General features: G+C 46.1%; 8 protein-coding genes across 17 annotated transcripts; 4 read left to right on the top strand and 4 right to left on the bottom strand.

Annotated features, from left to right (window-relative positions):
* Positions 1-40,186: 40,186 nt before the first annotated feature.
* Positions 40,187-51,940, bottom strand: CBX4 (chromobox 4). 2 transcript variants are annotated; one of them, XM_082210947.1, is made up of 6 exons: positions 51,793-51,928; positions 48,288-48,571; positions 48,104-48,147; positions 46,994-47,059; positions 43,851-43,917; positions 40,187-42,639 (listed from the first exon to the last, which is right to left on the bottom strand). In XM_082210947.1, exons 2-6 carry the CDS (start codon positions 48,354-48,356, stop codon positions 41,260-41,262), a joined length of 1,626 nt encoding a protein of 541 aa, XP_082067073.1. In that variant the 5' UTR covers positions 48,357-48,571; positions 51,793-51,928; the 3' UTR covers positions 40,187-41,259. The 2 variants fall into 2 exon arrangements, with proteins under 2 accessions (XP_082067073.1, XP_082067074.1); XM_082210948.1 differs by lacking the exon at positions 48,288-48,571 and having other exon boundaries at positions 51,793-51,940.
* Positions 51,941-112,811: 60,871 nt separating this feature from the next.
* TBC1D16 (TBC1 domain family member 16) lies at positions 112,812-177,534 on the bottom strand. 6 transcript variants are annotated; one of them, XM_082210942.1, is made up of 14 exons: positions 177,364-177,511; positions 171,303-171,394; positions 156,982-157,228; positions 154,342-154,969; positions 153,011-153,118; positions 128,173-128,370; positions 122,904-123,051; positions 120,586-120,753; positions 119,782-119,930; positions 118,914-119,048; positions 117,977-118,163; positions 116,342-116,521; positions 114,418-114,564; positions 112,812-113,874 (listed from the first exon to the last, which is right to left on the bottom strand). In XM_082210942.1, the coding sequence occupies exons 3-14, from the start codon at positions 157,163-157,165 to the stop codon at positions 113,629-113,631; spliced, it is 2,478 nt and encodes an 825-aa protein (XP_082067068.1). In that variant the 5' UTR covers positions 157,166-157,228; positions 171,303-171,394; positions 177,364-177,511; the 3' UTR covers positions 112,812-113,628. The 6 variants fall into 6 exon arrangements, 5 of the variants coding, with proteins under 5 accessions (XP_082067068.1, XP_082067065.1, XP_082067064.1 ...); XM_082210939.1 differs by lacking the exon at positions 153,011-153,118 and having other exon boundaries at positions 177,430-177,534; XM_082210938.1 differs by lacking the exon at positions 153,011-153,118.
* Positions 177,535-180,095: 2,561 nt separating this feature from the next.
* Positions 180,096-181,312, bottom strand: RMI2 (RecQ mediated genome instability 2). Its single transcript, XM_082212205.1, has one exon. The coding sequence runs from the start codon at positions 181,300-181,302 to the stop codon at positions 180,871-180,873; it is 432 nt and encodes a 143-aa protein (XP_082068331.1). The 5' UTR covers positions 181,303-181,312; the 3' UTR covers positions 180,096-180,870.
* A 384-nt stretch (positions 181,313-181,696) lies between these two features.
* On the top strand, positions 181,697-207,719 carry CCDC40 (coiled-coil domain 40 molecular ruler complex subunit). Of its 2 annotated transcripts, XM_082212066.1 has the most exons (22): positions 181,697-181,894; positions 183,818-183,884; positions 185,746-185,802; positions 186,546-186,654; positions 186,727-186,974; positions 188,130-188,250; positions 188,969-189,147; positions 189,925-190,008; positions 190,101-190,320; positions 191,681-191,838; positions 192,192-192,314; positions 194,193-194,314; positions 195,453-195,696; positions 195,814-195,996; positions 198,125-198,370; positions 201,164-201,377; positions 202,558-202,727; positions 203,027-203,118; positions 203,743-203,863; positions 204,668-204,856; positions 206,786-206,944; positions 207,397-207,719. In XM_082212066.1, the coding sequence occupies exons 1-22, from the start codon at positions 181,875-181,877 to the stop codon at positions 207,640-207,642; spliced, it is 3,372 nt and encodes a 1,123-aa protein (XP_082068192.1). In that variant the 5' UTR covers positions 181,697-181,874; the 3' UTR covers positions 207,643-207,719. The 2 variants fall into 2 exon arrangements, with proteins under 2 accessions (XP_082068192.1, XP_082068191.1); XM_082212065.1 differs by having other exon boundaries at positions 186,546-186,974.
* A 2,915-nt stretch (positions 207,720-210,634) lies between these two features.
* Positions 210,635-234,955, top strand: GAA (alpha glucosidase). The gene is made up of 20 exons (XM_082210937.1): positions 210,635-210,748; positions 211,766-212,356; positions 214,989-215,134; positions 217,755-217,920; positions 219,304-219,400; positions 220,763-220,882; positions 223,301-223,419; positions 223,571-223,702; positions 224,778-224,888; positions 225,364-225,477; positions 225,609-225,693; positions 226,424-226,541; positions 227,356-227,489; positions 228,097-228,248; positions 230,095-230,243; positions 230,480-230,621; positions 231,904-232,002; positions 232,256-232,420; positions 232,541-232,693; positions 233,883-234,955. The coding sequence occupies exons 2-20, from the start codon at positions 211,829-211,831 to the stop codon at positions 233,940-233,942; spliced, it is 2,790 nt and encodes a 929-aa protein (XP_082067063.1). The 5' UTR covers positions 210,635-210,748; positions 211,766-211,828; the 3' UTR covers positions 233,943-234,955.
* A 3,169-nt stretch (positions 234,956-238,124) lies between these two features.
* Positions 238,125-256,297, top strand: CARD14 (caspase recruitment domain family member 14). 3 transcript variants are annotated; one of them, XM_082210935.1, is made up of 21 exons: positions 238,125-238,269; positions 241,437-241,671; positions 242,487-242,624; positions 242,952-243,277; positions 244,695-244,865; positions 245,377-245,496; positions 246,135-246,260; positions 248,102-248,245; positions 248,754-248,882; positions 249,101-249,228; positions 249,909-250,003; positions 250,656-250,701; positions 251,508-251,697; positions 251,987-252,113; positions 252,580-252,817; positions 252,965-253,028; positions 253,451-253,562; positions 253,766-253,939; positions 254,605-254,708; positions 254,869-254,984; positions 255,937-256,297. In XM_082210935.1, exons 1-21 carry the CDS (start codon positions 238,228-238,230, stop codon positions 256,142-256,144), a joined length of 3,033 nt encoding a protein of 1,010 aa, XP_082067061.1. In that variant the 5' UTR covers positions 238,125-238,227; the 3' UTR covers positions 256,145-256,297. The 3 variants fall into 3 exon arrangements, with proteins under 3 accessions (XP_082067061.1, XP_082067062.1, XP_082067060.1); XM_082210936.1 differs by having other exon boundaries at positions 248,751-248,882; positions 249,912-250,003; XM_082210934.1 differs by having other exon boundaries at positions 248,751-248,882.
* Positions 256,298-257,576: 1,279 nt separating this feature from the next.
* SGSH (N-sulfoglucosamine sulfohydrolase) lies at positions 257,577-267,543 on the bottom strand. The gene is made up of 8 exons (XM_082210949.1): positions 267,401-267,543; positions 265,277-265,437; positions 265,055-265,160; positions 263,226-263,379; positions 262,694-262,850; positions 262,144-262,225; positions 259,476-259,679; positions 257,577-258,765 (listed from the first exon to the last, which is right to left on the bottom strand). Exons 1-8 carry the CDS (start codon positions 267,516-267,518, stop codon positions 258,206-258,208), a joined length of 1,542 nt encoding a protein of 513 aa, XP_082067075.1. The 5' UTR covers positions 267,519-267,543; the 3' UTR covers positions 257,577-258,205.
* A 52-nt stretch (positions 267,544-267,595) lies between these two features.
* Positions 267,596-284,858, top strand: SLC26A11 (solute carrier family 26 member 11). Its single transcript, XM_082210945.1, has 17 exons — positions 267,596-267,702; positions 269,032-269,405; positions 269,906-270,098; positions 271,149-271,234; positions 272,840-272,919; positions 273,761-273,903; positions 275,005-275,180; positions 276,350-276,422; positions 277,808-277,858; positions 278,091-278,151; positions 279,380-279,435; positions 279,575-279,715; positions 281,469-281,596; positions 282,031-282,136; positions 282,888-283,021; positions 283,621-283,693; positions 284,316-284,858. The coding sequence occupies exons 2-17, from the start codon at positions 269,214-269,216 to the stop codon at positions 284,405-284,407; spliced, it is 1,785 nt and encodes a 594-aa protein (XP_082067071.1). The 5' UTR covers positions 267,596-267,702; positions 269,032-269,213; the 3' UTR covers positions 284,408-284,858.
* The last annotated feature ends 1,097 nt before the right edge of the window (positions 284,859-285,955 follow it).

Raw genomic sequence — 285,955 nt, 5'->3', positions numbered from 1 at the left:
CAACCGAGGACAGGATTAACTAAGCTCCCAAATCCAATTTGCTTAGGCTAGCTAGCCACAGAAGGCCTCGCTGCCTTATGGACAGATGCGTTTGAGACTGGGCTTGTCTCTGGATGACCTGTGAATTCCTAGGAGACAGAAAAATCCGGTCCATGGGGGCATTACGCGGCATGGACGCCCGTTTTGTGGGATGCTGCTGCTGCTGCTGCTGCTGCTGCAGAAGACCGTTTAACATTCTTCCCTTGAAATGAAAGGGAACACTGAGCAACATGGAAGACTTTATTTCTGCCTAGTGATCTGGCGGGCACCGCAGTGGTCTCTACCAGCAGTGAGACAAAGTGTCAAGAGTCTCGATTCAGCAGCACGTGGCAGCCAAGGACTGGAGCGCAGGGCTGAGATCCGCAGACCTTGGGCACCGTCTCCCGAAGGGCGCAACATCCTCAACATCTGCATTTTGGAAATGTAGGTGACCACTGGCCAGTCCTCTAGGTCAATAGGTGCGCTATTAAAGGCGTGTGAAGGAAAACGAAATAAACGGAGTGGGGGGGGGGAGAGAGCCCTAGCGCTTAAATCCTAGTTTGAGCTCCTACTTGATCCGCGGCATTTTGTGGACGCAGAAGGAGCGGATAGGTATACATAACATGGGCGGAGGTGCAGAGACTGGAGGGGAAACCAGTTTTACAAGGAGAGAGGGTAAAAGTAGAAAGAGGAGAGGATTCATTCTCGTTCAATAAATAAATACCGGGGAGCGTTTCGTTTTTAAGAGACAAGGAGACGCTTTTGTCTTTTCGGTGGCAGCAGAGGAGCAGGCAATCTGCCATCTTTGCCTGTATCTGAAATGGCTGCTGCGGTTACCATGGGGGCCCTTGCGCCGCAGTGGCTCGTCGGCTGCGGAAGAGGCAGCGTGGTAGATACGCCAGTTAACCTCTCCCGTGCCACCTCAGCAATCCTGGACTCTGGGGTGGGGGACAAGAAAGGCACCCGCAGCCCCGCTCCTCCCTCCTTCGACTGCGCTCAGGCTCCGAAAGACCCAGAGGTTTCCAGGGCGAGAAGACACCCTCCTCCCCACTGGCCGAGGGATCGCGTCCAGCGTTAGCTCGCCACTTGCTTATGGCCTGCTCGGGGGTAGGGGAGAACTAGGGAGTCCGCAATGCCCGCTGCTGCTGCTGCTGCTGCTGCTGCTGCTGCTGTTGAGCGATCAATCCGAGCCCGGCCTCCGAGCCCGGCGCCGCTTCCTCTCTGGCAGCTCATAACAATGTAGGTCACCCTGCTGCATGAGATTTGCAGGCTGGGATTGAAACGGCTCGCCTGGCAGCCCGGAGCTCCGAGCTGGCCTCGCTCAGCAGCCGGCTCTGCACCACCCACACAGCTCCTTGGTTCAGAGATCGCTGCTGTGGCGCGGAGGGAACCAGCCACGACGAAGCCCTGGTTTGTTTGTTTTTAAGAGGCGTCTCAGGAGGCTGCAAGCTGGAGCTTCCGGCCCCCCGAGCTGTGCCAGCTGCCCAGAGCTCGCTCGCAGGCCCACCTTGGTAGCCAGCCGCAGCTGAGGCCTTGCGCCTGGGAGCAGGTGCAGCAGGGGAGAGCAGAAGCATGCCTTCTTCCCGGAGCGCAGGGATCGGGTGGCCCCGCTGGGGCAGGAGCGCAAGAGGCGGCCCACCAACGCCCTTGTTGTGTGTGAAGCCCCTGGCCTGGCACCCACTCTCTGATGCCCCTCTTAGCCTGGCCACCGCAAGGCGCCTCCCCAATAGAAGACTCTCCCTCTGGGGAGAGAAAGAAACGGCTGGCTTCCTTCCCCTAAAGTGCGCGGACAGGCAGCATTTTGAAGGTGCCCGTGAAGATGTGATGGCAACTGGGGAGCTCGCCCGGCAAAAACTGTCGCCGGCAATGGCATCCGTGTCTAATGTCAGCCGTAGATTGTCGCTGACGTGGATTGTCGCCGACCAAGCGAGAGAAAAAGGTTGAGACCTCCCTCAAGCTATCCTAATCCTTTGTCGGAAGTGCAGGATCCCTAGGAAACACGCCTCATTTCAGAACATTTGCTGTTTCGTGTAAGGAGCGCCCGAAATTCCGCAATGGAATGAATTCTAAGGGAAGGCCCGTTGCTCAGTGCTACGTACCTACCTGGTTTCCACGCAAAAGTGTTGCTGTTCAGTCCCCGGGATGCCTATCTGAAACCTTAGAGAGACGCTGCCGTAGCACTACCAGCTTCCGATATTTCTTTATTTCTTTGGCTCACGTTATTGTCTCAAAAGCGAATCCCACCCACCGTAAAGGTCTACGCTTCTCCAAAAAGCACAGACAAAGCAGTTAAAACAAAAGCGCCCGTAGGTAGATCTTCCTTCTGCGCCTGACCTTGGTTTTGGCCTTCATATTGAAATCAGCAATAACTGGAGCTCAGTTCTTGCTGATGTCCATATGAAGTTCAGCGTGAAGGTCGGATTCAGTTTGAAAAATTCGCTTACAATATCGCCCCAAACTAAAACGCAAGCAGACAAAGACAAGGGTTACCAAAATAGACGCTGGTCCCGGCTGCAACCGTTTGGAGCTATTTTCTCTGTCCCACCCCATTCACATTTATCTATCTGCTTGCCTGCCTGCAGTGAAACGTCACCCAGGACAATTTTTTTTGGAAACTCCATTGATTTCAGGATTTAGAATCAGGGCTAAAGGCTGTGGAGACTTAGGGTTTTCAGCTAGGGACCAGAGATGAAGACGCTGCACTTCACTCGCCGCTTCCCCTGGAGTTGTAAGTTTCAGGGAGACGTCGGAAAAAACTATCCAGGCGCTTTGCAAATGGCCAGTCTGAACTGCACGCCGCAGCCCTTTCCCCACTTGCCAGGGAGCAAAACCCGGGAAGCTTCCCTTAGACTAACACGCATGCTGTAAGGATCGTGCCACCTGCGCACACGCGACACGAAAAGGAGCCTCATTCGCGAGCTCAGTGAGTTTGGAATTGCTGGCGGCGGCGCGTGTGTGTGTGAACGTGAGAAAGAGACACTTGACGTGGACGAAGCAGATCCCACACCTTGCCAAAGTATCCAAACTGCGGGCATTCGATGTTTGCCTTATGCTTCGGTGTCTGCACTCCCTTGGCATGCATTGGCACGTTGCTTCCGCCCTCCACCCTCCACGTGCTCCTGCCCGGCCGCGAGAGGCGTGTTCCGAGCTCTGCCAACCTCGCCAGGGCCGATCCCGCCGCGGCTGCATCCGCACGCCCTCTCTCTCTCCCGCGCCCGCCCGCCATGGCGGCTCCCTTCGCCAGCTTCAACGCGCTTCCTTATACGGCTGGCGATCCGGCGCTCGCCTCTTTTTAGACCCTTGACATCAGCGCCTGTAGCCGAAGCCCGACGCGCCTCGCGAGAAACCCCCCGGTGTCGGTCTCCTCCTCTTGACCTGTTTAATCCCGGGTGAAATACCACCGCCTAAAAAGGCTTTCGAGGGTTTATTTGGTTTCTGTCTGGAGATACGATTATAATATATACACCCACTCCTCGAAGGGAAGCGGGTGGGTGGGGGAAGTCTGGGTATATGGCTGCATATACCATGCCACTTTTACAGCCCTAACCGCGTTTGCTCGGAAGCCTCTCCTTTCTTTCCATAGTTTCACTTCCAAGGAAGTGTGCGCAGGATAGCAGCCCCCGTGCTTTCGATGTTTCACACGCCCTAGTTCACTCGTGGGATTTACTCCCATCCACCCCTTTAAAAAAAGAAAAATAATCGGATCGGGGTGATACCCCTTCTTCCCCGCCGCACCCCGGTGAGGTAGGACACCACTTCTACTCGTGATTCACAGACGAGAGCCAACTGAGTGAGGCTAAGAGGCGGCGACTTCCCCAAAGCTAGAAGGATTTCTTCGAAGCCAGCTCCCAGTCCTGAAGACTTGCTCCGAAATGGCACTACTCCCAGCTTGGTTTTGCTGTTTCGACAGCGGATTCGGATTCCGGATATTATACCTGCGTTTAGACAGGTTGAGAACGCAGGAACCGAAGTTTCGTTGCTTTTTCGCTGGTGGTAATCCAAGGTCCAAGCAGATATTTTGCAGAAGTAGACATTTGTTCTCTCATCCGATCACCAGCAACTCGGGCAGCTTCGCACCTCTGCACACCATACCCCAAATTCACAAAATTACACTCCCCACCCCGTGTTAATTAATCTACAATGTGCCGCCTCTTGGTGTACTTTTCCTATTGCTTACAGACTAGACTCCTTAATCGGAGGGTATTCATTATGGGGGAGGGGAAGGGAAGGACCAGTCACCCCAGTTGTGGGTGAGGGGTGGGCAACAGGATGGTCAGTATGTAGCTAAGGTGCAGTGCTGAACACACCCGCGAGGAAATAAGCCCCATGGACCGCAGTGGGACCCAGCGCAGAGGCTTAGGATGGCTCTGCCGCGCTCCCTTCTTGCGCATCAAATGAGTGAACCAGCTGAGAAGGACCACCCGCCCGCCCTGACTCCTTCTCGGTCTCTCCCAGCCCTGAGGCAGGTTCAAGACCTGCGCCAAGGCATGTGCCGTCTGTCGGCCCCCCGGGGAGGTCAGCCCAGGGCCCTTGGGCGTTTGCTGCGGCTCTGGCCCAAGCTCTGCTCCGGGTCTAGGGCAATCCCGGAGAGGTGACCTGGTGGATCCCTCGGAGCACTAACTGCAAGGCGGCAGAAGGCACGCTTGCTTCTGCCACGCAGCAGAGCTGCCTCCTTCAAAGTCTTACTGTCCAGAAGCTGAGCCGGGGGTCGGGTGGGGAGGCGGAAGGGTTCTCCTCTTCCAGGTTCCAGAAACAGCTGGGGAGGAGGAGAGCCTGGTGGGGATCGGGGGAACGAAGGAGCAAGAGCCCAGCTCGGATCGCTCCTCTGGAAAAAGAAAACCGAGTCTAGGCAGCCATTTTCTGATGTTTTTCTGCCTTTAGGATTGGATCACGTTGGAGAAAGAGGAGACGGAGCGGGGGGAGGGCGCAGGAGCTTCGAGGGGGGGGCGATCCTGCGGCAGAAGAGGCAGGGGCTGCTGCTGCCAGGCGTGGTGGGTTTCGGCGAGCCGGAGCGACGCAGGGAAAAGGGCTTTATATGCCTCTGCCCACCCCTTGCCCCGCCATTTTGTACTTCGCCAGCTTTTCCCTAAAGTAGAGAGAGATAGAGATGGGTGGCCACATGGATCCTTCGCGGCTGCTGGGGAAGAGAGAGGCACCCCCCAGCTCGACTGCTTTCTCTGCTGTCACCCCTCTGGTCCTCATGCTGCGGCGGGGAGGGGTGGAAAGAATGAATGGAGAAGCAACAGGCTCGGACCTCCGCACACTCAGCCCCGCTGATGGGGGTCCCCTAGTCTTCTCCAGTGCGAATCTAGAGTGTCCCCCTCCACTTTGGGGTCAGGCCAGGATCTTCAGTCTCCACCATGGCGTAACTATAACACTCGACCCTCCCGACAACCCCCCACAAATATAAACCCATCCCACGCCTTTGCTTCGGATTCTTTAATCCCGCATCACTGCCGACTCTGTTTCTGCACCCACAGCCACCAAGGCCGACGGGACTATGGGGTGGAGAGGATGGAAGGGGCGAACCCCTACAGCCTTCTTGGGAATTCTCAGCATCCACTGAGATACAGTGGTACCTCGGCTTACATACACTTCAGGTTACAGACGCTTCAGGTTACAGACGCCGCTAACCCAGAAATAGTACCTCGGGTTAAGAACAGAAATTGTGCTCCGGCGGCACAGCGGCAATGGGAGGCCCCATTAGCTAAAGTGGTGCTTCAGGTTAAGAACAGTTTCAGGTTAAGAACGGACCTCTGGAACGAATTAAGTACTTAACCCGAGGTACCACTGTATATTTAAAGTACCCTTATAGCACTTGAGCAGTCATAGCTTTCCCCCAAAGAATTATGGGTGCTGACCTCGCGCAGCTTTTATTCCCAGCACCCTTAACAAACTGCAGTTCCCAGGATTCTCCATGGCTGTTCCAGCGGTATAAGACCGCTTTGGGTGTGTGCCGCGTGGATGTGATAACCCAAAACCGCGGAGAATTTCCCAGCTGCAACTTCTCCCCGGCTTCTAGCCGGTTCCTCCTGGCCTCTCCAATAAGTCACCTGCTACTCAGCTCCTCGGGCATGAGGGCCAGGATGGCACCCGTTGCCAGCGCAGAAACGGGAGAGTTTGAACGCCGCCAAGGGCAGCCGCACTAGCTCAGGCTCGGCTTGCGAACAGGGTGACAGTTCCAGCCCGCTTCTCCCGTTTGAAAGCCTCCAATATTGCACCACGGAAATGAAAGAGAGTGGTGGTCTTGGTTTCGGTTATCCGACCCCTCCGGAGAGTCCAAAGCAACGCTTAGCCTTGGCTTAGCCTCTTCTCAAATATGCTCACCAAAGCCTTCTGTTGTCTATATGCGTATCTAGACTTCTGTTGTGTATATGCGTATGTGTGTATGTTGTATATATGTGTGCGTGTATATATATATTTTTCTGTTGTATGTATATATGTGTATATATACACAGAGAGACACGTCTCCATCGCAGCCATTATGTCACATGAGGCTGTGGGCGTATGGGAAGGAACTGGGCGAGAGGGACCCTTCGGAGACCTTTGTCACCGTGAGACACAAACCCATTGGACTTCGATGCCGATCTCTGGCGGGGCTGCTGAGGCCCAGCTCTCAGCGTGGGGGCTCGGCCGGGAATGAGAGGAGGCCGGCGGCTCTCACACAGGAACCCTTCAAAGCAGGATGTCTCGCAACTGAATTCCCTACTGCACCGTGTTTGTTTTGCCTCTCCAAACCAGTCCAACAGCTTCTCACGTGCGGCCGCACAAGTGCCCAGGGTTATTTATTTAATTTTTGCTACATATTGGTTGCATGCCTTGGCACGACCGTGCTGTATTACCGATGCCAACACCAACCCTGCCAGATCCCCATTTTTAAACTCCGTGATCCTTGGATGCCCTTCCCACGCGGGGCAGGGTGATTTGGAAATCCACGCGTGGGTGCGCTAAGAACACGCGGGGAAGGCTCTTTCTCTAGCTCCCCTCCTCCTTCCCACTCTCCCACCCCACCCCCCACCCCACCCCGCCGCCGCCCGGGGGCTGGTTTAAATATGGCCAGGCATCCCTTAGCTAGTCCAAAAGGGGCGCGTCGCCCCTAGGGAGAGGGCGCGCGCAACAGATCCGATAATTCCGCTACAGCAGGCAGAAAACTGGTGTGGGGGAAGGGGGGAAGTGTGTGTGTGTGTGTGTGTGTTGGAGGGGTGGGGTGGAGTGGGGAGACTGGCGACACGAAACTGCAAGCCTGGTTTTCGGATTGATTGGGGAGCAGGGTGGCGCCTTCCATTATTTCAGCAGAAAGAGGAACAGAAAGAGAGAAAGGGGCGTTTTGCAACGCTGCATTGCAGGGTGTTGCCAGCACAGAGGCAAACAGGGAAGGAGGTCCGTAGTGTTGCAATGCAGGTGCGGGATCCCCTTGCGTGACGACGGCGAGGCTGGGCTGGGCTGGGCTGCGGGCGAAACGGTACCAAGGCAGGCTCCCCAAGGGCTCCATTTCCCCCAAGCCCCTTCCTCCGGCCATTTGCTTCTCTGTCCATTCCTGATGCTTGGATCTGCGGCCATCCCTTTCCAGGTGGACGTGACAAGGTGCTGCCGGAAGATCCAGCGCCGTTACTGTTTCCGATCCACACGGATCGGCAGCGTCTAAAAAGCGGAGTCCTCCCCCCCCCCATCCTAAATATCTGGCTTGGAGATACACTGCGCTGAATTCAGCCAGTTTTTTCTCCATCCCTCTTCCCACCCAGAACTTCGGGGAAACGGAGGAGGGCTAGAAACGCGGTCCTCGAGCCTCAGGCAAGACACAGAAACACGGCTTGACAAGACCACTTCTGAGTGCAGCGCCATCCTATACACGTCTCGTGAGAAGTCACCCCCAGTGAATTCCAGGGGGATTTAGCTCGCAGCTAAATGTGAAAAAGAGGCGATTCTGAATTCCTTTACTGAGTCGGTTTTTCTATCTCGAGAGACGTCTCGGCGGTGGGGATTTCAGACTTCTGGGGGAAAGGAAACGCGCTCGACCTCCCAAGGGGATTGATGAGCAACCACCATCCACTCGGACCGGTTAAAGTTAAGCCGAAATTGCATGCGCAAACGATTCCAGTTGCCGCAGTCTCAGTTCCTTTGTTTCAGAGGCTCGGATTCTTCAGCCTTCTACTGTATGTTTTCCAAGACCTTATGCTCAAATCCACTGGGTGATATTTGACCATTCACTTGCTTCCTTTTGGGGAACAGAGAGAAAGAGAGACTCATTCATTCAGGGTGGGGAGGAAGAGATGACCTCCCCCATCCTCCGAGCCATGTTTCCTAGGAAGCAAATGCCATGGGTTTCTGTATGGCCATCCAAGGAACCGGGCTGAGGGACGCGTTTCTTCACCAAAGGGTTTCTCGGCTCTTGCTTATTTACTTATATGCCGCTGCTCCTCCAAGGGCCTCCGGGAGCCACACACGACCGTACCTTCTTCGTTTTCCCCTCTTAACAATCCTGTGGCGGTAGGTTAGGCTGAGAGCGAAGGACTGGCACGAAGCGACCCTCAGAAATACATGCCCGAGTGGGTTTTTTGAAGCAGTTGCAGCCCAGCTCTCTAAACAGAACATCTTAGTGGCGCGCTCTTAATCAAGGAAGTATGACTTTAAACGCAGTTGACTTGCAAATTACCAGATCACCAGTTACCGATACAGCAGATACTTGTACCTGCTTACTCGGAAGTCAGGTCCACCACGTTCAGGGGCACTTATTCCCCAGTAGGAGAGTATAGGATCGCAGCCCGCAATGAGACCTATTATCGATGGGACTCTCTATGGCTGCTCGACTAGAGGAAGGCTACGGTGATCCTAAGGCTGCGATGATCCATCCTATAGGCAGTGTTACATAGAAGCCAGTCTCACTGGGCACACTGGAAACACGCATAGGTTCTTAAGGATACTCTTAAAGTAAACCACAGGGGTACATCAGTAGGACCTTCCTTTTGACTCAATAAGGTTAGGACCGGGCCAACACAATCTTCTAGACACGTGGCTCTGCGACCTGAGAGTGTAAAACGGGCTCTTGCTTGGCCGCCAGTTCGACGTCATTTTCCTCGGGCTAAGGACGTCGAGGGATCCCTTTCCCCACCGGTTATATGAGTATTTATTAAATTATTATTTATTAAATGACACTGAAGAAGGAAAACGAGAGATCTCTGAAAGGTCTTCCTTGCTGCTGCAACTATCTCTTGTCCCCGCAGCGGCTGGGCCATTGGGAACGACTGAATCCGGTTTAGCGGGCCCGGGGTCTTCCAGCAGCCCGGCCCTTCCCCCTTCTTCAGCAGGAACTCGAGCAGCCTCTGATCATCCGCAGAGCTAGCGAGGCCTTGCCGGGCACGAGGAGTAGCACGCGCAGGAGCATCGCCAAGGCTGCAGCGGCCGACCGGCTGCGCCAGATTCGCCCGGAGCTCGCCGTGACTCAGGTCTTTGTTCGCAGATCTTGCAACAAGGGCAGCTACAGAAAGTCAGCGATTCGAGGTAGCCTGGATTCCTTTGCGCAGGCGCAAGGTGCCACGTGGCCCGATCTGGATGAGCTTAACACGCGCTGCGGCGGATCCTCTTCCCGCTCCGCGCGGGCTGATTCTTGGAGCTGATTTTCTCTTCCTTCGCTGCCGCCGCCCCGCCTCCTCCTTAGAGTTCATCCGAGTGACAGCTTCGTCCCTAAGATGCTGCGCCCACGATGAAGCTCAGGGCGAAGTCCTGGGAACACGTGAGGTCGAAAGAATGTATCACTGAACATGCACAGAGTACAGTCAGCCCGACAGGGAGATTAGGGGATAATAAATCTGTGTCTAGTTGGAATTCCGGGCTGCTTTGCTTGCTATATTAAGAGTTGTGTTCTTGGGGGCTGATACCAATGCCCCCGCAGGGTTTTCCAACACCACCGTGATCTCAGCCATAAGGGATCCCCCCTCACTTTCAACAGGGCTCTCAAAGAAGTGGGTTACTTTAGCATCGTATTGGCCAACTTTGGACTCTGCAAGGAAGGGACAGTCGCCTTCATAAAGTCTGCATGAAATATTTTCGCCTTGTTGAACTAGTTTTTCGACCTATGTACAAAGCCGGGGGGTGGTGGGAATGCCTAGCTACCCGCCTCCACAGTCCCCTGGCTTCATTCCTCGAAAGAAGGAGTCCGTTGCCTGCCAAAACTGTCAAGTTATCCGGTCGATTTCCAAAGATCGCCCCACGTGCCCCCTTTCCGCTCCCGCGCTGCCCAGAGTGAAACTCCGGCTGAGAGTCTGAGGGCTTCGCATCGCGTCTTGAGCCGGTGGCTCTCCGCGCAATTACGCGTCGTCCGCTCCTCAAGCCGGCTATGGATAGAAATCGATTTCTCTCCCAGTCACGGGTTTAAGCGGAGTTATACGGATTAGATTCAGATTTATTATGATCGCGAGGGCATTTTCTTTTAGCAGGTAGCTGTTCTCCTTCGCTGAATCGTATGCGAAACGCGCTGCTTCTGATTGCATATGAGATCATTTCCCCCATCATAAAGAGCTTGTTGTCTTTTATCGAAGTTCTTTGGAGCAGCTGAGAAACGCGGGTGTTTTGTTTTCAGCAGGGAGCTACAGTGCTTCGAGTTGAAGGAGAATCAGATTTGGACTGGGACTCAGAGAACGTCTAGAAGTGGAAATCGCCTTGGGCTTGTGAAGCTGAGGGTTTATTTATTTTTTTAACCATTGGGAAGCTAAACGCTGTAAGTAGAAAAGGGGGGAGGGCCGAGGTGTTGGTTCTATACGATTCTACGGAAATAAAAGAATATCTTTTCAGGGGGCTATGGATTTGGGATCGCCAAAGCACCTGAGGGTTTAAATTAATAACCGCATAAAGGAATCCTATGGACTTGGACATTGGAAAACTTCATAGCATTTGGAGATATCAGGGTTTGCTGGGAAGATCTGCGTTTTCTGTAGGAAGTGGGTGGAGATACCTGATTGTTCAGGGAAAGACCTCAGCTTTCAATTTCTGTTTAGGATCTGCCTTTTGTGATTTATAGGACCAATAAGCTAACCTGCCGGAGGGAATGAATGGCTAGACAGGGACCACTGCACTGCTAGTTTGGTCCTTCTGTGGGCCACTAGCCACGCCTGCAGGCAAAACTAGCAGAGTTGTGAGGTGCCCCTTGAGGGATGTAAAGACCACACAACCTTTGGACCAATGGTCTTTGGGACCATCCATTCAAGGTGAAGAAAATTGTGTAAGTGGTTTAGGTCAGAGGCAGGGGACATGCTACCTCCTGGTACAACATGTGGTTGTACTCCAACTCTCATCAGCCCCAGCCATCATTATGGGAGTTGTAGTTCATCAAACATTTGGAGGGCCTCAGGATCCCAATCTCTGCTTTACAAATTAAGGTGATACTTAATAGCCAGGAACAAAGCTGGTAAACAGAACAATGTAAGTCATCATCTTTCTTTTCTCTAAACACTTCTTCCAGATTATCTTCATTTTAGGTGAGGCAAGTGAAAAACACCTGTCATTCAGATTTTAGGCATCTGGAAGAGGAAGTGCCATGCACTCTGTTGCAATAATCAAAGAACGTTGTTAGTTCCCTTAAATTAAAACAGAAATATATGTACAGATAAAGAAATACCAGATTAATGTGGAACACATTATTTGAAATAGCAAGTGTGTAATATACTGGAAACAAGTGTTTGAGTCAAACAGAACTGATTCTCAGACCAGGTGCCTCCTTGTTGTTTTAAATGGATGGCCATCTAATAGGTGCAGGGACACTGTAGTCATGTATTTCCTACACCTAAAGGGGTTGGACTGGGCAACTGCTGAGGTCCCTTCCAACCCTATGACTCTACAAACGTACATGATATTTTGCTACACTGCTGTTGAGCTAGACTTCCCACATATTGATAATGAAAAACTGTACAAACAGCTGATAAAATGCGTACAGCCATGTGTGCAGTTTCGGCAAATCACCAACTCAAGGTCAAGTTTTGAATCCTAAAATGTGCATTTTGCATTTGAAACACATTGGACCTTACAATACAAATTGACCTTTGGGTGCTGATTCACACATAAGGTTAAGAATATACACCATGGTGTTTGAAATGGTTCCATTATTTATATATATGAATACCCCACTTTTCTTAGACAAAGTGGTTCTGGATCCTTTCCCGTTACACAACATTTAAAAATGATATTTAAAAATGAACAGGATAAATAAATAAAAGCTATAAACTCCAATTGCCTTCGTAAAGCTCATGAGAATGCTCCCCGTAGTTTGAAAGCATCTCTTCCATACTCTTGTTCCATGATGTTTTTGTGGGAAAATCTGCAGTCAATATGACAATTATGTTTGCTAAATAAGTATGTGAAGGGGTTAAGACTCTCAGAGTTCCTGTATTACAATAGTCATATCCCCTACTTCCTATAGTGGGAAATGGAATGAAGGATCTTAACCTTTTCTCCTTCCTCTTTGCTTCTTTTTTTTATAGAATTTTTTTGTTAATTTTACAATTTTTTATAAACAATACAAACAGATAAAAAGACAAACAAACATGTATAATTTCATATCCTTTTTTTCATAAACCTCACTTCTCGGACTCCCCCAAACCTCCCCTTTCTGCATCCAAAATTTCAAAATTATTTCAGCAAATCCTAAATTTTATCTTATCAAATATATTCCTTCATTTTTCTTTTCTTTAACTTGATCTTTTATTGCTGTAATCTCCTTATCTTTCTAAAGAACCTCAACATTTTAACATTCATCTCATCAATTTTATAATATTTCTTAAGATAGATTTTAAATTTCTTCCAATCTTCCGCCGTCTCTTTCCCCTGGTCACGGATTCTGCCAGTCATTTCAGCCAATGTCATATAGTCCATCACCTTCATCTGCCATTCTTCCAGAGTTGGTAGGTCTTGTATCTTCCAATACTTTGCGATGAGTATTCTTGCTGCTGTTGTAGCATACATAAAGAATGTTCTATCTTTCTTTGGCACCAATTGGCCGGCAATGCCCAAGAGAAAGGCCTCTGGTTTCTTAGGGAAGGTACATTTAAGTACCTTTTTCATTTCATTATATATCATTTCCCAGAAAGCCTTAATCTTCGAGCACGTCCACCAAAGGTGATAAAAGGTACCTTCAGTTTCTTTACATTTCCAACACTTATTATCAGGCAAATGGTAAATCTTTGCTAGCTTGACTGGGGTCATGTACCACCTATAGATCATTTTCATAATATTTTCCTTTAAGGCATTACATGCCGTAAATTTTATACTCCTTCTTCTTTGCTTCAGTCATTATCTTATTTTTAAGACAGTGATGTGAGCTGATGTAAAAGCCTGGCTCTGCTCAGAACCCAGACTCCACTTTAGATACTAATTTTGCATTTTAAAACTAAGAAGTATTTTTACCGGCATACTACTTTGATGTATTTGCTGCCTGCATCAAAATGTAAGTAAACATTTTTTAAAAATAAACTAAAATGTGTGGTTCATTCTTAGCAATGGGAAAAAAGAGGGGAAGGTCAGCAGACCTCAAATAAATAGGTATAAAAATGTATGATTGCCGAATTCCAAGCTTCCAGTAAGATGTAAAAATCCATAAGTGTTTTGACTCTGCTAAAAGGGTTTCACAATCTGTTTACTCTCATATTTCTCCCATACATGTGGGACAGGAGGCTCAAATTTTAATTTACAGATTTAAGGGCACAATCTTCCTTGAGATTCTGCCAAGTCTAGTTTTATATTTATAGAGCATATGTAAAATATTTAAAATAATTTAGTATTCAATCTAAGGTGAGTTCTTGCTAACAAAAGTTTATTGTAGAGTAGTTGAATTTTTTCCATATAGCATTCGCAAAGACATTTTGGAAATTTTTGACATTTGGTGTGGCTAGTCATTTTATTGATACTTTTCAAAACCTGCCTTGCAAACTGAGCAAGCCTGTACTGTAATGGTAGAGCAATGTAAATATTCTAAATCAAGATTCTTGATGTGAAGGTTATAATGAGAATCAGATTACATTTTATTGGTGTGATAGCCAGTGCATCAAATTGCCTTATGACTGGATCTGACTGAGGCTTGATCAGCTAAGAATTCACTCAACAGCTATCCTGGGTAAGTTTCTAAGTTTTGGTCTCTGTCCCCATAAGCAAAATGGAAAATATAACTTCCATCTGCAAGGTTGTATTTTATTATAGTTTGTAATAAATATATGTGATCTGGTAATAATGATAGCAATTGACTAATTAATCATCGCTGAAGAGATTGCTATTTAACTTTCTCATCTCAGCTGAATCCCATCTCTTCTCAAAAAAGGCATTTATGATACCCACCATGTTATCATTAGAGTTACCCTATGAGAGATATCACTTGACCCAATGTCACCTAGAGAGCTTCATGGCTGGATGCAGAACTTGAACTCAGGCCTAACTCCAGCACTCTTTTTGTTATAACATGCTAGTCTATTAGGGACATTCTCTGGTCTCTGTTTTTGTGAGATATGTTTTTATGAGTAGGAGAGGATATATTAATTGCAACTGAGCCCTCCAGATGCCCATGTCTGTGGGTTGAACAGAGTTTTGAAGAGAGAAGAACAGGAAGTACTCTATGCTCCTTCCAGGAGAGGAAGGGAAGTGACATCACACAGAGCCCTCTCTACCAACTGTATTTCTATGGTCTGGCCCCTTGTCATGCTAACTAGCATTTGTTAGGTTTGGCTGCTAATCTCCCACAGTTTTAGGCTCTGTGCTGATCTCACTGCCGGTAGCTGCATAATATGGTATAGTAATTTTTCTTTAAAATGCAGAATCCACCCCCACCAAAACCAACTAACCAGCCAACCAGCCAACCAACCACCAACATGAATGAAGAGGCAGGGCCAAGTGGAAGGAAGCCAAACCTCTGTTTTCCTTTGAACAGTGAGTCACTCTACTACACATACCCAACCCAGCTGTAATTTTGTTTTATATTATAAAGTAGGGCAAGATATACGCTTGGCCTATTAAAACAAATCCCTTTTGCATCATACAGTCTTCTCTGAATGCTGTGTCCCAAACTTTAAAAGCAGTTGTAGATTTCATCACATTCATAAAGCTGCATGCCATTCTTGCTGTGTGTGTGTGTGTGTGTGTGTTTGAGTGAATGAAGCATTTTGACTGAGTTTTCTCATATACAAAGTTTTAACTGTAGATTTCTGATGAGGGGTTTCGTACTGTGAAGTACGACACTTTACAAGTAAGTGTCTGTGTTTGATTGTGAAATTCTGGTTCTCTGAGAAGCCAGAGATTAGGTGTGATCCCCAACAAGGTGTCCATGTTAACTTCCCAATTCCTCACAGACCCTCCAAGTGTCCCTATTTTCCAGGGATAGTCCCAGATTCACAGAAGCCATCCTGGTTTCTGATTCGATCCTAGAATTTCCACTTTTCCTTCGGACACCTTTACTATCATCGGAGAAATGTTGGAGGGTATGGAGTTATCCGACCCATGAGTCATCTGAAGGTAGCCCTGTATAGGGATTTTTTTTAAATGTTTAATGTTTTATTATGTTTTTGGATATGTTGGCAGCTGCCCAGAGTGGCAACCCAGCATAGCTGTCAACTTACAGATTTGAAAATAAGGGACCAGCAGCCTCAAAAATAAGGGATCAGCAGCCAAAATAAGGGTTTTTCAGAGCACAGCTATGTTCAACTTCTGAGCCCCTCCCAGCCAAAGGCAGAAACCCCAGCCAGCACCCAAACAGAGCCTCAAGCGGTGGTTCCCACAGCACAGCAACCTGGCAAAGGAGCTACAGCAAGGGAAACCACCGTCACCTCTCCGCTGTGAAGCGCTGAGCAAAGGCGAGTCCCCAGGCAACGTGGCCGATTTGATCGGCACAAGGCATGCAAGCACCACCCCCCAGTTGTTCTTAGGCTCCTTATTGGGTGAGCAACGCAGCCAAGCAACACAGTTGGAGCCTCCCTCCTCCCTGGCCGGCAGGGAGGGAGGGAGGGAGAGGAGCTGCTTCCTTTGAAACCCGGGAAATTTAAGGGAGATCATCAATAAGGGACAGCAGCGGGACATGGTGCTGGGATAAGGGAGTCTCCTGCCAAATAAGGGACGGTTGACAGCTATGCAACCCAGTCAGATGGGTGGGGTATAAATAGTAAAATAATTCTTCTTCTTCTTCTTCTTCTTCTTCTTCTTCTTCTTCTTCTTCTTCTTCTTCCATAGGACGTCCCTGTTTTCATCAGATAAATGTTGGAGGGCATGTACTCAGTCAATTAAACTTATGAATCGAAGAACACAGACAGCCTGAGCCTATGCAAATAGCCTCCAAAGAGATTTCCCACCCAAGTCAGTGTCCACGAGACTGGAACTTTAAACTGTTTAAATTAATGAGTTTAAATAAGCTTAGGTTTGCTTAGTCTAATGATTTGTGGGTCACATTGTCGGCTTCTGTCCTTATGTATCGCAATACCACTCCAGCTGAATTCTTATGAATAATTTGCTGGCTAAGAAACTAGAATCTTAAGCAGAAATTATGTGCCTAGCTACATGGTTGCAATTCCAGTAGCACGTAATATTATTTTTTTAAATTATATTATTATAATTACATGTTTATACTATCCTTCCTGCAAGGAGCTCAGGGCATGCATAGCAACATACATAGCATACGCCCTTTTTTATCTTCACAATAACTCTGACATGTGATGGTGTTTGGAGTTTAAATGCACCACATTTAAACATGGGGCATAAAAACAGAACTTAACACACTGAATCACTGTTGGAAGAACACACATTACCCTGGCTACAATGACATTGAGACTCTGAGGTTAGGAAAATAAGAATGCAACGTTTATTGCAGGAAATACACATGCTTAATAGGAAAACTTCCAGTCCTAACTCAATAAGGTGCAGAATGCAATGAGCCATGCCTGCTGCTACATCTCAGCAGGACAGAAATCCAAAAGATACAGTTTCTCTTCCTCCAAGCTAAGGATGAAGAAGGAAGTAGGAAATGAGGTCCTAAGACAGGCTTCCTCAACCTCGGCCCTCCAGATGTTTTTGGCCTACAACTCCCATGATCCCTAGCTAGCAGGACCAGTGGTCCGGGATGATGGGAATTGTAGTCTCAAAACATCTGGAGGGCCGAGGTTGAGGAAGCCTGCCTTAAGATATTAGTCCAGGCCAAAGGAGGGTCAATACTGGTTGAAGAACAGTCTAGAAAGCTTAGGGGTTCCATTCTCTTTATCTACTCTTTTCTATGCAGACACACCGACCTCCAGTGCCCGGTGTGTGTGTGTGTGATAAAATGGGATAAGTAGCTAACCCCTGTTCTTTGCCTCTGATGTATGGTAAATAAGAGATGTCACCCTCTCTAATAGTGAACTTGGGTGGCCCAGTATCTAACAGTTTGGGAGCAAAACAGGGCCACTGAAAAATAAAGTATAGGGGTACCTTGGTTTATGAACTTAATCCGTTCCGGAAGTCTGTTCTTTAACCAAAGCATTCTTAAACCAAGGCATGCTTTCCCATAGCAGCGGGGGACTCAATTTACAAATGGGACACACTCAACAGGAAACGGAACATGTTCTGCTTCCAAAGCAAAGTTCACATACCAAAACACCTACTTCCGGGTTTGCAGCGTTGTTAATCCAAGTTGTTCATAAACTAAGCTGTTCTGAAACCACTGTACCACTGTAATGGTTTCTATATAGCTGGGAGATCTCTAGGTCTGCAGAAGTATACAGTGGTACCTCGGGTTACATACACTTCAGGTTACATACGCTTCAGGTTACAGACTCCGCTAACCCAGAAATAGTACCTCAGGTTAAGAACTTTGCTTCAGGATGAGAAGAGAAATCGTGCTCCGGCGGCGCAGCAGCAGCAGGAGGCCCCATTAGCTAAAGTGGTGCTTCAGGTTAAGAACAGTTTCAGGTTAAGAACGGACCTCTGGAACGAATTAAGTACTTAACCCGAGGTACCACTGTCTACAGTATGATTGAAAAAAATGCACTAAACACGAAACACACTTGGTTGTCCAGGACCTGTGAACTTCTAGGGTATGTGGAGAGTTGAGGTATTAGCTTGGGGGGGGGGGATGAAAGGGGAGGAAGTGGAAAGGAGAAGAGGGAACCAAGTGTCTTGGAATTACTGTATTTTTTTCTCTATAAGACACACTTTTCTCCCCCTAAAAAGTAAGGGGAAATGTGTGTGCATCTTATGGAGCGAATGCAGGCTCCATGGCTTCAGCGAAAGCAACGCGAAGCCTCCAGAGCGCAGCGGGACCCCTCCTGTTGTGCTTCGGAGGCTTCACTTTGCTGGAGAGGCGCTGCGCAGCTTTCCCTCTCTGCGCAGTGCCCCTTCAGCGAAGCGGGCGGAGAAATGGAAGGGGCTCCGTTTCTCCTGCTGCTTCGCTGAAGGGGCACTGCACAGAGATGGAGAGAATTTTTTGTTTGTTCTCCCACTCTGAAACTAGGTGCGTCTTATGGTCGGGTGCGTCCTATGGCGCAGAAAATACGGTAGTGCTGGAAAACGTGCTCTGTGAGGAATTTCCAAGAGAAGAGAAGGTACAAACACCCCCTCTCTGTCATACAGCCATAAAATGCTCAGGTTCATCAGTGGCTGCAGCCACTCTTTAGTGCAGCAGGAGAAAAACCTTTTCAGCCAGGGGTTCCAACTTGAATAAAACCTCGAGGGGGCCCAGGTAAGCCCCGCCCTGCATAATCGATCACATGACACAGTGCACACAAACACACCATCTGAATGGGAATGGTCATCAACTTTGTGGGGGCTGAAGCCCCACAGCTCCTAGGAGTTGGCTCCTATGTTTTCAGCCCAAGAGTAGCATTGCCTTATGGGTAACCTCCCAGGCGTCAGGGCAGGACCAGATGCAAAAGTGGCCAGAGCAACAGATGCGACTCTTAACCCTTGAATGGTAAGCCACATCTTAGAAGCAGAAGCCAGAAGCTTCTCCAGGCACCTCGTGTGTTCAAGGAGACATTCCACTCATGGAGGGAGCAGAGCAGGGTCGGTAAGGGGTGTGACTTAATATGGAGGGATGTTTCCTGAGAGAGAGTTTAGGCCCTGGACCTGATGCTCCTCACCCCTGCTATAGTGCTACATAGAATAGTAGAAGAAGACCTGGGTGGGTGGGTGGGTAGCAAAATCAGTTGTTTTCTCTATCTTACCTCATCACAGATACTTCCACTCCCACCCACAATCCACCCCTTCACCACCTGAGCAGCACTGCAAGGCTCCTGTTCCAGGTTACCTGAGGCCAGTGGGTTTTTCCTGGGGGGGATGCAGGGGGATGCATACCCCTAAACAATATGAGTAGGAAAATGAGAGTACCCCTAACCATTTTTTAAAGAAAACAGCACTGCCTTGGGCCATTGACGTAGCCAGGATTTACGCTATGGATGGGGTGGGGGCAGGGGGGCAGGACAACCACCTGCCATCACCCTCTGTCTGGCTCCGTCTAGCAGATTCGGAATGAAACATCTCAACAGTTGTTTTAAATCGCTTTCTTTTGACTCCAGGTGCTTGAAAAAATCTGTCAACATCTTTCTACAATTTCTACTTTTGGTTAAGTATTTTTATTTGTGTACTTGATTTAGGGGAGCAGCTACCCCCCCTGCCCCCCACGGCTACAATCATGCCTGAGGCCTTGAACAGGAAGGGGTGAGAACACACTACAGCATTGTGCTGCAGGCTCTACTTACTCGTCTGTGAACTAGGGTGGGCTGATGTGAAAGAGGGCATGGCTGATACACCTTTCATAGCTGCATAGAAGAGGGGTTTGGGGCAGCCACAGCTTCCACGAGAGGCTCCACCTGCTGAAATCCTCTTGTCTATGCAACTATGATTGGTGCAGAAGCCCTGTTCTCTTTTGCGACTGGCTACCCCACTCTGAAGCTCAACATTAAAAAAAAATGAAGATCATGGCCACTGGTCCCATCACCTCCTGGCAAATAGAAGGGGAAGAAATGGAGGCAGTGAGAGGTTTTACTTTCTTGGGTTCCATGATCACTGCAGATGGTGACAGCAGTCATGAAATTAAAAGACGCCTGCTTCTTGGGAGAAAAGCGATAACGAACCTAGACAGCATCTTAAAAAGCAGAGACATCACCTTGCCGACAAAGGTCCATATATGTAAAGCTATGGTTTCCCCAGTAGTGATGTATGGAAGTGAGCGCCGGACCATAAAGAAGGCTGATCGCCGAAGAATTGATGCTTTTGAATTATGGTGCTGGGGGAGACTCTTGAGAGTCCCATGGACTGCAAGAAGATCAAACCTATTCATTCTGAAGGAAATCAGCACTGAATGCTTACTGGAAAGACAGATCCTAAAGCTGAGGCTCCAATACTTTGGCCACCTCATGAGAAGAGAAGATTCCCTGGAAAAGACCCTAATGCTGGGAAAGATTGAGGGAACTAGGAGAAGGGGACGACAGAGGACAAGATGGTTGGACAGTGTTCTCAAAGCTGAGTTTGACCAAACTGCAAGAGGCAGTGGAAGACAGGAGTGCCTGCCGTGCTAAGGTCCATGGAGTCACAAAGAGTCGGACACGACTAAACGACCAAACAACCCCACTCTGAATATACAGTACAGATGCTAGTAGAGAATATATTTATTAGTTATTATCCTTCCTTCCTCACATTTGTGAGTTCAGCAGAGTGCCATCCCTTCACAGCTTAAAGGAATGCTCAGATAGGCTAGTTTTAGCCTTTTAGTTTAAGTAATCCAGGATGCTTTAAGGCAGACTGGATTTTCCTGGTATTTCCCCCTTTTCTCCCCCTTAAACAATAATCACACAGTCTTGTAAAAGGTAAAAAATTAACACTCACTCAGAGTTTCCATTGCAGAATGGCAGATAACAACAGCTTTGTTCAGACAGGTTTAAAATGGCCATTGAGTTACAAAGACACACTTAAGTCTACCTTAAGATCATGTCAACAATGGAGCTCGGACATGCAGATTCTTCTCACATTTCTGGCTTGGTGATCAGGTGAAGAGTAAGAGTGAAGAGAGGCAAAAGGCAATGTGTGCATGCAGGTAAGGAGAATATACACACATGACTATGCCCTCCCCTATTAGGGCACAGATGGATTGTCTCTCAGAGTTCTCTCTAGCAAACTTACAGGAAAACTCTGTGAGCTTCAGCTCCTATCATGTGCCTATCTAGCAAACAGGCACTGTAGGTATGACTGCATTGTAAATATCACACACTCAAGACATATACTGTATATTGTGGCTAAAAGCCCTTGATAGCCTCCCTTAGTTTATCTAATTCTGCTAAGAAGTGACTTACAATCAGTGTTCATCAAAACATCCCATAAGATACATTCTGTTGGATAATTATGCATTGCATGACCATGGGTAATTACTTAGAATGGGCAAAAGTTGATAACTGTTTGCTACAGATGTTGGTGGCTAAGTATCAATTCACCCTATACCTTTGTTTGTTTGTTTGTTTGTTTGTTTGTTTGCCTGCCTGCCTGCCTGCCTGCCTGCCTGCCTGCCTGCCTGCCTGCCTGCCTGCCTGCCTGCCTGCCCAGGCACTCAGACCCAGCCTTCCATTTGGTATATACTTGCTTTGGAAAGCAGAGTGTGGTAACTGTGTCATTGTACACACGGTCATCAGCAATTGTCATGATCCCAGCAGCTAGGAGGGAATGTGCCAATGTGTTTGCAGAAATGCTTCCTGGCCATATCCATTCACACATTATGGTTGCCTGCATGAGTGGTCACCACAAGAATGTGTGCCTGTCAGAAAAATGTATTATGTGTCTAAAGGTTGCTGAATCCACGTTGGACATTTTCGTACCTAAAGTAAAATGTCAAAATGATACTCTCCTTGCTCATTATTTAAAATTATACCCAAAGATGGGGGAAGAAAATGGTATTCCTTCCAGGATTTGCTGCTCAAAGGAACTGCTTCCCTTCCCTTCATGGTAAAGCTGACCTGGATCACTCATCTGTTCTGCCTCCTAGGGTTGGGGGGATAAAGAAACACTGGTTTGCGTCTTTGGAAATACAGTGGTACCTCGGGTTAAGAACTTAATTTGTTCTGGAGGTCTGTTCTTAACCTGAAACTGTTCTTAACCTGAGATACCACTTTAGCTAATGGGGCCTCCCGCTGCCGCCACGTGATTTCTGTTCTCAACCTGAAGCAAAGTTCTTAACCTGAGGTACTATTTCTGGGTTAGCAGAGTCTGTAACCTGAAGCATCTGTAACCTGAGGTACCACTGTAAGCAACATCCTGAGATAATACCAGCCCTGCATCTTTTTTGCTGTTGCAACCTGCTCAAGGACAGCTCATTTAAGTCTACAAGACTAACATCAGCCTTAGCATATCAGATAATCAGATCAGACTTTCTAGATAAGCACATGAATGGAGGAGCCAGAGGTGCCGGTTCAAGGCCACTGCTGACATTGTAGGAAAACATGCTGTCCACAAACCGGTCTCTAAGCAAATTGGCAGGCAGGCAAGCCAAGCAGGAGCATAAAGATTTAAGTATTTAAAGCAGTGGAAGGGTAAATGCTGGATTTTTAGAAGGTGTTAAGAAGTCTTTCTTGATAACTATGCACCCGCAGAATTTGTTGTGTGTGCCCCAACATCCAATGGCTATCCGCTGATGTCCTCCTCCACTTTTTCTTTGTGTTTTCAACAGCTGCAAACCACATTAAACAAACACTTTTCAATGGTTGAAATTGGTTTAACTTCAAAAGTGCCTCCTTTTTGGGGAGGGAAAGAAGGTTCTTTCACAAGTTACCTTTAGAGGTAACTCTCAGTGGAGCTGGGAAGGCTGTCATTGTTTGCTGTTGGAGTATCTGGGGCTTCAACATGAGAGGCAGAAAATCATCAGGTGTAACTTTTCCTGGGAAGATGTGTATATACTTCACCTTCTGAACTGCTGCCACTTTTGCAGCTATTAAAGCCATAGAACATAATGTAATGGGTGGGGAGGTTAGCAGACACAGAGCCAGGAAGTTTCTCTTTACTTTCTAGCATCTTGATCTCTCTGGCCCAGAGGTGCACTAAGATGTCTGGCCCTCCACAAAGTCAAACCAAGTTAAGCATTTAAACTAGTCTTGGAGCTGTTCATTTTAAAGCACTTTGGAGCACCATGGGAAGTGGCTAAGTACTTTAAGTCTCTTTAAAGGACCCTGGAAACCCCTTAGTATGGCCTCATCAGTTACTGGCATTAAAACTATTTAAGCAAACTGTGCTTGAGCCTGCCCTGGTCAACTTCTCATATGTAAGGAAGAGCTGGAGAAGATTCCTGGTCTCATGCATACTGGGGTGTGGGGAAGGGCTGGGTTGGAGCAAGGAGACAACTCCTGGGATGCAGTCCAACTATTCTGACACCATGTGAGCTTTACAGTGGTACCTCGCAAGACGAATGCCTCGCAAGACAAAAAACTCACTAGACGAAAGGGTTTTTTGTTTTTTGAGCTGCTTCGCAAGACGATTTCCCCTATGGGCTTGCTTTGCAAGACTGAAACGTCTTGCAAGTTTGTTTCCTTTTTCTTAACACCGTTAATACAGTTGCGACTTGACTTCGAGGAGCAACTCATAGAACGCGGTGTGGTAGCCTTTTTTGAGGTTTTTAAAGAATTTGGTGATTTTTGAAGCTTTTCCAAAACTTTCCCGACACCGTGCTTCGCAAGACGAAAAAAATTGCAAGACGACAAAACTCGCGGAACGAATTAATTTCGTCTTGCGAGGCACCACTGTATTTTGGAAAGAGCAACTTCACAAAAACCAGAACCCATTATATGGGTGGAGGATTTCTTCAAAGGAATAGGAATTGTAGAGATGGCTGTGTGCGATCCAAGATGATCCAGAACTGTTAACTTCACAAAGGCACCACAGCCTTCATGCTGTTACTTTCTAGGCACCTTCAGCATTGTGCCAGCATGTCACCAGTCAGTCCCAGGAGCCCAAGTCAGCATAATGGCTCTACCTACAGCGAAAACAAGCTTTGGATGGGAAAGCCCAGCAGACCAGATGGCATCCTTAACATCAGGCATGGAATTCTATTCCGCAGCAACCCAAAGCCCACCCTGCAAAATGCACTGTTTGTTTTGCCATGGGGCAGATGTGAATCCACATCCTTGGGACAGAGATTTGCGCTTTCTGGAGCCTTGGGGAAACATCTTGACCCGTGTGATAAATTGCCCTCATTTTGCACCTTTGGCTGCTTTCTCATCTGTCTCCAGCATCCCAACTCCTAAGCAGCTTTCTAATGGCTGCCATTAGGTTTTAATTAAAAGAACCTGCCCCTTGGGGATTGCAGCTTTTCTTTTCATGTCCATGCAGCACACACATGCATTCCACTCCATGACAAGCACACTCTTCCTTTTCCATGTTTCTAAGGGGCATTTTTTTTTTAGATGCAAAAACCCCACATTTAAAGTAGCCAATCTTTTCCTAGTGAAATTGAATGTAGACACTGAAACCTCACACACTTCCACTTTGTTTATGCCCATGAGATACCACTGTGATATTCCAAAGCACATTTAAAAGTTAGCTGGGGAGCAGGGGCCCAGCTTCTATATCCCCCTTTCTTTGGGCCAAACCTGGCAACAAATCTTTGCAATAGCTTTAGAAATATGGATGGCGAAGTTGTGGAAGCACTTGGATGGCTGACCACTTTCTGGCTTGTGACCGTGGAGAACTATGTTTGGCTGTGGGATATACGACAAAAGCCTGGGAATGGTTGAGTGTTGTTGTTGTTTACAAACACCCTGAAAGTACACAGATAAGCAGTGTCCCATAAAGAAGAAGCACAGAACATCAGAGACGAATTGTCCATCCATAAGCATGCTTACCCACTGAGCTTGGTGAGTCCTACTTCCAAGCTAGTAAGTCTTAGAATCAGAATTAAGGATGGCAGAGGGCTGGGGGAGATGCCATCTATATTTTGCACCCACTACTTTGCCTACTAGAAGGTAGGGATAAATGACTGAAACTGGATCTCTTGGGGGACTCAATTGTATTATATTGCATATAAATAATTGCTGGTTCCTATTATGTGTTATTTAATTTATTCATAAAGCCTACTCCTTATTTTGCACTCCATGGGGCTGCAAGTATAGCATCTTACAGTCCTATAAAATAAAACAACCAACCTAAAAGTAACCATACCAACTGGGAGACGGACTCCCAAGTTTCATGGACTACTGATCTCTCCCAATAACGAGACATTTTGGGTGCACCTCTCTCTAAAGTTGCTGCCCAGGAGCCAGTGCAAAGGCACCCAACATCTCTGCAGTGGTCAAAAGCAGACAAATCTTCTGTAGACTGCAACTGCACATGCCTACTCCTGTGGTACAGAACATGTAGTCCTCCAGTTGTCACCGAATTGCACTTGTCATAATCCCTGACCCTTGGTAATGCTGGGCAGGGGGCTGGTGAGAGCTGGGGTCCAGCAGCACCCAGAGGGTCCACATCTCTGCATCTAGCTAGCCCAAAGATACAAAAACAATTTATGCAGAGTGGGACCTCTGAACTGCATTTCATTTCTTTTTTCTTGGGCACCATGTTGTGATATTGACTTGACTCTTCTTCCAATGACATTCTGGCAAATTAAATAGGTGTTCCTCTTGTCCAAAGGGGACTCAGAACTTGGGATGGAAGCAGCATCTTCCAGGGCACCAGTTCATGTTGATAAACATTTGATTTTATATCTTCATGTCAAAGAAAAATGAAACTACTAGCTTTCTGTTGTCCCACGCAGGTCCAGCCCTGCCATTTGGCAGAGTGAACAGCGGCCTGAAGCAGCAGGTTTAGCTGTCATGAAAGGGGAGGCAGTTTTTTGCTACTTGGCTTTTTTATTCCTGGGAGAAGGGAAGGGAAGAGGTGCTTGCAGGATTTTCTGTCTCAGCTGCCATAATAGCTGTCCTATCTAAGACTTGAGGCGGGGGGGGGCACGATTTGATGCTCTGTCTCGGGCATCAAAATGTTTTAGGCCTGTGGGAAATTAGAGTGGACACTTAGAACATACCCAACGTGTGTTTGAGGGGAAAACCATCCGCTGCTGGGAATATCAGTGACTGGCTCTCCCAACCTTTTGACTTTAAAGAAACATGGGTAGTGGGCTCCACTGTTGATCCGCGTAGCCGTGCTTGCCATTTCACCCAATCTAAATTATTCCCCCCAACTCCACCCCACCCTGGTTGCTATTAGACCCATAAAGGTAAAGGTAAAGGGACCCCTGACCATTAGATCCAGTCGTGGCTGACTCTGGGGTTGCGGCGCTCAGCTCGCCGAGGGAGCCGGCATACAGCTTCTGGGTCATGTGGCCAGCATGACTAAGCCGCTTCTGGTGAGCCAGAGCAGTACACGGAAACGCCGTTTACCTTTCTGCTGGAGCGGTACCTATTTAACTACTTGCACTTTGACGTGCTTTCGTACTGCTAGGTTGGCAGGAGCAAGGACCGAGCAACGGGAGCTCACCCCGTCGTGGGGACTCAAACCGCCGACCTTCTGATTGGCAATTCCTAGGCTCTGTGGTTTAACCCACAGCGCCACCCGCATCCCTTATATCAGACCCATAGGGAGGGGCAATTTAGATCAGGTAAATGCCACGGGTAAAGACTGAATATGCCCTCCCACCCAAACACCTGCTCTGGTCAGGTTCAGAGGTCCCTGCTGCAGCTTCATTAAAGGAAAAACAAATTCAATCATGGGTTATCCTACATAATGTGTAGCTTGGCCCTGACATGGAACATCCGAGATCAGCCCTGGCAGACAAGCTGTCTTTCACTGCAGCCCTCTAAGCCCATCTGAGGAATGACATTTGTAGCCCCTGGAAAAATAATAATACAGTAATGAAACCAACAGGCTTCATCATAGACAGATAACAATGGCAATGTCAGGAATAAGAAGAGGAAACCTTGAAGAGGAGTCCCTCTGCTTCTTGTAAACTACTCATGCTGAATATAGCAAAGAGCCTTTCACAGGGAGAAGAATGGAGGACAGCACGATGCGAAAGTTGTCATTGGATGACTTCTTTTTCTTTTTCTAACCTACTAAGGATTCAAGACGGTTTAATAAGGAATGCAGAAAATAACAGGTCCTCTTCAGGTTCTTGAGAGAGTATTCATTTTCCCAAGGGAAGAAAACCCACTCTGCTTTTTAGAAGCTGATAGCAAAGCAACCTTGAACAGCAGCATTGCTGTGTCTCTACAATAGTGCTCCCAAATGGGGTCAAGCCAATGTTCCAACTATATCAATGCACTTCAGAAGTCATTTGAAGCAGAACAATTGGGATGTAGGTGCCTCTTTACATTCCTTCCTAGCTTCCAGGAGCCAAGGACACCTTAACACATGGATCTTGTTTGACATTCTACATTTAATCACAGTGGCAACCACATTCCAAGAATGGGCCTCTTTTAGAACTGATCATATTGGTTTGCGTTTTCAGATTATAACATTTATTTGTTCAGAATTTATCTTCCTCACCAGTGCTTGATATCATATGGTGGAAATATGGCAAGTTCCGTTGCAGGCTCACAAAGTACATTATCCCCTCTCGCACTGGCCTGGTCATTATAGATGGGGCATAGTACCTTAGTCAAGGATATTATCCATACAATAAATCTGTGGCTTCTAGGAACAAGGACTCATCTCTCCAAGGTACACACCTATTACTATTTGCCTTGACTGTGCTAAACCACAGATCTGAAAACTGTTTTAAAAATCCTCAGTGTTGTTTCTGAAGACATACTGTATCCTGGATTCCAAATTTCCTTGTTTAGCTTTTTAGCCGTTGCCATTTGTTTTTCTTTCTCCTCCCCGCCCTCCTAATTTTTATTAAATTTTCTCTTTTACATTTTAGAATATTCATTTAAACAACCTTAAAATATCAATGCCTTCCCTTCTTCTCTTTCCATGGTTCATTTTGTGTAACATAAATCTCTGCATATTTTATATAAACCAAACCATTCAGCATCCCATTATTACATCCATCAAAACTTATTTACACTGTTGTATATATCTTAATGCTGCCCACATTTTCAAATATATACAATTTCCCCCATATATTCAATAAACATTTTCCAATCTTCTCTAAAGCTATGTTCTTCTTGTTCTCTTATTCTATATGTTAGGTCTGCAAGCTGTGCATATTCCATCAGTTTAAGTTGCCATTCTTCTTTAGTTGGGACTTCGCTCATTTTCCATTTCGGGGCTAACAAAACACAGGCCACAGTCATGGCATACATAAAAAACCTTTTTTGACACCTGGGTATTTCTCTGGGTAATTATCCCCAACTAAAAGGACACTGGTTGTTGTTTTTTTAATTACTTTTAAACGTTTTTTCCCCAATTCGTTATGAATCATTTCCCAATACTCTTTTACTCTTTTACAAGTCCACCGCATATGATAGAAAGTACATTCTGCCATATGCATTTCAAAACAGTGATGCAGAATTGTGTCCAGCATATTCTTATGCCTTCCTCCCCTCCTTTGTAACCTGCAGAATATGTAGACAATCAAATCAGGAGCAGAATGATTTTGAGAAACATGCATTAGGACATGATTCATCTGGGATGGAAAGCAAAGGATCTAGTACAGCTCACTGGGATAGCTAAGTGTACCACTAAATATTGTAAACAAGCTCCAAAGCTTAAAAAGAAAGATAGAAAAGAGGTTCCACTATCCATCATATGTGTGCTGCAATATGTTTATGTATCCTAGATGTAGTATAGGGTTAGCTAAATTTCTTCCTTCTACAGGCCAGGGCTGCCACTCAAATTATAGAGTGTGGTAGAGTTGTTAAAGAGTTCCGTCAAGATCAGGGAGTCCAGTGCTCAAATCCACACTCAACAGTGAAGCTCACTCGGCGCTCTAACCTAACTCGGCCCTAACCTAACTTACCTTGCAGGGTGGTTGTGAGAAGAAAGAGGATCGGGAAAAACAATACAGTGGTACCTCGGGTTAAGAACTTAATTCGTTCTGGAGGTCCATTCTTAACTTGAAGCTGTTCTTAACCTGAAGCACCACTTTAGCTAATGGGGCCTCCTGCCGCCGTTGTGCCGCCGCTGCATGATTTCTGTTCTCATCCTGAAGCAAAGTTATTAACCCGAGGTACTATTTCTGGGTTAGCGGAGTCTGTAACCTGAAGCATCTGTAACCTGACGTACCACTGTACACATTAGTTTGAACTCCTTAGAGGAAGGGCAGGAAAATAATGTAATGCAGGTGTGGAGAACATCTGGAAGGTCAAAGGTTCCCCGCACCTCATGTCAGTACAAGGGTTAACAACACAGTGCCTTCTAGGTGTTGCAGGACTACGATTCCCATCATCCCCATGCACCTCACTTCATTACTCCAAAGGTCAGATTAGGTACGGTAATTGGTGGGCGAAGATGGCCAGCATCTCTGTGGACCTTATACTACCTGTTTATACAGACTTTCATAATCTCTAGACTGTAGAATAAAAAGTCATAAAACGTAGACTAAAATGTCATAATAAAATGTTACGCTTTGTTGACCAATTTTATTTTATTGATCAAGGAAATTCTTGAGCCATCAAAACTTGTTATAACACAGAGCTTCCCAAACTTGGGTCCCCTCTGTTTTTGGACTACAATTCCCATCATCCCTGACCACTGGTCCTGCTAGCTAGGGATGATGTGGTCCAAAAACAGCTGGAGACCCAAGTTTGGGAAACCCTGTCATCCTCTGACAACCTATATTAGTACCGAAAAGTTCATCTTTTCCTCTTACTTTTGGGCCAGTTTATCAGTATTTTGGTTCTGGAGGGGTCATGCATTGTCTCTACCACTTACTTCTTGAGGGAAGGTTGTTGAAGTCCTCTGTGTTTCACTGGGATAAGACGGACAGCTTTGATAGTTGAAGATAGATTAGTGTAGGGTTTCATCTTAAACACGGTTTTGAAGTCTTTCCTAAAGCCATGTTAGGACCTGGCCTCAGACTGGCAGCAGGAAGCTTTGAATGTCTTCTGGTACAGAGCACTTTGTGCTTTGAAGACTTCAGACAACAGCCCAGTTACCAAAACGTAGATGCATGCCTTTGGCCCCATCCCCTTAGCATTTGGTTCTGCCCACTTGTTCCTTGGAGGGCTGGTCAAATATGAATCCAACTCTCAGGCTGAGAAGGGTTCCCCACCCCTGACACAGAGGTTGATTTTACCAGTATGTTCAAGATCTTGAAATATTCAGAAGACAAACAAGGAGGCTGCAAACCTAAGCACAGATGCTATGAAATGAGCTTCACTGGCCTCCATGGCACTTGCTTTTTTTAAGTGCTTCAGAATTAAGCCACTCGGATTGGTGAAAGCAGGAGACAATTCAGAGATATCACCCTGTCTTATCAGGGGGGCTGTCTGAAATGAAACTAAAGACTCTGGATTGAGAATTGCATTCCTTTACCATCTGCCTGATAATAAATGTTGGAAATGTAATGAGACTGAAGGTACATTCTTTCACCTTTGGTGGACGTGCCCAAGGATTAAGACATTCTGGGAGATGATCTATAATGAAATGAAAAAGGTATTTAAATATACCTTTCTGAAGAAACCAGAGGCCTTTCTCCTGGGCATGGTCGGCCAATTGGTGATGAAGAAGGATAGAACTTTCTTTATGTATGCTACAACAGCAGCAAGAATACTTATCGCAAAGTATTGGAAGACACAAGATTTACCCACCCGGGAAGAATGGCAGATGAAGCTGATGGACTACATGGAACTGGCAGAAATGACTGGCAGAATCCGAGACCAGGGAGAAGAGTCGGTGGAAGAAGATTGGAAAAAATTTAAAGACTATTTACAGAAACACTGTAAAATTAATGAATGTTAGAAGGATGTTGGAATGAAGTTATATGGCTTTAGCAGAAATGTTATAAAGAATTAAGTAAAAATAGACTGTTAATGGGCTAAGGGGGGGGGAAACAAGGTTAGATTGTGTTAAGATAAATTATAGGACAAAAACTGAGAAAGATGGAAAGGATTTGCTGAAATAGCTAACTGAACTAGAATACAAAAAAGGGAGGTGTGAGGAGGTCGTCGAAACAAGTAAATGAAAGACAAGATATGGAAATATGGGATGTGTTTTTAATTGATTCTGTTTTTGTTCTTGTTTTTGTTTTGTTAAGATAAGCAGTGTTTTTATTTTTTATGTATTGTATTGTTTTGCTTTGTTTAACTCTTTTCTTTTCTTTCTGTAACTTTTAAACTCTTAATAAACATTATTTTTTAAAAAAGAGAATTGCATTCCAAGAATACAGGTGCCGGGCAGACACGCCTTCTGCTGGATTTGTATGTATCTGCACAGCTCTTTTATCAATGCTGAAAATGACATTGAACCTTTTGCCGTGCAGAATGGTGTCAGATATTCTGTAACTCGTCAGCAAAAATGTGAAAAGGCTTTTCCTGAGTTAGTGTTGTGAATGCAAAGGAAAAATATTTGTTATAATAATAGGGAAGGCGACACTCTAAGTGGCCTTTATTATTAGATCCTCCTCAAAAGGCACCCCAGTGTTGCCCAGTTACAATTATATACAATTATCCACCTTGGGTCACTGTCAGGGAAAAAGGAGGGGCATAAATAAATAGATGATGATGATGAAAAGCAATAGCTAGGATTGAAAAGAACAGTGGTATTTGTTCTGTGAGCCAAAGAGGGCTTTAGACTTGCTTTTCACAAGCAGCAGACTCTATGCTTACCTGGAAAGCTCCTTTCGAAAGGGAGCGGTTTCAGAGGCAGTTTGCAAAACATTCAATGATGTGTTTCAGGTGATCCAAAGAAAGCACTTAATATTGGCAGTAGACTTGTCTTCTTGCAAGAGAGTCTAAAACAGCTTCTAGCAGCTGTCACCCCTATATGCCTGCAAATGTTTCCCCCTCTGTTCCTTGGCTAGGGGGAAAAAAATATCCGAATGAAAAGGATGGGATGTGAGACAACATTCATTCAGTTTTTAGTCTTGGTGAAGGACATTAGCGGGCAGCTCTGCGCTTGACTAAAAACTGCTATTCATTTTATCCTTGGTGCAGCTTTGTGAAAAAGGTAGCATTAATTCACATTTTACATGTGCGGAAAGTGTAAGTGACTTTCAAGACTGGGCTAGCTGTTATATATAAAGAAAGAAAAAGCATGACTAGGGCAATCTGAGACACATTGCCAGGTTCCACAAGCCTAACTGGCACAGGCAGTGCTATTCTTCTAGAAAAAGGGGTGTTGGAACTCACCACAAACTTCTCCCTTGTTCTCTAAGAATGGCAATGGCACCCACCTGAGAGGTGCTGGAACTGAGCTCCGGCTGAAAAAAAGCCCTGGGTACAGGCATCCCCCACAAGGACTGCTGCTGCCCAGAGCCTATGGAAGTTTGCAAGGTCCACTAACACAGTTCCCACAGTTCCCTACTTGAGAAGGGCAATACCCACGGCCTACTGGAGAAGATCAATCAAGGATTGCAGAAATTAAGAGTTGTGTTCATCTTGGGGAAAGGACAGTAACGGAGAGAGGGGGTTTCAGAAATATCCACTGTGGATTGGGGGGGGGGGCGACCTCAAAATGGGGGGGGGCTTCTGCATTGATGGGGTCATGGAGAAGTAATGGAGAGGAGGGTCTGGCGCTACATGGATGGGAGGGGAAGGAGGAGTATCTCAGCATAAATGGATGGGGGGGTCCTCAAAATATGGGAATGGGGACAAAGGGTCCCCCCCCAAGGTTGCTTCTCAGGGGGGTTACAAGTGGGGGGAGGTACAGGATAGGCTGGTGGTTTTCATCCCTCAGTGGATATTAGCTTAAATAAACTGGGGAGGTTCTGGTATGGGGGGCATTTCAGTCCTTCTATGAGGTGGTAGGAAATTGTGTGTGTGTGGAGGGGGGTTCAAAAAAAATTTAAGAAAATAGAAAAAAAGGAAAATCCACTGTGGTCCTCTAGTTGTTGTTGGACTGCAACTCCCGCAATCCTTGGCCAATGGCTATGTTGGTTAAGACTGATGGGAAATGGAGCCCATTAACATCTGGAGGGCCATGGATTCCCTAGCCATTTTAGAGGCTTTAAAAGAACAATCTGGAAATGCTGGAGCTAAGCCAATTCATAAGCATGATTCCTGCTGTACACTGACTGGGTACCACCCAGAAAGGAATTAGGCATGCCTGAATTCCTTTGAAATCAGTGTGCTAAATATAGCTATACATGTTTGCAATCTATTAAGAATACACTGAATTTCCTTTTTCTTCGTTTGAGACAGGAAACATAGGAGAGCTATAACCTCCAGGATGAAACAACCTACATTACATTTGCCTGGGCCAAATAACAAAAGGAATGCTAGAGACTCTCCTCCCGCCCACTCCATTCCTCCACGTCAATTCTCTTCTGCTTTGGGCATGCAATTGTTTGTTGGCACTCACCTGTGACAGCCACTGTAGTGCCATAGATCTCTCTCTGTGGAATCAAGTGAGACTGGAAATCTGAAGCAGATTTGAAGCCTTCCTACCTACCCCCCAGCCAAACATTATCCCCAAGAGTGGGTGTTTGGATTTGGAAGTTTTCCATTTTGGCCAAGAGGTAACTGTTGTTTTTGGAGATAGTAACCAATCTGTTCATTCATCCTCCAGTTTGTTTGAGCACAACTCCCACCCCCACCCCCTTTTCTATAAAAAAAACAACACAGATCTCTCTTGTATTCTTGATAGGCAAGTCTTTCAGGGTCCATTGTTATTTTGCATAAACGCTGAAAAAAGGCCTTGCTGCAATCATGTTCTTTCAGTTTCAGGGCCCCAGTAGAATCAAGTCAATTGGTAAACTCCCTGGCATTAGGGTAAACAGATACAAAGGTGAGACAGCTCCTGTACCTTTGAAATAGAGGAGCGGATTTTGGTAGCTGCACAAAGGGGAGAACCGCCCTGAGACCTTCGGGTATAAGGCAGTACTATATAAATTCAATTAATAATAATAAGGCAAAAGTCAGGGCATCATCCGTACACACTGGTGTTTTCCTTTACAGAAAGAAAGCAGGGCTAAATAAAGAGCCTAAGATGGTTAGAAAACAAACCTAAAGATGTGAAAAACTGAATCCTGCTATTTTGGTTATATTAACATGTCAGGCTTGTTCCAGGTGCATCGTAACGAATGCTGTCAGTATCGTGTTTTAGACCCATCAACTTGGCTAAATGAGGCTCTCTGCTAATTTATATTGCCAGCACAGTTCTTAACTTAGTACGATCTCACTTAAGCAACTATTCCTTTTGTTCATACTGTGTTTCGAGGAGAAGGGAGTTCTGATGGTTTTCGTTACGGGTGGAATATGTGAATCCAGGGTGGCTCCTCTCATTAAGTGTCTGAAGACCCGAATGAAACCAGAGACTTGGTCAGCCCAGTTTCAAATTTAAATGTGCAAATGTGAAGGCTGGCTTCTACCCCCACAATGCAGCAAGCTGACCAGATAAGACGGCCATCATCTGCCATGTATGATTTAGTTGAGATTCCTGCACTGGAGGGGGCTGGACTACATGACCCTTGTAGACCTTCCACCTCTACAATGCTATGATTCTAAGCTTAAAGTGAAATGGATTTCAGAAACAAGCGTGAAATTTTGCACTTGGCAAGTATTGCACCTTGCCTTTTAAGCACTAGTGCTTGGGAAAAGCATTGAAGTACTTCAGTTTTGCCAACTCCCAAGTTGTACAAGCCTCACTTGGCAAAAGCCAACTGCAAAAACTATTGCAACACCGAATTAACCACTTTAACATAATTCTCACAAGCAAGAATTTAGATTCCCTTGGCATTGAAATAAAGTGAAATATTTCCTTTCTGTTCCATTGTTTTATCTGAAAAGAGCTCTTTTGCAAGACTTCTACGTGTCACACTGCTGTTAAAAGGCACAAGGGCAGCAATAAATAAATAAAATAATTAAAAGGGGGGGGAGGCTGGCAACTGTGACACTTGGAAATTTGATAAATACATAAACCAAGGCTAGTAATTTATACACATTTTGTGACTGTCAAGAACAGCCCAAACATTAGAATTTTGGATGCTAAAATGCTAGCGCAGAAAACAGAATTCCAACATTCTGTCAAGTCTGTTGCACAAATATTTGTAGGAGAAAATATGTTTGGACAGATAATCCACTATTTCACTTGGGAAGGAGAGGAAGTGCCAGAAACGAGAGCCAGAGACCAAGGAGGAATGCCCTTGGCATTTATTTCTGTTTACATCACACAGCTGGGGAGGGAGGGAGAATACCCCCCCCCCACCCATTCAAAGCAGTTCCATACATTGCAGAAGCAGCAGCTCAAGATGAGTAACGTTGGAGCAGAATTCCTCCTTTCTGTACTGCTGCATAGACCGCCCCTTCAAATACATGGCAGACTAATATCTGGGTCTAATTGCTGTCTAATTGGAAGGCTACGATATTAATTATTTTGTGCTCCTTATACATTTTTATCACCGGATGCTGCTTTGATCTGCTTGGTGGGGAGGGGGAAAGCAGCCGACAAACCAAGAAATCAAAACAAACCTGCTTCCAGAGAAGCAGCTATCCCCTGCATCCGCCTAGTCTCTTCAAGGTCACAGGCTCTGTTCAAGGTCACAGGCAGCAGGGCTTGCAGCTAATGCTGCAAGGACTGAAATACATACACCTACACCCATCGCCTGTGAAAGAAGCTTTTACACACTTAGGTATGGGGCCCTTTTGACTTTTGTCAGCAGTGGGAGACAGGCTGCATTTCACTGGGACCTTCCATGAGCCCTGTGTGCTTGTACAGAACTACACATTCATGATGATTTCCCCAGCCTGCTGCCCTCTGCATTGGCCAGGACTGATGAGAACAATAAACCAAAACATCTGGATGGCCCCAGGTTGAGATAGGTTGCTCAGGACTCTCAAGGAGCTGATCTTTCACCATCAGGTCACTCTTTCCTATGAAGGAAGCCTCTGGTCCTTCTTAAGCAAATTAAGCGTATATACCTCACTGACAACAGCACTGTGTTATAATTTGGAATTAATATAATAATAACAACCACCACCACCCGTCCATCTGCCTGGGTTTCCCTAGCCACTCTGAGTGGCTTCCAGCCCATAGAAAAACATAATCAAATATCAAACATTAAAAAACTTCCCCAATACAGGGCTGCCTTCAGATGTCTTCTAAAAGTTGTGTAGTTCTTTTATCTCCTTGACACCTGATAGGAGGCCATTCCACAGGGCAGGCGCCACTACCAAGAAGGCCCTCTGCCTGGTTCCCTGCAACTTCACTTCTCGCAGCGAGGGAACCGCCATAACGCCCTCAGAGGTGGACCTCTGTATCTGGGCTGAACAATTTTACCAGTTCCACAAATACACTTGCAGAAATGTTTTGCATTGATGTCTCAGTCTGATCAGTTTGGGGGTGTAGCCAAGAGCCCACATAACCGACTCTGAGCTTCACAAAGGAAGAGCCAAGTGTAAGGAAAGCAACAGTAGGTCAGTGGAAGCAACATTTATGACATCTAAAACGGGCCTCCAGCTTTCAAAGCCAGCCTACGCTCTGTTAGGAATCCAACTAGTCTTGCCAGCCACCGTACCTCCCAATCTGCCGTGTGTGTCATGAATTACACAGCACTTCTGCATAGTCACGAAACTCCAGCTGCCACTGAGCGAAGCTCAACAGCAAACCTTGCACACTAAAAATACATCCTCTTCCCCTGGCTATTTGAAGAGCGGATAGGCCCCATCCGTTTTGTCGGCTTACTAAATCAGCTGCACCTGAAGCTGCCAGCTACTTGTGTACTTTCAACGCAAGATACAGCTAGCAGGAAATGGCGTTCCTCAAAACAACCACAGATGCTCCGTCAAAAAGCTCAGCTTCTCTATCCAGGACAGTTGTCAGATTTGGGGCAGGAGCAGGGTGGGGAGAAATCTGCAAGAAGCATGGGCTTGCCAATAGCTAGTAATAAGTTGCAATTAAGTTGTTTTTAATATGCTAGTGATAATGCATTTTGCATTAATTGCTAACCACCAATGATTAAAGTTATTAAATATAATTAAGTTTACTAGAGGAACAGGAAGATTCATCTCATAACCACTGACATGTCTGTGTGATACAGGAAGTGTGGCTCAGAGCCTGAGCTATGATGGCCAAGTTGTATTATATTATTCTTCGCAAGTTTTTCTACTTTTAAAATCTTTTTGTTTTAGACAAAGGTAACAAGACAAAGGTAAGAAGGGGCCCCAGACAAAATCCATAGGTGGCCCTCTACAGTGGGCAGCTGATAAATATGTTTTGCCTTTCTGGTTTTCAAAAAAACTCAAAAGCTGAACACAAACAACCTGAAACTTCAAAGCTGAGCCAAATTTCCATATTCACTCTTAACAAAGGAATGAAGAGATTTGTGAGGAGTGGGTGGGGACACAACATTTTCCTTGAAAAAGTAAGCATTTTCTTCAAGCTTTTCCATCCAAGCTTTTACAATTTCTCACTGGAAGAAATCCATTCTCAATATTGAGAGTTTTTATTACAGCAGCCCAAATGCATTCCTAGAATACAGTTGATTAATATTTAGCAAGACGTCTGTGTAGAAAGAATGGAGATTGTGTTTTTTTAAAAAGCTGTAAAGCATTTTTTTTGGGGGGGGGTAAGAGGCAGTCCTTTTCTTTCAAAAAAATCCATAAATCAAATTAAACCACTGATACCATGGGAGCTGCCACCCTGTTGGTTTTGTATTTGTTCTTCTAACTTCTGCATTTTGCTTATTTTAAAAATAGACTTTGTTCAGCTGTCCATGTTGTGACATGGCTAAAGTCCTCAGTTCCTTCTCAGATAGGTGCTTGGAAAGAGTAAAACACACGCAGCCTGACTCCCATGGCATCTTTACTGAGAAATTGCCCTGAGTTCAACAGGAATCGCTCCCAATGACTTAGGATTCTACCTAGTAGTAGCCTATATTTTTTTTTTGTTTATACAGAAGATAACTAGTATAATCACATGAAGCCATTTGTTCCCACTCCAACAGCAGTCCACCTTAAGCATGCACTGCCCAATAATGGCATATCTGTGAGATTTAATTGAGGGCAGGGAGGGCAACAAGATGAGACCAAGGCCCAATGAAGTGTAATCTACCCAATCTACCTTTCCCTCCATTACCAGCATTGCTGAGAAAAATAACAGAACCAGCTTTCAAAGAGTTCTTCAAGCAGTGGCAGCAGAGGCGTAGAAGGATTGACACAGGATACAGAATCACAGAATGGTAAGAGTTGGAAGGGACCTGAAGGGTTATCTAGTTCAACGTCTTGCAATGCAGGAAGCTCAGCTACAGCATCCAGTAGTCCAACACCTTTCAATTAAAGCTTAGTAGCCTGAACAGAATTCAGATTCCTATCCTTACATCTTGCACTTCCTAAAGCTCAGATCTGCTAATGCGGGCCTCTAGGTGCCTCATAGCTCAGTGGAAAGGAACAACACGTTTGTATGTCAAAGCTCCTATGTTGAATCCCTGGCATTGCAAGTCCAGATGAGACTCTCGAGACCCTGGAGAGCTGCTGGCTCTCAGTGTAAACAGTGCTGAACTGGACCATTTGATTCTAGGACAGATTTCTATATTCCACTTAGGCTTTGAGATATCGAAAGGCAAAGCCAGCATTGTTTCTAGGTTAGCCTTCCCTGTTCTTTTGCCATACAGATGTTTTAATATTAATGATTATTATTGTTATTTATTATTATTTATTAGATTTGTATACAGTCATACCTTGGAAGACAAACGGAATCCATTCCGGAAGTCCGTTTGATTTCCAAAACGTTTGAAAACCAAATCACAGCTTCTGGTTGGCTACAGGAAGCTCCTGCAGCCAATCAGAAGCCGTGGAAGCCCCATCAGACAATCGGGTTCCAAAAGAACATTCGCAAACCGGAACAATCATTTCTGGGTTTGCAGGATTCGGGAGCCAAAACGTCACAGTTCCAGGGTGTTCAATAACCAAGGTACGACTGTACTGCCCTATACCTGCAGGTCTGCAGGTGGTTCACAACATAAAAGCACAATATACATAATGAAAACAAAAAGAACAACCCAATCTCAAATGTGCTTTGAGATATCAGAAGGCAAAGCCAGTACCTTTTTCAGGTCAGCCTTCCCTGTCCTTTTGCCCTCCAGATGTTTTGGACTACAACTTTCATCAGCCCCAGCTAGCCGTCAATTGTCAGGGATGGGAGTTATAGTCCAGCAACATTTGGAGGGCAGCAAAAGCTGGGGAAGGTTCTTACAGGCGGACTATTATTTTTGGCGGGGAACGGGAAGGAAGACAGTCCTTTATTTCTAGGATCATGACTTAATCCTGAAAACTAAAGCTTCACAGAATGACAGTCAACACAATTTACACTAGCACAACTGCATTCTTTTGGAAGTATCAGTCTGGCAATCTACCTTTCTGGTTAACGTGGCAAGTTGACAAAAGTCCACTCACTTTGCCATGTTCTCTCATGACATGTCAAGGTAGGGCAGAAATTGACTGTTTTATGGCGAGCGCCCTAAGAGACTGCTATGGATGACTGGTGAGGAAGTTCTGATGAGGCTCATCTATGTAAACATTTTGTGCAAGTCCTAACAGGGACCTTACAATCTGAAGATGGTGAATGCCAAATAAATCCGTGCAACTCTTTGAAATGGACAGCCTGCCTCTTAAGGAACATAATTCTCCTATGGAGGAAGTGTGTGGGAGACAGAATGAGAGCAACATTTTCTTGCTATCATCGAACTCCGATTGTTTATTCTATCCAGGATTTCTTAAGAAGTTACACCTGACCTTTAAGGCGCCAGGGGGTGGGGGGAAGGAGACGGAATCCATGTTTTGATGCTATCGAAGGAGCAGCCTCTGTGTAGGTCTTTTTTTTTTTACAACCAATTACATATGTGCTAGTTGGATGATCATACATGTCAGGCATGACAGCGTTTGGCACCTCGCTCTGTTCCGCACCATTTAAGAACTGAAATCATCTGAAAACTAAAGCAGAACAGAAGCTTGCCCATCGCATTCAAGTGCTTCCTTTGTGGGCTCTCAGCTAGCGAGTGAGAAAGAATTCCAGAGGTCATCTAATCCAAGAATGGAGAACCTATTGCATCCAAAGTACCCCCTGCAGATTATGACCGGAGACCCAAAACAGCAACATATGCTTAGATTGCATGCACAATAACAGGGCCCCCAAGGACAACCAAAGTTGCAATAAATGTACTCAAAACCGCCTGTTGTTTTTGGAAAGGTTTATAATCCTTTGCAATGACTGCATGACACACAATTTTCCTTCCTTCAGCATACAGCCCCCAAAGAGCAACAGGTGCCCGTCAGGTCTCCAGGCCCTCGCTCCTCCCCACTTTCCAGCTAGTCTTTGCAACCCAGACCCTAGGCTAGCTGCAGAACATCAAATGCACTTTCAACATATCCATTTAATATTTACATTCAAGCAATTCATAATAATTGGAAGCTTATAGTTTAGACATTTCTAGTAGCAGCAGTTTCTATAATAGCTTGTTTAGCTTTAGATAATGATTATTATTATTAACTTTTTTTTTTTTGCACACTGAAAACAAGAATGCGTTGGACACAGTATCAAAAAATATATACCAGAGGAAAAAGGATGGTCCTGCAGTTTTATGAAAAGGAAAAGTGTGGGGGGGGGGTGGAACGAAAACCAGAAGTGGCTTTTAAAAAGGGACGAAAATGAAAATATTCTGATATAGCTTTTAATATATATATAATATATGTATTTAATATAATTATATATATATATAGGGCAAATCTAGGGAAACTCCATAAATCTAGTCTTTTCTTAATATTTCATTATATAAATACCTACAAATAAATATAATTGCGTGGCCCACCTTGGAGGGGAGGGGGGCTGCCTTCAGCTCAAACAATACATTTTCAGCAACACCACATACAAACGGGAGCAAGAACGACTCGACAAGTTAGCACTGTTAAAATATAATACTATGTAACTCTCCCGTCAAGTTAACTGGGAAGCTGCCACCCTGACTACCTCCTGGTGCACGAGGCCCAGGGAGGGTGGAGATGGCCCACCCCCCGGAGGAACCAACCAAGATGGAAGACCACCCTCTAGCGAAGGAGAATCGCCGCACCCCACCCTCCCTTCTTCTGGGGCGTGGCGGGGGGCGGGGGTCGTGGGCCACTTCTGATCTTGGGTGGGTGGCTCCATAGAGTTACTCTCTGGGCAGAACAATACCTTAGAGGAGGAGGAGGAGGAGGGATGAGGGGGTCATGTGTCAGGCTGCCCAGGGAGAGGGCCGAAGCCTGCGCCTCCTCACACTGTCACATATTCCTTAAAGGTCACAGTCAGGCAGTTCGCCGTCACATCCGTTATTATTATATTCCCAAAGAAAGGCTTGAACTCCTGCACGGGCTCCTCCTCCTCTTCTTCCTCTACCTCAAAGTGTTCCACCGATTTCGGAGGCTCTGGTGCGGGCGGGTCTGCCGGTGCCGGCAAAGTCTCTGGCTTAATGTGCACCAGGCCGGGCTCACTGTCCCCCCGCACCTTGACGCACCGCAAGTCTATGGGCTCGTCCAAGTCTGAGTCCAGCAGGATGACCTCGGGCTGGGAGGCGGGAAGCGCTCGGGCCTCTGGTCTCTCTGGGGTAGGAGGGCTGAGGCAAGTGGGGGCGCTGATGCTCCGGGAAGTGAGGCGCTTCTTGCCGCCCTCCTTGTCCCTGTGGGGTTCGGAGAGGCAGCGCTTGCGCGACCCACCGCAACTGGGCGAGAGGTTCAGCCCCACGCATGACGCAGCAGCAGCAGAGTTCTGTTCCTGCGGCCTGGAGTCCAGGGACCACGGGGAGAGGTTGGGCTTGGTGGTGAGCTGAAGGGGTTGCTGTTCAGGAATGGGGGGCTCTTTGCTAGAGGCTGCAGTCTTTTGGCAGTTGGTCCCATGCTCGGCAGGCATTTTACTTGCCTCTGCCCCCGGTTTCCCTTGGGGGTCGCTGCCCAGCCATCTCTCCGCCCCGGGCTTTTTCCACGACTCCTGCCTCTCCTCGGAGGCCCCCCTCTTAGCAGTCCTGTCCTCAGCCACCCGCTTCTTGGGCGCTTCTCCAGATTTGATCTTCACGGCCTGCATGCCGTTCTCCATGTACTTGCTCATGACAATCACAATGCGGCCGTTCTTGTTCTTGTTCTTGACGATCTTCATCTTGCCGCCTATTCCGTTGCTGGTCACGCCGTCCCGGGGAGGGGGCGGTGGGGGCGGTCCCGTGCCGCTGGAAAGGTTCTTCTCTGCGCCGTTCTTCCCTTCGGCACCCCCCAGGTTCTTCACAGGGTTCAGCAGGCTCTTGGCCGAGCCATGAGACCATTTGTCCATGTGGGACATCAAGGGGCTCTTGCTGTGGTCCAAGCAGGCCTGCCCTTGCTGAGGCTCCTTGCTGCTGGGCTGGTAGTGGGGCTCGTACATCTTGGGGTCAGGCTGGTAGTGGTGGTGCTTCTTGCTGTTCAGCTGGTAGTAGTATTTCCCTTTGCCGTGAGACTTGATGTTGCTCTCCTTGCCGTTGGGCTGGTACTGGTGGTGCTTCTTGCTGTTGAGTTCGTACTGGTGCTGCTGGCTTTTGCCAGAGCTGCCCAGGTCCAGCTTGGGCCTGTTCTCCACGGCAGGGTCTTGGAGGCCAGTGAGGACATTGGAACGGCGTGCAAAGGATGGCAGCTGCAAGGAGGAGCAGGGAGGGGGTGGGGAAAACAGTCCATTAAGGGCTTTGAAAGAGAGAGGAGGGCAGCACATTTTACAAGCCATATCGAAACAGATCCTATAAGAACCAGAACTTTTAACAGCAACAGTTTTTAAAGGATGCTCTAGACCAGTGTTCCCCAACCTTTGGCCTCCAGCTGTTTTTGGACTACAATTCCCATCATCCTTGACCACTGGTCTTGCTAGCGAGAGATGATTGGAGTTGTAGTCCAAAAACAGCTGGAGGCCCAAGGTTGGGGAACACTGCTCTAGACAAGCTGTTTTTGGACTACAAATCCCATCATCCTTGACCACTGGTCCTGCTAGCTAGGGATGATGGGAGTTGTAGTCCAAAAAAAGTTGCAAGGCCCAAGTTTGGGGAAAACCCTGTTTTAAATGCCTGGTCCAACAACCTCATCCCACCTTTCCCCTAACTGGCTGAGACAGGTGAAATTAGAGGCGACATTAATTTAGTCAATGGTCCTTTGGAGCACAAGGGGGAAAGGATGTCTAAGAAACGTATGTGGAAATGGGGGCAGGCTGGGGCAGGGACAACGCTGCTGTGAACAGCACTCCTTGGCTCTTGTTACATACTTCTTGCCAAGGCACAGGCATCTTGCATTGTAGGTCTCCGCAAGTGAAGCAGAAAGTGTATTTCACAGCCAACTGGGCTACCAAACACAGAATGCAAAGTGGAAGAGAACACCTAAGAATTCTCCTTCTGCTGATTCAAAGACTCCACCAATAAATCTCTTTTGCGGGAGACAGAGGGCTGTGTCATGGTCACCCACGACAGAGACCACATTTGCTGGGCCTTCTCAGAATATATTCCACACATGCTGGCAAAAGGACCTATGAAGTCACAGGATGGCCAGGGCTTCCTCTGCTATTTACAGTTAACAAGGTGTGTGTGCGTGCGTGTGTGTGTGTGTGTGTGTGTGTACAAACACGCCATCTCCCAGAGCATGATGAAACCAAGATGAAATTCTCTTCCCCTGGGAAAGGCACCAGACAAGGAAGCGGATATTTATTAATTAAACAAAAACAGAACAGGCGTTCAGAAAGCCTTTTAAAAAAATCAGCTTGCTCAGCAAGATTCCCATTTCAGGATTTGGTTAGATCTACTGTTACTGTCTTATCTCACTTTGAAAGTTAGGAGAGAAGGAAGCAGAGGAACTGATTGGATTTACCTGAACCACCAATGGCTTTGGTTTTGGTCCTCGTTTGCGGTACCCCATAAGTTGCTCCTGCCTCTCCCTGAAGAGATATAAAAATCAATAGCGATGCAATTAGGAAACCTCTCTTCCAACAACACACTAAAGAGAACAAGGGAGAGAAATGTGTCCTTTACCGTGCAGGTTAACCGTGAACACAAGATTAAGGCTGCAATCCTAAGCACTCTTACTTGGGAGTAAGCCACACTGAGCACAGTGGGACTTCTAAGTAAGGAATCTCAGAGCTAGGCAGCATTTTTACTGCAGAGCAGCGGCAGCAGCAGGAGGCTACAGCACTAAAGGCAACAAGACAAAATGCTAAAAGGTCACGGGAATTAACACAAGCCAGCAAGCACTGCTGCCTCAAGCCCCTACAGGGTATCAGTTATTCCAGCGGAGAGGGACGAAATGCACAGACAAGCAAAGGGTGGGAGAAAATTTCACACACCACCTAAAAAAAACACCTTTCATGCTTTGTACATGTAAATGCTAAGGCAGAGTAACAAGTGGAAGAACAAGTTAAAAATCAATAACCCAGAATACACAGAGTAACCCAATATGGGCATAAGAAACACTCCCTCCAAATTAGTATGCAACCCTGCACACTTTCCAGGGAATGAGCTCCACCGAATTCAGTCGGATTTACTCTTGAATATACATGTATAGGATTGCAGTTAGTGCAATGCATGAAAATGCCCTGCATCTCTATCCCCAATAAATTATCAAGATCGAGGAATTCACAGACAAGTAAATAAATAAAAATCTAGTTCTCATGGAGACCAGCATTTTCCGCAACCGTGCAAAAAGGCATAGAAACGCAATAGCTTTTGAAACCAGCCAATCTGATATTTTGCAACAAAACAAGTCATTGAATTACTACGGCCAAGTCTCTCAGGGGGCCATTTTAGCACTTTAAATGGGGCTGAAACATATCTTTTCCGAGGCTGCTTTATCTTGGTTTGCCAACTAACCCACCATTTTGGTAGAAGTTTTAATTTTAAAATGTCAAAACAAATACAGATGCTGTAATTCTAAGAACATTTGGGAGAAAGCAAGTCCTATGTAGATGACAATCCAATCCTATCAATGACTATTCAAAAGTAGGTTTCCTCTAGTTTGATGGGGCTTATTCCAAGAAAAGTAAAATCACACTCTAAGTTGAGTTAATTTCCAACGAAACACACCTAAGGTTTTGCTTACAGCTAGGTCATAAAAACTCACAGAAAACCATGGGGAAGGGGCTTACTTCTGAATAAACATGGTTAGGAGAACCTGGGTGGAAACAATGACTGCTGACTTTTAAGCTTTTCTTTCTGCTCACACTCCCCTCCCTGCCACAGGAGACATTCTTTACTGGATCCCTTTTTGCTTATCTTAAGAAACCACCCATAAAATTAGCAGTCTGCAAGGAGAGTGTAAAAGGTAAAGGTAAAGGTACCCCTGCCCGAACGGGCCAGTCTTGACAGACTCTGGGGTTTGTGCGCCCATCTCACATCTATTGGCCGGGGGCCAGCGCTGTCCGAAGACACTTCCGGGTCACGTGGCCAGCGTGACAACGCTGCTCTGGCGAGCCAGAGCCGCACACGGAACGCCGTTTACCTTCCCGCTGGTAAGCGGTACCTATTTATCTACTTGCCCCCGGGGGTGCTTTCGAACTGCTAGGTGGGCAGGCGCTGGGACCGAGCAGCGGGAGCGCACCCCGCCGCGGGGATTCGAACCGCCGACCTTTCGATCGGCAAGCCCTAGGCGCTGAGGCTTTAGCCCACAGCGCCACCCGCGTCCCTAAGGAGAGTGTAGAAAGGTGCAAATGTGCACTGGCAGTTAAGGGAGATCTTGTGTAATGGCAAAAACATCTGGGTGCTGACAGCAAATCCTAAACAAAGCACATCCCAGGGGGGAAGTCCAGGCAAGTCCCCACCCTCCTTGCACTCAGTCCCCCCACGCTGTAGGTGTTTGGGTAACCAGCAGCCAACGTCCCACCCATCCCACGCACTGCCTGCAGAGGAGATGGGAGTCACGAAACCAAACACACACAACGCGGCAGGAAAGCAGGAACTGCCCAGGATGCTAATCACCTCATTAGGATTCACATAATGCGCCCCTTCCCCCCACCGCTGCCTCGGAGGCCACTCATGGACTGAAGAGGGGAGAACGTGCTCCAGGCGCCTGAACCGCGAAGTAACCAAATTATCGATCGAACGCGGGAAAGGGAGGGGGCGGAGCCCGAGGAGGTGCCGCCCCCACCAGGGGCTGGCCGGAGCGGAGCAGGGGCAATGCAAAGCCTGCAACTAGCGCTCTTTCCAAGGTGTGCAGTTCAGGCACCTGGAGAAGCAACCTCTCTTTCTCCGCCGCCCCCCATATCCTGCAAGGCCCAGAGTCCTCAAGCTTAGGGCAGCTTGGCAAACGCACCGAGGGGTGACTGTGGTGTGTGGGGGGGATTGCAAGTGCCTCTCCCCAACGTCGCCTCCTATTCCCCAAGTTTGCGCCAAAATCCTAAGGGAAACGAGTCGCACGCAAAAAGGTAAGCGTATGGCAGCAGCGCCGTATGCACTGGGATCGACCCAATCTCCCGCTGAGGCAGCCAAGGCTCGACGAGAGCTGCATTTTGCAGCCACACAAGCCACACACACACGACGAGGGAGGGGCTCTCTGCGAGAGTTTCCGCAGCAGCGATTCTCCCCAGGCAGGCTCTCAGAAAATGCCAAGCGCAAAAGCGGCCGAGCTGGCAAGCAGCGCGCACACCCGCCGCCTCTCCCTTCCGTCACGTGCCAGCAGCAGCACCACCTTGCAACGACCGAGGCGAGGCAACTCGAGCGTCGTCCGGAAAGGAAGTCCCTGCGCTGCAGCGGCGAAGGGGTTAAAGCGGAGTTCCGTCACGCGCAGCGCCGCTTGCACAAGGCTGCCACGCTCCCTGCGACCTGTGCTACTGCAGCAGCAGCAGCAAAGGAAAGGTCCTCGGCACTCCGCGGCCCACCCCGGGACTACCCACCTCCCGCGCAAAAGCAGTGGCTGTTTCTAGGCTCCCCGCTCGTCCACCGAAAATGGATCTGGTTGTACAGTTCCTGACACGGACAGACAGGCAGAAAGACAGACATCCCCTTTGCTCCATAAGCTCTCACCTGTTCTGAAAGGCGATTAAGAGCCTGGGATCCAGGATGTTTTCCTCCGGCTCCCACGTGTTATACCTTGCAAAGGAAATGAAAGGAGGTTATTTATTTATTTATTTCAAATGCACACCACTTAGCTATATAGTACAATAATTCACATTTGTAGTTCTCGATGGGAGCTCTTAAAACCACACACACACCCCAAGTTGCATGTTAAGGGGCCATTTTAGAGACTGGCCAAGTTAGCCGCCGCCCCCCTCCGGCTTCCCAAGACAGATTTCAAAGTGCGCATTCAGGACTCCAGCCGCTACAGGGAACTGGGGGATGGGCGGAGGGGCTGCAGACTGGGCGGGCGGAGCAGAGAATCTTGTTTATTTAGCGCGGTTATTATTCCGGAGGAATGCCATGCATGCGGCGGCGGGCCAAAAGCCCACCCCCCCTTTCCAAATCTGCCCCCTCCGCCGTCTCGGCATCCTACCCAGTTCCAGCGCCTTTCCCGCCCCCTCCTCGCAGGCTCTGTCATCCAGACCCCACGGAGCTTCCCAGCTCCCGCACGTCTCCTCTGATCCAGCAGAAGTAGCAGCACGGACCGAGGGACGGTCAAGTTCAATCGCAGTCCCCTCCCAGCCAGTAAGGCAGCACCCTGGTGACAGTGACTGGGCACCTTCCTCCCGGGGCTCTCTCCCTCTCGGGCTAGATTCGAGGATTTAAATCGGGTCCTATTCAATGCATTATTTATTTATTTGTAGGGGGTTCTCCCCCTCCTTCTCTCGCCCTCCCTTCTCTCCTCGATCTCGGGTCTGCTCGGTTCTGCAATATGGAGCCTGCTTTCCAAAGGAGCCATTTTCTGCAACTGCTGAACATCAGTCGCCGCCTTTGCCTTCTCTCTCTCTCTGAAGCTGCTGGCTCTGCACCGCTTTGCCTCGTTTCTCTACGCTGCCCCCCCCCAAATTGCATGCACTCCCCCCTCCTTTTTATGCATGCGTTAAAAAAAAACAACAAAACCGAGGCATTTTCCGGATTGCTGGAGCATGCAAGCGGAGTGCGTTAGCAGGCAGGCAGGCAAGCCAGTACTCTGCAGCCCGCTGGAAGGTTCCCCCGTCGCCCTTCCCCAGGACTTACTTGGAGGACCATCCTCTCCATTTGACCAGATACTCCACTCGGCCCTGCAAATAAAATAAGGGGAGGGGGGAGGAATAAAAGACGTCAGTCTCCGAAAGATCCCCTCCGCCACGCAGTCTGCAGACCAGCAGCCCTCCCCTCTCCGCCCTCCACCCTGGAGCTGCAAGGACCGTCGCTCGCTCACCTTCCGGATACGCTTCTTTTCGATGCTTTCCACCGCAAAGACATGCTCGCCCACCGTCGGCAGCTCCATTTTGGGTAGGGGGGGGCTGGGTGGGTGGAGGAGGGGAGCGTGAGATCGGGCGGGGGGGGAACCCTAGGGCTGGGGTGTCTTGCAGTCAGACAGCGCTCTCCGGCTCTCTCCGCTCGCTTCGCCTTCCCAGACAACTGAGCTCCAGCCTCTTGCAGCAGCGCAACTCATGCAAATCATCGCAAGGACGTCACGGGGGGGGGCGGGGAGCTCGCTGCCTGTCAAAGATAAAAGCGGCCCGGGGATTGGCTCGGCGCCGTCGAGGGGCGGGAAAAGCGGGGGAGGGGAAACGGAGAGAATGTTAGGGAGGCGGAGGAGAAGGGGTTTCGATTTAATCCCCCCCTTGCATGCAGGCGGTGTGTGAGAGTAAGGGAGGGGGAAGGGTCGACTGCTCCATTGCTCAGCAATCTACCCTAGTCAGCCCCCCCAGCTAAAATTTCGAAATCCGCCCGTGTAAAAAAAAGTCTTTAGGGTGGTAATCAGTCTCTCTGGATAGCATCACTGCAGGGGCAACTGTGCCCTTTGGCAAAGTCTTATGCAGGGAAGGAACCATTTTCGGGGACCAAACCGGAGGACTGAGGAGTTGCAAAGTAGCAACCCCCCAAAAAAAACACCTTATTGATTTTTCTCACGGCTTCGTAGCGTCAGAAGCGTAGGGGCTGATCCGCAAAGTTTTCCATTTATTTGCTGTGGGGTTTGTTCTGCAATGGGGTGAGGGTGGGGGAATGACCTTTTTTAACATGACGGAACAAGCTTTAGATTAAAGGGGACCCGGCAAAGTCTATATCTGGGAGAGAAGGGCAACCGGGGGCAACGCGGTGGTGGGTGGGCGAGGTTTCAGCCACGTCAAACGTCAAATAAGATGAGCAGGTCCACTCCGGCCCTCGGGCAGCCTAGTCTCGCGACAGAAAAGTACGGTAGCTTCTCCCTGGAGAAGGAATAGCTTCTCCCGGTTTACCGGATTTAAATTCTGATCTTGGATCCCAGTCAGTCAATCCTTTAAAAATAAAATAAAAACTGCCCTTTTCGAGATGGTCACCTAAGGCTTCTACTAAAGCTTTAGGAACCTTCAGTCTCTTTATGCTGCGCGCATAAGGGCAGAAGTTGAACAATAAAAAAGGCAATGGAAACCTTCGCTGGAGTGGCAGGTGAGCGGGAGGAGCTGTGGGGGCGGAGAAAGTGCAGGGCACCCCCCCCCCGAAAGCTGCCAGCGAGCTGGGGTTGGGGCGCGTGCGAGCCCTCTGCTCTGAACCCCAGTGGGAGACTTTGGGGGAGCTCTGCAGCATGTAACCCTCGTGGCATGATGTAAACGGGGGAGGCGATGGGAGCTGGCCAGCTCTTGTTGGAATGGGGCGACGTGGAAGATGAGAAGTGGAGAACTTCAGAAGATGTGGACACACAGAGACAGAAAGACGGAGAGAGAAGCAAGTCTTGCAACAGAGGCAGACCCGCTGCCCAGATCCCGAAAAACTTCAGTGGATGGGGGTGGGGAAGCTTTGCGGGGCACAAGATTATATTCCCCAAGTGTATGGGAAAGGGGCGAATCCCCCTTGTCAGTCGCCCCACAAGGTGGGCGGGAGAGAGAGGGCACCTTTTTCGGAAACTAGAGCCCCAGCCCGATTGGTGCGATCGTGGCTTCCACCGGGAGAGTTTACTAGAGGCTGGACAGTTCCCCTCCTAACCGGAGCTCACACACGTGCGCAAAGTTGCCCAGTTTTTTAAAAAAGTTTTTTTTTTTTGGGAGGGGCGGTTTCATGAGAAGGCGATCGACCCATTTGCCCCGCAGTGTCGTGCGCCCTAGGGGAGTACCAGGTTTATTGTGGCGCGATGAGTTGGTGGCTTTCTTTTTTTCGGGAACAGTCGATTTAATCAGCTGGCTTATATATATATATATAGCCCCCCGGCTGTAATTCCAGCAGAGATCTTTTGCTGCCCCCCCCTTAATGGGGCTCGGCGTGGGCTAAGCGATGTTACGGCAGAAAAACGCCACACACCTCTGTCCACACGCGACCGAGGTTCTGGGAGCTCATCGGGTCTGAGAAGAAGCGGATTAATCTCAGCAAAGGGGAGCATTTACCACACTGATGGAATCGTCCTTCTCTCGCAGCCAATTGCGCGAGATGTTGCTGGAAACCGGAGCACCGGGGACGCGCTGGCGCTAAACTAGTGGGGGAGGGAGGGGAAGGGGATGCCTGGCTTTCTACGATCTCCCAAATCTGCTCTGGCCAAACGGGTCCTTCGGATGACACAGACAGAGGAGGATGCGCAAGCAGCCAGCTAGCCGGTGTATTCAGCACACCGTGGAAAGATGGTCGACCCAGATCGTTTTTTATTAATTAACCAGCAATAACCTTTCATTAAAAAAAAGAATCAGAGGAAGGCGGGCCCTTAGAACTGTACATCAAGCCCTCTTCTCTCCACGCCCCCCTTCCTCTCCCTATATTTTCCACGTGCTGTTAGCTGGTGTGTTTTTTTTAAGCAGCAAGTGAGCAATCTCATCTTCTCTCAGTTGCCCGCCAGTGCGCCCCCTACTGATGTCTGCGGGAATTTAGCGCCGCTTCAACCGAGCGGAATCTGCGAACTGCCCTGGAGGCGAGGAGCCCGATCCGCGGATCAGGAAATGGGGGGGGGGGGGAGTTTGCATTTTCTGCATTTGGACAATACAAAAAATGCAATCTATGCGCTACAGTTGATCCTATGGGTGCGGAGGCGGATACTGCATTCATAGGGACCTGCAAGATCCTATCCTGCTACTTTGCACTAATCCAGAAGAGCTATCGCCTCTTGTTTCTGTACTGATCGGGGATTAGACTTTTCCTTTTCCACATACTATCCAACATACTAATGCTATCCAATTACTATTCCACATACTACCAAGTGGGAAAAACCAGACCTCTTACATCACTTTATACCTGTGAACACTAAATTGTAGTTAGGATGTTTGAAATGGTTGATCCGGATCAAGAGTTCTTCGCAATACATTATTGGATTACGCGCCATTTTAAAAGCTGGGCGTGTGAGCTCTTTAAAAAGTAGGACATAATTCGGTAGGTCTGCTGCTGCTGGTGGTGGTGTTCTGGATCATTTTAGGATCCTCGGTTCTGCTGCTGAAGTGATTTTACCCAGTTTGAAAAGGGGTTGGGGGCTGTCAAATACCGTAGGTAGAAGAAGGAAAGAAGCTGTTTGACCAAGTGGAACATTCCTGTCTCAGCCTGAAACCAAAGACACAGCGGAGAGAGAGAGAGAGATTGGGAAGGAAAGAAAACAATTGACTCGGTGTAAGGATTGTAGCAGAGAGAATGCGCAAAACACCCACGCTCAAATCCCGCGTTACAGCACCTCCAGAGCAAAATCGAATGAGGGACAGAGACAGACTCTAAACAAACGGGTTGTCCCCCGATTTTGCAGCGTTTGCCTCGTTAGAGCCCAAATTCCCTACCTTGCTCCTTTCCCAAAAACTTCATTCCACTCCGTTTATCCCACCTGGAATGAGTTTTCATTGGAGAGGCACTAGGGAATAGTTAGGAGAGAAACGGACGAATGACTTCCCCGCTTCTCCCATCCGCTTCCAATCGAAGCCCCACCGGACGCTGGCATTGTGTCATAACGACACACGGCATGACGCAATAAAACACAACGACCCTGAAGCTGGGAGAAGCAGCCTGCGGGTGGCCTGAAGAGGGAAGCCAATAGAACCGCACAGAAGAGGGGAAAGAGGATTAAACAACCTGGAGACAGTGAATAACAACCATGGAAAAGTTCGGGGGTTGTGTATTTTAAAAGCTGCGATAAACACACACCGGAAAAGAGATGGTCGTCTGGAACGTGGTTTGCCAAGTACTGACGCCTTAAGGGTCTTTGAGAGTTGGCTAGAAGGGGGAATTTCTCCAGGTGCAGCTTCTCCTGCCACAAAGCACTGCAGTGACAGGAAAACTTGACCCTCTGAAAGATGCAGATGCTCTCCTGGCTCAGGATCACCTGGCAATAATAGCTTAAGCAGAGGGGTTGTGAAATAGCAGCTGTGGCATCTGCAGCAAGTTGATATTATTATTAATTTGTATACCGCTTTTATGCCCAAAGGGCAGTTGGCTGCATCAATTTCTGGCTTTCTATGTTAGCCTGCGGAGGAAGAGTTTAGGATCCAGCGCGTTTTCTTTCCGTCCCCATTCCCCGCCCCCAATGTCACCAATAAAGCAGTTTCCTGGGCAGGCGGGGAGATCTCTGCCTGAAGCCCCCCAGTGGGGCTACGAACTCCATTCTGCCGCTTCTCACCTGTATGTGGAAATAGACAGGAAAACGGAAAGCTCACAACTAAAATCCCAAGGTCCCAAGAACGAAATGCCCTGCCACCTGATCGTGCCAGGAATACATTACACGGACATCTAAAATCAGCCAGGAGAATTGCAGTTACCAATCGTTCTCTCACTCACGCATATACACACACAGCGTCAGCAAACGGGCGCCTGGCTCTTTAAGGGGATATTATTACATTCAAAGGGGCCGCACAAACAAACTCTCCTCTCGACCTGTCTCTAAAGTGTCCGCTGGATTCCTTTAATCCGGGCTGTTGAGGAAGTGAGGACCAAGTCCTAAACTGCGAACCAGGAATACCGAGCGAACCATTTTAGACACCAGGATCTGACTTGCACTAGCCACTCCTGCTGCTGCGCTGAATTTTGAAGCAACCGATTGTAACCCGGGTGGTGGTGGGGAAGTCGGTTGGGCATTAGGTCGGTTGTAGGTTAACTTTGAGGAAGCCGGGCAGCGGATGGAGCCGACCTCCAGGATGGAAGCTGCGGGCTTGATTCTGTTGAACTCCCCCGGCACCTCCTTGGGGAGCAGTCCTTCGCTGCAAAGGCGTCTTTCCTGGAAGTGATTTGGGCCGGGGAAAGAAGAACCCACTTAATAGGTCAGGAATCTATTTTGGATTAAAAAGGGCGGAGGCATTCATTCATTCATTATAAACCCCAGGAAGTCTCGCCGGCCCACAGGGTTTTGGGTGTTCCAAAGCAGCTCCCTTTTTTAAAACTTGGGGGGGGGGGTGTTGAAATGAGTTAGGAAACGAACCCGAGGCGATCTCGAAGCTTTCCAGGAATTTCCGTGAGGACTCTGGAATCCCAGGATCATCTCCAAAAAAAAAAAAAATAAAAAAATCTTAAAGTGGTAAAGAATTTACGCGTTGGGAGGAGGCGAAAGAAGAGGAGGAAAAGGGAGAAATCCCCGTGCGTGTGGCTCGAAACGGTGCTATTAATATTTCCTTTTCCAGCGGCGCTCCTCGCCCTTCCGGAGCGGAAAGAGTTAAGCGTTTCCGTATGCAAATGAGGCCGGAGTTGGCAGCCACGTGTGTCGCTCGCGAGGGGGAGGAAAGCGAACGCCGATGGCTCGCTGCGCGCTCGGGTTCTGCAGGCGCCCGCTGGGACCAGGAGCGGCCGAGCAGCGGACTGGCGGTGGCGGGGAAGGGCCGCGGGTCCCTCGCTTGTCTCCGCAGCGTGGAAGGCTGGATTTTAATTTTTTCCCCAAATTAACCCGCGCTGCCCTTCCTCCCTCCCCCGGCAACAAGGCCCCTTCCTCGGAGCTTTGTTCCTTTTGTTATCCAAGACAGGCACCCAATCGTAAGGGCTGCACAGGGTTAGAGAAACCCAGCCAGTTCGTGGACGAAATCTACGATGATGCCTAACTGGCGGCGTTCACACGTGCGCGGTGTTCTTGACTCCGCGACTGCAACAGGCACGTGGGGACGCACTCTCAGGACCTCTGGACGTCAGGAGGTTCGAGTTCAAAGGGGGAATCAAATTTAGTCACTTGTCAAAAAATTATTTCCCCTTGTCTTTGTGCACGTCGAAACCAGGTGGGATGCAACCACAGTTCAGAACTGCAAATTTAAAACGAAGAAGAGATGGGATTTTTTTTGGGGGGGGGACAAACACATCTATTTGCCTTTTTTGTTAACGCATACCGATTTGGGCATATTTAAAGAGTTTAACGTGTTGGTGAGCCGGTGTAATGTCTACCCCGTTTCCCTTCTCATTGGCTGTGAAGTCGAACCCTGCCCACTTTGGGTGGGGGACTTTGGCTGTGCAGTCTGCGGACCATAGTGGGAACCTGGAGTCTGCCACTTGTTTTTATTTGGGAGCAAGTTTTTTGGGGGGAAGGATTGCTCCCAAGCTGTTACTGGTGGGGGAGCACAGTACAGATGCACTATTAGTGTTATCGTTACTATTACTAATGATAATATGGAAAAATCATGATTATGTCTTCAATTTATATTCCTGTCTCTTCTTTTTCTGCTCTTTAGGAGATGGCAGCCATTTTGTGTTAGGTGACTTATTTCCTTGAGTAGTGTAAAAAGTTGCTCCTTGATGCCTGAGGTAGACAGCAAATTGTTCTTATGCCTTGAAGAAACCTCCATTATTAACATTTTTACCATTAAGGGTGCATGCCTTGGCTAGAAATATGCCAACTGAGGAGCCATAAAATGATAGCACAAATAGAGGAGTGCTGGGCCTGTCAATAAGCAACCGTAGAATTGGGGGGCATTTTTCGGTGAAGGATGAAAGAGAAAAGTTGTGTACCTCTAATAAGGACAACCTTTTGTTGTTTTCTAACTAAACAGAAATTCAATGAAAGAAAAGTGAGGCACAAATGAAAGTTACATTTAAACACTTAAAAATACTTTTTTTTGGGGGGTAATTTAATTATTTATTGACAAAGCACACATTTGCACTAGCTCCTAAGGTGCACTGAACACACACACATGCTTCTGACATCTAAGTAGGTAGCATCCCCTCTTCCTTTTTACTTAAAAATACTTTTTAATACAAAAGCTGAAATCTTTAGAACAAAACAAATGACTCCAGGAAGAAGACAATAGAGGGGGTGAGGGATGTCACTGCTGCGCAATAAAACACAAAAGCCCAGAACAAACTGAGCAGTTAGAAAGGCCTTTGATGAAGTTCTTTATTTTGTTAGGTAATTGTAGAAGCAGCACATAAGAACATTCACAAACACACAGGGTGGAGGATGTAGGGAGGAGGAAAAGTGAGAGACTGTTTGGATCCCTTGGCTATTTTGGAATACATACAGAACTGCTTTCCAGACTGGCATATCTTGAACATCTGAAGAACACTGCGCTTCTTTGTTTGCTTTTGAAGGGACAACACGGCGTGGCCTAGAATCCTGTAGTGAGGGGATGTTTTTGTCTGTAGCATTTTCTTATCACTTTTCAACAACTGTGTTTCCCAAAAGCAGTTCCCAGTAATAATAGCACCACAACAATGAAGAATAATAGCTATAATCGGCAATTAGAAAACAACAGCAACAAAGCAGAATGGCAGATACAACAATGGCATACAGCCAAAGTTTGTCAGATAAAAATCAAACAAAAAAGACAAAACAAAAATCAATGGATATTTACTTGCCCTCAAGAAGAAAGAGACTGTACCTGCCAGCCTACCTTCAAGGGAACTGAGGATGTTAGAGACCACTGCCAAAAAGGTCCTGTTCCTGGTCAATGAAAGATAATTCCTTAACTGGTAGAACATGAAGCAGGACCTGATGAAAATATTTTAATATGCCAGGGCAACCGTAGGGAAAAAGAAACAAAACAAAACAAAAAATAAAAAATTCCTTCCAGTAGCACCTTAGAGACCAACTAAGTTAGTTATTGGTAGGAGCTTTCGTGTGCATGCACACTTCTTCAGATACACTGAAACAGAAGTCACCAGACCGTGGGTGAGAATGGGTGATTGGGGTTTACCACACCTATCAGCCAATCACCCATTCCCACCACCCTTCTGAGTAATACCCCTCCCCACCCTCTCACTATATATAAGGGTCTGGTGACTTCTGTTTCAGTGTATCTGAAGGAGTGTGCATGCACACAAAAGCTCATACCAATAACTAACTTAGCCGGTCTCTAAGGTGCTACTGGAAGGATTTTTTTAATTTTCTTTTGTTTCGACTATGGCAGACAAACATGGCTACCTACCTGTATATGGCCCATCCCACTTCGGGATTGCAGCTTGAATTTGACCATAGGATTGTAGAGTTGGAAGGGACCCCAAGGGCTCAATCCCCTGCAATGTAGTTGGTTTGGAAGTGATGTGGAAGCATACAGCTGTTAACATGTCAGCAGTCAACTTCTTTTCTGGTTGAGGCCTCTAGACCATCTTCAAGGGTAGTCCCATATAAAGAATGTTAACAGTAATCTAATCAATAACCAGTTACAGATAGGTAGCCGTGTTGGTCTGCCATAGTCAAAATAAAAAAATTCCTTCCAGTAGCACCTTAAAGACCAACTAAGTTAGTTCTTGGTATGAGCTTTCGTGTGCATGCACACTTCAGATACACGTGTATCTGAAGAAGTGTGCATGCACACGAAAGCTCATACCAAGAACTAACTTAGTTGGTCTTTAAGGTGCTACTGGAAGGAATTTTTTTATTCTAATCACTAACCGTACAGCATGAACCAACTGTGGCAAGAGCTTTGCCCTCCAGTAGTGGGTGCAGTTGGTGCATCGAGTTAAGCTGGTCAAAGGCACTTGAGGTCAGAGCCATCACCTGGGCAGTGCAGTGCCAAGGAGAACTCCCAAGTTGTGAACCTGATCTCTCATCAGTTCCCCATAACTAACCGCTCGGTATCATTATCTCTGTTCTGATATAAATGAGTTTCAGCTTATTAACCTTCATTACTGATTTCAAGCATGCAGTTCAGAGACTTTACTGCCACGTGAAGATCTGATAACAAAGCAAAGATCTGATAACAAAGCAAAATGAAATTGGGTGCCGTGTGTGCATACAACAACCCAGTTCCCCAGAGAACTTCAACAACAGTTTCATACACATGTTCAATGGCATAGGAGAGAATATAGATCCCTGCTGAACTCGAAGAAACACAAGAAAGCAGTCGATTTGGAGCATCTTCAAAGCATGGTAAATTGTCAGGCGTTTAATTAGCACCACATTTTTAACAGCTAAAGCTGCCATCTTATGCACATTTACCTGGGAACAAGCCACCTCAAAAGTATATCCCAAGGAAACACATACAGGATTGTCTGGAATAATACAGAAAGTGATATTGTATCCTCAAGTTCTGTTTGGTACAATGTAATATAGTTTTGTATCAAAACCTGGTTTTCGGTGTGTTACGGTAATGGCTGCAGGAGGCAGGGCAACATACATTCATTTCATGGTTCACTTTGTCTTAACAAGAGCAATGTATGATTTTATGTGCACGACTGCTTTGTGGAGGGGAAGATGTTTTGGGGAACGCTATTTGGATTTCTTTGCCCTAGGCTAGGCTATATTCCACTCCATGGGTGATAATCAGTTGTGGCATCCTGCTTGTGAAAACAGGTTTGGGGACCCTCTGAAGCAGATTTAGGAGGTAGGGAAGGAGAATCCTGTCACATCCACTAATGTGAAGTTGGATCTCTCTCCAGGGTTTCTGCAACATGCGACATTTCATGAAGCTCTGCTGGTATATTGCAAAATAAGCGAGGACCCCTGATAAACAAGAGACAACTCCTGGCACCCCAGCTCATAATGCTTTGGTTAAAGAGAAAGCATTTGTGTTTGGCGGGGTGTGGGGAGAAGGTGCTATGATTAAACCAGCCAGTCAAATGGATAAAGTCTTAAAACAGGAAATAAGCACTAGCCAAAGGTTTGCCTGTAACAAGAAGGACCAGTCCCTTGGACTGGCAGCAGAACAGGAAAAGCAAAGCTCTCTGAGCTTGCAAGAAAAGGGCCTACTGGATATCACCATTTGCACACACCTTTCTGGCTAGGAGCTGAACAAAGACCCTGCCTCTGCACTGTCACAGAGCTGAGCCAATAAAAAGCAAACTGATATTACAATTTTGATTTCCCTGGGGGCCTGATGGGGCTTAATGTAAGAATTATTATCCATTGTGAATAGCAGCTGATATAGAGTGCTCAGAGGAAATGGTGGTGGTGTGTTTTTTTAAAAACCCAAACCAAAACAGTCATCTACTTAATGCTAAATTTTCACCTGCATGCATTAAGAGTTTGTTAAACTTATTTTAAAGAGAGGGGATAAATGCCCTGTAATCTTGCCTAATGCACATTTTGCTTAAATGCAAAAAAAGATCTGGGTGAAAAGTGCCTGCTGGATGAGGTTGGGTACTTATTATTATTATTATTATTCAACCCCCCCCCCTCCATCAGGGTATTTCTGCAGGCCCGCCCTACGTTTATTCTGCTGAACTTTAAAAGGATATCTGCATCTGAAAAATCTCAATATTTCCTCTTTAGAAACAGCCAAGCATAAAAGTGATCCATCGCCCCCCAGCTGCCTTTATACCTTTCCTAAACACACAAATTAATTTACTCAGGTTCTTTGTTTAAAAAAAAAAACACCCACGGCCCACACCCAGCTACAATAATCCTGCCTCAGGTGAAAACAAAAGAGCCCACCATTAAAGTGTATAAAGGCAGAAGCCACATCTCAGAGACTGCTAGCATTCAGTGTTATAATCATTCAATTTCAAAGAGTTTAAATTGCTAAAAAGCCAGATCTGACAATATGGATTTCGGCAGGATATTCATCTGGCTTTTCTTCCTGGACTGATTGCACATGATTTGACAGTAATGATTATAATGGGGCTATAATGTTGTCTTTGCCGTCCTACTACCTTGAAGGTTTATGAACTGGTTATGTATCTTTTCCTTTGTAGGTTTTAAAATATTTTTTAAGGCATATTGCTCAGTTCCACAGAAACCACAACTGTACCATATACACAAGTGGGATCCAGATTTTTTTAAAAAAACATTTCACTTTATAATACATATATATGGAAATACTGTATTACAAATATGGGGGTCTGAAATATTAAAAGGAAGGTGAAGGGCTGAAATCTCATCCACACCTACCTGCGAATAAGTTATATTGAGCTTCATTCTGAATAGACAGGCATATGTTTTCACTGTTGCCCAGATTAAAATAGATACGCTTGTGAAAAGGTATTTTGGGCTGATGGTTATTATTGTAAAATACCATAGGGATTCCTTGATTCAGGCAGTCGAGAAAGAGCACTTAATGCAAAAAGTTTGTGTTTTCTTAACCAAGAATCCTTAAAGTATTTCCTGATTTGAGATCCCAGAGCAGACCTCTGCGAGGCGAATTAATCAGTTAAAACTAAAGGCAGTTAATTGACCAAAAACCCTTGAATCGGTTGACAACCTTACTCATTTGTTTCTGAGAGAAAAGGTTTACACAAAGTTTCTTGTGAAAGGTTTCTAAAGACCTTTAATGGTTCTTCCTGGCAATTAAGACCAAGATAATGGTATTCTAATCACATCCTGCTTACTGATATTGTTCTGTTGTTCAGAACTGTGAACCTACAGAACAATGTTGAACAACTGTACACTGTACTCATTTTTCTCTGATTTCACCCGTTTCCACAGCGCATGTGTGCAAACGTGTAATAATTTATACAACATTTTTCATAGTCCACAGAGAACTTTTCAGTATTCAGGTCAACCCATGATCACACCAGACTCTGTCTCCCCCAACCCCCATGATAGAGGTCCTAAGGACTCTTCATAAATGTAGAATTTATGCCCTCCCATAAATCTATTTGGGGTTCGCAGAGATCAAGTTCACTGACCCATCCTCCACACTGGCTCCCAGTATGTGAGTAGCTTATCATTTTTCCGGGTAGTGTACATGGACCACAGATATGCTCATTTGAAGGGAGGGACTCTCACCTCCCAGTCAGATGTCAGGTTCTTTCAGGAAATAGATATTGTCTTGCTTTTCAGTAGCACTGCTGCCCAGCAATATTAGAACCTTCAGATGTTGCTGAACTACAGATCCCGCCCCCCCAGCCATTGGCCATGCTTGCTGAGGCTGATGGGAACTGTAGTTCAGCAACATCTAGCAAGCCAAAGATCCCTCAGACCTGATATAGAGAGAACCACTATTGTGAATAAACTTGCCCAGTTCAGACCACTGCAGAATCTCAACCTCTTGGCTGGGGGTGACACTGAGACCTTGCAGTTCAGGTGGGTGATTGGAAAGGCAGCAAATCTGTGTGCCTTCCTCTGATCCAACCACAATTTAGCACCATTTAGCAAATGGATCAATGCCAGGGGTAGGGGTGGAATCATTTCTGGCTTACAAAAATGGATACATTTTGGGTAGAACAGGACTTTGTTCAACAAAAGGGAAAACCGATTTATTTTTAAAGGGATTTCTAAAATTTATTTTCACTACCACATATCCATATTAAACTGTTGATTGGACTAGTTGCTCTCAGAAATCACAGGGTGAGGAATAAAAGATGGGGGAAAGAGAACAAAATAGGAGGCGAGCTGATCTGCAAAGCTAGCTCAGAATCAGTGTGGGTGTTTTCCCAGCTGTTCAGGCCCTTATGTCCCCCATTCATTCCAAGAGGCAGGTAGGAAACCTCACCCTGTTGTTCAGTTTAATGTTTCCATCTGACTTGGCCTATCCTTCTGCTGAAGCAGACATGTTTGAAATGTAGGGCACAAACCACTTGCCTGTGGGTCACATAACATGCGGGGGATAAAAGAAAGAAGAAGATGGGGAAGTAGACTTTAAAGAGAATGAGAGGTTGGGGGAAAAGAGAGAGAGAGAGAGAGAGAGAGAGAGAGAGAGAGAGAGAGAGAGAAACCATGAAAATGAAAATCAATCAAATGCCACAAAGTAAGAGGCACACAAAGAATCCCTGCTCTGGGTTGCCAAGGCAAATCTGTCAATAGAGTATTGAACAAGCGCATCTGACTTGCAATTATTGTCCCTTTTCGAAATGCAACTTGCTCCTTCACCTCACAGATCAAGCCGGGTGCTTGATGGCTTCACAGATTCAGAGTGAAAGGCAAATATTCCGAATGGAGAAAGAACAGACACAGGAAAGATGGAGAAAAATTGCTGTCAGAGGAGCTGACCAGCCGCTGATATATGGGAGGAGACCCACTTTCTTAGGGTAGCCAGGTTCGCCTAAATGCAGCGATGTTAGCTGAATGCAGCACAGACGATAGAGTCTTGTGGCACCTGACGGCTAGCACATTTGTTACTGCACAAGCTTGAGTGAGCTAGAACCAGCTCCACCAGACATGACATAAACTGTTATCCTCAGTAAGCAAATAAGAAAAAAAAGGGTAAAGCAATGAGGCCAAATAACCATATACAGTGGTACCTCGGGTTAAGAACTTAATTCATTCCGGAGGTCCGTTCTTAACCTGAAACTGTTCTTAACCTGAGGTGCCACTTTAGCTAATGGGGCCTCCAGCTGCCACTGCACCACCACCACCAGTGCGCGATTTCTGTTCTCATCCTGAAGCAAAGTTCTTAACCTGAGGTATTATTTCTGGGTTAGCAGAGTCTGTAACCTGAAGTGTCTGTAACCTGAAGCGTCTGTAACCCGAGGTACCACTGTAACAGAAAAAAAGTACAATTTGCGTTAATCCAGTATTAAGCAACTGTGAGGAACCGTTTTCATTTCAAAGGTCCTATTTGTTAGTATTTGTAATGTAATTTCAGTGGGAATGCATTTCACAAAGAATAGATGGTATTGGAGAAAGGAGGTGGTAGTTGGTAGGGTTTTTTTCTGTTAGTGTTGTGAAGATGAGAAGCATAGGGACTTCATGCAGGCGTTGTCTGGAAGAGTTCATAAATAAAACTTGTCCAGTTGTTACCAACCTGACAGGTAAAAATAGTTATTTTCAACTATTTGTGTGAGGCGTATATTTTATCACAACCAAATAACAATATTGCCTTCTAGGGAACTTTTTTGTGTGTGTGGAGGACACACCCCTACATGGAAGCCCAGCCAGATGGACGGGGTATAAATAAATTATTATTATTATTATTATTATTATTATTATTATTATTATTGAACCTCTGGCCTCTGAACCCCTTCCAAGTCTTTCAACATGGCCAGGGAACACCCCACTCCCCTCTCCTTTCAAGGCACGCAAGGATGGGGGTGGAAATTATACCCGCCCTGTTCCTCAGGTGATTGGTGCAGATCAGCTAAAGGCTTGGGGGAGCACTAAGCATGAAGGGAGAAGATAGTGGCCGTCTATGTGACAGAGAAAGAGAGAGACATAGTGTGTGCCAAACACATACATAGCGTGTGTTTGTAGCTGTGTGCAGGCCTGGCCCTACTACACTGGGGTCTTAGCCCACCTACTGCTAGAACATGCCCCCCTGCCCCAGCTTTTGACCAAGGTAACGCAGCCCTCAGGCTGACTAAGGATCTATATTCCTTCTGCTGAGGTACAAACCAGAGAGAGAGGAAATTTCAGATTTCTTCCTTATTTACTGGACGAAAGTGCAAGGGAAGCACTGAGGTTCTGGGTGGTATCTGGAGGTGAAGGGGCCAAGGGAAGGCTGGGCCCTGAACGTTGCATATTGAGCAGCACTTGCCGCTTAAGTGGATGCAGTTTGTTGACAGCTGAGTGTAATTACAAGATCTGCACAAGAAGAACAGGTCTGCACATGTGTCTCCTGACAACAGAGAAGAGAAGAGAAGAGAGACAGCCACAAGAAAGAGCCCATCAGATGCTCAGTGAATTGTGATGCAGTTGGGATGCCTGGCACAGGGTTTTGCAGCTTCATTCCCCAACCCCTTCTTCTCTCTGCCCATTCTCTCTTGCGGCCACAAAGACTTTGCAACAAAATGCACTTTTTGTGCATATATATATAGGTATATATATTCAGTATACCCGAAGGAGCGTCTCCACCCCCATTGTTCTGCCTGGACACTGAGGTCCAGTGCTAAGGGCCTTCTGGCGGTTCCCTCACTGCTAGAAGCCAAGTTAAAGGAGACCAGGCAGAGGGCCTTCTCGGTAGTGGCACCCGCCCTGTGGAACGCCCTCCCACCAGATGTCAAAGAGAAAAATAACTACCAAACTTTTAGAAGACATCTGAAGGCAGCCCTGTTTAGGGAAGCTTTTAATGTTTAATAGGTTATTGTATTTTAGTGTTTTATTGGAAACCGCCCAGAGTGGCTGGGGAAACCCAGCCAGATGGGCGGGGTATTATATATATATATATATATATAGAGAGAGAGAGAGAGAGAGCACCAAACCCACAGAAAGTTGCACATACTATGCTTGTTCATTCAAAAGTCAGCCCCAATAACACAGGACTGCAAAGCTCTTTAAAAAACCCCATATGGATGTCCTCAGAGCGAGGCATTTTGGATGAGGTGGCCAAGTGCCTCTGACACTTTTCCGAGGCAGCAGAGATTCTGTTTTAAATTTAGCTTAAAACGTTTAAATGATTTGACTTTAAACTAGGTTTGAAAGAGAATTTCTAGCCTCCATGGGATAGCAGCAGCAGCAGCAGCACAGGTGTTCTTGTAGGCCATCTTTCCCAGAACGCCCCTCTTTTTCATCCAGGTGAGACATGGAGATGGGAGAGCCCCGCAAGAGCTGGGCGGGTGGTGTGGCCCGCAAGGCAAATGAGGTTTAATCCACACACACACCTGTCCCGGCTGCACCAGGCAATTGCCTCAGTTTGCTGAATGGAACTGTCGTCCCTGACAATGATTCATGCTAATGGGGCTTGGCCCTTGCCTGCCCTGGATGAGGTTCCTGTCTGGCCCCAATAGTCTGGCAAGCAGCTTCCTTCAAACCCCTAAAACTTGACTGTTTTGGCTTGACTGCAGGACCCAAGTTCCTCTGCTCACACTTGGCACCTGCAACAGGAGGTTGTGGCACCATGAGCTTTGGTTTAGGGTCCACAGCATGAGTGCACTGGGGAGTGTGCAAAGAGCGATATGCCCTACAGAACCTCCGGGGCAATGCAATCCAGTTAAAAGCCATGCATCAAAGAAGGATCTTCCATATCTGCCTCAATATGATCCGGAATCGGTTTATAATAGTCCGCCTTGTGCCATCCCAGAGAGTTATCTGTAGACAAGAATGGAGGAAAGAAATCCAGTCATGTTAGCAGTACCACAAGCTGAATGCATGGTTACATAAAAGCATTGCTATTGGGCCACCTTCTAGTCTCTGGTAGTTGTTTGTGGCTGGGTTAGAGTTGCCATATTTCAAAAAGTGAAAATCCAGACACAAAAGTTGTTGAGCTTTCTTTCTCTCCCTCCTCCCGCCCTTTTGGGCCAAAGTTGTTCAGCTTTTTTGGCAAAAATGCAAAACAACGAGTCTTTGAGCTAATTGAAAGGAAAATCACCCAAAACTGCTTCTGTGACATGGGTTGCCATATGTTCAAATTTTACTGCTTCCGACTGCAGTATTCTGGCTACGTCCAGGAAATTCCAGATGTATGGCAACCTTAGGAAGGGTCATAGCTCAGTAGTGGAGTGTGTGATTTGTATACTGAAGGTCCCAGACTCAATGCGCAGCTGATTTTAATTTAATTTGCTCTTTATTAAATGCTAGATGAGATTGGCCAGTGGCTTAGATTGGTATAACGCAGCTGCTTATATTTCTCAGTAGTAAGCCAGCTATCAAAAGCACACCCTCATTGGTGCTCACATGAACTCCATTGGGAGTCTTCCTCCAAATGGATTATGCAGTGAAAAAGGCCCTTCTCTGAGCCTTAGCCAAGCAAACTCCCAGTAGGTTGTGGCACTGTAAGGCCCCAGCAGTAGGTCACAGTGACCTGGGCTGACTGGACAGGATAAGTCAGTCTCACAGACTGCCTGGCCCCAATTGTGTCCAGGGCTTTAATAGGTGAAAAACAGCACCTTAAACTTGTCTCCTTGGCCCAATAGCTAACTGGCATCCTGTGCAAATATCTCAGCTCTGGCACTGTGTGTGTGTGTGTGTGTGTGTGTATATATATATATATATATATATATATATATATATATATATGCAGGTTTTGGTGTCTTCGGGTGTCTTCCCGTGTAAGAGTCGGGGTGTCTGGGCGACGTTTCGACGAGGTCTCACTCGTCATCTTCAGGCTGGTGCTTTCGGCTTCTTGTTACTGAAACAGAGCAGAATCTGGTGTTTGAGTTCCTATAAATACTGTTGAGGGGTGTGGTGTATAGCCTCCAACGTTCTGGGCAGAGAGGAAGTTCCTAGATTAGTGTGCCTTTTCTTCTTTTGTTCCTTAATTACTTGAGGGATATCTTGAGTGATTTCATGAGTGATATTCTGAATACCACTGGGTGGGTCATTAAGTGTAGATTAGTTGCTAAAGCTTTCGTGTCTTGACCTCTTGAGCTTGTGAAGAGTTTTTCTGAGAAGATGGCTGTGCTGCATTTAGTTGTGCTCTGGCTTGGCTTCGTGTATAGGGGCGAGCTGTGGTTTTGTGCCTTGTGCCAGCCAGATCTGTGTAGGGATTGCAGGGGGGTGCAGCATCCGGAGGTGCCACTATAGTTTGGCTACTGGATGGAGTCTGTAATATGTCTGTGGAGAGGGTCTGGGTTTGGGTCTGGTGTGGTTGATTGGTGACGGCGTTCTGTGTGCCTCTGGTTCTGGTGTCGGTTTTTGTGGGGAGGGCTAATTTCCAGATGTCTGGCAGGCGGGACGTGTCGTCACGCTTGTTCATGTTGTGAGGGTGTTTCTCTATCTCGATGGCTTCCATGATTATTCTCTTGTGGTGATGTTCCATGTTAAAGAGCAATTTGGAATCTGCAAAATTAATTTCGTGTCCTGTTTCTTTCATGTGTTGGAAAAGAGAGGAAGTTTTTTCTTCTTTTTTGACGGCATTCTTGTGTTCTGCGATACGTGCATTTATTCGTCTGTTTGTTTGTCCAATGTACGTGGCTGGGCAGACTTTGCAGGGTATTTCATAGACCCCTTGGTTTTCCAGCTGGATTTTGTCTTTTGGGTTTCTGAGGATATTGGCTATTTTTTGGTTGGTGCAGAAGGCTGTTTTGATATTGTGTTTATGGAGGATTTTGCTAATTTTGTCTGTAGTGCCCTTGATATAAGGAAGGAGGGCCATGCCATTGTTTTCTTCTGTGTCTTGGTTTTTGGGGGGTGTTTCTTTTTGGATTAGCTTCGTAACCCTGTTTTTCTGGTATCCATTGGCGATTAACACATTTGAGAGATTCTGTAACTCAGTTGTCAAGTGGTCTTTGTCAGCCAGGCGTTTGGTTCTGGAGATGAGAGTCTTGGCTACGGAGTTTATTTGTGCAGGGTGGTGGTGTGATTGTGCATGTAAGTAGCGGTTGGTGTGTGTTTTTTTCCGGTAGATAGTGTGTCCTAGGGAGCCATCAGGTTTTTTGTAGATTAGGACGTCAAGAAAGGGGAGTTGGTTGTTGTCTTCTATTTCCATAGTGAATTGTATTTTGGGGTGTAGGCTGTTGAGATGTGTGAGGAAGCTATCTAGTTTTTCTTTCCCGTGTGGCCAAATTACAAAGGTGTCGTCAACATATCTGAGCCAAAGTTTGGGTTTGTGTTCTGACTTGTCTAAAGCATTGGTTTCAAAGTGTTCCATGTACAAATTTGCTATGACCGGTGAGAGGGGTGATCCCATAGGTGCTCCTTCTATCTGTTTGTATCTTTGTCCATTGTGGATGAAGTACGTGTTGGTTAGGCAGTGGTTGGTCAGGTCCAGGATGTATTTGGGGGGGTTGTATTTGTTTTGAATGGCTGTCAAGGCTTCATTAATGGGCACTTGAGTGAAGAGAGATACAACATCGAAGCTCACAAGTAGGTCATCGGGATGTAGGTATTGCTTCTTTATTGTTTCTATGAACTGGAAGGAGTTAGTAACGTGTGAAGCGATGGATTCTGCATAGGGCTGAAGTTGCTTAGCGAGAAATTTAGCGAGATTTTGTAGAGGTGAGCCTATGGAGCTGACTATTGGTCTGAGTGGTGTTCCTTCTTTGTGTATCTTGGGGAGACCGTAGAGTTTGGGGCATCTGGATGATTTTTCTCTGGGGATGATTCTTAGCTGGATTTCTTCACTGATAGGAGAGGCTTTTATTTTGGATTTGGTGGTTTTTTCCAGATAGGTGGTGGGATCTGTTTTTATAGGTTGGTAGGTAGGGTCTTGGAGTAGATTTGATAGTTTTGCTTGGTAGTCCGATGTGTTCATCACAACAGTGGCGTTGCCTTTGTCTGCTGGGAGAATGATTATGTTGTTGTCTTTCCTCAGGTTGGTGAGTGCTTTCTGTTCTTCTTTGTGTAAATTGCTTCTGGGTGGTTTGCTGGAGCAGAGGATGTTGGTGACTTCAAGTCTGATTTTATTGGCTTCATCTGGGTCGATTTTGGTCAGGCTAGCTTCGACTCCGCATATGATGTTTTCCGTGGGGATGCGTCTCGGGGCGACTGCAAAGTTGAAACCTTTGGAGAGTACTTTGGTTTCAGTTGGGGTGAGGATCCTGTCTGATATGTTATGTACTGTTTGTTTCATGGGTTGTTGTGGAGGGTGGCTGGGTTTCTGGCGTTTCTCTAGTTTGTAGAGTTTGTTGGTGTGTCTGTCTGTCTTATGTGAGGTCTCAGTTTCAGCTCTCCAGACGGCTAGTTGTTTGCATTTGTCCCAGAGTGCAGGGTGGATTTTGTTACATAGTTTGAGGTGAAGAGTGAGCAGATCTTTGTTGGTTTGGTTTAGTAGGTATCTTTTCTTATGTATTTCGCTTCTGATTAGGGATAGTTCAGTTCGTTTCAGGATCCTTTCGGTAGCTGGGGTTTTAGTGGCACCTCCGGATGCTGCACCCCCCTGCAATCCCTACACAGATCTGGCTGGCACAAGGCACAAAACCACAGCTCGCCCCTATACACGAAGCCAAGCCAGAGCACAACTAAATGCAGCACAGCCATCTTCTCAGAAAAACTCTTCACAAGCTCAAGAGGTCAAGACACGAAAGCTTTAGCAACTAATCTACACTTAATGACCCACCCAGTGGTATTCAGAATATCACTCATGAAATCACTCAAGATATCCCTCAAGTAATTAAGGAACAAAAGAAGAAAAGGCACACTAATCTAGGAACTTCCTCTCTGCCCAGAACGTTGGAGGCTATACACCACACCCCTCAACAGTATTTATAGGAACTCAAACACCAGATTCTGCTCTGTTTCAGTAACAAGAAGCCGAAAGCACCAGCCTGAAGATGACGAGTGAGACCTCGTCGAAACGTCGCCCAGACACCCCGACTCTTACACGGGAAGACACCCGAAGACACCAAAACCTGCATTCCTGTACCCGTGAAAATCTACGAAAGCATATATATATATATATATATATATATATATATATATATATATATATATATATATATAGTGGCAGGACTGTACAGTAGCTACAGCTTCCAAACCATCCTCAAGGATTGCCCTTCACAGAGCTTGTTGCTGCAGCCCAGTCTTGAGAGTGCCACACATGGATCCCATGGTATGGTTGTAGCTGATGTACCAGCTGAAGTTGGCAGTAGGCGTGCCTTGCAACTGAGGTCAGTTGGGTCTCTAGTGTCAAAGATCTAAGAGCACCCTCAAGTAGAAACCCTAATACCTTGGCTGTGGTGACCCCTGCTGAGAGGATCCTTGTCGTGATCCATGTGCTTTGTCAGGGATCGGACTCAAGAGGGCGAGATGGAGGAGGAATGGTGGAGATCACCCCCCCTTCTCCTGACGCTACAGGAGAAGAGGGAGACAGCCTCGATTTACAGCAGGGTTTTGAGGGGTTTGAGGAAAGTCACAGCTCAGAGAGAGAGGGACAGAAAAGTTGGGAAGAGTTAGAAGACCGGGGGGGGGGCACACACGGCGGCAGGGCAGCCAGATGACATGTCACTGGAGAGTATTTCTGATCCCCCTTCTCCCAGAACAAGGCATTAATTAAGAGTACAGGAACAAAGGACTCAAAGACATTAGACCATGAGTGGCCACCATAAGGGAAGATGCTGTTACTAGGAAGGAGAGAGGAGGAGCCCAGTTTGGAGCAACGCCATTGTCAAGGCTTGTTGCATTCTTTTGTCTCTTGCTATTAGGATTGAAGGGACGCGGGTGGCGCTGTGATCTAAACCACAGAGCCTCTTGGGCTTGCCGATAAGAAGGTCGGCGGTTCGAATCCCAGCAATGGGGTGAGCTCCCATTGCTCAGTCCCAGCTCCTGTCAACCTAGCAGTTCGACAGCACATCCAAAAGTGCAAGGAGATAAATAGGTACCGCTCCGCGGGAAGGTAAATGGCGTTTCCATGTACTGCTCTGGTTTCGGTGTTCCATTGCGCCAGAAGCAGCTTAGTCATGCTGGCTACATGACCTGGAAAAACTGTCTGCGGACAAATGCCAGCTCCTTCGGCCTTTAAAGCGAGATGAGCGCAGCAACCCCAGAGTTGTCTGTGACTGGACTTAACTGTCAGGGGTCCTTTACCTTTTTATTAGGATTGAATAAAACTCATTTTTTAAAAAAAGGACTCTACCTTGTTTTCCCTGTTCTTGCTGCAGCCGGGAGAGGAATAGCTTCCCCGAAGCCTTGAGATGCTTAGTATTTATGAAGTGCATTTCCCGATTGCTTCATACCCATTGCCTCATTATTTCTGCATGATAACCCTGTAAGGTAAGTCAGTAGTATTATACCCATGTTACAGATGAAATGGTTGAGGCAAAGAAATAGCAGCTTGGCTGAGGCCGCTGTTCCTGGTGGAGCTGAGATCTGGGAACTTTGGGTTTAATGGCTTAGGGCTGATGTTCTTCATCCTTGTAGCAGGCAAGTATACACTTAGCTGGCTCTTAGCCCACTATGTTGCAGTGGCTGATCTGGCAGATGCTCTTGCACTAGGGAAGCAGATGCTGCACCCGTGACCTGCAAAGAGAGTGCGGAAGAGCTGATAGGCAGGCAAGGGCCACTGAATAGCCCCGTGAGGACACGCTCGCAGGCAAACCTTCAGAGCAGCTCTGTGCCACAGTAAAATAGAATCTGGTCTGGGTGTTGGGGCAAGAGTGGCAAGCCTGGATAGCTCTGCCCCACTTTTCTTGCACAGGATACCAGGCAAGTGTACATGTCCCCTGCTGCAGACAAAGTAGAAGCACCCAGTCACTCTTGCCAGCCACCTTCAACCAGTCCAGAGTGTTTCTTGAGATGAGATGCAGCTGTTTTCTGGGGCTGTTGCCTTCTTTTCATTGGCTTTGTGGCCTGTAGGTGGGGCAGTGGCAGGGAGGAGGCTGGCGGCTGGGCCAGGCTGTGAGTTTCCTCTCTGCACCTGAGCAGAGATGCCAGTGCAGCAGCCATCCCACCCGGCCTCAACCCGCCCCATCCAGGGCTTCTCCTTCCAGCAGACTCGCAGCCCACCCAGCCTACTCCTCCTTCAGATTCTGCAACAAACAGCACCGCACTGGCAGCCTCAAAGAAATGCCAGCGTGCACACATGGCTGTTTGTGAAACGATGTCACCAGCCCGGCGACCACCCTGCAGCTTTTATCCTCTCAGCAGATTACACAGGGGCCTTTATGGTTTGGGAAGATTTAGTTGACAAGCCGGGGGAGCCCTCCTCCGCACGCTAGGCATGCTGTCGCTGCTCGGGTGGTGCGCTCTCCCTGCTATAAAGCTGCTTAGCCTGGCCTCCAGTGCCACGACACTAAACCTATTACCAGATGATTTGTATGGAGGGCAAGGGCTCAGTTCCACTAGTAAGTAAGGCAGGGCTGTGATTGTGGTGCTTTAACTCCTTGCGCGCTGCCCAGAGCTGGCCAGGCCTTTGTGACCGAGTGGTGATGATACAACAGCACGCGAGGCAATAGGGGGAGCACACATAACAACTCACGAAGGCGATGCACCTATCTGCCACATTTCTCAAACCAGTTCTCCCCATTGCCCACATCCCCTTTCTCATGCAGCCTAGTGCAGCTGTCCCTGGTTGTGTGAAGTGAGTGATTTGCAAGGGGGAAATGCGGCAATGATTGGGTTAATCACTACTGAGCACTTGCAGCACCTCAACCAATTAAATAGCTCGACCCACTTTGATCTATTTGCTTGCAGTGGCTGAAAAGAAACAGAAGAGCATTGGAGTGGGGGGGAGGTAGATCCATACCCCTAGCAGGCTACATTGCTAGCCGGAACATCTGGAGTAAGGTCTGCAAAACATCAGGTTAAAGAGCACCTAGCGAGACATGTTAACACTTGTTTAGTGTGGATGACAAGGCTGTGCATTTCTCGATTAAATGGGGCAAGCATATGTAATTATTCTTCCGCCCTGCTTAGGCCATCAGCTAAAGAGCATTTATTGCATAAGATGCCTCTCTATTCCATATGGACACAGGATTTTGCTTGGATACCATTTGTGCAGGAGGAATCCATTTGAGCATGTCAGGATTCTATGGCGATGCACATTAGACAGATACAGAGGGGAACTCCAGATGTCCCCATATCCACACCAGACAGTCCTCTGGAGTTTCTCTTCTTGGCTCCCATTTGTTAATGGAAACAGGATCCTCTGGCCTAAGAAGCCCATCTGATTTCCCCCGGAGTATCCAGAAGTTACATCACATCTGGTTCCTATGGAGACTGCAGTGATGTCAGAAACAAAAGGAGGGGATAAGCTGCTGCTGTCTCGCTGAATAAATCTTCTCATCAGTACTGCAAAGATGAAGCAGGAATAGTCTTGCAGCTAAGGAAAGGCCAGAAAGGGAGGAGCTTCTCCCATCCTTGGGAATGCCCCCACCCTTAATAAAGACATTTCAGATTTCCTGTTCAGGTCTTTGAGGCCTGCTGCAGCAGTGAGGAAAAATCAGGCCCAGTTAATAAGCCACCCTATGCTATTACTCAGAATTTGGATGAATCATGCTGAAAGATCAAGATGTCATTTTGCCCAGCTGTGGGGACTATTCTGTGGAAACCCACAGAAGGCCGCTGCTCCTTTCATTTCCCAGTTTGTTACAGGACAAGGGACAAAGCCCAGGCTAGCTGATTGGGGGGGGGGGTCCTTTGGCCTCTCCTGAGCAGGTTCTGGGAACTCCAGCTGTCACAAGCCGATTGGTCTCAGAGAGATGCCATTTCCTGGGGGGGGGTCTCCCCTTCTGCTAATTCTGTACCTTGTACTTCTGGTTTCGTCTGGTTTCATGTCTCTGAACAAGGCCTTTTTTATGGGGTGGGGTGGGGGATGGAGAAGCACGCACAGTACTTCCAGAGACATGGAGGACAGGGATACCATTAAGTACTTTCTGTTGTCAGGTTAACGACTAAACAACAACAACAACAAAAATAAAAACCCAAGGCTTTTAATCTTCAGTAAAAAAAACCAAACTCCTTTGCTGGCCAGGTATAGCAGGTTTTATATTGTTCTTTCAGTTATTCAATTTCTCTTGTTTTATACTGGGTGGGAGGGGTGGTGTAATGGTGCTGTGTTTTTAAGCCATCTGCATTATACTGAATCTGAGTAGTGGTCCACTTGGCTTGGCTGTCCCATCTGCTCTGAACACCAGCAGCTTTCCTGGGCCTCAAGGGGAGGAATTTCTCCAGTCCTGCCACCAAGTTCCTTTGTCGCAGGCAGTGGCATAGTGTGGGTTGCCAGTGCCCGGGGCCATGTGGAAGGGAGGGAAACAGAGTACACATGCACATTCAACTGCCTAACAGTGTCTGCGCCACCCAGGAGATCGCAGACACAGAGATAAGAAAAGAAGAGTTGTTCTGCTGTCTGGAGAGGTCACTTCCTGGTTCGCATGGAGAAGCTGTTTTCAATGGAGCCCAGTGGCAGAGAGCACAGCTGTCTTGAGGCAGCACCGGATGTTGAAATTTTGCACCCCTAACAATTTTGCCCCCGGTGCATTTGCCGCTGTGGCTCCCCCATGCTACAGCACTGATCACAGAAGGTGCCAGGAGAGCCTCCCCCAAGTTGGTGCTCTTTAAGTGTTTGGGGCCAGAACTCCCATCAGCCCCAGAGCGTGTAACCATGCTGGCTGGGACTGATGGGAGATGTAGCAAAAACATCTGGAGGGCACCCAGTTGGGGAAGGACTTTGCTAGGGATCGGAACTGGATGCTTCTGCATGGAAAGCATGAGCTCTGTTACTGATCTGTCCCCTGTTTTAGCTCTCAGCTTTTTAAAGAGAAAGCCATTTATACATGTTAGTTTATTAATGTCTGAGCACTCAGACTGGACAATACCATGCGCCTCCTCCCAGTGCTATTCATCCTGGAACTTACTGTCTTATCCATAGGTCATAATAATAAATCATAAAAGCCATTAACTATAAACAACATACACAGAATACTGTGGTTTCATAAGAATCCGCAGCATTGACTTTACTCAAAATTGCCAAAGTAATTCAATGCAAGCTTGCTCCCAACTAAGTGTGTATAGGATTCAGGGCTGGCCCAAGATATTTTAGCACCTGAGGCAAACCGCAAAATGGCACCCCCATGCCGCCAGGGAAGAAAGTGAAGAGGCTGCATCAGGAAGAAGAGGGGAGTAAATATCTACACCGGGATCTGCTGCCCCTGTGGATTTTGCCACCTGAGGCATTTGCCTCACCTTGTCTCATGGGCCCTGATAGGATGTCAGCTGCAACTTTACACCCCACTATTGTACAGTGTCCTCAAAGTGATTTGCAGTAATCGGGTGGGGGGAATCACTGTCTTAAAGAAAATCCACATTTAAAACAGTAAAACATTTTGATCAGGACAGAAGGCGGCATCTCAGAACAGTAACTTAAAAAGCAAAGGTCTGGCAAAAACAAAAGCTTTTCGCATACTCCTCCTGAAGGCACTGATGAGACAGATCCTCTCCTTTCCACTTAAGAAATATTCAAAGGTACGATCTGGTCAAGCACTTTTAAAGCCCCTTGGATTTCAGTGGGAAAGCATGACCGCAATAGTTAATAGTCATGTTGAAATCAATGGGATTTGGAAGGGCTGAAATTTGGGAGGTTCATGTCTGACTTTTTCTTTTTCTTTTCAAAATAGTATAAGTAGACTCATTAAAACTTTCTGAATAGGAAAGGAGACACAAAAACCTATTCCTGGCTACTGTATCATAGCTTAAATTCCTGCGTGGGGTGTGACTGTGTGTCATGTGTGTGTTCGCATGGCATTTTCTGTGAAGGTGGACAGACCTTCCTTCCTTCCAGACCTATTTCCACAGCATGGTGTGACTTACTCATCCTGTCCTCTCACTGTCCCCACAAGGAACTGGAATTTCAAGCATGTTTATTTGCTTATGGCCCCATCCTCTTCTGAATGTTTTGTCTCGTCACAAGAAACAGACTCACAGCTACTGCAATGCATTACACCTGGGACTGCTATAGCAAACTGGTTCAGAAAGTGCAGCTGGCACAGAACATGGCAGCTATATTATTATCTGGAAGGTGCATGTCTGAAGATCTGACTTGTTTGTTTTTTAATATGGGCGCAATTCAAGGTGATGCTTTTTGTAACTTTGCGGACCTAAATGGCTTGGAACCAAAGTGCCACCTTGTCCTACATGAAGAGTCCTAATCTTTAAGATCTGCTTTGAAAGCCCTCCTTCACAGGTTAGATGGTGATTGAGGAAGGGGACTCAGAACTGCAGTACACTATGACATTGTTATTTTTCGGACATTTGCTTAAGTCATTTTTATTCTCCAGGGCTTTTAATGGGTGATCTGTGTTTCTGCAGCTTTCATCTCACTGAGTTTCACTTAATTCTATCAAGAATAAAAAAAAACAAAATAAAACCAGTGTATGGCAGCACTGATTGATCTCAGTAGATTCACAGTCCATTCAATTCTTTTTTAAAAAAATATTTATTAGAGTTTCCAATTTTTTACAAAACAAAAAGAAAAAAGCAAACATAAAAACATTAAAAACACATAACTTTCACGACTTATTTTCTCATAACTTATTTCCCCGACCTCCTCATACCTCTCCTTCTTGTATATCCAGTTCAAATTGTTTATACAGCAAATCCTTATCTCAAAGCATTACAGCTTAAAAAAAGAAAAAAGAAAAAAGAAACACCTTATTTTCTCTCCAACATCTTAGATTGTTATAACTTCAAATTCTTACTTAGAAAAAGAAAACCATTTTATCATAATTACAGCTTGAAACCACTTAATTTGAATCCAACATCATTCAACATTCCTTAATTTTACAATATTTTTGTAAATAGTCCTTAAATTTTTTCCAGTCTTCTTCTGCCGACTCTTCTCCCTGGTCACGGATTCTGCTAGTCATTTCTGCCAGTCCCATGCAGTCAATCAGCTTCATCTGCCATTCTTCCAAAGTAGGTAAATCTTGTGTCTTCCAGTACTTTGCGATAAGTATTCTTGCTGCTGTTGTGGCATACATAAAGAAAGTTCTATCCTTCTTTGGCACCAATTGGCCGACCATGCCCAGGAGAAAGGCCTCTGGTTTCTTCAAGAAGGTATATTTAAATACCTTTTTCAGTTCATTATATATCATCTCCCAGAAAGCCTTAATCCTTGGGCATGTCCACCAAAGGTGAAAGAATGTACCTTCAGTTTCTTTACATTTCCAACATTTGTTATCGGGCAAATGATAGATTTTTGCAAGCTTGACTGGGGTCATGTACCACCCACAGTCCATTCAATTCAACAGGGTTTTCACACTTGACCTTCAATGTCTGGTTAGCTCTTGCAAGACAACAAAATATTAATGTACTTACATCACTTGTTTTTTCATTCACATTCTGCCTTCCAGTCCACTAAGCATCTTTAATGGTGCTCAGTGTTAAAACCATCGAAAAATACAACAATAACTCAACACATTATCGAAGACATGATCAATGTACACAATAACCAACGCCTGCAACTTAGAATTTCACAGTTATAGTCAGTTGCACTTCATGTTGACTGCACAGTTACTAAGGGTCAGTTTTCAGAATTCCAATAAGGTATTTATGATTTGGGGTCTCTCTCGCAAATAAAAAAATGAGCCGTTTGTGACACACTTCATGAAAACTGGGGGCAGGGGACGGGATTTAAAGCCCCTTTCATGCATGAACTCTAGCCTGGGCGTTCCCAAAATAGATACTGTCTGTTTCAGGCTCTGCTTGGGCTGCTTTGTACCACTGGCAAGGTGGTTGCCCTTAAATTTGTAGCAAAGTCTCACATTTGACCCATGACCACCATGTCATGAAACATTAATCTCCTCCGTGTGCTTTGGCTGCATCTGCACTTCTCACTGCTGCTACTTGGATTTCGCATTAAACCAAAGTAAGAGTGCCGCTGACCCTCTGACCCAAACAGCACCACCATTGCTCTGGATCCGGCAGCTGGCTTGGCTCGCCTAATAATCACCCTCATGATTGTCTACATATTCGGATTCCCCAGCTTGGTTGGGTATTTATGCACCTCTAGTGTTCAATCAACTTGCACTGTGGTGCAGATCCCATGGGTCTGCGAGGCACTGGCATGCATCCAAATATTCAACTGACCCACTGACTTCGGCAGGAGCAAGCAAGCCCTGTTTCTATACATTTGTTAGAAGGTAATAATTTGCAAGGCTACAGAAAACCACTCACCAAGCAAGTGCTGATTTGCAAGCAATTATATATATTTTTTATAGAGTAGGTCTGTGGTGCCCAAGAACGCTGCAAACTCATATGCAAGTTGCTACAGGCACACACCTTTGCACACACATGTAAGAGACGCAGCCCGTGCTTTAGATGTGGGTGGCAGCGTCTCTTATGTCGCATTGGTTAGAACTGGGATGTGAATATTGCAGAGAGAATGAGTGAAACAGGAGAGCAAAATAACACCATCAAGCAATAGGCAAACACTCTATTCCCAGAGGCAGTTTTAGGGGAGTGCAACAGAACTGGGTGCAGAGCCTCGGAGATGGAACAACTATAATTTTGAATTGAATGCAAGAGGCGGGGGAGGGGGGAAGACACACCAAATTTTGGTGTTGCACAGGGCACCACAGAAAGCTGAGACCCCAAGGCCCGTCACTGCTGTTCCTTAGCACAGAACGCAAGTCCCACCACATTCACTATGTGAACTCCGACAGTACAGTTTTGTGGGACTCATTCCATTATGTAATTCATTTGTTTCATTTTGAAATATATTATTTTTGCTAGCCTCCCTTGGGCATTCACTGAAAGATAGGATGTGAATATTCATAATAATTAACACACAAACAAAGGAGTGCTGAAAAGACAGATGAGGTGTCGAAGAGCCAAACCAATACTTAGCAACCCATTACCAAAGTCAGAACCAAAGCTCCACTGTAAATTTGGAGGCCATGCCCTATTTCTGTGCTGAGAGCCCTGGAGCAATTTTACATGGCTAGGTTGAATCACAGAGTCATAGAGTTGGAAGGGACCCAAAGGGACATCTAGTCCAGCCCCCTGCAATGCAGAGAGCTCAGCTAAAGCACCCATGACAGATGGCCATCCAACCTCTGCTTAAAAACCTCCAAGGAAATCCCCCCCCCCCGAATATTTAGTTGGAATCTTCTTTCTTGCAACTTGAAGCCATTGGTTCAAGTCCTACCCTCCAGAGTACCTGCAAAGAGCACCTGCAAAGCTACTTGACGCAGGGCCATATCAATTTGTGATCCTTCTGGGTTATTTGCATCTTCATTTCTTTTCTAAATATAGCTGTTTTCTTATTATTAAAAAATGCTGTGTGCTCCCCTGCTCCAGCTGCAATGGAAACAAAACAGGGAAGACAAATACCAGCTGTCCCTAGAGCAAGGCGTCCCCCATTCCTTGTATGGGGTGGGGCTGCCATAAGAACACAGGAAGAAACTTGCTGGATCCAGCCAAAGACCCACCTAGTCGTGCATCTTGTTCTCACAACGGCCAACTGCCTGCCCATGGAAAGCCCACCAGCAGGACCTAAGTGCGACAACACTCTCCTCACTTGTGATTTCCAGCAAGTGGTATTCAGAGGCATACAGCCTCAGACTTCAGAGATACAACACAGCAATTGTAGCTAAGAGTCATCAGTAGCTTTTGCCTTCACAAATTTGTCTAATCTTTCTCTTAAAGATATCAAAATATGCCACCATCACTGCCTCTTGTGGAAACAAATGCCATAGTTTCGCTATGCCCCTGTGTGAAGTTAGGGCATTCCTTTGTCCTGAATCTTTCAACATTCATTTTCCTTGGATGGTCCAGGGTTCTAAAGCTATGAGAGGGGAAGAGCACTTTGTCTGCTCCATGTACAAGCTCATACATCTCTGTCATGTCCCGCCTTGTCTCTTTTCTGAACTAAAAAGCCCCAAGTGTTGTACCTCTTCTACACAGAAGAGTTGCTTCGACCCCTTAATCATTTTGGTTGTCCTTTCGCAACTCTACTGCATTGCATTTGAGGTACACATTATTCCAAGTGCTGTCTCACTATATCATGCTACTGGCATCAAGCTGTGGCATGTACAGTGGTACCTCAGGTTACAAACGCTTCGGGTTACAAATGCTTCAAGTTACAGACTCCGCTAACCCGGAAGTAGTACCTCAGATTAAGAACTTTACCTCAGGATGAGAACAGAAATTGGGCGGCAGCAGCGCAACGGCAGCGGGAGGGCCCATTAGCTAAAGTGGTGCTTCAGGTTAAGAACAGCTTCAGGTTAAGAATGGACCTCCGGAATGAATTAAGTTCTTAGCCAGAGGTACCACTGTATTCTACTTTAAACTAAGGGAGAAACCGGGGCTTTTATAAATATGTGGGAAAGTCCAGTGTATCTAACAGAAAAGACAGCTAGAGGACATCTAGCGTCGTGAGACAGTAACTACATCTGTGTGAGCAAGGCTAAGCTGAGGCAGCGCTGATACCCTTTGAGGCTAGAAGGGTCTGAGGGGGGAAGGCTGGCAGTAGTAGAGTTTGACCCACCAAGCTCCACGACCAGATAAAAAAATCTGAAATAATTTTGATTGATTTCATAGTATCCTGCAACTCTTGTTTCCAGTGAAAGAAGCTGATTTTTTTTTTGAAGTGAACCCAAATTGGAAATGACCACCCATGCATCTACTTTAGAGCCACATCTGTTTCTCGTTGTGTTTTGGAAAGTGTTTCAACTAAAAAGTACATCTGTACAGGGGTGGGGGTTGTGTGGGCTGGGAGGGTAGTGGCGAAGAACTGGAAATGATCTTTCAGCACCTCGGAACCTGTATGGTGGTGTGTGACCTACAATTGTGACACCAACACGTGCTGTGTTGCCTGTACCACCTAAGCAGTGGTGCCGCCAGAGAGGTTCTTCCATCAAACAGTGGTTGGTAGGGTTTTTTTGAGTCTTCTCTTCATGATTTCGGTTTCATGCTAAAACACCAGTGCCCTCACCCATCCTTCAAGTGAAGTGCTATTTTTCTAGAAAAAGAGCTGCCACAATGGCACCCACCTGAGAGGTGCCAGAACTGAGTTCCAGCTGGAAAAAAAAGCCCTGTACAAGTGACATGTCATTTTATCCATAAAGGCATAAGACAAAATATGCAACGCGATCCCCAAACAATGGGAATGGCTTACATTGCAGTTTGAACCATTGGCTTAAAGATGTTTTGGAGAAGAGCAGCCATGTTTATACCACTGCGTCCTGGGAACAAGGCAGTGTTAGAAATTTCACATGGGAAAGGATGGCACCAACAGGTAAAGCCCCACTGATTCATCTCCAGTGGTGGCTCAGAAACAGCCAGAGTAGCCTAGCATGCTGGGCTTGGACTGAGTTCAGATTCCTGCTCAGGAGCTGACCTTGGGCCTAGAATTGGACCTCAGCCTACTGCTTCTCCCAGGGTTATTGTAAGAATAAAACAGGATCACATCATTTGTATGGTCCAAGCTCCACAGAATAGGTATGAGATACAAGTGTGCTGTACAAATTTAAAAGTATGAAAATCACTAGGATAAAGATCTCTGTGTTACATGTGCAGGGCATCCCACAGAGTTTAAAGGAGAACCAACATATGTTTTCATCTTCATTGTGGCAGAAGGCACACATACATTGTATGTATGTATGTATGTATGTATGTATGTCTACATAACGTACATTTAAAGCCCACTTCTCCTTTAAGTAGCTCGTGCATCTCCACCTCACCTGCCATTTTATTCTCACAACAACTCCAAGAGATAGTCCCTGGCCAAAGGTCACCCATGGGCTTTATGGTCTTATAAGATTGCAGCCTAAGGCTCCATCTGCATTATACATATAAAGCAGCATCATACCACTTTAAAAAGTCATGGCTCCCCACTTCAAACAGTCATGGCTTCCCCCAAAGAATCCTGGGAACTGTCATTTGTTAAAAATGCGGAGAGTGGTTAACACACTGCTATTCTCCTCAGAGAGCTACAATTCTCAGAGTTCCCTCGGAAGAGGGCTTGACTGTTAAACCACATTGGGAATGGGGTTTCTTAACAACCCTCAGTACCCTTAACAAACCACAGCTCCCAAGATTATTTAGGGAAGCTATGGCTGTATAAAGTGATTTGACATTGCTTTAAAAGTATAGCGCAGATAGGATCTTAATACAGCACACCTCCTACCTGTAACTCTCATTAACTCAGTTGGACTTAACTTCTGAGGAAACATGCCTAAGCTGCACGGGGTTTGTTGAATGTAAAGGTCTGTCATATGAAAGGTCATTCTGTGCTGATGAAACTGATTGCACAAAATGTACTCCAGCTGATCTGGAAATCTGTTGATTGCATAAACAATTAACCCTTAAACAAAAGGTAATTGACTTTAAACAGAAATGGGACTATGGGTCTAGCCTAGCCCAAATACGAGTTCTGGTTTATCCAAGTCAGTTCTTGACTAAGTATTCCTTCCTGGCATCTAATAAATAGCTGCCATTTTCCAACCCAGTTGTTCATAAGTAAGGAAATTACAGGTTGGCATACCTGCCTTCTTTGCCAGCTCAGCCTCTCCACATTTTGCAGAGGCCTAATGTGGCTGATTCATCCTGTTCCTTGGCCTCTGCTTACGCACCATGGTGCACTGTTTACTTCCGTGCCTGAATGGCGAGCCTGCTAAATTAAGCCCTCCAACAATCGTTTGTTGATTCTCCCATTACATTTCCATAGGCTCTCTGACTTCACAAAGGGGCTGCTTTAAAGGGCAGGCGCAATTGCTGTGCAAAGTGATTCAGCAAAGAAACAGGCTTGTTGCTATTCTCCAAGCGGCTCCTGAGCCAGACACTCTGTAACTGCATTGAGAAGCACGAGCTTCTGCTGATGTCCCTATTGTTTGTCCTTGCGTACATGCGGAAGCTGCTGCATTAATTTCAATCAGCGAATATTAGCTTCCGTCAATGGTGCTCTGGGTCAGGCCTGACTGTGCAATGCTGGTTCCACAGGCCCAGCTTCCATAGTTGGCACAGTCAGATATGCGCCACAGTCCACGCCCTGGCAAGGGTGGTCATTGCCAGTTGCAGCTTGTCAGGCTCTTCATGCTGGGCTTTAGGGGTACTTGGAAGCAGTGTCCTCATGAGGCCTGGCATATGGTCTCATGAACCCACCATGAACACTTCCCTCATTCTCATAGAATGTAATGGCACTGAACTGAGTTCCAGCAAGTTCTGGCTGAAAAAAAGCCCGCATCAGGGGCAAACCCCCCACACCACTCAATCCCAGGCCTCAGAAGAAATGTAGCACCTCAGCCCTTGAGCTGTGCCTCTAAAGCTGAGCATTCAGAAACACTGAGAGCTTTCGAAACCCAGTGTAATTTCAGGTATGACACTCCTCCAAATCCCAAAAGCGTCTCTCAAAAGTCGCAGGACCTCTACAAAATCCAGTGCCCTGAGGCTAGTTCTAACAGGGTTTGGTACAAGAAAGTAACCACACTCAGTAGGAGGACCTCCCTTCTGCTTTTGTCCTCTCCGTACAAACGAATACCCCAAATCAGGGGTCAGCAAACTTTTTCAGCAGAGGGCCAGTCCACTGTCCCTCAGACCTTATGGGGGGCCGGACTAATTTTTTTTGGGGGGGGGGAATGAACGAATTCTGTGGACAGGATTTAGAAGGTGATTGGGCCGGATCTGACCCCCGGGCCTTAGTTTGCCTACCCATGTTCTAGAGCAGGGGTGGCCGACTCCCAAGAGGCTGCAATCTACTCACAGAGTTAAAAACTTGCAGTGATCTACCTCCTTTTTGGGGGTTTAGGTCAAAGTTGTTGAGCTTTTTTTAGCTTCTTTGGGGGGAGCCAGTGATCTAACACAGATGTCCAGTGATCTACCAGTAGATTACGATCTACCTGTTGGGCGTGCCTCTTCTAGAGAATAAGTTGACTTGGTTTCATTGAAATTGGACTACCGTAATGCACCTTACATAGACCAGTGTGTGGGCCTGTCTAAAAACCATAGGTAGAATAGAATGCAGCATCTAGATTATTGGCCTGGTCTAGTTCTTTTTAAGCATGCACCCCCACTTCTACATCAGTTGCAATGGTTGCTAGTCTGCTTCTAAGAGCAATTCAAAATTCTAGTTCCTATTCCTTAAAGCTCTAAGCTTCCTGGGACCAGGATACAGTGGTACCTCGGGTTACCGTCACTTCAGGTTACAGACACTTCTGGTTACAGACTCCGCTAACCCAGAAATAGTACCTCAGGTTAAGAACTTTGCTTCAGGATGAGAACAGAAATCGTGTGGCGGCAGCGGGAGGCCCCATTAGCTAAAGTGGTGCTTCAGGTTAAGAACAGTTTCAGGTTAAGAATGGACCTCCAGAACGAATTATGTTCTTAACCCGAGGTACCACTGTACTTAATAAACATCCTTCTGCAGTGCAATCCATCCTGCCTGTTTGCCTGTTAAAGTCATTGGAAGAGACCTTATTATGTGCCCCATCCACATCTGAGGCATGGGGTCCGTCCACACCACACATTTAAAGCACTCTTATGCCACTTTAGCAGCCATGTGACTAGATTATACAGGTCTAGGACTTGTATAAATCCCCACTCCACCCTCTTTTTTGCCCCTTACCCTCTTGCTCCACTTTTTATACATCAAACCACCCTGGGAGTCAGCCGCAGTCTTGATCATTCCTCCCAGTTAATTGGCCAGTTCCTCAGCTGGAGCGCAGTTATTGTAATCAGACTTGTCCTGAATGGTTGTAAATGTCTTCAGACCAGCCCTGCTGGTCCATCTCCCCCTCCCTATTCTCTGTCATAAGGACACTCTGGGGCACATCATACCTGCTACTAATGACAGGCATCATGAAGATAATAAAAGTGTGTTGAGAAGTATATGTCGCCTCAGCCTCCTGCCGTTGGGGAAGAAAATTGATTAGACCTGGATGTGCTGACCTTTTTGTACTTGAAAAATTGCTCTTGAGTGATTTGGGCAATAAAATTAAATTGATTCGGAACGAAACAGGGATGAAATTTGTGTCTCTTGCAAGGAGGGAGGGAGAGAGAGATGTGGGGCAAAATTCTTAGATGTAAACCTGTGCTGTTGCCATAAGTGCTGCTAGGGAAAAGGATCCCTTTGAAGGATGCGGGTGCTGAAGACATGGCCTAAGAAAGGGGAATCCCAGGGAGAGCAAAGGCAAATCAATATTATTAAACTGGGGATCAGCCAGAAACAGCTTGAGGAGCAGATGTGTCAAAGGAGGGTTACCTAGCTTTGAATGAAAGTGCCATGTTATGAGGATCATTTTGGGCATGGGTAAGCAAACTAAGACCTGGGGGCTGGATCCGGCTCAATCACCTTCTAAATCCGGTCCACGGACGGTCTGGGAATCAGCATGTTTTCACATGAGTAGAATATGTCCTTTTATTTAAAATGCATCTGTGGGTTATTTGTGGGGCCTGCCTGGTGTTTTTACATGAGTAGAATGTGTGCTTTTATTTAAAATGCATCTCTGGGTTATTTGTGGGGCATAGGAATTCGTTCATTTTGTTTCCCCCCAAAATATAGTCCAGCCCCCCACAAGGTCTGAGGGACAGTGGACCGGCCCCCTGCTAAAAAGGTTTGCTGACGCCTGCTCTAGAAGCAGATGTCATTGGCACATCTGCCGGAGCTGAGCAAAAGCACTGCTGGGTGCAGCTTCCACCTGGGAACCCAGGATCAAGCCCAAGTCAAAATGGAGCACTCTTAAGCTGCAAGCCTTGTTTTTCAAGGTGAGTACAATCCTCATACAAAACAGGTTGAAACCCAATCACACTTGATTAATGCTACTTGTATGTTGTGGTTTTTTTTAGTGCACATCAAGTCCATCACTGATTGCATGCACAGAGTTATATCATTGATGGTATCTCCCTCTCACGTTTTATTCTCACAAGAGTTATGTGAGGTCGATTCTTCCCAGTGTTGAAGTCCAGCATTGTATCTATCTACTATACCACAGCGGCTCTCAATGGAATGTAAATATGGCTAACTATGGTTGATTCATTCCAGCAATAGTTGATTCATTCATCCATTTGCAGCTCAATAAAAATTATTCTCTGTTCAATATGCAACACACACAAATACAACTAAAAATAATACTTAATAACTTATGAAAGAGCAAAAGAAAACAAACCATAAGATCAAACAAACCACTTTAAAACAGAGATTTAAAAGACTAAAACATTGCAGCAAGTGTCAATTAGAATGGAGTAAAAAAAAAAAAATGCTTTGGGGCAAGAGATAAGCTATAAATGTCACTGCCCTTTCTGGTAAGCACTGAACTCCATATACTGCTATGGAAAGCCAATGTGAACGAAACAATTTGGCCGAATTTCTGCATGGAAAAAACCAAAAAACAAAATTTTGCAGCTGCAAAATCAAACTCCAGGGTTAGCAATATTCTGGCTTTCTCTTCTGGTTCCACAGTGCAATTTGGAGTCACTGAGAAGGCAAATGGGAATGCAGAGGCTGCCACTTCAGGGAGGATAAAATAATAGGCGGGGGGGGGAGTGGTTGGCTGGCTTACCTATTCCCCTCCCTGCCTGATAAGTGAGGCTTCTTTGCGCTGATGAGAAGGAACCGCCGCCTGCTCCTGAAGGATGCAAGGAGCAGCTGCTGTAAGCTCTGAGGGATCTGGGACACCAAGACTGTGACACAGATGTTGAGTGGATTGGCAGCTGAATATTTCATTCAATGCTGGCGTCAGGGCAGCATCTTTTGTAACACTCAAGGGCAGTAGGCTAGCTGAGGGGACGCAGGGCAGGTCATGGGCACACACACCCTGCCCTTCAGAACCTCATTACTACTCTGTGACCTCCAGCACCTGCTGTCCCCTCATTCTGCCTAACAGTAGGGCCGATCTTGGGGCATATATCAAGTGTAGGATTATGAAACCATGCCTTGCTTGCGCTGTTGGTTGTGCCAGGGCAGTTCTGAGCCAGAAGTGGACTTGTGGCACCGAGATTCTCGGGATGTTGTTCCCAGATTCAGTGGCGTAGCGTGGGGGGTGCAGGGGGGGGCGGCCGCACCGGCCGCAACATCTGGGGGTTAGGGTTAGGGGGCGCAAATCCACGGGTTAGGGGGCGCAAATTACTTGCCTTGCCCCGGGTGCTGACAACCCACGCTACGCCACTGCCCAGCTTATAGGCTCACAGAAGGCTTCTGTACTCGGCAGGGTGCGTGTTTTCAAAACACCTGATAGTCTAAGATAGGGCCACGTCAGAGCTTTGCCTTGTCTGCAGAGCCTCAAGGCATTTCGTTGAACGGGGAACACACGCAGGTTGTTAAAATAAGGCTCGCCCAACAGGCCTAGTTTTCAGATACACGCTCAGAGCTCGGAACCCTGTGAAACACAGCTGTGTCTCCCGGGATTACAGCCCCATAGTTGTCAGTCATGCCAGGCCTTGCAGAGGAGCGAAGCAGGCCTCAATAGCACAAAGCATCTAGAAATGAGGCAGATTTATTAATTTTGGCACGAGGCCCAGAGTCCAGGCACGCCTTTAGGTGGTTGCCAAGGTTTCCAGATGCTGCTGGGGATCTTTTAAACAGAAAAAAGAAGAAAAGGGGGGGGGGGGAATGAAAATCGAACCAAATCCTGGGAGCTCTGGCTCCAGGAGCCCAGGCTATGGGGCAGCAAAGCCATAATAAGAAACCCCCTGTCGTTTCTTAGCAGCAGAAATAAGGAGGTGCCTTCACACAGCTTGCTCTTTAATGGTCAGTGACTTCTGACATTCTTCCTTTGGACCTAAGGTGATCATATATCCTGCTTTACACAGAAGATGGTCCTCCGTTTAAAGGGCTGCCTGGTCCAAGTCTGGTTAAAATATAAAGAATTCACCTGTCCTCTGTGCGCTATACCTTTAAAACACACTAGAAACACCATCTTTCCCTCAAAGAATCCTGGGCCTTGTAGTTTACCCCTCATTGGGTCACAATTCCCAGTGACCCTTAACAAACTACAATGGCCAGAATTCTTGGGGGAGGGGGAGAAATAGGTGTTAAAGGTATAGTGTGTACACAGCTGTATTGTGTTTTTTATTATTGTCAACATTTTCAAATTGGTATTTTTATGTATGAATTACCATCTACAAACTCTATGCAGATGTGGCCTCTTTCCTGGTGATGCATTTTTGCCGTGGACTGGTTGGACGCAGAGGAATGGCAGGAGGGAACCCCCAAGGGAAGAAGTCTCTGAGCCTGGGGATTGGTGGTGGGATGACGATGAATGTTCAGAGGGAGAAGGAGCAGGAAGAGGAGGTGTTGGGAGCTAAGGGGGCAACAGAGCTAAATTGGAGGCCATTTTGTGGCAGTGGATCCCACAGATTAACTAGTATTTATTTATTTATACATACATACATACATACATACATACATACATACATACCCTGCCCATCTGGCTGGGTTTCCCCAGCCACTCTGGGTGACTTCCAACAAAGTATTAAAATACAGTGGTCTGTTAAACATTAAAAGCTTCCCTAAACAGGGCTGCCTTCAGATGTCTTCTAAAAGTCTGGTAGTTGTTCTTCTCTTTGACATCTGAAGGGAGGGCGTTCCACAGGGTGGGTGCCACTACCAAGAAGGCCCTCTGACTGGTTCCCTGTAACTTGGCTTCTTGCATTGAGGGAACTGCCAGAAGGCCCTCGGCGCTGGACCTCAATGTCTGGGCAGAGTAATGGGGTGGAGATGCTCCTTCAAGTATACAGGACCGAGGCCGTTTAGGGCTTTAAAGGTCAGCAACAACACTTTGAATTGTGCTCGGAAATGTACTGGGAGCCAATGTAGGTCTTTCAGGACTGGTGTTAAGTGGTCTTGGTGGCCACTCCCAGTCATCAGTCTAGCTGCTGCATTCTATGCACCTCCTTTGGTCTGGCCCACATCTCTCTCTGTTTAGCTTCATTGAATGCCCCTGGGTTCTGGTGTGATCAGAGTATGGGAAATAGGGGAAGGAGAAACATATTCTGTCTATTCACTTTCTCCACATTATTCGTATCTTAAACCCCTCTGTCATGTCCACTTTCTCTTTTTTCCATAATTTTAATTAAATTTTCTGTTTTTACATTTTAGAATATTCATTTAAACAATCTTAAAATATCAATGCCTTCCCTTCTTCTCTTTCCATGGTTCATTTTGCATAACATAAATCCCTGCATATTTTATATAAACTAAACCATTCAGTATTCTGTTATTACATCCATCAAAACATATTTACACTGTTGAATATATCTTAATGCTGACCATGTTTTCAAATATACACTATTTCCCCCCATATATTCAATAAACATTTTCCAATCTTCTTTAGATGTATGTTCTTCTTGTTCTCTTATTCTATATGTTGGGTCTGCAAGGTGTGTATATTCCATCAGTTTAAGTTGACATTCTTCTTTAGTTGGGACTTTGCTCATTTTCCATTTTTGGGCTAATGAAACATGGGCTGCAGTCATGGCATACATAAATAACCTTTTTTGACACCTGGGAATTTCCGTCAGAATTATCCCCAACGAAAAGGACTCTGGGTGGTTTTTTTTGTAAAATTACTTTTAAACTCTCCCCCCCCAATTCATTTCCCAATACTCTTTTACCCTTTTACAGGTCCACCACATATGATAGAAAGTACCCTCAGTCTCATTGCATCTCCATGTCCTGCCCACTTTCACTTGCCTGCCCTTTCCCTTCTAAACTAAGGAGGCCCCAACTTTTCTTCACAGGGGTGAAGGCCCTTGATCATTCTGTTTTAAACTGTTTTTAATGCTGTATTTTACATTCCTGTGACCTGTCCTGGGACCCTCTGGTGAAGGGCAGGTAATAATAACAAGAATAATTTTGCTTGTCCTTTTGCACTTTCTCCAGCTGTACAATATTCCTTCTTCAGATACACTTTCCCACATAGATTAAAAAGAAATCTAGGGCAGCTTCCCTTCCCCCAGCTCGGTGCGTACCTACTCATGTAACTAACACCTGTACCTCTGGGCGGACGGTTGCGTCATTGTGCACAGCACCTGCTGAGAGTCCCAGGGCAGACACCTCCACCCCCTGCTTGCCTGCCTGGCTTCCCGCCAGCTTCTCCCTTCTTCCCGGTTCGACAATTAGTTGAAAAAGCAGGCTGGAGAGGCTCCCTGGAACACACAGATTCCTCCCTGCCACATCCAGCAAACTGCTGCCTCAGGACTCCCATAGCAACCAAATGTCTCTCAGGGCTCTCAGCCGGCCGCCCCTCAAAGCACAGCCAGCGCAGCTCAGTACAACACAGGAGGAGGAGGAGGAGGAGGAGGAGGAGGAGGAGGAGGAGCGGGAAAGAAGGAGAGGCATTTTCCTAGGCTCCATCATGAGGTAAAGTGAGGATTGGATTGCCTCATCCTCTCGGCCCTGCAGAACGCAGAAGAAGCTCAACTTCTCCTTATCGGTTAAGGATTAAAGGAGAAAAAGAAAAAGAAAAAATTAGGCTGTGTAACCTGGCTGTGTAATGCACAGGCACCAACAGTCCATTGTTTCCTAATTTGATATTTGGGATTCCATATGTCATTCTTGCCCTGCACCCACCCCCAAGAATAGTCTATAAGCGCTCACTCTTATATGTGTGCAAATAATTATTTATTAGTTATTTTAGATGAGACATTAGTATGGACTTCTTGAACTCTCCATGCCTTTATACAGTGGTACCTCTGGTTAAGAACTTAATTCGTTCTGGAGGTCTGTTCTTAACCTGAAACTGTTCTTAACCTGAGGTACCACTTTAGCTAATGGGGCCTCCCACTGCCACCGCACTATTTCTGTTCTCATCCTGAGGTAAAGTTCTTAACCCGAGGTACTACTTCCGGGTTAGCAGAGTCTGTAACCTGAAGCATTTGTAACCTGAGGTACCACTGTAGTAGAATGGAGGCAGGCTGGATTTGGTACAAACCTTCCCCAACCTGCTTCCCCAACCTATTTTGAAGTGGCCATAGTCCAAAATATACATGGAGGGCATCTGAGTGAGGGGAGGCTGCAGGGCAGACATTGACAATTGGAGGTTTGCCCGCTATGGGGGCCAGTAATGCTTGAGTCATGGGGGGAAAGGTAGGGAAGCCTGAATGAAACCTTCAAGCCCCGACTCCTCCCCATTGTAGCCAAATTGTGAGTCTCCACCAGAAGCCTTTAAAAAGAAAAAGAAACCTAAGGGTTGAGGGGGTGGGGCATCAAAAGTAAGGGTCTCTTTGGTCTTCCTGTACCCTGAGGGACACAGAAGGCGCAGATGAAATCACAGCTGATAAGCAGTGTGACACACAAGCCTTTAGAGCAGACCTGTATAATTTGTGACCCACCAGCTGAAGGCAGCCCATTCATTGCATTTTGGCTTGGCGGGTGCACAACTATCCTCCCTCTTTTCTCTTTTTCGCAATCTGTGGTAGGCACATAGCTGTCAACTTTTCCCTTTTCTTGCGATGAATCCTATTTGGAATAAGGGAATTTCCCTTAAAAAAGGGAAAAGTTGACAGCTATGGGTAGGCATCAAAGTTCATAGATTTTCTACTGGCCTTCCTTATAGGATATGAATTCTATTCTTCAACAACAAACAGAGAGAGAGAGAGAGAGAGAGAGAGAGAGAGAGATTAAAATAATGTGCATGCTATTGTACATAAAGAAGCAAAAGCTAGGGAGTCCTACCAGCTGCACTAGAGTAATCCAGGAATGTACCCCCCCAAAAAATATTGACTTATATCTTAAATATATTCATATTTGATGCTACCCAAAAAAAGCACCCGTCCACTGAAAAGCTGCAAAAACTTCAGTGTGGAGAGCTCAAACTTTGTTATTTAAGGACAGTAGCAATTTTTATTTTGCAGAACTCTGACTGATTTTCAGGTTTTGTCATTCAACATAAAAGACACATCTGGAACACCCATGAGAATATAGGTCCTGTGCTCAATAAGTTACCGTAGCCAATAGGGTAATGCCAGCAGGAACCCAACCCCCCCGCCGCCCTTGTTGTTTTATGTGCAGTTTTGGCTCTCCATGCTGGAATGCCTGGAATTTAGTCCCAAGCAAATTACTGCAGCTCTAATAAACAATCAAACAAACAAACAAACAAATCTGCATTGTCTATGCCTGTGTGTGTTCAGGGATAAGAAGATGTGAAGATTATTGGATGCATGACAGGTGAAGCGGGATGTGGAAGCATATGAAGCATGTTAACTGTTTGTTGGAAGGAATTGTAAGAATTTACAATACACAGGCACAGAAATGTTATTCTCCTAATGATATCACACTAAGGCTAGATCCAGGTGTAACAATAAACCATGGTTTATTGAGCCTAGTCTCCCCTGGGCTGTCCTGCTCCCCACCCTCCAGCACAACCCCAAGGAGGAATTCAGAAGATTTAACCTCTGTTTTTGATCAACTTCAGCATGCCACATTGTGTGATCCAGACAAAATGTGGTTTTTCTTCACTGTGGTTTGGCCGAAACAAGTCTAATTCACACCATGCTTTATGCAGCTGGCCATTGTTAAGATTAACCACAGCTTACCATTCAGATGCAACACTAAACTATGATTAATTGAAAGCAGAAGCGAAACCTTTGTAACTGTGTCAGAGGAGCTCTAAAAAAGCACAAAACTGCAAATGTCTACTCCAGATCTTTCCGAACTGTATGTTGCAACATGTTAGTGTGTTGGCTGCAGCAGGTAGGTGTGTTGCGTGAACGCTCCCCGTGCACCTCCCGGGGCTGGAAAGGGGTCTATTTAACCTCTGGTTTGCTAGCAAAACTGAATTACTGTGTCACAAATGATGAATGTCTAAAAAGTGTGTCACCAGCATGAAAAGTTTGGAAAGGTCTGGTTTAGTCTCTCTCTCTCTCTCTCTCTCTCTCTCTCTCTGTGTGTGTGTGTGTGTACCAGAGGAGGAGTGGAAAGGGGAGTGTGTGAGCCTAAAAGTTGCCTAGGCTCATTCCCATCATGATAAACCATAATTTTTGATGACCAGTTGCAGCTGTGTTATACCAAAGATCCTATATTTGCTAGGTTCAAATTTGCTAGTCAAAGCTTTCTATCTCAGTATTTGGAGAGATGGCCTATCAGGGCCACCATGTCCCTAAGAACTTGAAGGTAGGGTTTTGTTTATTCTCTCTCTCTCTCTCTCTCTGTGTGTGTGTGTGTGTATTCTGTGCAAAAGTAACACCAAGGAAAGCTAAACTCTGAAAGGAGAACACATTGTGCAAATCTGCATGAAATTGCTTATTTTGCATGATTAATTCTGCTTCTTAAGGAGGCAGTGCCAAGAAATATGCAGGGTGCTGAAACATTTTTTCTCAGCGCCAAGATTTCACCAGCAATTTCTCACGCTCATTTAAACCATAAGGATTGGAAACTTAACCAAAAAGAAAGAAAGATTTAAAAAAACACTCCATACCAGGCATTTAAGAGGTTTTGGATGCTGAATTCTGCACCCCATATCAATTTTTGTACTTGTGTGGCAAAACCACAAATTCACAGAAAACAGAGACCTTACTGAAGGGAACTTAGATAACTAGGAGACCTGTGCAATGAATCGTTGATCTTGCATCAGCTGAAGTAGCTCTGTGTACTGCTGCAGAAGTGTTAATACTCTCAGCATTCCGACTGGAAGTCTGGGATGTATTGTGAGTGTTTGTGTCACCTGCTGACAGCCCTGGCTCTCCAAGGCTGCCCTTGCTCACTGTGATTAGTATTCAATGATCATGAAATCCCAGTGGGAGCCATTAGTTACCTCTCCACGAGAACAGAGATGTTTCTCTATTAACGTCAAAACATGGCTCCTGCGCTCCTCTCATCGCTAGCAAGACCTGAAAGATATTGCAACAGCAACTGTAAAGGGAATTAAATCAACATTCCCAAGGAACTGTAGAGCCACTGGGCCATTGCCTATGGCACTTCAGGAGGCCCCCTCGAAGCCTTTCTCCAGGAAAAAAATAAATGGGGAAAACGGCTTCTGCTTCACATGGCGATCAGAGGGTCACAAACCATGACGGTCTGACAAACAAGAAAAGATAGAAGAACTGGTTAGGCTCAGCTCTGGAGGAAAGACAATTAAGGGCAGGGATGTGATGACAAGTCTTCACATATTTAAGGGACTGTCATCAGGGTGGAATGCTCACTCTCCCTTGCCGCTGAGGGTGGGACAAGAGGAGAGATGCTAAAATGCTGAATTGGTCAATATGGCAGGAAGTGGGAGCTGGTGCGCCTCTTTGTTTGTAAAAAAAAGGAACAGTGTGACATAGAGCGTTCTATGTCAGCAGCACCACTCTGGACCCAGTACACAAAGCAGTTGATTTGACTGTGCTGCTCTTCTGATTTCTCACTTTGGCAGCAGCCAGGTACAATGCAGTCTGCATTAGGGATGGGGGAGAAAGACGATCCTGTTCACGTTTAAAGCAGAATGTATCAAATTTGCACTTTCTGAAGCAATATGAAAACTGAAACACGGACATCCTTCGAAATATGCATTTATCCGAATTTTGTGATGCAGTTGTCCAACAAACCACTGTTTACAACAACGGATATGTTAATTAAAAGTGTGCATAGAAATGAATATAATAGGGAAGATAGCATTCCAAAATGTGTTGTATTAGGAGGAATTGCTTACAAAAATGTGCTTATTTGGATAAATTTGCACTAAAATGCTGCAGAATTTTCACTGAGATGTTTCAAAAGAAAATTCCCAAACTGCTGCAGAAATGAATTTAAGATTGGAAAAATTAAAAACTGAGAGAACCAAATTGACAGATCCTTCTATCCCCAGTCAGAATCTCCAGGGAAGTTGCAGTCATCTCTTAGAAATGTAAATGTAAAGCTGGTCAGTACTGATGCGCCCTGGGAACCAAAGAATCACATTGAAGTAAGATTTGAGATAAAATGTTAAACTGGAAGGGCAATAGGGATATAGGAAGGATTTCCCCAGAGAACAGGTGAAAACTATTTGAGTGAGGGTCTCAAAAAAGCAAAGCATCTGTGCCAAAGATGATTCTTAAGAAAAGGTATATGTTTGCAGCTGGGATCACCTGACTCCACCTGCAAAGATTGTGAGTGCACCTGTACTCTGGATAGCTGTTTCCATCCATCAGAGGGTACAGACCGTTTGTCTGAGAAAATAAAGAGGCACAAAACACCTCACTTTAAAGACTTGAGTTTCCATCTGAAAGAAGGGCAGCAGCCAAATTGCAAAGAGCTCCATGGAAATCAGCTACAAACCCGCACAATTTTTTACCAGCCAGTATTCATGTGTATTGGCTAGCAAAAACTCTCTCCCTGTTTCCAAAATCATCTTCCCCTATTTGCCTAGAGGGAGTTTTCATTTCTCAGAGGCTATCAGGAAGGATATTATTATTTTTTACAAGAGTTGATATATCAATCTGTCCAGTATCCTATAGGTAGTAAAATGTATGTGCTTAGACCACATTAGGAATACTCTCCCAGGGATGGTTTGGATCGAGTGAAGCGAGCTCTGAAGACCTTAGTTAATTATCTCCTGAGATCCCATCCAGTTCTGGGGAATCTGAGGTGGAAGCAGGGAAAGATTGTGAAAAAGACTGCAGGAACTCAGAACAAGTATCTGTACTGAGTTTGGGGAAGAAATGAGGAAACACCTCTCAGTTGGGTAACGTAAATATTCTGGCAACTTAAAGAGGGTTAAAGAGGGAGTTAAAAAGGGATAAGAAAACAGCCAGAAGGCCTTCACATTCTCTGTGATCTACCTAACAAAATTTGTTTACTGAAACGTGCGTAGAAAAGAATGAAGGGCCATTAATGACTTCATAAAGTGGCTTCACCCCGGCTTTGTTCTTTGAGACAAAACACTGGAGGTAGCCATTATCAGCCATGAAGTCACTAACTGATGCAATGTGTTTCCCTGTGGAATGAACACATTTGGCTGGATTATAAAGGAGGAACACCATGATCAGCAGGGGGTGTGGGAGCCTATGTTTTGCTATACATGAGTTTAAATAAACCAACTGGTGTCCCCTCCCCTTGTAAAAAAAAAAGTCATTGGTGCCAAGGGGTTACATGATGGTTACATGATGCACATAGATTGCATCATATGGAAGGGGGAGGGGAGGAAAGTACAGGAACTGGAAACTTGTGAAGCACATTAAACAAAATATAAAATATATAGCATAATAGTAATGAATATTTGTGCTATACACACAATAGGACTAATACTAACTAGTTGAACCCACAGTATTCTTTGTTGTTACTAATTATTCTCTCTCTCTCTCTCTCTCTCTCTCTCTCACACACACACACACACACACACCCCATTGTCATGGGATGCAAGCTTGCTCTCGGTGCATCGAAACATTTCTGCCACCAGCTCTGAGCTCTTGCTTCTTATGCAGTCATAGTTCACAATAGCTCCAAAATTAGAGGGGATTGGCTGCTGAAGCAACCTACACTTATCTCATCTCCAGCCATAATTTTACCTGCCCCCCGCTGCTTCGCTGTCCTAATCACTGGAAGCAAGTTCATTGCGCCCCGCCGGCATAGCACAACTGGCTCCATCTCAACATTTGTGTGTGTGTGTGTGTGTGTGCCTGAGACAGGGGGACATCCTCATGCTCAGAGAGTTCCCATCCAATCCTCTGGGATGATATAGCAGGGTTCCGGCTCTGTTTGATTTGCACAGGCAACTGAGCAACCTAGAGACTACACAAACCTAAATCCATGTGGTTCTTCCAGTGTGGTGGGAACCCCTATAATTATGAATGGTCATGCAGCCTGCCTATATGATAAAACCGGCCTTGTTCATGCCTTCAGACCCCACCTGCTCACTCCTCTCTTGCCCCAGAATCTTGCGCTTCAGCTCTTGTTACCATTGGCCTATTTCCGCCAGTAATGTACTTATGTGGACATCAAAGGAAAGTGAACCCTCCCCACCACCTTCCTGTTTATTCATCATGTATGTCCTCTGGCATACACTGACTTGCTTAGCCAAGTGTCTGCGGTACCTAACCTCATCCTATTATGGTATTGTTGAACACCCACAATCTTTTTGTTACCCAGACGGGCAGTCCTTTTATCCCCATTTTACTGACAGGCAATTAAGGATAAGGCAGTGTTTCCCTTTAGGGCTTATCAGTACAGTGGCGAAGTTCCCACACTCCTTGCTGAAAGCAGGAGGCTGAAAGGGCCTTCCGGAAAGTCAAGGCATTTTTAACTATGAGTTAGCTCTGCTATTGCATGAGCACGGGAAGCCCGCTATGTCAGCTGCAGAGTCCACCCTAGATACTACGATACTTTTAGACTGAAGTCTTGCGGGGACAGGACCAGGCAAAGGCACCTGTAGATCTGGACTGCAGGGTTTAGGGGACTATACCGGAAGATTATGTAACTGTCATAAAGGCCACTAAACAAAATTCTCTCTTGCCTTTCGGAGCTCTTGTGCTTTTATTTAAATGCACAGCAAGCAGAAATTCAACAAATAAACCCGCCCCCCTCACCTTTACAGCATGGAACATAGGCATAGCTGTCAACATTTCCCTTTTTTAAGGGGAAATTCCCTTATTCCGAATAGGATTCCTCGCAAGAAAAGGGAAAAGTTGACAGCTATGAACATAGGAAGGAGTCTCACCATTGGGTCCATCTACCTTGGCAGTGGCTACACGGAGTGGGGAACCCCTCTTCAGGCCATGGGTCCCATGCTGGGGAGGGGTGGATGACAACAGCAAAAATGGTAATAAATAATATTTTTTTAATAAAAAATATTTTGACAAAGTAGTATTTTATATTTTTTATTAATTATTATTATTAATGGTTATTTGTCAAAATAAAAATAAAATAAAATTATAAAAAAGCAAAAATGGTTGGAGCAATGGATGTAAATTTTACATTTGAGCAGTGAGCTGTTTTCTTCACACTCTCTCATGCCCCTCTGTATCCGGCTTCCAGACAAGCATAATTGTTGATTACAGTTGCTCTTCAAATAATTCATATACTTCTTCCAATCTTCTGTAAATCTCTGGTCCCGCAGGTTTCGAATCCTTCCTGTCATTTTGTCCAATTCTGCACAGTCCATTAATTTCATCTGCCATTCTTCTTTCGTCAGAATTTCTTCTTGCTTCCATTTCTGGGCTAACAATACTCTTGCAGCAGTTGTTGCATATAAAAACAATTTAACATCTTGCCTATTAATATCCTGACCTATAATACCAAGTAAAAATGCTTCTGGTTTTTTTTAAAGAAATGTATATTTCAATGTTTAATGTTTTTATTATGTTTTTATATATGTTGGAAGTTGCCCAGAGTGGCTGGGGCAACTCAGTCAGATGGGTGGGGTATAATAATAGTAGTAGTAGTAGTAGTAGTAGTAGTAGTAGTAGTAGTAGTAGTAATAGAATAGGATGTCACTGTTTCCATCAGAGAATTGTTGGAGGGTATGTCCTCATCGAGAGCTCAAAAGTGGCCATGTGACACCACCCTAGCCAGGTCTCCACCCATAAAAGTAGAAGCCGGCAACACCTGGATTCCAGGGTGTTGGCTCGTGTGTAAAGACCTTAAGCGACTTATTAATAGCACCAGATAAATTAAGTACCTCGTAGGAGGGAGTCACCGTCAACTAGGAAGGTGCCCACAAGCTTAGTAATGGCTACCTTTGAAGTGATGCAAGAATGATTATTACAGAGCAGCAGACAAACTTAATGGGGCCATTTCAGGCAGAAATGCTCCCTTTCCCCAGTTCAGCGTTGGCTTGTGGGAGAGCCAATAAAAACAAGTCTAGCTCCCTTTCCAGTCTACCCTCTTATAAGGGTAGCTCAGGGGTGGAGAACCCTGGGCCCTCCAAAAGCTGCCGGACTCCTCCTCTCATTCTCCCTGACCACTGGCCGTGCTGCGATGGGACTGATGGGAACTGATAGCTCAGCTGATCCCCGTATGGGGCAGCTGCATATTCTTGCATCGGAGGGGGTTGGACTAGATGATCCTCAGGGTCCCTTCCAACTCTATGACGCTATAAGATACAGAGGACCACAGATCACCCATCCCACCTCTACCTTCATTTCTAAGCCCCAGCTGTCAACTCAAAATGGGAATGGTTGTTTTTTTTTAATGGAAAGGCAGCTTATAAATGTTAATAACTAAATCAAAGTCTAAGAACATACTGCTCCATTGTGAAATTCGAAGCTTATAGGCTTAATCGATCTGATCAAACCTTTCAACCATCTGCCTTCCCTTCACGTTATGAGTTGTGAGTGGGAGAGAAAGAATTTCTTGTAAATGTTTCCATCTTGACCTGTACATCCTTTTTATTAGATGCGGACTTCTTTGCTGTGGTTATTAACATTTATCTGAAGAACACCTGATGCTGTGAGATTAGTAGTAAGGGCTGGGGGTTGAGAAGACGTTGGAGGGAAGAAATGCCGCTTCCTTGGTTTTAACCTCAGACATCAGGTTTGAAAACTTAAGTTGGCTCTTCGTAGGAAAGGCCACTTCCTCAGGGGCCTGATTTATCAGGTCATTGGCAGCAAAAGAATGTGCTTTTAAAGGGCCTGGTCCCACAGCCCCTTAGCCCTGAGGCCCTTGTGGTGGCATTCACTGGTATCACAGTGCCTTGAGATATCCCTCTTGGAGTCGGTCACAAGGCCCCACTGTCCCTTCCAATTGTTTTTAAAATACTTTTTGACCTGAGGATTTGTTTGGCTGGTGGGTGGGGTTGCCTGTTTTTTTATCCATGTTCTGTTTGTTTCAGGGTTTGTAGAAATTTGCCTGCTTTTCTTTGGAGAGGAGGTTCTGAGCATCATCAGTTTTTCTTTTGTGAAATTGCTATTGTGTCCTCAATGGTTTCTTAGATTTCCAAATGTGCGCCCTCTCTGAGAAAGGTTGGCGATCCCTGTATGACCACCATTGTTTTAAAGCAGACACCTTGGCTATTTTTTAGCCACCCCACAGCCTGAGGTAGCCGCTATATGACTAGAGCGTCCTACTTGAAGAAAGAAGAAGCTGTCACTGATTTTGGAAGGAGCAAGTGTGGCCTGCTTAGCACAGCATAGTTGTCAAGCAAACCAACATAGCAACCATCCAAACGGGCAAATGGAGGAGATGCATATAGTTTGATGGTTTGCGTTTGCTGCTTGCAAGTTAAAGCGAAGACATAATTGCTTCCGCGAGAAGATAATTATTTTAATAAAATTCATTTAGCACAGATGTGTCCCAGAGAGGCAGCCTGATAGGAACAAAACATAGCAGTTTGTCAGGGAAAAAGAGAAATTGTCTTTGCTTGATCTTTCCCCCATTCTTCTCACAGAGTCATAGAACTGTAGGAAGGGATCTCCCAAAAGCCATCTAGCCCAACTCCCTGCAATGCAGGAATCACAGCTTAATAATAAAAATGATAATAATTGTTATTTATTAAATGTGTAAACTGCCATTCCTCTGAAGATTGCAGGGCAGTTCGCAGCATGAAAATAGAAAATGAGAACACACAAAAAATACATTTAACAAACCAACCAACCTTCCACCCCCAAACACATTTTAAGGGATGCAGAATATTTAATCAGCCCAAAGCCTGGTTATCAACAAACATTTTTACCTGGTGCCTAAACACATGCCAGGCAATCTTCCCTGGGGAGTAAAGGTAAAGGGACCCCTGACCATTAGGTCCAGTCGTGGCCGACTCTGGGGTTGCAGTGCTCATCTCACTTTATTGGCCGAGGGAGCCGGCGTACAGCTTCTGGGTCATGAGGCCAGCATGACTAAGCTGCTTCTGGTGAACCAGAGCAGCACACGGAAACGCCGTTTACTTTCCCGCCGGAGCGGTGCCTATTTATCTACTTGCACTTTGACGTTCTTTCGAACTGCTAGGTTGGCAGGAGCTGGGACCGAGCAACGGGAGCTCATCCTGTCGCAGAGATTCGAACCTCTGACCTTCTAATTGGCAAGTCCTAGGCTCTGTGGTTTAACCCACAGCGCCACCCGCGTCCCTGGGGAGAGCATTCCACAAACAGGGAACCAGGGCTTGGTTTGTAAAAGAAAGGTCCTGGGGTTCAGATGGTACTGTATGGCAAGCTTCTGCTCTGACTTCAGAGGCTGCCCCTAAGCCCTGGCATATGGCAACTAGCTGTGGTTTTTGCTATCACCATCTCTCTCTCTGACACCCCATTTTCTCTCACTCTTCCTTTTGACCAGTGTGCTGGTGAGAGACCGATTGTTCTTGCTAGAGTTCTGAACTGGTTCCTTGCAAAGGGCTCCCCCCATTTCTACCATCAGTTTCAGCACCCCTCACCTTTCCCCCTCACACCCAACTTCAGGTCTCTTCCCCCTTCACACACACACACACACCTGCAGGAAGCCAGACATACTGCAAGCTCCCTACCCCTGACCTAAAGGCCACAACCCTAAACTTAAATCCCTTTAAATCAATAGGACCTACTTCTGGGTAAGGGGTTAGGAAAGGCTGTTTGTGATGAAGATTGCACAGGATTAAAAGACAGTGAAGAGATGGCTTTCATAGTACATTTTTAGAGTCAAAGGAGCATTCATATAATCAAAGAATCACAGAATTGAACAGTTGGAAGGGACTCCAAGGATTATCTAGTCCAACCCCTTGCATTGCAGGAATTCCTGCAAGTTATGTTCCATGCTTTGATGCCCATGGGCACAACACAGTTGTAAAACCAGGCTAGGAGGAACAGACTCCCCTGCTACCTCCCTCCCTTGTATATTTTGAGCCATTTGCTCCATTGCTCTGTGAACAAGACATCTGCAAGCTGATTAGGGCTGCAACCTTGTTACAAGGGAGTATGCCCCATTGGCCGTAGTGGGACTTCTCAGTAAGTCATTTTGGACTCACAGCTGTCCATGAAGGCGCAGGTTAATTCTGTGTCCAGGGCAGCTGTTTACCAGCTCCACCTGGTACACAGAGCCTACCTGCCCACAGACTGTTGCACCAGAGTGGTGCATGCTCTCGTTATCTCCCGCTTGGACTACTGCAATGCGCTCTACATGGGGCTACCTTTGAAGGTGACCCGGAAACTGCAATTAATCCAGAATGCGGCAGCTAGACTGGTGACTGGGAGTGGCTGCCAAGACCATATAATACCGGTCCTGAGAGATCTGCATTGGCTCCCAGTGCGTTTCCAAGTACAATTCAAAGTGTTGGTGCTTACCTTTACAGCCCTAAATGGCCTCTGCCCAGTATACCTGAAGGAGCGTCTCCACCCCCATTGTTCAGCCCGGACACAGATCCAGTGCCGAGGACCTTCTAGCAGTGCCCTCATTGCAAGAATTGAGGTTATAGGGAACCAGACAGAGGGAATTCTCAGTAGTGGCGCCCGCCCTGTGGAACGCCATCCCATCAGATGTCAAAGTAATAAACAACTATCTGACGTTTAGAAGACATCTGAAGGCAGCCCTGCTTAGGGAAGTTTTTAATGACTGATGTTTTAATGTATTTTTAATCTTTTGTTGGAAGCCGCCCAGAGTGGCTGGGGAAACCCAGCCAGATGGACGGGATATAAATAATAAATTATTATAATATTATTATAATAAGCATGCATAGGATTTCAGTGTATGTTCATGGTTCGTTATCTTGACTTCTGCACACCAGTTGGACAAACCACTCTTCCAAAACTAAAGTCAACCAAGGTGAATTCCTGGAACATTAAAGCATTCCACATCAAAACAAAAAACAAACCAGCCCATGGGTTGAAGCTGTAAAACTTGTTTCATGACAACACCTGTAAAATATTTCCCCATTCAAAGCCAGTAAGGCAAGTTACAAGAAAGGAGATTCCGACTAAATACCAGGAAGTGATATCTGACAGTAAGAGCTGTTTGGCAGTGGGACAGACTCCCTCTGGAGGTGGTGAACTCTCCTTCCTTGGAGGTTTTTAAGCAGAGATTGGATGGCCATCTGTCATGTATGATCTAGTTCAGAGTCCTGTGTTGCAGGGGGTTGGCCTTGATTAGGGTAACCAGACGTCCCCGTTTCATGGGACAGTCCCCAGATTTGCAAATCTGTCCCCGAATAAATTCCGTCCCTGGAATGTCCCCAGATTTGCAAATCTGTCCCTGGGAAATGTGACAGTGGCAGCCTCAGCAGCCCAGAGCCAGCCTGGTAGCACAGTTGGCTCTGGCTGGCTTCAGGAGTTGTTTGCTGCTGTGGCGCCTGCCATTTTTCCTCGCCAGAAGTCCCCATATGATGTGTCTTGTGCTCATAGGATGTGTCTTGTGCCATCTCCTGACCCCTTCGTTTTGACTGATTGGGGGAGGCTCGGGAATCATGGGTGGGCGGCCGTTGCCAAGTTTTTAAAAAACACTGTGCATTTATGTTTCACAGGGTGCGAAAGAAGGACTTTGCACCTTTATACAATAAGCATGCATGCTTGGGCCAAGAGTCTTTTGCCTCAACATAACATCCCCACTACTGACTCCCTGTTGCTACTCAGCGTTAAAAAAAAAAAGTGTCCCCGGATTCATTGAAAAAAATCTGGTAACCATAGCCTAGATGATCCTTGGGATCTTTTCCAACCCTTACAATTCTACAAGAACTGCTGCTGATGTGTGGAAGGTCAGAAAACATTATTAGCTGGCAGGGATGGAGGAGGTGGAACCACAGTGTTGTACAGGTACCTCCTAGAATAGCAAACCCCTTTGGAAAGAAATCACTAATAGGAAACCTGCCACAATCATTCATCTGCCTAGGTAGCGAAACAGTGAAAACAAAATTAGTTCTCCTAATGAAGAAACCACTGCCTTTGACTTACTAGCTGCAGAAAATTTATCAGTCACATCTGAGCTACCCCTTCAAAGGCCTCTATTACCTAGCTATTTTTTTCACTATACTTATGGTGACCAAGGAGTGGAATGCCAATAATATGTATCCTGTTTGGAGTGACCACAATTATAATCAAGTATTAGTCATGGTAGTTGTGATTAATACAATGTATTGGAAAGCATTTCCATGCTGTCATTGACTGTAGTAGCATTTTATCACTGGTGTTATACCATTAGTAATTTTCTTACTGGACAATTAATTATGGCCCTTTTACTTTGTCATCAGAAAGCTGTTGTGAAGATTGCAATGAAACTAATATACTGTACACCAATGAAATTAATATGCACCAAGGTCAGTTCAGAGGGTTGTTCAAATAATATTTCTAGGGCATCTTGAGAATTTTTAACATCAAAACTCATAAAATAAAAATTTGTGGGCACTTTAGAATACACCAAAGATAACCCAAAAGTAGCCTGCAGTGTGGATTTGGCAATAGGTGGGGGCTGTGGAAATCCAAGCAAATATTTAATTGAGCTGTCATGTAAAAAAACAAAGCAAAACACAGAGACCTGCTGATAGTTTCACTTGCAATTGTTGTCATCAAAAGTTGTGTGTGTCTTTATATCTCATGCCCATAGCAAACCCATGGGCCCCACACCTACAAAATTCCCAGAGCTATCTGGTCCAAACTTCATTGTATATCTTGACTCAGTTGCAAGTATATCTTGACTTGAGCTGCAAAATGTACTTCCAGCCTCCTTCCTCTTCACTGTCTGGAGAACAGCGTCACCCAGGAGGATGCAGAAGGTGAGGGGCTGCCTCTTAGCAGCACAGCATGTGCTTTTGATGGAAGGGGTCCTAGAGAGCTTGCTGCCTGCCAGTCACTGTACAGGCAACCCTGAGCTAGATGGCGACAGATTATCTTACTCGGTTCAAGTCAGCTTTCTCTGTACGGAATTATTTAGACACTGTAAGGTAACAAGGCTAGTTCAGGCAGTATGTTTTCCTTGGTAAATTGCACCAACCGTCCTATTTTCCTCATGAGTGTGCTTGAAAGAACTACTGTTAGCAACGTATGTCAGAAACGTGTAAACCTGGTTTTCTAGTTCCAAGACTGTGAGAATGCCTGCAGCCATGAACCGGATGCTTTCGATGGAACACGCCAGTTGCTCACATGAGTGCATACCGAGGAATACACAGGAAGGTTCATGCTAGTGAAAATTAATACCACCAAAGGCAGTCCTTAAGCTTTAGCAAGCCAAGGTTGCCCCCCTTCCATTTTGAATAGCAAGGTCACAAAATCATGGTTTAGTTCATTCGCTAATGTGTAATTAGTGATTACACAAACATAATGTAATGGCAATATCAGCAATGGCAATGTGTGGCACACTGCTAATTTAGCTTCTCCTATTATCTAGTACACCCTGTACAATACAGCTTTCAAAGTGCCTACACACCAGGCCATCCTGTGGCACAATGGGTTGGCGTGTCTGGCTATGATTCTATGACCTCTATGATAATGTGGGCAGTTGCTTGTAGATGTGCAGTTAAACATGCTGTAGTGAAAGCTGTGCTCTTCCTATTCATTGAACAGATGAAGCCTCCTTTCACTGTGTCAGATCGTTGCTGCATCTTCCTTAGCATCACCTATGTTGGCTGGCAGTGGCTCTCAAAGCCCATGGCAAGAGGCCTTCCCCAGCCATGTCACCTCAAGATCATTTAACTGGAGACGCTGGTGGAGCTGAATTTGGGGCCTGAGCTGAAAGGCACCTGTACAGGAAGAGCGAATGGTCATTGTGCTCACTGGGGTTAAGTACAAACACACTCACTACAGTGGTTTGTAGATTCTACTAGGAGCTGTCTGCTCAAGTGCAGATAACTGAACCCATGTTTCTCAGGCCAATAGGAAAGGATGGTATCTCTCTCAAGGATCATAGGTCCCCACTGCTCTCTCAATTAAGCTTTCATTTAATTCATATTATTTTTGTTGCTTTTTGCAGCAATAATAATATTTTGAAAAAGAAAGCTCAGAGCAGCAGGATTCTGCACCTCTCCTCCTCACTGGACAGTGGGGGCACAATTTTGGGAGGAGATGGGGTGCTCTTCTGACATTTCAGCAACAGTAATACAGCTCTGAGGCTGCTAAGTCCTGCAGCGCTATATTCAAGCGCAGCATTTCAATGAATCAACAGAAACGGCGGCTGACTGCCCTAGGACTGACCGGCTCATTGGTGTCTTTGGAAAAAGACGAGCCTCCTGACGGTTATAACTCGAACAAACATCCCTCTGCTCCTTATTAGGGGCTGCAGCTGCCGGAGCATAATTCATTACAGATTTGCCAGCCAGCAATAAAAGGTGTGTGAGAGAGTGTATGTGCCCCCAAAACTGCAGTCCATGAGTTGCACAAGAGGAGAAACACAGGCCAAGCACTCTCTTGTGCTCCTTATTCTTCTGTACTCTGAAACTCCTGTATAGTGGTACCTTGGTTCTCAAACGCCTTGGTACTCAAACAACTTGGTACCCAAACACTGCAAACCCAGAAGTAAGTGTTCCGGTTTGCGAACTTTTTTTGGAAGCTGAACGGGCTCCGTTTTGAGTGTTACACTTCCGATTTGAGTGTTATGCTGAGGTCTGCCTGTTTTTTGCTATTTATTTTGCGTTTTTGTTTTTGTGGCTCTCTCTTTTTTTTGAGATTGTGTGGAACCCAGTTCAGCTACTGACTGATTGTGTGACTATGGTACATTGTTTATTGCTTTCATTTTATGGATCAGTGGCCTCATTAGATAGTAAAATTCATGTTAAATTGCTGTTTTAGGGGTTGTTTTAAAAAGTCTGGAACGGATTAATCCATTTTGCATTACTTTCTATGGGAAAGCGAGCCTTGGCTTTGGAATGCTTTGGTTTGGGCATGGACTTCCAGAACGGATTTTGAGAGCCAAGGTACCACTGTATTCTGCAAGAACAGATATGAATGTTGTCACTCAGTGTGACAACAGTGTCTCAAAAGAAGAAGTGTCGGTGCCAGCCGTCTGAGCAAGGGCTATAGGTCCTACCCCCTGGGACTTGGAACATTGGGTAGCCTGGGTTTTGCTGTCAGCTCAGACTCCTCAGACCACCTCTGTCATCTCCTCATAGTGTCAGAGGGCTGAGCTTAGGGAGCTGAGTTCAAGTTCCTCTCTCAGTTAGGCCACAGATTCATCACACAGAGTTTCCAGGGAGAGCAGACTAGGTTGGACATCCGTAACATGGGAGCAACTGTGACCTGTTGTTGTGATGAGAAAGAAAATGTTGTTACAACTCCCAAGTCTTAGGGGTGGAACGACGACTTCCGAGAGGAGAAAGCCAAATACAATGATGGTAGAAAAGTTGTTGGTCTGTGCAAAGGTTCAGTCCCAGGCTTGTTTTCCACGCAAAGAAAAAAAGCACTTCTAATAGCTGCGAAGTAGAGGAAAGTTCAGCAGGGGAAGCTTTTCTTACTCCTGCTTAGCAAGCGGCACTTGCTGAAAAATTCCTCTTCCACAAAACTATTGTATACCACTTAGATTTTTTAAAAATTATTATTAAAAAGTGAAGAGTTTAGAAATATTATTTTAAATAAACTAATTTAAACTGCAGGAGGCCTGCTGCTATTCTTTGCACCCATTCATCCTAGAGAGATAAAAGAGGAAGACAAAATAATTAAGTTAAATTGAGCCTTATGTTGCAGGTTGAGATCAAAGGTATGTAGATTCTGCCCTTGACAAGGTTACAGATTTCTGCTTTAGACTAAAGCGTATGAAGTCACTTTCACAGCTAAAACAATACAAGACGAAATTAATTCGTTCCGTGAGTTTTTTCGTCTAGCGAATTTTTCGTCTTGCGAAGCACGGTGTCGGAAAAGTTTTGGAAAAGCTTCAAAAATCACCAAAAACCTCAAAAAAGGCTACCACACCGCGTTCTATGAGTTGCTCCTCGAAGTCAAGTGGCAACTGTATTAATGGTGTTAAGAAAAAGGAAACAAACTTGCAAAAAACGCAAGACGTTTTCGTCTTGTGAAGCAAGCCCATGGGGAAATTCGTCTTGCGAAGCAGCTCAAAAACCGCAAAATCCTTTCGTCTAGCGAGTTTTTCGTCTTGCGAGGCATTCGTCTTGCGGGAAACCACTGTAGAAGAAAAAGCTTAAGTGCTTAGTTTGAGCTGGGGATCCCCTAGTGTCCAGTACTGGAATCTGTTTCAGAAGCTGATGTTGCTCCCCCCCCCCCGTCCCCCAAAACCCTGATCTTATCACACAGCAGAGCAGGCAGAAGGTTTTCCCATACAGTTGCTGTCTTTGTGCAATGAATGGACATTTGTGACCTCTTGTGACCAGCCCCTTCCTCTCCCTGCAATGTTGTGCTTCTGTTCTTCGAACAAGGCTTTTTCACAACTGCCCAAGGACAATGTTTTATAGCTGGGAGTGGGTGGGATATTATTCTTCCCCCGCAAAAAACACCCCAAACCATTTGCTGTGGTTGCTGGATAGCATACAATTGTGTGAGCGTCGCCGTCAATATATGGGGTATTGCATGTGACTATACGTACATTAGCAACAGCGACACAAACCCCTTCCCCAATACCTGTAAAGGTAAAGGGACCCCTGACCATTAGGTCCAGTCGTGACCGACTCTGGGGTTGCAGCGCTCATCTCGCTTTATTGGCCAAGGGAGCCGGCGTACAGCTTCTGGGTCATGTGGCCAGCATGACTAAGCCGCTTCTGGCGAACCAGAGCAGTGCACAGAAACGCCATTTACCTTCCCGCCAGAGCGGTACCTATTTATCTACTTGCACTTGGACATGCTTTCAAACTGCTAGGTTGGCAGGAGCAGGGACTGAGCAATGGGAGCTCACCCTGTCGCGGGGATTCGAACCGCCGACCTTCTGATCGGCAAGTCCTAGGCTCTGTGGTTTAACGCACAGCGCCACCCACGTCCCTCCCCAATACCAATACCTGTACGAGTCTGCAAATTTCAAAAGTTTAAATAATATAAAAAATCCAGTGGCTGTGTGCGCTAAGTTCTGGCATACACATCTATCCACATTTCCAAAGCGAGGGAAGTGAGGGAACAGTGCTATAGAGATCGCCCTTCAGCTATCCCCCACCCCATTAAATATGTGAGGATGGGGACATCATATTATTGGTGAACCAAGGCTTGCTACAGTGTCACACAAAGGATAGGACGGGGCTGGGTCATGCTTCGTTCCATGTTGCAGGCAAGTGCTGTGTTCTGTCTCCAGCGGCAAGCTGTTTGGTGGTGAAACTATCCCTTTCCTTCCCTATTAAAGCAATTAAAACCAGTTCAGCACACTTTCAGTAAGAAGACACTCAGCCCGAGAGGTCTCCATATTATCTACCACTGCAGGAGACAGATCTCTTTCTGGAGTTAGTCCTTCACTGGTTGTTTCACTAACAAACAAACAAAGATGATGCTTTATACCGAACCACACTATTGGCCCATCCAGTTCAACGCTGCCCACTGTGGTTGGCAGCGCCTCTCTAAGACGGGAGGACCTTCTGCATGCAAAGCAAAAGGCTTGGACATTGCGCCCCTGAACCTCATCAATGCTCAAGATGCTATGCATTCTTTTTAAAGAGCCAACTGGCCGTGTAAATCATGCTGGGTGGAAATCTGCAAGAGGTATAGAACGAACCAGATAGAAACTTCATAATCTGAGACGGCCTGTTTGTGATTCCTGGGTGTGGTGTGGAAAAAAAAACAAGTTATTATGGCTGTTGCATAACACTCTGCCTGAGAACTTTCTAGGACACCTGGATAGACCATTGATGGGAGCCGAGTGCTGGACTTGACAAAGCTTTTAGTCAGGTCCAGCAAGGAAACCTTAGATGCTCTTGTGCTCAGATGTGCTGCCGCTGTGAAAGAGTCAAACAAAATTAGGTTGAGGACTACAGTGGAAGGAAGTGTTGCCGTGGCCTTCCAAGTTGTGCTCATTTAACAGCCCCTCTTGCGGTACTCGGACTTACAGTTTCCTCACTCACGAGGGCTCAACAATTAAAGTAGTCATTCACTAGAGCAGAGGACCTAGGCTAGCACAGCATGTTCATTTATAGCACTGGGAGATGGCCATCTGCACAGAACGTACCGCTCTGCTGTGCTTCACCTTTCCGATACAGCGAGATCATGTTCTCAGCTGCTGTAACGAAGCTCACTGTTAATGATTCCAGGAGCCCTGCGGCCTATAATTGTGGCACCCCTTACCGCCAGAGACTGAAGCATGAATCATCTCAAAGTTCAAGAAGAATTTAGGCGACTTCTCTTTGGAATATGGCATCTTTTCTCCTTACGAAAGAGTGCGTGTAACAGGCAAATTAGTATAAGCAACATGGTGAAGCCTATGCCTGAGTGATATTCATTCAGAAGACCAGAGCAGAAGGATTATTTAGGGTTAACATACATCCAGAATTTCCTGGAAACAGTGTCTGAGCAGAAATAGCTCAAAAAAATGTCATTTCTCTTTTTGTTAGATTTTTTTGTACAATTCCCATCATCCCTAGCTAACAGGACCAGTGGTCAGGGATGATGGGAATTCTAGTCTAAAAACATCTGGAGGGCCGAGTTTGCCTATGCCTGTCCTGGAAGGCTTCAAGAGCTCTCCACAGATGGCATAGGTATCACCTGGTTAACTCAGGGATGGGAATCCTGCGGCCTTCCTGATGGTAGCTGGATTCAAACTCCCATCAGCCCTGGCCAGCTTTTGAATTTTTATTTAAACAAAATGTATATTTATAAAATGTATATACCACTTACCCGATACCAATTAAAGCGAACATTAAAAGGAAGCTTTTAAAAATCAGAATGTTAATAAAACCAGTAATTCTAAAAACAACCACACATAATAAAATTACATGTTAACATTGCGAAAAGGCTTTAGCAGGTGCTGAAAACAATTCAGTGAAGGTGCTTGCCTAATACCAATGGGCAGGGACTTCCAAAAAGTAGGTGTTGCCACACAGAACATACATTATATGGAACTCGTAAAAGTGCCGGTTTCGGAGATCAAAGCAATCAAATGGGCCCAGGGGGAGTAATCTGATCCTTCAAGTAAACTGGTCCGAAGCGGCTGAGGGCTTTATATACTAACACCTTGAATTTGGCCTGGTAACAAATTGTCAGTCAATGCAGATCTCTGAGCAGGGGTGTAATACACTGCGAGAGTCTCACTCCTGTCAGCAACCATACTGCAACATTCATCACTAACTGTAATTTCCAGATCAAGTGCAAACAGAGCCCTACATGTACAGGGTAGAACTGATCCAGTCTTGAAGTTACTAATGCATGGACTACTGTGGTGAATATATCCTGATCTTGGAATGCACAGGCCATCGTCAGATGATGAAAGATGTAGTCCAATAACTTTGTGTGTGTGCGCGCGTGTGCGTGCGTGCGTGCGCATATGTTTCTTTGGTCAAACAAACTGATCATGGAAACTCACATGTCAAGCTTATGAGCCATTTAGGCTGAAGTGTGTATTAGAAGTAAAGTAGGAAAGACTTGTGTTACACCGACACGAACAGAATGGCAGAAGACATTTCCTCCAGCACTGAACAAAGTGGACCTCTAAGAGGTAGAGGTAAAGGGGTGGGTGGGTGGGTGGGGGTACGTGTGTGTGCAAGAGAGCAAGAAAGAGAAAACAAGAGTGCTATGATTATCAGTGATCAAACAAAGGGTGTCCTATTTCTTTCCAGAACCTGGTACAGCCTAAGATAATGTATAAATAGTAATGCAAACACTTTTTTTTTACTTTCTATGTGTTTTGCTTATATGTATTAGTGAAAGACTGTCACCTATAATTATTTGTATATTACCGTGTGTTTATTGTTGCCACATTATTGAGATTTAAAATAGAATAAAAACATTAAAAAGAAAAGTCACAACATTATTTTACTTTTCCTCACAGGAGCCTGAAAAACTCACATTTTTAGAGCTCTCATGGTGGAGACGGTTTGCTTTGAGACATAAGTTATGACTTCATAAGGGCATACAGTCGTACCTTGGATCCCGAACGTCCTGGAACTCGGACATTTTGGCTCCCAAACGCCGCAAACCCGGAAGTGATTGCTCTGGTTTGCAAACATTCTTTTGGAACCCGAAATCAGACGGGGCTTCCGCAGCTTCTGACTGGCTGCTGGAGCTTCTGTTTGACTTCCACGGTACGACTGTACAGGCAAACTCCATGGCTTCAATAAGCAATCTTCTGTTGTTTTAAGCAAGAAACACCCCCCAAAAACATTATCCAACATATTTTGGGAAGGGGCGTGTGTGAGAGTACACTGCAGCTTATTTTGATGCCCCCTCCCTTTTATTTAGGTTCACTCTTTGGCATTTTCTGCCTCTCAGTCCAGTCCTCCAAAAAGAAAAAAAACTGGACTGGGCATTATCAGTTGAGTTGCATGACACACACACACAAATGCACACATGCCACAAAGGGCTGAGAGATGTGCCTATGTGAATAGAGGTTGTGCTAGAAAACAAAAGCTTCCTCTGTGCCTCCGGAATATTCCACTACACAATGTCTGAAACACAAAAGTCACGCGACTCCCATACCTAAACAACATTTAGAAATGCTATAACAGGGGTCAGCAAAGTTTTTCAGTAGGAGGGCACTGTCCCTCAGACCTTGTGGGAGGCCGGACTATATTTTTTTTTGGGGGGGGGACGAATTCCTATGCCCCACAAATAACCCAGAGATGCATTTTAAATAAAAGGACACATCCTACTCATGTAAACACACGCTGATTCCCGGAACCTCTGCGGGCTGGATTTAGAAGGTGACTGAGCTGAATCCAGCCCTCGGGCCTTAGTTTGCCTACCCATGGGCTAGAAGGTGAAGAACTGTAACGCCCACTCAGCACCACCCCAAATCTCTTTGTATTTGTCCAACAGCTTTAGTTGAGAACAATTCTTGATGAAATATTTAATTTTATTTCAGTGGTTTTGGTGGTGGTGTTTTGGCAGCATCCTCTATAACAATGTCTAGATCAACAGTTCTGTGTTTGTGGACCAAACATGAGATTTCCCCCACTTTGACATGCTGAGCTGCAAAGCATTCACTCTGTTTAAATCCGTAGCACTGGCAACAACCACCCACTTGAAAAAATGTCCTGAATCCACAGTCTCGGCACCAGTGGCCAGGTGGGAGAATTGAGTTCAGACTTGGAACAGCACACGGCAATTGAGATTATAAACAGCAGGTGGTGCTGTATTCCTATGACCTCTGGAAGAAGCCAAGCCTAAATGGATATATACACCCCCCCAATCCAATGTGAATGAACACAACGCTTCTGCAGAAATTTATCTCTCACAGCCATCTCACCTCTAGCAAAGCCAAGCTGAACTAAAATTAAATTGGCTCTTTCCTGCTAAGACTTTTCCCTTGTGGCAGGTAAGTCTGAAGTGCTAATTACCCACCAGGTCTGGTTTTCTACATATATCTGCAAGTGTAATCCAAAGAGCAACCAAAAACAATTAGCAACCTGGCTAAGAAGTGGGGAGTTTGCTTGGGAGAGAGACTACTTGAGAAAAGTAAGACTAATAGGTTTCAGGTGCATAAAGGGGTGCCTGGAGGAGGTCGTGGGTTGTCTGCCATGGGCAAAAGCAATGGGCGGAAGCTGAAGCCAGAAGGACTTAGGATTGACGCCAGAGTGTAGTGAGTGGTAGAACCCTGAAACAGGTTGCTTACAGGTGCGGGGGATCTTCCATCACTGGAGGTCTTTAAGGAGGAGCATATGTCTATTAGTTTGGCAGCGGCAGGCGGGCAGGCAGGCAGGGGCCAGCACTTGGCAGGTCCTCTGTATAGTGCTATTATGGGCTGCATTTGGCTAGGTGGGTCAAATGTTGTGAAGAGAAGCCTGTGCAAGGATGTTAACAGACCGCAACCACTAATCTCAGTCAAGTTGTTATTTATCCTTTCTGAAACTATCTGCCACGTTGGAACAGATGTAAGAGAGAGAGAGAGTGAGGGAGAGACTTTGGATGCTAACTCAATGAAACTAGTACTTGTAACAGATCCTAAAATGCAGAGTCTCTCCAGTGGCATTCTAAAATGTAAGTCAGTTTAAAATTAAGCAAAGCACACCGGAAACCAAGCAGTCGCCCTTGCTCTGCAACCAGAAGGCTACAACCTGCCAGGCTCACAATGGCTGCAGGGAAATAGCAGGAGGACCTGCAGTATGTCGTGGCACTTTCTCAATGCAGCTCAGAGCTGGATCAAAGCTGCAAGGGAGACAGGATTCAGAGTACTGAGAAATCCATTCTAACCTTACAACTGCAGGACATGCATTCAGCTCACTGTTCCAAGTGGTCCTGGCTCTTGCAGCACTGATTTTGGGTAGTTTTTCCAGGAAGATCAAACACAGTGAATGCTGGAAAACAGGACGGGCATGGATGTGAGAGACAGGAGGGTGGCAGAGTCTATTCCCCTCTCCAGGTCTGTCTCACTGAGAGTAGCCATGTGCAAGGGCCCAATGAAGAGTCAGTGACAAAACGTTACAGGGGCTCTACCTGTATCTCCAAATCAGACCGTTCGGGCCAAAAATAATCAAGTGTTTTCACGGCGTGTGATTTTGCATAATTTATTATACTCACAGTGAACTTGAGGATTGCAACTTCCGTAACTGCAAAAATTTGATTTTTGACCTACAGCAAACAAGTCATGTATATATGAAAAGAATAAAAATAAAGCGCTTTGTAAAATATGGTGATCAAGCTTTGGATACATACACACATACTGTGATTATTTCCCTGGGGAAGCCCAGAAGCTTGCAATTTTATTGTTTTCGTTTTTGGCAGACTATATTCCAAGTGATCACCGTGGCTTTATGCAGAGGCCAGAGAGCCATGGTGTTTTGGTTAAAGCAACACGGGCGTGCACAGGTGCATGGGTGTGTTCGGAATGGAGGGGCTGGAGTAGCATTGCCCCTCCATCTACTGCGTTGCTGGTTGTGGATTCATTGTCTTAAGCCATCTACATTCCCCTATGGCAGCAGTGTGTGTGTGTGTGTGTGTGTGTGTGTGTTAGGAGGGGGGATCCTTTTGCCCCTTGAAACTCTTGATTCACCAGGCTCAGCCTTGTGCACTCCCTTCAAAATGTTCCGAACCATAAAGCAACAACAACAACAACAAAAGTCGGGACAGCCAGAGCAACGCCCTTCCAAGTATATAGGACACACATCAAGATCCTGCTTTGACCACAAGGGAGACTCTTCCACTCGGTGCCATCTCCTTCCTTCTCCCATCCACTCATCCATCTCCTTTGGGACATTGAGGAGAAACATCTGCCTCCTCTTGTCTCCTGTTGATGTCTGCTGAGAGTGCGTCAAGTTGTTTCGCTTCCATTTCTCTTCCAGTCTTTGGGCACCCAAGCCCCAGGAAGATGTCATTTCCGGAAAGCGAAGACCTCCCGTGTTTTCAGTCCCCTCCTGCTTTCGTTCCCTGGCTTGGGAGAAGGTTCATCCACCATGCCTCCATAAGGGCAGCTATCCGAGTCCGGGTGGTTCCCCGTACACTCCACAGTGGGGATGTAGCCACTGTCCCACATTCCTGTCCCGCAGAGTTTGCACAGGTCATGCAGACCGCAAGGGATCCGAGGCAGCAGGCGGAACTGATAAAGCAAACTTCTAGCCTGGAAATAGGATGGCAAAGTAGATGTGAATACACAAGCCCACAAAACAGCACATGGCACAAATAGCAGATACGAGAAACTGCTGAGTTCATCTAAATCAGGGGTCTGCAACCCGCGGCTCCGGAGCTGCATGTGGCTCTTTTACACCTTTGCCACGGCTCCGGGGCGGATACTAGCGAGGGGAGGAGGCGCATTGTGTGCCCCGACACTCCCCACTGTGGCGGGCGCTGTACTGGCTGTGACGTCGCATGGGGGCGGTGCGTGCGTTAGTCACAGACTGTCCCGGTGTCACCTTCCCGGTTTTGCGGCTCCCAGTGTTTTTTTCCCTTCGGAAATGGGTCCAAGTGGCTCTTTTTGTCTTAAAGGTTGCAGACCCCTGATCTAAATTGCCCATCTCACACCCAAATCATAACGGAGACTTGACACCACTCACAAAAGGAGAACACTGCACAGCCTTCCGTATGCTGTTTTGGAGCAGACAGAACTGCAAAGGGTTTTTTGTCTGTCTCTCTGTCTGTTCAACACCTGCAATTTTTAATTTACCTTCCTGAGTATGAGCTCCCCATTCATGTGCATGGCCAGGTTCCCAAAGTGCAGAAGCATCTGATCAGTGGCCAATTGCTGTTCGATGACATCGTCTCCATAGATCACCACAATAGCCACACAGATGAAGAGGTGGAAATAGTCTGTCTGCAGCAGCAAGAGAAGAAAATGATCAAGGGAGGGAGGGCTAGAGAGATGCACCGATTGTGGCAACAAGATCACATTTAGTAGCTTTTAGGCTTGAAAAAAAAGCCAGTGAATGGAAGAATCGTAGAATTGTAGAAATGGAAGAGATCCTGAGGGATCTAGTCCAACCCCTTCAATGTAGGAGCATGCGAAAGGTAATGGGAATTATAAATGATGTGGCAAGGTGAGAAGGAAAAGCTATTCACTCTCTCCCAACCACTGTTAGGCAGAAGTTTAAAGACAAAGGCAGCACTGTACTTCGCACAATGCTGTGGTACTGTTGTGTAGAGGTTAGAGCTTTGTTGTGTGATTGAAGAGAGTCCAGTTGAAATCCCCACTAGGTGGCCTAGGGGCAGTCAGTCACATGCTCTACCTTACAAGGTTGTTGTGATGATAAAGTAGGAGGTGGAGAAATCATGTATGCCACCCTAATCTTATTCAAAGAAGCACAGGATAGCAACACGTTACAATAAATCTAGAGAGCTATACACTTTCAAAAGCAATGCAGAAATCTCTTGAATCAGGGCCACAGAGAAAGAGGAAGTCAAAACTAATAAGGCAGACTGCAAATCCTGGCAGTCTGCCCAGTTACATGCATGAAATCTGGATGCATTCTGAGAGAACTGGTGTATGCTTACAAGACAAAAGCCTACAGTGTTGAAGTCTATGAAATCTAGCAAGTCTGTAAGTTTTTTGACCCAGTTATATCTGTTTTCACTTTGAAGAAGCAAAGGCATGAGAGGGAATATTATTTCTAGTAAAATGTTTTCAAGTGAGCAACCAACAAATTAGGTACTGGATATGCTGCGTTAACACTTAATTTACAAAACGCTCCATTCTGAATAATTCTGCACACAGAATTAAGATCTGCTGCAGGGATAGGCAAAGTTGTGCTCTCCAGATCTTGCCGGACTTGCATTCCCATCATCCCCGACTACTGGCCATATGCTGGCTAGAGATTATTGAGGGCTGGGAGTCCAGCAACTTCTGGAGGGCACCCCGTTGGCTGCCCCTGTTCTACTTGCTTAATACAATGAGTTTTAGGAGCACAGGAGTCTAAACCACCTGGCAAAGGGCGGTGAAATCGCTGCCACGAGGATTCAAAGCAATTTCCCCTCCCCCTTCCCAGACCACCACCAGAGAGCAACTATTTGGCAGAGAGTAATGCGAGTAAGCAGCATACGGCGAACACAGTTTGGTGGCAACCTCCTTTCCTGCAGACGAGACCAGGTCAGACAGAAACCATACGCTGCTCAGTCCTGGGGCTAACCTCACAAGGAAGTTGAAAATTAGCTTGCCTCTGTGTGTATGTGCGCGCGCTTGCCCTTCACACAGCAACATCTGCAGCTGGGAGAGAAAGCCAGGATTGCAGCAACCCCACTGCACAAGGCAGGCTGAGGGCCGCTTTGGCTGATGGGTTGCGACAGCAGCAAGAACAGCCCAGGAGCTCAGTAATGAACCGTCAGGGTGAAATTTGCATCGATTTGTGTAATGTCAGAGGCAAACAGTGGGAGAGAAGGCAAGCAGTGTGGAGGGGGAGGGACACACACACACACACACACACACACACAGCTTGTCACAGTCATGGCTGGGGGAGGGGAGAGAGGCCTGGAAGGACAGCAGCTGCAACCAGCAACATCCCCCCATTCAGCATCCTCCAAGGAGCAGTGCAGGAGCCCCACCGACAAAAAGGACCCTTCTAACTGCCCCGCTCCTCCAGCCCCCTTTTAAACCTTACCTGGTAGTGAGCCCAGCAGGCTTCCCATATACGCAGAGCCTCAGCATCGGGAAACTCACGCTTAAAGCAGAGGAGGATCCAGCGGTGGCAGAAGAGCATCTGAAGGCCATCCTCCCCAAGGGAGACCAGGTGGTGGTAGAAGCGCACATGCATCAGCCGCAGCAGCTCTCGCAGGTACATCTGGCAAAGTGGAAGGGGAGCTCAGTTCAGCTCCAGAGAAGGGGAAGAAAACCCCGCTACTCCCCTCTAGGCCACTGGGCATTCCTGCCCCCAAACCCCTCAAGCTCAGCAGGAGCGGGCACACCTCTTAAGAGCTGCTTCTATTATTATTATCACTATTGTTATTTGAATTTATATACCGCCCTATACCTGGGGGTCTCAGGGCAGTTCACAGAATAAAACTAATTCATTCACTAATGTAAACAGTCCTATTAGGAGCACTGTATCCCTGGTGCTTCAGGGACGCGGGTGGCGCTGTGGGTTAAACCACAGAGCCTAGGACTTGCCGATCAGAAGGTCGGCGGTTCAAATCCCCGCAACGGGGTGAGCTCCCATTGCTCGGTCCCTGCTCCTGCCAACCTAGCAGTTCGAAAGCACGTCCAAGTGCAAGTAGATAAATAGGTACCGCTCTGGCGGGAAGGTAAATGGCGTTTCTGTGTACTGCTCTGGTTCGCCAGAAGCGGCTTAGCCATGCTGGCCACATGACCCGGAAGCTGTACGCCGGCTCCCTCGGCCAATAAAGCAAGATGAGCGCCGCAACCCCAGAGTCAGTCACGACTAGACCTAATGGTCAGGGGTCCCTTTACCTTTTTATCCCTGGTGCTAGTGGGTGCACTACTTACGTCCTCAATAGTCTGGTGGTTTTGCTGCTGACTATCAGGTCGGTCTGTAGAAAAACCATGTTCGTCCACGATTTGATCGTGGATGAGTGGGGCTGACCTGGTGCCTATCACCAAGGCCTGAGTGGAGGTTCCTGGGATGGTTAGATCTGACTCAGGTCTACCTGTCCAAGTACTCAGTGTGACATCACCTCAGACTGGTGGGATGGGGATAAGGGACGCATTGCTGCAGTCCACAAGGAGTTAACTTCTCGCTATCCCTTCGAGCGGGACTGGAAGGTTGCACCTGGTATTGGGAGACAGCTTGGAAATGCTGTTGGTGTAGTTCCCACCCTGATGCCCCAACAGCCTCCTTGACCAAGCTTATCTTGGGTATGATGTTGGAGGAACCCAGAACGGTGACTTTAGGTGACCAACATCCATGCTGAGGTTGCCTTGGGTTGCCAGCTCATGAGCTTAGGGCCTCCATGGCAACTGTTCCTCACCCCACTGCCACTTGTGCTATGGAGTTCTGAAGGGTAATATCCTCTTCCCAGTGTCATTTCACATTTACACGAAGCTGTAGGGAGCAGCCATTTGGAGCAATGTGTCACCAGTATATCCTACATGTTGGATATAGCACCTCCTCCTCCTTGCAGCTACTACAACTTCCTCAGGTAAGTTCATCCATCATGGATGAAGATTTCACATTTCCGATTCATTTAGGATTTAAAGGGCAAATGGAGTGCGGAGGAGGAAGAAAAGAGATAAATAAGGTGGGCGGGGGGAGAAGAGTGCTCCAAGGTCAAATTCTCACCAGTTGTTTCTCCATATCCTCATCACGAGGGGAACTGATGAAGATCGTGTTCTGCATCAAACCCACAAAGCACCAGAATGTATCCGATTCATCCAGGACCTCCGCGAGAAGTGGGGCAACCAGGTCAGACATCCCCTGGGAGTAGCCAATGGCAGGGTTGTACACTGCATAGTTCAGCAAGATCCGCCTAGGAAGAGGATGGTCAAATGACCAGACGGTGAGGCTGGGATGGTGGAGCAACCCAGAGAGGCCTGAGCATGTACTCTCCAACATTTCTCCAATAGAATTAGGGACCTCTTATTCCATAATAATAATTTTACTACTTATACCCCGCCCATCTGACTGGGTTGCCCCGGCCACTCTGGGCGGCTTCCAACATGTATAAAAAATATGATAAAACATTAAACATTTTTTTTAAATCCCTATACAGGGCTGCCTTCAGATGGCTTAGGGGTTGGCTAACTCCATACCCTCTGTAATATTTATTCAATGAAAGTAGAGACATCCTACCATACCCTCCAACATTTCCAAGATGAAAACAGGGACGTCCTAAGGAAAGGCGGGACATTCTGGGAGCAAATCAGAAACCGGGATGGCTTCTGTAAATCTGGGCCTGTCCCTGGGAAATAGGGACACTTGGAGGGTCTGTGAGCATGCTCAGTAGGCACAGAATGCTGACTCGCTGTTAGGGTGGCTGGGGGATGGAATGGAGTGGAGCGGAGTGGCAATGGGCATGGCTGGCTGGCAACATGAAAAGGAGCACTCCATACTACAATATTGTTGCAGGCTCCACCTGCTTTGCCCGGCCCACCTTTGAAAGGGTTTAGCTGGAAGCGTATGAGGTTGGGTGTCCAAAACACAGATGGATCTGGGCTTTCCAAGTGGGTGCAAGGTTCTCAGTGTATTTTGGGGGGCACTAATGGGTTACAACAATCACCTCATTGTTTCCACGTTGGGGTTGTTCTCTCCTCGGAAAAACTGGTTACTGCGGTCCGTCCTCACCACATCTTTGTCGACCGTGAACTGCACATTCCGCCAGAATGCCTTCTGCTCCTCCGGTGTCAGGGAGAGCCTAGGCGCCACATTACAACATGAGTGCACTCCCAAACCACCCACTGCTGCCAATGGACATAGCTGTCAACTTTTCCCTTTTCTTGAGAGGAATCCTATTCGGAATAAGGGAATTTCCCTTTAAAAAAGGGAAATGTTGACAGCTATGCCAATGGACCTGGGAGTACTTTCAGGTAAGGGTCAAAATAAAGGAGATCTGGGGCAGTTGGGGAGGACAGAGCAGTTGCCTCTCTTCTGTAGACGTCCCACCCAAAATGTGACATTGGACCTACTGTGAAGGTTCATTTTCTGGGGATAGTTAATTCCCCCTTCATTGTTTCAATTGCCAGGGGAGGGAGTATTTAAAAGAAGAATGGCTGAGGGAGGGAGGGTAGGGAGAAAGAGGCATCTCTCTCTCTCTCTCTCTCTCTCTCTCTCTCACACACACACACACACACAAAACTGGGTATGGACCTGCTGGATTCAAAGTCCCCTCCATTCCCCTGAAGGGCAGAAGGACTAAAATCCTTACACTTGCAGGAAAATGTGATGTGCTGACTCCCTCACCCTCCCGACACTAACCCTCCACGCAGCAGATCTGGGGTTTAGGATTGAGGTTTACAGAACAAAGTACTTCAGCATTTATAAAAGTAATTAAAAGAAAGAAAGAAAGAAAGAAAGAAAGAAAGAAAGAAAGAAAGAAAACATGTAAACCTTGAAAGTCTGGAGTTGGAGCCACTGCCACCCCTCATTACCTTTTCTGCTGGATCTCAAAGTATTCCTCTCTCTTCTGCACTCGGAGCGCCTCCCTCTCCTCTGAAGTGGATTCATAGCTGTAGTAGCGCAACAAGAAAGGCCAGACCTCACCACGGATGGAGACATCGATCCCACCAAAGAAAATAGCCTGGGGAGGAAGGGAGGGAGGGCAGAGGGGAAATGATAAAGAGGTTGCAACAGAGGAAAATGCCACAGTTTCTGAAACTGGACCTCTTTTGCTCTCCTCCTCTGACAAGTGACGCCTTGAGATTCAGGAGCCCCACAATCTGCACATGTTTAGAGGGAAAGCAGAGCCCCCCCCTTTTCCCAGGGGAGACACAAATCAAACTCATTTCAATGTCAATAACCCCCCTGGAGAGGCTATACAATTAACACATCATTCTCACGTCACTGCTTAATCCCCAATCTTGGAAACTTCACACTTGGACCCAGACTCACATACCGCCTCCCCCACCCCAAAGCCCTTAATTATTTTAAAGCCAGACAGTCTCAATTGCTTTTATAGGCCTTCACATACTGTGCAAGCACCCCTAGAAATGCTCACTGGTCTTCATGTCCCAAACTGCTGGGCAATCAATGCAGCAACAAACCAGAGATCCAGAGAGTTGCTACGTTAGCCTGCAGGGAGCTGACAGGTGCAGCCTCCCCGTTGCCAAAGGCTGGGAAGACGTGCAAAGGTTCCTGGAGGCCCAATAAGCACAACTGCTCCACGCTCCACTTGGGAGACCTTTCTTCTCTTGGAACCAGCAGAGCAAAACATGCCACTGTGTCTTCTCCCTCACCTTCCTCAGCTTGTACTCTTCTTCTACCTGCCCAGCCTCATTTAGATGATGGAGCCACGCAGAGACATCCAGGCGCTTGTAAGCGTTCTCCTCGGGATGGGTCTCCGAGGAGGGCAGCTTGGGCCTTCGGATGGAGAACTGCATGCAGGTCTTCACGTCAGTGAGCTGCTAATTGGGAGACAAAACCAGGGCAGAGGGCTAGAGCAATAGCTGCAGGAGCCTGACCTCCCATTCCCATGGCTTGGGCATCTTATATCCAGGTCGCCACAGCGGAAAAAGAAGATGATTTTTGTCTGGAGAGAGACTGTCCTGGGAGGGCGGCAAAGCCTTGGAAGTTTGGGGAGACTTCCGGCCCAAGCCAGCAAGTGTAATTGGGAGTAATTAAGGATCAGAGCGACATGACGTACTGCTTGGTTCGGCTGGCTGCCTTTCCCACCCTCCCCTGCCCAAGATCAGAGCTAACACGGCTTGCAGCAATATCATGAGCCTGCCCAGGAATGCACGCAATAAATTACATCTGATTGGCCACATACAAAAGGGCTGCTGTTACGAAGGAGAGAAGGCAGCGGTGCCAGGCTCTCCGAGGACGCTTGCCATTCCTGGGTGAAAACTGCAGCTGACATTTAATTTAAAAATCAAAAGGTTACTCAACACAGATGGAAGCCCCCGTGGTACTATAATGAGGGGAAAGCAGCAGGGGAAGAAGTGGGGAGGGGGGCTGGGGAGAAGGAAGGGAATGTAGAAATCACTGTTTCTAACAAGCATCTCTAGTATCTTTAAACATATAATTACGGCCTTTGCAAGGCCTTTGTGCAGAATGAAGCAAGATATGCCAATAGGCCTTGTCAAAACATCATTTGAATACAGACGGCTAGAAGTCATAGACTGAACACTCAGCACAAACCTAATTGCAGAGACAGGATGGACAAGTCAGGACACTTGCTGCATCCTGGACTGGAGTTCAGATTCCACCCAATCTGTGGACTCACCCTGTGCTCATACCGGACACATAACACACAGAAGAGAACCCTGAGAGAATTAGATCTGTGGCTTCACCATTTATATAAACAGCTGGCCTATTTCATAAGGCTGCCGCAGGCCACAAGAAGCAAAGGAAATGAAACGAGGCCCAAATCTTCTAGTTGCAGAAGAGGTTTATAAAGGTGAACACTCTGCCCAATAAAGCAAATCCTCCATTATTTGAAACTCCTGTTTGGCTAAAATTTCTTAACCCAATGTAGTGTCACCTTGCCAGGAGCTTACATAACCTACGTAAGCCTGCTCCTCGTTAATCCCCAATATTGGATTAAACAAATACTTTGGATGGCCCCCTTCTCCAGCAAGAGAAAGAACAAACCAAGGGAAGTGCATCACCAGTGTCTACAAACCCCTGGCAGCTCTTCAGACAAGCAGGGAAGCTGGCCTGCCAGCAAGAATGGGGCACAGCCCCACCATCCTCAGAAGAAGAGTTTGGATTTGATATCCCGCTTTATCACTACCCTAGGAAGTCTCAAAGCGGCTAACAATCTCCTTTCCCCTTCCTCCCCCACAACAAACACTCTGCGAGGTGAGTGGGGCTGAGAGACTTCAGAGAAGTGTGACTGGCCCAAGGTCACCCAGCAGCTGCATGTGGAGGAGCGGGGAAGCGAACCCAGTTCACCAGATTACGAGTCCACCGCTCTTAACCACTACACCACATTGGCTCTCAGCCAGCCAGCCAGCCCTTACTTGCCTTGCCTTCTTACTTTCAACCAGTCGAGGGGGAGGAGGAAGGGGATAAAACTAGAATTGGTTGGCTCTGTTACTCATTCATTCACTTATAATAATATTTATAAACTGCCCTCCCAGAAAACATCAGCAACATACAAAAGCCTGTAAAGGCAGTACAAAATAATCTTCTCGATCTTCTTCTTTTTTTAACCTGTCAGCACACACACACACAAAATATCTTCAGGAGACGCCTGATATAAAAAGGAAGGCTGCCTTCTGAGTCTCTGCCAGAAGAGTGACCCACAGCATACACTGGCAGCACTGAATGCTTGACTTCTGGATGCGGCCAATTGGGCCTCTGTAGCACAGGGGCACAACTAACCTCCCTCCTCCAGAGTGATATAAGGTATTCTGGACCCAGGTTGCCCAAGGCTTTGGCCTCTGAGCCTTCCAGGGCACTTGCCACCACTTTTCCAGACATGTCAGAAACAAGAAGAGATGCTGCTCACATTTCTTCGTTTCTAGCTAGAAATCCACAGACCACATCTGCTAGGGGTGGAGAGGGTGTGTGGAGGCTCCCCAGGTCTACTCTAGACTTTACAGCTTACCTGGTCTTTGAGATGGGTCTCTGTGCAGTATTTCCATTGCTGAAACACTTCGGAAAGTTTATCCAGGCCGCCGTGGTGGAAGTGGAAAATCTTGTACTGACTTTCCCTGCTGGCAACAACCAGCTGCCCACTGGTGCATGCCTCATCACTGAAGTAAAATGGTGGAGGGACCGGGAAAGGAAAGAGGGAATATGTAGTTAAGAGCACAGTTTACTGGTCGGAACATCTAGGGGGTGGGACGTTGTTCAAATACAGATAGCGCAAACAACATTTGTGAGTCCTGCGTGCATGTTGCATGGCTGGGCTGAGAATATATACAGCACCCTTCCAAAGAAATGTGAACCGCACTACACAATCTAATGTGGTTTAGGCACCTCTCATTGAAGGATATGCTTTCTTAAGACTCAAAACCAAACCAATTTAGGGAGCGTTTCCAGGAATCAGAAGTCTGTGCCTTGCATCGACAGCCATCTTTTTCTACATCATTTCCCAAGCTTCAAGCATCCCAATTCCTTCCTCCTCCCTTGCACTCTCTCTCTCTCTCTCTCTCTCTCTCTCTCTCGTTCCCTACCCCCCTTCCCCATAGAATGTATCTGCAAGGACTGAAATGGCAAGTTCTCTGAAAACTCCAAACTGCAATCAAAATGAATTATGCAAATCATCTGACCTTAGTTTGCATAATATATTCTGAGCACATACTTTGCTTCCCCCCTCTCCTCCCCCCCACCCCGGGTGTAGAGGTTGCTTTTCATTTTCATTTCGCCCCCTGCAGAGCACACACTGCTCTGATTATGAGCTTTCATGGCCCAATTGGCGCTTGTGAGGTCTCACAGTGCAGAGAACACTGCACTTTTCTCGGTACCCAAAAAAGGTTGGGGTGGGTTTGGGGGGTTTTTTTGCTTACATCTGGCAGTACTTACCAAGTTGTTTATGGTAATCAACCAGAGTCCTGGTATGCTAGGCACTGTACAAACAAAAGCAGTATCAGGTGGAACAGTGCTCCCCGCCCCACAGCCAGTAGATCCTAAGGGCCTGGGCAAAGGAGTCGGCTGCCAAGACCAGTTTGCTTCTCAAATGAACTCCAGGACTCATGGCGTTAATCAGCAGTGGCTAACCTTTTTCAGCCCAAGGGATGCTCAGCCACATGCCACCAGTGTGTATGGCCAATGTATATACATACACACAAAAATATCCTGCACGTGCAGACCACACACTCAACACATTCCCCAAATAAACAACACACACTCACCAGACAGGCACAAAGCCCTCTTTCTCTCCGTCTTTCTCACACATCCATAAAACACTGAATGTGTTATAATAAATAATATAACCCTCCCCCACAACCAAGAACCCCAGCTTTCCTTTGTAACTCCATGTCCTCTAGTCCTCATTGTTATTCATACACCACTTGGAACTGTAAAAACCAAAAACAGGAGCTAAATAACAGAGGCAGCTCAAGGACTGAAATGGAGGAAACAAACAAAGCTAGCTTGTCAAGGGCTTCCAACCTTTCATCGCTTCATGTCAACGTTGTTCCATAGATCAATACACATTTCAGATACAGTGGTACCTTGGTTCTTGAACGGCTTAGTTGTCAAACAAATTGGCTCCCGAATGCTGCAAACCTGGAAGTAAGTGTTCCGGTTTGCGAACGTTTTTCGGAAGCCAAACGTCCGATGAGGCTTCCGCTTGAGTGCAAGAAGCTCCTGCAGCTAATCGGAAGCTGCGCCTTGGTTTTCGAACGGTTTCAGGAGTCGAACAGACTCCCGGAAGGGATTAAGTTCGAGAACCAAGGGACCACTGTATCTAGCTATCTGTGTATTTGTGGATTCAGATAGGCAGCTGTGTTGGTCTGACACAGTCGAAATAAATAAAAAAGATACTGAAAGCTTATACCCAGAACAAACTTAGTTGGTCTCTAAGGTGCTACTGGAATTTTATTTATTTATTTCAACTTTGTATTTGTGGGCAGCAACAGCAGAAAAATAACCCTCATGTTGTATCTGACTGTATGTCGCAATGTTATTGGGGGTTTCATTGTTAAATTTTGACACATTTGTTGAAAATCTCCCTTGGAATGATGTGTACCCGCTATAAAGGCAGGATTTTATTTATCTTTTTTAAAAAGGAAAAACTTATATAAATAAATAAATGCTGTATAAGTGTAACAGCTGTCATGTTTATGAAAATTATATGCAAATCCTGTTAATTTACCTGTGATTAATAGGATAATTAGCCATAGCCCTTCAGCTCTCCCCGTTCTAAATGAAGAGACTTCCTCTTGTTCCCCACCCCCATCCCACTTGGTAGCCTGAAAAGGAGCTGAATTTTATGGAATAGAAGAAGTGCATACTTCCTGTTTACACAGCAAAGACCCTAGAAAACCCTACGCTCTCAACAGTTACAGGCCCTAAAAATCAGAACCAAAGAGGAAAGAGGATGTGCAAAGAGGCAATTTAGTGAGTGAGCTACAGAATATACAAAATAGGATGTAAGCAGGAGTGAGGAACCTGTGGCTGTCCAAATGTTGTTCGACTGACATTTTCATTGCCCTCAACCTTGTGCCATGCCGGCTGGGGTTGGGGCTGGGCAGTTGTGAGTCCAACAATATCTGGAGGGCCACAGGTTCCCTATGCCTGGTGTAAGGCCAAGGGAGTGCCTCAAACGCAGTGGGACACACGGTTTGGCTTAGTGTTAACATGCCCACGAGGTCTCTGAGTGAGCCTGGTTTAGTCACTATCTAATGCTACCTTACACACTTATCTGTGAGAAGAAAATGGGATAATCCCATACATACCGCTCATCTGGGGTGCCAATGTCATAAACACCTTACTGCAACAATTCGGTGCAAAACCACACACTTTAAACTTTAAATACATTTTCAGCGGGATTCTGTAAGTGGGTTCAAAACACTATGGCGAGTGCTGCTGCTTTGGGAAGTGGTTTGAGTTACTTCCAGAGGCCTTGGTTGCTGAAGCGCTATGAACAAATATGCCGTAAAAAGGCATGCAGAGGCTTAGGCAAGGGCTTAAAGGCCAGGCTCCATCGCACTGCTCTTTGCCACTGGGAAGGAAGCTCCTTTTCATGAATTTACATTGAATGAACAGGACTGTACGGACGTACATTTCAGATACCATAAACAGAGCAAGTTCCAAGATTTCCAACTGGTGTATAAAGTAGGTGCATGCCCATATTTATGTCCCATAATCCAGTGTCAATTTTCACCTATACTATTCTATACTATACTATACCCATTAAAGGTCTAGAGGTAGAGCATGCGATTTGCATAAAAAAGGTCTCAGGTTCAACCCCTGGCGTATCCCCCTATGTCTAGGAAAGAATCCCCAAAACCCTGGAGGGTTGCTTCCAATCACCGCAGACATCATCAGGTGGGGTGAGCCAATGATCTGATTAGGTGTAAGGCAGTTTCCTTTTTTTGTGTGTGTGTTTGTTTTCACCTTTCATTTATTTCCTATGCTAAGGCCAATGTTAGAAACTGAGGTATGAAAGCTAGGAGCTAAATGGCACACCTTAATCCTAGTTACGGGTGCAACAACGGAATGTCTAGGCACGCTTTTTTATAACCAGAATGCAAAGCTGAAAATGAATGAACTGCAGCTAAAACATTATGTTCATTTTTCACATGGTCTAGACCAGGCATGGCCAAACTTGGCCCTCCAGATGTTTTGGGACTACAATTCCCATCATCCCTGACCACTGGTCCTGTTAGCTAGGGATGATGGGAGTTGTAGTCCCAAAACAGCTGGAGGGCCAAGTTTGGCCATGCCTGGTCTAGTCCTTCCCCTGCCCACCCCCCTAATATTCTTAAGAGAGTCTCTTCTCCAGTCTTCAGAGAGTAGCGGGAAGTGGGGAGGCAGAAAAGGGTCCTCCTTTTCTTCCACTCTGCAGTTTTTTTTCTGAAATCTTAGGCGCAGTACTGCGCCCAGAGCTCAGAAACAGCTCGTCTAATGAAATTCCCTGTCACAAAATGTGCCTAGAACAATGGGAGTTTCAAATATTGGCTAAGGCTACCTTCCTCCTTTCAGTGTAAAACAATTATTTCCTCAAGTTACTCAATGCGTTTTGCCTTGGGGTTTAAGAAACTGCAGCTAACCCATTAACAAAAGGAGTTTCCTTCTGGGTTCATGCTCCAAAATGCTTCAGGCTCTCTTAGGTAGCCTGGAGAGTCTGAACAGATCAGGATGGAAAAGGTAGGTTTCCATAAGCTCAGGCAACTTCCCTAACAGCTATGTTCTCCCAGGGCTCCACAGCTACCTGAGCATGAAGAGAAAGAGTGGTGTGTAACCTTCAGCCAGCCTGAAAGACTATGTTCGTTCAGGCAGTTTGTGTCACAAGAAAATGGCATGTGGCAACAGTTTCATAATACCTTCACTGCCTCACATTTTAAACCTTTCCTTTGAAACCATGGTACAGTGGTACCTCAGTTTACGAACTTAATCCGTTCTGGAAGTCCACTCTTAAACCGAAACCATTCTTAAACCGAGGCGCGCTTTCCCTAATGAGGCCTCCTGCCACCGGTGCCCTTCCATCGTTCGGCTTCCGCTCTTAGACTGAGGTAAAGTTCGCAAACCGGGACACTACTTCCAGTTTTGCAGAGTTCGTAAACCAAATAGTTCATAAACAGGGCTGTTCTTAAACCGAGGTACCACTGTGGAGGTGGAGGGGGAAAATTGGAACAGAAGCAAATTCCCAGGCTAGAATTACATATTACCTTGGCAGACATCCATGTTTGCTGAGGTAATGTGTAGCCCCAGCCTCAGGAAGCCAAGTTTTATGCAAGTTATGGATTCCAAGCTGGGTAGGAAGAGCCACTTGTATGAATCATAGAATCATAGAGTTGGAAGAGACCACAAGGGCCATCGAGTCCAATCCCCTGCCAAGCAGGAAACAATGGATATATAGAATCTGGCCTACTACTAAATCACCACATTATATATTTTTGCCAGCCCAGTAAAATCCCCTCACAAAAAAGGTGGTGCGAGTGGGAAGAAATAGAGACAGTAAGTCTTGGCTCACTGGTTCAGAATGCATAGAGGATGTACAGGTAATCTGTTGTCTGAAAGACGGACGCAGAGGAGCACTCCACCATTCACAAAGAACACCTGATACCATTAGAACTCCCTAGGTGGGCTTCCACTCAGAGAACAATGAAAGATGGAAATTCACCCTGGTCCTGCTGCCATGTCACTCTCCTAGGTAACAGGGCAAGGGAAGGCATGTCAGACCATCTCCAAAGGAATTATCCTACCTGAAAAACAGGCGAAGAGACCGCATCTGTCCCAGGTCGACTCTGAAGACACCACAGATCTGTTCCAAGGCAAACACCTTCTGCTGCTCATCCCACCGGGAGGTCTGTACTTGAACGTTATTCTCTTGGAACTGGGAGTTGGGATCAAGGCTTGAATTGGAGCTGACTGAGCGAGTCATGTGGCTTTTGCACGGTTCGCTACACCACCATGAGAGAGTGGCACCAAAAGAGGAAGAAAGGAAGGAAGAAGGCAGGAAAAATTACCTGAAAATTACTAACTGCAAGAGCCAGTGCGGTATAGGAGCTAGAGGGCTTGATTTTGATGTGGGAAACAGACTCAACCCCACTTAGCTATGAAGCTCACTCTGTGGTATTGGGCAAGCCATCAACTCAGTCTAACCTTTATCCATTGCTGCAAGAATAAAACGCTCTGAGCAAAAGAAAAAGAAAGCTGGAAGTATAAAATAAAAAACCCAACTCTTTTCATTAAGCTTCACGTAATCAGAAGGCACAGCATTCCCCAAGTTGCAAAGTGGCATTAGAGAAAAGTCCAAATTTGTGTGCATGTTTTTTCAAGTCAGTAACCCTAATGTCTCATTCTCACTTCAGCACGTTTATGAATTCCCAACAGGCAACACTGGTTGGCCAACACCAGCTTCAAACCAATGTCTGTGCTTGATTCCCAGATAGGGCTGGTGAGCAGAGCAGGTAGGTTTCCTCAAAGTGCAACAATGCTGAGAGGACAATATTTAAAAAAAGAGAGAAGCAAGCAATGTTTCAAGCATGCTGGCCAAAGTGGAAGCAGCTAAAAGGCTTGTGGCTCCTGTGCTGTGAAAGGACTTGGGGAAACCACCAGTTCCATTTCTGTCAGACCCACTGGGTGGCTGGGCACTGACCCTCTCTCGACCACAGCTTCCAGTTTGTAAAACAGATGCAGCAGCCTCGCTCGCAGGGCAAAGAAAAAGACCATTAAGCACTTTCTACATCAGTGTCAGTCTGTCGCGTGAACATGTGAATGTAGCAAGCTGCCTTATGCAGAACCAGGCCACTGGTCTATTTAGCTCAATACTGCAATATTCACCCTATCAATGGAACCCTGAAGTTTTATGCAGAGATCCAGACCTGTTACCAAAGACATTTTGTTGTCGTTGTCATTATTATCACCACCTTTTTCCTGATTGTTCCAATTTTGTTGTTGTTGTTGTTGTTTTTTGGGGGGACCCATTTTAAAGGCATCACTGTTATCACCTTTACCTCTGCCTGGTTCACAGCATGGATTGTTCCAAAGTTGTTTGGGGAGAGTCAGCACAGTGAAAAGGCAGAAGCATAATCCTTGTTCTCTCCTCATAAAGCCCTAATTTTGAGAAGCTTGCAGATGATAGTCAGCCTTAAACATCATACCAGTATGAGCCAGTATTGTTCAAGTACGAGTCAAGCTCATTTTATGCATTTTTGATGTATTTTCCTTGTATTTGTATTCTATTCTTTTCCATTCCCTAAAGATATTTTTTTAAAAAAAAACAACACTCGCCAGCCAGAATTAAGAATGGTTTGTGTGTGTATCTGTGCATGTATGACTGGCTGTAGTAATTCAAAATTATTTCTGCATTCAGTTATCTTTTATTTTCCAGCTCTATTCTACAGCAGCAAACCAGCAACAGGGGGAACGTAACAACCAAGACTTAACTGTATCCAGAAAAGAAGAAAGTTTTCCAAACATTTTTTTGTGAACCAGAAACAAAACAAAATCAACACCTGAACAGATTTTTTCCATATTTGAAACATTTTATGTTTCCATCTCTTTTCTTTTTCTGCTCTTTTGCAGTCAGCAGCTTTTTAGTGCTAAGCCACACCTTTGGCAGTAGCAACCTTCTCAAATTCCAAAAGTGCCCCCCAGACCCAAAGAGGTTGGCGACCTTTCCTCTAAAATCTCTTCCCAAGCAGGCCTCTTCTATTTCTACAAATATTCCTCAAATGGCTAGCATACAAACAGTAGCATGGATAGCTCAGTTGGTTAGAGCGTGGTGCTGATAATGCCAAGGTTGCAGGTTCGATCCCCGTATGAGACAGCTGCATATTCCTGCATTGCAGAGAGCTGGACTAGATGACACTCAGGGTCCCTCCCAACTCTACGATTCTATAATTCTACTGGCTGTTCTGTGGTAGAAAAAGAACCTTGTAAGGGAAAGGGCTTTAGGTCCTTTAATCACAGAGAAATGTTTGGTAGTAACATTAGCCACATTTCTCCAGAAATAACAAGAATGAAATTCCATAGTCTGCATGTATACATTCTGCAGACTAAAACCACCTACTTCCCATCACATCTCAAATTGAAATATATGCAAATTTGAAGACCATTTAGAGGAACCATTTCAAATGTAAGAATAACTCCCTGATTCTATCGTGGCACATTTCCCTCAAACAAATAGTCAAGGAACAGGATTTCAGCACCCTTACTCCAGGAATGCAAAATTCGATACCACATAGAAGCTCAGCTGGTAGCATCACACATCACATTTTTAGACAAAGTGGCTGCACAGCTGCTTAACCACAAAATACTAGGGACAACAAGACAAAGCTTTTCGGCATGTTAAGCAACTGAACTCAGGAGATATATTGCCCCCCAAATAGGGTCCGGATTTCAGAAAGTAACCCCTTCCCTCCCCTATGAAATCATCCTCCCTCCTGCCCCAAGAAAAACAGCAGTGCTCTGGGAAACAAGTGAATCTGAAACTGTGACCTCTGAGATCTTGAAAAGGCCAATCCATTTGAACAGCCTGAATGGGCTCTACTGTGAAATCATGGTTTGCAAAACAAGGCAAGGAGCAGGTATAAAAGCAGCCCCCTGAAAAGCCACTTTATGCAGTGTTTTCTAATCCGCTTATTGAACAATGTAGGCACTGAACGCTGAAGAAATCACACACTCAGCATGCCTGTGCGGAACATCCCCACCAGCATGCTTTCCTATCCTGAAAACAGTGCCCCCCAAACCAGGGCCACAGACTGAACTAGACCACTGGAAGAGCCTTATTTTTAGCATTCACCAGTGGTTTGGGTCATTGCATTCCAATGCACATTCCCTAGACAGCCAAGCTGAGGGCTCCATTGTTAACAGAGCCCCCTCCCTTGATGTGCAGGAGAGACCAAGTTCAGCAATACAGCTTGAAGTCAGTCTTTCTGTCTGTGTTCTCTCTCTCTCTCTCTCTCTCTCTCACACACACACACACACACACACACACACACACAGTAGAGCCCAATGATCTACTAACCAACACATTTCAAATTTAAATACAGTCATACCTCATGTTATGTTTGCTTCAGGTTGCATGTTTTCAGGTTGCATCCTGCGACGACCCGAAAGTACCAGAAAGGGTTACTTCCGGGTTTCGCCACTTGTGCATGCGCAGACACGCAAAATGACATCACGCGCATGCGCAGAAGCAGCGAATCTCAACCAGCACGTCCGCAGATGCAGGTTGCGCTCCTTTCAGGTTGCGAACGGGGCTCCAGAACGGATCCCTGCTCGCAACCAGAGGTACCACTGTACATGCTAATTCTTTAAAGAGAAATATTCTAACCATCTCCAAATTTGCTTTTAAGTTCTTTTATTTGCACATCTTCAGTGATCATAGATAAGTAATTCACAGCTGTTTGGGCTCTCCGTTTCTTGGGTCTCCTGCCTCCCAAGCTCTCTCACCCCGTTACCCCCCACCTCAGCTCCACCATTTCTGCCCCATAAAAAAGAGGTTTTCCTTATTCCAAAATGACTTCTGTCTCACAGAAACTGCACCTATTATCAAAACTATGCAACAGACAGAAGCAAAATCAACACATCTGTTGAACATTCTGGCACAGAACAGCAGCTCAGCGACTAGCTAGGTGGGGAGTGGAAATAGCGTAACAGCTGTTCCTGCACAGGTCCATCTTTTTAAAATCCACTACCCACAAGTCCTCAAGATTTCTGGAAACTTAAAACTCAAATCTTATTTCATTCTGAATGCCCTGGGGAAACCACCAGCTTGACTCCCAAAGCAGCTGCGAGACTGAGCAGATCACATACTGGAAAGAGCAGTTAACTTGGTCCAAACAAGCAAAAAATAGGCCCAGAATCCTGTTTTGTTAGGTAACCATGGAAGAACTGGCGATCTGCCTTTTGTCAGAAAGACTGAAGAAGACAGGTGAGGGTAAGAGAAGAGCTTACTTCCTTGGGGAGCCCAACAAAAGAGTTCAAAAGAAGCTGTTGGGAAGTCAAAATTTATAACACTTTTTGTGCCACGAGTGAGGAGGAGTGGGGGCAGTGGGGTGAGAGATACGTACTGAATTTCCCCCAAAAGTATTTCAAGGCTAGGGTTCAACTACCTTCCAAAACAAAGAACATTATTAAAAATTAAAAAGTGACCATGGAAGATAGGGGCAGTTCACTCACTCCAAACTAGTCTGCACTGCTACATCGATTAAACTACCGTATTTTTTGCCCTATAGGATGCACTTTTTCCCCTCCAAAAATGAAGGGGAAATGTGTGTGCGTTCTATGGGGCGAATGCAGGCTTTCGCTGAAGACTGGAGAGCGAGAGGGGTCGGTGCGCACCGACCCTTCACGCTCTCCAGGCTTCGCACACCTCTCCGCAAGCAGCGGGAGCCCAGCGCTGGGCTCCCGCTGCTTGCGGAGACTTGCCTGCATGCTGAAGCCTGCGCGCGCTCAGCTCAGCGTGTCCAGGCTTCGCGCACCTCTCAGCAAGCAGCGGGAGCGCTCCCACAGCTTGCAGAGAGCTGCCTGTTTGGGGGCTGGGGTCGAGGGAAGCTCGAGCTTCCCCCGCCCCAGCCCTGTGCCTGGGGGGGAAATATTTTTTTCCCCTTTACTCCCCCCCAAAAAAAACTAGGTGCGCCTTATGGGACGGTGCGTCCTATAGGGCGAAAAATACGGTAACTTTCTCAGTTTACAAAGATTCCATATTCAAAGTAGCTGGTAAGTCATTCAGATGTTTTCTTCTTTGCTGGCCAAGGACCCTTTGGAAGTATCTGTTGACTCTCAAGATTTCCTTCAAAGGATGGTGCGAATACAGTTTCCTTTTAGTTTAGGCAATGCTTATACCATAGTGCTTACATCATCACATGATAATTAACGTACTAATTTGACAACACCCACTTATAAAATAAGGTGCAGGACATAATTACAAGTATATCCAATTAGACTGAGGACTGACCACAGGGACCTATATTTACATCTAAAACCAGATATCATATTGGGCATTCAACTCCCACATTGGCAATGAAAATGAGTTGTGTAATTTAACAGTTGTAATCTAGGTTTTAACCAGGTCATAATGCTCCTGTAGTTGGTAACTCATTAAAAGAAGTGTACATAACTCATATATAATTTCTGTTTGTTCTGCTGGAAGCCACAGGAGAGGCAAGTGCTCTTGTGTTTGGGTTCTGCTTGCGGGTTTCCCACAGGTATCTGCCTGGGTACAATGAGAACAGGCATTGCAACCTAGTTTTTTGTGTTTATGTGGTACTGTGCCTAACACAGAGACCCATGGATAAAGATGTGCCATTGTTGATTTTCCCGTTACATGCATAAGGGAAAACCATGTGGTTTAGCAATCTAGAGCAGGGATGTCCAACAGGTCAATCGTGATCTACTGGTAGATCCCCATGAGGTTTTGGTAGATGGCGGTCGATTGCTGGGTCCCTTTCCTTTGTTGTTTAGTCATTTAGTCGTGTCCGACTCTTCGTGACCCCATGGACCAGAGCATGCCGGCACTCCTGTCTTCCACTGCCTCCCGCAGTTTGGTCAGACTCATGTTGGTAGCTTCAAGAACACTGTCCAACCATCTCGTCCTCTGTCGTCCCCTTCTCCTTGCGCCCTCCATCTTTCCCAACATCAGGGTCTTTTCCAAGGAGTCTTCTCTTCTCATGAGGTGGCCAAAGTATTGGAGCCTCAGCTTCAGGATCTGTCCTTCCAGTGAGCACTCACGGCTGATTTCCTTCAGAATGGATAGGTTTGATCTTCTTGCAGTCCATGGGACTCTCAAGAGTCTCCTCCAGCACCATAATTCAAAAGCATCAATTCTTCAGTTATCCCTTTCCTTAGTGTTGGTAAAATAAATTCCAGCCCTGCCCCCTCGTCCCGGCCTCCATTGCTGCATAATCTGCAGAACGGAAGACGGAGTTTACTTAGTGAGGCTGTTTGTTTCCCCGCAGCGATCTGTTGTTGAGTGGCTGTTCCCCTTTCTCCCTTGAGCTTAGGCTTGGATTTTCAATAATCGGGGGTTTCCTCCTCCCTAAAAAAAAGCTCGAAAAAAGGGGTATATCACTGCCAGTTTTTAATTCTGTGAGTAGATTGCAGTCCCTTGGGAGCTGGCCACCCCTGATCTAGAGCAAAAGCTGAATGAAAGGATTCGCTTTCAGTCTCAGGGTCTAAACAGAGCAATTAAAAATCATAATCTAGTATCTAGTGAAGCTTGAAATGAAGCCAGTGGCAAATCTTCCACTGGAGTCAGGGTAATTGTGTGTGGTGCTGTATCATGCCCGCTTTGAAACACTAAGCCAATTCCAAGGGGCTCCTTCTGTGCCTCCTTGCCTTGTGGGCCTTTCTGTTAGCAGTCACACCAAATAATAAGCTCATCAAAGCATCTACATCTTGGCTTCCTTCTTTGTCTATGCTGATCTGCTGACCAGCCATATGAGGCAACAAGCCATGATATTAAGAGCTCCACCTCCAAATGCAGGCCTAGATTTCTTTACCTGTTCAACAATTCAAATTGAAATTTCTTGAAGTGAAAATTTAAGAAAACTTTTTTTAAAAAAAACCCAAAACCACAATTTAAATTCTGGACCCGACTGCTGCATTTTGCAGTTTTATTTTTGTTTTGAAAGTGGGTTAGATATTTCTACAACAGCAAAAACCCCTCTAGATTCAGCAATAGGACAACAGCTCTGCGACAGAATGTCAAATTCAAAGACTTATGTCTATAGTACCCACCAGCATGCATACACCACTTTCCGGATTAAGCAAAAACACAAGCTCCTGCTTCAAAGAACTTCTAATATAAAATCTAGGTGGAGAGTAGGGATTGAGGATAAACTGTGCACATCCTTTTATCTTAAGTGCAATATTCTTTACATAAAAATGAATGTGATTGCATCTTCAATTTTTGTTTGTCCAGGCCTGTAAAAGGTAAAGGGACCCCTGACCGTTAGGTCCAGTCACGGACGACTCTGGGGTTGCGGCGCTCATCTCGTTTTAGTGGTAGAGGGAGCCGGCATACAGCTTCCAGGTCATGTGGCCAGCATAACTAAGCCGCTTCTGGCAAACCAGAGCAGTGCACGGAAACGCCGTTTACCTTTCTGCCGGAGCGGTACCTATTTATCTACTTGCACTTTGACGTGCCTTCAAACTGCTAGGTTGGCAGGAGCAGGGACCGAGCAACGGGAGCTCACCCCGTCGCGGGGATTCGAACCACCGACCTTTTGATCGGCAAGCCCAAGAGGCTCAGTGGTTTAGACCACAGCACCACCCGCGTCCAGTCCAGGACTGTAGCAAAGTCTAAATTCCCTTTCCTTCCACTAACCAAGTACGTCCCATTATTCTTGAGAAAGACTGACTTCTGGAAATGTTGTAGCCCCCAATGCTAGAATGTTGGCATGGGTCCCTCCCTCCTTCTCTCTCTCATGCACATGCACACAGACCTTTGTTATGTGTCCATTTCCCCCTAGCAAGTGCCACTAAATGCTATTTAAGTAGCTAATTAACTTTCTGTGCTAGAAAACCTCCTGTAATTGCGATTCTTTCACCTTTTTAGCCCAGTTCCCCAAGGGAGCTGGAGCTGTCCTCTGGCATTTGTTCTGCTCCTTCCCACCACTGAGGCAAAAGTTCTACCTTGACAGCAGCCTGCCAATCATGGCCACAAAGGTCACTAGGGACTGCATTAGGAACATTCCTGCTACGGACAAATTTGCCTAGCTACGCACAATGGAAAAGATGGAAGGTGGGGGGAGCAATGCTTACATGAAATTTCCATGCAACGTTAGGTAGCGGATTCAGCAATCTATATATATATAAGCTAATAATTCTTCTGAGTTTATCGGTTAACAGATATTCCTCTCTTAAAAATGGATTACGGAGATATTCAAAGCCCAGACTGTTTATATTTTGTCTGTGCTGGCATCTGCTCCTCATCAAATAGTGGGGAAATAGAAAACAAAAGCCCTTTTGAGTGATGCTTGCAGCAATGTCAGTCATTTTCAGTATCCATGCTAATGCTATATGGGAAACTTTCGTATCAGACCTTTACTCTTCTCTCAGAGAATCCAAAATTGCGCATGTGTGCACATGCGAGCGTGCACACACAAAACGGGATTCAGTTTTTGTGGAGCAGACAAGTTATTTTGTTTGGCATTTTGATCCAAGATGAAAATACCCAGTTGTGTAGCGGACCCATGTTTAGTACACCATACTCCTTTAGAGGAATGCTTAATAACCATAAAATAGAAAAGGTCAGGATCATAGCTGGTTCTAGAAACCCTCTCATGGCATTAAAGGGGAGCTCCCTTACTGGTCTGACTCAACACAAGGACACAGTTGTGTGTGTGAGTGAGAGATCCTTTGTAAAACCCCATTTCATTTCCAACATATTAAAAGGGAGAGGAAGGGAAGAGAGAAAAGAGACCACTTTCAGGGCAATTTCACAGGCTGTGCCTGAAGTGGAGGTTAGATACTCCTCTGAATCTGTCTGGCCAATGTTCAGCTATGCACAGCATGGAATCCGTTAATACACAAAGTCTTTTTATATTACACCAGTTCTGATAGGCCTCCTAATTTTTAATTTAGAGCGAAAATTCATGTCCTCATTAGCCATGATTCTTAAAATACAGTCTGCTAATAATAGAGAGAGGCCAGAGGTGATCATATGGCACATTAGCAGGCAGGAAGTGTCCATTTTGCACATTTCCCCACTCCTCTTTTTTGTTGTTGTTTTGTTGTTGTTTTTTGTTTTGTTGCCCCTCTAGCCCAATATACATTCCAGTCAGTGACTGGCCCAAAAGAGACATCCAGTGAAACTGTTGCAATTTCGCCTGCTTTGCATATTTTAACCTATACAACATATTCCAATATATTTAAGCAACAAAGAGCTTGATATTTTCAGGCTTCTGGTACAGAAGCATGGTCAACGATTACTCCGCTAGAAAGGTTTGTTAGCTACTATAAGTGATGCAAAGAGGATAAACAGCTTAATTTAAAATGGGAATGGCAAAAGGAAGAAGAAGAAGCTGTTAGCAGTTTGCTACGAAATAATCCATGTGCTTTAATCTGCTTTAGCCAGTCAAATGCAAGTTGTACATTCATATATAAGTGCGCTCACTCTCCGATTTTATACACACAAACACGCACACACACACATACATACTTGCTAAACAGGTGAGGCATGCTTCGGTAAATCCAAGGAAAGGATTTTCCTCAACATTTTTGTTGTTACAGTTGCTTAGCGGTGACAGGTCTAGTCGTTTGACACTTATGAATAAACACAGTCACACACCCCTCTGCAGCTTAACACAGCTAACCATTGAGAGGCAGGCGTGGACATGAACCCGACCTTCCTTTTAAAACAAGGCAAGTATTGCAAAAGCCAAAAGATACGTCTTTACATTCTGTACAGAAGAGGGGGGTCCTTTGCGCCTGGGCTTCAGCTTGTTAATAAATCAATTGAAATGTAACACTTCTCTCGCCCGCCCGCCCCCCCAAATCCTAGAGATGGAAAATGTGATTTCTTAGCACAGCATGAAGAGAAATGTTTACCTTCCAGCTGGTCCAGCCTGGAAAAGGAGAGCTTTCTTACCCTTGTTTATTCTATTCTATTTTATTTTTTTAAAAAAAAGAATCAATGGGTCATTTTGCAACGCTTTCCCTGCCTCCCTCCTCCCTATCCATCCATGCAAAAATAAAAGTCAGAACTCATTATGCTAATTACAATCAAGCCTTTAAAAAAAAACAAAAACCTAAGTCACTGGAAACACCTAAAGATTCTTGTTCTCAGATTCTTAGCATATTAGCAATGAGCAGAGAATCTCAAAGGGTCCTTTTTTTGCCTGGCAGATTAAAGCACCCCCCCCCCCACCAATCTATATTCTGCTGAGAACTCCAACACTTGCCCAGCCAACACCACCCAAAGAGATTGGCACCGCTGTTCAAAACCCACTGGAGTATGGCATAACATTCCACATACAGGGAGGGGGCAGGAATGGGGAGAGCTGACCAGAAGGGTTACCAAGAGTGTTTAATATTGTTATTTCAAGGGCTGGGATTAGGGAACCAAGCCAGACAATTTTCGCTGCATGAGCTGCAAGGAGAGAGAGGGAGAGAGAGAGAGAGAATTCTGTTCTGAACAAAAGAGTACAGAATACAGACAGAGCGAGGCAGTGAGCAGGTAGGACAAGAAAGGATGCTCTTTGTTAAATATTAGCAATAAGTGCATTGTTAAGGCAGCCGCCAATGAAGCGCTCATCGTAAAGCAGCGCAGAAGAACATATGGCCTATCAATGCTGGGATTAATGCTGGCTTGCAAAAACAGCCACTCTGCCTATAACAAGTAGGAATCGCCTCCAGGCAGCCAGGCAGGGAATTTCTTGTTAAAGTTGGAAGAGCCAAAAACGGCTCGCAGGAGTATGCAAAAAAGGAAGGGGGGGAAAGACAAGCAGACCAGTAAGTCTTGTAGCTGCGTAGTAACTTTTGTCAATTTGTCTGCAAGGTTAGATGAATGCCAATATCGAAGAAACAAGAACGGTGGTCATCATCAGTCCATGTTCTTAAAACCTGGTTTAGCCATCAGAAGATAGCGGCAAGAAATGGCATCAACTGAAAAGGCTGAAAGGCAGGACATGGTTCCCTCTCAACTCCCAGCAGCACGGCCAGTGGTCAGGAATGGTGAGAGTCTGCAACCCCTAGAGGGCATCATGGTAGCTATTCCTGCTCTTGCAAGGGGCAGGTTGGGCTCCTATGAGCATGGGAGAAAAAAGATGCACAATGGATGGTAGTTACAAGACTAAAAGGGTGGGGTGGGGAGCAGCAACGTCAAAGGGGCCAGACTGAATGGTGGTCGAGAAACCACACTAGTCTTTTTATCCGGCATGGGAACCATTGATTTACAATAGCCCAAATGACACCTCTCCTGAACTGTTGCATCCCTGTCCTTATATGAGCATCACTCCAGTCTTTAAAAACTGTAAAGGTAAAGGTAAAGGGACCCCTGACCGTTAGGTCCAGTCGCGGATGACTCTGGGGTTGCGGCACTCATCTCACTTTATTAGCCGAGGGAGGCAGCGTACAGCTTCCGGGTCATGTGGCCAGCATGACTAAGCCGCTTCTGGCGAACCAGAGCAGTGCACGGAAATGCCATTTACCTTCCTGCCGGAGCGGTACCTATTTATCTACTTGCACTTTTGACGTGCTTTCGAACTGCTAGGTGGGCAGGAGCAGGGACCGAGCAAAGGGAGATCACCCTGTCGCGGGGATTCGAACCGCCACCCTTCTGATCGGCAAGTCCTAGGCTATGTGGTTTAACCCACAGCACCACCCGCATCCCTTAAAAACTGTATATTTTATTTATTTTTGAGCTTTCATCGCAATTGCAGAAGAGTCCTTTCAGGCACAAACTCATATAATGCTGCTGCCTCATGTGGTCTGGAGGCTGCAATCCGTGATAGGGCTGGTGACTGACTGTGTGTAAACCCTACCTCTCTCTGTCACCTGCTTTCCTTTCTGCCATCAAGCTTCGCTATCCCCTTTTGCTCCTGTCCTGCTCTCTTCTTCTGTAGAGTTCTTGGTTAAACCCGTTGTCAATTTCACCTCCAGGGTGGGAGGAAGGACAGGAAGCTTTACTCATTTCCCCACTGCTAAAAGGGCAAGAAGCAATCCTGGAATAGGGTTGGGGGCTGCTGCTGTAGTAGCTGTAAAAGAACTGCTCCTTTCCAATGGAACTGGGTTTTGCACCAGAATTTCCTCCCTTCTATAGCCCATACACCAGACTCCTCCAACCTTTTTGGACCAGGGGAAATATGTCATGGGTAGCAGCACCACATGTCCCAGTGATTCATCAGACATCAGAACATCAGACAGTGATTTAAATAAGCCTCTCTTTTTTTTTGTCTCTAACCCACCCGACCAGCCACTGTCAAAGGGAAAAAAATACCTTTGAAAAATGTAATGTTAAAAAAGTCAGGAGCAGCAAGGGGGCACTCTGGTGTCCATGGGTGCTACACTGGGGTAAGGGACGTGGTGGTGCTGTGGTCTAAATCACTGAGCCTCTTGGGCTTGCCGATCGTAAGGCCAGCAGTTCGAATCCGCATGACGGAGGGAGCTCCCATTGCTTTGTCCCAATTCCTGCCAACTTAGCAGTTTGAAATCATACCAGTGTGAGTGAATAGGTACTGCTGCAGCGAGAACGTAAACAGCGTTTCCATGCATTCTGGCTTCCGTCACGGTGTCCTGTTGCACCAGAAGTGGTTTAGTCATGCTGGCCACATGACCCAGAAAAGCTGCCTATGGACAAACGCTGGTACTGCACCCCATAATCAAATTCGACTGGGCATAACTGTCCAGGGGTCCTTTACCTTTATCTACACTGGGGATTCCACTCATACACCTTTTTCTCCTAGCCAAAAGCTTCTTTTTGGTTCTATCTATATCTATCTAAAATTAAAATGTTACTTTACACCTCCTCTTTACAGCACTGGTGCATACTGTTTACTTAAGATGCTCTCTAAAGAAAAAAAAGACTCTCTTGAATTTAAGAGGAACATGAGCAGTGGCAGGTGAAAAAGATGCACAGGTAAAGCTTCCTGGTATGGGGAAGAAGACGGGGTGCCTCAATAGCCATCGCATTCAATGCATGGGGGCAAGCTCATGTACAGCTAGCAGTGAACAGAGCTGGTGTTAGCATAGTTTATGCTAAGATAATAAAATAATGTTGTTTTTTTCACTGGCACCTTAGAGCTGGAAATAGGAATGGCTGGATCCTGGATTTAGTACATGATAGGTTACACGGAGTGAGCAAGCCTTTTTTCTTGCTTTCGCCTCAACATTTCTTCTTTTCAGATATTTAAATCATGGGGTTGGTTTTCTGTGAGCTTTCCAGTTTGGTCAATAAAAAACCAGGGGAACCAGTTAGCAGAGCACATACATGCAACCACTTGTTAAGCCAGTTGCCTGCATTACCCCAGTCTGACCACTTACCTGCTTCCTAAGATTTTTGGCAATATAACCATCAAGCACTCTTCTTGATTAATTTAAGTCATGGTGACCTCCAGGCACATGTCTAGATGTCTTGTGATGATGCCTTTTTGCAAAAATTGTAGGGTGAAACTAGGGTGGGACACTAGAATATTGCATTACTGGTAAGGAACTGCCACAGGAGACAAGAAGATTACAGAAACTACCAGTTTCCAAAATACTGATGGAATCAGATTCTTTCTAGGGATGTTAAGTAACTGAATGAATTGCATTCCCAATCTCCTTTGCCTCAGAATTTTCGTTTTCTAGGTGCAGATATCGTTTCAACACTGGAGAACAACCTAACATTTATTACCCGTTTTCCTACAGCCTGAAATAGTGCACAGCCCAGTAGCAGTTTTACCTCCTGATCTTCTACTTATGTGGAATGCGCTTCAAAACCCAACAAGATTTCATGTGATTAGCAAACGCTGCACAAATGCTTTCAAAGGTAACTTCTGTCAGCACCCATAAGGACTAGAAACTTGGTTCTTTTCGATGCATGAATGGAAAAAGCAACACAGGAATCTGAGGCAGCAACTACATTTTGCATTACAGACATCAATGGCATGCAAAATTAAGACCTTCCTGCCAGAACTCTCCATTAAAATGCACATATATCACTCTCCTAAAACCTTCATGTTTTAGGTCATCTTTCATCCAGGCTTCCATGGGAGAAAAGGAAACCGATGGATTCTGCATTGCCCTCTATTTGAAGGCACACACACACTTCAGCTCTCTCAATCATTGTCTCTCCAAGGACATGAGGTCAGAGGCCATGTCCCTAGAGAAGAAGATGTCAGCCAATCACAGCACAGCAGCGGCAAATTGTTTAATCACCAGAAAGCAGCCTGCCCATGCAACCTTCCTGGAAGAAACTGAAGGGCACAAGGATCAAGATGGGCTACTTGCAAGTGGAGGAACAATGATGATTTTGCACTCAGAAGGCAAGTAGGTCCATCAGCAGCTATGCCTGCCAAAATGTAAGGCAGGCAATAAATGGCAGAGTTTGATTAGCTGCTAGCCCAGATGATATAGCAAGAAAAGGGCATGTTATCTCCCAAGAAGGATCAATGATAGAATTTTCTTCTGAAGAAAAGCAGAAGGCTGGGACAGCCTCCACCCAGCTTTAAATTTAGATGTCTCTGGTGTTCCTTTAGTTATCCAAAGCTGTGCTGAGAAAAGTGTGCCATCTACTGGTCGCATGAAGAGATGACCTCTGATTGCTAGTTCTTTCAAGAGCACAGAAAATGTGTTGAATACAGAATGGGAGAGGGGCAAGGGAGAGAAAAAGAAGGACCCAACTTATTAATCTTCCCAAAATCAAGAGGCTCGATGGCAGTGGGAAAATGCAACACAATACTGGTCATGGGATGAGTTAGCCCAAACCAGACTGTACAGCAGTTCCATGACAGCTTGTTTGTTTGAATGCAGGTACTCCAGACAAATCACAATCTGTAACCAAGGTTTGTCCTTGGTTTACTGCTCATGGTTTGCCTAGACCAGGCATCCCCAAACTTGGCCCTCCAGCTGTTTTGGGACTACAACTCCCATCATCCCTAGCTAACAGGACCAGTGGCCAGGGATGATGGGAATTGTAGTCCCAAAACAGCTGGAGGGTCGAGTTTGGGGATGCCTGGCCTAGACTCTAGAGCGGTGGTGTCCAAACTTTTTTCAAAGAGGGCCAGATTTGATGAAGTGAAGGGCCGTGAGGGCCAACCAAGGACCAAAAGGGCCAACCAAGGTTGTTGACCTTTTTAGGATTGAAGTTGTTGAGGTTTTTTTAGGATTTTACTGCAGGAAATAAATTGCCACAGGGGCCGGATTACACTGAGCAGCGGGCCGGATTAGGCCCCCAAGATGGACTTTGGACATGCCTGCTCTAGAGCAAGGCAAACCATAAGCCTAAGTTTGGAAGCAACGCTAAACCAAACCAGGGCTTAACTCCAGGTAGCATGGTAGCAGGGTGACTGGGTGTGGAGTGAAGTGGATGCAATTTTTGCTTTACCCATACACTCATGTGTTCACATTTAGCTACCGTTTAGCTTAGTGTTATATGTTAAGCAGGAAATACAAGAGAAAGGAAAAGGAAGTGGAAGATAAGGGAAAGAGGATAAAATACTTTGTATGCTGGTGCTGTGATGCGGTGGGTGGGAGAAAGCAAAGATGAACAAAGAACTTGTTTGAGTAGATGCACAGTAGATTGTGTAGATTGTGCTGTAAGTCCCATGAAGTGCAATGAGACTTACTCCTAGCCTTGCCCAACCATGTTTGCTCCAGGTGTTTGGGACTTCACCTCTCATCATCCCCAGCCAGCAATGATGGAATTTGTGGTCTAAAACGTATGGCAGGGGATGAGGTTGGGGAAAGTTGCTATATAGGACTGCAGTGGTGGGTGCAATCCTACACAGGTGACTCCCCACTTACGCGGGGTTACGTTCTGGGCCCCCGTGCACATAAGCAAAATGTGTGTAAGTGGAGAGCCTTGTCACGGCAGGGAACTAGGGCGATTTTTTCTTCTTTTACAACAAAAAAAGGCCAGAGCTCTTCGGGACCCTACATAACAGAAAGCAACCCATATTGTTCCTTTGCCTCCAGATTGCCAGAAAGAGCAGGGAAAAGTGTGTCCAAGCCCACTGCAATGTAGCTTCCCGTCCAACAGCTGTCGAGAGGGGTAGCGCAGCAGCAGTGAGAATCCCCGCAAGCCATTTTGGAGCCTATAAATTCTTGTTTTAAAAGTCTTTGAAGCATCGGGCTCTGGGGAGTGTCTCCTCACAAGCCATGAGGACTTTCCAGCTCTGTCCTGCCATTTCCAGATTTGAATTTATTTAAATCGATTGATTGATTTCCCAGCGCCACACATATACAGGTCAGGGGTGTGTGTGTGTTATGTCTGTACCCAGCTTCCAGGAATAAGCTCCCTTGAACTCAATGGGACTCTCTTTCAAGTAGACATGCATTAGACTGTGCTATTAGTCTTGTACTTATCCACCAGCCCAATAAGCCAACCACAAAATGAACCGTGACTTGCTATTTTAAACCCACCGCCATAGCTGTGCTTTTTTGTTCTAGCATAATAAATTGTTAAGAATTTAGTATTGTATTGATTCCTGAAATGGTTTGCACTGAGACAGTGTGGTTTTTATTATGTATTCTTTGTTGTACTAAGCTTTATAGTTACAGAGTTTTGTATTTACACTGGTTGGGAACTTACTTAAAGTGCAGTAATTGCGGACAAACTTGACTTGATCACATTAGCTCTAACCTTTCATTGAAAATTATTCCCCGTTTTACTTAAATTTCTCCCACGAGTACACTGGCAAAGCAGACTCCACCATTACTGCAAGGGGGGGGGATGCCTTGCAGTACAAAACCATTGTTAGGAACACAGGAAACTGCCTTGTACCAGGTCAACACCACTGGTCCAGCTAGCTCAACACTGTCTACACTGACTGGCAGCAGTTGCCCAGGTTTTCAGACAAGGTACTCTCCCAGTCCCATTTGGAGATGCTGGGGATTGAACCTGGGATATTCTGCTTGCAAGGCAAATGCTCTTCCACTGAAATACACCCCTTTCCCAGTATCATGTTAGCAATGAAAGAATGCACCCATTGATGCCTTTGTCCTTGGAACAGTTAGCTTTTAGGTGCAGTCTAATGATACAGCTAGGGATGCGGGTAGCGCTGTGGGTTAAACCACAGAGCCTAGGACTTGCCGATCAGAAGGCTGGCGGTTCGAATCCCTGCGACGGGGTGAGCTCCCGTTGCTCGGCCCCTGCTCCTGCCAACCTTCGAAAGCACGAAGTGCAAGTAGATAAATAGGTACCACTCTGGCGGGAAGGTAAATGGTGTTTGCATGCGCTGCTCTGGTTCGCCAGAAGCGGCTTAGTCATGCTGGCCACATGACCTGGAAGCTGTACGCCGGCTCCCTCGACCAGTAAAGCGAGATGAGCGCTGCAACCCCAGAGTCAGCCACAACTGGACCTAATGGTCAGGGGTCCCTTTACCTTTACCTAACGATACAGCTACATTGGGGTATGAAGTCTGTAGATACAGGCATCTCCCCAATTATGCAGGGGTTACATTCTTGGGTACCGGGCGTAAACGTGAAATCGTGTATAGTCAAAACACCATTGGGTTCAGTGGCGGGTGGGACTGAAGAATTTCCCAGATGTCAGCCCCCGTTCCCAACCCCTTTTTATTTTATTTTTATTTTTGCTAAGTGCGTAAAGCTGATTGCACACAAGTTGAATGTGTGTAAGTGTGTGTGTGTGTGTGTGGAATCCCTGTACTACAAGTCACAACAGAACACTCCTGTTGCAAAAGCCATGGTTTCTAGATCAGGGAACCAGCCATGATCTGACTTAGTGTTATGTCAAACCAGAGCTGATGATTTGTTTTGCTCCAGACAAACCATGAGATGTAACAAAGGTTTGCTCTTGGCTTACTGCTTGTGGAGGAGCAAAAAAGCCACAATTTTCACTCTGCGTACTCAGGTGCTTGCTTGTTTACACTTAGCCATGGTTTGCCTTAGCACTGCTTGCAAACCGGGCCATAGTAAACCATTACATTTCTGATAGGAAAATGTTACCAAAGCCCTTAGGTTACTTCTGGAGAAAGCACTGCATCATCTCTCTCGTACAAATAGAACAGCTTCTAGAGATAACAGATACAACTACTTCCACCTACTTCATGACAAAGTGAGGTGCTCACACATTATATACCTTATATACCTTATATACCTTGTTAAGGGTATATAATCTCAAGGCAGCGTTTGATGTCCTGTGTGGTGTCCCTCCTATTTGGACAATCTTTTCCTCTCTCTCTCTCATTCATTCACAGGTATGCATACAGAGCTCTGATTTGCAGAGAGCTAAAAAATTCTACTGGGCTATGGGGTAGAGCAGAGAAAGCACTAGTAGGCCATATTGGTTTGTTGAGGTAGTGAGGGAGGAGGACAAAGAGAGAGATGTCACAACTCATTCAAAGCTCCTTCCATTGCCCTATTCCTTTCCAGAAGACCTTGACCATATTTACAGCGAAAGCACCACACAGGAGACAAATCCGTGGACCTTCAAAACTTACTTTGTTTCTTATATTGGTCTACTTTGGATATGTCTCACCTTGAAAAGAATAGAAATCTATTAATTTCCATTCCCAATCACCCTGCATCTTTTGCCAACAATCCATCAAAAGCCACCACTGCTCCCTTGTCTTAGGTAATAGGAAGAGCCCATATGAAACAGAGCCTACCTAAAATAATCCCTCTCCGCTGTTTAAACATTGACACAATGCTAGGCAGCTCATACCTTTGACATTTCCTGTTTTGATCCCAGTTCCTCACAGGAGTTGCTTAAGGCACCATCGCCTCCCATCTACAAAGCTACTCTCCTTTCACAGGCCTCTGCTGGCAACACACAGACAAAGAAATCAGATCAAATCTTTACTTAGGGTTATAAGCCAGTTTTGACACAGGCAAAGGCATAGAGTATCAGTTAAGCACAACAGAAGCATCAGTAAATGCATAAAACCATAATAAAAAGGAAGGTGTACATAGAAATTCTGTCTTTGTGCTTTATGTCAAGGTTGTGCTCCTTAAGATGGATTGTCCTTCCACTATTGTTAACAAAATGGAAATGGTGAAAGAAGATCATTTTTGCTGCACAGTTTGCTCCAATTGTCCTATTTGATACGTGTAAGGAATGTTCTTTTATAGAACTGGTGGTTGATCTTAAAATTTACCACCTTCCTGGGGGTGGGGAGATGGTACAATCCCTTAGCTTCACTTCCTTCCTGGATTTTTATTTTGTCTTACAGGTGCCTTTGATGATGCAGATGTGCCTCTCGCTGTTTCTGACATAGCCTTATAATCTCACTGAAATAGGCCCATTTGGTACATTTTACAGCCCGTTACTGTATTCTATTATCCAACTCAGTCCTTAATTCTACAGTAGGTGCAAGGCAAGCTATTGACAAAGGCATACAAAGGCGATGAGTCTGTCTGGTGTAAAAACACACACGTGCACACACACAATCGGTGGGACCTTAATCAATTGGTTATTTTAACCTCACTCACCTTGGGTCACATAGCAAGGATGGGAGCTAAAATGACTTAAAATGCAGCCTATGGACAGATTGGGCATTTAGGATTGGTTTGCGAGTTTGGCATGCCAAATGTACCTCTGGGCTCTTTGTTTTTGATATGTTAGTCCTACACAGCTACCTTTCTGGAAGTGTGGATTGCTTTATTTCAATCAATATGCTGACTGAATAGGTGACAACGCAGCAGATAATCTGATTCTATAAAAAGAAGAACACAAAGGAACACAGACTGCATGAAGTAGGTAAATCCCACGTCAGCATCATACAGCATAAGCCAATTTCAAAAGCCTGGTATTCTCTGCTCCCTACACTTGCTTTTCCATCCATTACATACCTATGGCTCACAACTGCTCTGCCAGTAATTTCATCTCCTGCTTAATTCTACAGAGATCTCAGCCGGCACCAGCCTCCTAGGTGAATTGCCACAACAGCATGATGCAACATCCCAGACTCGGTTACTGCTTGCAGTCCCACAGACACTTGCACACTCCCTGCCCAATAACACAACTGGACAAGAAAGCAATTTAATCACCAGCTCCCTAGAAAGGAGTCGAAACAGAAAGGGAAAGAAATATGCAAGCATTGCATCAAGCCAAAACCCGCAGAAGCTGCCTCCTAAGGATTCCACGTTTTTCCTGGGCACATGCATCCCTCCTGTCCCAAACCTGTTTCTTAATTCCTGCTGTTAACACAGAAATCTGAGGGCTCCCTTGGACAAAAAACAAGGACACCAGCCAGGAATACCAGAGCAAAACAGCAGCCAGTAGGCTTGGTCTTTATTGAAGACTGTCGCGACAGGACTCCCAATTCCTGCAACACTGCCACTAGAAAGAACAGGGGGGAAAGCTATATTACTTACTGCTAGGGCTGTTGCTTGACCAATCAATAATATTACTGTCAATAAATTGATTAGCCAGTCCACTAACTCTGCAGATGAACAACACACTAAGCATGAAACACAAAGCACGCTTTCTTTCTTTTAAAGAAATGCAGTGCATGTTGTGGCAGGCACCTATTTTCCTTTTAGAAGAAAAATGCTTCTAAAAAGCCACCTCCAATTTTACGAACTGTACTTTTATCTTTTTTAATAAAGACAATCAGATGTTCAGTTAACAGGGGTCACATTTTTGAGTGGCCAGCATTTTAAATTGATTACACATTGCAGCCCCGCTTGTTAAAAGACAGGTGGAAGTTTATTTTGAACCCAGGTTTACCAGCTCTGCAGCTGCAATGTGTGCTACTTGGTGTTGTGCATTTCTGTATCCACATGCTGTTAAGGGGAGTCCTTGTTCAAATAACAAACCAGAGAGCGAGGCAGCGTCTGGAGGAGAACCAGGAAACCAAAGGGTGTGCTCACAGCACTGCACACACACAAAAACCACCCCAAGAATCCAAGATTGCTATATGACAGGCTCCACCTCTGTGCATACAAGGCGCATACATATGCCAGTGGTTAGCTACCAAACTGAGCAGCAGGCCAGTGCTGAGAAGGGAGTTGATGAGCTACCCCTTCTCACTGTGTATGAATGCCAAAAATTTCATATATGATGCATAAAGGGGTATAACGCGGCCACACCAAAAATAGCTTGCTTACAAAACAAGGATCAACCTACATATGATGGAACAAGCAAGTGCTACTTTATTATTGTAATGTTTTCCTTTAGACTGCAGTTTGATTCATTATCTGATATATTGTGTGTTATGGTTTTGATGTCCTACTTCCTTGGGAGGGTTTTGTCCTGGAAGGTGGAATAAATAAATAGATAGATGTATAGAGATAGAGATAGAGATAGAGATAGAGATAGAGATAGAGATAGAGATAGAGATAGAGATAGAGATAGAGATAGAGATACATAGCTTCTGGCCACCCCAATCTCCACTGCAGAGTTTGAGATTCCAGGGGTCTTGGCACTTTAAACCAGTGTCTGTGTTTCCTTTGGGAAAAAGAGGTGTGGTGGAGACTTTAGTATCTTTGGGAAATACAGTTTATTCACACATATTTACATCTGAGTCTAAAGGGACGCGGGTGGCGCTGTGGGTTAAACCACAGAGCCTAGGACTTGCCGATCAGAATGTCGGCGGTTCGAATCCCCGCAACGGGGTGAGCTCCTGTTGCTCTGTCCCTGCTCCTGCCAACCTAGCAGTTCAAAAGCATGTCAAAGTGCAAGTAGATAAAAAGGTACCGCTCCAGTGGGAAGGTAAACGGCGTTTCTGTGCGCTGCTCTGGTTCGCCAGTAGCGGCTTAGTCATGCTGGCCACATGACCCGGAAGCTGTACGCCGGCTCCCTCGGCAAATAAAGCGAGATGAGCGCCGCAACCCCAGAGTCGGCCACAACTGGACCTAATGGCCAGGGGTCCCTTTACCTTTACCTTTACATCTGAGTCTGGATGGAGAGAGGGTTCTGAGCATCGCATCTCACGAGGGGCTCGCTCACCACGTCAGTGCAGCCCTGGTACAAAGGTAGCCCAAATGTCATCTGTATCTCCACACAGCTTCTCCATGTGTCAGCCTGCATGGCCACTGGCTCCACCCTTCTTTCTGCCCAAAACCTTTCCTAAAATGCAACCCAAGCCTCGTGCAAAAAGGACAATTTTTTCCTGTGGTGACATCATGCCCCCTGTAACCCTGGCAACCTCCCCTTCCCAACTCAGCTATTGTCTTTTGCTAACTAACAAGCAGCTGGGGGAGGGACTCCCCCCCTCCTTGTGTGACACTGAATGTCCCAATGGCTCGCCTTTCGTCAGGGTAATGTCAGTGCCATCATCTGTTTAGTTCTTTCATGGCACCTCTCTCAGCCAATCTCCCGAGAAAGCTGGCTTGACTTATTGTGAAGGCCCTGCTAAATCCATTGAGCCAACGCCACATTCAGTAATTTCAGAGAGTAATTAGGAGAATCTGGCACCCAAAATTTTAGAGGATACAGTGGTGCCTCGCAAGACGAAAAGAATCCGTTCTGTGATTCTCTTCGTCTAGCGGTTTTTTCGTCTAGCAAAGCAAGCCCATTGACGGATTAGCGGATTAGCGCTATTTGCGGCTTTTAGCGGCTTATCAGCTTATCGGATCAGCTGATAAGCGGCTTAGCGGCTTAGAAAAAGGGGGGGATGGGGAAAAAACCCGCAGGAACTCGCAAGACATTTTCGTCTTGCGAAGCAAGCCCATAGGAGATTCGTTTTGCGAAGCACCTCCAAAACGGAAAACTCTTTTGTCTAGCGAGTTTTCCGTCTTGCGAGGCATTCGTCTTGCGGGGCACCACTGTACTTGCCCCCTGCAAACCCAGAACAATATAAAATGAACAAGGACAGGATACAACTGGAAAACATAAACTGCATCCTGCCATGAAGGTCACAAAGGAGAAAGATAGGAGCAGCCCAGGGGCCTCTCAGCTGGAGCCTTACATCCTTGCAGAGGCAAAGACCCTTTCCTTCCTCTTGGAATCTCCTAATAAGGCCCTAGAATCAAGACGGACAGGGCTTAAGGACAACATCCTGGCTCGTATGTTCAGCTGCATGAAAGAAGCAATATGTAAACTGGGCAATCCACACCAACACAAATATGTGGCAGCCTGGATTAAGTATCTTCCTCACTTAATAGCAGTAACAGCAAAGGACTGGAAGAGGGAGACTCATGCATATGGACTGTGTGGCATATCCAGCTCATATATGAAATCTCCCCTGCCCCCATGTGACTGCAATAACGTAGTCTCTTTCCAAACCAGGGCAAAGGAAGATAATATTCTGTACAAAAAATAAATGGGGGTGGGCACCAGGGGACTGCTAATTTGTGTTGATGACATCCCTGTAGCTATTTATGGGGAAAGGATGTCTCTCAGCATCCAACCCTGCTGTTCTGCTCACGCAACAGACTCCCAATTGTGCAACAGGACTTTCCCTTCCTCTCCTTCCTCCCTGCCCCGTAGCCCCGCCCCTGCACCCTCAAAATCTACTTTGGAGGGTTGGGAGTCCCTCTGCCACCTGAAATTTTGGGAGCATGAAGAGGGAGGAGAGGGAGGGGAAATCCCATGGCGTGAACAAAACTCCACTTGCAAAGCACCAACCACACCCTGTGTGCATATTGACGGATCCACTTGGAAGCAATAGCTTGGACTATCAAACAACCAAATGTTGGAGTTAATTCAGTGCAAGAGGTTTGAAATTACATGAATGTCCAGCTGTTTTCATCCACGCACCATTCCTTCTGGAGATTACCTCTGAGCAGCCTCTCAGTGCAGTCCAGCAATATCTAACTCACTGTTGGACTTCAAACTTCAGGCCTGGAAAGGTATCTAAGCCTGTGTTTTAATAAAGACCTGAAATCATCATCATCATCATCCTGTCCAATTTTACTGGACTTGCCATGGGCTCAAGAACATTTACTGAAGCAGGGATTTGTATACGAGCTTGAAAGAGAAAGATCAAGTCACTTATATTTAATTTAAAAAAACCTTTAACCACATTTATAACAATAAAAAGTAAAGTGAATAAAAGGTGAAGTAAACCAGAAGTGATTTTGACATTTCAGCCCTGAGAGATGCGTCATTGTGCAATGTTAGAAAGGAATGGGACAATTGAAAAAGTGTTAAAGATGTTATCTTTTTACTTCAGTCCTTTCTTGCCAGTATGTAGATGCAGAAATCTGTGCAGCCTGAAAACTGTATTGTGTTTCAGCTGAGACCCTCGAAGCCTGATGAAAAACCTGGGAGAGCCTTGCATATGGTGTCTAATAAATGCAAAACCTAGTTCAACTCAAGTTTGGCTGATTTCTCTGGCAAGCTTGTTGGGGTTAAAAAAAGAAGCTAATGTACAATTTATTTTAACTGTATTTTTTTATTTTAAGGAAGGAGCATTTCAGAAAAGTGAGTTCGAATTGTTTTATGTCAATAAACAACTCTCCCAACCACCTAAGCACTCCCACCATCCCACAGCTTGAAAGACCTCAGCTACTCTGTGTAATCCTCCAAACGTGTTTACTAAGAATAACATCCACAGATTGCAGTATAGAATCATAGAACTGTAGAGTTGGAAGGGACCCTGAGGATTATCTAGTCCAAACCAGCAATGTGCAGTTGTCCCAAATTGGGATCGAACCTGCAATCTTGGCATTATCAGCACCACACTTTAGCCAACTCGGCTATCCAGTAGGCATGTCTTGAACAGCAACATCTTCTGGAAACAAAGAGAAATCCTTGACTGCCTTTATTCTATAAACCACAGCCCACAGAACAGGAATGCTGCCTGTTGACAAGTAAGCATCAAAAAGCACACGGGATCTTGGAACCATGCAAAGTTAACAGCTTTGAAAACCAGACTTCTGCAATTTTAAATATTTTCTCATGTGCCAATTTGCAATATAACTGAAAGGCCACACGAGGGCACCCTCCCCACACAATGAGCGGGCAAAACAGTGTGCACTGCACTAAATTGGAGAGCTGTGGCTTCAGTCACATTTTATTGATAAAGTGTAAATCTTCACCCTAAAAAATCAGCCTTGCAGTTTGTCACAGAATGGTAAGTTGTATAAGATCTAGATTTTGAAGCGCAGGAACAGGAAGACATGGCAAGCCACTCCTGCACAACAGCACTAGAGGAAAGCAGAGAGAAAAATCAGCCTGGCAATTTATAATCTTGGCAACCTAAATTACATGGATAGTAGCACAGCCAGCCTAAGCTCCAAGACTATATCCAGGGTACTGAAGCACACAACTGAGCTCCTCTTTCATCCATCTTTCAGACAGGTAAAAGTTATCTTGGATATACAGGTGACGACCATTTCGTGCCAGGGTTCTGTTCCCAGCCCCTGTGTGCATCAGCAAAGCCCATATAAATGTGCCCTGCCCCCATTCTGCCCTGCCAGCCATTCAGTCCCCATTCTGTCTTCTTCCAGGTCCAAATGGACCAATGCGTTGGCAACTGCATGCCAATTGGACACGGCTAAAAGGGTCGCTGCCTGTAGATAACATCAAACAGAGGTGCCCCCAAACTGAAAGAAGCAACTTGCTGTAAGGCGATGTTGTCAGCCAGCTAAAAGCTATTCCTTACATGACATGAATACTAATAAAAAAGACAGGTACATACATTCAGATCCATACAGTGGTGCCTCACAAGACGAAAAGAATCCGTTCTGTGATTCTCTTCGTCTAGCGTTTTTTTCGTCTTGCAAAGCAAGCCCATTGACGGATTAGCGGATTAGCGCTATTAGCGGCTTATCGGATCAGCTGATAAGCGGCTTAGCGGCTTAGAAAAAGGGGGGAGGGAAAAAACACCGCAGGAACTCGCAAGACATTTTCGTCTTGCGAAGCAAGCCCATAGGAGATTCGTTTTGCGAAGCACCTCCAAAACGGAAAACTCTTTCGTCTAGCGAGTTTTCCGTCTTGCGAGGCATTCGTCTTGCGGGGCACCACTGTATTTAAGTAACATCCTGGTCATCAAAGCAACTTATACCACGGCTTGCAACTACACCTCCATTGCAGCGGGTATCTCAAAACAATCTCAATGACCAAATGGGATCTGATATGTAGCGACTACTGTCAATGCATGTCACCACAGCTGGACAGCTAGTGGAATCCAGGGCCTTCACCTCTGAGGCGCAAAAGAATAGACTGTAATCCTATACACACTTATGCAGCAGCAAGTCACACTGAACTCAGTAGGACTTCTGAGTAGACATACATAAAATCACAGTGCTGAGAGTAGTAGAGTGAACGCCCCTCAGCAGGGGCAAAACCCGGACAAATAGTTGTTCTACAACTGGATAATCTTGCTCCTTGATTACTCCGTAAAAGGAGAAAAGGAACATAAACTCACCTGTTTTCATTAACCAGGAACATGGAGCCAACATTCTCCACCAGGGCTTCACTGATGGGTGAGAGGCAGAATGGAGAAGAGAAGGCATCAGAGTCCGAGTCAAATGTGCTGTCTCTGCTGACCTCATCGGCAGACAACTCCAAAGAGCCCTCGTCGTCCTCTCCAGTCTCCAGGTGGGTCTCCAGCCCTTCTTCCACTGACTCCTCCAACCGGTTGTGCTCCTCCAGAGAACTGATTGTCGATAAGATACCTGAGTCACTGTGGGCAGGCTGAGCCGAGCTGTGGATGCTGTCCGTTGCCAAGCAACCCTGGGACAGCTTCTCCCCTTCCTCCGAAGGGCAGCTGACGTGAGCCACATCCCTAACCAGCTGCGACACGGTCAGAACGTCTTCTTCATCCTTTGGGGTCACAGCTCGCTTCTGCTCGGAGGGGGAAGCCTGCATAGTGGCGCCAAAACCCTGAGTATGGCGGTTACGCTTGCGGGGGGCCTTGCGGACTGGGGAGCTCTCTGGTGTAATGTAGCGGAGGGCCTCCTCGTCCTGCCTCTGAATTCGGGAATTTGGGACCCAGGCCAAGATAAGCGTAGTTCCAAGCAGCTCATCTTTCTCCATGTACAGGCACAAATAGCCTACGAAAGAACACAGTGCCCCAGAGTTACAAGCAAGCCCCAACTTCATGAATGGCAGGTATCCTGAAAGGGTGCTGAGCACTCCAGTTTCCTGCTACCACTGGGGCTCCTCCCATCACTCACTTGCCTCTTGAGCAGCTCTCTCCTATGCCCAACTTCTTCCTCCTCCCCTAACCAGACCCAATGGCTTCATCCACTGGAGCAATGTTTGGTTGACTGAGCATCGCTCTTGACTTTTTACTCTCCAGCTAGTATCTACAATAGCTCAGTTTGGGATCCAACATGGTATTAGAGGCAAAAACATAGCCAACTCAATCAGCACATCCAAGTCATTTTTACATCTGCTAGAGGGAACACCAGAGAACTCTTCTGGCCAACTGCAACCCAAAGAATAAGGATGCCAGTCCCAGAAAATCAAAATGGGAAGGGCCACCATTCGGTTATGGATTATCTGCCTTGATTACAAAAGGTCCAAGGTTCAATCCCTGATGGGAAAAGCTCCTGCCTGAAACCCTGGAGAGTTGCTGCCATGCAGACTAGACAATACTGAGCTGGATAGACCACTTGGTATTAAGGCAACTTCCTAAGATCATCACTTACTCCTCCAGAGCTCATGTCAGGCTGGAATCTGGTTGAATTTCAGGATGTTACTAAAGCAGGGGTGAGGCAAACGTTGTTTAATCATACCACCCCCCTAAAAAAAAAAAAAAATCCCTATTAGTGTGGGGTAGGGAGTAGAAAAGGATTGGCTCCTTTATTACCCTGTTTTCTTCTTGCCCCAGCATAGTTACCAGCAGCTTTTGGGAGGAATGAGAAGAGATGCAATTTTAACTGGGAAAAAGACTCTGGTGGAAAAGGGGGAGCTCCCCTTGTTTTTTAAGCTTTTAACAAATATTGGGAATTCCAATCTTGCATCCTGTGCAGTTTAGCCCTAAGAGGAGGGTCTTTTTTTAAAAAAAAAAAAATCTATTAATTCACCACCACAGACGCTCTGATGTTTTACGTAAGAAATAATAAAACATTAGGAAGATGAGAAGGGAAGAACAAGGAATACCAAGTGGACCCTCCATAGCAACTTTGAAACGGGATTGAGAATAAGAGGTAAGAAGTCAAGGGAGAGGTTTTATGGAACAATTAATGCTTACTGAGAGACTCTTCTGTGCACAAAGTGTATCCCATAGAACTTTCCTTAACATTAAGTCCAGCATAAAAGTTCAAGGTGCTGATACCGCTGTGCAAAGCCTTATACCGCCTGGGACCACGATACGGAAAATATCATCTCACCTCGTGTATACGCAACTGATCACCATGCTCTGCAGGCACCATCTCATCATGAGATTCATTCCATACAATGTCGGAGCCTTTAGTGTTACGGCACCCACCTTCTGGAATTCCATTTCCTGTCAGACACATGCTATCCCTATGATCTTTTTGGCACCCGTTGAAGACTTTCCTCTTCCAACAAACCTTTCAAGTGGACATTTTTATCCCAATTTTGAACCCGAAACTACATTTAATAGCTGTTTCATTATTGAAGCTTTTAATGTATGTTTGTTTTTTTAAAAAAAAATTATTGGTTTTCTCTTATAACACAAAAACATAAACACAAAAGAAAAACATTATACTTAACACAACATAAAAACATAGCAACAATAAAAACAAAATAATAAAAGAAGAATTATTTCTTCTTATTTCCTGGTATATTTACATTGCCAAAAGACTTCCTCGAATTTCCTCGAATTTCATCATATCACATATTTAGCAGTTCCCAATTTCATATTTTATAACACCAATATCTCTTTTTTTTCAATTACGAATTTCTAATCTTTGCTTCCTATTGTAATCCATAATATTCATTATTTATTAACCTTTTTCCATCCCTCAGCCTAATCTGTTACTTCTAAGAATTTCTTAATGAAGCTTTTATTGTTTAATTGCTTCAAGATTGTTCATGGGGAGAGACTCGTAAACAAAATGAGATAAACCAACCCATGTCTCCAGCCTGCCCTCACCTGGGTGATGCTCCACGATGCCTTGCAGCATCTCAGGTGGATGGACACAGACATTGTTCTTGGAGTAGATAATCCCCCCATCCAAGACGGAAGACGAGCTGCCACCGCTGCTGCTGCTGGCATTTAAGGTCAGGAGGTCAGATGCTTTCGAAGAGGCACGTCGGAGGAGTCTTCCCAGAGACATTGCCAAGGGAGTGTTTCCATTCTCTGTTGACTCCACTTAAGCACCTAATTCAGACAGTCAAGTCTGCCCAGGGGGAAAGGAGAGAAAGTGTCAGAAAGAGAACAACAACAGGTAGAATGGACAGAAAGACACATACTGCTTGCCTTCATGCAAAAGGAGGTGAAACCTTGAGTGCAGTATGGCACTGTCTCAGAGATTAGTGGGGGGAAATAATACAATGCTTGAGAGAATAAGAAAGTCTTTGTTAAAAAACAAACAAACCCCACTCCAACACAGTTTAGGCAACTACTTCTAGAAAAATGAGCTGTGGACCACAAAAGTGTATGCTGCCACAGCAGATTGGTTAAATATTTGTGGGACCACAAGGCTTACGGTTGGTTTTCTTGCAACACCAGAAACGGAACCTGTAATTTGGAGTTTCTTTTTTCTCATTCCGAAGTATTAAAAATAAATTATACTGGATTCTAAATTCACAGCTTTTGGTCACAGATTTCCAGTGTCACTTTTAACACTACAGTGGTACCTCGGGTTAAGTACTTAATTCGTTCCGGAGGTCCGTTCTTAACCTGAAACTGTTCTTAACCTGAAGCACCACTTTAGCTAATGGGGCCTCCTGCTGCTGCTGCACCGCCGGAGCCCAATTAATGTTCTTATCCTGAAGCAAAGTTCTTAACCTGAAGCACTATTTCTGGGTTAGCGGAGTCTGTAACCTGAAGCGTATGTAACCTGAAGCATATGTAACCAGAGGTACCACTGTAGAGTTCTTGTCTGCAATTCAACAGAGAGATGAGGTGGCCCAGAAAAAATGAGGGAGCACCCCCTCCCAAAAAAACCCATCCTCTTTCCCTCTCCATACCACCTTAATATGTAACAACAGAGGGACTTTCCTCAAGAGCTATGCAATCACATTTTGCAACAGAAGCTGTCTGAAAAGGAGGATGAATTTTAGCTGAGAATGCACCAGGTATTTTCAATAAGCATTTCTGCCATCATCACTTATTTCCTTTGGATCTCTGCAGAGTGATGTTGGGAACACCTTGCCCAGGAGTGCAATTTGGGAACTGCTGTGGCTATTGTTTCCTTTGTAGCATAGTGACAAGCCTCTGTATACATAGCCTCTGACTCCTCTTGAAAATGGAGCTTGTCCAGCAACACATTCCTGCCATCACCAGCTTCAGATATGAACTGGCTCCAAAGGTCCACCAGAAAAAAACAAGCCAAGGGAAAAATGATCCCACTCAAAGCCTCCCCTCCAAGCACAGTTGTTCCTTTTTAGTCAGTACTCTTTGTTCCCAGGGTCAGCTTAACCCGGTCTGGTTTCTATGGTCCCTGTAGCGACACCTGGATATACCAGGTGAGGCATCCCCTGCAATGCCAGATTCAAGGGCTTTCTGGTCTGTGCATGAAAAGGCAAGCAGAAAATGAAAGAAAGAGAAATATCAGGAAGCAAGCCTAGATCAAACCTTACTGTGTGCCTGTCCCCCTAAATAATTAACAGGAAAGCAGGCCGGGGGAAATGCATGCATAAGCTAACACATGCAGATACAGATACAGGAGAGAGACAGTCAGAGATGCACAAAGGAGAGAAGGAAGGAGGAAACAAAAAAAGGCAGATGCACTAATAGCAGCAGACCTAAAAATCACCAAGAAGCTATTTATACACAGAAATAGTTCACTTTCTACCTGTTCTCAAAATTATGGCTTTCCCCCCTTCCTTCTAGAACATCTCTCTTTGCACCTTCTGGCAACCCCATTACCTAGAGAACACGGGTTTTCCTTTCCTCCACTGCAGCAGCATGTATGAACCATGGGAGGGGAGGCAGGACATACTTCTCCTCTAGTATTAAAGCAGCGCCAGTACATTTTTGCAGGGCTGGGCTGGGGGGACAGCCTCCTCCTTCCCCAGTGGTATGATCTCCACACACAGAGAGAATGTGTTCATCTGCCTGCTGATATGTATGCATGCTACATGTGTTGTCTCTGTGTGTGTACTGTATATGCATGAGTGCAGTTGCGAGATATATGTGTGCTGTGTGCAAACATGAAAGTGAACATACATTGGTCATGCCTACCACTGGCATGCACCTCCAACGCGGTCCTCAGGCCGAAACAGGTTAGCCACTCCTGAATTAAAGCCTATTCCATCTGTACCATGCACCTGGCACTACAATGGCTGCAGCACTTCCCTACTAGGGTTCAAGTGAGGAAGCATGTCAAGGAACTACACGGATTTGAGAGTAATTTGCCAGAGGGCAGTTCTTAAGATGCTGGTTTTCAGAAAGTGCATCCCATCATCCTTATGGAGGGGTATATGCCTCAAACATTCTGATAAGGTGACCCGGTTATTGGGCTGATTTCACCAAGACATCTTTGAAATTTCACATGCTACTCTCCACCACTGCCAAACACACACTTCCAGGTCAAACCAGGCTCAAAAGCTCTTGACACATGTATAGCTCTCGTCTCACTGAAAAACGCAGACAAAACGAAGATGCTCACATGCTTGCAGCCATGTTGTTCCTCTGTATTGTGCAGAAAGCCTTGTGTATTGTTGAGCTTGTGTGACAGTGTCATGATGTAGTAGTGTCTTACTGGCAGAGTCAGGGAGCAGCAGATGCATCCATGGGGGGGGGGGATGCAAAGGCAGCATTTCCTCTGGAAGAAAGAGGGGGGGGGGGGAATCTGGCCTGCTCAGGCACAAACTCACATGTTTTCCCAGCTATTTTCTCCAGGGGCCTGAAGCAGCAGTAGATTGACCCCCTTATGGAATGAAAAGCAGCCTCGCGTTATCACCAGCTTTTGCCGAGCAAAAGCAAAGCAGCTGCTGAACACGAAAAGGGTTTGTTTGTTTTTTGCCCACGATGAGGATCTAAAAGGAAACAAACATGCCACCTGATCCTACACTGAACTTAATCTCTCTTGCTACACACAAAGAGTGTTGTTCAACAGGCATAAGAACCTCTGAATGACAGTGCTTGGGAAACCCAAGACAGCATATGACATGAATACTACATTTCAGAGAATACAGGGCTTATCAGGCCGGGAGGAGAAAAGTGGTTGCATCAACCCCAAGCCATTAGGGCCACAGATAAGCCGTAGTGCACCTGCTTTTCCTGCAAAAGGTCCCAGGTTCAATCTGGTCTCTCTAGTTTGGGCAGGTGAAAGACCCCTGTCTGAAACCCTGGTGAGCTGCTGCCTGCTACAGTAGACCAGCCTTCCCAGCCTGGTGCTTTCCAGACATGATGGAGTCCATCTCCCGCAAGTCCCAAAAAGCATAGCTTAATGGCCATGGGTGATGAGAGTTGCAGTCCACCAACATCTGGAGGCTGGGGAATACTGGTACAGGCAACACGGAGCTAAGTAAACCAATGGTCCGACTCTGTGTAAAGCAGATTCCTGTGCTCCTATGAATGTATCAGTGGGCACAGCATGGTTGCTCTGCTTCTATGGTTAATACCACTGCATCCCAGCAATGCATAACCTTCTTTCCACATGGCTCAGACGTGCATCATGTTTACAAAACACAGAAGCAATGTACCGTATTTTTCCGTGTATAAGACTTAAAAAAATAGTAAAAAACCTGGGGTTGTCTTGTACACAGAACATGGGCATCTGGAGGGATTTTTTAAATATTTAAGCATATATCCGGGATTTTGGCTTGGGCGGGCTGAGGCAGTTCCTCCTGCTGCCTCCTGAAGCGCTCGCTGGCTCGACCACCGGAGCGAGAGCAGCTGCCACTGCAAACTGCCTCATCACCATCATTTTATTTGTATGCTGCCTTTCCGTAGTTAAAAACAATGCTCAAGCCGACTTACAACATGACAAGATTTACATAATTTTAAAAAGTCATAAGCAATAAATAAACCACATCTAGAAAATACACAACCAAGTGGAAAACAATTTCCACATGAATCAAAATCTAAAAATAAGAATGCAGCATTAATATCACAGCTGCCTCTCCTTGCTCTTTCCTCTTTTTCCGCTTCCCCTCTCAAACAGCCCACTCACCACCTTCCCCAGCTCAGTTTGCTTGACGGCCTAGCCTGGCCCACAGTGGGCGCTGCCTTCCCCTGGCTCTTCCTTGGTATTCTGCTTGGGAGCCTCCTTCCCCTCGCTTCCCTGCAGCAGCAGCAGCAGCTGCCACATGCGGTGCCCCAACCGCTGCCTTTGATTCTGCACCACGGAGCAGCACTGCATGCGCACCTCATGCTGGAAACTTTGAGGGTGATCGCCCAAAAAAAGATCAACAACTTGCTGCCACCGCTCATCCAGATTTTCACTTCTGGTTTAGGGTTTTGTTTTCTTAATTTTGGGTTCAAATAAATAGGGGTCATCACATACATGGAGGCATCTTATACATGGAAAAGTATGGTACAGTGGTACCTCTGGTTACATACGCTTCAGGTTACATATGCTTCAGGTTGCAGACTCCACTAACCCAGAAATATTACCTCGGGTTAAGAACTTTGCTTCAAGATGGGAAGAGAAATCTTGCTCCGGTGGCGGGCGGCAGCGGGAGGCCCTATTAGCTAAAGTGGTACCTCAGGTTAAGAACAGTTTCAGGTTAAGAACGGACCTCCGGAACGAATTAAGTTCTTAACCTGAGGTACCACTGTATTCTCTTTTGGGAGGTGCACAGCATGTCAACAATGTAAGTGCACACAGTTCACCTGAACTGTGTAGGAGGAACCCCAGAGTAACATGGAAGCGACCACACTGCTCCAAGTAATGCGCAGAGCATGCCTACATTGCAGGTTCTGAGGACAGACACCTCTTGGGGCATATTCCCAAGTAAACATGATGCAAGGCCTTGGGGCAGACAGGAGATTAGTGCTGCGGCATCACGCTCTAAAACAATTCCTGTTTTAAATCACGTACTGCAGAAATTTCAGGTTTGGAGAGTCCAGTTCCTCATGTTTGGAAACAGCAAGCAATTTGTGAAGCTGGCCCTTCAGTGCTCTCCCCCACCTGTGATGCAATCATGTGCGGTGAAATAAAATCCCAGCTGCCTTAAAAAATAATAATTGCTCATGCCCTATTAATTTCCTTCCACACTCAGCTGCTGCTACTGCTGCTGAACACCTGTGCTGCAGCCCACAGCGTACTTCCAGTCAGCTACTGGCTACTTTCACGGGCAATGCCCCTGGAGGCAGGCAGCAACTGGATAACCCCCAGGCCTTCTCATCAGCAAAGAAGTGCCTGGGCCAGCAGAAACAGTTGGCTGCTTTCTTCTAAGGCCCATCCCTTTCAAACAAACAGCCGAAGATCCTGTTGGCAGGGCTGCTCACTTGCTCCGGCTGCACGTTTCTTCTTTATCAGAAAGAGGAATGGCTTTTGGGAATGGTCTGGCTGGGAGGATGGATTTCTTATTGAAGACTTGGCACAGTTACAAGAACCCAGTAATGTTTGAAAGGCATGCAAGGCAGCATGCTCCCTGCAGCAAAGCACTGAAGATTTATGCAACGCCCCAGCCAACTATGGGAAAGTCAGAAGGGGGGTGGATGGGAAATGGGAAATATAGATATGCACAGCTCTTCTTAAAATTTCCCCATTACAAAATTAGCACAGAAACAAAGAACAGTAAGAGAAAAGATAAAAAGGACTGTGAAAAGCATGGGGGCAGATAGGTATAAGCAGAAGATTCAATCGCACACAAAGAATTAATATTGCAAACCAATTTATTTTGCATTTCTCTATTCAAGATGAAGGAGTGTGGCCATACCATTAAAATTACACAATAGAAATTACTGCAGCAGTGCAGAGGTCCCAAGAGCTGCCATGGAATCGAAAGGCATATTCAGAAGTGGGAGGTGTATTTGATTAAGAGTTTTGCTACAAGCCAAGTGTGCGGAAGAATGGTCCCGTATCAAAAGATGGATGCAGCAGGAACTGGGATGCCTGGCTTCATTGCTGGTTGTGAGGGGAGGGGGACTTAAGAGGTTACATACAAGAACTTTTGAGTTCTTACTGTAACTGCAACGAAAGCATGGTCGGTGCTTCCTCTAATATCACGTGCAAGAAAATGAAGAACCTAAAACTCAAGTATGCAATACACTTCCTTCTTTAGTTATTTGTTTCCTTAAAAAAACCACACACAAATATTTATATCCTGCTGTCAGGGGTTCAGGAGCAGAGACGCAGAGAAGGGAGGAAGCAGAGAGCGAGGGGGAGGAATCCGAAGGGAAAATGAGTGATGATGACGACCCGAGATCTCCAAGCCTAAGCAGTGAGTCAGAGGACTCCCAAAAGGGAGCCCCAGTGAGCAGAGCAAGGGGGGGATCCGGGGGGACACCCCAGGAGGAAGGGAACAGAGGAGATTCAGAGAGTAGCAGCTGGAAGTCGGGACCCACGCTCATAACTGAGGGCGGCAGCAGCTGGAAGTCGGGACCCACGCTCAAGACTGAGAGCAGCAGGGAGGAAGGTAGCCAGGCATCGGGTTCCGGAGGCTGTCAGCAGGAGGGAGGGCACGAGTCAGGGGTGGTCACGCCCTCCTCAGAGAGCGAGGCAACGGTTAAGAGGAAAGTAGAGAGTTGGGCGCGCGCGCCAAGTTCAAATGCAGCAGAAGCTGGAGCAGTAAGCAGCCCGGAGAGTGAGCCAGGTCCCAAAGCCCGCCGCAAGGAGGCAGAAGGATCAGGGGGGTCAGCGTCAGAGGAGAGTAGAAGGGAGGAGGCCCAGGGGGGCAGAAGGACCCAGAGACGTAGGGAGAGGCGAAGGAGGTGGAGCAAGGCTAGGGTATTAAGCTGGTGTGCAAGAGGCGGGGACTCAGACGGGTCTTCGCCGACCTAGGGCAGAAGGTGTAGAGCTGCACGCTGCAGTTCGGAAATGAAACCTGTAACTTAATAAAGACTCTTATAAAGTGAACGCTGGCGGACTTGGTCCTATGTGAGCTGGGACTGGGTGGCAGCTCTGACAGTAAGACCCGTCTCACAAAAGCTTCGGACACCTGATATCTCGCAGCGGAGAGAGAGGCAGCTGGAGGAGGAGATCGGTGTTTGGGAGCAAGCTCACGACGGTTAGCAGAGATGACGGAAGCAGAGACAGTTGCAGCGCTGCAACAGGCAGTTACCCAATTGAACGCGGAGGTACTGGCATCCAAGAAGAGGGAGGAGGATGCGGCAGCCGCCTACAGAGATCTCCACGCCAGGTTTGAAGCATGGGTTAAACACGGGCAGCCAGGACCCAGACCGGAGGGGGTTGGGTTGGCACGGAGAGCAGGAGGGCTTGTGGCTCACTTCGATGGGAATTTACAACAGTACCCCAATTTTCGAGCAGACGTAATGTGCGCACTGCAACTGCTGGCAAAAGACTTTAGAGATGAGGAAGAGAAAGTGGGGTTCATACTATCCCATTTGCATGGGGATGCTAAAGCGTGGCTACGCAATTTGTGGAGGGATAAAGATCCGGCGCTTCAGAATGCAGATGCCTTTATCAAAGCGATGGATGCGTGTTTTTTGTCTACTATTGATGTGGATCTTGCCCGACGGGAGATTCATGGACTAAAACAAGGGAGGGCAAGCGTCCGGCAGTACCACGCCCGCTTTTTTGCGCTGGTCAGTGCCTTAGAGTGGGACCGGGATTCGCCCCCTGTCAGAGACCTGTTCTGGGAGGGTCTAAGCTCTGCGGTCAAGGATGAGATTGCAAGGGGGGAGAGGCCCCGAAGCACGCAGGAGGTGGTCCAAAGGGCGCTGACTGTGGGGGTGAGGCTGGAAGAACGTCCATGGTGCAGAGATGAAGGACGTGGAGGGCGCGAAGCAGCGAGAAGTTTCTCTTTCATTCCAAGAGAAGCAGCGCGTGCGCAATCCACACCTCCGCCTGGAGGGGGAGGGGAACCGATGGAGGTTGGAGGTGCAAGGGCTCAGTCAGCAGCCAGAGCCCAAGCACCGACAGCAGTGAAAGCGAAGCCTCCTAGAGGGAACAGGAAGTGTTACATCTGCGAGGATCCAGGCCATTTGGCGAAAGAGTGTCCCCGGAGGCTCCACAAGCACACTGCAGCCTCAGCAATGGTGACTGCAGCAACGCAGCAAGGAGAACCACAGCAGGGAAACGACGATGTCTGGCTGGAAGAGGAGGCACTGGGGCCCAGCCAGACGTGTCAGTGAAGCAGTCCCCAGAGATTTTACCGCCCATGGACCCCCTCCCGCCCAAGCCAGTAGTGAGGCTCACCGCATCGCTCCAGCTACCCGATGGCGTCACTATCGAAGTGCCGCTTTCTGTGGATTCTGGAAGCAACGCAGACTTTATAGCGCAGGATTTTGTGGAGCAGCACGCTATACAGCTACTGCCTGCCACTCTGCCCCTGCAAGTCGTCACAGTGGATGGCAGAGAGTTGCTAGGGGGGCAGGTGGTGAAGCAAACGCCACCGATGGTGATGCGCCTTGGCAACCACAGGGAAGTCATCAGTTTTAATGTCACCCAACTGTCGGACACGCCCATTGTGTTGGGCATGAGTTGGCTGGACAGGCACAGTCCGACACTGGCTTGGTACCAGAGACAGCTGATCTTCGGCTCCTCTTATTGCGCAGAACACTGCATCCTGCCCAGACAGGAGGGAGAGGAGGAGGAATCACAACTGCAGTTGGGAACGTTGCAAGCAGTCCCCCACAAATACGCAGACTTTCTGGAGGTCTTCTGCGAGAAAGAGGCTGACAAGCTACCACCGCACAGGCAATATGACTGCAAGATTGACCTCCTACCAGGGGCGACGCTGCCGAAAGGGAAGCTGTATTCCATGTCTGAGGACGAATTACAGGAACTCAAACAGTTCATAGATCACAATTTGCAGCGCGGTTTCATCCGGGAGTCCAGGGCAGTAGGGGGCAGTCCTGTTTTCTTCGTGAAGAAGAAAGACACGCCCCAAAAAAGACTGGTGGTGGATTTTCGCCTCTTAAACAAGATGACCAAGCCTTCTGATTTCCCCATGCCCAGGATTGACGACCTACTAGCGACGGTGCGCAAGGGACGCGTGTTCACCAAGTTGGACCTGCGAGGTGCGTACAATCTCATCCGCATGAGGGAGGGCGATGAGTGGAAGACAGCCATGTTCACGCCTCTGGGCACCTACGAATACAGAGTGATGCCGTTTGGATTGCAAAACGGTTCTCACTGTTTCCAAGCTTTCATGCATCATGTGTTGGCGGGACTCCTTTACAAGAAGTGCGTCTGCTTTCTGGATGACATCCTGATATTCTCCGAATCGCAGCAAGCCCATGACCAAGATGTTCGGGAGGTGCTGAAGAGGCTGCAGCAGCATAGACTGTACGCCAAACTGGAGAAGTGCCAGTTCAACACGACGGAGGTGGATTTCTTGGGTTACAAGTTGTCGGACAAGGGGCTAGCCATGGACAGCGCCAAGGTTCGTGCGGTGTTGGATTGGAAGAGCCCGCGCAACCGGAAGGAGGTCCAGCGGTTTGTCGGCTTCGCCAACTTCTATCGCAAGTTTATCAAGGGGTTCGCGATGCAGACGGCGACAATTACGGACACGCTAAGCTCCAAGAAAAAGAAATTCATCTGGACGGAGCAGGCGGAGCAGTCCTTTCAAGCACTCAAGCGTCTCTTCGCGTCGGAAGAGCAACTGCTGCATATCGACCCCAGCAGACCGATGCGGGTAGAGACAGACGCGTCCGATAGAGCAGTGGGAGCTGTCCTGCTGCAAAGGGACCCACAGGGGGTCTGGAGGCCGGGAGCGTTCTACTCCAGAAAGCTCAGCAAGTCGGAGCAGAACTACACCATCTGGGACAGGGAGTTGCTGGCCATTCATGCAGCTTTCAAGGCGTGGAGGCACTTCCTGATCGGCGCCAAGCACACGGTGCAGGTCTGCACGGATCACAAGAATCTGGAGCACTGGCGCACGGCTCAGTTCCTGAACCAGAGGCAGATACGTTGGGCGGAGTTCTTTGCTGACTTCAATTTCCGAATAGAGTACGTCCCAGGCGACACCAACGTCATGGCGGATGCACTGTCCCGCAAACCGCAATACCTCGAAGAGGCGACGCCAGCGGCAGCCATGCACATCTTCGCGCCAACAGCGTGGGCGTGCGCTTCAGCCACAGTAGACCTGGATGCGGTGCGGCGGGCGTTGCAGGACGACTCCTTCGCGCAGGCGAAGATGGCAGAGGTGCACAAGGGCACGGCGAAGGGCGACGAGTTCCAGATACGAGACGGCTTGCTCTTACGTAAAGGGGCCATCTACGTGCCGGGAGACGAACTTCGCGCCAGGGTACTGCAGCAGCTGCACGACGCACCCACGGCCGGGCACTTTGGCACGGAAAAAACGGTGGAATTAGTCGCAAGGGACTTTTGGTGGCCCAGACTGAGAGGGGAAGTCGCGGACTACGTTGCGAGGTGCGACACCTGCCAGAGGGCCAAACCGGTGCACAAACCACCGGCGGGACTGCTGGAACCGCTGCAAACGCCGTTTGAACCGTGGGAGAGGGTGGCCCTGGACTTTGTTACGGATCTACCCAGCTCGAGAGGCAAGACAGCTGTACTAGTGGTGGTGGACTTGTTCACCAAGATGGCACATTTCATTCCGTGTGCGAAGGTGGCCACGGCGGAACAAACCGCCAAACTGTTCATAGATCACGTGTTCAAAGTGCATGGTCTGCCGCGGTCTATCCTGTCCGACCGCGGGCGCCAGTTCGTCTCGAATTTCTGGCAGAAGCTGATGAGTTTTCTAAATGTCAAGGTCGATCTGGCATCAGCAAGACACCCGCAGACCAACGGGCAAGCAGAGAGGGTCAATGCCATCATGCAGCAGTACCTGAGATGCTATGCCAATCAACAACCTGCGACCTGGGTGGATTACCTGCCGCTCGCCGAGTTCGCTTACAACAACACGAAGCACGTGTCCACAGGGGTGACGCCGTTCTTCGCCAACAATGGGAGGAATCCCAGAACCTTCCCGGGACGGGAGAGAGTGGGGGACGGAGAACCACAGACGGCGGACGCGTTCGCGTCAGAGTTGCAGGCGGTACACGATCAACTCAGACGGCAGCTGGAGCTAGCTAAGCACGCCTACAAGGTGCAAGCTGACAAGCACAGGCGGGTTGGCGAAGAGATCCAAGTGGGAGACTGGGTCTGGTTGGCAGCCCACGCAGTGCCGACCAGGTCACTAGCCAAGAAGAAGTTGGGGCACAAGCAAATTGGTCCGTACCAAGTCGAAGCACAGATCAACCCGGTAGCCTTCCGACTGGTGCTGCCGGAGGGTTCCAGAATGCATCCGGTGTTCCACAGGTCGGTGCTCACTCCCTACAAGGCACCTCACAGATTCCAGGAGCCAGGGACGGCACCGAGTCCGTTCCGGGAGCGGACGGAGACGCGAGGGGTGACGCAGCAAGACCCCATCAACGAGGTCACGGAGATTTTGGACTCCAGATGGGGGGAAGAGGGAGTCGAATACCTCCTAGCCAGAGAGGGCACCCGGGCCAGCGCCAATAGCTGGGTGCCAGACTACGCTTTGGAGGAACCCCTGCTCAAGGACGAGTTTCATGCCCTTTTCCCACACAGACCCATGCCAGCGAGCTTCTTCGACGACTGGCTGTTCACGCCCACACTTTCTTCCAGCACGTTCCATGGATTCGACTCGGACGGGGAACCCGCACTGAGCACCCGTTCCCCAGAAGGATCGCCGGCGGGTTCGGCGTCAGACACCTCGTATTGGTGGGACGATCGACCGGAGGAGCAATGGCGCCGGAAGTGGCTGGAGATGCCAGGTCGAGCGACCGACGCAGAGACTGACATGGACGTGTTCGGGGAGGACCTTGGGTTCGAGCACGGCGGTACAGAGATGGAAGCGGAACAGGTCAACGTCGGCGACCGCGAGGAGGAAGACTCGGAGGTCTTCAGTTGGCGGCCAACCACGGGGAGCGAACTGTATCCGGCATTCCCTCCCGTGATGATGGAGCACCCAGCACCCACACCTGAAAGCGGGGAGGGGGGAAGGGGGGGCTTCGAGGGGGGGATGGATGTCAGGGGTTCAGGAGCAGAGACGCAGAGAAGGGAGGAAGCAGAGAGCGAGGGGGAGGAATCCGAAGGGAAAATGAGTGATGATGACGACCCGAGATCTCCAAGCCTAAGCAGTGAGTCAGAGGACTCCCAAAAGGGAGCCCCAGTGAGCAGAGCAAGGGGGGGATCCGGGGGGACACCCCAGGAGGAAGGGAACAGAGGAGATTCAGAGAGTAGCAGCTGGAAGTCGGGACCCACGCTCATAACTGAGGGCGGCAGCAGCTGGAAGTCGGGACCCACGCTCAAGACTGAGAGCAGCAGGGAGGAAGGTAGCCAGGCATCGGGTTCCGGAGGCTGTCAGCAGGAGGGAGGGCACGAGTCAGGGGTGGTCACGCCCTCCTCAGAGAGCGAGGCAACGGTTAAGAGGAAAGTAGAGAGTTGGGCGCGCGCGCCAAGTTCAAATGCAGCAGAAGCTGGAGCAGTAAGCAGCCCGGAGAGTGAGCCAGGTCCCAAAGCCCGCCGCAAGGAGGCAGAAGGATCAGGGGGGTCAGCGTCAGAGGAGAGTAGAAGGGAGGAGGCCCAGGGGGGCAGAAGGACCCAGAGACGTAGGGAGAGGCGAAGGAGGTGGAGCAAGGCTAGGGTATTAAGCTGGTGTGCAAGAGGCGGGGACTCAGACGGGTCTTCGCCGACCTAGGGCAGAAGGTGTAGAGCTGCACGCTGCAGTTCGGAAATGAAACCTGTAACTTAATAAAGACTCTTATAAAGTGAACGCTGGCGGACTTGGTCCTATGTGAGCTGGGACTGGGTGGCAGCTCTGACACCTGCATTTTCAGCAAATGGCTTTCCAGGCATCCAAGGGATACAATTTAAAACACGATGAAATCCAGGTAGCTTATAAACAGCAAATGCACAAAAGACTAAACAAAAGAAGCAGCAGTGGAAAGCAACCCATAAAATCATAGCAAAAAGGGCAAAGTATGACTGCCCATAACAATGAGAGGATAAAACAGTTTTTAACCTGTTGCCAATAAGTAAGGCACCAAAGAAGAGCTCATTTGGGAAGATATTCCATAGCTATAGCACCACCACAAAAAAGCCCTGCTCCTCAATAGATAGCTGCCTGACCTTCAAAGATGAGAAGGGCCCAGTATGAAGACCTCAGCTAACAGGTAGGTTCATACAGAAGAAAATGGTCTTCTAGATATCCTGACACCAATGTGCTTTGAACTTTAAAGGTCAAAAACAGCACTTTGAATTACATCCCATAGACACCAGAAGCTAGTGTAGATGTTTAAGGACTAGCAACATTACGGCTGGATCATTCAAGTTTCCCAAGACTTTTTCCTCCCCCCCCAAAATCAGCTTCACATATAAGGAATAACAGTAATCCTACTAACTATTCAATTCTAACCATATCTACTCAGAAATAAGTGCTACTGAATTCAATGGGGCTTATTCCCATGTAAGTGGGTTTAGGATTGCAGCCAAAGACATTACTAAAACAAGGGGCAACCATGGCAATTTCATCTCTTTCAAGTAGTCGCTGTTTCTGAATTCACAAAGTACTTTGCTATATTTGCAAGGCAAACAAAAAAAAAGGGAGGGAAGGAGAGAAAACACGACAATGGAAAGCATCAGTGCCAAGGAGGAGACTATATTTCTTGGTGGGGACGGCGAGTCTTACTTCCCAGGAACTGTTAAAACAATGGGCACTCCCATCTGGGGCGGTATCTGGAAGATCCTAACCCCTGCACGCCTTCAGTCCCTGCCCTCAGCTAATCAAGTTTCTGACGGGGCAAATCCAAATATTGACTATTGCTATTTGCAAAGTGTAACTGTATTGTTGCAAGGGAAGAAACAGCTGCAGAATTTCAATTAGTATTTACGCAGCACTTTATGGGTGCTCAGCAATGCACTTGACATACATTATCTTGCGGTAACCCTTGCAACGACCCTGCAAGGTAGGGCAGCCCTCCTATTCCCATGCTGCAGATGGGGAGATGGGTCTCCTCGTGAGTTTGTGACTGGGATGAAATTAGAACCAGAGACTGAATTGTAGCTCAGTCTCCACGCTGGCTTTAGTACAGTGGCTTTAGTACAGTGGTCCAGATCCACCACCACCCCTTTAATACTATGCACCACACAACTTAGGGGAGGTTTTCTGGAAACAGCAGCATGAGTAAGCGCTACTCACCTCTCTTGCCCAAGAGAGTGCCAAAGCCGTGCAAAGGACTGTGCTTCCGCTGGCATCGATCACAGCAGCTACAACTCATTGTACAGTGTCACCTGTAAAATGGGATCAGAAGTTACCTACTTCACAAGGGTGGTTGCAAGACCGAACACAGATTATAATGTACTTTGTGAAGTAAAGGATGAAAGAAACCTTGCACATATATATATATATATATATATATATATATATATATGTATATATAAAATCTCTGGTGCACAATAACTGGTGGTTATTCACTCCAGAGGAAGTTTAAACATGGACAATCTCTCTCAAGATAATCTACAGACCTCTTAGAGAAGGGGTGCCCAAACGTTTCTGAGCACAATTCAAAGTGTTGGTGCTGACCTTTAAAGTCCTAAACAGCCTCGGTCCTGTATACCTGAAGGAGCGTCTCCACCCCCATCGTTCAGGGGGGGGGTTGGACCTAGGGGTCCAACGCCTAGGGCCTTCTGGCAGTTCTCTCACTGCGAGAAGAGAGGTTACAGGGAACCAGGCAGAGGGCCTTCTCGGTAGTGGCGCCTGCCCTGTGGAACGCCCTCCCAGCAGATGTCAAGGCAATAATCAACTATTTTACCTTTAAAAGACAACTGAAGGCAGCCCTGTTTAGGGAAGTTTTTAATGTCTGATGCTGTATTGTTTTTAATATTCAGTTGGAAGCCGCCCTGAGTGGCTGGGGAAACCCAGGCAGATGAGTGGGGTATAAATAATAAATTATTATTATTATTACTACTACTATTATTACTAAAGAGGGGCAGATTTGATGAAGTGAACATGCATGAGGGCTGATCAAAGTTGCTGAGGATTGAACTTGTTGAGCTTTATTAAGGATTTGACCCCAATAAATAAACTGCCACACGGGCTGGATGAAACCGGCCACAGGGCCAGATGAGGACCCCCAAATGGACTTTGGACATGCCTGTCTTAGAGCATCTCTAAGAGAGTTCTCTTATAACCATTGGGCAGAAGATCAAGTTACCAAATAAATAAATAAATAAGCAAGCAAGCAGATATCCAAGAGTCCTTTTGAGGCATATCAGACAACCCTCTTGAGAAGAATATTCCCCCAAGGGATTTCTGCTTCTTAGGAGCACAACCTGAGGAGCTGAGCACAATAGCTTCTCGATCACCCATTTACAAAACGTAACATATTCTAGACCAGCTACAGTGCTCTGGCACTGCAGTGAACGTGCACCTCACAGCCCAGAATCATGTACAAATAAATGACTCAAAGAAATGAGTAAGTCCTTTAAAAGAATGAGCTCACTGGAAGCTGATTAAATCATGTTTTAAGGAAGGAACGTTATCAACTTTTGCTCTGCTAAGTAAACTTCCTTGTTAGGTCAGGCCTGAGCTCTTACGCAAGAAGATCAGCACAGCACTTCTCCCCAGCTCAGCTCTCATTATCTGGTCCAAGCAGCGCCTTCAGCTTACCTACCACTTGACAAACCTTCCACATCACTTCAGCACCGTGGTTTTCAAGCTGTGTTCTATGAAATCCTGGAGCTTCCTGGACGCTTATCAGGGCTTTCTAGGACATTAAGATTCTTTACAAAGTTGACTTATGCATCATTACCAATCTTGCCCTGAAATGTGCAGCTGTAAAGAAGGTTGGGGTGATTTCTCCTTCACTCAGGATGATGGCAAGGCCCAAGAAGTCTGACCAGTTACCACCAAATGAATGTGTTCTGGGGTGAAACACCCTTCCCAATGCACAGGGGTTCTGGGCAGATACCCAAAGGCACATAGATTTGGAAAAGGTTTTATGAAAGTACAAACTTTAAAAACACTGCCTTAAACTGTCCACAGCAACAAAACTCACATACTTTTATTTTCAAAACTACCCAGGGATATAAACCAGTGTTCCGTTTTTCTGTAAGGTGCTATTCCACAATTAGGTGCTCATGCAACTATTAAACAGCCACCAATATTACAACCACAATACTGGTGACAGTCTTTCTGACATCCTCAGCTTGAAAACAACTTTGAATGCCTGGTTTGCTAACTTTAATGGAACACAGCACCCCACCTCATCCAGACTATCTCTACTCTTTGCCTCCTGTTGAGTCTGGCTATCTATTGCTTCCAGTTCACCAGTTCAACCACTGCTGGATTCTTGACTCCTGCTCCTGTGAGATCTCTGTGATGTTTCCTAACTGCTTGTTTGCTTGCTTCTGCCTGGTGGCTCAAACCTCCAAAAACCACTGTAATCTTGGCAGAAAGTATGAGGAAGCTTCCTCCCACCTAGAACATTCACTGGACAAGTTGTCCTGGAATCGTGCGCTTGTGTGTGTGCAGCAATCTCTGTCCAACTCCTGTCCTGTACCTCAGTTGGTCTTGGCCTTTTCCTTAACTTCATTCCCAACTCTTAAAACCACCAACCCCCTTCCTCTACTTAAAAGTTAATTGGGGAATGCTTAAGTATACAGTACCACTTCTAGGTCTTCCGAGTCAAAAGCCTTTGCTCATCTCCTACTCACCAAACCACCATCTCATTTGATCTCCTGATTACTGGCCTGTGTGCCAAGCGAGAGACGAACTCCTATAACGTGTACGTCAAAGACTAATCTGTGCTAAAGCCTCAGCCCAGCCCTGGTATTTACAGGTGCATTCCTAGGGGCCTAACTCCTCTGCTCAGCATAAGCAGGTTCTCTGATGTTTCAAACCTACATACTACAGCCCTGTCATCATCAACAACAATAATGTTGCAGGTGTGGTTCCATCTCAAATGAAATCCTCTTGCAACTTTGCATTGCTCCTTGCTGAAAATCCTTTTTTTAACCATCACCTAAACTAAAAGGATGTTGCTACCAGCCTTTTTCCTTTAACATACTAGCAAGCATATACCTAGCCAATTTACACTGTACTTTTGGCGCAGGCTAGTCATGCTTGTTTTTAAAACCTTCCTTCCTGACACATCACCCCTTCAAACTACTTCCCTAGTGGGATTTTTTTGTGCATGTCTTAGTAACAGGAAGAGCAACTCTGTCTTTTAACACCTTCTCCACCATCAACTGTACTTTAATGCGCTCTACGTGGGGCTACCTTTGAAGGTGACCCGGAAACTACAACTAATCCAGAATGCAGCAGCCAGACTGGTGACTGGGAACGGCCGCCGAGACCATATAACACCGGTCTTGAAAGACCTACATTGGCTCCCAGTACGTTTCCGAGCACAATTCAAAGTGTTGGTGCTGACCTTTAAAGCCCTAAACGGCCTCGGTCCGGTATACCTGAAGGAGCGTCTCCACCTTCATCGTTCTACCCGGACACTGAGGTCCAGCACCGAGGGCCTTCTGGCGGTTCCCTCACTGCGAGAAGCCAAGTTACAGGGAACCAGGCAGAGGGCCTTCTCGGTAGTGGCACCCTCCCTGTGGAACGCCCTCCCACCAGATGTCAAAGAGAACAACAACTACCAGACTTTTAGAAGACATCTGAAGGCAGCCCTATTTAGGGAAGCTTTTAATGTTTGATGTATCATAGTATTTTAATATTCTTTTGGAAGCCGCCCAGAGTGGCTGGGGAAGCCCGGCCAGATGGGCGGGGTATAAATAATAAATTATTATTATTATTATTATTATTATTATTATTATTATTATTATTATTTTAAATAATAGCTTACTTAGAAGTTATTATTTCAAGTAGATGGACAACGGAAGAACCATTCCAATTCCTAGTGCCAAGTCTATACTTACTGTAGAATGTTATGTACTGTATGAATAGGAGAGAATGGCTCCCAACAGATTTGTTCCCCTTTCCAAAGGGAACTGCCTTCCAAGAGAATGCATGCATGACCAAAAGACTATTTGCTTGTTCGACATACGTTGCTGTAACTTTTTATTTTGTGAACCACCCTGAGACGCCCGGGTATAGGCGATATATAAATTCAATAAATAAAATAATAAATAATAAAATAAACTTCATTGGTAATATCCTGAAGGCATTGAAACACCTCAGTTACTGTGTTATTTAAACACAGAAGTTTGGAGAAGGAAGAAATACAGTGGTACCTCAGGTTACATACGCTTCAGGTTACATATGCTTCAGGTTACAGACTCCGCTAACCCAGAAATAGTGCTTCAGGTTAAGAACTTTGCTTCAGGATAAGAACAGAAATTGGGTTCTGGCGGCACGGCAGCAGCAGGAGGCCCCATTAGCTAAAGTGGTGCTTCAGGTTAAGAACAGTTTCAGGTTAAGTACGGACCTCCAGAATGAATTAAATACTTAACATGAGGTACCACTGTTAAGTACACGTGGGACATGACTACACAAAAATCGAATTATACTAGGTAGAAAGGAGAGACTATGTCTCTTAGTATGCCTGTGGCCTTTTATGCTCTGAGCCTGGGGACTTAACTGTACATTGGTATTGACCCCATATGCTATGAGATCCATACTTTATGGCCTCCCGGGCTAATATGAATTATTCATTGTATTCAGGTTGTGGGGAGAAAAGGAAAGACACAACCTCTTTCACTGTTGGCAGAAGCTCTGTAAATTAAAAAGTGAGCAGAATGGTCTGCTCATCAATAGCCTGATCCTATGCAGTTAAGCATGCCCTATTCTACACAGGATTAATAGGCTACTATTCCACATAAATGAGACACGGGTGGCGTTGTGGGTTAAACCACAGAGCCTAGGACTTGCCGATCAGAAGGTCGGTGGTTCGAATCCCTGCGATGGGGTGAGCTCCCGTTGCTCTGTCCCTGCTCCTGCCTACCTAGCAGTTCGAAAGCACGTCAAAGTGCAAGTAGATAAATAGGTACTGCTCCGGCAGGAAGGTAAACAGCGTTTCCGTACACTGCTCTGGTTCGCCACATGACCCGGAAGCTGTACGCCGGCTCCCTCAGCCAATAAAGCGAGATGAGCGCCGCAACCCCAGAATCGGCCACGAGTGGACCTAATGGTCAGGGGTCCCTTTACCTTTTTTATTCCACATAAGGGCTCTCCCTGCCCCACCCCACTCATGACATTTACATATTGACAGAACTGCCAAGGCAAGCTTTTAAAATAAGCATAACACAAAACATGAGGATCACCTAGCAGGATCTTAACATCAGGCATGCTACATATGTCTCCTTAGAAATTGATTGCTGCTACATCCTGCCAAATAACTGGCGAGTAAAGGTTCCAATTTCACCACTGTGTTCCAGGAAGGTAGGGATTTGGGGGGGGGGAGGAGGGAGATCATGTCTAACTCACAGCTTTTCTGCACCAGAATATCATGTATTGTGTGTCATTCCCCACCCTTTCCCTGCCAAGATGAATTATTTCTAAGTGTTAATCAGTGAAAGAAGAATGCCATATACAAATGCAACTGAGGAACTTGGCATGCCAGCCCAGGGTAATCTAGTGTGACTGAAGAGGTACATTAAAAAACAAGAAAAAAACATTCATTCCTCTGCCAGTCACATAACAGAAGGATATGCTTAATGCCTTGCAAAAAAAGACAGGCGAACCATAGTACATATAAATAGATATACCTAAAGAGAGTTACCCCAAAGGAAAGCATGTTCCCCATGTATTCATCATAAGCCTTCTACAGTGACATACACTCATCTCCTTACTCTTTAGACTACATTTCCCTTGTCTAGAGCATTATGGTGTGCAGCTTTCAAATACCCAATGGCCAATCCCTGCTCACAATACCAGGCTCCCTTCAGTTCACAATCGCTGCCTCGCTAGTATAACAACTGGCTTCTCTGCACATATAACCTCAGGGTCAACCCCTAGTGTCTATACAGCCACGTACAGTGCAAGATTCCCACCATAATTTCCCCATAGGTACCAGTGTCAAAACACATGCAGGTAACCTACAAGAGGATGGAGACCACCCCCTAAGGGCCAACCCCCGAGAGATGAAGCTCCTTCCCAGAATCAACCCCTCGCGACCTCGCCTCCTCCAGCACCGCAATACATCCCATTCACCCCGCTCACCCACCGCAGGGCCTGAATGAAGACCCCACCCCAAAATCGAACCGGCTCCCCACCTCCCACAAGCTATAATTTCCCAGGGAATACACACCTCGAGCAAAGACCGCGAGAGCAGCCTCGCCCACGCCCCCCAAAGCCCAGCAGGGCAAATTCTCACCCAGAGGCCACCGCCGCTGCCGCCTCCTAAATCCTCGCCGCGCGAGAGGAGGGTCTGCGGGAAGGTGGGCGCGGCCACCCTTAGGCACTCCCACCCTATCTGCCTAGCCCTGCCCACAGAGCCTTCCTTCCCGGATCCGCTCCGGGCTTAGAGGATGGAAAGAGCAAATACTTAGGCCGGCAGAAGGGCATCGCGTGGATACGGGGGACTTTTGTCATATGTCCGGTTTCCAGGGACGTGCTGCGTTCGCATCCTGGAAAAGCTTTGCTGCACAATATACGCAACCCTTTCCCCACTCCCGTTCCCCGCCTCTGCATCTTTGCTGCAAGAGCCAGGAGGAGCTTCAGTGTAAAGAGCAGAGGCTTCATGCATGCAGAGCCAAAGTGGACTTTATTGTGCTGGGCCATTTATTTATTTATTTTAAAATGAGTAACATACTCTGGAGACACTACACTGTCATTTGAAAAACCTAAGAATAATTAACAGCACTGAGCTGCAAAAACAAGGATGCATGAGAAAATAAGCGCCTTCAGCAACCCAAAATTGTAAGAGGCTTTATAGTGTAGCACCCTGCTTGTGGTTAACGCTTAGCTGGAATGAAATATTCAACGCAGCAATAGAGAAATTAAAATAATTATTTATTTGTCAGACAAATAAATGAGAGGCACAGTGGTATATGGTTACCAAGCTCTGGCCTGGCCTCCTGCCATTATGGCCAGCACTTATATTCCCTCAATCCAGCCCCCTTTGCTCCTCCTGTGGCTACCTCTGTCCAATCAGCCTGGTTGAATTTCCTATTGGCTGATTGCTAGAACCAATCCTAGAAGATACACCCATATCCTCCTGTCCTTATATGGAACACAAAGAGCTATATATTGTTACATCTATAAATGACAAATAAGTAGTAATATATCTTACATGTGTCTCAACAAGGCATCTTAATTACCAGCTCACCTCTTGCCCTCCTTGCCCTATTGCCTTCTAAAACAAATGGTTAATCTTAAATTTTTATCTTAAACATATGTCAAGGATCTTGAGTTTCACATCAACATTGAAAGATCTCCTTCATTTGAAGGTTTCTAAACAAATGTCTGACAACTAATATATCAGGACTGCTCAGATGGCGTCTTTCCGTCTGGCAGGGCTAGGCTGGTGGCTGACTTAATTTAACTCTTACAACTATATGAAATCTAGCATTTCTTAAATCCTTTGCATAATTACATTTAAGACAATATATTTAATACATAACATAGGTAGCCTTTTAAAAGGAATAAGGCCTTTGTAAAGTAGAAAAGGAACTCAGTAAAAAGGAACATGGTAAAAAACCGCTTTAAAAGAAGCCTCTCCAGTTTACATTCCCCCCCCTTCTCCAGCCAGCTGCTTTTCCCATTAGCTCTTCCCAACATTTATTGCCCTTTAACTCTCTTCAGTTTAAGAAAGAAACAGCTTTAAAAAGACTTCCCAAAAAATGCTTTCTTTCTGCCAGCCAGATGCTTCTCCATTTGGTCTTTAACCTTGGAAAGAAGATCTGGCTCATTTTACTGGGAGGCACATTGGCATTATTTTACTATTTACTCATTCCTAATTATTTATTTCTGCCTTTTTTATCTTCTGTAACATATAGGGTCAGTGTCCTCACTCAGTCTGTAATTCCAGCTTTTACGACTTTGAGAATTGTTTTCTACTATCAATCAAAGGGGCCCTTGTCTAGGAGAATAAACATTACCAAGGTTGTAAACTGCTGGCTTGAAACTTTTGAAAATCTAAGCTCTCTCTTTAATATACAAGTCCTGATCAAACATTAATAAAATGCAGGCTTATGCCTGATGCCTCAATAGAAAATGACAAATTGGATTTTTTGTATTATATTTCTTCCATATTCAAAGTTATATTTGAGAAACACACACACATTATAAAGTTCCACCTTAAATTACACAGCAGTTGAGCATTTTAAAATAAACCTACTGCATGAACTTAAATACATTCAATGTGATTGCCTTGGCCAGGGTTTCATGCTTCTCTTTCTGCAGTCTGCTCAGAATAATAGTGATAATACATGGTGAACTGTTAGTTAAAGATTGCACTAAAAAGTTAATCTATACACATCTCTGGACTACAGCATGGCTGCATCTCCTAAACCTAGAGATGATGCTTTTGAATACTATGCAACTAGATTTCATGTCCTCTATTTTTAGTATATCTTTATTGGAAAACTTGTATTTCTGTTCCATACTATTCAGTGCTCATGCTGTGACTGAGTTATTCCAGAATTCTTTTTTTAACCCAAGTATATATCTAGAAATACACATGTGGAACACTTATACCTGAGAAACTGAGTCTGCAGAAAATTGAGTTAGTACCCTCTGACCACCACTTTGTATGTTAATAGTACTCAGCAATGCCAAACCTTTTTGTTTGAGCATCAGAAGTAAAAGGAAACTCGATTCAATGATATGCTGTTGAGTCACAGCAAACCAGAGGGACTATGCATAACTAAATCCAGTAGCTAGCAAGAGATGATTCTTTAATATTTGGACAATGTAGAAATACTATGTGTGTTTAGTATGCGCTTCTATGCTGAAACGCAATATGCCCCAGAGCAGCATGCATGAGCAACTACCCTGCATTCTTTTTATTTGGGAAAAGTACTACGTCAAAATCAGGAGTAGATTGTGGATTATTTAATAGCTACCTCCACAACTCACAATAGTCACACATTAGTAAGCAAGGCAAGTTCCAAAACAAGGCACATCAATTATGCATAAGCTGTGATTTTGAATTCCATGAAACACGAGACATTAAGAACCCCACTGACCCATCAGAAAATGGTCAGCATAGATGCTCAAGCTGATAATAGGCTCAGGTTTTTATTGTAACTTTTGTCCATCTTGCAAGTGTCTCCCTGAAGCCACGTGTGTATAGCTGTCCAGAAAATCTATTAGTCCAAATATATCCTGGGGCAGAGGAAACAGTATTTCAAAGCAGCATGGACTTCATGTAGCAGTTCAAGGAATTACAGTTGAAGTCAGATGTCTGGACTGCAACTGGTAGTGAAATCAGCAACTCAACATTAGATGTGTTGTAATACAGAGAAAGTGCAGGCCGAAAGAAGAGCCCAAAGTTTTGCAACCAGATTCTTGGGTGTTTTATCGTAGCAGTGACAACTGCATTCTCCACTGGATAAGCTAACGTTACTTGACCCAAGTTGACTAATTGGAAATCAGCGACAGCCCTCCTCCAAAAAGGGGATTGGGATGCAAGCATTTCCATCTCCATTGCTCTGTCATATCTGCAGCAAAGGAACCAAGGTCAAATTCCGGTGGTTAATCCAAGTTCTCCTAAAGGAGGAACCTTATTTGGCAAAAAAAAAAAAAAAAATCCAAAGGTGCTTCTTCAGCCTCCTAGGTTCTTTTGAGAAGCTGTTTTGACAAACTGTTCCCATCACAAAACGTGCCTATGCAAATCCTCCACTTCCAGCTGCCACATGTCCCTGTGCAGGGGGTTGCCTGAAAGGTCCGTCATCTTCACAGCTCGGATGGTGGGCTCTGGGCTGCAAGACACCACCAGGCCCATCACCATCACGTACTTCCCGGCGCTGAGGCAAGGCCGCCCCTTGGGGATCTTCTCCACGCCCTGAGCCACGAAAGGGCCGCTGTCGTCCCGCAGCCGCACCGTCGAGCCACCTTCCTCTACAGCCAGCACCGTGCCCTGAAGCCACACCAGCGACACGGCGAGAGCGGGGCGCCGGTACTCCTCCCGGTCCAGCAGCCACGGCCCGCCAGGGACCCGGCGGCACCGCCTCAGGTGCGCGGCCAGGACCTTCACAGGCGGCAGCGGCGGCGGCGACTGCGCGAGGCGAGAGTCTTCCGACATGGCTCTGCTTTCTTTCCCGCCAATTTTCACGCCGCGAAAAGGATGACGGGCCGGCGGAGCCTTCCAGTAATATCGCGAGAGTTGAAGGAGTTTTTTTTTTTTAAAAAAAGCAACAGACGCACAGGTTCGTTGGCCATAGAGAGAGGAAAAAGAAGAGTGGACTCACAAAATTCTCCATAGATTAAAATTAAACTGAACTGGTATTCCTCCCCCGCTAACGTTTACTGCAAAAAAAAGCTAGATTACACCTAATTGACACAGTTTCTGCGACCATAGAGAAGCTCAGCCAATCAGCTATTTCAAGAGATAAATTATCTTCAGTTCATGCAACGTGTCACTCTCCACTTTTTCGTTTGTCTTTGTCTCCCGTCGCTCGATATGCATGTCTCTTAAAGCCTAGTCCGGGCGCGACGGCCTGAAGCACAGAAATGGTTCGGACCATATTTCCATTTCCCCCTCCCCGCAAGTGGTATCATCCGAGAAGAAGGCGGGGCGGGGCACGAGAGAGAGAGAGAAAGGGAAAGGAAGAGAGAGCGCTGCATGTGTTTAGCGTCGCCTAGCAACGGAGGAGGATGGAGCCGAGCGGCAGCCGGTGAGCGCTTAAGGGAGCGGGTTCAAGGCACTTGGGTTAGAGAGGGGGCAGGCACAGGGGTGCATTGTGATGAGGGGAAAGGGTGCCCCAGAAAAGGCTGCTGCCCTTCAGTGCATTGCATTAGTTAAGCCCTTTTAGTATCTCTCTTCTTGGGGAGGGACAGCCCCCCCCACACTTTCCCTTTTAAATAAAATAAAATGAGTTTCTGGTTGTAGATCTACATTGCTGTGCCCTCATTAACAGCACCCCCCCCAACCCGCCCCCCATTCAGCTACTAAAATCTAGGGCTGTGATCGTATATCAAGAAAGCTTGAATTCAAGGGAGAATGGGCATATATGTGAATGGGAATTTCTGTTAGTGGGTGAAGAAAAGGAGCCCCATAAGAAAGGCCATTGCTTCCCCCCCCCCGCCACTTCACTCCTTGTTTGCCCTACCCACCAGCTCCACCCTCCATTTCTCAATATTCCATCTCCCATCGCAAACAGTCAACAAATACCCCATTCCACTCAACTGACCAAAAGGCGCTTTGTTGGGACATCCCTGACGCTGATGCCCTTTACTTTTCTCCTCAGTCCCCCCATATTACCAGCTTCTAGGATCTCCCAGTGGAAGACAGGAGTGCCTGGTCCATGGGGTCACAAAGAGTCAGACATGACTAAACGACAACAACAAGGATCTCCCAAACCTCTACTCTGCCCCCCTCCCGCCAGCTGCAATCCTATGTGTGCTTACTTAGTCCCAGTGAATTTATTTGTGAGTTGCCATGCATTGGGGTGGACTGCATGGCCCTCATTTCCCCATGCCTGATATCCATTTCAAACATTACTTTGTGTAACTTGTCCTCCCACCTGGTCTTTGCTCAAGGAAGACCAAGAGCCTCTCCCTATGCACAAGCCCAGATACTTTCTAGTTGTTGTCATCAGCTTTGTAGTCCCCTTACTTCATATTTCCTCATACTTTGCATCTCAGCTCTCTTCCTAGGGTTTCAAGACCATTTTCACCACTGTCACTAAAAGCTCAGTTCCTCACAACTTCCAGCCTCTCAAACAACTGCATTTTGTAACTTTCTCTTCTCAAATGTTGGGCTATTGTTATCCTTATTTATTTCCATCAATTTATTGCAATCCAGAGCTCCCAGTTTCCCTTCCCTATTTTAGCACCACCTGCTCCTGTCAACCCAGAATCTCCATTCATCCACTTTATATTTAGACTGATTCAGCACACATGCATTATTAAAAGAAACATAGCTCTCACCTTTCATCTTGTTGTCTGTTCTAGTCAACCGAGCTGCACATTTGCATCTGAAACTTACTGCTAAAGTCATCATTAGAACTTGCAATAATAAGAAGCAAAGAATATTGTGGAAGCTGTATCACCTTCCACACAGAACTCTTTCTCCTCTTTAGATTGTCATTCACATTGATGATATTATTCATTTACCTCTTGACTCTTCAGGACTTTTGGACTGCAACCATTGCTATGGCTGTAATAGTGTGTGTGTGTGTGTGTGTGTGTGTGTGTGTGTGTGTTTAATTGTTTTTTAATGCCCGCCCCTTTTCTTATTTTTATCTGTAAGCTGCTTTGAGTCTTGTCAGTAAAAAAGGTAGAGTATAAACAACAAACAAACAACAACAATCCTATATAAACTTGTTTGGACTGAAGTCCCACTGAACTCAACTTCTGAGTAGGCATGCATAGGATTGCACAGTTAGACCTAGTACAGTATAAATCTGTAGCACTAAGATATCAAATTGGGTTTGCCAAAATGAAACAAAGGCAAATTACTACTGTTGTCATTCTGTATTGGTGCCCTGCCTTGCAAACTGGCCTGAATATAAAATTCACCAAAATCTAAACTGCTTTTTCAACATATGATTGTAATGTTATTAAAATAATTTATTTTCTCTAAATTTAAAATAAAGTGCTGAATCGCAGCATGGAGAAATTGCAGAAGATGAGAAAAAAGAGCTGCTTTCAAAAGATGAAGAGGTAATATAAATGCAAGGATTTTGATGTGCTGGAGAATTAAAGTTATATATAGAAAGTGAACCACAGCTTTAAAGACACAGTTTCACTTGAACTGCACACGTTTGAACTGAGGAACTCACTAGCACTGGTTTGAATTATTGCAATATGTATATTTGTATTAATTTACAAGGCCCTTAAGAACTTGAGTCCCGGGTGCCTTACACAGGCGCCGACTCCATGGGGCTTGAGGGGGCCCGAGCCCCCTCAAAAATTCGTTTGGGGGGGCTCCGCCCCCCCAATAATCTCCGGCGCCCCTCCAGCAGAGCGCCATCGCCGCCCCTCCCCCAGCCCAAAATGCACAGGGTCGGGCTGCCTGTGTGCCTCCTGCCCTCCCTCCCGAGCAAAAGCTCCACCCAATTTCCTTTGGAGCTGATTAATAGGCGCAGCACGCTCTCCCCTATTCTCTCACGAGGAGGCGGTGTCACTTTATTTGCATATTCATGAGCTTATTTATTATTCATGAGCTTTCCCGGGGGCCCCCAATATTTTTTATAAGTCCGCGTCCCTGGTGCCTTAAGGATCATTATATCCCAACCCATTAACTGAGGGTGGATTCCCTGTTTGTAGTGCCCCATGACTCAGATCCACGGCTCATGTCCACCAGGAGCCATGCATTCAGTATTAGAATCATAGAATCATAGAATCATAGAGTTGGAAGAGACCACAAGGGCCATCGAGTCCAACCCCCTGCCAAGCAGGAAACACCATCAGAGCACTCCTGACATATGGTTGTCAAGCCTCTGCTTAAAGACCTCCAAAGTAGGAGACTCCACCACACTCCTTGGCAGCAAATTCCACTGTCGAACAGCTCTTACTGTCAGGAAGTTCTTCCTAATGTTTAGGTGGAATCTTCTTTCTTGTAGTTTGGATCCATTGCTCCGTGTCTGCTTCTCTGGAGCAGCAGAAAACAACCTTTCTCCCTCCTCTATGTGACATCCTTTTATATATTTGAACATGGCTATCATATCACCCCTTAACCTCCTCTTCTCCAGGCTAAACATGCCCAGCTCCCTTAGCCGTTCCTCATAAGGCATCGTTTCCAGGCCTTTGACCATTTTGGTTGCCCTCCTCTGGACACGTTCCAGTTTGTCAGTGTCCTTCTTGAACTGTGGTGCCCAGAACTGGACACAGTACTCCAGGTGAGGTCTGACCAGAGCAGAATACAGTGGCACTATTACTTCCCTTGATCTAGATGCTATACTCCTATTGATGCATCCCAGAATTGCATTGGCTTTTTTAGCTGCCGCGTCACACTGTTGGCTCATGTCAAGTTTGTGGTCAACCAAGACTCCTAGATCCTTTTCACATGTACTGCTCTCAAGCCAGGTGTCCCCCATCTTGTATTTGTGCCTCTCATTTTTTTTGCCCAAGTGCAATACTTTACATTTCTCCCTGTTAAAATTCATCTTGTTTGTTTTGGCCCAGTTCTCTAATTTGTCAAGGTCGTTTTGAAGTGTGAGACTCTGTGGAACTTTATTATGTGTCAGACTCTGTGGAACTGTTTCCCAGCTGAGAGCAACAGGTACCCTCCCTGTTGAACTTTGGATGCTTGTCATAGACCTTTCTATTCCAGCAGGCATTTTAAGTATGTCATTTTATGCTTATTTGTGAATTTATGTTTTTTTACCTGTGGTTTTTGTTTGTTTTAAACACCATATTAAGTGGCTGAAGAGTTGTTTCATTGATTGTTCTGTAAATTGCTTTGTGACCATCAATGATGAAAAGTGGTCTATAAATATTGGAAATAAAAATAAATAAATAGAATGCTATTTTCCTCTATGTCTATGTTTCACACACTTACCCTTTTCTTTGTATTGAATAGACTGAGCAGCTGCAAGATACAAGTGGCCAAAATCAAGATGACGGGGTGACCCCAGATGTAGGTATTCATGATTCTTCAGTAGGAAAACAACCCAGTTAATTTAAATGGTTTGAGAAGAGCAAAGCTGCTTCCTTTTTCTGGTATTCAGTAGTCAAATTATTTTGATCCTTTTCTAGCACTATCAGTGCTTTGCTGTTGCTCTTACAGTAGCAGCTTACATGATGAGGTTGAGCAGCAGAGCTCGCCCACTGCCAGCAGCATCCTTGCAGCTTACCTGGATGGGGCAGGGTGGCTGTGAATTTGGGGCTGCACAGGTACAATGGTGGGAGCACTGGGTTGGCCCTGCTGACACCCCCATGTAGCCTTGACTTTGCTACCACCCTAACCTACCCCAGCCCCATCCAGGTAGGTAGCATCAGTGTTTGGAGGGCTGCTCCACCTCCCCCCACAGGTGGCTACTGCACTCTTGTCTCCAGTCCAGCAGATATAGTTCCAGTTTTCACTTTAAAAAAAAAAGAATCTAAATCTAAACCTTTGCTGAAAATAAACATTACACAGTCCTTGCCAAAGACCATGCTACAAATCAGTGAAGAAAAATACAGATCTAACTTGTTTTCTAACTGTCTTTAGACTTTGGATTCTCAAATTATCACACTCAAATCTAAAGGATGGTTCAGCATGTCCTTTAACATTTGGCTGAATCAAGACAAGTTTCTGTGCTTTCTAGAGGATGAAACGTGAAATATCTTCATATTATTTTCTAGTGTTCAGGTAGTGTTGATTCATTCTAATTTTTGCAGCCAGGAGAAAATAATCCCATGGAGGAAGGGGCAGAAGGTGCTTCTGGAGCAGTCATGGAGGAAGGGGCAGAAGGCGTTCCTGCAGTGGCTACAGAGGAAGGGATAGGAGGTGTTCTTGCGGCAATCACAGAAGAAGGGGCAGAAAGTGCTCCTGCAGTGGCTACAGAGGAAGGGGCAGAAGGTGCTCCTGCAGCAGCCACAGAGGAAGGGATAGGAGGTGTTCTTGCGGCAATCACAGAAGAAGGGGCAGAAAGTGCTCCTGCAGTGGCTACAGAGGAAGGGGCAGAAGGTGGTCCTGCAGCTGCTGCAAAGGAAGAGGCAAAAGCTGCTCCTATGGAAATCTTGGAAGAGATACTCTCAAGAGTGATGAGTGAGCCCGGCACACCAATGCCAGGTCTTCCTGAGAGTGGCACCCCCTCCTTTTTGCAGGTGAGTGTGACACTGAATGTGGCACAAAGGAGCTTTTTATTCCCTAGGCATGTTGGCCTCATTTGGATATAATGCTGCTAAACCACACTAGAGGAAGACAGGAGAGTTCTAAAGCCCTAGGCTCAAGCAGGCTTATTCCCATAGTCTTGTGTTATATCTGATTTAGACCATTCTGTTGTATATACAATGTCAGGTCTCTATCAAGAAGCAGTCCTGTTGAAAATGTAGTTGAGTCTAAATGAATAAAATGTGAGAAGGAGGAGCAGGTGGAAGTGGATAATTCTGGAGGGGAAGGGACTGATTAAATCCATGAGTCAATTTTTGCTATTATTTTGTCCAAGGCAGGGTTGATTTACCACAGCCAAATCCAGCTCAGCATTTCACAGGAAGTGACCTGTCAGCCCCCTCCAGCTTTATCTTACAATCCGAGTGCTGTAGCACTCAGCACTGAGATGGGGAAATAAAGCCCTCTGCCTACTGCTTAGAGAAGAAGATGTGTTTCCTCACCACCCATCTCAACACTAGGGGGAGATGGGTTTTTAGAGCCCCTCATCCTGACTTAGGGAAGAAAGGCTGAGTGCTCTATGTGTGTCTGTGTGTGATTGGGGGGGGGGCGGGGCGGGGAGAGATAGAAGGAATATGAGCTGTACTCTCCCAACGTTGCACTAGCAAGATGTTTTCAGTCTTTACTTTGCAATCACACGAGGTAGCTTTTTTAAAAAAAAATTAATGCAGACTCTCATAGGATGCCAACAAGCATCTGTGTCTATCTGCTATCCACCCCAGTTATAGTCTTTAAACTGCTTCCTAGGGTCGTTGTGAGGTAGCTTCATTCGTATTTTGCTACAGTGGACGCTTGAGTTGCGAACGTGATCCATGCGGGGGGCACGTTCGCAACCCGGGACCCACGCGTGGGTCACAATCTGGCACTTCTGTGTATGCGCAAAGTGCGATTTAGTGCTTCTGCGCATACACAAGCGCTGAAACCCGGAAGCAACCCGTTCCGGCACTTCTGGGTTCAGTGCAGTGCGCAACCCGAAATCACACAACCCAAAGTGTCTGTAACCCGAGGTATGACTGTATTACCAATTCAAGTCTTTCTAAGCATCAACACCCTTTTCGGCAGCTCCCTTCTAACAGTAGCCTTTATTTCAGGGAGGGTTTGACACATTCAGCCTGCCTTCCAGATTGCCCAGTGGGCAAGTGCTGTCTCCTGTATCTTCAGGGACCAGCAGCCTGAGATTGGATACGCCATTGGGACGCCGTGTGTTTTCAGGTATCAGTCGCCATCCTATTGATGAGGACTTTGCTTGCCACTGAAGCATGTTTTGAATCCAATTGGTGATGGAGAAACCTTGCATTTGAAATGTTTGGTGCCAATACTAAGTCGACTTCTGTATTTTCCACTGTGGTTTTCTGCCTGATTGTTATCATTATAGCACTGCCACAGTCATTTGAACATGCTGCGGATATCCAAAGGATCTGGATAATAGAAACAAGGATTTTAAACAGTGATTAATGGAGATGACATTAAATAGATTGGATGGAAGAGATTTTTGTAGAACCGAGATTGGATAATGGCAATAACAACACTGTTTATTTATAGTACTTGTATACCACTTCTCAGGCCACACCACTCTAAACAACTTACATAAAGTTATAGAAACAACAATCAATTTATAGGAAGTTAAATAGAATCAAAATAGGTTAGCAGAAGAGAAAGAGAACTATAAAATAGATAAAATAGCACAAAATGGCAGTAAATGGATGGAACTGGGGGAATATCCTTAATAATGTGCTGCTCAGTAGTATCAGGTGAGAGGTGTTGGTTTAGTTTAGTGGCTTTTTGTTGCAGTTCAGTTCAGTTTATACCCTGCTTTTCTATGAAGCACTGTGCCCCAAGAAGGTCACAGTAAACCTTCCATGTGATAAAGAAGTCTTTGCTACCTTGCATTTTCTGTTGCTGATGCTACTCATCTCTTCTCCACATATAGGTGCCTCTAAGACAGTCATCTTCCCTGAGTCTACTGAGGCTGTTTTTCAGCCTTTGTCTCTGCAACCCAGTATGCTTGGGCCCATGGAAGAGGAGGAAGCGTTGGATTTTGCTGAGGGTGATCTCGGTAGCGAAGAGGCAGAGGAAGAAGCTGAGCTTGTTGTGTTGGACCCAGAGCATGTAAGAAAAGACCAAAGCTTAAGAGAGCTGCCATGTCGGCAGCTGGAGGAAAACAGGAAGTCAGATAGTAAAAGATATTGATGAAATTTGTGATATTTAAATACAAAGCGGCTGACTCTTTTGAGCAGATCTTCTCACAAAAATATAAATCAGGGTTGCAAGTTATAACAATGTCCGTCTCCCCCCCCCCCAGTTCTAAGATTCCCCACACTTGCTCTCTCACCCTTGTTACTCCGAGTTTTTTCATGAATATATTCAATCCACCAGCCTCCCAATTTTCACACAAGATCCCTTACTCTCAATGACTTCCTTTCTCATTTGCGTTCTATAATTACAAATCCCCACCTTGACCCCAGTTTCCCCAGCTGTGCCTCTGCTTCCTCCCCTTTTGCCTTCCATTTCCCCCTCGCCTTCCTTGTTCACCGAACCATTCAGTCAGCAAACAAAATTACCGTAAAGCTTTTTGTTTCGGCATGATTCTCTTCCATTAATTCTATTGTTTTACATGAGATAAATGCCTGGGGCATTTATTGAATGCCGGTCTGTAGGTGTGTCCTAAGTGGAAAGTTGGAAAGGAGGGGTGGATGCCCAGCATGGACCTTTGGTAAAGCTATATGTGATCTTCTTCTCTTTAAAAGTTTATCATGAAATCAGGTTGTCCCCATATTTTGTACTGAAATTTACCCAAGATAGGCAGGGCAGAAATTGTAGCAGTCGTAGAAGACAAATGTTGACCCCTTGGGTGATATATTAACTTGCTCTTGCTTCTTTCTATAGCCCTTGATGAAAAGATTCCAAACTGCTCTCAAGAACTACCTGAATAAACAGATAGGAAAGCTGACTGAAGAGTTTCGGGAATTGGTACAGTATCTTTGCTTTGAATTTCTGTCTCTTCTTTTTTGTCCATTCACACTGGAGTGTGCATGGTCACTTTGTCCCTCCCCTGATTGCAGACAGCAGGCGTAAAGACTGCAAAGACTGAGAGGGAAGAACTCGGCGTGATCTTGTATGGGGTCCAGCAGCAGTTGGCCCAACTGCAGATGGTACTGGAGAAGAACCACAATCACCATTCCCAGATTGCCATGGCACGCCGGCAGTTAGAGGAAGAGTTGCAAGACCTCAGGGGCATGTATAAGAAGACATGCCAGGGCACTGAGAGCGAACGTAAAAAAGGTGACCTTCTTTGCTGCTATGTTGTCCCTCACCCTTTCCGTATTGTGAGATTAAACCTATCACATGCTTACTTTGTAAGCTTTAGCTCCAATATTCAGGGGCTACAAATATTCCAACAACCTAACTAGTTTTGCCTCCTTCTATCAGACTCCTGAATTATATATAGTATGACTGTTGGATCAACTGCATGTAGACATAGTTGGTGGTCAGTGAATTTTCTTCCATTGTGTTTATAGTTGCTCTATTCATCAGGCCAATGTAAAAAGTGATATTACGGAGGGTACTGCAAAGTCAGAAGCTGATACAGTGGTACCTCGGGTTATGTACTTAATTCGTTCCGGAGGTCCGTTCTTAACCTGAAACTGTTCTTAACCTGAGGTACCACTTTAGCTAATGGGGCCTCCCGCTGCTGCCGCACAATTTCTGTTCTTTTCCTGAAGCAAAGTTCTTAACCCGAGGTACTATTTCTGGGTTAGCAGAGTCTGTAACCTGAAGCGTCTGTAACCTGAAGCGTCTGTAACCCGAGGTATCACTGTTCTGGACATAAAATTCAGCATTCTGAGAATCCCAACTTCCATTTTCAGTTTTCATTCTAACTTTATGACTATTATTTATTTTTTTAAAACACATACGTACAACAGAAGCCAAAGAGCGATAAGCAGCACTTTTGGTGGACAAAGCAACCTTTTAAATGGGCCTTTTTAAATAGGAGTAATGGATTGCTCCAGATTGCCTCTTCTTCCACTGACTTATGTGGAATTTGCTGTCACCTACAACTATCAGATGAGTCGCTGAATACAAAGCTGGGGCTAAGGGTAGGCTTTATGTAATGCTCCTGGGTTCTTTTCTTCTGGCTAGAGAAGGAGACTAAAAGATGCAAAACAAGATTAATGATTTACTGAGGCCACAGTATTCCAGTTTTGGGGTGGAAGAAAACATTCCCTTGGTAGGAAATCTGGATATTTTTAGTATCATATACACATGCCTCTAGATTAGGAATCACTAACCTTCAGGGGGCCATAGGCACATCTGTAAATCAGAGAAACTGTCATGTGCATCCACCCACACTCTGCAACCAACCACCCACACTACAACCTGTTCTTATTTCAGGCCTAATTTCAGAAGTGAAAGGGACCCCGGTAGGTTTGCCCATGGGTGCTATATTGGCAACTCCTGCTCTAGAGATATGATCAAGTAGATCTCAGTTGGGCAGTCTGTGAGTTGCAGGCCTGACATCCTTTCACTTTAGAGAAAGCCATCTAGTTTACATGGTTTGTTGCTTTCCCCTTACTATACTCTTAACCACAGTTTTGGCACAGGCTATGGAAATATATATGTGTATTCCTTCCGGTTTTCTTAGTTTCAGCCATGCAGACAGAAATGGAAAGTCTCTCCCTGCGCCTGTTCTACATGCAGAACATGGACCAAGACGTTCGCGATGATATTGCTGTGATGAAGAGAACAGTGAAGAAGGCTGAAATGGAGAGGATGCGAGCAGAGGTGGAAAAGAAAAAACAGGTACCTAGCGGTTGATCCTCTCTAACTCCTATCCATGAATGTAATTTGCTTTATGTATCCTGCCAAAGCTGATCTCCTGTTGGCCCCTTTGTCTCCTCCCATCTGCCACAATGACCCCTTTCCTGGAACAGCTTTCCTTCCACTTGCATCTCCACATAAACAGGGTGATAAAGAAGCCTAGGCTGGTAGAGTGGGTTGCAGACTCCAACTGGGCGGTATCATTTTTGAACGCTCCCAGAAAGTTCCCAGCAAATAGGAAATTAGCAAATTGGGCCCATTTCTTTTTCCGAGAGTGCACAGAGAGAGCAGAGACAAAGCTGCTGCCGCTAATCTGGAATTGTCTGATTTCACAGGACCTTCACGTGGACCGCCTCGTGACGAGGGTTGATGAGCTGCAGGAGCAGATTGCTCTGTATGAAGCCCAACATATGGCTCAGGCTGAAGACACCAGAATTACGCGACAAGAAGTGGGAGAGGTAATGTTTTTCTGTGGCTAAGATATTTTCATGAAAGGGGAAGTTTCCAGCCAGTCTCCAAAAAGGACATGCACACATTGCATTGGTGAACTTAACCAGCCCACCTTTCAAACAAAATGTTTTATTAGATTAAACCTATTGTTTTATTTACCTTTTTTTGTTTTATGTAACTCTTTGCTCAAGACTACAGTCCTGTTGCAAGTCCCATTGAACTTATGGGAGATTACTCTTGAGGAGACACACATAGGACTGCACTGTTTAAACTCCTCAGGCAGAGCTAGTGATTCCCACATTGATCAAGTGCTACTGACTGACGGGGACAGAAGTGGGGCAAGGCAGCAGCAACGTCAAGGCAGCTTCAGGTTGGCAGCAGTGGCATCCTGCAGATAAATGCACACCTGCAGGATTGCCACCACCAACCTGAAGCACCTCCCTCACCCAAGAGGGTGCCTTTGCTTCTTTGCACACACACCCTGATGTAAATTACGTAAATTATATACCAATTATATACCAAGATTTTGACTGATTTAATGCATTTATACCCTACCTTTCCATTATCATGTTTAAACATTTATGTATCTATGTGGAAGTATTTGATACATAGACAGATACATTAACTCATAATACTCTGGAGCAAACTACAGGTTACAATCCATGTAAAGGAAGACCTTTTAGCCATTTTTAAAAGAATCGATCCACAGTTTTGGGCAAGTTAAGAACTCATCTCCTCAGCAACAATCATTCAGGAAAGATCAAATTCCTTGAGTTATGAATAAATCATTTGGTGTTCCCCGTGGGTTTTCTTTATTGTCCACAAAATGGACCTCTTTTATGTTTAGTGTTTTGAGATGGCATTGACCACTTTATTATGGCTTATTAAAATTGTGTTTGTTATCTTCTTCTGTCTATATTATGAAGATAACTCAGGGTATATACAGTGGTACCCCGCAAGACGAACGCCTCACGAGACAAAAAACTCGCAAAACGAAAGGTTTTTTCGTTTTCGAGTTGCCTCGCAAGACGAATTTCCCTATGGGCTTGCTTCGCAAAACGAAGCTTGCCCCGGGGACAGCGGGTCTTCTCTTTTGAAGCAAGGGGCGGCGGGGAGATCGCTTCTCCCCACCGCCCCTTGCTTCAAAAGAGGTCCGGGGGCAGCGGGACCTTCTGAAGGCGGGCGGGGGGCGAAAGTCTTTGTCCCCCCTGCCTGCCTTCCCAGGGGCTTTTAAATCGCCCCGGACAGCGGACAAGTCCTCCGCTGTCCCGGGGTTTTTTAAAATGCTGGGGGTGGGAAGAAAAGCCTTCAGAAGAGGTCCGGGGACAGACGGTTTCCCTAGGAACGCATTAATTGATTTTCAATGCATTCCTATGGGAAACCGTGCATCGCAAGACGAAAAAACCGCAAGACGAAGAGACTTGCGGAACGAATTAATTTCGTCTTGCGAGGCACCACTGTAAACTGCATGATTAAAAGAACAGTTTTGGGAGGATATAATTTTGAGTGGAAGAATTACAGGGCAGGAGATTGGAGGCACTTAGCCTTTCCCCTACAGGTTGTGTGTAATGTGTCATTTGCCTCTCAGTCTCCTCCAGATAGCACTAGTCAGCACTGCAATTTGGGGTTCCATAGACCTTTTTAAGTCCCCCAAACTTTTCACACAAGTTTCCAATTTCCAACTCGTTTTTTGTACGCTCAGTTTTCAGTTCAGCTTCTTCTGACATGAAGAAAAAAAGAACCAAGGAGATGAGAGTTAAGGGTCAGAATTTATAACATTGGTATTGGGCTGTGTACAAAAGGAGGAGGTGGTGATTAGCAGAAATAGGATTTGATTCCCATTTGTCTGCACAATGTTGTAGTATTTCACCACAGTGTCTTTGCAGGCAAGTATAGAAATACAAGCTATTCACCTGGAGAAAAAGCAGCTTCTGCATCAATGGACTGTCAGTTTGACTGCAATGAAGCGCCGTGATGAGGCCTATGCTGCCATGCAGGAAGCTCTAAGGTAACCGCAGTGAAGAAGCAGAGATTCTTTGGGTGGATAGTATTTCTAAAACAACAACAACACTTGGCTATTGTTGCCTTTGGGTTAGATGGAGATCACCATAATTCCCAATGGCACTCAGAACTTACCTAGAATGGCAACTATTCCAAAAGGAAATGTTCATTCTTGCTTTATCTCTTTGCTCAAATGTGTGCCAGTCACTAAAAACTGTGAACGTATTTCCCTGGTCTGTAAACAGATATCCACGTTTTGCCTCTCCATCTGATCTTCTTGGAGATCTGTTGACAAGAGAGTTGTTGGCAGCTGTCTGCTTTCCTCTTAATCTCTGCCTAAGGGGGGAAAGAGAATTTGTTTATCCTCCTGTTCCTACCTTAACATTTTATGTTTGGATCCAGCTCTATCTTGAAACTTCATGCATCTAGGCTGGGCAGTTAGTTACTTGGTTCCTTTCTTTATCTAAGATCTGGACCTTGCCAAAGCTGAAAAATTATCCAGCTTCTCTAACATGCTAAGAGAAGCACAGTGTGAGACATTGGTTTCTCACAGATACATTAAGTGGGAGCCAATGGCATGCTTCATACGTTTACTGCAATTTGCAACTTTTGTATCTAAATGGCTTTGGAGTTTGTAGTTTTTGAGGATTTGTGACATTTTTGCAGCTGATTTCCACATGGTGATTATTATTAGTGATAATAGCACTGACTTTTTGGGGTGGGTGGGAGGAGGAATCACATTTCCTAGCAATAATGCACTGCAGTTTGCTACTGATGGGTTAGGAAAACCTTCTGAATGAGGGGCAGCCAATAGGGTACCCTCCAGATGTTAGAATCATAGGATGGTTGGAAGGGACCAGGAGGATCATTGGAGGAATCTTTTTGCCCAACGTAGGGCTCAAACCCACACCACCATGCTCTTGTTGGATTACTTTTGTCTGTATTTCCAACAACATAGAAAGTAACACCTGCCTTTTTTATCTTGAAATCATCTGGAAAGGTCCATCCTCGAAAGTAAGGAAGACAGGTGACCACTGAGATTGAATGAGCCATTGCAATCCTCTCTTATTTCTCTCACAGTTCATTTGGCAGCAGGCACTGATGTCACTGTTTACCCTTGGATATTTCTTTTTCTGCTCCTGCAGAGATTCCAGGCACAAGCTGAAGTCTCTAGAGATTGAGATTGAAGTTTACAAGAAGTCCATCATCAAGGAGGAGGAAAGGAATGAGCTGCTGGCTGCTATCTTGAACCGGTCAGAGAACGATGCCAACACAAGCAGGAAGCTGATAGCCCAGAGCGTGGCCAAACAGGATGCCATGAAAGTGGAATTTGGGACCTACACCCGTACCCTTCAAGAAACAGAGCAAGCCCTCAATCGGGCCAACGTGGTGAGATCATGGGGCCAGGCATTGCTACCTGATTTACTCTAGTAAGTCACAAAAACCTATGCTCTGTTCACAATCGTGTGTGTGTGTGTTTAACATTCCCATATCTTTCTTTTCCAGGATCGAGCTGCTCGCACAAATGAATTGGTTCTCATTCGCCGAGAGCTAGAGAAAGGTTCACAAAACAAGCAAGAACTGGAGAACGAGATTGTGGGCAAGCTGCAAGATCAGCTGATGTCCAACAAAGCAGCGAAATACTTTTTGCAGCTGGGCATCAAGCTGCAGAACAGATTGATGGCTTTGGTATGTACAGCACTGAAGGTTGCATGGAGAGCACAGGATTTCCTCCCCCTTTTTTATATTCGCAATGTTTTCAAACGATGCCTGCTGTGTGTTTGAACCATCAGACCACAAGGACCCAGCGTTACAAGGAAATGGTGCCAAACGTCAAGCACACCTCTTTCCTTTCTTAATGAAGGATGGAGATGTGCAGATTTTCCGTGATTACGCTTTTAAAAATATTACGCATAAAGCGCACTTATAGGCGTAATAAGTGTTTATTATGCAGTGAAAACTCTCCCACCTGCAATTCACCTCCAACTGATGGCATGTTTATCTGATGTTCAAGGCAATCTAACTAATGAGGCTGTAGATAAAGGATGACTCATGCAAAGAAAACACAACTGGAATAACATTGCTGCCTTCTTGTGTGACAGTTCTTGCACAACCTAGTTATGGAGGCAGATATAAACTGTGTAAGAATTTATTCCTCTTAAGAACTGGTCTGGGCCCAGTAACCAAGAATCATTGGCAAATGATGCAAAGCTGGACTTGGAGATTCATGAACAGCCTGTATTGGGAATGTGTCAGGAACTTTAGCTCAGTATGATACTGTTTCTTTAGCATAAACATCCCCTAGTTTAGCTCTCACATTTCTTACAGTTAAAACCCACCAGAAGCTATAATACAAGTAAATGGGTGTGTGGTGGAGAGAGGAGAAGGCATGATGTTTGAATCTAATCTTTTTGGTTCTTGCATTATGAGTTGTGTTGCCATAGCCTGTTTTTCTAGCTTATTCCATCTGTGCATTTTTAACTAACGCTAATTGCTAAATCTTCCATTTTAAAAAAGCCACACCCAGTATTCTGATCATGGCAGAGAGATACACACCTCAGTAGTTTCTATGCAATGAAAGAAACTTTGCAAATGCTGCAGTTTCTGTTAGGACCTGATGAAGCTTTAAGAAACTGTGTGCATGTTAGTTGCTGGAGTTGTTTATGAGGAGAGCATTTGAGATGCTAGTCCATAGTTCCCACAACCTACCTCCCAACTGCTAGTGGCTGCTACCTCTACAATGTCCGTCTTTGACAGCCCTGGGTAGAGAAGACCACAGGTTGGGTCCAGCTGCAGTTAGGGCCTGGTGGAATACTGAAAACCTGGTGCAGTAGTAAATAGTAGTAAGTAATACACATTTCAATGAAAAAATACCTGCATGGATTGATCCATCTTTTGTCATTTACTCTTGGCAATAGTGGTTAATTTGTGAAATAAATTATTAGGCTTTGGAAAATTCACAAGCTTTCCTTGAGTTTCTATTAAATGGCAATAGAAGTTTCAAGCCTTTTCCTAAGATATAAAATGTTATCCTCTAACTTCTACCATCAAAGCATTTCAGTTGTACTTTATTCACATTTGCCTGAACTTTTAATACTGATTAGGTATGGCTAGGAATTGTAACTGTTTTGGCCAACTGTCTTTCCTTCTATTTTATGTACACTTGATTAATAATTTTGCTTGTTAGCTGTTGCTGGAGATTTTTTATTAGTGTAGCCTCCTTCATATTTGAAAGTCACTGGTGTGCTTCTGTAGAAAAAACAACAATAGCGTATGTTTTATAAGGAAGTAAAATATTGGCTATTGCAGTGCATCAAGAAAAAAGGTCTAGCACACACTCCCCAAACAATTGAGAAGACATCAGTGAGAGTAGTAGACAGGGCTATACCCAGCACTATGCATGAGCAGAATGGGATCCTACTTGTACAGTGGGGCTTTATCTCCCTCTCCTCCCTGCTGAAGTCCCTTGCATCCTCAACATTTGCTCCAGAATACTGGAGGACCTTTTGGAGGGATGTGGAGATTTGCAGCAGGAAGGAGAGGAAGGTAAAATCCCATTGTGCTAGTGGAAATCCACCTGTGCCCTGTTGGGAGTCTGCTCAGTGAAGGGTGCTGTTTGTGCAAGCACCTGAGCTCGTTTGACAACTGATGGTCATGAGACTCACAGGCAGATTCATGCTAAGCAGCAGACCAGCACTGAAATCTATCATCCTTTAGCCAACTTACTCTAGAACTAGACTTTCTATGTCAGTATCAGAGGCTTGCTGATAATATTGAATCAATTTCCCCTTCCTTTTCTGCCCTTGCTTACCTATAGGATATGGTGATTGCTAATGCAGAAAACGACATGGCCCAAACTGCACTGGATCTAACAAACACCCAATGCAAGCTGAATATGCTTGAAAAGAAACTCTCTGAAGTGGACAAGGAAATGGACTATTTGAACGAACAAATCAACCATAGTGAGATTGAAATTGCGAAGCGAATCCTCCTGATTGGGCGCAAACAGGGGCTCATCAACCTGTACAACAAGAAATTGGAAATGATCTTATCTCAGCTGGGGGTATGTGCCTTGTGACTTTCACAGTTTGAAATCTGAGCCTCCTCACGGGAATATGACATCTCATTTCTGGCATTAGGTTTCAAAAATATTGGCTGCCATTCACTCCAAGATTTATTAGGCTGTTATGTCTTCAGCCACTCTTTGTGCTGCACCACAGGCCACTCTTTAAAGTAGCAGGGATTGTAAAAGCGGTTTGGGGATTAGTGAGGACTTCCAAAGGGGAAATGGTATGAGAATAAAACTCCGGCGCATAAGGGGACCTGTTATATCCTTAAACTAAGCCAACATTTCTAATAAGAAAAACCCAGAGGAGCTACTTCATCGTTAATAGTGTAATAGCATAAAACATATGGTATGTGATCTTTTATCAGTCTTGTCTGCTGATCAGAACGTGCAAAAGTTTCCAGTGCCCCCTCTCACAGTGATAATGAGAGGCTGAATCTAAACCATACATTGCTCTGAAGTGAGAAAGGTATTAGCTCTGCACATCCAGTAATTCTAGATCGACTGCATGCAGCTGGTGAGCTAGCTTGCTGTACTCATGCCACAGGAAAACCAGTTTTTCTCCACGGTGCCATGGGATTCTTTAGCTCAGTACAAAGAGCCTCTTTATAAGCACTTGTGATGCTTGAGGAGATATGGTGCCTTTTATGTATTTTCTGTACGTCTCTGTACCGCAACATGGACTGCAGTTGAGAAATTTCACAATCTTTTCCCCAATCTGTGGCATGGTGGACTGCTGCTCTAGATATGCAAATCCAAAGGTCTGCTCAAAGATCAGAGCTAGTTATGCAAAATCTCTGGATTCTGATCTTTGTCATTTCAAAATACGATACAATAATCTTTATTGTCCCATACAGAACAACGAAATTGAAAAATCTACATAAAACATTCAAAACCCAACAAGCCTGCTATCCCAGCTCCCCCAACCTGGTTAGCCCCCTAAAAACTCTGATACCCCATTTTTAAATACAATATACTCCCATAATGTTATTATTAATATTACAATAATAATTTATAATATCCAAACTTTCTTCCAAGGACCTCAAGACAGTGCACATGGAGTGTGCCCCGACCCCAATAATTTTATCCTCACAACAGCCCTAGGAAGTAGACTAGGCTGAGATGTAATGAATGGTCTATGGTCACCCAGCATGTTTTGTGGCTGAGTGGGAATTTGAATCCAGGTCTTTCCTGTCCTAGTCTACCACTTTAATCATAGGTGTCATTGTGCTATTACTTTGTGTTTTGTATATAGGGTCTCAAGGCACAGAACGTGGGTAATGAAAAATTTAGAATGAGAAATTGCTTAAGTGGGTAAAACACCTGGTCATCTAAGGTCCCACCATCCTTGTTGTTATGCATGTCTTGTTATTTTTCATGGCCTAGAAGTGAGCAATGTGGGTTAGTGAATTGCCCCTCTATTAAACACCAACATTAATAATGAGGTAGTGATGGCATGTAGATAATCCTGCACAAGTTCCTTGCATTGTTAAGGCCCCTTTTTCATGTGACATTAACCACAAGATATTTAGCGGGCTGATCAGAAAACTATGTAAGTGGAATTATGGAGCACTGCATAAAAATGTTTTCCTTTCCCCCCTGTTTTTCCTAGTTCTTCTCAGATTGCTGAGAATGTTTGTTTTCATTGATCAGACAGCATTAACTTATTCCTCTGGATGGGATGAAGGAGGCATCCACCAATTGTTGTGTGAAGCTACCTCTCTGTCCGCCTGAGAGAGGCAAGGAACCTCTTAGCCAGCTCTTACAGTTATCTATCTCCCACCTGCTGGTCACTCCTCAGTTTAGTTCCTCCCTTACCCCAACCAAGATCTTCCTTAGTATTTGTTTGTTCTGTTTTGCTGTTCCTTGTGCCCCTATAGCACCTATGTTTGCATTAAGCATTTCAGTTCAGAGTAAAACATGAGAAACCTCTGCACATGTGGGACTCTGGATGTTGCTCACTCTCTGCTGAAAAGTTTGAAAGCAGAGACAGCATCAAACAGTGTATGTATCCACGGACGTGGGTGGCACTGTGGTCTAAACCACTGAGCCTCTTGGGCTTGCTGATCAGAAAGTCGGCAGTTCATATCCCCGCAACGGGGTGAGCTCCCCATTGCTCCGTCCCAACTTCAGCCAACCTAGCAGTTCAAAAGCATATCAGTGCAAGTAGATAAATAGGTACCACTGCGGAGGGAAGGTAAACGGCGTTTCCGTGCGCTCTGGCTTCCATCACTGTGTCCTGTTGCGCCAGAAGTGGTTTAGTCATGCTGTCCACAGGACCCAAAAAGCTTTCTGCAGACAAACGCCGGCTTGCTCGACCTGAAAAGCGAGATGAGCACCACACCCCATATTTGCCTTTGACTGGACTTAACCGTCCAGGGGTCCTTTACTTTTTATCTTACCTATATTCCTATTTTTATTTCAGTACTGTGCTCCTCATATCTATTTTGCTCCCAAGTAATTGATGTTTGGCATGCAAAAATGATTGAACGTCGCAACTGGAGTAAATAAAATAAATTTGACTTGGGGCTAATGAGAATAATTCATTCGGCTACCAGAATTTGATATTTTCAGCACAGATTCAGCACTCCCAGATGCCGTTCACAACTCATTATTTGAGCTGATACAGTGTCAGAAAAAGATTCTGTGCACTTAGAAGCATTAGCCGCCAAGTCATATGTTTCCAACATTGCTGTGATATGTATAAGCAGCTGAAGTGGCATGTTAGCCCTGCGAAAGCAACGTGCCGTAACACCCCTCACCCCAACATTCATGTGATCCTGATTCCAGGGACAAGAGTTAGGGCCGCTGGAAATTGAAATCAAGAAGCTCTCCAAACAGATTGAGGACAATGATATGGAGGTGGTGAAGCTACAGAAACGCTGGCTGAACAGCCAGAGGGAATTAGTGAAGCTTACTGAGGTGCGAGAACAGCAGCTGGCATCCTTGGATATGTTAAAGAAAGAAATCACAATTAAGGAGCAAAAGAAAGTTCGCATAGAGAGTAAGTGCAGGTCCTCCTCTTAAGGAGTTGCTAATAAGATCTTTCCCCACAGCTTTGACTGGATGGTTTTGAAGTCTGTTTAAAGATGGTCTGTTTAAAGTGGGATAATTCTGTTTGTGATTGCTAATCAGTGATTGCCAAAGGCAGAACTAATGGGGGGAAGGTAGAGAGACACTCACTCTCTTTCAGCGGCATCAGTGAAGACCTTTTCAAGCACCTGCAAATGTGAGATAGTCATTTAGGTGACTGGCTAGCTACCCTGGGGTCTCATAGCATTTGGTAATTGCATTCTTTTCCAGGAAGGTCACATGTGTTGCTTGAGTTACCGTATTTTTCTCTCTATAATACGCACTTTTTCCCTCCTAAAAAGTAAGGGGAAATGTGTGTGCGTCTTATGGAGCGAATGCCGGCTGTGCAGCTATCCCAGAAGCCAGAACAGCAAGAGGGATCACTGCTTTCGCTGCGCAGCGATCCCTCTTGCTGTTCTGACTTCGCTTCGCTGGAGAGGCACTGCGCAGAGAGGGAGAGAATATTTTTTTTCTTGTTCTCCCCCTCTAAAACTAGGTGCGTCTTATGGTTGGGTGCGTCTTATAGAGCTATCTAAGTATTTTTTACTTAGATCGCCTTGAGTGATTTGTTGTCAAGCTCTCACAAAACTGCTGCTGCCAAATCTCAAAAAAAAAAAGAAGTTCTTCACAGCAATCTGTAATCAATCCCATGAAATCAGAAGATTCCTCTGAATGCAGAATTGTGTGTTTGTGCCCATCAGGTTTGAATTTCCTTTCTGAGAGAATTTAAGATTCTCAGATGGCAGACATTCACAGGGGACTTCTTAAAGGACATTTTGCCCTTACAACACTATTACCAACCTTCCAGCTACCAAGAAAGGGACTTGTAACGTTATAGACTCTCATGTTCCTGCTGGCCATAGTAAACAAGCAGTTCACTGGCCATAGTGAACAAGACATATAAATATAAAGGGATATAAAGGTGCCGATAAAATCACAGTGCAGCACAGATTTAGCAACATCAACAGGTTTCTATATTTGGGCAGCAATATTTATGGCATATTTCATAAAGTTTATGCACACACATGTTCTCCATGGCATTTTCACCAGTGGACTATAATTACACATCCCATATTTTAGAGCATTGTTATCTCTCCACTGTTCCCCTGCAGATGAAATCCAGCAGGAGAAAAATGAGATGAAGGACACTGAGCGTCACATGAAGAACATGACTAACGACTTGGTGAAACTGCATCTATTGATCAATAAGAACAGCGAGAATTCTGAAGGGTTGCAACAAGGCAATACTATCATGGAGAATGAGTTTGTGCGTGCTCTCAAGGTATTGCCTGTCTTCTCGATGCCTTTCCTCATACATTGTCTGAGATGCTCTTGCTCTGTTTTGCTGAACCTATAGAAAGGGGCAACTCTGGAGAAGGAGTCTGAATGCCTTTTGTGGGAGTGGTGGTATGGTAAATTGTACAGTGTACCTAAGAATTAAATTGGGGGAAAGGGGGCTCAAATGCACATTTAGTCAGGGACTTATTTGCCTGGCACACAAAAAAATAGAGCTATCCTTTTTATTGGCCCAGTTTATTCCCAAGTGGATAAAAGGCATAAACAATGTCTCTCTGGCTCTAGGTAGCAGAGAGAGAATCAATTGAGATGCAAGAGAAGCTGGACCGACTTCAAGAAGAGAAAGAGAGGCTCCTCAACAGCCTACTCGAGGCAGAGTGAGTCCTGTGGTATAATATGGAACTGGAACGCTTATGCAGTACAGCTGGTAAAATATACATGCTTCCTTATGGTTGCATTTCCTCTCTTTTGGAAGGACCAGTCACAGAATAGCCACAAGTACCGTAAATCAGATTTCCTTTTCTCACAGCCTCAGAGCTGAACAGACAGCAGCTTTCATGCCTGGAATAATTGGTTTGTTCACCACAATTGCTACTGTGCTGTCCAGGGTCTTCTAGATGATTTCTTTTTTAAAGCAACAATTCTACTCTTCTCAGTATTTTTGTGAGATCCACATATCCAACTGTAGCACTTACGTTGTGAGTTCACGTTACACAGACAATAGTAATTTAGTTGCCTGGAAAATGCAATCTCTCCTACCAACATCTCTCTGCACCCAACTTACCCCAAAAGCATGCCTGTTGTGATAGTGAGTTTTGTACGGTGTGCAGTTTGCTTGAGGCTCCAGGCTCCTCTTGGCTAGTGAGATCAGTAGTATAACTCTGTGACCTTTTTGTAACTAATATATATTACCTTGGAAACAGATACAGATCAGAGCCAAAATAACTGCTTTAGTGCTCTGTATAAAACCTTTCCATCCCCCTCACCTTTTCTCCTTTTAGATGTCAGATGATGCAATGGGAGAAGAAAATACAGCTGGCCAAAGAGATGCGTGCAGCAGTGGATTCAGAGACCGGGCAGGGTGAGATCCAAGCCATGAAGTCAGAGATCCACAGGATGCAGGTGACATAGAAAGGTTTGGGTAGAAAAATCTGCTCATCACCTAGCCTGGCAAAAGCATCAGAAACCTCAGCAGGTGGAAGCCTAGTCTAAGGCACTAAGGCAGAGAGTATTTCAGCCTAAACAACTTTACCTCCTGCCTACACAGTAGACTTCTGGTGATCCTTTCCTGTTCTGCTGATGTATCTATTATGATGGAAGACAATGTAGGAAGGAAAGTTGCACATATAATATATATGTGGGGGCCTGGTGACTTTTTGTGCCAGACAGATCCAAAACTTGTAACGAGGATAACCAGTTTCTGGCAGGAGAAACACAGATCCTGCAGTTGGGATAATTGATAAGCAGATCAATGGGGTTTTCTTTCAGGTGTGTTTAATGAATTTCATTCTAGCTGCCAACCTTGCCTTCTTCTAAGGACTGGCAGGAAACAGATAGCCCTTGGATAACAGAGGCACTGCGATCCACTGCATTTCATATTGGAGTGTTGTTCCCTAGCTCCTATCTCATGGCATTCTGCAGCCAATAGCTGAGATTCTTTGAAAACTGTAACCATTCTAAAGCCTTTTGCCGAATGCACAAATCAACACTGTACTCCAGTTCCTCGGACTTTGGGGGAAATTCTGTGCTTTAAGTGTATGGTGTGTATGCAACCTACATCGTACAAACCTTAGGACTGTTGATGCTCATGCGTTCGCTGTGCCCTGTCTGATAGCTAAAATGCAAGGCATAGAAGAGTGGCATCTGCCTCATGTGTGACTTTGAGGTGTATCCAGTAGCTTTGCCTCTCTCTCTCCTGCATTGTAGGTAAGGTACCAGCAGCTGATGAAGCAACAGGAGAAGCTCATGCGAGATATGGAGGCAGCGGTTGCCCGCCGAGAGTCCATTGTGATTCGTGGAGAGGCGCAGAAGAAAATGAGTAGCAAAGTGTTCACCAAGGGTGATTTCCATTACAAGAAGCTGGAGCTAAAGAAAAAGATCAAAGAGACCCAGAAGGTCAGGAAATAAAGACAGATGGCAATAGCTCAGTAAGGCTATGTAGAAGGGATATTCTAATCACTTTTTATTTATTTTTTGCTTTATAGGCTACCACGAAACTGCTCAAAAGTATATTAAAAAATTGGACTCTTATCTGACCAGCTCATTTTTGTACAGTGTGTCTCCAAAATAGCAAAAAGAGCTGGTGCAGTTTCCACCTTATCCCGGGTCCTTTTCCTAGTTATTTAGTGTTCTACTTTCAGACTTCCTAGCATAGAAGTTAGTGTCTTATTAAAGAGGTCCCAGCCTTCTAATGTCCCTTGGACATTAGACAAACATCTCAAAACATCCCTCTGCATGACTGCTACCATGGCCTGCCATTGCTCTAGTGGGCCCCTGAACATAATATGAGATAATGTTGGGCTCCTGTTCGTGAGGAATTAGGCTTAGGTAGGAACAGCAACTCTACAAAGAAGCAGCCAGGATCTTCCCAAATCCAAAAGACTTGAGATGTAGCATCTTCAGCCCACTTGCAAAGGATAGCAGCACTAGCTAGTCTTACCTGATCACATTCTCCCATCTCTGCCCACGTTAAAAGCTGCAGCTCTTCATTAAAAAACAGTAGGAAGATAGTATTATATAGCTTAATAATAGTCTCAGCTGTAGACTCTAACATATACTGAATCTCACAGATTGCTTTATTGAAACAACCAAATCCCTAAGTTATTCTGTATTATTAGTTGCCCTGGCAGCAAACTAAATACTGTCTTATATCAGCACTTCAAATGTTGTATAAACTTTGCCTTGTTCCTGCCTTTCATGAATAATTAACCTTATGAAATGAAATGCTAGACAGAACAGGAAACGTCAATTCTTACTAAGTTGATATAAAGAGAGCAGAATAGAAAATAGCAAGACCCTCAAGTTTGCCTGCCCTACAAGTGCAGAATCTCGGAACAAAATCTAATTTAACAACCTTCCTGGTCCACAGCAGGCAGTTTGAAATATACATTTATTCCACACTAGGATCTCCTAGCAAGGGTTGCTTTCCTGTAATCAGCTGGAAGTTGAACTGAAACACCACACAGTATAATACTGTATTATCCACCAGTGCCCATGACAAATATCTTTCTTTAGTGTATACTCAGATGTAAGTCCTGTTCAGCAAAAACAAACAAACAAACCCCTCCTGCAGCTTTAATTAGAAACTCCCCCTTGTGCTTCTGCCTTCTGATTGCTTCCTGTTCAGTATGGCAGCAGCATTACCGATGAGTAGCTTCTAAACCCTTAATCAGCTCTTAATCAGTTCCAGGATGCATCATCTTTCTTCTCAATAAAAGCTGAGTGAACAGAGGATGGCAAAACAACTAGTATGAAAGCGACCAGAGACTGCTAAATGCCTTCCTGAAGTTGCCAGCTCCAAGCCCAAAAAGGACCTATCTAGAAAGAAAATATTAGAGCCTTTTATTCTGCAGTTCAAATAACCTTTTCAAGATATGGTTTAAAATGCAATGAACTAGAACAGCAACACAATTGGACAGCTCCCATGAGGAGACTGTCAATAGAAGGTCCCCCAGATTCCTGCTGGCCAGATGGCAGTTAGGAACACCTGCGTCTTCATTGCTTTTGTATGCTAAGGGAAGGAAGAGCTTGAAATATGAGACATTTCCTCCATTCCATGTTTATGTGCGCCATTACCTATTAAGCATGGCATGAGATTTTACCCTGCTGCAAGACGTATGGATTCTCATCAGCTATCCTGTCTGCACCCATGTATCAAAGCTTCTTGTAACAGTGTACATGCATTTTCCTACGTTAGAATAGCCACCATTTAATAAAAATGTAATGCATGATGCTACCCCAAGATAGTCTCTTACAAGACTATCTGGCATGTGGGTTGGCACTGAAAGGCATAGAGTGTTTCCCCCTCTGCTTCTTTCCCTTTAGAATGCTGAGGAGTGCAACAAAACCATCTTTGAACTTGAGAATTCCCAGGTGAGCCTCGCTACTTCACTTCAGGAGAAGCAGAACAACATCTCCCTCTTGAACACGGAATTTAATAAGCTTGAGACAGAGGTGGATCATCTGCAGGAGAAGAAACGGCAGGTGAGCAGAACAGGGCTTCTCTGTAGCACATTTTCCAGCTTCTTCTGGAAAGTTTGCTGACCCCTGACTTATAGTGTACAAAGTGCATTTTCTTTTACTCTTACAACAACCTATGGGTTAGCTTAGGCTAACACACACTCTAAGTCCATCTTTGAGCTACATGACTGGCCAGGGATTTGAAGCAGGGCTTATTGCATTTAAACCCAACATTCTGTCCACCAAAATACATTAGCCCTGTGCATGTATAATAATGCAAGCATTCACTTTTGGAACTCCCTTGCAGTGCCCACCATGTTGTTTCAGTGTCCCCTGCACTTGGGGACCTTGTCTATTAAAGACTAGGTCTCTGATCGTCAGAAGGAACAGATCTTCCCAACCTCAAGCACCCATTCACTGTTGCCTTGCCTGTAGACTTTTGTTTCTTATAAGGTATTTGATGTTGCTTTTCTTAGAACCTTGCAGATATTGTGGCCAACCAGGGGCGCCTGAAGCACCTGCGGTCAGTGAAGGAAGGACGCTACCACCCAGTTTGCCGCGCTGAGTTAATGGTCCGCATCGAAAGGCAGAAGCTGGAGGAGCGACTTCACAGCGTTCACATCATCCTCCATCAAATCGGGCAGGAGCATCCTCAGCACAAGCCGGCATTGAAGTTGCTCATCCAAAGCCTAAACCATAGGCTGGGTACCCCAACAGTATAGTAGCAGGGGGCGGGGAAACGAAGACTGAAACTTTTACATATTGGATATTTCACAAATAAAAATGTTTTTGAGAATGATTTGGAACAATTGTTGCTCATCATTTAGTGGATAGTTAAACATGAAAGAGCAAAGATGGTCAATGTGGCAATAAATAAATAGAAGCATGTCAGTCTTGAATTCTTTAATTTTTGCTCTTTTCTTTCCGTTCTGGAACAGCAGGCTGTTAAAGATCAGTTTACTGTCCGTAGACTTAGGTTACTGAGGACAGAAAATCTGTCATTAATCTATGGCATAGGCAGCTAGTGTGGTGCCCTCTTAGTGCTGACGGATTCCAACTCCTACGAGCCCCAGGCAGCATGGGCAATAGGGATGAGGTGAGTTGGAATCCAGCAGCAGCTGAAGGCCCACAGGTTCCTGATCTGTGTTCTAAACCCTTAATATACTAAAGGAGAGTTGCAGAATTTGGGTCCCATAATTTTTCTGCTGATCAGGATACTTAAAATGGACTACCATCAGGCTGCAAAGATAGCAAGTCACACTATAAAAAGTTTTCTTCCTCATTTTTAATACACAGGTATTTATATTTGTTTTGCTTCCCTTGGTTGAGTTTATTTTTCCCCTATATTGTATCCTAAGAGGGTATTTAGCTTTGGAGAAGCTAAACAGACTGTGCTGCTTCTTTTATAAAAACAATTTAAAGGAACGGATCATGCTATCCAGGGCCCTATTTACTCATCTCCAGATTATCTTCTCTACAGTGTTCTAACTTAAAACAGAACACCAGAACTGAAAGCATTTCCCCACTTATACCCAATTGTAGAGGGGCTTATCAAAACCCACTTCCAAAAATTATCTGATTGCAGGTGTGGTAGGGAATGTGCTAGAACAATGTCTTGCCTCAGCAAGAGAGCCAATAAACAAGCTTAATCCAAACGATACTGAGGCAATGTTAGTCGGTACCGGTAGTTCCCTAGACCAGATAGATTAGGAGGTAGCCTCCTCTGAGAGAGGTTACCCTTCCTCTGAAGGAACAGGTGCATAGTTTAGGGGATACTAGTGGACTGAGGCCCAAGTGGTGCAGGGTATCTTCTACCAACTTTAATACCATAGGCTTACTAAGGCCCAGGGGCCAGATCCAGCCCAATTGCCTTCTAAATCCAGCCTGCAGACCATCAGGGAATCAGCATGTTTTTACATGAGTAGAATGTGTGACCATAAAGAAGGCTGATCGCCGAAGAATTGATGCTTTTGAATTATGGTGCTGGAGGAGACTCTTGAGAGTCCCATGGACTGCAAGAAGATCAAACCTATCCATTCTTAAGGAAATCAGCCCTAGGCGCTCACTGGAAGGACAGATCGTGAAGCTGAGGCTCCAATACTTTGGCCACCTCGTGAGAAGAGAAGACTCTCTGGAAAAGACCCTGATGTTGGGAAAGATGGAGGGCACAAGGAGAAGGGGACGACAGAGGACGAGATGGTTGGACAGTGTTCTCGAAGCTACCAGCATGAGTTTGACCAAACTGGGGGAGGCAGTGGAAGACAGGAGTGCCTGGCGGGCTCTGGTCCATGGGGTCACAAAGAGTCGGACATGACTAAACGACTAAACAACAAAAGAATGTGTTGGGTTATTTGTGGGGCATAGGAATTCGTTCATTCCCCCCCCCTTCAAAATATAGTCCAGCCCCCCACAAGGTCTGAGGGACAGTGGACCGGCCCCCTGCTGGAAAAGTTTGCTGACCCCTGCTATAGGCACTCAGCTAGGGGTATTTTCTTTTCTTTTTTGCTAAAGTGTTGGTTCAGAGTTTTATACTGTATGTGAACACCCTTCACAAACAAACACACTGTGTATTTTCTACCTTGTCATCCATTTGGGGTACAAAATGTGTGGCTGAAACAGCTTTTCGTTGTAGAAAAAAATATGCTAGTTCTGCAAGCACACCTGTATACTGTCCAGTGTGAACCTCCAGCCTGCTGCCCAAATTTGACTATCATCAGGCCCATTCCACCAAGCATGCCTACCAGCTCTGCACCAGTTGTTATATGACATATACAGTAGAATGCCAGACGTGGGACAGGCAAGGGCAGGGCTTGGCCCAAAGGCGCTTTGCAGGCGCTGTTGATTGGCAGCACCTGCAAAGCCTCTCTCCCAGCGCATCTCCCAGGGCTTCAGGAGAGCTGCATAAAGGTGGCAAAGTGATGTACCCTCCCTTATCCACCAAATCTACGCTTCAGGTAAGTCCAGGCTTCCTCAACCTTGACCCTCCAGATGTTTTGAGACTACAATTCCCAGCATCCTTGACCACTGGTCCTGCTAGCTAGGAATCATGGGAGCTGTAGGCCAAAAACATCTGGATGGCCAAGGTTGAGGAAGCCTGGGTAAGACCAATCGTCCCTTTTGAACACCACTTCCCAAACCGACAGCAACAAGTAGCAAGTGCACGCACGCGAGGAGGCAGACTAAAAACTTGCGAACATTCTCAATGCTTGTACAGCGTTTAATCACAGGATTGGTGCTCTCTCCCCCCCCCCCGCAAAAAAGGTAATTTGTCACAGCTCGTCAATGAGGAAGAAGCTCATCGCTTGCTAATAGGAATGAGTATCCAAGCGTCCGCATTATTATAACTACTCCAAAAGGGCATAACATGTTCCCTCTTCAGGACACGCACCTTCCGACTAAATGAATCTCTCTAGGTCTAGAAGATACCAAAGTTCAGGAGCGGCCTCGATCATTTCCTATCAAATTTTTCTTGCTTATTTTTGTTCCCCAGCGTGGTGGCTGTGTGTGCGTGTTCGAGGTTGAAGTTCTACACAGTTTGATGAATTCGGGTACAAATCCGAATCCATATTTTCCCTGAGAAAAGTATTTTGAATCCAGGGGAATCTTTCTCCATGACGCTATATGATGCCTCAAGTAACAACAACAGACTCTTCTCCCACTTTAGTCTACGGAGCTTGCTTGCTTCAAGAAAACCCGAAAGACAAACTAGGGGGAAGTCACATGATCAACTGCTCACGTGACTGTTGTGATTTCCCCCACCCACCCGGAATATTCTTGGACTCGAGTACTGTACGTGGCAGGCTGACGGCGTTTCTGAGCCGGCGGTGAGTGAAGTTTTGCAGGGGGAAATGGTCAGGATATATTTGAGTGTCCCCCACCCCGTTCTGAAAGCCTGGTAGAGTAAGCTGAAGAATCTTATTCGGAGATCAAGCACTGTGAGGTTTTCAAGGGTTCCTGTAATTTTTATTACACAAAAAGCAAAGTTAGCAGTGTTGACTCATGAGGAAAATTCCGAAGTCGGTATTTTATTAATTACACAATGTCACCATTTTTCATGTTATTTGCAGGATTCCCGTGCCTTTAACTGCCCCCCCCCAAAAAAAAACTGGGAAAACGTGCCTCCTTTCACTGTATAATAGTAGTACTGTATATGCACCTTCTGTTTTTCTGCCTGCTGCAGAGCTCTTAGGCACGGAATCTTGCCAGAAAACAGGTAGTATTTGGGACTGTGATAGTTCCCATATAGAATTGTACCCCATTTTCTCCAGAGAAAAAAAGAAGGGAGCATAAGACTTAATCACAGGCAGAATGGAGTCCACCAAACTAGAATGAATGCATGGGCGTAGCCAGGATTTTTGGGGTGGGGTGGGGCAGGACCTCAGGTTTCTATGGATTTTTATTGATTGAGGGGAGGCTGCTGGCCCCTGCCACCCCACCCCACCCCCCACTACACCCCACAGCTGTCAACTTTTTAAAAGGGAAATTCCTTTATTCCGAATAGGATTCCTAGCAAGAAAAGGGAAAAGTAGACAACTATGTTACACCCATGAATGAATGCTCCATTTTAACCCAAATCCATCAATGTGAGTAGACCAGTGAACCCTCAAAGTGGTGTCAAGGGGCCCATTAAGTTTGGAAGCAGCATTAGGCAGACCGGGGTGGGGGGGTAGGCAGGAATGCACTCTGGCTATTGTATAGAACTGACTTGCTGGGTACTTAAGTCAGATAAAACTAATGAATGCCAAGAAGCAGACTGGGAACTTTTGACTACATAATAGGACTCTTGGGCAATGCAGCCTGCAGAAAGTCTTAAGTTCCTTGTCTTGCATGTTCTCCTGCAGGTAGATGCCTTAACCAATCCTATGCCGGCTGAGGAGGGCACACCTGCCTGTCTCCTGAAAGTCCGCTATGCCACTGACGGAGAAGCCTAAGTGGAAGGGTCTCTGCATGATTCTGTGGGCTTCTGGCATCACAGCTGCAACTGTTATACTTGGTGTTTCTGGGGTCCATGATAACTTGAGCCCTGGAGCTGCTCCAGAAGCAGCGAGCGCCTGCAGAGATCATAATAAATGCAGGGACGTGAAACGGAAGCCCATAGAACGACCGGAATTCCCCAGAGGGTTCATCGCGCAGCCACAGTGCAACGTTCCTCCAGACAGCCGCTTTGACTGTGCTCCAGAGAAGCTGCTCTCTCAAGAAGAATGCCAGGCCCGGGGCTGTTGTTATGTCCCTGTTTTGCCCAAGGGCCCTGCTATTTTGCAGCCGTGGTGCTTCTTCCCTCCTAGCTACCCTAGTTACAAGTTAGCAAACCTGACCACCACTGAAAGTGGCTACACTGCCCGCTTGACCCGCAATGTGCCCACTTTCATGCCAGACGACGTAATGACCTTGCAGCTGGATGTGATCTTTGAGACGGAGGGTAGGCTTCACTTCACGGTGAGTAGGGACTGTGCCTATTTCATTTCATTTGTATACTGCTCATCAAGAAAATAATATCTTTGCAGAGCAACTTGCAAATTGCATATTATACATGCAGTAAGATGTAATTAAAAACACACACACCCAAACAGCACAAAAATCTCATCGTAATATTTCAAAACAACATCAAAAACCAAGTGGGCCTATAGCACTCCAGGAGAATATACAATGATCAAAATCAGGTGAAAAAAAAATTTTTTATATATAAAATTTTTATTGGGTTTTCACATTTTTTTATAGACAAACAAACAGAAAAACAAAAAAACAAAAAAGACACAAAAACAAAAAAACAAAAAAAGATATAAAGTTTCAAAAAACACTTATTTTCATAACCCTGGTCTCTGACTTCCCCCCACCCCCTCCCTTGCATCCCTATTCCCAAAGTTGTATCAGCAAATTGTCGTTTCTCAAAATCCTAACCTTCTCAATAATAGCCCTTTTAAAAAGGAAAACAGTTGTTCTAAGTTGGACCTCAGTTCCCTTCCATCGATTTCCCATTTTGTCTTTAATATTGGTCATATTGATTAATTTCCCTTGTCCTGAGTGTTGTTAAAATTACATCCTTCCCTCCCTCCCATCCCCGATTTGCGTCCCTTCTCAATATATGTCCAAAATATCAGTTCTTAGCCTGGGTTCCTCACATCCGAGGCTCTCCAATCTCTCACAGTCCCTCTCCGCCGGTCTTGTTGGTAATCCTTTGTGTCGGTCATCAAATCTCGAAAGAGTTCTATCACAATCCATCCATAGTCTCTTAGGTACAACTGCTGCAGAATTTCCACAAGGCATAGATCTTTCAAATCGTAGTCAGAGTCAAAGTCAATGTGGAGGCCCCAATTGTATTTCTTTATTTTAAATTCTTGCATTCCATAAGCTTCCAGGGCCTCCACTTTCGTCTTTTGCATCTTTCGTAGATTTGTAATCCAATAGTCTCCTTGCTTGTATTCCACAGATGTCAGATTCTGGTTAGTATTTTCCAGCTTTACTTTCTCTTTCTCTTGTTTTGTCTCCTTTTCTTTAATTATCATTTCAGGTTCAGCTGTGGGTTCTTTCTCATTCCGATCCTCCTTGCAATCAGCAGAACTGTTTGTTTCAGGAGTCAAGGTCATCATATGTTTACTCATTTCCGAAATATGCTCTTGTAAAGTTCCCACCAAATTGAACATCCTTTCGATTTCCGCCAGTATCTTTCCATCCACAGCCATTGTAATTCCACAGAGTTCCCCCTAGAGGGAATCTGATTACTTAACGTTGTTTTCTCCAACAGTCCTCTTTCTTATTTTTGTTACTTTGTTTTCAACAATTTAAATTCAATTGTAACACCTTTTATTCCAGAGGGGTCTTACGTAGCAGTTTTTTCCTGTAGACTGTATATTTGACAGCTTTGACAGCTGTCAGATTCTATGCTTACAGGCTCCAAAATAGGACGCTCCCGGGCCCGGGGGGGGGGAGGGTTGTTTACAAAAGAAGAAACCTCCAAAATTCCACTCTCCTGCACAAAATTGCTTTTTCCCCCCCCAATCTTGGAAGTTACTGTCTTTTTAAAACTCACCCTTTGCAGGGTAGGCTCTCCAGCTTAGTTCTTACGTCGTTGCTTTAGCTCGTCTGCAAGGGGGGGGTGCGGACTTCCTTTTAGCACACCCCCCGGTCGTCTCAGATTCAAACAGGAAATTCTTAAAGTCCAATTCCAATCTACTCACGGGTTGTTTTTTCAGCCGAATTTCAAGGAAGGAAGTCAGCGCTCTCCGGTCATGGCTCGCGGCTTCGCTCAGCGGAGGTAGCAATGGACTCTCAGTGCCACGCCACCCCCCGTATCCCCTCCGCAGCCTTTAAAAAGGCTCTTCGCGAATCAGGGGGGGCGCTTAAGGCACCCACCGAGTCTTCAGTCCGCAGGCTTCCGCGCCTGCGGTTTTAAGGGTCCCCGTGTCACCGGCACGGCAAAGACCCGTCCCCCGCTGAGCCGATTCCCTCCGGAGCTCGGAGGGAATCCGCCATTCCCAGATCGCGCCAACCCCGGAAGTCGCTCCAAAATCAGGTGAAAATTGGGGTATTTTGCTACTTGGATCAAATCAGTGGCTAAGAATTTTGCTTAATTGGTTGCCATCAATTTGATTTAATTAATTTTTATAATGAAATATTTTTAGATTTTGTGATCATTTGACTGATTATTTGATTGTTGTTAGCCGCCCTGAGCCCGGCTTCGGCTGGGGAGGGCGGGATATAAATAAAAATTATTATTATTATTATTATTATTATTATTATTATTATTGGATGTAATAAATCGGTACTGTATATAAAGTCAAATATTTTGCTAATTGAATTGGGGGTGGAGGGATGAGTTGTTTCATGAAAAACACCTGGTTCCTTTGACTCATCCTCTGACCAGGACATGCCCACCCTGAAATTTATGAATGATCTTTTCCCACCCCCTACTTCTCTCAAGTAATTTCACTATAGATGCTAAGTTCCTGACAGCCTGGCTAGACTTCTCTGATTTGCAGCATCTCTATTTGTGATGCAGGAATCTCCTCAAAGGCTCACTATGGCTTAAGTCAACCCTGTAATGCTGTTTCAATTGTCTTCTCCAACACAGCTTAAGGACCCAGTTAACAAGCGCTATGAAGTCCCTTTAGAGACCCCAAAAACGAGCAACCGGGCGTCCTCAACACTGTACTCTGTACAGTTCTCTGATGATCCATTTGGCCTTGTTGTTGTCCGAAAATCCAGTGGGCAGGTTCTGTAAGTTACTCCTGATTTTCTTTACCCAAATGTTCTCCTTCTGTCTGCTTGCTGCCAAGAGCATCAGTCAAACAGAACCTGAAAAGCTGTATGAAAATAACAGAGGAATGAGGGAATGAGAGCATGTGGGGGTGAAGGCAGTTGACCTGTCTGAGACCCATGTTGTAGCTAATATATAGAATTCAACATCATGCTTCTTCAGTCATTCCGTCTGTGCAAGCATTGCAGCTTGCCAGACAGAACGATCCCTTCTCTCCCCACCACATAGTGTGATCTGAAGGGAAAGAGAAATAAAAAATACCAGCCGACAGGAAAACTAGTTATGCTATGAGCAAGGGCACAAGCAGAACTAACCCGTTAACCAGAGGCCTTGGAAAAGATGAGAAAGTGGTAATGGAGAGTAGGATGGTCCTGACCTAACAACCAGGGGCCTTGGGAAAAGTGATGCAACCTCAAGTTATGGGCGTGATTACTAGGGAGGGGGGCCTTATATACAGGGGTTGATGATTCTCACGTGATATGCCAGATTAATAAATAACCGGGTATAAAATGCACTTCCATGTTTACTAGAAATATTTCAGGTAATGGCTGAATGTAAGATTATGGAGGGTAGTTAGTGGATAGCCATGAGTGTTTACAACCCAGACAAGAATTTCAAAAAGAATGGGGGAAATGCAGAGAATACTTTACCAAACAGTGCCCCAAAATATATACCGAGACTTGTTTCGATTAATTTCTACAGGAGACTTTGCGGTTTTTTAAGTCATAACTAGGAAAAATTGTAATAGTCACATATAAAAGAAACAGTATACCAGAAGTAAATAAGGAGGCCATTTACAGGATAAAGGAAGTCTTTTATTTTTATGTTTGTTTTCTTTATGTAAGGGGATAGGAGTTTAATTTTGATAATTAAATTGTCCATGGTGGTGGGTTTGTTTGTATGTATGAGTTGTTGTGGACTATGTTGTAAATAAATTAATAAAATATATTTTAAAAATAATAATGCATGAGATAGATATAACGTTTTAAAATCAGATATATAGGTTAATGATACGTATTTAATAGTCGTATAGAATATTATGCACAATAAACAGTTACGTATTATGTAAAATTATAGGTACTGGTATATTCAAGGATATTCATGGGGTAAATTATGAATGCCTAATTAAACATATATGTATTATGTTTAATATATAGGATAATGTACATATTCTTTCATGGGGTAAATCAGTTAATGCACTATATACGTAATAGACCCCCAATATACGTAATAGACCCCCAATTTCAGGGGTCACATAGGGGTAGGGGGCTCACCCTGATGCACAAGCAGAAGGCTTCCACTGACAGGCTGCCCCCAGGGCCATTTGCCATACTGCATACGAGCAATCCAGGGTTTATACCCAAGAATCTACCTAAGGTGGCACTTCACACATTACCAACTCTCTGATGTGTGTGCCTGACTGATGTGTGTTTTTCCAGACATGAATTGGAGTCATTTGCACATAACTTGATATCTGAAAATGTAGCCTCTTTTAAGTGTGCACCTTAAGCAAATACTGTTATGAGAAGCAGCCTCCAGTGGTTAGAGCTCTTTGTAGTATTTATAACTCTGGGCTAAAGCACTTCCTCTTTTTGACCTTCTGCTTTTATGGTGAGACAGAGCTTGAAAGGTCCTTTTCTGCATTCAGGGTATGTAGTGACATTATTCACAGGTGTGCTAGGGCAGCGGGAACCAGAGAAATGCTAAAGTGGAATTGCCAGGAGCTTGACCTACACTTGAGTAGGACCCTGGCAGAGACACATGCCCGACTGGCATGTTCTCTCCGTCCTGGCCGATCGTTCGGGAGCTTCAAAAGCTTTACTTCAGCCCGAACATCACAGTGACCGATGCCAATAGACACTTAGGCACACTTAGGGATTGCAGAGTCTTCGCAGCTTGCGTAATAGACCTCAGCAACTCAGCATTTTGGCTAATCTACTTTATTTACATATAAACACACACGGAGCACTGCAACATGGCTCCCTCTCTCTCTAGCATCAGGCAGCAAAGAGAAAAAGAACGACAATAGTCCCACTTCACGGAACACAGTAACACAAACATCCTGTCTCCGTCACTTCCCACTCTGTGGAGTCAAAACATACACCGTCATGTGAACGACAGCAATCCCATGACTGCAATCACGGAGCAGGAATTCTAACACTTTTTGGCTGGACTCGGTGGTAAAGCATCAGTGTTCCAGACAGGAGGTCCCTGGTGAAATCCCCAGCATCTCCAGGTAGGGCTTGGAGACATCTCTGCCTGAAATGGAGGAGAGCCTCTGCCAGTCAGGCAGAAAACACTGAGTTAGGTGGACTTGTATAAGGCAGATCCTTATGTTTCTAATGTCTGGTTCAGGGGCTTCTTTCTCCTTGTTCGCACAGTGAATTCAGACAAGCAATAGCCTCCTATGGCCAACTGAGCTACACAGTGCTCATGTGCCCTAGCCATGTGGTCAACAAATCCATTGGAAGTTGTGTGTGTGGGTGTAGGCTTTGGGAGTGGTTAGTGGAACAGAGATCTAGAAAAGGCAAATTCATTGCAGTCTGCTTAGTGGGATTGTCCACTTTCTCCCCCAAATAGAATCAATACCACCGTGGCTCCCCTCTTCTATGCAGACCAGTTCCTGCAGATCTCCACTTCCCTGCCATCGCGCTTCATCTCTGGGCTGGGTGAGCACCAGACCTCGCTCATCCTGAATGTCAATTGGACCAGGGTTACCTTATGGAATCGGGACATAACGCCCACAGTAAGTCAGGAAGGGCTGGGGGGGAAAGGCTTTAGAAGTCTGCCTCTCAAAAAGCAGCAACAGCCCAATAAAGATTGGGCATGCTCAGAGGCCACACTGTGCTGTGTATCCAGAGGACAGAGGGGAGAAGCATGGGAAATGGCTTGGCTGGAACCCCCAACAGGAGCACTCTACGCTACAACGTTTTGTTGCCTCTTTGTCCCTTCTGTTTTTGAATCCAGTTAAACCTGTCCTTTCCTTCTTCCCGGAGAAGTAGTTCTAGGAAAGGAGCTTGGGATTTCCAGCAGAGAATTATCAACACCTCACCTGACTTCAGTACCCAGAATTCTCCAGCAGGTTATAAGTTAGTAGTGTGTATGGAGTTGTGGGCATACACACCATCATATGCATTGCTAGGACCATTTGTCGGAGGAATGCCTTATCTTCTCATTGACTTCTGATGTGCTTTGTGCAGGAAGGATCATTTGACCTAGTCTGGCAGTGAGGTTCTGAAGTATTCTGCCATTGTCCACAGCGTAGATCCATCATTGCACTGTTCTACTAACTAAACCTGGTGTCAAGCTTCGGGGAATTCTTTCCCTCCCCCAGTGGCAGCAAGAAACAGAGAAAACAAAGAATAGTTCCTACTAGTGAGTGTATTCAATCATCACAGCGAGAGACAAGGAATGCAGTCTGTCTCCCGTTAATGGCGTTGCTCCAGCTGAGCTCCTTCCCCTTCCCTTGCTAGTAACAGCACTTCCTCTTATGGTGGCCGACAGAGGCTAATTGTCTCTGAGTCTTTTGCTCTTGTATATCAACGATCGCCAGGTTCTGGGAGAAGGAGGGTCAGAAATACTCTCCAATGATAATGTGTCAGCTGTCTGCTCTGTCTCAGTCTCCCTCTTCTCTTCTCTTCTCTTCTCTTCTCTTCTCTTCTCTTCTCCCAACACCTCCCAACTCGTCTGTTCACATGTCTCTGAGCTGTCACCATCCTCAAACCACTGCTGTAATTCAATACAGTGGTACCTCAGGTTACAGACGCTTCAGCTTACAGACTCCGCTAACCCAGAAATTGTACCTCGGGTTAAGAACTTTGCTTCAGGATGAGAACAGAAATCGTGCACCAGTGGCGCGTCGGCAGCAGGAGGCCCCATTAGCTAAAGTGGTGCTTCAGGTTAAGACCACTTTCAGGTTAAGAATGGACCTCCAGAACGAATTAAGTTCTTAACCCGAGGTACTACTGTACTGCCTTCCTCTTCTCTGGAAGCTTCAGGAGAACGGGGGGCGGGGGGGGGGAGTGATCTCCACCATTCCTCCTCCATCTTGTCCCCTTCAGTCCAGTCCCTGACACCTGGCTTAGCTGTGTAGTGTAATGTGGACTATGCACTGTTTCTGCATTTTCAGCCCTCTGTCAATCTGTATGGCTCACACCCCTTCTACCTGGCAATGGAAGACGGCGGCTTGGCCCATGGAGTCTTTTTGCTAAACAGCAATGCTATGGGTAAGGTATCTCTTTAGAGTGTGTTCTCTGTTCCTTTATATCTATCTACCTCTACAAAGAACCCTACATCTTGTTTATTTAAAATGCAGGATACTATATATTTAATAGTCATTTTTTCAAGCATTCTATAATGCTTTGGGCCTTTTTTTTTTTTTTTTTTTTTTGGAGCTGTGGCAGTTTAGTTTCTTACCCATCAGTGCAATCCTCAGCATGTGTAAAAGGTAAAGGTAAAGGGACCCCTGACTATTAGGTCCAGTCGCGGACGACTCTGGGGTTGCGGCGCTCATCTCACTTTATTGGCCAAGTGCAGCTTCCGGGTCATGTGGCCAGCATGACTAAGCCGCTTCTGGAGAACTAGAGCAGTGCACAGAAATGCCGTTTACCTTCCCGCCGGAGTGGTACCTCTTTATCTACTTGCACTTTGTGCTTTCGAACTGCTAGGTTGGCAGGAGCAGGGACCGAGCAACGGGAGCTCACCCCATCACGGGGATTTGAACCGCCGACCTTCTGATTGGCAAGCCCTAGGCTCTGTGGTTTAACCCACAGCACCACCCACATTCTTTCAGAGGCAAATTCTATTGTATTCCATGGAACTTACTCTTAGGGAAGCTCCACTGTTCAGGATGTGTTTAGGATCGCAGCCTGACTGATACGTTGTAAGCCTTTCCCTTTAAGACAAATCTATACGTAAGATGAATCTATATGTAATATTGTGCATCTGTCCTGATCAGATCAGGCGGTGTAGTGAGTGGGTAACAGCAAGCTGATGCTGTCAGCATATTTACAGGCAAAAATGCACATCAGGCTGGAGAGGTGAGGGATTTAGCTGCTGATGCAAGGTGATGGTTGCCTGTAAACCGTGAAGGTAAAATCGTGACAGTGTATCTGGGCTCCAAATTGGGAAGTGTTCCTGAGCCCCATTTGGGGGGCAAATCTGCATGCATAGTGAAGGTCATCACCCCCCACTACACTTTAGATTAAACTGCTATAAGGCTATGAATTTAGTAACCTAAATTAACTAAATTAGACTGGTAAAAGTTTTAGGAGGGTGCAATTTAGGGTTTACATACATGCTTCATTTAATTAATTTTATTCCCCAGTCTAATATCATTTACCATTTATAAATTTATTTATTTTTATTCTGATTTTTCAGTGGTTGCTGAATTTGTAAATTTTCATCATTTATGTGCTTCAGTTTAGATAAAGCCAATTTATTTTTATTTTTGGTCTGACTCTGGTCCCTCCCTGCTTATTGCCACTAGTTCACTGGATCAACCTTACTGGAACAAGATTTGGGAATCTGTTTTCAGGATGTGCCTTTGGTCTTCAGCCACTATTTCCATGCCTCTTTCTGCCTTTCAGATGTGATCCTCCAGCCCAGTCCAGCCCTAACCTGGAGAACAACTGGTGGTATCCTAGATTTCTACGTCTTCCTGGGTCCAGACCCAAAGAGTGTTGTGCGGCAGTACATGGATGTCATTGGTAGGCACTTGCTTTCTTCCTTATGAGAAGCTAGCTAATAACTTGATAAAGTGCCTTCTCTTCCAAAACTGCTGCCATCAAAAATACCACTCTGGTCTGTTGTGGGTCCTGTGAAGTGCTATAAGCAACTTCCAGCTTTGTCCTTAATGGCACTGACCAGCATCCAGTGCCAGGGCTGCAATAATTCAAGCCTGTCCTTTCTCTGTATAGGCACTCCTCTTTATTTTGAACTTCAGGTAATGTACTGTTGGTGCTAGAAAGTTATTAAAAGGGGCAACCCCAGTCACCAGTCTAGCTGCCGCATTCTGGATTAGTTGCAGTTTCCGGGTCACCTTCAAAGGTAGCCCCATGTAGAGTGCGTTGCAGTAGTCCAATCAAGAGATAACTAGAGCATGCATCACTCTGGCAAGACAGTCCGCAGGCAGGTAGGGTCTCACCCTGCGTACCAGGCGGCACTGGTAAACAGCTGCCCTGGACACAGAATTGACCTGCGCCTCCATGGATAGCTGTGAGTCCAAAATTACTCCCAGGCTGCACACCTGGTCCTTCAGGGGAACAGTTACCCTCCAAAACAGTACTTCTGTCTTGTCAGGATTCAACCTCAATCTGTTGGCCGCCATCCATCCTCCAACCACCTCCAGGCACTCACACAGGACCTTCACTGCTTTCACTGGTTCTGATTTAAAAGAGAGGTAAAAAAGGTAAAGGGACCCCGACCATTAGGTTCAGTCATGGCTGACTCTGGGGTTGTGGTGCTCATCTCGCTTTATTGGCCAAGGGAGCCGGCGTACAGCTTCCGGGTCATGTGGCTGGCATGACTAAGCCACTTCTGGCGAACCAGAGCAGCACATGGAAACGCCATTTACCTTCCCACCGGAGTGGTACTTCTTTATCTACTTTCGAACTGCTAGGTTAGCAGGAGCAGGGACCGGGAGCTCACCCTGTCGCGGGGATTCAAACCGCCAACCTTCTGATTGGCAAGTCCTAGGCTCTGTGGTTTAACCCACAGTGCCACCCGCGTCCCTCTAAAAGAGAGGTAGAGCTTGTTTAAACCCCCCTGCTGTTTTTTGTTACTGCTAGGAGGTGCAACGTTGCTATAGTTATAGTACCGAGATGTTATTTTGTTGTATGCCATTATGGTTGTTATTACATTGGTGTTTCATTATTGCTGTTATTGTGAAATTGTAATTCCGATGGTTGATTTTGTACTGTTTTGCTGTTGCCCTTCTTCCAAGCCTCTTTGAGCACAGTTTTTGTGTGTGGCAAGGCACCATACAAATGAAGGAACAGTGATGGTGATGATACCAGCATTGCCACCGTCCCATGTGAACTGCCCTGAGACTTGCGGGTATAGGGCAGTATATAAATTTATTAAATAAAAATAATAATCATCTGTACACGGGCTTCCCTTTTCCCACATGGATGTACTTCATGCACTGAAAAATACATAAGGCAGCCCTGGACTATTATGCTTGAGATTTCCAGCTCTGCTGCCTTAATCCTCTTTGCCCCCTGAAGGAATTCTTCTGGCCGCTCTACAGTGGTACCTCGGGTTATGAACTTAATTCGTTCCGGAGGTCCGTTCTTAACCTGAAACCGTTCTTAACCTGAGGTCCCACTTTAGCTAATGGGGCCTCCCACTGCCGCTGCGGCACATGATTTCTGTTCTCATCCTGAGGTAAACTTCTTAACCTGAGGTACTACTTCCAGGTTAGCGGAGTCTGTAACCCGAGGTGTTTGTAACCCGAGTTTCCACTGTATTTGTATTTATTACAATGCAATAAACATAACCATCAAAATCTTTCCATGAGTACAGTGGTGCCTCGCAAGACGAAAAGAATCCGTTCTGTGATTCTCTTCGTCTAGCGGTTTTTTCATCTTGCAAAGCAAGCCCATTGACGGATTAGCGGATTAGCGCTATTAGCGGCTTTTAGCGTCTTATCTGCTGATCGGATCAGCTGATAAGCGGCTTAGCAGCTTAGAAAAAGGGGGGGGGGAACCAGCAGGAACTCGCAAGACATTGTCGTCTTGCGAAGCAAGCCCATAGGAAATTCGTTTTGCGAAGCACCTCCAAAACGGAAAACTCTTTTGTCTAGAGAGTTTTCCGTCTTGCGAGGCATTCGTCTTGCGGGGCACCACTGTATTTGGAATGGGGACTGACCCCTTGCTCCTAATCCTGGCCTTAGCTGCAACAGAAAAGAGGCGGTCTTAGATTTTTAAAGGAGACATATTTACGCTATTTTTTTTTACCCATCTCCCAAAGAACATTTGAATGAGGAAGTTTATTTCTTCAAATCTTGGAGGCTGTTTCATTGAAAGTTTACTTGCATGGTGCATTTGTGAGATGCTATTGGTTGTTGGAGGCCTCTGAGTATCTTTCCTTTTCTCTCCGCCCCCACCTATTCCTTTTTCCTTCAGGGTATCCATTCATGCCCCCATACTGGGCCCTGGGATTCCACCTGTGTCGCTGGGGATACTCATCTACGGATGTCACCCGGGAAGTGGTGAAGAACATGACAGCGGCACGATTCCCCCTGGTACGTGGCTTCCCGGAGTCCTCTCCAGGACACAGCTTCTCCCTCATGTGCCTCTAGAGCCATGATAACAGAGCAGTGGGGAACAACAGGGCCAGAGCGTCAGAGAAACCGCCAGTATGCTCAGTAATGCCGCCATCTGTGGACTTCACAGGATGTGCAGTGGAACGACCTGGATTATGCAGATGCTAGGAGAGATTTCACTTTCAACAAGGATGGCTTCGGGGATATGCCAGATATGGTGAACGACTTCCACCGCGATGGCCGGAGGTACGTCATGATTGTGGTAAGTTAATGAAGCCTGAGCTCTTCCACCGATGGGGAACTTCACAAAGGCCAGTTCTCCACATCGTAGATCGTCTGCTGGTCTGTCGGGACCTATTCAGAAGCTTGTCTGAATTAATTTTAAGATGTATTTTAATTAACTGATGTCTGTTTTTATGCTTATTGTGTTGTTTTTATGATGTTAGCCGCTCTGAGCCTGGCCTCGGCCAGAGAGAGTGGGATACAAACCAATTTTTTATTATTATTATTACTATGGCCAGGTTGCAGACTGATCTGAGGTGCTTCGTGACACCAGCACAAGCACCATACAAATATATGGTAAAACATTAAGAAATGGGTCCCCCAGTGCATGTTCTGGTTAAAAGTGGGTCCTGGATCCAAAAAGTTTGAAGATAAATGCTCTAGAGTAGAAGTAGCTAACCTGTCACAACCCAAGTGATGTGGGACTCACAAATCGTCCCTGACAATTGGCCACCAGTCCAAACAATCTAGAGGCTACTTTCCTGGCCTACGGTAAGAAACAACTTGAATGATTCTAAGCCTAGGTACAATGTTTAAGCTGGAGGTTGGAAACCTGCATTTTTCCATATATTTTTGAACTCCCAACACCATTTAGTGGTCAGGGATGAGGGAAGTTTTAAATGTTTGATATTGTATTGTGCTTTTAATATTCTGTTGGGAACCGCTCAGAGTGGCTGGGGAAATATATAATATAAATATTATTATTGTTATTGTTATCTGTTTTCCACTCCTGGTTTAAGGCTACTGCTGTTGGTCTGGGCTGCTTTCTGAGGTGCAACAAGCAAGCAGCAAGTTGCTAGGACTTCTCTTTCTTAAATCTGTAGATTTATATGTTGAGAAATCCCCTGGTACATATGACCTAACTCTTTTGAGACATGGGGTGTGAGATTCCAGACTTGCTGGTCTGACCTAGAAAATGGAAGTAGTTATGAAATGATAGACTTCATTTCAAGAGATACTGTGTATCGGCCTGCTAACTTTTCAAAAGTCGTGGAATTCCATGCTTTCTTGCATTTTCATGTCCTAGCCTGCGTCTCGCTGTGTTCTCTTTTTAGGATGCAGGTATCAGCAGTTCCAGCCCCGCTGGGAGTTACAAGCCTTATGACGAAGGCCTGAAGCGGGGGGTCTTCATCTTAAATACAACAGGGCAGCCTCTGATTGGAGAGGTGAGTCCTGGGCCCGAGCCCTGAGCTTTGGCAGACCATGAAAGAATGCCTGCTCTGAATGGCACATGTTTTTGAGTGAAATCAAAGCTCATGATTCATATTCTAATTATACTTGAGCTGGATGGGTCAAGGAGAGGCAATAGGATGGACCATGTCTTCCTTTGTTCATAGGGCTCCGACTTCCATTTTGGTAGCATTGCAAAGCGAAGCCCTGTAGTATTGCATTCTCAGCGCGCTATATGGCTGCGATTGTGCACTTGCAGTCACCATTCCCCTAGAAACCACAGAGGATTCTGCTCTTACACAGGTTTTGCTGTGCTTTCTTACTTCATTGGCCTTCCTCTAGTTCCATATTTTAAGGGGTTCCAGGAGAACTGGGCCACAAGTAGTGCTCTAAGGATGCAAGTAAGCATAGCATTGTGACACACAAGGGTTTCCTGATGGCTTTTGACGCCTGTGACCTTTTACCTTCCAGGTCTGGCCTGGCCCCACCGCCTTCCCTGACTTCACCAACCCAGAGACTCGGCAGTGGTGGCATGACATGGTCAAGGATTTCCATGACCAGGTGCCCTTTGATGGCATGTGGATTGTGAGTTTCTTAGGCCAGTACTTTGGTGTTGTCGTGTTCATTGAACAGAGGAGGTGCAAAGTCCTCAAAATCCCTTTGCTTCTACACTGATGGAGAAACAAGATTCTTCTCCTTTCCACCCCCCATTCTAGGACATGAATGAGCCATCAAATTTTGTGGAAGGTTCCTTGGAAGACTGTCCTAGCAACAAGTTTGAGAAGCCCCCTTATGTGCCAGGTGAGAGAGAGAGAGAGAGAAGGTTACAAAGATGGGGCTTTGCTAGTAAATGATGGGTGGGACTGGAGAATCTGGGAATAGAAGATAAATCAAGAAACCTGTTGGGGAGAGGAATCTCCAAATATGATTACTTGGGAATATTCATGACAGCATGGCCTTCAGTTAATTCTGCTTGGATCACTGCACTGTGCAGCACTGGATTAGCTATTTAACAAAATCATGACGTACACCAGGGATGGGGAGCTTCTTATGGCCCCGGGCAAAACAAGACTAATGGTTAAGGATAGTAGGAGTTGGTCCAGCAACATCTGGAGGACCTAAGGTTCTCTACCCATGATTTACACACACTGCAGTTAAGGAATCACAAGTCACAGAATGCCAGTTAGTGCAGGGCTGGTGTGCATGAGGAGCACCGAAGAGCAACAAGTTCATCCTTGTTTGGCCTGGTCCAGATCCTGAAGCAGGAGTCCTAGCAGTCGCTCCCAATTGACCTCTCTGTGGTTAGACTATTCCTATAGCATCAGCTCCCTCTGAAGGTCAAGAGACTGGTGTAAGTATTGAGAAGTGTTGCCTTTTCCCTTCGGCCTGCAGGAGCTCCTAGTTGGGCACCAGTGATCCTAAGATCCCTGAGACCAAGAGTGCTCAAGAATGCTTTACTTGCCTTCTAGCTCCTGGGTGATGGCCTTTTTGCTCACACGTTCTGCCTTGCCTGCCCCTGTTCCCCACATAGGTGTGCTGGGAGGATCCTTGAAGACTCGAACGCTCTGTGCCTCCAGCAGGCAATACCTGTCCTCCCATTACAACCTGCACAATCTGTATGGGTTGACCGAAGCCATCGCGTCACACGAGTGAGTAGGACATGCAGAGTCCTCGGGGACCCTGCCCAAAAGGTGGTATGCCTCTTGGATGCAGAGTCTCATCTTGGTATTCAAGGGCCTGTTGCTGGTGATAAGCTGGAGCCAAGCGCCTTGAGTTTGAACTTCTGCCTGAGAATCTTCTCATGGGATGCAGTAAATCAGCACTTCCACCAGTGCTTGGACTACTGCAATGTGCTCTGCGTGGGGCTACCTTTGAAGGTGACTCTGAAACTACAATTCAGAATGCAGCTGCCAGACTGGTGACTGAGAGCGGCCACCGGGACTACGTAACACAGGTCCCGAAAGACCTGCATTGGCTCCCGGTACATTTCCGAGCACAGTTCAAAGTGTTGGTGCTGACCTTTAAAGCCCTAAACAGCCTTGACCCAATATACCTGAAGGAGCGTCTCCACACCCATTGTTCAACCCGGACACTGAGGTCCAACGCTGAGGGCCTTCTGGTGGTTCTCTCACTGCGAGAAGTGAGGTTACAGGGAACCAGGCAGAGGGCCTTCTCGGTAGTGGCACTCCTCCCTGTGGAACGCCCACCCGTCAGATGTCAAGGAGATAAAGAACTACACAACTTTTAGAAGAAATCTGAAGGCAGCCCTGTATAGGGAAGTTTTCAATGTTTGATACTATGTTTTTATATGTATTGGAAGCCACCCAGAGTGCCTGGGGCAACCCAGTCAGATGGGCGGGGTACAAAAATTAATTTATTATTATTATTGAAATATCAAAGCTCTGGATGGACAGGGGTCAGTTTTTGACATTGCCCACAACTTCCCCTCCCTTCTGTTCTCAGCGCTTTGGTGAAAGTGCGAGGGAAGCGCCCGTTCATCATCTCTCGTTCCACCTTTGCCGGTCATGGTCACTATGCTGGTCACTGGACTGGGGATGTCATGAGCACCTGGGACCATTTATACTATACCATACCAGGTAAATATGTTTGGGGAGTCAGTCCCAGGAACTTGCCATGTTCTGCTTTTAAAGATGCTGCTTTGGAGTTCTTTCAGATCTCCATGAGAGAGGAAAGTTCCTGGACTTAGAGATGCAAATTCCCTAAAGGTAAAGGGACCCCTGACTATTAGGTCCAGTTGTGGCTGACTCTGGGGTTGCAGCACTCATCTCGCTTTATTGGCCAAGGGAGCTGGTGTACAGCTTCCGGGTCATGAGGCCAGTATGACTAAGCCGCTTCTGGCGCACGGAAACACTGTTTACCTTCCCGCCGGAGCTGTACCTATTTATCTACTTGCACTTTGACGTGCTTTTGAACTGCTAGGTTGGCAGGAGCAGGGACCGAGCAATGGGAGCTCACCCCATCACCGGGATTCAAACCGCTGACCTTCTGATCAGCAAGTCCTAGGCTCTGTGGTTTAACCCACAGCACCACCCGCGTCCCGAATTCCCTAGCAGGGATGAATTCTGTGTAATATCACACACATACAAACACAAAAAAACCCACAGACCACTGCAGAATCGTGCCTGCACCTAGAGCCTGCCACTGAAGAGGTCATTCCATGTATTTTCCTTGTCTTGCCTTCAGCGGTGCTGCTCTTTAACTTCTATGGTGTGCCATTGGTTGGCGCGGACATCTGTGGCTTTGTGGGTGACACGTCAGAAGAGCTTTGTGTGCGCTGGACCCAACTTGGCGCCTTCTATCCCTTCATGCGAAACCACAACGACCGTAGAAACAAGGTAAGCGACGGTGGATCAGCCTTGCTCTTTCCCCCTCTTTGTAACATACTTACGCTGTGTGTGGGGTCGTGGTGGGGAGCATGGCTGGGATTAAACATTTTAGAGAGTTCAAATGGAAGGTGTGTGTCTCTGGGAGATAGGAGCATCGCTCAGTGGTCCAGGATAAGGGACTGGTGGACCATTGTATCTGGATTGGTCTCTGGTGTCATGAACCAAGCATAAAGGTAGCTTGTTGAACAACTCACCCCTTCTCCCCCAAATACTTCCAGTTAGTTTAATCTTTGGAATCGGCTTCTGCTCACTACAACCCATCCTGTGAAGCTTGTCCCCCAAAAGTTCTGATAATCATTTTTGTGAAGCAACAGTGAAATAACATTCAGCTTCATGCTGTTGGAAGAAAGCAGACAAAGGCTCCATTTCCCGCCCCCTCCAATACTGAGCAGGAAGTAAGAGTCAAAACCTAAATGCACTTCATTTAGAAGTGTCCTGTGCTCTAAGTTCATTTAAGAGTGTGCAGTGATGTGGTCATAGCCACAGGCATAGAAGTAATAAAGGAATTGGCCGGATAATGTTTTAAAAGCAATGTGGCAAAGAACGCGATTAGGTGTGGAGCCCCAGGAAAAGGTTAGGGCAACTTAACTTGAAAAACAAGGCCGTATAATACTGAGCTGGTGAATCACCCCAGTACTCTTGGCGCTGCTATGCAACTGCAAGGAACTGGAGGTCTCTATATGGTTAGATTCACAGCTTGCATGGTATGAATTGTGCAGCATGCACAACTCTTTTAGTTGTTCTTTTTATAGTCTCGTAAATCATTAACTGGACCTCATGAAGTGAGTCAATTTTCAAGGCAATGCTTACTCGGGAGTAAGTTCTAATGTGTTCCATGCTGTTTTTTCTTCCTTGTAAGTGCATGTAGGGTTGCAGCCTTAACCGTGGTTTAATAGTATCCCCCCCCTCACTGCCCGTTTTCTCCATCCATGCAATAATTGCATGGATTTGTTTTCACTTTCTGGTTCGGTAGATTTCACAGTGGCCCTCAAGATGCTGCACATCTCAGTGGCAAGTAACTCCATCCCATGCAGTGACCTCCGCCCTCTCTGCTTGCTACAGAGCTCTGGCTCTGCGTGCCGCTGTTGCACCAAAAGTGGCCATGGGGGTCCTTGTAGTAAAGGACCTTCGGGTCTGCTTGCAGCAGCAGCAGCATAACAGTTAGAACTGACTGTTACTGTCGATGTAGTGTCACAGATTGCGGCTGGTACAAGTGCCCAGTCTTATGTGCTCTGTTACTGGCACAACGGGCCCTATGGGATCATGCCTTAAAACCAGAGCCGGCAACGTGGTGCTCTGCAGATGTTGCTGGACTCCAAATCCCACCTCTCTGTGTCTGTTGGCCATGCTAGCAAGGGCTGATGGGCGTTGGAGCCCAACAACATTTAGAGGGCACCGCGTTAGCTACCCTTGGCTTCAGGGTTACTCTTTTTATTTCAGCTCTCTTCAACTCTACTCCTGTTAGGCAGTGTTTCCCAAACTTGGGTCTCCAGCTGTTTTCGGACTTCAGTTCCCATCATCCCTGGCCACTGGTTTTGCTAGCTAGAGATGATGGGAGTTGTAGTCCGAAAACAGCTGGAGAACCAAGTCTGGAAAACACTGTGTTAAGAGTGTCAACGTGTCCCACAGCAGGTGTTGAACTTCCTGGTGAAAAGGATGTTTGGGTATCAGGGAGGGTACATGTGGGGGAAAAGATGTTTTCTGAATCTGATCTTGGCAACCTGGGAAATGCCTCTTTCTGCAGGAGTCTTTGGGGCATGATGCTTCTAATATGTTTTCTCCCTCTATCTTGCAGCCCCAGGAACCATATGTCTTCAGCGAAAAGGCCAAAGAAGCCATGAGAAAAGCCTTCTTGCTTCGCTACTCCTTGCTGCCTTACCTCTACACCCTCTTTCACAAGGCCCACTCCGCAGGGGAGACGGTTGCCCGACCCCTTTATCTGGAGTGAGTCAGCGGACTGCTGTGCTGGCAGTGAAAGGGTCAGGTGCAGTGGGGAATCTGTGGCCTTGCAGCCATTTGACCCACGGGGGGTGGGGTGGGGGTGGGGAGGAGCCAGAGAGAGAGAGAAATGAAAGAGAATGTTTATGAGCTGGAGGCAGAGGAATTTGCTTCTTGATCAAATCAAGTTTGTTGATTCCCTATAATACAGAGTGGTATGGGGGTGAATCTCTTCTCTGCAGGTTCCCAGAAGACCCCAATACATGGGACATCGACCGACAGCTCATGTGGGGAGCAGGGGTTCTCATCACTCCTGTGATGGAGGCAGGGAAGAGTCATGTCAGCGGCTACTTCCCTTCAGGCACATGGTACAACCTTTTGGCGGTGAGTGTTGCTGCTTCCTCTGGCTAGTGCCGCCATTATTACTGTTGTTGTTGTTGTTGTTGTTGTTGTTGTTGTTGTTGTTGTTGTTGTTGTTATCCCCATGGAATGCCCTCCCATCAGATGCCAAGGAGATGAAAGAACTATACAACTTTTAGAAGACATCTGAAGTTAGGCCTCTTTTGGGAGTTTTTTTAATTCTGATGTTTTATTATGTTTTTTTATATGTGTTGGAAGCTGCCCAGAGTGGCTGGGGCAACCCAGCCAGATGGGCGAGGTATAAATAATAAAACTATTATTATAATTAATGTGAAAGATCACAAGTGCCTGCGACGTTTCACTGGAATCGGGAGCACAGTGGGCAGAGAAGGTTGATAGTTCCCTGCTCCAGGTCCTTTCAGCTTCAGTAAATGGAGCCTTTCCCATGATGTCCAAGCTGTATCTGAAGCACATGTCTTGATTAGACATTCACAGAATTGAGTTCACCTAGGTGGCCATCATTGACCTCGCACCTTCGTAACATTATTGTGCCCACTCTCTATAGAAGCCGTGGTTTCTGATATCTTTCTGCAACGTGTCTGGTAGATGACTTGCCCTTCAGGCTTGGCCACATTCATGGGCTCCAGAAATACTTGTTTTGGGCGCTGTGGGTTGTAATGATCAAATACTTGTCAAATTTCAGATTTTGCTTGACTTGAAACTGTCAAGTGACTAATCTTGTCTTAAAGCGACAGTAGCCTGAATCATCATCCTGAGTGGATGAAAATTAACCTTTAGACAATGCAGAAGTAGGCTGCCGTATTTATTCTCAATCCAAATGCTGGCTAAGCTGCAGTAAAGAGAGGCTTGGTAGCTCATCAGCTCTTAGGACAGTGTGTGTGTGTGTGTGTGTGTGTGTGTGTGTGTGTGTGTGTGTGTAACCTTTTCTGCACACCAGCAAAATGGAAGGTGCGTTCAAAGGGTGGGGAGCCATGATACCAGTCAAGCACAAGCCAAACTTGTGTATCTGAAGAAGTGTGCATGCACACAAAAGCTCATACTAATAACTAACTTACTTGGTCTCTAAGGTGCTACTGGAAGGATTTTTTTAATTTTTAATTTAATTTAATTTAATTTATTTTGTTTTGACTACGGCAGACCAACACGGCTACCTACCTGTAACTAAAACCAGCCAAGCTGTGTGTGATCCGCGAAGTCTCGGCCTTTGTGCATTTTGTGCCTTTACACACCATGCACAGGATTTCAAATGCCTGCTTAATGATGGGTCCTGTATCTGGCTTTTCAGGGATCTGCCATACACAGCAAGGGACAATGGGTTCTCTTATCGGCTCCACTTGACACTATCAATGTCCATGTACGAGCAGGTCACATCTTACCCTTGCAGGTGAGTTAATTCCACCACCTTTGACCTTGCCTGGACATCCTATGTCTTTGAATCCACCCAGTGCCTTTGTCAAAAACAACAACACAGAACTACTAAGCCAAGTACTGCCATAGGATTCTCTTGGCAGGGTGTTCTTGTGTGCATGATTAGTGGGGTGCAGGGATATTTTTTATAATATTGCTGGGGGGGGTGAGCTATATTTCAGGGCTTTACTGTTTTGGTTATCATCTTCCTCCACTGCCTCTCTCCCCAGGAACCTGCCTTCACCACCACAGAGTCCCGCAAAAAGGGGATGTCCCTAGTGGTGGCTTTAACCCTGGAAGGAGTAGCAAGAGGTGACCTGTTCTGGGACGATGGCGATGGACTGCAGACCTTTGAGAAGGGCGATTACACACAGATTGTCTTTCTGGCAAGAGATGTGAGTTTCTGGGAGAAACAGGTTGCTCCATTTGCTCCTAATGCCTGGGATCTCATTTGGCTGCACCTGTTTTGTGGGGGTATCGTGTCATTCTCCTCCCTCTCTCCCCCACGGCTACAGGGTATGCTGATCAATGAGATTGTGCAGCTCAATAGCCAAATAGATGGGCTGCTGTTGAAAGAGGTGGCAGTTCTCGGTGTCCCCAGCCCTCCTCAGCGTGTCCTGGCAAATGGGGTCCCCGTCCCAGACTTCTCCTACCGCACCGACACCAAGGTAAGGACTTCTCTGTGGGTGAAGGCTTATGCCTCTTTCTGCTTACATTGATTGCAGAAAGGCTATACACGGCTGCAAGGTGCAGGACATTTTGTGGGAGACAGCATGAGCTATTTCAGCAATGGAATATACTGTAGTCAGCTTTTTAAAAGTATGCTAGTAAAGATTTGAACGTGCCAAATTGATTTGAGCAGGGCTTGCAGTGTTCAGGGAATTAGTTACCTATTAGATTTCTGTTTCTGCCCTTGAATCTGAAGTTGCTGGGCCGGTACATAACAAAATACAAAATGTATAAATCAAAACAAATGCCATAAAGCAACAACAGTATAAACTGGACATTGGACAACATGGCTACCCTGAGTTCCCTGTGTTTCTCCCATAATTCCCAATACTTGCCCCAGTATTTCAGTTCCTCTCTTCCGCTCCCCAAAACCCATCTAGAAACTTCCTCAAACATTCTGAATGTTGTAAATGCTATTAAAATGCAAATCAAGGGAACACAATGTCATTCTCAATATACTTGGGGGTAAATGCTCTTTTGCTTTTGTTCTGTTTTTACTTTATATATCCAGCTACACCTTGGAAACAGAATATTCTCAGAAATAATTAGCATGGTTGCAGTGTAGACTTCATAACTCAGAAGACAATTGTTGACTTGGTTTAGAAGCATGGCAGCTTCTCTGGGTGGGATTCAGCTGATGAGGTCCACTCATGCAGGGAGATTTTCTTCCTCTCCATTCTCCACCCTCCCTAAATCTGCTCTGGTTTTCTCCTAACCCTCAAGCTGGGCATGGGGTGGGTGGAGTATTGCTGTGCAAGTGGACCTCATTCCATGCATGCATACCCTACTTACTGCTGTACTGAATTCCACCCAGGGTATACTTGCCTGCAGGAGCTTGTAGGACTGCCAACAGGCTGTCAGTCTAGAGGTGCCTGTCGCGTGAACTGGTGTGTCCACATGGGGCAGCAGCCACATTTGAACCATGTGTACCACGGAAGCCCAAGCACAAAGGAAGGAACAGCAGAACTTCCCCTCTGCTTTGTGAGATTACCCATGGCCCCACAAGGTCTCAGTGGAGATTAGCATGGACCAGCCAGCACCTGAGCTTGGACTGCTCTGTCCTTCATTGCGATTCCAGGATGAAGTCTGTGAGCAACTATCACTAACTCTACCTTGTCGCTTCCTCAGATTCTTACCATCCCACTCCACCTGTTGATGGGAGAGCCATTTCTCATCACCTGGTCCTGAGCAAAGAAGAAAAGCTCTCACCAGTTTCTCTGCACCACAACAGAAGAATGAAAAACCATTGATGAACAATGCACATTATTCTGTCTGTACGCGACACTGGAATGTTTTGGTGATTTGTCAGACAGTGTCTTTTCAGCAGCAAGAACTGTTTCCTGTTTTCCTCTGGGCACTGCAGGGAAGGGAAGGGGAGCCTGTGACCCTTCTGGTGTCAAGGATGATGGAATCTGTAGTCCAAAAGATCTAGAGGGTCACAGGTTGCTCAGTATCTGTTGGAAGAGGAATAGTCACGAGTCTTCAGGGACTTTCTGTATTCTTAATTTAAGCCAGATATTTGATGGCTTTGGTTTTGCTTTTTGGATGCTGATGAAGTTCAAGACACATGGCTGCAATTTTCATATCTCCCCCCCACCCCCACCCCACCACCCCCGGAAAAAAATGTTCATGGGAAGACAGATGCTGCTTTGTTGTGATGAAGCTCACCTTAATGGTACGACCAGATGGAGCAAATTTGCTCAAGCAGATGCAGAAGCAGACAGAAGCCATTGCAAACACCCACTTCATTGGCTACCAAGGTCAGCTCCCCTTGAATTAGTTGGTAGCTTCCCATTGGCTGTAGTGATCCAGGACTAAGGGCAGTGGAAGGGAAACTTTCCTGGCCTGGGGAGCAGAATCTTTCAGGGGAAAACAGCATGACAGTTGAGTTAGTCATTCCAAATCATGTCCCCCTGCCCTCCTGTTTTGGGCAGAGCAAGGGTTTCTCTATGCACAAGGCCTCATTTTATTGCACTAAAATGCAGCTCTATTTTTGTAGTGGTGCATCCACAGGAAAGCTGTAAAAGCTGCTTGCTTGCTGGAAGAGCAGCTCTTATGAACAAAAAACCCCCTCCTTTTTGGGGAAAGGCAGCTGCAACAGGAACTCAGGGAATACAGAGAGTCTGTTTGCATTTGAAGTCTGAAATGAATTTTTTTCTGCCTCTTGGAAGTCTGTCTTCTCAATAAATATTTTTCTTAAATCTTGTGCTTTACCCTCATTTGTGTTGGAACTATTTCACTGGTGGCAGAAAATTTTAAAAAGGTTCGCCTTTAATAAAAGGTGGGTGATCACAAAGCAACACTCCCTACTACTCATAGAGCTTTCCCATCTCTCCTTCCTATTCGTTTACCTTTCCTCTCAAAAGCTCAGAACAGGCCAGGCATCCAACTGGCTCTTTACCAGGTGCATTCAGATTGTTCTCTTGTTGCCATCAGGTTTGCTTTACCAGCACCCAAATGGTTAACGATCATGATGATATCCTAGTGGTGATGGTGGTGGTTGCCAAAAACTGCTGCAGTTTGAGGATACGGTGCTGCTGTCGCCCAGCATAAGGCACAGACACAAGAGCAAATAGTAAACGACATTCCATGTAATGCAAGATGCAGTGATTATTTTAAAGGTTTATTCAAGATAAAATAAAAATTGTAACAACAGTATGTTGCTGGGTTGCTCCAGCCACTCTGCACCCCATGCATGCCCTATAGATAAATCCCTAACAATTACTCGTTTCTTTAAAAAAATAAGAGCAGATTGAAGATTGAACAAAAGGACTAAGGCACATAGAACTACGTTAGTTGGTTAAAAGTACATTGAGACCCTGTTCCGTGTGTGTGTGTGCACATAGAAGTTTGAGAGATTTTCTGAGTATCTCTAAACAAATACTTCATAATTAAATTCAGAAGAACTTCCAAAGAACTATCATCCTCAAAATATATATAAACAGGTCTGTTAAGGAAGGGTAATGCATGTGATCCACAGAGTCAAGTCATTCCTTGCAAACCCCACAAATCTATGCATTCTATATATGTAAGTACAGAAGACTGTTCATTGCTATTGCTCCTTCTAAATGGTAAACTCAGCTGGCAAGTGTTATCAGAGTTGTAGCCCAAAGGGTCTACGGAGATACAGAAGGGGAGATACCACTGTGTTAAATATTAGCAAAAAAAAAAAAGGTGGGGGACCCCCTAAAGGGTCAAAATCCACCAAACCTGCCCAGTTTTAAGGCTGAACATGCTCAAGAGCCACTAAACATAAAGCTGAAAAGAGGGAAGGAGTGGACTGACCTGCTTGAAGGGAGTGGCTGTTTAGAATCCTGCACTGGAGGGAGAATGCATTGCAACAGTTTACTGCAGGCCCTGCTTTGTACTACTGCAATACTGTCCTGGAGCACTTGAAATACTTGTGGGTCTCTGATACCCAAGACCGTATTTAAGGCAAGGCTGCAGACAACAATTGCCTGAGGACTGTTGTACAGAATGGGAGCGATGATCTACTAAAACCTTCCTCAAATGACTTGAAGTAAACTTTTTACTGTGAGTTTATAGCACAGATCCCTGTGGAATATTCTAACCATTGCCTGATGAAGCCAGATCTGCTTTTAATACCAGAATTCAACCCTAGAATATGAGAAGCACTGGCAAGAGGTTCCTTTCCGTAATCACTATACATCTTGAATCGAAGTTAAGATTTCCAGGACGGAAATACTGCGAATGTGGTTAACCTTTTTGTTGGTGGGGGTGAGCACCACGTTCGCTTTCTGCTAACTCTTTCTCTTCTCTGTGTTTTTTTAGTTCTTGCCACCCCCCATGAAATTAGACAGAGAGCTGCAGGTTGCTCACACCCCCAATGTACCAGATACCCTCCCTCTTTAAAAACAAAGAAACTATTGTCTATAATTTCCCTGGACTGTCTTTGAGTCCGGATTTTTGCGAATTGGAAAGGTAGCTCTTCTGGTTGTCACTGTCTCTCTAGCTAAGTGCTGGCTTTGGAGACGCCCATTTGTTCCTTTTCCTTTCTTCTGCAATCGTGGATTTTTCAATGGCTTGACCCTCCCTTCCTCTCCAAGCTAGGTGGAGCGTCTGACTGACTCGGTTTGCAGGTATGTTGGCAGGGATTCTTCCCTTCCGTGTTGTCTGGGACAATTGCCACCAACCAAAACAAAAATTTCCCCATGCATGATCTGTACCTCTCACAAGAGGGTTATATAATAAAGCACAGGGGGAGTATTCTGCCTCTTTTGTGTTACCTCTTCAAAGCCAAGGCTCATGAGCTCATGTAATTGCCATTTACTGAATCAAAAAGCTATTTGTTCCATTAAGCCCAAAGCAGGTCTCCAAGGTCTCAACCTTTTCCAGTGTCTGTACTGCAGCAAAACCAGCATTTTGTGGCTTCTTAAAAAGAACCAGTGTACTATTGTGGTTGGAGTATTGGACTAGGACCTGGGAGACCAAGGTTCAAAAGCTCTGCTCAGCCATGAAAGCTCACTGGGTGTTCTTGGGCCAGTCATTCTCTCAGGGTTGTTGTGAAGATTAAATGGGGAGGAAGAGAACCAAATTTTCCCAACCTTTCGATCCAAGATCTTTTAACTGGAGGTTGAGCCTGGCTCCTCCTATAAGCAGAGCATCAACCTCTGCCTGAAGCATGAATTTCATCTCTAGTCTTGTTTTCCTCCTCTCCCTTTAGAGCCAGTTGAAATGTAAACTGCAAAGGCTCCAGAACAGCCCATGTACTTTTTGTTTCCAACAATAAAAATAAATAATGATAGGTCCTACCCACCAGAGCAGGAGAAAACAAGCTTGTTCCCTCTTGTTCCATGTGACAGCTTGTTCCACGTGACAGCTCTTGAGAGATATTTGAAGATGGCTATCATATCTCCTCTCACTTTCTCACTTACCCTGCTCCTTCAACCCCTCCTCATAAGGCTTGGTTTCCAGACCCTTGATCATCTTGGTTGCACATGTGAGTGAATGTATTTGGTTTGATGCCAACCAAAGTTATTTCCAAGGAACCAATATGCTTTGGTATTTTGTCACTGTGTATATTCACATGATATTTGAAATATTGTAGGAGATATTTATGTGCCTTACAGTTTTGTTCATGGGTGAGAAACCAAGGTTAGAAAGGGCAGTGCTTGTCCAAAACCCACACTGGTGAAACTACTTGAGGGAGGACTTCAACTTTGGCACCCTGGTGTTTACAACCTGAGCCTATGTTGTTACTTCTGTGAACTCTCAGCTCTTATAACTGGAAGGAAGTCTGATTAGCTTGCTGAGGTAATGATGCCTTGCTATGCAACAGAGCCATACACCTCTGGTGGAATAATAGATCTCTCTTAGCCTGGCACTCTGCCCAGGAGGAAGAACTGCTGATGAATACATTAAATCTCCTTGGCAAGCAGAGCTGGTCCTCCTGAAAAACCTGTTCATTGTTCTCCAGACATCACAGTCTTTCTCCAAGACATGCAACACCAATATGTCGAGGAAAACATTCTCCTCTGTGGATCAGCAGGAACAGGTAGGACTAGTAGGGTCTCAGCTTTAGCGTTCAATGTTTCTATCGGGATGGCTTGACCTGAAGGAAAGGAAGGGCTGCTATCTCAATCACATCCAGGGCAAAAGAGCTGAGGAGAATAGGAGTTTAGTAGGTTGCTCAGTGAGTTAAAGTCCTTAATTTGGACTTGAGTGTCCTCCTTCTCCTCCATTTACTTCAACACCCCTAAATGCAGGCCTTTAGGGGCTTCAAGACTGATAAATTGCTTTATACAGAGAGCCATATGGAGACCCAGAAACTAAACACCTGAGAACAGCAGGGCTTTTCTTCAGTGGGAATTCACCAGAACTCAGTTCTGGCACCTCTCAGGTAAGTTCCAGAACTTCTCAGGTGGGTGCCACTGCCATTCTAAGAGAAAGAGGGAGATGTTTATGGTGAGTTCTGGCACCTCTTTTTCTAGAAAAATAGCAGTGGAGAACAAGACGTAGATGTTCTGTCCCCACTCCTTGTTTACTTATTGGAGAAGTTCATTTATTTGTTTGTTCATTGCATTTTGCCTCTCTCCAAAGAAACTTAGACAGTGTGAACAATTTCTGCTCCTAAATTCCCTGCTTCCGACCACTGAAGAGTTTGGAATTCCAGGTTGTTATTTTCATTGCCTCATTCTTTCTCCGCAGTGGAACGTTGGGTTTCGAGTTCTCTCTGCATTTAAGTGGCTGGGTACACTTCTGGCTTTTTAAAGATGTCAGGCAATAATCAGCAACGTTGCATACATGACTGAATTACGGTACTTTCAGATAGGAAGCCAAATCTAATTGGTTGCAGTGAGGAGGAGGAGAAGCTTCTAGTTTTGATGGTTAGGATAATGTTCTCATCCCTGGCTACCTTATTGGAATTTTATTGCCATGTTTAATCACTGCTGCCTCTAGGTAAATGGGTTGGTGGTGTTAACAGTCCATTGTGGTTCATAAGAGGACTATATAGTTGTTGTGGTTATTTAGTTAGCACTAGATCCCTGCTCCTGCCAACCTAGCAGTTCGAAAGCATGTTAAAGTGCAAGTAGATAAATAGGTACTGCTCCGGCGGGAAGGTAAACGGCGTTTCCATGAGCTGCTCTGGTTCGCCAGAAGCGGCTTAGTCATGCTGGCCACATGTACGCTGGCTCCCTCGGCCAGTAAAGCGAGATGAGCGCAGCAACCTCAGAGTCGGCCACGACTGGACCTAATGGTCAGGGGTCCCTTTACCTTTACCTTTAGATATGTGCTAGACACTTGGAAGGACACAGAACGGACAGGGGAGGTGCACATGGGAATAATTCCAGCTCTAGGTGTAAGTTGACAAGGAGCAGATTATCAGCCATCAGGCTTTACTCCAGAATTCAGCGGACATCCACACTGTAAATGTTAAATAAATGTGTAGGTTAGATAACAATTTATTAAGGTGCCTCTGTGTGTGTGTGTGTGTGTGTGTGTGTTCGTCCACCCACTTCTTCAAGTATGGAAAAGTTCCAATGGCAATACTTCCGGGTTTAGTTTCCTTTGGATAAGGCAGCTCAGGATATTTGGGATGCATTTATAATGTTTGTTGACAAATGTGCAAGCAAAGCGTAAGTGGAGGCAAAGCATGCATTTCAAACAAGACAGGAAATCCCCCTATATATGGGTAGCAGCTTGGTCAATCCTGCAGTTTCAGTTCACTCCACCCGGAGCACACACATGCTTTGGGAAAATGTCAACTGTTGTTTTTCTGCCTTCTGGCCATCAGATGGAGGAGTGTCACCTTATCCAGACTCAAGGTGGTGTCTCATTCAAACACATGCAGGGATTCCTAGCCTACTAGGAAAAGATCTCCTAACCATTAGTCTCTTTTCATGAAATAGGAACCTTCTATTCTGAATTATTAACCAGCAATCCTTTGTGAGCTGGCTGGGAAGAAGAAAAAAATCTGGCAGCAGGTTTTACAGCATAAATAGATTTTCCTTCTGGACTCAGTGAACTAATGTGGTTGATTTTAATAAACTATTATTTGAACCTCATATGCATCTTTGGCGTGCAGGTTCATGCTTTGCTTGTGACACACTGTAATCAGGACTCTCTGCGCTGCACACACAAAACAGGTCAAATTCTGTGCCCTGTGTAAATGATGCAAAATACAAAAAATAAAATAAAAATGCGCATATGACGTTTGCATAGTACATTGTGTTTGCCACGGGGAGGAGCAAGCCAGTATGTGACACTGAAGAACCTTCCCCTCCTTTACCATTGCATATTTTAATCCAACTGCACTTCCAGCACCTGAGATGTCAGTAGGCATTGCTCACACTATTTCAAGCCTGTTTTTTTTGCTTCTATAACATAGCTGTCAACTTTCAGATTTGAAAATAAGGAATCAGCAGCCTCACCTGTCCTAGGGACAGTCTACGGGATATCTAACAATCCGGGATAGCAGCGGGAAACGGCACTGGAATAAGGGAATTTCCCGCAAAAAAAGGGAAGGTTGACAGCTATGTTCCATAAGGTCTAGAAGCATTTTAAGAAAAAGAGGGGGGCGGGAATTATGCATCCAGGACTAAATTGTTGCTACAATTAGGTAAGAAAGTATAATAGACACATTTCAGGCAGTTGGATAATTTGCTGTAACCTGTCGCATCTGTAGTATGTATGTATGTATGTATGCATGTATGCATGTATGTATGACTTGAATTTATATACTGCCCTATACCCAGAGGTCTCAGGGTGGTTCATAGAACAAAATCAGAATATAAAACCACAAAATATATAATCAAAATAAAAACAGCAACCCAGTAACACCCCCCTCCCAAAAAAAACCACCGCACATTTTAAAAGGCCATAGGATGTCAATCAAATCAACCAAAGGCCTGGTTAAAAAGGAACATTTTTGCCTGGTGCCTAAAGGTGTATAATGAAGACAGGTGCATAATGCATGTAGTGTTAGTTTGGATAAAAGCAGAGAGGATTATGGACTCGATCTCCAAGAATCCTTTTGGTCCTGCAGTATTGTGCAATGCTGTTTTCTAGGCTGGGATTCGGCCTCTGCTGTGCCACACACCCAATTTGGAACAAGAGTTGTGTACCTTATGGAGCGCTTACCTACTGTGTATTTAGAGCTTCGAAGAACAAGTTTTTGATTTGTGTCCTTCGAGAAACTACTAGCCCCTCTCGTCCTTCCAGGTTCCTATTATGGCGGAGGCAGGAGCAGATGACCCCATCCTGGTTGATCAACAGCTCCGTGACATGGATGAGGACCTTTTGTGGGAGATGGTCGAGGGTCATCGCTACAGGATTGTTCGTGGCGTCACCCCGAGCCGGCTTACCCCCTACCTGCGCCAGGCCAAGGTGCTGGGTCAACTTGATGAGGAAGAGGTGCTGCACAGCCCTCAGTTCACAAACAGCGCCATGAGAGTGGGTGAGCAGCCTTAGTGTGGCAATGTTGATGGGACGCCACAAGGCACATCTACCTATAATGGGGAAAGGGGATATGTTTCTTTCTTGCTCCTCTCCCTCTAGAAGAAATGCAGAAGGGGAGGTGGGACAGCCTGTAGACAGAACCTTGTCTACACCACCAAGTTTATCATCAATCATCCTCACCATAAGCAGATGAGGAAGGCTACCAAATTTAGAAGCAGACATAGCCTGTGTCCAAAGAATCTCAACATGGTAGTGCTCCACTGGAGGGAAGGCTAGCTATTGATGCAAATATTTGGACTACTAGGACATCATTTGTGGCTGGGGGAATAAATGCAATACTAAATGGGAAGGAGTTCCTCTGTGTCAGTCAAAGGAGGATGGGTGTTTCACAAAGGGGCAACCTGGTGCCCTCAATAGGTTTTGGACAACAATGCTTATCAACCCCAGTCAGCACAAGGGCACCAGATTGGAGAAAGCTGCCAGAAACAGATAGGCAAATCATTCCACAGAGACCACAGGTAGGATAAAATCATTCCTGCACAGACCAAGGCTGAAGGAAGAAAGCCAAAGCTGGGCCTGTCAAGACAACTGATTGCAGCCTATATTGCAAGTCCTTAAAGACTGCTCTGTTGGCTTCTCTGTGCCGCAAGTGCTATAGAAAGCCATTTAGCTGGCTAACAAAATTACTTGCAGAGATACTGCACATCACATCACCTGCCATGTTCCTCTGACCCAACAAGCAGGGTGGGTCTTAGGGAGCCCCATGGGAGAGGAACTCAATCGCTTTATTGTAGCTTTCTTATTCCCTTGTAGGTCACATGCTGGATCTCTTGAAATTCCGTGGGAAAAATGGAGCCCTTGCCTTTCTGGAAAGCCTGAAACTCCACAACCCAGATATTTATGTGCTCATCACTGGCTTGGAACCTTCCATAGACCACAATCATTTCAGTGGTGAGTTTTCTCAAACCCTGTACCCCACCTATTCATGGCTCACTTTCTTGGGAGGAGACAGTTGTGTTAAAAACAATCTTCAGCCCCTGAAGTGAGGCTGACCCAAGATATTTTGGCACTGAAGGCAGATAATCAAAATGGTATCTCTTTTACACACACACACCTTTTCCCCTTACCAACTTCCTCACACAAGCACCAGCTAGCAGAAATACAATAAACACCAGACTGCTGCCAGAATCTGGCCACCTGAGGTGGATGCCTTGCTCTGTCTGCCTCATGGTAGGCCTGGACCAGTCAAAGGCCTAACTGTTATTTCCCTTACCCTAGACTTGATTGAGAGTTCCCAACTGACAGAATGCTTGGCCAAGGCAGTGAGCAGCCTGCAGGAAGAACTGAGCCAGGAGAAGCGGCAGAAGGTGTCTTTGCTCCATCACTGCCGCAAGCTGAAGGAGAAGACTGCCCGACTGGAAGCACAAGCTGAAAGCCTGAGCGGCATTGAGGCCGAATGTAACCGCATGAAGAGGGAGCTCAGTGCCCACTTCCATGAAGCCCTCAAGCTTAAAGATGAACTTTATGGCCTGTCTTTACGTTACAGCAGTGCCCTGCAGGAGAAGGACCTGGCCATCACCCGCTGTCAGAGCCTGCAGGAAGAGGTGTGGTGGATGTCGTGCTCAGCTGATGTTGTGACATCATTTTAGGAGTGAAAGGCTGCTATCAGGAATAATGGATGTGCAGTATGTGTTTCAAAGGAATTCCCAGAGTCTTTCGCTAGTCCTCTAAATGCAGTGTTTCAAGGGATGTTTTGTCACAGCTCCAGAGTGCTTCCTGTCAGTAATCTGTAGCTATTTTTATACATGCCCACTTTTACTGCTAGGTGTTTCGGAATGCAGGAATTGTTAGCTTGCCCGGAGGAATGCCTAGCTTGGCACCTTGCCTCCACTGGAGGCAACGATTTATGCTGCAGCTTCAGAGGAAAGGCATAGCTCTTCCACCCCATGGACACCTCCTTCAATACAATTACCAGTAGATGGTGACCCATTTTGATTGACTGGAAGTGACATAACATAAAATTCCATGGAAATGATGCAATCTGATTCCAGACCAAGATTGTTTGGTATCTGCTTGTTGGAAGAGAGTAGGGTTTCTTACAAGATGACTCCTGAAATGCCTGGTTTATTGGACCTATCAGCTGAAGAGAGTGGTATTGTAGATTGGATTGTGTGCTAGGAGAACCAGTAGCCTATCACCAATTTCTTTGTAGTTGTCCAGATTTTTCTCTTTCCTCCTGTGCTATGATTAACCTAAGTATGTATTTAGCTTGGCTTCTTGCAGAACGTGAATAGGTTTGGAGTGTAGAAGACACCCCTCAGTAAGTGCTTACTGAGGGTTCTGTGGTAGTGATAGTGTAACCCCACCCCTTAGTAGGAGTAGTCCTGTTTGGAGTTTCTACCAGCCAGTCAGTCATGCTCTCTTCTAGAATACTATAAGCCAGATGTGAGGAACCATTGGCCCTCCATATGTTGCTGAACTACAATTTCCATAACATCTGGCTATTGACCATGATTGCTTGAGATGATGGGAGCTGTAGATCAGCAGCATCTGGGGAGCCAAAGGTATACACCTTGTATAAGCTGTAAAGTGCTCAAGCAGGCCATTCCCCACCCCCAGTTTTCCATCTTTCTTTCCCAGATGCTCCTCAACATTCTGTGGGCACTAAGCATGCTCAGTCTTTCCTTGGCTGTTGGGGATGCGTACATGTGTCCCATTAGTTTTACTTGTTTTTGTTTTAAATTTGGAGTTTCCTTGAATGTGCTGGTGCCACCATCTTGTTTCTCAGTGGCCCTGTTTTGGCTCCAGTTCTGTTGTCCCTCCCCAGCTGAGTCCACTGTTAGAGGGACTGGCAGTCTAGCTGCATGCTTAAAACCAGACCCTCAGGTCCCGTGTTTCAGAGTGAGCAGCCAAACCTTGCCAGGTGTTTCATGCTGCCACCACTCGTCTTGCTCGCTCACTACTGCTTCTTCTTCTTCTTCTTCTTCTTCTTCTTCTTCTCTGTGTTCCCATCAATGGTAGCTGTACCTGATGAAGCAGGAATTGCAGCGAGCCCGGGTGTCATCCTATTGTGAATGGGAGAGGTCCCCAAGGCCAGCTGGGGACACACAGCCACAGGCCGATGAACTTCAGACACTGAGAGAGGAGAACGAGCGTCTCAAGTCAATGGTGGAACTGGGGACCTTCAGTGTGGTAAAAGACTATTTCCAGGAATACTTTCATACTGGTTTTGCCTGTGCTGTGGATTCTTTTCACAGTCCTTTTCCTTCCCTCGGAGAATCCAGCGAACTGTAGTTCTGTGACAAGAGCTGGGGATTTCTTAACAGAATTCTTAGTTTCACAAAACAACCATTTCTATGATACTTCAGCAGCATATTGGTCAACTGGTGTAAGAACCAATGTAGGCTTGCAATGTCCTTAATGTGTTTACCCTAAATACAAGCTTCTTACAAACTTATATAGGCAACTGCACAGCTGCTTCCTCACATTTCAGCAAAATTGTTTGTCTTGCACAAATCCCCTCCAACTACATAACGTTCCTTTACTGGCTGCAAGAGGCGTAGCTTTTGAAGAGGCAGATTGTCACAGATCCAACCGCCACATATGGGTTTCGACACCCATCCTCCCCAACCTGGGCAAGGGTGTGGTGGAAGGGTAAGGGGAGCAGAAATGCGCCTCTGATGAGCCTCTCTCATTTGCCCAGGTGCAGAAGGATATCCTGGAGCAGAACCTTGATGATGCTCTGGACGGAAAGCAGGAGCTGCTGAATCGCATCCACTCGCTGAGGGAGCAGGCGGTGCTTGCTGAGAATCAGCGGAAGCAGGTGAGAGGGGGCCACACAACCCATGCTTGCCTTTAGGCAAGGTGGGAGGCAGAGGAATCAAGCCTCTTTCCAACTCATGTCAGGAGGACAATTCAAATAGCATAGCTAGCTGCATGCCCATACTTCAGTCTGTAGCATGAGGTTACAGAATCCAGCCCATATTGCTTGTTTACATTTGTATTCCATGCTTCCTCCCCTAGGGGAGCTCAGGGCATCTAAGGACACAAAGCAATACCAAAAATAAATAAACCATAGAACATTTAAAATGTCAAACAACATCTGATTAAAACTGTGGGAGCCAATACCTTTAGGACAGAGTCTCACAACAAAGGCTGCTTCAAATATATTTTGATGTTGCACCTGAACGCTGTCAAGCTGGGTTACATTACCAGCATAATGTAGGTGTCAAGAGGACCTAGGATAGCTCAATTGGTACAGCATGACTCTTAATTTCAGGGTTGTGGGATTGAGCCCCACGTTGGTCACAAAGATTCCGGCCATTGCAGGGGTTTGGACCAGATGACCCTCGCGGTCCTTTCCAACTCTACAATTCCGTTCCGTGCATTAAGGCGGTGGCAGAGAGTGTCATGCATTTACTGGGTGTTAATATCTTGCTAACATTTTTTGTCACCATTCAGTGCTGGGAAGAAAAGGAGCACACTCTGATCCAGTGCCAGAGGATGAAGGTGGACTGTGAGATCTACAAGGACAAAATCAGTGCCCTCCAGGCACAAGTGGCTGATCTGCAGAAAGAGAGAGATCAGGTAACCTAGAGGTCTGAACGCAGCAAAGAGAGTTTCTTTCAGGGCAGGCAGCAGGGAGGTTACCAAAGTAAGGGAAGTGGTGGCTTGTCCAATTAGAAGGGATCTTTACCATTCTAGAATGTTGCAACAGTTAAGGAAATGCCCAATCAAATGTTCCAAGCCATATAATGGACATTATCTGTTACTAGCTGCAAGGTTTTAATGGGCAGGTGGCGCTGTGGGTTAAACCACAGAGCCTAAGGCTTGCCGATCAGAAGGTCGCTGGTTCGAATCCCCGCGACAGGGTGAGCTCCCGTTGCTCAGTCCCTGCTCCTGCCAACCTAGCAGTTCGAAAGCACGTCAAAGTGCAAGTAGATAAATAGGTACCACTCTGGCGGGAAGGTAAACAGCGTTTCCGTGCACTGCCCTAGTTCGCCAGAAGTGACTTAGTCATGCTGGCTACATGACCCGGAAGCTGTATGCCGGCTCCCTCGGCCAATAAAGCTAGATGAGTGCCACAACCCCAGAGTCAGCCACGACTGACCTAATGGTCAGGGGTCCCTTTACCTTTACCTAGAATCCAGCCCAGTAGTTAAAAAGATAGTAGCAATTGTAGCAAGTCTTGTTGTCTAAGCAGAGAATTGGCTGCATTACTAATTCTGTTTGCAGAATCTCTTCCCCTGGACTTCCCCACATTGCATGCAGGACCTTAAGGAAGAGGTCCTGAATGCAATGCACCCTGCATTAGCAGAAACTTTCCAAATAAGTAGGTCCAGCCTTACTTTAATATTTTGCAGTCCCAAGACAACTCAGGCAGCACCTTGGTTTTTCTGTTGGTACTGCAGAGTACTCCTTGCGCTTCTTGTGGTATGTTCTGCCCCTATTTAGGGTTGATTCTCAAGAATCAAGAATTTTTTGCACTTGGGCAAAAAAAATGAGAGGCACAAATACAAGATGGGTGACACCTGGCTTGAGAGCAGTACATGTGAAAAGGATCTAGGAGTCTTGGTTGACCACAAACTTGACATGAGCCAACAGTGTGACGCGGCAGCTAAAAAAGCCAATGCAATTCTGGGCTGCATCAATAGGAGTATAGCATCTAGATCAAGGGAAGTAATAGTGCCACTGTATTCTGCTCTGGTCAGACCACACCTGGAGTACTGTGTCCAGTTCTGGGCACCACAATTCAAGAAGGACACTGACAAACTGGAACGTGTCCAGAGGAGGGCAACCAAAATGGTCAAAGGCCTGGAAACGATGCCTTATGAGGAACAGTTAAGGGAGCTGGGCATGTTTAGCCTGGAGAAGAGGAGGTTAAGGGGTGATATGATAGCCATGTTCAAATATATAAAAGGATGTCACATAGAGGAGGGAGAAAGGTTGTTTTCTGCTGCTCCAGAGAAGCGGACACGGAGCAATGGATCCAAACTACAAGAAAGAAGATTCCACCTAAACATTAGGAAGAACTTCCTGACAGTAAGAGCTGTTCGACAGTGGAATTTGCTGCCAAGGAGTGTGGTGGAGTCTCCTACTTTGGAGGTCTTTAAGCAGAGGCTTGACAACCATATGTCAGGAGTGCTCTGATGGTGTTTCCTGCTTGGCAGGGGGTTGGACTCGATGGCCCTTGTGGTCTCTTCCAACTCTATGATTCTATGATTCTATGATTCTATGATTCTATGATTCTATGATTCTATGATTCTACCCCAAAGCAAATGGCTCACTGGAACCTTTCAGGCTATTGTGAGAATTGTTTTGATCTCCTGCACTTGTCCCTGTAACTGTTGCTGCCGATAGCTTATTTCCGTCTGTCTCTCAAAGCCCTTGCCGATGATGTTTTTCTGTCCCATCCCCCCCATCCCCAGGCCTACAGCGCAAGGGATGCTGCTCAGGTGGAAATTTCTCAGAGCCTCCTGGAGAAAGATTCGCTCCGCCGCAAAGTCTTTGAGCTCACTGATGAGATCTGCGAACTCAGGAAGCAGACAGGCCTAAGTGGCTCAGTGCTCGCGGTGAGTTTTGGGATGAGGGTAACCGAGGGCCCCCTCCCATTACACCTCTCCCACTTCCTTGCCTATCCCCTCCCAGCTCGCCCAAACCTCCAACCCCTTTGAAAGGAGGATGGGAGGCATTTCAGAAAGTGGCTTACCAAACTGCTCTCTGGAGCGCCTCCTATCCTGCTTTTAAATAGCTCACTAGGGCCACTTGCCACCTCCACTGCTTGCTTGCCTACTGCCACACTGGAGTTACCGTAGCCACCTACTGACAGCCATGCAGACTGCAGCATGACAACAGAACGACAATTTTATTTTATGGGGGGAATACACGTTTAAATTACTTGTTAGCAGGCAACATACTCATATTCCCCAGCACACAGCATGGAAATGACTGGGGTAGGAGAAAAATGGCAGCTCCTTATCATCTATATGGTGTTGTTACCACCACTATTTTCTGCCCTGCAGGCCGTTCTTTGCTGCGTGTTTCATGAGCCATTTCTCTCTCTCTGTTTCCTCTAAGCAGGTGCAGTGGGATGGGCCTGCCAGCTCTCTGACCAAGGAACCTTGTCCAAAGAGGAAGCAGCGTCTTGTGCGCATGAACGCCGTCTGCCCCCGGGGGGACAGCCAGGACAGCTTCTTCAGCATGTCTGAGGTGTACAGCTCACCCCTCCCCAAACCCACCATACTTTTTCCAACTGGGGGGGGGGTTAGGGGGAGGCGCCACAGGATACTATCCTCAGGGTCTGGGGTCTCACTTGTCTTGCAGGCCCCCACTCTTTAGGGCACAGAACACCTGGGGGAAATACCTGAATGGGGAAATTGGAGTTCCCTTGTGTCTGAGTGGCCTGACCTACTTCTTTTCTTTCGCAGTCTTGGTCAGATTTAAGCAACAGGTCAAACCAAGAGCTGCTTGGGAGCATCCGCTCATGCTGCCCAATCCCACCATGTAAGCATTCCCTACAGAGGAGAGCCATGCAAGAAAGTTCTTTTTCCAGAAGGTGAGTACAGACCCTGCTCTGCTGTATACTGCTGGTTCCCAGCTAGGCCTATGTGGGCATGTGTGCTTATTAAAAAAGAGAGAATCACAATTTTGATAGACAGGTGCATTTTGCAAAGCGGGCAAATAAATACCAATTAACAGAAATATTTTGGTTTTCTAATTTATCGCAGATGCTTTTTTTCCAGTCATCCAGATTTTAGCAGAATTTTGAAAGGCGGTTAAGAGCAATTAGGTAGGATATGGAGATGTGACAATTATCTCCCACCACCACTGGAAGTCTTTATAAGCCTTGATCTTATACTTTCCATATGTTTTCTTCACATCCATGAAGGGTAGAAACTTGCACCCTTAAGTCTTCATATACCACCAGATTCTGTGCAGCAGTTACCACGGCCACTTCTTGACAGCCATGCAAACTGCAGCAGGACAATTTTATTATGTAGTGTTGGGCGGGGGAACAAGTTAAAATGATGTGCTAACAGGCTCCACTGGACATGTGTGAATCTGTTCTAGGCTCAACTAAACAATATATAAGGAGGGAATATTTTAAGATTGTTCATCCTGTTTATCATACACCCACACCCACCATCCTGAATATAACCTTGCAACTGCCTGGATTGATCTAACTTTCCAGTTCACACTCTGTTATTTTCATCTTACTTATGTCTCCTCTTGCAGCAGTTCCCTGGAGTTTCTGGAGGATGATTTCCCTTCAGCTTCTGAAGAGAAAGTAGAAGACCCCCCTTTTGAGTATGAGATGGTGGAAAAAGAGGGTAAGGGATCAAACTTTGGTTGGTGTGTCCCTGGCTAAGGGGAGGAGACGACTCTTCCCATTGAGTTGTTGTATTTATAATTACCTCATTAGCTCTGGGCATATTGTAGCAGCTTCACTACCTTTCTCCAAAGGGTCCACAATCTTAGGGGGCCCTTCAGTTGGGACAGGGCAAACCAATCATATCAATAATAGTAGGCGACTTGTTATCAAAGTGTTAATTTTAAGTACAATACTGTGACTCCAAAGTCAGATCTGTACTAAAGAGAAAAAGCAGGGACATACAATTCCGGAATTTGCTTCCTTGGTGAATTCTGATTACCTGTTTTTTGGGGTGGAGAACTTCAGACCTGCAGGGCCAAATGTGGCCCTTTAGGGATCTCTTATCAAGCCCATGAGACTTTCCCAGGCCACACCCCTCATCTAGCAGGCACCCCATATCCAGCAAAGCAAAGGAGACACAATGAGTAAACTCTGAAGGTTACCAGCCAAGCATTTTGTTCAGCAACAATAGATCCTGCCTCTTGTTGCAGAACTTACTGCCCCATTCTGATTGGTTGGTGTGCAGCTTTGCAAACTTAACATGGGTGCCTGGTTAGAGACAAAGTGGTCACTTAGCTCTCACCTATTCAAACATTTCTTTTTCATTCCAGATGGCAACTCTTTGTGGCTTCACCTGGACTCCTGCATCTCAGAGAGGTAAATGTCAAGTTCCCAACCGCAGAAAGTTTGGGTCGTAAGTAACCACAGACTCAAGGCCTAAGTCAATGAGGATTTTCTCAATAATTGAGGCACCCATGTCCTGAGCAAAAGACAAAAGGGATGTGCTGACATCAAGGAAAAAATGAGTTTGTCACCCAAGGAATCTATCTGAAGGCAAGGGGTGAGGAAAGAGAAGAAGGCAGGGCAAGAAGCAAGGTGGTGACAAGAAGGAACAACAGAAATGAGAAACAGGTGTCAAGTTTAAGCAAGAATGGAACATTTGAGTAGCAAGTAGCAGGCCAGCTAACATTTTTGTATAGGCAAATAGCTGTAGGCTTCCCAGGAAGTAATTGATACCTGTCATAGGAGCTAACTCCTAGGGGCCAAGGGGTCTTTCCCCCCTCCATAAAATATTTGAGCCCCCCCCCAAAAAAGTTGATGGACATTGTTATTTAAATAGTGTGTGTGCACTGCATCATGTGATCGATTATGTGGGGTGGGGCTTACTTGCCCCCCCATATATTTTGTTCACGGTGGCACCCCTGGTATGGGTCATCTAGAGTTAGTTGCCTACCATGATGTATATGTGTGTGTCTGCATGCACACATATTTTTTCTCAGAGGGAAGGTTTTAAGACCTGATATTTCTGACAGTGGCCCATTTTGCATGTAATGCTATGAAGCTCAGTTGAATGTGTGAAGGAATGAGCCAAGGGGAAGGAAAGGGGAGATATGCACATCCGGGAGGAGCCAGAAGCCCCCATGCCCACTCTGTCCTCACGGCTCCATTCTCCTCTTCCCCAGTGTGCCTATGCGCCGGCGGCTTGCACAGCGTTTCCCAAGCCGCATCACAACCATTGCCTTCCAAGCCAACACTTTGATGGAACAGATCAGCATCATTGGGGGGAACCAGACGGGCATCTTCATTCACCAAGTCACACCTGGCTCTGCTGCTGATGAGATGTCTTTGTCGCCAGGCCATCAGATTGTGCTGGTAAGACATGCACATCTCCTCACTCCTCTAAGACTCGGTTGGTTATGCCTACGGAGCCTATCTTTCTCTTTCCCATGGAGATAACCTGTTTCCTTTGGACGCTTTACTCCTCCTCCTAGCTGCATCCCTGTCCCCATGTAGAGCCCAGGGAATGGCCACCTGACCTCCTGTGTTGTGGCTTCACTGGGCTGCAACTGATTGCCATCATATGTTTTTCTGTCTCTTGAAACCCTCCTTCAAAGCACTCTCCTTGATTTTATTTTTGAGCTATTCTTCTTCAAATTTGTAGGTGGATTATGGAGTCATGGAACCAGGTTTCAAGGCTGTCCTGGAGGATGCAACACTTGAGGAGGCTCTTTGGGTCCTGGAAAGGGTCAATGGCTTCTGCTGCCTGTCCGTGCGTCTCAACATGGAGGGTAAGGGTTGCCTGATGGGAAAGGGGAAGTCGCTATGAGCAATCAGTGATATGGATATTGCTTGAGGTCACACCATCAAGTAAGGTGAACAGTGGATACCACTATGGGTGGCACACTAGGAGATAGGCAGACCTGCTTCATGGGTAGAATCCATTGGGAAGTTCTCCTGCACAAACCCAGTTGAAACGATTGTAAGCTGTGCAAGAGCATTTCAAGGAGGAATGTGTTAGATAGACAACTTTCTGGCAGATTGCACCCCATGTTAAATAGTGTGAATGAGGACGTGCTCTTTTAGATTTTCTACCTTGGGCATCAAAATGTTTTGGGACAACCCTGGGCATCTCCCTAGCCATGGGTAGAGTCAGGAAGCCATCGTCATTGTCCCCATGCCCCTTGGGCTTCTCAACTCTTATCCTGCACTCCTGCTATTCCTGCACAGCATTTCCAATACTCTCTAACCCATTAGGATATAAGAAGCTGCTGAGTGATCTGAACTCCAAGCTGGTGACATCTGGAGACTCCTTCTACGTTCGGTCCAACCTCTGCCTTGAGAGGCAGGCACCTGGGGAACTTCTAGTAGGGTGCCATGACATCCTGCACATCACCGACACAGTGTGCCAGGGACAAACGCAGTGGAGTGCCTGCCAGGTGAACCCCTACACCATGAAAGACATGGATGCTGGTACTATCCCCAACTACTGCCGGTGAGATTCATCATCTGAGAAGGCCTGAGAGGCCTCCTTAGCGCATCTGAGATAGTCCTCTCCACATGGCATGATGGCCAAGGAGAGAGGAACACATCTACTCTTTTCTACCTAACACATTCCTCTGTCCCCTTCTTTCCACCCTAGGGCACAGCAGCAACTCATCACCCTGATCCAGGAAATGGCCCAGAAGAGCACCGTCACTCACAAGGTAATTGGAAGCATTCTATGAAATAATTTGAGGAAAGAATCTTAATATATTTTCCATATGGTTGCAGGCACAGCTCACTGGAATTGTCTTGTGCAGCAGCTTGTGGGCAATTCTGTGCAGCCATTCTTACTGGTGCATCTCTGTAAACCTCAGTGTCCTCTTCCTCCATCCCTTGCTTTGGGGTAATGATGTCTCATCACTGAAGTTAAATCTGCAAGCATTTGTTCAGACTGTGAACGGCAGTCACTGGTGACGAAACATGCAGCTCCACCAGTAAACGCGGGCCAGTGCCATTTTCCTTGTAAGCCGGGGAAGTTGGCAGAGAGAAGGAAGCATATATCCTTAACAGCACTGATACGTGGAAGACATACTGGGTGACAGTCATTTGGAATGAAGGCTTGACATTCCTTCCTGCCTTGCAGAATTCTGGGTTGCAGCCCAAACTGGTGCGAATCGTGAGCACAGACAACAAGAAGATCAATCCGCTCTGGTCATCGATGGACTGCAGCCTGTCGGACTCCAGCAAGCCACATAGTGAGTTCCGGCTAGTTTCTGTTTCTAAAAAAAGATAATTACCCTTTGTCCTTTAGCAATGTGTTGTTCCAGAAGACAATTGTCTTGAGGCTGGACTTCTGCAGAACAACATCAATGGCTCATTTCTCTTCAATGGGGATCTCTGGGTGTGGCCTTGAATGAGTGGCCTCCTCCAGCCTTGGCTCTTCTTCCTCTTCCTCTAGTGAGCCGCCGAGTCAGTCTTCACACCAGGAGCTGTGTCAGCTTGATGCCATACACTTTGGTCAGGCCCTGCAGGCCTGGCTGCCCGCGCCCAGTCCTCCTGGTGCCCACGCTGTTGGGAAGGATCCTGGCTGACAAGTTGTGCCTGTCCAAGGCCTTTGAGAAATGTCCAGCAGGTACGTCCTTGGGATGGGACCAACTCCCATAACTAGCTAGCTCCCTTTGTTGGAACTGTGCAGGGGAATGGTTGGATAAGCCATGGGCCAAGGGAGCAGAGACCCGAGGGACTTTTGCTTTGCTTCACTCAACAGAGGGGGCAAGTAAATGAAGAAGAATTTGGCTTTGATATCCCACGTTATCACTACACTAAGGAGTCTCAAAGCGGCAAACAATCTCCTTTCCCTTCCTCCCCCACAACAAACACTCTGTGAGGTGAGTGAGGCTGAGAGACTTCAGAGAAGTGTGACTAGCCCAAGGTCACCCAGCAGCTGCATGTGGAGGAGCGAGGAAGCGAGCCCGGTTCACCAGATTACAAGTCCAGGGCTCTTAACCACTACACCACAAGTGTCTTCCATTGAAGCAATGGAATTGAGGGGAGTAGAGGTTGTCTTCTGATGTCCATCTCCAGTTCTTGTCACAAGTACTGCCTCCCCCCAAGACACACATCTTGACATCTTGGCAAATGTGCCTTGTGGTACATTTGCTCATTTTCTACTCTGCCCCCACCCCCTGCACCCAGCAGTGTCACCAATAATTCATGAGAGGCAAGGTCCAGTTTGGAAGCTTCTTCAGAATGGCACCAAGCCATGTTGTCTTCTTGACCTATTTCTCCCCTCTGCAGAGCCCCAAGGCGAAACACAGAGTGGAGATGCACTCCCTGAAAAAAGCGAGATGAGTAGCAACTGTTGTGTTCCCCATCAGGCTCTGGAGTGGCTGATGCAAAAGGTAACAGCGGTGCAAGGGGTCTGGGAATGTGACCCAGGGGTGCAGATGCAAGTATCTCTTAGGAGAAACTAGGATTTGTCAACCCCACCCCACCAGCTCTTAAGAAACATGCATGCACAGACTTGGAACATAATTGCACCCTGAACCTGCTCCCCTCTAGAATGTGCATGGCTGGCTGGACCTGGGCCTGGAAAGTGTGCAGGAACTCCTGGCTATGGAAATCTATCCCATTATCATCTTGGTCACCATCAGTGAAAAGAATGGAAAGAAATTCAGGTAAGAGCCGTTGCTCTGCACTGAAAGGTCATTGTCTGCTTAGCAAAACCCAACGGGCCAAGGCCTCCTTAGCGTAATCCTAAAGCCACGACAACCTTCTGCCTTTCAAGCCTGGATTTGAATTGCATAAAGTTAATGATGCAGCCTTTACAGTGGTACCTCATGTTACGGACGGGATCCGTTCCGGAGGCCCGTCCGTAACGTGAAACACCCGAAACCTGAAGCGCTGTATCTGCGCAGATGCGATTTGGCGCTTCTGCTCATGCGTGAGTGGCGAAACCCGGAAGTAACCCATTCCAGTATTTCTGGGTTGCCACGGGATGCAAGATGAAAACACGCAACCCAAAGCGGACGCAACATGAGGTATGACTATAATGTATTTGGAGCGGCATTTATGGGTGCAGCAGGAAGTCACACCTATCACGTTGTGGCTTGGCTGTGAAAAGGGGTGCTTTTGAATTGAGTTTTTTAAAAAGAAGCAAGCTGCCCAAAGGGGTTGTTGTGCTATAGGACAGTCTAGAAATCATTTAAGTAAATAATAATTACATAATTGAACCCCCTGCAAAAGTATTGGATGACAACTATGCCAATCACTGAAACAGGCAGGGGAGATAATTTCTTCTGCCACTTATTCACGCCTCCCACCTTCCTGGGCTTCAGTCTTTGCTATCCTTCCTACTGTTGCCACCATTCTTCATCCCTTTTGCACTTAGCCTGGGGAAAATGTGCTCCTTCTCCTCCAGTGCCCCTTACAGCCTCCTTTCCTAGTCTATATTACACGAAAAGCGACCAAGACTGCAATCCTCACCCCACTTACCTGAGAGCAAGCCCTCTTGAAGCTAGCGGGGATTACTTCTGAGCAGACATGGTTTGGAGGATAACATCCCATGAGAGTAAGGCCCCCAGGTCTTAAGTTGCTGACCTCCAGCCCAACAAACGATCTGCGTTTCAGGAAAGCCCTCCAGCGCCTTGGAGCAACCGAGGAGCAACTTTTGGAGACTGCCCGGAAAGAGGAGGCCCAGCTGGAGACGGTGCCCTGCCTCTATGGCACCATCGCCCCTGATGCCTGGAGTGACCACGACACTCTTGTCAGCTGTGTCCGTGTGGCCATTGCTGAGGAGCAGAAGAAAGTGGTCTGGGTGGAACAAATGCCTCACTGAACCTTTTGGAAATGGACAAGTGTGTGGCGGTCTTTTGTCTCAGGGCCTTGGAAGGACTTGACAGTCGTGCAATATATTCTGAATTAAGCTCAAGTGGGACTCGGGGCATGTTTGTTCAAACTTTCTGAACACTCTTCTATACGTACACACACACACACACACACACACACACACAAAACACACACACTTCCAAGCTTAATTGACCTTTTGCCTCCCAACCCTGACCGCACACCCCGCTATGCAGAGTCTTATGTTGACTAGGAAAGACGACGCTTCTTTAAGATTAAGGGGTGATATGATAGCCATGTTCAAATATATAAAAGGATGTCATATAGAGGAGGGAGAAAGGTTGTTTTCTGCTGCTCCAGAGAAGTGGACACAGAGCAATGGATGCAAACTAAAAGAAAGAAGATTCCACCTAAACATTAGGAAGAACTTCCTGACAGTAAGAGCTGTTTGACAGTGGAATTTGCTGCCAAGGAGTGTGGTGGAGTCTCCTTCTTTGGAGGTCTTTAAGCAGAGGCTTGACAACCATATGTCAGGAGTGCTCTGATGGTGTTTCCTGCTTGGCAGGGGGTTGGACTCGATGGCCCTTGTGGTCTATTCCAACTCTATGATTCTATGATTCTGATTCTGTTCCACTGAAAATCAAGACATCGTTCAGCTGAGTTAAAAAAAATTCAGACATATTTCATTCTGTGGCTTGTCCCCAATGGGCTTGTTCACATTATTCCCTGCATTTTGCTTAAAATGTTGAAAAGAAGGTGCTTTGGGGCCAAAGCGAGAGAGACCCCTTGATTTCAATGGGGCAAGTAGGCAAAGGATTCGACCTTTCAGATCTCAATAAATATGCCACTCACTATACACTGTTAACACATGTACAAATGAAGAACGGTGGGATGTTGTATGATTTGCTATGCTCATGCCCTACATTTCCCTCCCCCAGAATATAAGGGACCCTTGTGGCCTCTCTTTTAATGTACTGGGTATCCCAGATCTCTCTGGCCTTCTGTCAGCACCTGATTCTCAAGCATCTTGCAACATTAATACACTGCAGGTGTTTAATCTGGAGACTCTAGATACAATACTTGTAAACAACTGCATACTCATTCAAGCTGTCTCTTACCTGGTTTACCTTCCACTTTCTCTTTTCAATTACTTCAACAGATAAAGCAAATCTATATCTCCTGATTTTATTTCATTTTGTAAAACAGCACAGTGCTAGGTAGCTCTGCTGCTTGCATTAAACTAAAATCCTTGTTGGACACTCTTATATATGTTTATTGCCTACCACTGCTATGGTGACCCCAACCCAAATCTCTGTGGGATTTTCCAGATTCTCAACTTGAAGAGACAAACAGCAAGTGTGGGAGAAACTAGAAGACATTCTAGTGATTGTCATTGCTGTAGTAACAAGGGAAGGGCTATCAGCTCAATGAAGTAATCTACTGCTTTATTTGTTGGTTGAATATTCAGTAGGAGCCACATAAAAAGCTCTTTCAAACTTAATGTTTAGAATTGTCTCATAGGCCTGTAGCAGTCTGAAATTCATGGAGAGGAACTGCATGTTAGCTTTCCACCTACTGGCAGATTTTGGAGTTGGGTGCTTTTAAGTGACTCCATTTGCAATCCTCTTGAGAAGACTGCACGGTGTATTCTCCTAATTTTTTCAACCAGATCTAGGCCTAACGCATTCCTGTAGACGTTCCTGCAAAAGGCACTGTTTCTGAATGTGCAAATCACAGCCTGGGTGGGACCAGCCCAATTCTGTAGAGCAGCATTTGCTGGCTGTTCCATTAGGCACTTGCGACATCATTCCCTTTGGCAGCAAACATTTTGGCAGTGGGGGGCTGGCTAGGACGGTTGATATGTCTGCAGCAATTAAGAAGGCATGCACATAAGAAACCACCCTCGTCTTGTTGACTCCAGCTCTTCCCACAGCTGCAAACGCAACAGTGCTTAGCTCTGCAAACTGCAAGCCTTTGCAAGTCAGAGCTTTCCTTAGCGCTGCTCATATGAATGAGGAACTAGCAGCCACCACAAAAGGGAAGAGGGGGGAAATCACAGTTCGTTATGCAGCGGCCGGCACTGGGGGCTGGGTTTATCCTCCAGGACGCCGTCGGGCACACACACCCAGGGGTCGTCCGTTTCCCACTGCCATTTCAGCAACAGCCCCCTGAGCTCCTCCAGGACCTGGGCATAGCGGGGGTCAGAAGCCAAGTTGCGGCTCTCCGTGGGGTCGAGGCTGTGGTCGTACAGCTCCCAGCGTTCCCGGTAGTAGTAGCCATGCAGGGTCTTGTTCCAGTGTGTGGGCTGCCCTGCCTGGGTCCTGTTCAGCAGGTCCTGGAATGTGGGCGACACGTAGAAGTCCTGGTCGATGGGGAAAGGCGTGCGGTTCTGCAGGTTGTGGATGAAGCGCAGGGGCCCCCGCTGCACGGCCCGCATGGGATAGTGCATGGTCACTTCGTGGAGGCTCTGGCTTGCAAACACTGTGGCCCATGCTGGCTCCAGCGATAGCGCTGGCAGCAGGGACTTCCCAGTCAGTTGCACCATCCGCTTCCCAAAGAGGCTGTAACTGGGGTACGGCACAGAGAACCAGTCCAGAATGGTGGGGGTCATGTCTACAGAGAGGAAGGGGAAACATCAAGCATCCATTAATAATAATAACAACATTTATTTAAATAGCCCTGCCAATGTAGGTGGCTCAATCCCGCAATTAAAAGAAAAAATTCCTCCCCAGAGGGCGTACAATCTAAAATGACTATAAACAACACAATAAAAATCAACAATTTAAAATGCACAATTCAACCCGGTGTAAACGGCTTTTTGTTATTGTTAAACTGCTTTAGAGATTTAATTTGCAATCCAGCAGTATGCATAGTAAATAAAACACATTTAGACTGGAAACTTTTTATGGACTTCTTGCCTGAAAGATAATAAACTTGCAATATCTGGATTTGAAGATTGGAAAAAATATTTGAATATTTAGATGTTAAAAATGGAAAAATGAAATAAAAATTATTTTATAAAAAAATGAAAATTGGAAAAAAATATTGGCTTACAGAAAATAGAATAGTTGGGAGTTTAATAGGTGAATACTATATGTAACTGAAGGACATAGAACTGGAAGTTTTTTTAAATCTTACAGCTTTGGATAAGCATAAAAAATAAATGTAAATTAAAAATAAATACACAGAACAAATGAGTGCAAATGGAAGCCAGTTTGCAGTTGTCTGGACACCCCCAAAGTCTCTCCCCCACATTCAAAACCCTCCCCTACCTCACACTTCCCCGACATCAATACAGAAGTCGTTAACTCAGTGGCTCTCACCTAGCAAGCTGGCATAGGCACTGCTAACCTGTCCCCAGCGCGCGGGATGCTCAGGCGAGGAGACGAGGAGGGGTTCAGCCGTACCCGACCAGTACAGGTTAGTTCTGCCACTTGGGAAGGGGATACCGTTGTCAGAAGTGTAGATCACAAGGGTAGTGTTGCGGAAGCCGGCGTTGTTCAGCTCCTCTAGGACAAGACCAATGCCTACATGTGCCACAGAAAGAGACCTGAGGGTGCTGCGCCAAAGGCCTGTAGCCTTCACCAACAACTCCTGTCTGCACCATGAACCACTCTGATCAGATGGGAGCTTCATCGTCAGCATCTAATTACAGTGGTACCTTGGGTTAAGAACTTAATTCGTTCTGGAGGTCCGTTCTTAACCTGAAACTGTTCTTAACCTGAGGTACCACTTTAGCTAGTGGGGCCTCCCGCTGCCACTGCGCGATTTCTGTTCTCATCCTGAAGCAAAGTTCTTAACCTGAGGTACTATTTCTGGATTAGCAGAGTCTGTAACCTGAAGCGTCTGTAACCTGAAGCGTCTGTAACCCAAGGTAATAAAATAATAATAATAATAATAATAATAATAATAATAATAATAATAATAATATATTATTTGTACCCCGCCCATCTGGCTGGGTTTCCCCAGCCACTCTGGGCGGCTTCCATAGAAACAAAAAAAACACACTAAAATATCATACATTAAAAACTTCCCTGAACAGGGCTGCCTTAAGATGTCTTCTGAATGTCAGGTAGTTGTTTATTGTTTTGACATCTGATGGGAGGGCGTTCCACAGGGCGGGCGCGACTACCGAAAAGGCCCTCTGCCTGGTTCCCTGTAGCTTTGCTTCTCGCAATGAGGGAACCGCCAGAAGGCCCTCGGCGCTGGACCTCAGCGTCCGGGCAGAACGATGGGGATGGAGACACCAGCACTTTGAATTGTGCTCGGAAACGTACTGGGAGCCAATGTAGGTCTTTCAAGACCGGTGTTATGTGGTCTCGGCGGCTGCCCCCAGTCACCAGTCTAGCTGCCGCATTCTGGATTAGCTGTAGTTTCCGAGTCACCTTCAAAGGTAGCCCCACGTAGAGCGCATTGCAGTAGTCCAAGCGGGAGATAACTAGAGCATGCACCACTCTGGCGAGACAGTCCACGGGCAGGTAGGGTCTCAGCCTGCATACCAGGTGGAGTTGGTAGACAGCTGCCCTGGATACAGAATTAACCTGCGCCTCCATGGACAGCTGTGAGTCCAAAATGACTCCCAGGCTACGCACCTGGTCCTTCAGGGGCACAGTTACCCCATTCAGGACCAGGGAGTCCTCCACCCCAGCCCGCCCCCTGTCCCCCAAGAACAGTACTTCTGTCTTGTCAGGATTCAACTTCAATCCATTAGCCGCCATCCATCCTCCAACCGCCTCCAGGCACTCACACAGGACCTTCACCGCCTTCACTGGTTCTGATTTGAAAGAGAGGTAGAGCTGGGTATCATCTGCATATTGATGGACACCCAGTCCAAACCCCCTGATGATCTCTCCCAGTGGCTTCATATAGATGTTAAAAAGCATGGGGGAGAGGACGGAACCCTGAGGCACCCCACAAGTGAGGGCCCAAGGGTCTGAACACTCATCCCCCACCACCACTTTCTGAACACGGCCCAGGAGGAAGGAGCGAAACCACTGTATAACAGTGCCCCCAGCTCCCAACCACTCTAGACGGTCCAGAAGGATGTTATGGTCGATTGTATCAAAGGCCGCTGAGAGATCCAGCAGAACTAGGAAACAACTCTCACCTTTGTCCCTAGCTCGCCGGAGATCATCAACCAGTGCGACCAAGGCAGTTTCAGTCCCATGATGAGGCCTGAATCCTGATTGGAAGGGATCCAAATGGTCCGCATCCTCCAGGCGTGCCTGGAGTTGTTCAGCAACCACGCGCTCAATCACCTTGCCCAAGAATGGAAGATTTGAGACTGGGCGATAGTTGGCCATACTGGCCGGGTCTAAAGATGGTTTTTTAAGAAGCGGTTTAATGACCGCCTCTTTCAGCAGATCTGGGAATGTTCCCTCACAGAGGGAAGCATTCACCACCCCGCAGAGCCCATCGCCCAGCCCTTCCCGGCTTGCTTTTATTAGCCAGGATGGGCAAGGATCAAGGAGACAGGTGGCTGGTTTCACGCGTCCAAGCAGCCTGTCCACATCCACTATACTGGAATGAGACTTGCTTCCCCAGGCTTTCCAGCAGCCAAAAGCAGCTCATCCAGCTGCTCAGCATGAAATATTTTCACTCAGTTGGGGCAGCCAAGTCTGGATATTGCTAACCACAAATACTGAAGATAATGAAATTCATAGATATAATGTCTGGAGTCGCTTGGTGCTTTCTTTCCACTCCTCACTGGGATTTCCAGGATTTTAAAGGGCAACTTGAGCACATGTATGTAACTGGAGGTCACATGCATCCCTGTGCTGAAGAGAACTTGATTGCCACCTCTTCCTCCAGAAGGACTCCCTTAGGTCCTTAGGCACAAGAGATGCCACGCAGTATATCAAATGTGCAAAAATGCGCCAGACTCTCCCTGAAATACACCTAAGCTCTCGCTCTTGCTTCAAGAGCGCTGCATCTCCAGCCTTGCCCTCCACTCCTGCAGGCAGGATTGCTCTGATTCAATAACCACCCTACCTTGATCCATGCGCCCAGTGGTTGTGTATTGAGCTGCCAGATCCGCACGAGCAGCTGGTGTGTCCTGTACAAAATATGGGACCTGAGGGCAGAAAGGGGGAGAAAAGCAACTGTTACCAGAAGCTACATCAGGAAGGGAAACCAAGGGAATAAAGGCCCACAAAACTACCTAGAAATTGCAATGGCCATGGCTAACCTCCCTCCATTGGGCGCAAATGATCTGCTGCACAACTCCTGGTCTGGCAATGGGGAGGGCTAGAGGATGCTGCACGTGTTCCCGGCATTTCATGGCAGAGGAGAAAAGGGCAGAATTCAATGCAGCGTTATGGAGATCGATCCATCAGCACATGCATTTCTGCTTGCCAGGCTGAACAATCTCCCTCCCCTCCCCTGTGCGCTGTTATGGGGAGGTGCACATAGGGAGAGGAGCCCACGTGACGGCTTCTGCTAGTGGAATGGGGTAGCTGAATCCGGCCCACGTGTTTTTACTTAATGACGTATTAAATCTATATCCCACCCTTCCTCTTGTATCTCACATTCCATGTCTCACCTGCACTTGATCTGAGCTGTAGTGCTGGGGTTTCCAGTCTGGGATCCAGCCCATTCCAGGCTCTCCATTGCCAAATTTCTCGCAGAAGGCTCCGTACTGGGGCTGGGAGTGGCCGCAGCGGTGTGGATCGTGGAAAGCAACATACAAGAAAAAAGGCCTGCCAGTTGAAAATGCAGGTGGTGTGAATGCACTCAAACGCCTGAGACAACATCACCTCCACCACTTTTAGCAAAAGTACTCTGGGCGTCCTCCAGCTTTGCTGAGGTTCCTCTTTCTGCTAACTGCAGCCCTCAGCCTCTGTTCCCTTCAGTTTTTCTGCTGAACCTCTGTGCTGATTTTTTATCCTCCATGAAATAAACACCACCATTTCCCCCCAAGCTCTCTTTGCCGCCTCTCAGGTTTGCGTAAATTTCCCTGCAACAAACATGTAGACTGTGACTGATGGCTGTGCATCCTTAAATTCCAGAGTGCCCTGGTCTACACAGGTAGTGATCCTGCAATGCAATACCAGCACCATTTGATGGTTTCTTACCTCTCCTCCTCCTGGCTGTGGAGGAATTTCCGAACCAGCAGCTTGATTCGGGTGATGTTCCGCCCCACCTGCAGGACAGAGCCGTTCTCCTCAGTGTAGGCAAAGTCAAAGGGATACACAGCCTCTGGCCCAACGTGTTTCTTCCCAATGATCCCTGAAGCAGACAAACGCCAGCAGTCGGATGCAATAGCAAGGAAAAGCTAATAGATCACATAAAAATCCGCCAGCGCGCTGATGCACTTGGGAGCTAGTGGTTACCCTGGATCAGGCTTCCTCAACCTTAGCCCCCCAGATGTTTTTGACCTACAACTCCCATGATCCCTAGCTAGCAGGACCAGTGGTCAGCGGTGATGGGAATTGTAGTCTCAAAACATCTGGAGGGCTGAGGTTGAGGAAGCCTGCCCTGGATGAATCCAACACAAAGTCTCTGCTGTCTAAGAGCTACTGGCTGCCTCCCAAGAACTGTGGTTTCCTAAAACAGCACTTCCTGCCAAGGCTCAGGCTATCTCAATCCCAAATGGGAGAGATGCAAGCAAATATGGTTGCATAAATGTAGGCCTCGTTTCAGCTGGAGAGGAATGCAAGTGTATGGCCTGAATGTGGTTACTGGGTGGTGGGAGACTAAGCATCTACAGAATGCATTCCCATGTGCCAAGGCTTAGCCTCTGCTATGGAAAACAAGATTGGGGACTAAGCTCTGGAGAAGCTTGGTTCAGATTAACCTTTATTTTAAAACCAGTCTCTTTCATATATGGTATATTTGACATGGAATACATTTTGTACTCAGCATAAGTACATGCATGTAAATAGCCATATTTGTATATGTGGAAAAATTGTGTTACTGTGCAACAATTGCTGGTTTCTCCTTTAGAATACATGAAGGTGGTGACAAAGAGGAACACTTTCCATGGATTTTAGAGAGGAACTATTTATATAGCACGCAGCACCTTCCACATACAATGCTTGCCCTGTTGGGATTTTGTACTTGGGTGTTGTATGTATCCCAGTACCAAGCATGACATGAGAAGGCTCACATCTTCTCATCTGTGCCAAGGTGAGCCAGGTTCTGAGTGAAGGGGTACTCAGGGAAGACATGTATACACGTATATGCAACCTGCTTTTCTGTTGTGGGCTGAGCATGCTCCAAAACACGGATGATGGAAGCTCCTCCCCTTCCCATGATGGGAGGGCAGTCCTTGGCAGAAAAACATTGGTGAAAGCTTTGTGGTAAATAAAATAAACCCCACTGCAGCCGGCCACAGACAACCAAGCACACCTTGCCCCACAATACCTCTCACTAGCAAGGAAATGCAATATACGAACAGAAATAGGACCTACCCAGTTGATGCTGACGCAAAACCCCACACGCACACTATACAAAAGAATACAAGCCTCCCCTTCTCTCCTTCCCCAACCTTATACTGTACTCAACACTAATGTCTCACAACAAATGTAACTGACGTGTAAGAAAGAATGTACAACCTGAAAAGAGACAAGGCATGTAGTTTTGCAAAACAAGAAAAACTTTTTTTAAAAATAAAATAAATAGAATCCTTTCTCCATCTATGTACAACCACATAACTGGGGCTAAAACTCATCAACACACATTATAAACTAGGAATTAGAGAAGCAATGCATGCATTTTTAAAAAATGGTTTTATTGCTTCTTGTAAGTTTCATTTTCTTAGCTGATTGCAAGGCAAAAAGAACTAAAATTATTTGTGTGGTATGGAGGCTCCCTTCCCAGATTCCCTATAGAAGAAGATGAGTGGTATCTTGAGCTGCAGGTGAATTTGCAGGGAGGAATTCTCCTGCTCCCACCAGCTTACCTGTCCGAATCCCTGCCTGCCTAAGCAGCAGGGGGAGGCTCCGAACACTATCAAAGGAGTTGAAGTGATGCACATCCTGGTGCAGCCCATACATCCCATTCTGGTGCTGTAGATAAGAGAGAACCATTCACAATATGAGCAGGGCAGGCAGGAAAGGGAGTTCCAAGGTGATAGAAAAGGACTGAGCAAGCAGTTCCCTTATTGTCATTCGGCAAGTGTTACCTGAGGCAGGCCTGTGAGGATACTGGCCCGGCTTGGGGAGCAGCTGCTGACGGAGGTGAAGGCATTCCGGAAGATCAAGCTGCGCTGGGCCAAGGCATCCAGGTTTGGGGTGTTGATGGCCGTGTTGTTGTACACGCCGCTCTCAAAGCCACCGTCGTCAGCTGCCATGGAAGGGTCAGAGGTCAAGCTGTGAGATCAGTGTCCCATTGCAACACCACTGTTGCCTATGAACAATGGTAGCTATGAACCAGGTAGCTGGGGGTTTGGGGGCCAGGTTCTGCAACTCAAGCAGTGCCCAACTTCCTAACAAAACTGAATTTGTGCTGCACCCCAAACTCAAGCAATTTACAGCGTGCTTCCACACAGCACCCTTTATTGTGAATGCATGCAATAACATGACACTATACCCATCAAAGGGACGCGGGTGGCGCTGTGGGTTAAAGCCTCAGCGCCTAGGGCTTGCCGATCGAAAGGTCGGCGGTTCGAATCCCCGCGGCAGGGTGCGCTCCCGCTGCTCGGTCCCAGCGCCTGCCAACCTAGCAGTTCGAAAGCACCCCCGGGGGCAAGTAGATAAATAGGTACCGCTTACCAGCGGGAAGGTAAACGGCGTTCCGTGTGCGGCTCTGGCTCGCCAGAGCAGCGTTGTCACGCTGGCCACGTGACCCGGAAGTGTCTTCGGACAGCGCTGGCCCCCGGCCAATAGATGTGAGATGGGCGCACAAACCCCAGAGTCTGTCAAGACTGGCCCGTTCGGGCAGGGGTACCTTTACCTTTACCTTTATACCCATCAAAATCCCATCCCTGCCCTTAATCTGGATTTACCGTTGTTTTTTTCTTTACTTAATGGTTTTGTTTTTTGCTAAAATGGTAAATCCAGATTAAATGAGAAGATATTATAGAACAGCATTTTGATGAGGATGATGTCGTGTGGCCTCTGCAAAAACCAAAAACTTGAGTCCTGAATAAATTGTTGTGTGGAAGTACCCATAAGCAACATTACCCCCAGATGCTCAAGCAAATGAGTCATGCAGTCACAGTGGAAACGTCAACCCTGGAATCTGAGCCACCCAACAGGTCCATATGAATCAGTTTGTGGGACAAAGGAGGAACTGCAGCAGGAGAAAAAGGGGAAACGAATACCACAAATCTCACACAATCCTGGTTAATGCTGGGCCTGTATTACCAAATCCTGTAGACATACCCTCAAATTGTCCCTATTTTCCAGGGAAAGTCCAGGATTTAAAGAAGTTGATCCCGGAATGTCTCACTTTTTCTTAGGACGTCCCTATTTTCTTGGAGAAATGTGAGAGGGTATGCTTTAGAGCAGGCAGGCATAGGTCCAAGCCTCTATAGGGAAGCTTTTAATGTTTAATAGACTATTGTATTTTACTATTCTGTTGGAAGCCACCCAGAGTGGCTGGGGAACCCAGACAGACGAGCGGGGTATAAATAAATAATAATAATAATTATTATTATTATCATCATCACATACTGACTCACTGACGCTACCAATGGCTAAACCATAGCTGTCAACCTTCCCTTTTTTTGCGGGAAATTCCCTTATTCCAGCGCCGTTTCCCACTGCTATCCCGGATTGTTAGATATCCCCTAGACTGTCCCCGGGACAGGTGAGGCTGCTGATCCCTTATTTTCAAATCTGAAAGATGACAGCTATGGGCTAAACCCCAATATCTCTTAATACCCGTCTAGCTCTTCAGTGTCCACCACAAGGCCTCCCTGCCCCCCCCCCCAGCAGAACACAGGCCTATAGCATCTCCAGTCTGGGAACAGCTGCGCCTGTTGAATTCTGTTAACAGCACAGTAGCCCTAGCTGAAAAGAAGTTGGCAACATGGTCTGACTGGTGAACCAAGTGCCCCAACGAAGAGGGGCATGAGAAGGGAATGGTGGTTGTGGGACATATCTTAGCGCCTAGTACGTAGTCCATACTGGGTTTGCGGGGGGGGGGGCGCAAGTCCGGCCCCTCCCCGAAGTTTCCCACTTCCTTCCTCAGAACTTTCAGGGCTATTTCCCGCGAGGGCGAACTGAGTGGGGAACAGGGGGAGGCGTGGGTTTCATCTCCAGAGAGCAGCACCCCGGCTGGGCCCCCGAATCTGCTCGCTCACCGACGATCAGCAGCACGTTGCGAGGTCTGCCCGGATCCCTCCGAGCGCAGCAGAGACCCAGAAGCAGAAACAGCAGCGGCGGCGGCGGCGCCCCCCATCTCCGCGCAGGCAGCGGCATGGCGAGACACCCGCCCAGGCCCCTTCCTCGCCGGGCAGAGCGCGCGCCTCTCCCCTTCCCAGACTAGACGCCGCAGGGAAAAGGGCCAGCCGCCGCCTGGCTCCACCTCCGGATCACATGAGACGCCTCTGACCGGATCTGGGTTTTCCGTGCTCCTCGGTGCCTTCTGCCGGCGCTGCTTTGGGTGAGTCCAGCCTGGGGGTTGGGGAAAAAAAGCACAAGGGGCCCTTCGACTACCAGGAGGAAGCTGTGACCCTGGAGCTCCTTGGTTTACGCAGCAGGAGCAAATAGACTCCTCTCCTTTTTCCCCCTGCTTTCGTTTTAAAAACCGGACAAGCCCTCCCTCTCCCTGCCGAGTCTGGTGATGGTGCCCCCTCCGCCCTGAAGAGTCCTAAGTAATTTCTGGTCTCGTACCTTCTAACAGCTTTGGAGCATCGCTGTGGCTTAAGCTGAGGAGTAGCTTAGCCCCAGGCCCCGTTTTCGGTGCTGGCTCTGGAACGTGAGAGTGTAAACTCTGGGTATGCACAGAGTGTGTTTTCCTTGTCGCTGAATAGCCACAGGCCCCATACCTGTGGTTAGGGAAATGAGGCTTCTTGGTCATAAAGGCGAGGCTGCGCTTGAACTATATGCTTTTATTTGATATTACCAACTATATGTGTGTGTTAGAGCAGCTGCTTTAATCCAGGAGGAAAGGGCATTTACTCCTGGATGAGTTTCCGGTTGGAATAATACGTAAAGCGGCATGCAACATCTACAGCCCTAGTGTGTGTTCACTCAGAAATAAGCCCCTCTGCATTCAAAGGGGTTTACTTGCAAGCCAGTGCACCTAGGATCACCTCCCGAGTCATAAAAACAGCTTGATCGGACATACTGAAATGTTCCCCTCAAATAACCCCGTTGACACTGTTTACATGAAGTAACAACCACACAGTCCCTCCTCTTTTGCTAGGTCATGGCAGACCACACAAACTGAAGCATGCAGTCTGATTGCTGTGCACTCGGCTTCCAAGATATTATGGTGTGCGCCCTTAGCGTGGGTGGGTGGTGCAGTTGCTTGGGTCAATAAGCTGTTTAGAGCTGGCTTTGCCCTCTTCGCTTCTTGAGGCAAAATGGAGATTCCCTTAAGAATGGAGGGGAGAGTTGTCTGTTCTTCAGAAGTAAAGATTTACCTGCTTCCCAAGGAAGGCTGCCCATAGTTTGTCAAGCCCAGTGGTCATTCTCTGCTTTCCCATTATCATATTTTCCTGTATTGTACTAATATTTGGCACTTCAGTTATCTTAGGGTATGTTAATTGGTTTCGTTTTGTATTCTTGTTTGTAGTTTTCATCTTAAAACACGCCCATTACTTCTTGGGTTTGTTTTCACAAACATGAATGAGAAGATTCCATAGCAATACTTGTCTTTTGGGGAAGAAACAGGCACATAGGTTTCAATACCTCATTAATATTTGAAATGAAGAACTGATTGAATGACTAGAACGGTGGGTGTCCTTTTTCTCCCTCTCTCCCCCAGGTATTATTGGAAGCCTCCTATTGCCTGTTTGGGAGTCTGTCTGTTGTGCCTTGGCAATGAGCATGTGAGATGACCTTCTCCTTGGTCTGCTCTCTTGACTTTGATATGCCTGCAAGAGGTTTTGATCATGACTGGTGTGATGGGCCCCAAGTGAATTGGCCTGAACTACTGTGATTCCAGCCATGGCAGAGAGAAGCCATGAGTGTTGGGAACGATGCTACGGAATAATCCAGAAGAGGCTGCCGGTGCTAAAGTGGCTTCCCAAATATTCTCTGCAATGGCTGCAGCTTGATCTCGTTGCTGGACTGACAGTGGGATTGACTGTTGTGCCACAAGCTCTTGCCTACGCTGCGTTGGCTGGCCTCCCAGTGCAGGTGAGGCCATTGACCCAGAAGCTTTAGTTGCCTTAGTGTAGCATCTATTGAATATTTCATTTTCCGTTTTTGCTTGGAAAATATAGATCCAATTCCAGAGGAGAGCAGCTTTAGAGTTAATGAGCTCTGAGAGTCTCTAGCAGACTGTGGCTGCCTGGAGTAAATCAAAGGTCAATGAGCGGGAATTACCAGTTCTCTGAAATACTTTTTACTGTTATTTGATTCTGCTTCTTCCTGTTGTTCCAAGATAATAAATTCTCAGACATCCTCCTTTAAAAGTGTTTTGCCAAGTTATCAAACAGACACCTTTTTGTTTCTTTCTCTAATTTTTTTCATTTGATACAAGTGTTGACACACACTACACAGCACATATGTAAGACCTTTATGTATGACAAGGATTACATTTTTCTTAGCCATTCACAGCCCTTTTCTCCCTGATTCTGCTCTTCTTCCTACATCACTGTGATCAGTCTCTAATTGCCTTCCTTCCTCCCTTATAGTATGGCCTCTATTCCTCCTTCATGGGCTGCTTTGTCTACTGCCTCCTGGGGACATCGAAAGATGTGACACTGGGCCCAACAGCTATCATGTCGTTACTGGTTTCGTCCTACGCATTCCATGACCCTTCCTATGCCATCCTGCTCACCTTCCTCTCGGGCTGCATCCAGTTAGCTATGGGGCTGCTACATCTTGGTAAGACCTGGCTGGTGCTATATTTGGTCAAATAAGTGGTCCCTCAAGCCCGCTTATGGCTAATAATAGCCAAACAGGGAGGCAGAACTGGAGAGATGACAGGGCAGATTATCACTGGTTGTCTACCACAAGATTCTGATAGTTGGAGCTGAACATAATGCTGTGACCGCAGCCCTCCGTTAATTACAATACTGTGACTTTAGATATCTACTCAAAAGTAAGTCCCATTGAGTTTGGTGTGACTTTACTCCCAAATAAGTGGGTATATGATTGCAGTCTTAAGTCTCACAGCTCATTGAATTTTAGTGATTTGAAATCCCACCTTGTTTCCTATAGATTATCTGTTACTATCCAAGGTTTTTGTTTTTCAATGTGTGCACACGTATGTGTTTATTGCAAGAGAGTAATGTGCCCATTTTGTACAGTTTTGTTTTTAACCTTCATTTTTTTCAAACTTGGGAACTAGCAGTACTTAAAATAAAACGCTGCAGAAGAAAATACATAGAAAATTAAAAAGTATCGTACATTCAGCTCATCTCTCTTTTCCTTGCTTAGTTCTGTAGCTGCAAGGGCACGAGTTAAACTTGGGTTTCTGCCTTGTGCATTGAGGCAGCACTAGATGAGAACAGCCTGCTTCTTCCCAGCTTTGTCCAGCTGCCCCTGCTATTAGTGCTTGGGATCGGCAGGAAATGAAGGACTTGTGGCTCTAGGAAGGCAAGAGACAACCAAATGACAGACAAAAGTTTCCAGTGACTGCCAGAGCAATGCAGAAAGGAATCCAGTAGGCTCAATTCTGGTGTGGAGCAGAGGTGGCTCAAAGAGCAGCAGCCCATAGACCCTTGTTGGCCAAGCCAAAGCGAAATGAAAGATACTGGGGAGTGGGACACTGCAACTGCCTCTGTCTCGTTGTGTGTGTGTTGGCATTCTTGATGAATGGATAGCTTTTGACTGAGGAGCTTGGTAGTTCTGAATGGAGTATAATGTGTAGTGAAGTAAGTCCGTTGCGCCCAGTCTTTGTAAGGCTTAATAGGGATTCTTCATTCCTGGCAGGTTTCCTCCTGGACTTTATCTCCTATCCTGTCATTAAAGGGTTTACTTCAGCTGCTGCAGTCACCATTGGCTTCAATCAAGTCAAGGTAAGGGGTTTCCTTCCCTCACTTGGCCTTTATCCAGCAATCCAGGTTCAGCAGTGACATTTCTTGCTTGTAAAACTCGCCTGCCCACTCTGTAAGAATAGGATGGAGGCCAGGCTTGCCTATTCAAGTAATTCCATCTCTGGTATAGGGTTGAAGGAGAGCTCTGTAGGACTAATCAAGGGTGAAGCAGGCTGGCTCAAAAATGCTTATGTGGTTGATAAAACTTAGGAAAATTGCTCTGCCTTCATGTGAAGACTCTGGCAATTGTGAGAACCTGGAATTGTAAATATTTCACATGCTATACACTCTGCCTTCTCTTTTCCTACCTCTTTTCCATGGGATTAAGTCCCTTTCTACCTCCTCTGGGTTACAGGGTTTCCTCTTTCCCACCTTCTGTTTTAAATTTATGGAACCTAAGGATTCTGTAAACACTAAATGGCAGCTGGCAGATCTGTTTAGCTAGCTGGGATCCCCTGTTTTGGCCACTGACAACCCCACTGATTTGCCTTCCCAGCCCTGCAGCAAGTGTTAAGAGATCCATGCCACTGCCAGGCAAGAGATACCAGAAACAGAGACAAGTAACTAGGGCCTAACCATCTTTTTTATGATCTCAGCTAATCATGGTGTTGGTTTAAGAAGCAAAGGGGCCATGGACTGCCCAGATTAATGAAACAGACAGTTATCTGGACAGATTTACCCTACCTTCTGCTGCCATAGATTCGGGGCTTTCTTTGGATGTGTGAATCCTTGAACCACCTACCATGTTCCAGCTAGTACCTTTAAAACGCTGTTCAGTCTGATGTGGCATCGATGTTTCCTTTGTGGTTGGCCACAGTCAGCTATTCACAGGGGTGAGGGGCAGGAAGCAGCAGCAGCAGATAGCAATCACTGGCTGAACTCCTTGTGTTTGCAACAACAGCCCGTTTCAAGAAGTACCTTTGAAAGAGAAGCCTCTGCTCCTTGTTCCACAGAAGGCTTTTAAAGCAGTTAAGGTAGGCAAGAGCTAGCAAGCCTCCTCAGGTGAAAGACCGTCTTTCGTTGTAGTATGGGCAAATAATTTAGCAGAGGTTGTCTGGACATCTCTTGATTTTTATTTTTGTGGATGGCAGAGACTTAACTTGGAAGTTTGTGTAACTGAGCACAGAAATATGATTTTATTGTTCACATACCTTGTCTTACTCGCTTACCCACAGAGTAAGGCAGTGTTGGCAGAAAAGAACAGAGCTCTTTATTTTTAGGATAAAGGTTCCAGGACAGCTATGTCCCTTTGTTGCAGGTAACATGGAGCACCTCATAAATTATTGTGAGGCATTTAATGTCTTTCCTAAAAGGAAACACAATAGGCCAAATAGAGTGTGGTGGGGTTATTGTTTGTTACTGTAGTATGTATCTTTGTGTTTTTATATTGTGAGCCACCCTGTCATCCTCGAATGAAGGGCAGTATAGAAATAAGAACAACACTTACAGAGACACAAGTATGCACTTTCTGCAGCTACATTGTAGTGTGTGTGTGTGTGTGTGAGAGAGAGAGAGAGAGAGAGAGAGAGCAGACACACTAACTTTTTTCATCATCCTGACTTGTGGCTTTAAAATGTGTTTACATAGACACTCCTGGGCCTACAGAACATCCCACGCCAGTTTATTCTTCAGGTGTACTACACCTTCTGCAGAATTGGAGAGACAAGGTAAGTCTGTCCCTTGTTTATATCTCTCTACAAGATCTTTAGTCTTCAAAAGTAGCAAGAATGATAAATAGAGAATCAGTACATAGGATACCTCTGGGAATAATAGATACCCTTGGACTGCACAAGCAGTTTATTTTCTTGAATTTCTATGAGATTTGTAATAGTCATGCAACTTCACATCATTGGGGTGGTGTGTGGTATGGGATTCTGTGATGGAGCTGAAAAGTTGGGTGCTCTTACCAGAGAGCTGAGGGGGGCAGGGGTGAGCAAAGTCTTTTGCTTCATCCCTGAGAGCTAAAGGCTTTCTTTTATTTTTTGTAATGAAGGCTGAGGTGAGTAGTCCTAAAATTATAGCAACTGAGAGGATCCTTGGCATATTGCCTTCCTGAGCTGTATGTTTTAATTGGGTGCACTTGTTGCATGTATTGCATTGAATGTCTCCAAGGTGCGCAGAGTTGGGCTTGCAGTTCTTGCACAAAGCTGAATCTGCCATATTATGCCTGTAGTCTATGAGCAACGATGCTAAATGTGGATGTACCTCTTGGAAGAATGAATGAAAGTGGATCTGGATGTAACTTTTCAGGTCCTCAAATCTTGCATCTTTCCCACAGCCAATTAAGAATCTGTCAGGGAAGTTTTAATTTGGGCTAAGGAGAGGCTCATACATTTATGTGGTGAGTGCTAAGCTGGCTGTTATGTTCTTCATGCACAGATCCATTGGCTCAGTAGGAAGGGACCATTTTCAGGAAGTAGATGTGACGGAGGCCACTTTTTTGGTTTCTCCCCTTGTTTTAGTGAGGCCCCTTTCAATTCAGCTATGCTTGTTATAACTTATATGCAGGGTTGCGGATGCTGTTCTTGGGCTGTTCTGCTTGACAGCACTTACGGGGCTACAACAAATGAAAGAGAGCATCCCTAAGGCCAACCGGATGGAACCGTTGTCTGTCAGGATCAGCCAGCTTGTTGTCTGGACAACAGCTACAGGTTTGTCTATCCCACCCTACTAGCTAGGCTTTTTTAGCACTTTGCTTTCACAGCTTGGTGTGCTGTAACGTATGTTGAATTATCTGTCTTATTTTTTCATTGGTAAAGTGTCTTGACTTTACCCAATTGTGTAAAGTGGTGCGATGGCTAAGAGTGGTTTAGTTGCTTAGGAAATAAAAAATAGGTTGCAGTCCTGCGAGGGAAGAGAGTATTGTCAGTTTGGCTGAATTTAAAAATCTCACATGAAGGATGGCTGAGTACTGAGAAGCTGCAGTGGAGGAAGCCGTTCAGGCACCTGGGGCGGCGTGAGCTGCCCATAGGGGCGGGGCATACCGCGGGGCCTCTGGAGTCTGCTTGCCTCCTCCCACTTAGCTGCCCTACAGCTGGGGGGGGGGAGGCAGCGGGCGGACCATTTGGGCAGTGTGGAGCCTGCGTGCGCCCAAGCCTCCCAGGAGAGACACTGCAGGCCCTGCAGTGAGTGCCACCCAGCATTTTGTCACCCCTCTCAGTTGTAACACCCGGGGTGGCCCGCACCCACCGTGCACCCTTTCCTCTGCCCCTGCTAAGAAGTGGTCCTGCAGATAAACTGAGTGAGAGCCAAGGATCAAAGAGGCTGCAGGAAAGGTCGGAAGTAGAGAGAGAAAGAGCATTACTAAGAAAGAATGTTTGGAGAATTGGTGGGGAGAAGATAGATAGAGGATACAAGAAGGTCTTCTAAACCTCATGAGAAAGTTGAGGTTTTTCCTAATTGCATTTTCAGACTGTGGAAACAAAATTTATTTACCTTTGAATTTATATTGCAAATTCTCTCCATAGTTTTTAAAAACATGGGAGCTGTCACCAGAAGCTGCCTATACGCTTTGGGGTCTCTCTCCACCTCGCAGATATTAAAACTTGGTGATAATCTAAGCATGGGGAACCCCCACTCTCCGTGTATTGTGTCTCTACACCAGATGGTTAGGCAGGAGTGTATTCATGGCCTAATAAGAGATTTGCCCTTGTTGCTAATGGCCTTAACTATCCTCTATGTCTACCATTTATGCTCACCGTTGGGTAGTGGATGACAGCTTTGCTATAAGAGTCTCACTCTCTTCCTTGCAGTCCGTAATGCTCTTGTGGTCCTGTTTGCTGGTCTCGTGGCCTACTCCTTCCAGGTAACAGGCTCCCAGCCCTTCACCCTCACAGGGGTTACGCCCCAGGGACTCCCATCCTTCCAGCTGCCACCGTTCTCCAAGGTCACGCCCAATGGAACCGTCTCCTTTGGAGGGATGGTGCAGGTGAGTATTTCAGTTGTTGCCATAGGTTTATATGCCGATATAAAACCCTGTTTTGTAGTTAACAGCCCCCCCCCAAAAAAACCCCCAAGGCAGTTCACAACAATAATTACAATTAAAACTACAGCCAATTTAGTTATGAATGCAGCTAAAAAGAAATAATTGACAGCAACATTTTAACACAATCCTCTGAATGTGGTAAGAAGAGGTATTTAGATAAATATTGGTTTTTAAAACCCTTCCTAGCAACAACAAAATATAATAATTTAACCTGAATATCTACTGCAAATTCAAATCAACCCTGTCTCTCCTATAAACCCAGAAAAAATCCTTTCAAGTTGTTGCTTGGAATCTACATAGAATTGCTCTACAGCTCTTTTCTTTCTTTGGATATTTTCATGTGGGCAAAGAAAGTAATCCTTTCTGTCCCTGTACTAAATTGAGCAGCACATGAAGCCTGCAGTCCTTTGCATTTGTGCATCTCTGTGCTGGTGGAAGCTAGCACTGTACTCCTCTGCTCAGTTCTTGCGATCTTTGAAGGTGTTCAATCTTTTAATTCTGGTCACTGGAAATGATGGAAAGGAAGCAACTAATTTATGCTTTCCTGGACCTACCAAACTATGGTGTGTTACATGATCCAGACTGAATTTGCTAATCTTTGTTTTTAAATTGTCATGCTTTTATTGTATGGTGTTGTTATTGTCATATAACACTTTGATATATTTTTATGACATGGTGTTATATAAATAGCTCTATAAATAAGCAAATAAACCACAAGATTATTGTGTTGCTTTGCATAAGCTGCCTCGCAGAGTTGTTGAGGCAACATTGAAGGAGTTTTAAAGGTGTCCTATAAATTTCATATACAATAATAGAAAATTATTAGCTAAAGTTTATGTGAATTAAACTATTTCCCATTCTCTTGTGCTGAGGCGGTGCCTTCCTTGGAAACCATAATTGACGGTAAGCACGCAGCTGTCTAAAACTGGTAGTTTTTGAGTGAATAGGCTGAACTACGGGTAGACTTCTGTGTTGTCCAGTGTTTGTTGATCAGATGCCATGGTAAGAATACTGAGATGCCATCCTATGTTTGCTGCAAGCTTCATTTGTTGGGCACAAGTGACCTTTGTAGTAGAATTAAGCCATCCTCTCTCTTTTCTCCCCCGTTACAGAAAATGGGAGCTGGTCTGGCTGTGGTGCCTCTGATGGGACTTCTGGAGACAGTTGCTATTGCCAAAGCTTTTGGTATGGGGCCTCAGATCTTTCAGCTTCTCTAGGCATCGAGTCAAGGGGAAAATTCACATGGCAGCTAATGGGATTTGGGTTTGGGAAAACCTGTTGCCTTCTTAGGACAGTATCATAGAATCATAGAATCATAGAGTTGGAAGAGACCACAAGGGCCATCGAGTCCAACCCCCTGCCAAGCAGGAAACACCATCAGAGCACTCCTGACATATGGTTGTCAAGCCTCTGCTTAAGACCTCCAAAGAAGGAGACTCCACCACACTCCTTGGCAGCAAATTCCACTGTCGAACATCTCTTACTGTCAGTAAGACAGTACTGTCCCTATGCTTGTAGGGAGGAGGGAGTGATGATAAATTTAGCTGCAACATTATATCCTACTTGTTACCTAGCCAATAATGACCCCTTAACACCCAGCGATGTGGAAATTACCTGTTTCCATTTGACATACCATATATACTCGAGTATAAGCCGACCTTTTCAGCACATCTTTTATGCTGAAAAAGCCTCCCTCGGCTTATACTCGAGTGATTGTTCTTTCAGGCTGCTCCTCCCTCCTCCCTCGTCTTTGCTTTCCTCCGGCACTGCTGCCACCAGCCTCTGCCTCTTGGCAGCACCTTAGGTAGGCTGGGGGTCAGGAGGGGCTGGGAGGAGAGAGAAGCCCCCCCCCCCGCCGCATGCGACCCAACAGGAGGTTTGTGGTGTGGTGAACTGGCTTATACTCGAGTCAATAAGTTTTCCCAGTTTTTTTGTGGTAAAATTAGGTTCCTTGGCTTATATTCGGGTCGGCTTATACTTGAGTATATACGGTAATCCCACAGAGAGGAGTGCTATGATTGACTGCCCCAGTAGAACTGATTGCATGGGTCCCATCCAGTGGGCACCGTGAGATGACATCCCATCCCCACCTAGGTGTTCTTCACTCTCTCTGTCTCTTTCCGAACCATGGATTAAAGCAGGGATGGAGACCCTGTGGCTGTCTTGGTGTTACTGGACTACAAATCCCATTATCCCTGACCATTGGCCATGCTGCCTGGAGTTTACGGGAGTTCAAATCCAACAGTGTTCAGAGGACCACGGGTTTCCCATCCATGGATTAAAATTAGGGAAATTCTTTAACCTAAAAATATTCCCTGAGTAAGAATCCTTTACCTAGAAAGGCAAAAAGAATAACTTTGTTCAGGTAGTGGAACTCTTAGTAGAAAAGAGATTGCAGGGAGCAGAAAACCACAATTTGGGTCCTGCTAGGTGGATCCAGGCCCCTTTCCAGCCCTGTATTTCTTGTTCCACATTTGCAGCGACTTGTGGAGCTTTTACCCATTAAGAACACCAGTATTTCTATCTTTCTCGGTGTTAACGTGTGTTCTCGATTTCCCTTTTCATTCTAGCCTCTCAAAATAACTACCAAATTGACCCCAACCAGGAGCTGTTGGCCATGGGTAAGATTTTTGCACGAACGGATTGGATGCTGTTGGCTGGGTGGGATTGAGCCCTTCCACTTTGAAGTTGGGGATGAGTCTGGGAAGGATGAACCGAAATTCCCATACAGGAAAATGGCTTTATTTCCATATATTGTTTGAAGCGTTCCTGGTTCGTCCCTAAGCCAAAGAAGCAGGACTCCACATCTTTTCTGCCTATGTTCCTTAACCTCTCTCCCTCTGTGGCCTCCAGGTTTCACCAACTTCCTAGGATCCTTCATCTCATCCTTTCCTGTCACAGGCAGCTTTGGCCGGTGAGTGGCTTCTTTTGTGGATGATACTTAGCTGCCCAGTGGATCAGCTTAAATAGTAGTGCAAGTTACATGTGCAGAAATAGTAGTGCAAGGGCATGTGCAAAATCATTTGCTATGGACTCGTTTTTCCCACTTGCATAACGGATATGCAATTTGGGCTCCCTTTATGTTTTTACTGTATGGGTTTTATTTTGTTTTTTTATTGACGTATATTGCAGTCCATTTCAAGAGACCACTAGGGTTAGTTTAAGTGGAGTACCGTATTTTTTGCTCTATAAGACTCACTTTTTCCCTCCTAAAAAGTAAGGGGAAATGTGTGTGCGTCCTATGGAGCGAATGCAGGCTGCGCAGCTATCCCAGAAGCCAGAACAGCAAGAGGGATTGCTGCTTTCACTGCGCAGCGATCCCTCTTGTTGTTCTGGCTTCTGAGATTCAGAATATTTTTTTTCTTGTTTTCCTCCTCCAAAAACTAGGTGCGTCTTATGGTCTGCTACGTCTTATAGAGCGAAAAATACAGTATATAACATCTTCACATAAATAAAGAAAAGTGCAGGCTGCAGGTAATGCTTGAGACTGAATCCGAGGTTTGCTAGCCGTTCATCCCTCTCGGTGGTGTCTAGAAAGATGCCCTTGTTGCAAAAGAGCTGGGCGGATAATCCATACTGATAAATAAGTATTTGCTTGTGTGGGGCAGTGTGTGAAGTACTGTATTGTCCCCAATATAAGCCATACCAGCAAATAAGCCACACATTTAAAATTCAAGGGGAAAAAAGAAAAAAGACAATACCCGAATATAAGTGTGTGTGTCTGTCTGAGGCGCTTTCTCACACGCTCAAGGCATCCAGGCACCACTGGAGAGATGAACGGAGGGAGGGGAAGAGGAAACTTGGGCCGCTCGTGAGGGGACGTTTATCTCTTTCCCCTCATGTACAACGCCCGCCTTGCTCCGCTCACTTGTGGCCCCACTTCTTAGATTCTTCCCCCCCACCCTCTACCTCACGGGCTGCTGTGGTTTGACCACAGCAATTTTTGTAAGGTCGCAAATTTAAGTCGCACTTTAACTTTCCATGGTCAGAATTGGGGGGGGGGAGTATGGGTTATAGTCGGGCCAATACAGTAACCATTAGCTCTTGTTGTCTCTAGGCTGACTACTGTCCTTTAAATGGGTCTAGGAAAATGAGGGGGCTGTTTTCTGTTCTCGTAACCACAAAGCTTGTTTATGTTGCAGGACAGCAGTGAATGCACAGACAGGTGTTTGTACTCCTGCCGGAGGTCTAATCACAGGTAGGAGCTAGAAGGGTGTCTTTGTGCCTGCTGAGTTATTGAGGACTCGTATCTGAGTGGGGATACAGAACTCTGAGGGGCTCACTGTGCTATTTTAATGCCACCCTTGTTTACTCACTTTTCCTTGTTTGCTCCATAGGGGTCCTGGTGCTACTGTCTCTAGCCTTCCTTACCTCTGTCTTCTTCTACATTCCCAAGGCTGCACTGGCAGCTGTCATCATCTGTGCTGTGGCTCCTATGTTTGATGCCAGGATCTTCTACACGTTATGGCAGGTTAAAAGTATGAGCATGAATGTGTCCTCTTCTTCCCAGAGCTGAAAAGTCTGGGATCCTGTAATGTTTCCCTAACAATAGTGAACCTGGTTAGAATTTTTTAAAATGTGTTGTGCAATTCATATGACTTTAACAAAAATATCATTCATAAATTTAATTTTCTTACTAATTTTTAATAATTTGCACCAATAGTCACACCTTATTTTCTTTTTTCAAGATTAGCAGCAGATTTAGAGCTCTGCAGATCTAAGGAGTTTTGAGTTGATATTCATAACTTTTCAAATGCTTAGAGCATTTTTGAATGTGGTGTTCAAAGTTTTTGGATAGGTCTTTTTCAAGTAGTAACACTGAAGCAGAGCAACTAGGCGTTCACTAGGTTATTGTAAATATATAAAACAGAGAATGTTTTCCTCATTCTTGTAACTTTTCTGGCTCTGAGAATCCTGTTTCATAGATACTTCTGGGAAATCATATATTCCTCACTCCATGATCTCCCATGGTAGCACCCCCTGAATTTGAAAAATCTCTCTGTGATGTCCCTTTCATATTTAAAAAAAGAATATAATCTTCTTGGTTATGGAAAGTTACCAACTTAAAGGATGCTGGCATCTGCTGGACAAATGGAGTATCTTCCAAAGTTTAGTGTGTTTCCAAAAGCAGAAATAAATAGCTATACTTTCCTTTCAGAACCAATGTCCAGCTTTTCATCACCACAAAACTGCCTGTTGATGTTTTTCTCTTTGTCCAGAAACGTGACAAAAAGAATTTAAAGAGACCACTTAAAAAACAAAATGAAATTCTCTATATACTAGCTGAAACTAACCCCATCAAACCCTTGCAGTCTGAGGTATACCATAGTGAAAATGGAATTGGGGTGTTTTTTATTTTGAATTAGTTCACCCAGAAGACTATTTACCCCTGGCTCTGCCAATCACTGGCTCTGGCTCCACCCGCTGCCAGCATGCAGCCCTTAACAGACTACCCCTGAGGAGAATGTGGTTCCTGGTAGGAAAGAAAGCTGTCTAGCCCATTTTTATGATATGGGATGGGTTCTGGTTTAGTTAATTATGTACAGCAATAATGTGACAGGGGTAAGGTCTCCCTTACAAACACACCCAGCTCACCCTGAGCTTATTGGTTTATGCTACAGCATGGGCTCTGATTTGGTTAATGGTATATCTCTGAGTCTAGAGTTGTTGCGGGGTGGAGAGGGTACAAGTCTAAATAGAACATTGCATTATATGACCTCCTAGTTGCCTCAGTCCCTTCACTAATGAGGTAAAATCTCTTGGTGACATCTTTGTTGGTAAGAAGCAACTATTTAATGGCCTTGGCCCAGTATACCTGAAGGAGCATCTCCACCCCCAGTGCTCAGCCCGGACACTGAGGTCTAGCTCCAAGGGTCTTCTGGCAGTTCCCTCCCTGCAAAAAGTGAGGTTACCGGGAACCAGGCAGAGGGCCTTCTCGGTAGTGGCACCTGCCCTGTGGAACGCCCTCCCATCAGATGTCAAGGAAATAAACAACTATCTGACTTTTAGAAGACACCTGAAGGCAGCCCTGTTTAGGGAAGTTTTTTATATTCTTTTGAGAGCTACACAGAGAGGCTGGGAAACCCAGCTGGATGGGCAGGGTATAAATTATTATTATTATTATTTTGCTGTTTGTTTCTCTCCTTCACTGTGCTCTGCGGCAGCCATCTTGCTGCAGGACTGGAAAAGTCTGAGTCCTACATAGTCATTCCCCTCCCCCTTCTCCCTCAGGGCTGGACCTGGTGCCGCTGTGTGTAACGTTCTTCTTCTGCTTCTGGGAGGTGCAGTATGGAATCATAGCAGGGGTGCTGGTCTCAGGTATTCTCCTGCTATACCCCATTGCCAGGCCACGGATAAAGGTTTGTTATGATCCCACTGAGTCAGAATGCAAGAGCTTAGGAGGGAAACCCATAAAACACAGAACAGGTTTACTGCAGTACAGCTCTAATATTTGTGATACTGTAATAGAAAATAAATAAATCATTTTTTGTATCCAATTGCTACAACTTGCTCGTGACCCTCTTGGAGTTTGAAACTGGAGAGTGGTTGCCTTGTGCAATGCACAGTGAAGAAGGCAGCATTTTTTAATATACATTTATATCCCAATCCTCATCTCCCAATCATTTTTCCCCATATGGCTGAAATATCTAATATAGGCACAATAGGTGTTGCACATCCCTTTGCTATGAGAGCCTCTGGGGCATGTTTCCTTTGGCTTTCAAGAAAGGAAGGGGGGAAATGGCTGAACAGTAACAAAGCCTCATCCTGTTTTCCTCACGGCACTTTCTGGCAGGTCCTGGAGCATGAGCAGGAGACACTGTTTATACAGCCTGCCGGTGGCCTGTATTTCCCAGCCATTGAGTTCCTGAGGGATACAGTGCGCAAACGGACTCAGTCAGGTAAAATGAAGAACGGAAAGCTCCTGGTGTGGTGCTGGCTGTGAGGAACTGAACTGGCTCCAGAAGTAAAGGCCTCTTGCCATCTGAACAAGAGGACCAAACTGCTTGGGGCGATAATCTTTGCATAGAATTGTGCCTTAGGGACACAAGTGTTGTTCTGAGGAGATGATGATCTGTTCAAGAGGAGCTAATATTCCTGGCCCTACGGGTGCCTCTGGGGGGAAAAGAAGTGAGGTCTATGCTTGAGCCCCTCACCCCACCCATGAATTCCAATAAGGAAACAAACGCCACCCTCTCGTAATTTGGCATAGGGAGATACAGCTTGTTCCAAATGTGGGAGAATTCTGACTTGCATCTCTTTGACCCAACCTGATAAAGCAGGAAACATGGGGCTACCAGCACTTTAGGATTCCAGCTGTTCTGGGAGTTCATGGGGCCAATAACCTGCCATGCTGCATTTTGACAGTAGTGAAGGTGGAAGCGGGAAGTTGTTAATGGTACTATATTCCTGGCCAAGCCTTAGTTCCCACCTGCTGCCAGATAAAGAGGAATGATCCAAGTCTCAGGATATCCTGTTTTCTCCTAACACACCAGCTGTGGGGAGGACCAGTGCAGCCCAAGTGTCAAAGAAGCTTGTAGTTAGTGGGGTCATGGCTTGAAACTGACCATCGGCCAGAACTCTCTTGGTATGAGTAGCTGCCCTGTCTGCGTTCGCCCTTTCATGAGCACGCTGTTTCTCGATTACCTTCAGAGTCTCGACTGTGCAACATCATTCTGGACTGCACCCACGTCAGCAGCATTGATTACACAGCAGTACTGGGCCTGTCTGAGCTGCTCCAGGAATTGCAGCACAGGAGACTCTCTCTGGTGTTTATTGGCTTGCAGGTAGGTGGGGGAGAACTGCAACCTCAGAGGAGCAATCACACACTGTGGCTGGATTTTTGTGAAACAAGCTGAGCAGGCTTAAGACCCAGTACTCATCATTTAGGGGATGGGCACTGTTTAGCGGTAGAGTTTGTTTCTTTTCATGTAGCAAGTACCAGGTTCAATCCCTGGCATCTCTCTCTCAAGTATATTGGGAGCTTAGCTTGAGGCCTTGGAGAGTTGCTGCCATTCAGAGTAGACAACACTAGGTTAAATTAACCAGTTACCTGATTCTACAATAAGTTTCTAATAACATGCAACACCCAACATCTTCCTCTAAATACAGCCCACCCATTTAAAAAAAGGGGGTGGGGTTGCCAGTACTGTCCATTGTGCCTGGATCAATGTGTTCCCTAAATATCAGCCAGAGGATCCTTTTAACCAGAGATGTAAGGGTCAGGACATGTAAAAGCTTGGATGTAACTCTACCTTTGAGCAGTGGACCATTTCCATCCATCCAGGGTCCTTCTGGTCTTTGAGATCTTCAGGGGCTTCCCTGAATGCTTTGGGACAAGTTGGAATATGACTGACCAATTCTTCCTTATCATTCCTGTCCACAGACACATGTTCTCCAAGTCTTCCTGGCTGCTGGTCTGGAAGGATTCCGTCATTTCCCCAACCTGAAGGATGCAGGTGAGCAGTGTCAGGCATTTCTATCCAGCTGGGGCCATGATGGCCATCTTGTGCCAATAATAATAATAATAATAATAATAATAATAATAATAATTAATTTATTATTTGTACCCCGCCCATCTGGCTGGGTTTCCCCAGCCACTCTGGGCGGCTTCCATAGAAACCAAAAATACACTAACAGTGTTCTTGTAATGGTGGTTGGTGTCCTGGAACTACCTGGTGCCTCTTAGTCCTGTGGCCAGTGGCAAAGGTCGGAATGACCACCTGCTTCCTTCTGCAGCACCAAGACAATGGGCACTTGGGGCAGAGTTCCTTCTGGTGGGAGGTGGAATGGGGCTTCCTGCATCTCTTTAATCTCTGACGAATATGGCTAGTCTCACTTTTTTTATCATGGCTTTCATCCCATGCGGGAAGGCTGTAACCTCTGGCCAACATCATTCCCTTGCTTCTGCACTTTCCCTCAAGCATTAAGCCTTTTGAAGGAATGTCTTGTTGGTCTTCATGGAACCTCATCCCCCATTTCTCTTTTTTAAAATCACAGGTGGGATTTGACTTGTTAAAACATAAAATGAATCACAGTCTTAACAAAATGCATCTTTCCCCGCTTTTGTCTTTTCTGCAGAGAAGAGCCTTGAAGAGGAACTGAGCCATGCCGGTGAAGCCTTGTTGGATGGCAGTGACAGCATACTGCCAACATCTGGGATCATCCAGTGAGGATACAGAAGTAATAGATGCCTGTGACCAAACAATAGAAGTGACCCAGGCTTGACAGTTAAGCTTTCGGGCCATGAACATTTTGGAGCGCGAACATTAGGGGGGCAGATGTTCTGTACCCTTATTCGTGTATTTTCAGACATCACACAACTTGAATTCAGAAGTTGCTCACACTCCGGGACTGTTCAGTGTGAAGAATAGTAACCTCTTTACCTCCTTCCGGTGTATAAAACCCTGAATCTGAAAAAAGAAAAAAAGCACAAGGTCATCTATTGTTTCCGAACTCTGGGGCAGCAGAATTGAAATAACCGTGGGATTTTGGGGCTTCTAGATTGAAGGGTGGTTACCTTTGATAATTTCTAATGTACATTGGATTTGAGTGGCATACTTAAGGGAACACTAATAAGGAAAGGGAATTAAGAAAATAAAGCACTTTTTTAAAAAATGGAAATATGCCAGGGTGAATGTTGTGTACATCGTAAACTAGGAGTATTTCAGTTGTGTGTGATCCATAAAGATTCAAGGATTATCCCCTCCCACATAGCTATAACCTCCCCATGGGTTTTATTGGCCACTAAGCTGACATAACACACTATGATTGGTGCTTCCATTGGCAGCATTGCAAGTGGAATGAGGAACCAGAGTGTAGTTCTAATCTTTCACTGGGGAAAGAACAGTGCAAGTCTTAAGAGTGATTGCTTCTTCCCACCACTTTGACTTCCGAATGTTCCACTGGAGCTCACCAGTGGAGAGACTCCAAGCTGAGAGAAGGCAGTTTAGCTCATGGGTTTTCAGAAGTTTGATCTTGTGGGTCAGGGCTTGAAATCTGACCAGTTGGTCCTAACCAGAATTCTATTGGCAAAAATAGCTACAACTTAATTGAGTACACAGCTTGCCTTCAGCATCTCCACTGCTCAGTATTGTTGTGGATTGCACCCATGTGAACTGGTCTTCTTGGTGGTAATGTTGGTCTGAGCATCACTCTGATCTTTATGGGCTGAGAACTGCAACGTAAGGGGGACACACAGATTTCACTTGGGCTAGCTCAGTGTTCTGTGGTCTTCATTTTGGCTTTTTCTGGTGGCAGCAGCAATGCAAAGAACAGTGGCTAGGAGTCCTTGGAAAAAAACATTCTAATTAGACCCTTCCCAAGAGCAGTCAGAAGAGGATCTTAATGTACCTTAATGTGTATGGTGCTATAGGGTGGTTCAGAACCCCCCCAATCCCTCCCCCTAGAAATTAACAAATGGTAGGATTTTGATTATTTGGGATACAAAGGGAGAATACAAGCTACAGGGGAAATCCTGGGCTAGCCTATGCAGCATGACCTGGCCAAGCTAAGAAACAATACAGGGCCACTGGCAATGCAAGAAAACTCCTTCCCTCTGCCCTGAAGTATGAACAGAGACGGGATTTGGAAGGCTGCCAGGGTAACAGTGTGATGTCGCAAGACTTTTTGGGGGCCTTTGGCACAAGATATCAGATAGCTGAAAAAGGCAGAGTGATCTTGGCTGGCTGGCTGAAGGCAGGTGGCGAGAGATTCCTTTG

The sequence above is a fragment of the Podarcis vaucheri genome (genome assembly GCF_965113315.1).
Source record: "Podarcis vaucheri genome assembly, chromosome: 2".
NCBI lineage: Eukaryota > Metazoa > Chordata > Lepidosauria > Squamata > Lacertidae > Podarcis > Podarcis vaucheri.
The sequence above is the reverse complement of the archived record's forward strand: the minus strand, read 5'-3'. Positions and strand labels throughout refer to the sequence as shown.

Coding starts and splice junctions, on each gene's coding strand:
- CBX4 (XM_082210947.1), bottom strand. CDS start 48,356: ATGGAGCTGCCGACGGTGGGCGAGCATGTCTTTGCGGTGGAAAGCATC. Junction 48,148..48,287: donor AAAAGAAGCGTATCCGGAAG/GTGAGCGAGCGA, acceptor TTTTATTTGCAG/GGCCGAGTGGAGTATCTGGT. Junction 43,918..46,993: donor TTAATCGCCTTTCAGAACAG/GTGAGAGCTTAT, acceptor ATATCTCTTCAG/GGAGAGGCAGGAGCAACTTA.
- TBC1D16 (XM_082210942.1), bottom strand. CDS start 157,165: ATGTCTCTGGGAAGACTCCTCCGACGTGCCTCTTCGAAAGCATCTGAC. Junction 154,970..156,981: donor CATCGTGGAGCATCACCCAG/GTGAGGGCAGGC, acceptor GTTCTTTCGTAG/GCTATTTGTGCCTGTACATG. Junction 119,049..119,781: donor TTTGAGATCCAGCAGAAAAG/GTAATGAGGGGT, acceptor TGTGGCGCCTAG/GCTCTCCCTGACACCGGAGG.
- RMI2 (XM_082212205.1), bottom strand. CDS start 181,302: ATGTCGGAAGACTCTCGCCTCGCGCAGTCGCCGCCGCCGCTGCCGCCT.
- CCDC40 (XM_082212065.1), top strand. CDS start 181,875: ATGGAGCCGAGCGGCAGCCG. Junction 202,728..203,026: donor AGTTTGTGCGTGCTCTCAAG/GTATTGCCTGTC, acceptor CTCTGGCTCTAG/GTAGCAGAGAGAGAATCAAT. Junction 206,945..207,396: donor TGCAGGAGAAGAAACGGCAG/GTGAGCAGAACA, acceptor TGCTTTTCTTAG/AACCTTGCAGATATTGTGGC.
- GAA (XM_082210937.1), top strand. CDS start 211,829: ATGCCACTGACGGAGAAGCCTAAGTGGAAGGGTCTCTGCATGATTCTG. Junction 230,622..231,903: donor CATGGTACAACCTTTTGGCG/GTGAGTGTTGCT, acceptor CTGGCTTTTCAG/GGATCTGCCATACACAGCAA. Junction 232,694..233,882: donor CCTACCGCACCGACACCAAG/GTAAGGACTTCT, acceptor TCGCTTCCTCAG/ATTCTTACCATCCCACTCCA.
- CARD14 (XM_082210934.1), top strand. CDS start 238,228: ATGTCGAGGAAAACATTCTCCTCTGTGGATCAGCAGGAACAG. Junction 245,497..246,134: donor CTGAGAATCAGCGGAAGCAG/GTGAGAGGGGGC, acceptor GTCACCATTCAG/TGCTGGGAAGAAAAGGAGCA. Junction 253,029..253,450: donor AGAGCACCGTCACTCACAAG/GTAATTGGAAGC, acceptor CCTGCCTTGCAG/AATTCTGGGTTGCAGCCCAA.
- SGSH (XM_082210949.1), bottom strand. CDS start 267,518: ATGCCGCTGCCTGCGCGGAGATGGGGGGCGCCGCCGCCGCCGCTGCTG. Junction 262,851..263,225: donor CACAGCCAGGAGGAGGAGAG/GTAAGAAACCAT, acceptor TTCAACTGGCAG/GCCTTTTTTCTTGTATGTTG. Junction 259,680..262,143: donor CACTGGGCGCATGGATCAAG/GTAGGGTGGTTA, acceptor TGGCACATGTAG/GCATTGGTCTTGTCCTAGAG.
- SLC26A11 (XM_082210945.1), top strand. CDS start 269,214: ATGGCAGAGAGAAGCCATGAGTGTTGGGAACGATGCTACGGAATAATC. Junction 279,436..279,574: donor TGCCGGAGGTCTAATCACAG/GTAGGAGCTAGA, acceptor TTTGCTCCATAG/GGGTCCTGGTGCTACTGTCT. Junction 281,597..282,030: donor TTGCCAGGCCACGGATAAAG/GTTTGTTATGAT, acceptor ACTTTCTGGCAG/GTCCTGGAGCATGAGCAGGA.